Source organism: Heteronotia binoei, chromosome 13 (genome assembly GCF_032191835.1).
Source record: "Heteronotia binoei isolate CCM8104 ecotype False Entrance Well chromosome 13, APGP_CSIRO_Hbin_v1, whole genome shotgun sequence".
NCBI classification, from domain to species: domain Eukaryota; kingdom Metazoa; phylum Chordata; class Lepidosauria; order Squamata; family Gekkonidae; genus Heteronotia; species Heteronotia binoei.
The window spans coordinates 27,139,784-27,426,044 of record NC_083235.1 but is presented as its reverse complement, the minus strand read 5'-3'; the positions used below and the strand labels follow the sequence as shown (position 1 = coordinate 27,426,044).

Below are 286,261 nucleotides of genomic sequence, written 5' to 3'. Positions count from 1 at the left end.
TAATCCAGGTGGGGGTCCCCCAGTTTTGCAGGGGGGAAACCCCACCCAGAAATGCCCCAAAATGTGGTGTTAATCGTGCCGCTGATGTTGGGACAAAACTCTATGGTACATTTGGACTCAAACCATAGAGTTTTGCCCAAAAATTAGAGGGCCGCTGTGTGATGTCAGCACCATGATGATGTCACTTCTGGGCAGAATGTCCCTGGAAGACCCAAAGATCTCCCCTCTGGGAGGAAGCCAAGACCTGGCAACCCTAGCTCTGTATTGGCCATTCAGCAGATCTGGCCACTGAGCCAAATGGACCTTATTATTTAAAAAAAAACAACAACAGAGGCTCTGTGCCTCGAACAGCTGTACAATAAGCAGAAATCAACCAGTGAACCTTTTCCAAACATAAAAATAGTTTTTGAGGGGAGGGGAATTCATCTGTGCATTTCTATTTTTGTACCGGTTTAAATAATTTTATTCAGGGCTATTTTTGTAGGGAAATCCCAACCGGGACTTATTTGCATATTAGGCCACACACCCTTACACCATCATTGTTTCACATGGGGCTTTTTTTGTAGAAAAAGTCCAGCAGTATCTCATTTACATATTAGGCCACACCCCCTGATGCCAAGCCAGCCGGAACTGCGTTCCTGTGCATTCCTGCTCAAAAAAATCCCTGATTTTATTAAGTTTCAGGTAAGAAAAGGAAAGGGGTAAAAGGAAAGGGAAAGGGGTAAAGTAAATACATTCTATAACATTTCTTCTTATACATTATTAATTTCACGTCGCATAATCAACACCAGTCGTCTTTTAACATTTTTCCCTACTTTTCCATCTTATGATTCAATTTCTCTTTTTGTACACCTGCTTATGTATTTAGTTCATAAAAGAGGTGCTTGCCATTCTTCCATGGATCATCCTGAACTCAAAGATCTAGCCTCTGTATCCTTGAGTCTTCAGTCTGGCTTAACTGTGTGGTTTCCTGGCTGCTAATGAAACAGCTGATCTCAAATGCATTATTCTGAGCTCTTGAGATCTGAAGGCAGTCTTGAGGTTTAACCGCCCTTGCCTCAATAGCAGGAGATAAAATTAAATGGCTTTCCTTTATTCATGCCTCCACTAATTTATACTCCACTCACTCCCAAAGGTAAAGCCCAATCTATTCCAGTAGCACAGAATAAAATGTATTGAAATTTCCCTGCATTTTAATGTTCAGCCCCACAAGCCTGCAAACAGATTACACCGTAAGAGCAAAAATACTTTGAAAGAGATGTAAAAAGGCATGACTTTTTGAACAATGGTAACATGTCTTAAGTGAAGTACAGAAAGGTTCCTGAATGACCATGAAATGGCTCAAAAAGGCACATACAAATCCAGATTGAAACACGACACACATGTGGCAAGACGCACATTTTCCCCTAATGGCCCTGTATGGTCAGTGTAGGGTTGCCATCTCTGGGGTGGGAAATTCCTGGAGATTTTGGGAGTAGAATCTAGGGAGGGTGGAACTTGGTGAGGGAAGGGACTTTGCAGAAGATAATTCCATAGAGTCCACTTTCCAAAGCTGCCATTTTCTCCAAGGGAACTGCTGCCTGTAGATTAGTTGTAATCTCAGGAGAACTTCAGCTTCAGTTGGCAACCCTCAGTATAATTGTCTACTCTGGGTTGGGAAATTGCTAGAGATTTGGGAGCAGAACCTGGGGAAGGCAGCATTTGCGGAGGAACCTCAGTGGGCAATGTAATGCCAGAGAGTCCCACATCTGTGATTTTCTCCAGGGGGACTGGAGATCAGTTGTAATTGCAGAAGAAGGAGGATTGCAGATTTATACCCTGCCCTTCTCCCTGAATCAGAGACTCAGAGTGGCTTACAATCTCCTATATCTTCTCCCCCCACAATAGACACCCTGTGAGGTGGGTGGGGCTGAGAGGGCTCTCACAGCAGCTGCTCTTTCAAGGACAACCTCTGCCAGAGCTATGGCTAACCCAAGGCCATTCCAGCAGGTGCAAGTGGAGGAGTGGGGAATCAAACCTGGTTCTCCCAGATAAGAGTTCCCACACTTAACCACTACACCAAACTGGCTCTCTTATGCTGGGTATCTCCAGGGCCCACCTTGTGGTTGGCACACCTGGCTCTGGGTCTTATTTATACTGTGCAGAAACCGGTACAAAGTAGTTGTGCATGCTTCAATAGCTTACACTGAGCAGCCGCAGGAGCTACAGATCTATGGCTTGCAAACCAAGCACACATTGCTGCTTTCAGTGGGTTGCACTAGGGTTGCCAAGTCCAATTCAAGAAATATCTGGGGACTTTGGGGGTCGAGCCAGGGGACACTGGGGGTGGCACCAGCAGCAAGAGTGTGACAAGCATAATTGAACTCCAAAGGGAGTTCTGGCCATCACATTTAAAGGGACTGCACACCTTTTTAAATGCCTTCCTTCCATAGGAAATAATGAAGGATAGGGGCACCTTCTTTGGGGGCTCATAGAATAGGACCCCCTTGTCCAATCTTTTTGAAACTTGGCAGGTGTTTTGGGGAGAGGAACTGGAAGCTATACTACAAATTGGTGCCTCTATCTCAAAAAAAAAACAACCCAGCCTCTCCAGAGCCCCAGATACCTGTGGATCAATTATTCAATATTTCCTATGGGAATAAGGCTTCATAGGGAATAATAGAGATCCCAGCAGACATTTCCCTCTCCCCACCCCCGCTTTCTAATGACCCTGAAGTGGGGAGAGGGCCTCCAAACCGGAGGATCTCCTGTCCCCACCTGGGAATTAGGCAAAACCGGAAACCACAATGTACTGATTAGTAACAACTGAAATAAACCACTGCGTTACTTACATATTGCAAATAATTGCTCCACAAATATTTCTTATGTCTTATTAATGTATTCTTCACCAAAATTCTTACAAATGTCCATGAGTACAGCACAACTCAAAATACAAATTAATTTCCAATTGCTGTAATGACGTATCTGTTGGATTTCGGTCTGCTACCCATGCAAGAAATAGCACACTTATTGGTACTACACACGTCTGTCAACGAAAGGATACAGACAGTGGACTTTGGTACCATTACAGCAATTGGAAATCAGTTTGTATTTTGAGTTGTGCTGTATTCATGGACATTTGTAAGAATTTTGGTGAAGAATAAATGAATAGGATATAATTAATACTTGTGGAGCAATTATTTGCAATATATAAGTAACACAGTGGTTTATTTCAGTTGTTACCCACCTGGGGATTGGCAACCTTAGGTTGCACAGTGTGAACAAGATGCCCAAGCCCATGCACAGGAAATCCCTGTGCCTCCTTGGCATCATGTTTAAAACAGGCATGATTGGGGGAGCGGTCTGATCACACACTGGCTCCAAACTGGTGAGATACAGAAGCCCCGGTGCATCGGCAGCATCAGGGGAAGGAGGATTTGGACTGATTAAATCTGCAGGCAAGTGCTGGGTGGCATACACCGCACTAAAGGCAAATTTAGAAAAACAACAACCCAGCTGCAAGCAATAAAACTAGTCAACACATTGTTAACAATAAAAATAGCAGTCAATGAGTAAATGAACACCAGGGCACAGACTGGCTCAGACACATCTCTCCATTGTGGAAGCAAGGGAACAACTTGGAACACTTTTGAAAACGTGACACTCGGAATAAATTTTTACTTCCTGAATAATTATATCCTTCTTGTACATTTGAGACCCGTATGAGCCAGTCTATAGAATGTAAACGAAAAGCCTCTAACTTGGCACAGTGGGACCAGCCATCTACCTGTCTATGCAAATCAGCATTATGGAATTCAGTCCTTAGTGTGGTACAAGCAAACCTGTTCTGCAGAAGAATCCTACTGAATAGAATGATACAGATAGCTCTGGAAGGGTTGCCAGCTTTGGACAGGTGTGGTTTGGGAGGGACCTCAGCAGGGTATAATGCCATAAAGCCCACCTTCCAAAGCAGCCATTTTCTCCAGGGGTGTCTCTGTAGTCAGTGGTAGATCTGGGAAAACTTTAGGCCACCTGAAAGATTGCAGCCCGAGGTCTGAGCAACTTCAGTGGGGGTAGGTTTGCCAGCTCCAGATTGGGAAATACCTGGAAATGTGGGGAGGGTGGGGTTTGGGGTAGGGTTGCCAATCCCCAAGTGGGGGCAGGGGATCCCCCGGTTTGGAGGCCCTCCCCCCACTTCAGGGTCATCAGAAAGCGAAGGTGGGGAGGGAAAAGTCTGCCGGGCACTTCATTTTTCCCTATGTAGACTGATTCCCATAGGGTATAATGGAGAATTGATCCACGGGTATCAGGGGCTCTGGGAGGCTGTTTTTTGAAGTAGAGGCACCATATTGGACTAGGGGGTCCAATTCTATGAGCCCCCAAAGAAGGTGCCCCTATCCATTATTTCCAATGGAGGGAAGGCATTTAAAAGATGTGCGGTCCCTTTAAATGTAATGGCCAGAACTCCCTTTGGAGTTCAATTATGCTTGTCACAACCTTGCTCCTGGCTCCACCCCTAAAGTCCCCAGATATTTCTTGAACTGGACTTGGCAACCCTAGTTTGGGGAAAGGTGGAGCATAATCTCATATAGTCCCCTCCTCCACTTGCACCTGCTGGAATGGCCTTGGGTGAGCCATAGCTCTCGCAGGAGCTGTAATTGAAAGGTGTCTGTTGTGGGGGAAGAAGATATAGGAGATTGTAAAGGTGGGGTAAAAATCTGCAGTCTTCTTCTTCTTAAAGTCTTTCACACACAACAGTTAGATTTCAGTCCAGTGGCACCTTTGAGACCAACAAGGTTTCCATGGTAGAAGCTTTTGAGAGCCAAAACTCCCTTCACCTCTTCTCCCAGAAGACGGTCATACAATCCAATTTAGCCAAACAGAGTTGCAGCAGCCAATGCATTACTTTGGTCGTGAGATTCTGCTGTAATTGGAAACGAACAAACAAATTAAAGATGGACTTCTCTTCTAGCAAAGGGTGCCCAGCTCTGGCCAAAAGTGCTTTTGCGAGGCAAATTAATATCTTGTACACACCCTCCTCTTAGTGGCATATTATATGCTGGTCAGCATAACCATATCGTGATCAAGAGCTAACCAGGATAGTATTTGCTTATATTCATTTGTGCTATCATTTTCTTTACTTCCTTGCTTCTACAATTGTACCTGTGCTCCAAATGACCACTAAAGAAGAAGAAGACTGCAGATTTATACCCCGCCCTTCTCTCTGAATCAGAGACTCACAGCGGCTTACAATCTCCTATATTTTCTTCTCCGACAACAGACACCCTGTGAGGTGGGTGGGGCTGAGAGGGTTCTCACAGCAGCTGCTCTTTTAAGGACAACTCCTGTGATAGCTATGGCTAACCCAAGGCCATTCCAGCAGGTGCAAGTGGAGGATTGGGGAATCAAACCCGGTTCTCCCTGATAAGAGAACGCACACTTAACCACTACACCAAACTGGCATCTCCTGGAGGGCAGGGGACATCACCCAGCCAATGAGCAGCTCAACAACTTCCATTCTCTGTCTCTAAAAATGTTGTAGGCAATGTGTTTATCTCCAGAGTATCCACATACCAGAAACAATTGCCTCTGGGCTGGTTTGACATGGAGAGAGAATAATGATTTTTCCATGTAGCTCCCACTGCTGCTACAAATACAGGGACATTAACAGTCTGTCCAAACTGCCATGCACTTTCATATACATCCTGTATGGTTTCTCTTATAACTTTGCAAGGAAAAGGGATGGAGACTTACTTTAAAAAATAAAGCTGGGAATCAGTAAATTGATACAATAGATCATTATCATTTTTTCACTATAATCATCTGTCATTACTGGATATTTTAAAGTCTGGAAAAAGCCTTGTGAGAGGAGAAATGATGGCTGAGGGGCTGAGGAAATTAAAATGCAGGGGCTGAGGAAATTAAAATGGTGCCAATGTGGGCAGGACCTACAAAAGCGCATGCCTTCTCATCTGCATGGAATCTCAATGTGCTTTGACTGCAATATTATATTTTTTAAAAAACAGGCCAAACCATATCTGGAAAAGATTGCAACAAAGTGGGGTGGGATCAGAAAAGGAAGACGACATCATATCGATGTTCCCTAAAAGAGTGTTGCCATAAGGAATCCAAGGCAAAGTGAAACCTCTGTATAGTTTACTTACTCATTTATACCCAACGTTTTCCCCCGGTGGGAACCTATAGTAGCATATGTCATTCTCCATTTTATCCTCACTGCAACCCTGTGAGGTAGGTGAGGCATGTGACTGGCCCAAGCTCACCCAGTGAGCTTCCATGGCAGAGTAGGGATTCAAACCTTGGTCTCCCAGATCCTAGTTTGATACCCTAACCCAGGGCGTTTTTTTTGGTAGAAAAAGTCCAGCAGGAAATCATTTGCATATTAGACCACACCCCCTGGCATCACCATTGTTCCACACAGGCCATTTTTGTAGAAGCGGCCCAGGTGGAACTCATTTGTATATTAGGCTACACTGCCTGATGTCAAGCCAGCCAGGACTGAGTTCCTGTGCGTTCCTGCTTAAAAAAAAAAACCCTGTCCTAACCACTACACCATGCTGGTCGGTAGGGTTGCCAAGTCCAATTCAAGAAATATCTGGAGACTTTGGGGGTGGTGTCAGGAGACATTGGGGGTGGGGCCAGAAGCAAGGGTGTGACAAGCATAATTCAACTCTAAAGGGAGTTCTGGCCATCACATTTAATGGGACGCACACCTTTTGAATGCCTTTCTTCCATAGAAAATAATGAAGGATAGGGGCACCTTCTTTTGGGGCTCATAGAATTGGACCCCCTGGTCCAATCTTTTTGAAACTTGGGGGGTATTTTGGGGAGAGGCACTGGATGTTATACTGAAAATTTGGTGCCTCTACTTCAAAACACAGGCCGCTCCCCCTGAGCCCCAGATACCCGCAGATCAATTCTCCATTATTTTCTGTGGGCATCAGTCTCCTTAGGGAATAATAGAGTTCCCAGCAAACATTTCCCTCCCCTCCCCCCCACTTTCCGATGACCCTGAAGTGGGGGGAGGGCCTCCAAACTGGGGAAATCCCCTGTCACCACCTGGGGATTGGCAACCCTACTGGTCGGCGAGATCTGCATCAGTATTAAGGTAGTGATAAGAAGTGCTTTTAGAATTATTAATTGCTTATGAAGCAAACAATGCATTAAATGAAAATTAATTAATGAATCCTCCTCCCCTTGCAATTTTACCAGGCTGCTTTTCTGTTATACAAAGTGCAGGGATAGCCTTCCCTCCCTCCCTGGATGTTTATTCTTTCTTTGTGAACAACAGGCGTTTCCTTAGTGTGTACTAACTGGCCAACTTGGATATGTTTCAAGTCACTCTAAACAGTAGGGTGGAGTCTGAGGAGAGTGGGGTTTGGGGAGGGGAGGGTACTTCCAAGGGGTACAATTCCATAGAGTCCACTTTCCAAAGTGGCCATTTTCTCCAGGGGAACTGATAAGGAGATGAGCTGGAGGCTGCCAACCCTAGCAGAGTTCATTTAAGGTCAGGGTTGTGGTTGGTTGGGGGGTTTTCTGGGGAAGGCCCATATCAGGGATGAAATTCTAGCAGGAGCTCCTTTGCATATTAGGCCACACACCCTGATGTAGCCAATCCTCCAAGAGCTAACAAAAAAGAGCCTTGTAAACTCTTGGAGGATTGGCTACATCAGGGGGTGTGGCCTAATATGCAAAGGAGCTCCTGCTAGAATTCCACCCCTGCCCATAGTTAACCAGGGGCCCATGGAGCCTGGCTCCTGACAAGGGGTTTTTTTTTTGGCGGGGGGAGGCTCACCCTCTTCCCAGGTCTTCTCCTTTCCCTCTCTCTCCTGCACAATTTAAATCATACATGAGGGGGTGGTAGGACCTGTCATGTGATTTAAATCACACAAGAGGGAGAGAGACAGCCCTGGACTCTCCAGCTTCCTACTCTCACTCTGTGCCCCCTCCCATGGCTCCCTCTCCCTGCAGCCCCTAGCTACGGGGCTGGGTCGCAACATTTTTTTTTGCAACTGATGCGGGCTTGGGTCTCATCCTGTATATGAGATGCTTTCCTGCTTGCTACTCAACATTTATACGTCTAGATAAAGAGCACCGTAAATGGATGTCTGGTAACAGCAGGGGAAGAGGGACTACAACAGTTTTACACTGGATGCATTAAGGTTGCCAGCTCCATGCTGAGAAATTCCTGAAGATTTGGGAGTAGTGTTGCCAATTCGGGGTTGGGAAATTCCATAGCCTGGAGATCACTTGCAATTCTGGGAGAACTCCAGACCCCAACTGGAGGTCAGCATGACTAATCTCCACACACTGTGTTGTGTCTAGGGAGGGGCTGTGGTTCAGTGGCAGAGTTTCTGCTTTTGCATGCAGAAGATCATAGGTTAAATCCCTGGCATCTCCAGTTAAAAAGGAACAGGCAGTAGCTGATGTGGAAGACCTCTACCTAAAACACCGGAGAGCCACTGCCAGTCTGAGTAGACAATACTGACTTTGATGAACTGAGGGTCTAATTCAATATAAGACAGCTTCATTTGTGCGTTCAGTTGGCAGACTGAGAGGTGCTACAGAAGAGACAAGGCAGTTTGCTAGAGAGGGCTGGAGCTATGGAAGGCTCATCAATGCTGCTAGTAGCAATTAATTCCAGATGGATGGTTATGTTGGTCTGTAGCAGCAAAACAGAGCAGGAGTCCAGTAGCTCCTTAAAAACCAGCGCGATGTATTCTGGCATAAACCTTTGTAAATCAGAGCTCACTTCATCAGATGCATAGGAATGCAAATCCTTCAGAGCCAGACCAATTACATGCTCAACAGAAAGTGGTGGAGGTGGACGGGATGTTACAAAGAGAAGCCAGCTCGAGACAAGATCTGATGCGAAGAATAATAATCAGTTCACTCAGTACTGGATGTGACTTACTCCCAACTGTTCTTAGGAAAGCAAAGTGAAAAACCTAGTGCAGAGTAAAATTAGACATGTGGATAAAATACGAAGTTACAGAAGTACAGCTGAACAAATTAAGTACTGAAAGGGAGGATATATGAAAGATATTAGCACATTTAGCACTTTTAGTGAACCCAAGATCCCTCTTAAACCCTGTGGGGTATACTGTTTTGACTTTATTAATGAATTCTAATTTAGCAATCTCACATTGAATCCTCCCTTTTAAGTTCTTTTGTGAGGGAACTGTAACTTTTCAATCAGCAATGGAATGTTTGTTTTTGTAACATGTCATCAAGTCACAGCCAACTTATGACGACTCTGCAGGGTTTTCAAGGCAAGAAACAAACAAAGGTGGTTTTGCCATTGCCTGCCTCTGCATAGCAACCCTGGCATTTCTTGGGCCTATTATGCACAGGTGTTTTCCCTCGTGTTCACTGTGCACGTGCATTGGTTTTTCTTTGTCATTCTGAATTGATTTCCTTCTCTTCAGTGCTCCCTTTGCTTTCTGGTTACTGTTTCCATGGGTTTTCTGACAATACCTCTGTGCCAATTTCCCCCTCATTTCACTTCCAAGCTGAATGTAATTCAAAAGCATACAGATTCACTTGGATTCCCACCCACCCCGCCCTTTGATACTGCATCCAGTGATTGAGTTGCTTGGATATATATGAGTGGGGGGGGGGGCGTTGTAGAAAAAGTCCAGCAGGAACTTAGGCCACACCTCCTGACATCACCTTAGGCCACACCTCCTGACATCACCATTGTTTCACACAGGGCTTTTTTGTAGAAAAAGCACAGCAGGGGCTCATTTGCATATTAGGTCACACCCCTGGTGCCAAGCCAGCCAGAACTGCGTTCCTGTGTGTTCCTGCTCAAAAAAAGCCCTGTATATGAGGGCGAAGCTGGTCTGGTTTCACAGTTTATGACTCTGTCAGGAGAAGTGTTGCTGAAAATGTAGAGCTGTTTTAAGTCCATGGGTAAGGAAAGGCCTGCTAACCTGAAACAACATCTCACCTTGTTTTGATTGCTTCTCGAGACCTGACATTTAAAACAGATTCCACAGCTGCCTCCTTTGGAAAGCAGGGTTGTCCCAGGCTGCAAGCACACATTGTTAGCTCTGGCACTAATACTGTGCTATAGCAATTCCTTGCAACCGGATTTCAATATGCAGTCAAGACAGTCCTGGAGCCGAATTGTTGCAGAAGTACAGTGATCAGTGCAATATTTCCAACCCGATGCAGATACAACCCCGGCTGACTTTCCCGACAGCTTCTGTGCATGGCAAACATCCTTTGGGCTCAGGGGTGCAATGCAAACCATGCAACAGAATGTTTGTGTTGCCCCCCCCCCTTCTTTCCTCATGGAGAAGAGGTGTCCCCCCCTCTCCACCTTGACCCTTGCAGGATTCAGGGCTGGAACAGGCTTATAAAGTCACACTCCGCAGGAGGATTCTAAATATACCTGGGGCCCAGCATTAAACTGGGTCAGGCCTGAAGGCTGAAGAAAACATGTGATGGTTATGACACCCGGCAATTTCATCTAACCTTGTCATGCCTTTGCTTTTGGTTCTGGAAAGTGCCATCAAATCATAGCTGACTTGCAGCAAGCAACCTCATGGAGTTTTCAAGGAAAGAGATGTTCAGAGGTGGTTTGCCATTGCCTGCCTCTGCCCAGCAACCCTGGTATACCTCGGAGGTCTCCCATTCAAAGATTACCTAGGGCCGACCCTACTTAGCTTCTGAGAGCTCGTGAGATTGGCCTAGCCTGGGCTATCCAGGTCAGGTTCTTTGCTCCCAGTGTAGGGTTCCCAAATCCCCCGCTAGGCCTGGAGACTCCAGATTTGGAGCCTCCTCCCCCCGCTGGCCATAAAAGGGAAAGCGGGGGGGGGAGGGAGGAGAACGGCAGCCAGAGCTCTTCCGTTTTCTCAGGCTGCTTCCCGCCCCCAGTCAGCTGGCCGGTGAAGGGAGGGGAGCCCAGCCACGCCCCCAAAGGACCATGTGCCTTTGCACCTCCGGAGGTGAGTGAGTTCTGTCCCCTGCATCAGATTTCCCAGAAACGGGGGGGGGGGGAGAGGGAAACGTCTTCTCATAGGGTATAATGGGGAATTGATCTGGAGGTTTCGGGGGCTCTGGGGGAGCTGTTTTTTGAGGTAGAGGCACCAAATTTTCAATATAGTATCTAGTGCCTCTCCCCAAAGTATCCCCCAAATTTCAAAACGATTGGACCAGGGGGTCCAATTCTATGAGCCCCAAAAGAAGGTGCCCTTATCCTTCATTATTTCCTATGGAAGGAAGACATTTAAAAAGGTGTGCTGTCCCTTTAAATGTGATGGCCAGAACTCTCTTGGAGTTCAGTTATGCTTGTCACACTCTTGTTCCTGGCTCCGCCCCAATGTCTCCTGGTCCAGCCCCAAAGTCTCCTGGCTCCACCCCCAAAGTCCCCAGATATTTCTTGAATTGGACTTGGCAACCCTATCCCAGTGGCTTCCAAAGAGCCAGAGCACATTGTATCTTGAGCTGCAGCCTTTTTGTACCCTGGTTGTGACCGTTTTCCATTTATTTAGCATTGGCCATGTGTTCTGGGGATGGGAGAGGAGTGCCAGTTCTGAATTCGGAATAGGGTTGCCAATCCCCAGTTTTTCTACAGTAATCTCCAGTTGGGGGCAGGGGATCCCCAGGTTTGGAGGCCCTCCCTCCACTTCAGGGTTATCAGAAAGTGGGGGGTGGGAGTTAAATGTTCACTGGGCACTCCACTATATCCTATGGAGATTTGTCCCCATAGGGTATAATGGAGAATCAATCCATGGGCTGGGGAGGCGGGGGCGTGTTTTGAGGTAAAGGCACCAAATTTTCAGCATAGTATCTCCTCAAAAAAACCACCAAGTTTCAAAAAGAGTGGACCAGGGGTCCAATTTTATGAGCCCCAAAAGAAGATGCCCGTATCCTCCCCAGGGCCGGCGCTAGGTTTTCCGGTGCCCTAGGTGAATCACCCACTTGCACACACGCACCCCATTATTAAAAAAAATATAAGGAAATTGAAGAGCACCAAACTTGAAACTTTTCACATTTTTAATTTACTGATTTTTAATTTTTTTTTAAAGTGATGTTATAAAAAAAATTGTGAGAATAAGTGCTTGCTGGCCATGTTAGGATGAGGTGGGAGGCCAAGTCACACATCAGGGAGAGGGGGGTGGCTTGGCTTTGTTGAGGACAGCTTGGTGATGGGAGAGGACAAGGTGACGGTGCTCAGGAGCCAGAGTCATGCATTGGGGAGGGGGCACCCAGTGGTGCTCCCTAGGCCAGATGGCGCCCTAGGCAACTGCCTACTTTGCCTACTCCCACGCACCAGCCCTGATCCTCCCTTATTTCCAATGAAGGGAAGGAATTTAAAAGGAGGGTGGTCCCTTTAAATGTGATGGCCAGACCTCCCTTTGGAGCTCAATGGTACCTGTCACAACCTTGCTCCTGGTTCCACCCCCAAAGTTCCCAGATATTTCCTGAGGCAGACCTGGCGTCCCTATTGGGAAATACCTGGAGATTTGGGGAGTGGAGCCTGGGGAGGGTGGGGTTTGAGGAGGGGAGGGACCTCAACAGGGTACAATGTCACAGAATCCACCCTTCAAAGCAGCCATTTTCTCTAGGGGAACTAATCTTTGTAGTCTAGAGATAAATTATAATACTAGGAGATCTCCAGGCCCCACTTGGAGGCTGGTAATTCTAAGGAATGTTGGACAGATACATTCCCTCCACCCAGAGAATTGGGTGGCTGGGACAGGCTTTGGGTAGCAGCTTAAAAGATGAAGAAAAGAACTGTCGGGGAAATGAAAGGTCACACAGGAAACATGTGCTACTAGGGTTGCTAACAGCCTGGAAGGAAAAAATGTTCTGTCCTTTCGATAGAGGCTTATGGTGTGAACATGTGCAGTTTGAAGTTTTTCATGGCATGGAGAGAAATACCATCACTTGGTAAATTACATTTGCATTGAACCTTTCCCCAATGGGCCAGTGCCAGATTAAGCCTTGTGGAGGCCCCTAGGCAGTTAAAATCTTAGGGGCCCCTTCACAAATTATCTCAGAGTCTGAGAGCAGCCCCTGCTGCAGCCTGCAGGCATCTTCTCAAAAGCCCCTTTGACAAAGCTGTGGGGAAGGCAGAGAGAGGCAAACTTGGTGACAGTTTGTCACTTGGTGACAGCAGCAGCTGCACCACGCATGTCTGGCAAAGAGCAGCTGAGTTGTTGGCTGCTTGTATAGGCTGGGAGGGCTGCAGGCAGGGGGGAAACTGGGGGGCGGAGCCAGCCCGGGGCCTGTAAAGGTGTGGGGGCCGGGGCCCATAGGCCAGTACCTACTTGGCCTAATTGTTAATCTGGCTCTGCAAGGGGCAAGGAGAGATGGCATGGTGTAGCCAGATATCATTGGATCTTGGAAGCTAAGCATATCGTTAATGCAGTCAAACATTGTTAATGCAACTGTATGTTATTGTAAATCTCTTTGAGCTCTTAATCAAAACCAAAAATAAATCCATAAATGTGCAGGGACAGGAACAGTACTTGGATGGGGGGGGGGCACCATGGAAGAGGAAAAGCTAATGGCAAACCAACCGTGCTTCTCACCTGCCTTGGAAGCCCCTTGCTGGGCTTGTCATAAGTTGGTCATGACTTATAACAGGGGTGGGGAACCTTTTTTCTGCCTAGGGCCATATGGATATTTATAACATCATTCGCGGGCCATAAAAAATTATCAACTTTAAAAACAGTGCTCCAGCGAGGGAGAATGAGTCAGGCCAACAAAATAAATGCAAATAATTGTTTTCCTATTTGAAGTCATGTGGGGAGAGCCTAATCTGGCACACACACACACACACACACACGGCCCGCCACCCTAGGCAAATGCATAAGTCCAGGGCTTTTTTTGTAGAAAAAGCCCAGCAGGAACTCAGTAGTATATTAGACCACATCCCCTGATATTAGCATATTAGGTCACACACTCATTAGTGTATTAGGCCACACCATCTGGGATAATCAAGTGCAAACTGAACTGTGACAGTAACTTTTCCAGGCCCTACAGCAATTCTGGCCTGCCAGCCAGGCCCCAGGGAGGCTGCTGCACAGTACATCTGGGCCCTGTGATCCCTGCCTGGCCCTGGGGAGGCTGTGCACAGTGCAGCTGGGCCCCACAATCCTCACTGGCCATCCGGGCCCCAAAGAGGCTGCCACATGGCTCGGTTCAGTTCAGCCCAGCAATCCCCGAGGGCCACATCAAGTGACCTCAAGGGCCGCATACGGCCCTTGGGATGGAGGTTCCCCACCCCTGACTTATAACAACCTGGGCATTATAGCCATCCTGCTTGAGAGCCCACCTGCAGTCAATAGCTTCTCTGGGGTATATTTGAAATTATTTCATTTGCAAATGCAGCAAAATGTAGGGGTTTTTCTTATCTAGATGGAAAAGGGGCATGGGGGGGGACTTTAATCCTTTGCTGACCTTGCCATTTTGTTGCTTAACACTCCCTCCACACTGCTTTTAGAGTTGCCAGCCTCCAGGTAGCACCTGGAGAACTCCCCTGTTACAGTTGATCTTAGAGATGCCCAGGGCTTTTTGAGTAGAAAAAGTCCAGCAGGGACTCATTTGCATATTAGGCCACACTCCCATTGTTTCACATAAGGTAGATTGTTTCTGCAGTAGAGTCCACCTTCCAAAGCGGCAAGGTCAGTGAAGGATTAAAGTCCCCCCCATACCCCATTGTTTCTACAAAAAAGCCCAGCAGGAATTCATTTACATATTAGGCCACACTCCCTGACACCAAGCCAGCCAGAACTGCGCTCCTGTGTGTTCCTGCTCAAAAAAAGCCCTGGAGATGCCAATCTCCAGTAGGGGATCCCCTGGTTTGGAGGCCTTGCTCCCACTTCAGGGTTATCTCAAAGCGGGGGTAGGGGAATGTCCACTGGGCACTCCATTATACTCTATGGAGATTGGTCCTCATGCAGTATAATGGAGAATAGATTTGTGGATATCTGGGGCTTTGTGAGGGCTGTTTTGGGGGGCAATGGCATCAAATTTTTAGCATAGCATCTGGTGCCTCTCCTCCAAACCCCCCCCCCCAAGTTTCAAAAAGATTGGAGCAGGGGGTTCAATTCTATGAGGGACTTCAGCAAGGTACAGTTTCACAGAATCCACCCAGTGAAAGAATGTGCCCCCCAAATCCATTATTTGAAAGGAAGGCATTTAAAAGGTGTGTGGTCCCTTTAAATTAGGTGGCCAGAACTCCCTTTGGAGTTCGATGGTACTTGTCACAACCTTGCTTCTGGCTCCACCCCCAAAATCTCCTAGCTCCACTCCCAAAGTCTCCAGATATTTTCTGAGTCTGACATGGCAACCCAAATTGATCTCCAGCTGGCAGAGATCAGTTCCCCTGGAGAAGGTGGCTGCTTTGGAAGGTGGACTCTACTGCAGCATTATATCCTACGAAGGTCCCTGCCCTTCCCAAACTCTGCTCTCCCCTGGTGCCACCCCCAAAATCTCCAGGTATTTTCCAATCCAGAGCTGGCAAATCTACCTGTAAAGTTTCCTCTACTGGAGCAAAAACAGCCCAGCGTGGCTTTTTTCCCCGTAGTGAGAAAGTGGCAGGAAAGGAAGGGTTGAAGTGAAAGGAAGGCCTCACTGACATTCTCAGAGTACCAAATGAATAGCTTTCTTCAGGTGAAAGTTGATGGTGCAATGATGCAACTTCCCAGATTGCACAGAATTGTGGATTTTCATAGAAGAAAAATGGTGATAGGAAAGGGGAATGGATGTTTCCTAACTTCTCTGTGTTCCAGTCATCAGATGGTAACAGAGGTTAGAACGGCATTTCATGTTGAGATATTGGGTAACACAGGGGTATGCTGGAACAAAGGAAAGTGATTTTATAATGTCCAAAGGGAGTGAAATCCACAGTATTTTATTTATTTATATTAATTTCATTTGTACCCTGCCTTTGTCCTTAATGGGGACCCAAAACAGCTTACACCGGTCTCCTCTCCTCCGTTTTATCCTTACAACAACCTGTGAGGTAGCTGAGGCTGAGAGAATGTGACTGGCTCAAGGTCACCCAGTGAGCTTCTGTGGTACAAGTGAGGATTAGAACCTGGGTCTCCCAAATACCTGGGTCTTTTAATCACCACACTGGCTCTCACCTAGCGGGCATTTAACGGTTCCACTTTGTTCCTCTCCGGGGGAGATTACTTGGTCAGATGCAGGGCTTTTTCATAGAAAAAGCCCAGCAGGAACTCATTTGCATATTAGGCCACACCCCTTGATGCCAAGCCAGCCAGAACTGCATTCCTGCTATAAATAAACCTGGTCAGATGACAGACAAGACTCCCATAGGCAGAGTTAATCTCAATGTGACAACAGAAACAGAATCACCTGATGAATTTCTAACTGTCCACCCTTTTTATGCATTAAGATATTTATATGCCAGTTCAGTGTAGTGCTTAAGACTGGCAGGAGCAGGACTCTAATCTGAAGGACCAGGTTTGATTCTTCACTCGTCCACATGAAGCCAGCTGGGTGGCCTTGGGTCAGTCACAGTTCTCTCAGAGTTTTCCCTTTAAGAGCAGTTCCCTCGGAGCTCTCTCAGCCCCACCTACCTCACAGAATGTCTGTTGTGGGGACAGGAAGGGAAGGAGATTGTAAGCCAATCAGGGACTCCTTCAGGTAGTGAAGGACAGGGTAGAAATCCAATCTCCTCCTCCTCTTCCTCCTCTCAACCCAGTGGGGACCCAATGGGGCTTACAACATTGTTCTCCCAGCATTCATTTTATCCCCACAACAACCAGCCTGCGAAGTAGGTTAGGCTAAGAGTGTGTGACTGACCCAAAGTCACGCAAAGAGCTTCCATGGCAGAGCTGGGGTTCATATTCTAGTCTGAAATCCTAACCACTACTTCACGCCAGTTGTCCCATAAAAGAGCACAGAAAAAGAACAGCCTACCCACAAAACTCAAAACTGGGTCAAGTCCTGCCTCTTACCCTCCACCCCCCCCCCCAAAAAAAACCTGAACGAGGAAGGTTACAAAAACTCAGTTGAGAATTAGGTCAGAGCTGCATTTAGGATTGCTAGTTCCAGGTGGGGCAATTCCTGGAGATTTAGGAGGTGGAGTCTGGGAAGGGGAGGGACTTAGCAGGGTACAATGCCATCTATGGGCTGGGAAATTCCTGGAGAAGCTGGGTGTAGAATCTGGGGAGGGTGGGATTTGATGAGGGGAGGGACCTCAGACGTGTATCACGCCATAGAATCCAACTAATGAGAGCCAGTTTGGTGTAGTGGTTAAGTGCGTGGACTCTTATCTGGGAGAACTGGGTTTGATTCCCCACTCCTCCACTTGCAGCTGTTGGAATGGTCTTGGTCTGGCAAGGCTCTCGCAGAGTGGTCCTTGAAAGGGCAGCTTCTGTGAGAGCTCTCTCAGCCCCACCTACCTCTCAGTGTGTCTGTTGTGGAGGAGGAAGGTAAAAGAAATTGTAAGCTGCTCTGAGACTCTGAGATTCAGAATGGAGGATGTGGTATAAATCCAATATCTTCTTCTTCTTCCAAAACAGCTGTTTTCTCCAGCTGAACTGATCTCTATTGCCTAGAGATCCATGAAATCCCAGGAGCTCTCCAACTACCACCTGGAAATTGGCACCCTTAGCTGCAATTTTTCCTAACAGAATTCTTGGTCCCTTTAATAACTGTTTCCCAGGGAGAACGTTCGCAGGCAAAGCCCCCCAGCATCAGAGGCAGTGATAGGAAAAGTTTTGCCTCATGAATTCTTGCCTGTAAGGGAGTTGCTTGGAAGGCCGAGGACAGCGATGTTGTGTAACGCTGCAACAGTTGTTTTAATTTTATATCTATAATCGTGCAATCATCAGTAGTTGAAGAAGTAAATGTACCCAGTCCAACCACACCTAAGCAGAGATGACTTCCCAGATGCATTCAAGGCAGACAACATGTCATATGTTTGTTCCAATCAGTACTCCAGATCTGCACTGACTCCCAAGTGATAGTTACATAGTCAAGAGCACATGTCTTAATTCCCACCTCTTTTGCCTGATCTTTCGAGACAAAAAGAGAGAGAAAAAACAGCACTCTCACATAGGGATGCTGGCCTCCCGGTGGGTCCTGGGGATCTCCATTTCCCCTGGAGAAAATGGATGCTTTGGAGGGCATACTCTGTGGCATTCTGCTCCACTGAGGTTCCAATCCTCCCCAGGCTCCAATTCCAAATCTCCAGTAGTTAGCCATGTTAACCTGTTGCTGCAAAATAGTAACAAGTCTAGTAGCACCTTTAAGATTAACCAGGGCTTTTTTGTAGAAAAAGTCCAGCAGGAACTCATTTGCATATTAGGCCACACCAGGGTGGAATTCTAGCAGGAGCTCCTTTACATATTAGGCCACACACCCCTGATGTAGCCAATCCTCCATGAGATTACAAAAAAGAGCCTTGTAAGCTCTTGGAGGATTGGCTACATCAGGGGTGTGTAGCCTAATATGCAAAGGGGCTCCGGCTAGAATTCCACCCACCCCTGGGCCACACCCTCTGATTTCACCATTGTTTTCTACAAAAAAGCCCAGCATGAACTCTTTGGCATATTAGGCCACACACCCTGACACCAAGCCAGCCAGAACTATGTTCTTGTGCATTCCTGTGTAAAGAAGCCCTGAGACTAACATGTTTTATTGTAGCATAAGTTTCCGAGAATCACAGGTCTCTTCATCAGATGCATGACACAGGAGTTTCCCAATCTGCATCTGGCAAATCTAACAGCCAGGAGAAATTGTTGACCTGAGCTACTTGACCGTGTCACCTGTGCCACCTGGTGGACAAAAGCAGATTTGGCAACAATTATTTCTGTACATAAATCCAGGCATTTTGCACCTGATTATGATTCAATAAAAGAGCCCCGTGGCGCAGAGTGGTAAAGCTGCAGTACTGCAGTCAGAGCCCTCTGCTCACGACCTGAGTTCAGTCCCAGCAGAAGCTGGTTCAGGTAGCAGCTCCAAGTTAACTCAGCCTTCCATCCTTCTGAGGTTGGTCAAATGAGTACCCAGCTTGCTGGGCGAAAGTGTAGATGACAGGGGAAGGCAATGGCAAAGCACCCTGTAAAAAGTCTGCTGTGAAAACATTGTGAAAGCAATGTCACCCCACAGTCGAAAACGACTAGTGCTTGCACAGGGGACTACCTTTACCTTTATGATTCAATACTTCAGTACTGATATCGGAAAATTGGCTATAATGTGCGATGATTGCGCATTTGTGTTCTTGACTTATGCTTATGCTTGCATAATTTTAAATGTAATAAATTAGCACCTTGGAAAAGCGGAATAGTAACTTGGAAATAATCGAAATGCATTATGTGCATGCAGAATATAGGAAGATTTGAATTGATTCTTTGGTTGCTTTAAAAACTGAAGGCAGGTTCTTTAATATCACCAATAAAACCACTGATGCTAGAGTCATTTCCATTACTTTTAACCAAAAGCCGATTTCTTTATTGTAATTTCTGTCTTCTTGATGAGAGGAACCGCATGGCTACACACATGCAAAGCTGCCTCTGAATCAGACACTTGGTGTATCAATATTGTCTGCTCTGACAGACAGCTGCTCTCCAGGGTCCAAAATGAACATATTCCCCACCATCAGCAGCTGGACCCTTTTGTTGGAAGATGCTGGGGATCAAACCTGGGGCCTTCTGCATGCAAGTCAGACACTCTGCCCCTGAGCCATGGCTCCTCCATAATTGTTCCTTGGATCTTCGCTACTACAGACACATTGCTATGCCTAACCTGCCATGCAGCAGGAGTGCATAAAATGTGGCTTGACTCTGACTCAAGCACCCGCATTCCAGAAAGTGCAACTAACTGGTTTTTCCTTGCAGTCACCCTGCTCTACACACCTGCAGGTACAAGCAAAGTTTTGCCCTCTGGCTACCTGGCAAAGAGGACCTGCACAGAAAACTAGAAAGCCCAACAATTGGTGGAAACACTGAGCACAGAAATGCTGCTTGAGAGGACTGTTTGGCAGCAATACTGGCAAACTGTTCTGGTTGGACAACATCCCAGTCAGACAGATATCTACTGAGGCTCTGTCTTCCTTTACTGTCCCTTCTGCTTCCCCCTACCCCAGGAAATTAAAGTTCTAGTGCAGGGGTGGCCAAACATTAGCAAGAGCCACACAGAATAAGCACCAGATGTTTGAGAGCTGCAAGACATGAGCATCAGATGTATGAGAGCTGCAAGGAAGGAAGGCAAATAGATGGGGGAAGGGGAGGTGGAAAGAAAGCAACTCTAAAATGCATTCTCCAAGCTGCTGGCTGGCTTGGAGAAGTGATTTAAAGAGACAAATGCCTTCTCCAAGCTGGCCAATGGAGTGGCGGGGACTTCAAGAACCACACAATATGTGCGAAAGAGCCATGTGTGGCTCCCAAACCAGTTTAGCCACCCCTACACTAGTGTAACCATTTTTAAAAACTGATTAAAAAAACCCTCCTGTGTTCAGATTCTGAGCCACTGTGATCTTAACAAATAGGCATGGTTGGGTCAGGTAGGATATTGATTCTTAGCCAGAGGACAACAGAGGCAGCTGCCCTGGGCCCAATGCTGGGGGAGGGATGACTACCCACAGACCCTGGTCCCCCAGTGGAGGGGGTAGAACAGCTCCACAAATTAAAAGCTATGCTTGAGAGAGTCTGTTTTTAAAATCTTTAATAGCAATAGGGGGCAGGAAAAGGGTTCTTTTTTCCCTCAAGAGATTCTGTTCTGTTTTTAGAAATTTTAAAATGAAGACATGGACAGAGCTATACAGGCCAGGATCCATAATATACCCTAGCATTGGTCACACAGAGGTCAGTCTCCGTACCGGCTTTCCCCATCATTTACAAAGCACAGGCCCTTGGGTGGGGGCAGGGCTAGCTTAGATAAAGGGGGAAGGTTGGTGATCCTTTTAGGGAATAAAGGGGACAGGTCAGACCATGTTTAGCCTGGAGAGGAGGTGACTGAGAGGTGACGTGATCAACATCTTCAAGTACTTGAAGGGCTGTCATATAGAGGGTGGTGTGGAATTGTTTTCTGTGGCCCCAGAAGGTAGTACCAGAACCAGTGGGTTGAAATTAAATCAAAAGAGTTTTCTACTCAACATTAGGAAGAACTTCCTGACTGTTAGAGTGGTTCCTCTGTGGAACAGGCTTCCTCGGGAGGTGGTGGGCTCTCCTTCCTTGGAGAATTTTAAAAAGAAGCTAGATGGCCATCTGACAGCAATGAGGATCCTGTGAATTTAGGGGGAGGTATTTGTGAGTTTCCTGCATTGTGCAGGGGGTTGGACTAGATGACCCTGGAGGTCCCTTCCAACTCTATGGTCACACACTGTCTATGCTGTCTTTTAAAAAGCTAACTGCTTTCACAGTGCATGTGTTTTAAACCTCTCTTTTACACCAGAATTCCAGCATGGATTCTAAGCAGCTTCAGGACCTGCAAGGTATTTTTTTTTTGTGGGGGGGAGGCTGTATTTAAATTTTTAATACTAATAGCGGGCAGAACAAGAATTCTTTTTCTCAAGCTGTTCTGTTCTCTGTGTTTTTTTAGAAATCTTCAATGAAGAGATGAACGTAGCTATGCAGGAACTCATTTGCATATTAGACCACACCCATTGAACCCAAGCCAGCCAGAACTGCATTCCTGTGTCGCCCTGACGCCCCCTGCTGTGTGCATGGGACTCCTCCCCTGGGGGCTGCAGAACTCAGAGTGTGAGGCACCAGCCATGCATCCACTCCATGAGCACAATAGCCCTGTGGGGCTGGGCAGGCTGTTGGGCCAGACAGGCTAATGTGCAGCACCTGGCCCAAGGCTACCCTCCCTGCCATGAGACAAGTGGGGCAAAGACACCGCCTTCCCGTCCAGCATTGCAGCAGCAAGGTGGCTCGTAGTTTTCCCTCCCGCCCCCTCCCCAAGAAACAAACAAGCCCACCCACTGAGACATTCCCTTGGTGAGCCCACTGACAAAATGGCAGGGGGGGAGGGGGAAGGAAAGGGACAGAGAGGAGTGAAGCAGAAGCCAAGCAGGAGAGACAAAGTAGTTGCACATCTAAGGTTTATTGTGCTGCAACCAAGTAGAACAGCATCCCAGGTGGAAGTTGGAAAGTCTTGCAGGGCAGCCTGCACCTGGACAGGAGGGCAGAAACACCTGGCTGAGTAGAGGGGGAGGGCGGGGTTTGAATTGCCACACACGGGAACCTCTCTGTTGAATTCACACCTGAAAAGATGATTGACAAATATCATGATAATGACCTCATTAAAAGTTATAGCAAGTTTTCTGATTGTGCTGCTCCTATCATGCACTCTGAAGTACATGAACTGGCAGAGAGCTCTTTGGTCTCACTGTCCGTTCATTCTGATGAGTGGGGGGAAGAGAGGGATACAGTTTCTCCACCAGTCCCCTAAGTCTCAGCTAGTTCCAATAGGGTGGGGAAAGAGAGATAGGGAGAGGCAATAGTAGAGGTTCTGAACACTGCAGCCTCCCCCCACACCCTGAAGTCTATGCGGAACATGTCAGATCACTTTCTGGATCTCTAGTTCCTTGAGCTAGACCTCATCCTGCTGGCTTGGGTGCTCACTACAGCTACCCCTACTAACTTGGCACAGCTTAGCAGGAGACCCTTCATCTCATCAGCGTTCTTTCTGCAGCTCTTGCTTTCTCAGTATAATATAGTGGGTTCAATGCAAGGAGGAGACGTAGTTGTAGTGAACATAGCTCTCTTTGTTCAGTACAACACAGTAACGGCTGAACTTTAAGACTGGCTTGCTGGCCAATGGGGCCAACTATATACAGTTCAAGGTTCCCAAGCTAGGACGCCATTGGATCATTTAAACCAGCAGAGGTACTGTGATTGGAGCAGGGCAGCAGGGATTTGGATCCCACTGCCCATTGTTCCCTTGTCCCCAAGCTCAGACCTGAAGGCTCCAATGAGCCAGGCAGGAACACATAGCACCATTAATCCACATACAAAACAGTCAGCTTCAGCATTCTAACTTGCTCTGCTAACTCCATCCTAGCTAGACTGATCTGACCCTACTCCAGTCAACCCAGAAAAAAACAAAAGTTTGTTGCGTTCTCTGCATGTGTGTGCGTGTGCCAGTTCAAAATGCCTGGCCAATTGTTCTCTATTCTGATCCCACCTCCTACCACCAAAATGTGGTGGAATGGGTGTGCTCTGACCTGCAACAGGTCCCATGCCACCCTACCATCCAAGGTTTTCTTAACACCTAGAGAGGTTTTTTCTCTCTCATAACAAAACACCTGACCTTTGTGGGAAATTGCCGGCTGGGAGGGGCAGGACTCCCAGCATTGTCAAAATTAAATTATTTATTTCAAGCACCTCCCGTATTAATTGAACCAAAAGATTTGGTAAAATGGCAAAATATACCAACTTTATCAAGATTAAAAGACCATGACTTTCAAAGGCTTTTAGGACAAAAGAGACTGGATCAAAGGTGATGGGAAGAACTTGGTCTAAGGAAATATTATGAAGCAATAGAGTTGAGAACATTGATATCATACTTGGAGGCAGGGGTAGAATTCTAACAGGAGTTCCTTTGCATATTAGGCCACATCCTCCTGATGTAGCTAATCCTCCAAGAGCTTACAAAAAAGAGCCTTGTAAGCTCTTGGAGGATTGACTACATCAAGGAGGTGTGGCCTAATATGCAAAGGAGCTCCTGTTAGAATTTCACCCCTGCTTGGAGGGTATTTCTGATAAGCCATGAGTGGGTATGGAAGCAAATGGGAAACATTTGGAATTAATTGAAAACATGTTTTTGGAGGGGGGAGGAAAGCAAGAGACACAAAATGTATAGAAAACCCTTTTCTATACACTACATTAAACTTTTTGAATAAAAGAAAAAACAAATCAGTTCCAGAAATATCCTCATTACTTCAATTTACATTACAGTTTTTCTTAAATAGATAAACCAGAAGAATATGTTAAATGGAAAGAAAGGGGATTTACAGAATGAGAGACTTTTATGAAAATGGAACTCCCCTTATTGTAGTACAATAAGAAACGTTGCAAGGAGTTTCAATGAATTGGATTCTTCTCCATCAATTGCACTACTTAATTGTGAAACCTACAATGAGGCAAATTATGTTACGAAAGATGCTGAAATTTGAAAAGACCCTAATGCAACGTATGAAAAGTGAAAAAGGAATAACTTCTAAAATATATTCTAAATTGAAATAGATACAAATTCCTCAAATGGATTGGAAAAAAAAATGGGGAAATGATATTTGGATAAAAATATATGGAATAAATTATGGATGACACAAACAAGGAAAACTGTATCAATAGCCCTTAGAGAGAATTATTTGAAACTACTACATCAATCCTATATTACTCTGGTACGCCTTGCAAGAATATGTAATACAAATAACACAAAATGTTGTAGATATTGCAATCAACAAGGCGATTGAATTCATATGTAGCAGTCATGCCCTGTAGTATCACAGTTTGGGGAAAATATTTACAGAAATGGAAAATATCATACATCAAATCATTTATGCCACACCAGCACTGGTTTTGTTAACAATTGGAGGTGGGGGGGGGGGGGGGTTGGAACAAAATGGAAACGTGACACCCAAGGAATTAGTATGTTGATGGCAGCCCATAGGGTAATAGCAAAGTCTGCAGTAGGAAATAGCAATAGCAAATCTGCAGAATGTTTAATTAGGGTTCCCAGCCTCCCATTGAGGGGCGGGGTTCCCCTGGTTTTGGAAACCCCCCCCCCCCAACCTGCCAGCATGGGGCTGGCTGGCAGGGGGATCCCTGCCTTAAACAGGTCTGTTGGCACCCAATGTGCCTGGTGTGATTGCACCATAGAATTTTTTACCCAAATACTAGATGTCCTCCATGTGACATGCCTGGTGCAATGATGTCACTTCTGGGTGATGTGATTGCACCCCCTGTACTTTGTGCACGGAAGAATCATCCCCTGCCTGGAGCCAGGTAGGACCTGGCAATCCAATGTTTAACATTACATTATTAGTATTTCGAGCTATGGCAAACAGTACAAAAACTGACACATCAACTTAGAGTAGTCAAAGGTAAAGTTAAAATGTCAGATTTTTATGCAATGTGGCATTTTATTTCATATATGAATCAAAAAGGTATTCAACATCTATCCATGCCCTTCTTCAAATTATGGGAAAGGGATTAAGCATAAAGTATGCAAATAAATATTTTAATACTGTGCCACCAATGACTTCCTCTCTTAGCTATATCTTGTAAGATAAATTGGAAAATGTGTTAAATATTAAGCCCTCTGTCAATAATTTGATTCAACATTGTCTGTCTTTGTATCTAACGTGTTCATTTCTGGTAATCTTGTTTCTGAGTTTGTAAATTAGAAGGGTTTTCTTTTTGTGTGTGTTTGTCTTGAGCAGTGGCTGCTTTTGTTTGAAAAAATTAATAAAAAAAATATTTTTAACAGGACTCCCAGCTTCCCTTCCAAGTTCTGAGGTCTTGCAGGGGGTGCACCTCTGGAGGAAAAGCCATTTGCCAGCTGTTTTCCCCCTGGCACACCTTTCAAAATAGCATGTCCAAGATGGTACAGGTCTCTGTGGTACCGAGAACCACTACCAGCATCATTATTAAGTATTTATTAAAGAGAAAATATTCACAAATATACTTTTAGCACAGCACCAAACTGAGCAAGGGATTCAAAAGAAATGGGTAAAACGCAGTTTGTCTCTCTATACATGTTCTATCAGATGGTAAAATATAGAATGGACTCCTTAGCTTAGGAAGTTATGGATCTCTACAGAGTTACCATTACTTTGCGGCTTCCTCCATTTCTTCAGGCCAGCATATGATTAATGGCCACCTCTTCGGTCTGCTTTGATGGAGTCAGCACAAAAGATAACTTCCTCCTTGTTCTCCTGAGTTTTCCCATCCAGGTCAGGCTGGGTCAAAGAAACGTTTCCTAGAAAACTCCAGGAATTCCTTCCTGAAGTCCCTAAAGTATTTAATACCTCCAGATCTCTGTTTCCTGCTTGAAGGGGGGGGGCGCTTGATCATCCCATTGTCTAGACCTGTTAGTATTTGTATGAAGATGGGCTGAAGGAAGTCTAGAAGGTCATTGAACTGACTTCCGCCTCCCAGCCTATTCTCTGCTCAAAGAGGGGGAAAAAACCTTTAAAACTTAGAGTGAAAGTTTAGCTAATTTCAAATGTCTGAAGGGAAAAAAATGAATTTCTTCAACCATCATAGGGCCATATCCAATTATATGTGGATGCATGTTATGATTGGTTCCCAGTTTGCAGGATTACATCTGAACCAAGTCCTAACTCAACTTTGCTCTTTGCAAAAAACGTACAGGTGTGCCCTCCAGTAACTCCCCTTTATAGGTCCTCTTCTGTCAGTTCCTCCTATCAAATTCCTATTGAAATTAGCAGGCCAACTGTTTATAGCTATCTAGAAAACAGATCATCAGTGCTGTATGCAATCCTCATCCTCAGCATTATTATCACCCTGTCTGTTAGCTGGAGACAGAGTTCTCATGTGGTGAGGCTGCTGCTACAGGTTTGAACCGGGTTTGATTCCCCACTCCTCCACTTGCAGCTGCTGGAATGACCTTGGGTCAGCCATAGCTCTCGCAGAGGTTGTCCTTGAAAGGGCAACTGCTGTGAGAGCTCTCTCAGCCCCACCCACCTAAAGGGCGGGGTCTGCAGTCTTCTTCTACATATGCATGGACTGCATGGACTGTACCACTTCAGAGTACAGATGTATGTATGTGCCATTATTGCAGTGGAGTTATGAGCCAGGCCTCATTTTGGGCAGGAGCTAACATGAGCAGAGCTCCAAAACTTCTAAATTTTATTTTGCTCTTTCTTTCTCCTCCCTCCCCCCCAAAAAAACTTGCTTCTGGGTTCCATTGTTCAAACCTCCTGTGAGAATTTTGCTGAACTCTAAGATTTGACAAACTTTCTAATACTTTCCCCCCACAAAAAATGGGAAAATAATCCAAACATATAAAGCAGACAGATGGAAATCTTCATCATGCCACTGTGGCCACATAGGAGAAAGTAATTTAAACAGTATGATGGGAGTCAGGTTTTATTATGACAACTATAATTCAAGAAACATTTTAATATAAATGCTGAGCTGGTATAATCTGGTAGTCAAAACAATAAACTTTTTTTTATAAGAACAAAACAGAGAAAAATATTGTCTAAGAAACAACACTTCACTTCTATAGAACTTTTAAACAGAGTTCTTGTAGCTACAAATGGGATACTTTAAGTAGAAATGTGCCATTTTCAGCGTATTCCAAGCACCTCTTCTATACAATTCCCCTCAGTCAGAAAAACCCTATTCTCCTGATCCCTTAAGCCAGGAGTATCAAACATGTGGCCTGGGGGATGAATCAGCCCCTCAGAGGGCTCCTATCAGGCCCCTGAGCAACTGGCTCTTGTCTGTTTCCTTCTCCCTCTCTCTTGTTTCCTTCTGCATCTCAACTTGCTTTGCAAGGCTTGCTCAATCGCACAGGAGCAACAGAGCAAAACCTCAATTTTCTCCATTGGCTGAGGCTCCTCCCCCTCCTAGTCCCCTGGGGAGGGAGGGAAAGAGCCAGAGCTTCCTTTGCCCATTTCCTCAGACCCCATGGGAGAAATACAAAGAAAGCACCTCTAAGACCAACAAGTTCTAACATTTTAAGCATGTTTTAAAGGTTTAAAAAAATCTTTAGTCATGTTTGTCTGTGTTCTTTAAAAAGTTTATATCTCTTCTACCTAAACTTATGTAGGTACACACATGGCCTGGCCCAACAAGGTCTCATTTATGTCAGATCTGGCCCTCATAACAAATTAGTTCAACACCCCTTCCTTAAGCTATCAGCTTCTTTCTGCTGCTAACCCTTTTAACTGTCATTTTTCAAGTCCCCTTACCGCAACATTCCATCCGCTCTCATTGATTGCTCTTGGAGAGAGGCAGAACCTAGCCTATCCATCACAGGGGGTATCACATTTCCAGTTGCTAGTAAATAAGGAAGTTTTTCAGCAGCATCTCCATATGCCCAGCCTCAGCTGATGAGTGTAGCTATGATACGTCCCTTGGTCTTTTTTCTCTCTCTTCCCTCATCCTACCTCTGAGGGTCTCAAGGAAGCACATTGGAATCTCCTCCACCACTCCATCCCCACCAATATCACTAAGCTTGTGAAGTGGGCCAGGTTGAATGACCAGCCCCGGGTGACCCAGATGACAGGTCCTGGCTAGGCTTGCTGGTTCCCAGGTCCCAACGGGGGATCCCCAAGTTTTGCAAGTGCCTCCCATGCGCCTTTCCACTTCAGAAGGCTAGAAGAAGCTTGGAAACTGCTTGCTTTTTGGAAGGTGTATATGCCTTTAAATCTCTGTAGGTGCCAGACTGAATGGGGGTGGGGTGAGTTGGCAGAATAACACGACTGTTCCCAGTGAGCTGTGAGAAAAGAAAAGAAACCAGGACAGTCCCTCTGGTTGTTTTACATTCCTTTCAGAAATCACTTGCACAGTAAAATAGACAGTAAAGAGGAAACTAGAATCTTTGGTTTCCCTGTGTTAATCAGAAGAACTCTCTCCACTACAATGGTAGACCTGGCCTCCAGAAAACAGGCCTGCCCACCCCAGTGCACTATAGCAGTGGTCCTCAACCTTTTTGGCCCTGGGGACCGGCCCCAGGGCCGGCCTGCCGACCACGGCCCCAGGGCTGGCAGGGGGGCAACCTATTCAGCCTCCCCCCCCCCGTGGCATTTCCTCCTCCCTCCTTTGTTCCCCCTCGCAGCCTCACCGCCTCCTCCTCCCGTTTTTCTCCCCCCTCCTCCCCATTTTTCTTTCCCATTTCCTCCTTTGCTGCCACCGTCAGTGCAGCCTCGCTGCCGCCCCCTCCATTTTCCTCCTTCCTTCGCCATCCGTGCAGCCTTGCCATCTCCCCCCCCTCCGTTTTCCTCCTTCGCTGTCTCATCCTCCCCCCGTTTTTATCATTTTAATGCCGGGGAAGGGGCCTTCCCTTCTCCAGCCTTAAAATGGTGAAAACCGGGGGAAGAGGGGGCAGCGAAGCTGTGGGGGGGGGGGTGGCAGGGCTGCATGGCCCATCTCAAACAGGCCATGGCCCAGTAGTGGTCCCCGGACCGGGGCTTGGGGACCCTTGCACTATAGGACCAAACAGGAATAACAGACTTAGTTTATATGGTTACCATTTGTTTGGGTTTAATTCCTGGGGAAATTATACTAAAGGAAATAAAAAATCCGAGCTTAATGGACAAATGTACCCTACTTAATTGTGGAATGCTGTGAAAAACTGAGACCCTGCCATTACACTCTATCCATCTCATCTCAAGCGTGGAGGAGATACTTAATACCGTGGAGAGCTATTCCTGTCTAAAACAGTTGGAAATCCATGTGCAGTATCTGTATAGTTCCAGCATAGTTTCAGACCAGTAACAGTAAATTTAAACAGGAGTGCATGACAGTCTAAAAACTAACCAGATTTTTTCAATATAATCCTTTCAAATGCAATGAACATCTCCATCAGACTAGAACAGGGGTTGCCAGACTGTGGCTCAGGAGCCACATGTGGCTTTCACACAAATTGTGTGGCTCTCAAAGCTCCCACCACACCGTGGGCTGGCTTGGAGAAAGCATTTCTCTCTTTCAGGACTGGATCTACATGTATTTTGAGGGGGGGGGGGGTTAAAAAATGGCACCCCCTTATGGGCTCTTTCTACCTTATGGGTCCATAGAATAGAATGGACTTCATATCCAATTTGGCACACACCCCTACTGTGGTATCCAGGGCAAGCACCCCCCCTCTGTCCTCCCCCCCCAGATCCAGCCTTGCTCTCTTCAAATCACTTCTCCAAGCCAAGCCTGCAAGTGGCTTGAAGAATCCATTTAAAGCTAAAGTTGCTTTCTTTCCACCTCTCCCTCCCCATCTATTTTCCTTCCTTCTCTTAGATTAACGAAATTTGGCCACCCCTAGACTAGAAGAAAGAATTACGCAAAAACAGCTGCCCGCAAATGTACTGGCTGCAGTTCAAAGACCCAACGCTTGAGCGCAGACGCACTTGCAAGGGGTTCCGGAAGAGTGGGGCAATCCTTTCCCACGTGACAGACAGCACGCTCGTCCAGCATGGCGGCTGCTAGTGCGGTTCTTCCGAGTCGGCTAGGCGGTAGCGGAAGTGAGGGGTTGAAGGCAACGTGAGCGAGCTTGAAAGGAGAGGCTGAGCGGAGTGGGAGACCCAGGCAGGTCGGTGGAGGGGAGGACTGGGGGAGTCGCGTGGGTGAGCGGGATTTAAAAGTAGGGAAGGAAGAGCCGCAGCCCAGTTTCTGCTGAGCAAAGAGGCAGCGCTGTCGAGCACGGGGGGCGGGGGTTGAGTTGCTCTGCATCGGGGTGCCAGAGACCCATAGGGCAAGGTTGAGAAGTCTGTGGGGCGCAGATGGGTTTGCTGCCTAGTTGGAGGCGACTTGCAGCTAAATGAGGCCACTGGATCTGCTCTGGAAAGCATACTCGTGAAAGAGCAATAAATAGACAGGAGTTTTGTGGCACTGACCAGCAGGATGTTTATTTTTGTTGCACGAGACTTTGTATGGGTATTCTATCCACTCTCCGTGAAAAGGTAGTATTCCTAAAGCCAGGTACCGTGCAGGAGACTTGAGGTGTGGGTCTGGGAAGGTGGAGCATCTGATGCAATTGGTAAATGCATAAGAATGAGAAAGGATTCATCCTGGCCTTCAGTTTAACGTTGATGGTAGATCAGTTTTGAGGCAACCATTAAATTTGCAGTTGTTTTTGCGTGACCCCTCCCCTCTAGTCTGATGGAGGCATTCATTGCATTTGAAAGAAGGATCATGCTGAAATAGTCTGGTTAGTCTTTAAAGACTCTGTTGGACTCCTGTTTAATTTTGCTGCAGCACAAATGAGCTTTGGTCCCATTTTTAGGTGTGTTTCCAGGATTCCAAAAACTCCCTGTCTGGCATATTTTATTGCCAGGTAGCTCTTATTTGAGAAAGAAGGTGTAAACCCATAGGTAGGGTTTGTATTACATTGTTTATATGTCTTTGATCTTGCAACTGCCTGTTTCTAGATTTATTTAGTGAGGTGTGGTTTTTGCATTCAGTCTTGGTTTCCTTGATTTGAACAGCATAGTTTTTTGGTTTGTCAGACTTGCCCATTTCTCTTGTATCATAAAAGCCAAGAATAACCCTTTTGAGCTTTGCTTCAGGCTAAACCATGCTGGTCCTCCAAAACTGGTCCTTTAAGAGGTGGCTGCTATTTTACAGGGGATGAAATGGAAATATTACTTGCCCAAGGACACTTAGTTTGCAAATTGACTCACATTGTCCAATGACCTGTGGTGCTGATGAAATATTTAGTCCAGCACAGAAGCTTTTTACACTAGACCCTACTCCAGTAAACAAAAAAGTTCCTCACATTATTATCTGAAATGATGTTATACTGTAAAAGCCAGTTGATGCAAAATAATAGAAATGCTTGAGAAATAATGTTAGCGAGGAATGGTGAAGAGTTTTGAGGTTTTCCTTGTGATTTTAATTATTATTAAAGAGTCACTGCCACATTGAACTGTGATGTGGTGATATTTTAAAAATATTTTTATCCCTGATTTTGAGAGCCAGTGTGGTTAAGAGCAGCAAACTCTAATCTGGAGGACCAGGTTTGATTCCCCAGTCCTCTTCCACATGAAGCCAGCTGGGTGGCCTTGGGTCAGTCACAGTTCTCTCAGACCTCTCTCAGCCCCACCTACCTCACAGGATGTCTGTTGTGGGGAGAGGAGGGAATGTGATTGTAAGCCACTCCAAGACTTCTTTGGGTAGTGAAGCATGGGATATAAAGCCTTCCTCCTCCTCCAAAAATGGTCTACCAAAGTAGATTGGGGGTGGGGAATAGAATACAAATGAGAATTCACTCGATACAAAATATTCATAGGGAAGGAACAGGGTTCAGGCATTGTGAAGACTTGCCTGCTCCTTCTCTTTTCTTCATTCATGGCGGTTGGAAGTTGAATGGAGGAGATCCTCAGATAGATGCATCTAGAAAATGATTGGCTATGGGTTTGATAATGTATGAGCTAACTCTTAAGACATTTTGGCTGTAGAGAGGGTTTTGTTAAAGCAGTGATTCAGATACGAGGTTTTCTTAATAGTGTCTCCCTTCTGGCTCTAATGTTCCCAGAGAACTCTTAATGATAGGCACTTTAAAAAAATAATAAAAGTCCCTGGGAGACATTGTTATAGCCTAGCAAAATACTGACATAGAACATTTTCAAACTATCATGTAGAGAAGAGACAGCTCGATCAACTGGTAATTCTTGTTTGCTGGTGCCTGAATAGTATAGAGATGGCCAAGAGGGATACTTAGAATCAGCGGTGGAGTTAATGTAACTTTACTCTGGGCTTAATGGCCAGATTTTCACTTACACGGACAATTATTATGCCAAATACAGGTGTGAACCCACCAGGGCTTTTTTTGTAGCAGGAACTCCTTTGCATATTAGGCTGTACGCCCCTGATGTAGCCAATCCTCCAAGAGTTTACAGGGCTGTTATTACAAGGCCGACTGTAAGCTCTTGGAGGATTGACTACATCAGGGGTGTGTGGCCTAAAATGCAAAGGAGTTCCTGCTACAAAAAAATGCCCTGGAACCCTACACTCCTGTTGAGCCCATGAACTGAGATCTCCAACCTCCAGACCAAAGTGTGGCCCTGATGGGCTGCTGTTGGGTGCTAGCATCACTAAATAAGTCTTTGTACTCATGTGGGTTAACTCCCTCATTGTCTTATGTGGTCTATCATTGCCCTTTCTTGTTGTCCCTGCCCAAATTATCCTTGAGAGCTAGTCTCCAGCATCACTACAGTCCTTTTTAGTTTAGCCTGGCTGTCAAGGTGGCAAAGGTCAGGTTACTTTTATAATCCCCTCCAAATGTTTTAATATTTCTGCTGGCCCTTCATTGTAAACGGTGATTAAGGGCCGAACGTGTTGCATCTGTCTGAAGCAAGAATCTGGTATTTGGAATGAAATGGAGCTTCCTGAAAAAGTCGGCTGCCTTTTTAAAATAAACTTTTAAAAAGCCTTCCTCATAGTGTCAGGCTGGCTCTGTAGTATAGAGCTTTGGAAAGATGTCCTGTGTTGCTGTCTATCTCCATATCTAGACTCCGCTCGCTTTCCCCTGAATTTCACCCTCTGGTATTCTGTTCTTGCTAACACAGTCGTGCACATCACTATAAAAACCAAAACCAGGCAGTTTCAGCCAGCCTTGCAAGTGAATTCACAGCTGCTCACGAGCCTCTAACCAGAACTAGGGCTTTTTTTGTAGAAGGAACCTCTTTGCATATTAGGCCACACACCCCTGATGTAGCCAATCCTCCTGGAGCTTAGGCCCTATACTAAGAGCCCTGTAAGCTCTTGGAGGATTGGCTACAAAGAAGTTCCTGCTGCAAAAAAACCCCTCCTAAACAGAAGTATTTGCAAGAAATTAAAAAAAAAATCACTTGTGAACATAAAAATTGGTCTAACTCAGTTCAGAAGGTCACACTATTCTGTCCCCAGTACCCAGCTGCTTGTTTCCTGTAGGAAGTTCAGGAGCAGAGCATGAAGCCAAGCTCCCCTCCCTGTTGCAGGGGGCCTCCTTGTAGCAAAATTTGCTTGCGGGAGAACATGCATGCACGAGGGCCAGCCTGTGCAGCAATATACACCAAGCACATGAAACTCAAGGCTAAGTCTTTAGGAAACAGGAGTGCATTACACACAACGGCATTCTGACCTTCTCCGAGTCTTATTGCAAAGTCACTCGCTGTAATTGGTTTTCTACCAAGAGCACTGATTTAGTCATTTCTTCCATATGGAATTTGCTGCCAGAGGACGTCGTGGTAACTACAGGCTTTAAGTGGAGTTAGATTCATGGAGGTGAGGTCTATCAGTGGCTACTAGCAGTAGTGATTAAAGGGAATCTCTGTATTTGGAGGAAGTAAACCTCTGAATACCATTGCCAGGAGTCAACATCGGGAGAAGGTCTCTGCCTCTATTCCCTATTGTTGGGCCTCGAGAGGAAATGGTAGGCCACTGCATGAGACAGAATGCTGGGGCAGAGGGACCACTGGTCTGATCCAGCAGGGCTTTTATGTTCTTATACCTCACATGCTCCTCTCTTACAGGTGCTTTGGAGAAGATCTTGGGAGACGCACATGATGATTTGAAGCACCATGCTGGTCGCTGCCTATGTCGCTTTTGCTTTCCTCCTGGTGATATGCATCAGCCTGGAATTGTCTGCCTGCCGTTCCAGGCTCACCGGCAGGTCTTGCTCCAACCCAGCTTTCTTGCGCTTCCAGGTGGATTATTACCAGGTCTATTTCTTGGCTCTTGCAGCTGATTGGTTGCAGGGACCTTACCTTTACAAACTGTACCAGCACTATCACTTTCTGGAAGCTCAGATCGCCATCATCTATGTCTGTGGCTTTGCCTCCACGGTGCTGTTTGGGCTGGTCTCCTCTTCCCTCGTGGACCGCTTGGGCCGCAAGAAATCCTGCATCCTCTTCTCCTTAACATACTCGGTCTGCTGCCTTACAAAACTCTCTTGGGATTATTTTGTGCTTATCATTGGGAGGATATTGGGAGGGCTCTCCACCGCCCTGCTGTTTTCTGCCTTCGAAGCCTGGTACGTGCACGAACACGTGGAGCGCTATGACTTCCCAGCGGATTGGATTCCTGCTACTTTCTCAAAGGCAGCCTTCTGGAATAGCGTCATCGCCGTTGGAGCAGGAGTATTGGCCAACGTCTTTGCCGAATGGTTCGGTTTGGGCCCAGTGGCCCCGTTCATGGTCTCCATCCCCTTTCTCGTGATGGCTGGTGTCTTGGCTATGAAGAACTGGGACGAGAATTATGGCAAGAAGCGGGCACTCTCCAAGACTTGCACTGATGGCTTGAAGTGTCTCCTCTCCGACCGCCGAGTCCTGCTCTTGGGCACCATCCAAGCCTTGTTTGAAAGCGTCATCTACATTTTCATTTTCCTCTGGACACCTGTCTTGGATCCTCACGATCCACCACTGGGCATTGTCTTCTCCAGCTTCATGGCAGCCAGCATGGTGGGCTCATCGCTGTACCGCGTTGCCACCTCCAAGAAATACCACCTCCAGCCCATGCACATACTTTCCCTCTCAGTCTTGATCGTTTTCTTTTCCCTTTTCATGCTGACTTTCTCAACCAACCCTGGTCAGGAGAACCCCCTGGAATCCTTCTTAGCCTTCCTCCTCATTGAGCTCTCTTGTGGACTCTACTTCCCTTCCATGGGGTTTCTCCGGCAGAAGGTGATCCCCGAGAAGGACCAGGCTGGAGTGATGAATTGGTTCCGCATTCCTCTCAACCTGCTGGCCTGCCTCGGCCTGCTTATCCTCCATGACAGTGACTACAAGACGGGTACCAGGAACATGTTCACCATCTGCTCTGTCATGATGGTGATGGCCCTTCTGGCAGTCGTAAGCCTTTTCACTGTGGTCCGTAACAATGCAGAACTCAGGATGCCCAGCCCGGCGGGTCACACGGAGGCCACTTCTCCTGAGCTCTGATCTTGTGCATTGAGATGCTGCACTTGGGAAACAGACTTTGGTGCTTAGCCATAGTGCAGTTGTCTTTTACTGGTTGACATGCCAGTAGAGGGTATTGGAGAGGACTCTACAGAGAATTCAGGGCCTCTGCTGAATACTGTGTGTTTTCCATAAGGGAGGAATCCTTTAAAAAAAAAAAGGACCAAACTTTTTGTGTTGTCATTGCTCTTTCCTATAAAGTTGGTCCACTTCAGACTGCTTGGTCAAATCTCTCGCAAATGTCGCTTTCTTCTCTGCACTTTGGGAGTTCTTGATTCCAAGAGCTTCTTGACTTCTGCTAGTAGACCCCAGGGGGCTGTCTCCTACCGCTAGCTCCTGTAGTGGTCAAGAGGATAGGTGGTGGTAAATTAAAAAGACACAACCTCATTTTTAAAAGAAAGAAAGAAAGAAAATTACAATGAGCAGCAGGGGTGATAGGTATCAATATTTATCAGTATTGGACTGGGTTACAATATCAGCCAGATTCCATGTTGTCTATCCTGTGCTTTTTTAAAATCATAAAAATAAAATGTATAAACCATTTCTTCTGGCTTGATGCTAATTTGGGGATGCGTGATCAGGTCTGGAGAAATGCTTCACGTCAAGCAGCTGTACGCTGAGTCTGGCAAGGACAGTATGGTCTGCTCGGACTGGCAGCAGCATGCCTCCTGCCATGCTCATCCTATTCTATGGAGTTTGAAGACTTCATTCAACAGAAGAGCCATGTAGGATGGAGAAAGGCTCCTTAGCCGGGAGTTGTTGCTTAGAATGCAGTCCTAAGAAAAATTACTCCAGTCTAAGTCCATTGATTTCAATGGGCTTAGACTGGAGTAACTCTGCTTATGATTCCACTGTTAGTTTTGTGTTCTGCCTTGAATCGCAAGGGAAAAGGTATGCTATATGTGAAGTAAATAAAATAGCAAATGCATTGCTTCCAACCAAAGGTGGGATCTACAAACTGCTCTCGAGGGTCTTGTGTCAAGGTCTTACACAGCATGTGCTGCTTGATGTCAGAGATTGAACATCAGGCCTTCTGCATGCAAGGCAGTTGCTCTGCTGCTGAGCCTTGCCTGTTTGTCAGGTCCAGTATTTTGAATTTCCAGGTTCAGACATCAAATTTCTGTACTCTTGGATTCTTAAGAACCAAGTTTTTGAGCATTTTTGTTTTGTTTTGTTTCAGTCTGTCTTTCAACACTATCTCTTTTTCAGTTATATTAGGTGCCATTTTCTTGTGGGGGTATACAAATTTCATTCATCAGACTCCCTGCTTTAACTTGAAGAAGGGGCAACTATTCAAAGCCACATTGCTAGTTTTTTTTCCTCCAAAGGGGGAGGTTAAAGTGTATTTTTTTCAATGCAGCTTTTAAGGTCTTAATTTCAGGAGGCTGATTTGAAATGAAACAGTTATTTTTAGCTAGGTGAAAACTTGGTCACTTTTCAGGCAGGCACACACAAACACCTGCCTTTCCCTCACTTCCTATTAGTAAATAAAGTGGTGTCCACAGCTTTTTAAAGATATCACCTCCAGAAGCATTCTGTCTGAGGTAGATGGTGATTATGAAGATTTCATATGAATTGCGTTTATATAGACTGAAAATTCCTGCTACATTTTACTGTGGAAGAAATGACAGTGTGCACATGTTTCTTTTTCTAATAGCATCATGTGCCCTGAAGTTACAGCAATGACAGACCTCATGTGCTAAATCCTGGAATGTGCTTGTTGGAAGGCTCTAATCTTCTCTTTCACCTCCATTGTCAGAACTATAGCAGTATTTCTTTACAAGGCCACATCTTAAACATACTCCCGTTATGTTACTCTTTCCCCACCAGTCCGTTCAATGTATAGCCCAGAGTTCCCCAGCCTTTCTGAGCCTCTGGGTTCCTTTGGAATTCCAATACAGGGTGGTGGGTGCAACCACAAAATGGCTGCCATGGGAGGTAGAGGCCCACCCACACATACGCAGAGGAAGCCCAAGTGCAGAGAACATGAGAAGTAATTTTTAAAAATATACCGGGACAGAGGAGTGTGAAAGAAGAATAAAACTGACACTGTAATGGCAGCTGAAACAATGTTATTTTAATCTGCACACTTGGCCACACCTGCTTTCTTAAAACACTTGATGAGTGCCAGGAGGGATGTCAGCAGGTGGCATGGTGCCCATGGGCATTATGTTGAGAACTTGTTGTGTAGCCACTTCCTGTGCATGAGGGTTTATGGACAGAGTTGTCTTGAATATGGCTGTAGAAGTTACTAGGCCACAAACTTAGTCTTACCAGCTCTACTTGCCAACATTAAACTCATTTGTGACATGGTGATAGTCTAAAAGAGGAAAAGAAAAACTGTCTTCCAGTTATGGAAACTTCCCTGTCTGGTCAACAGGTGGTACTTCTCCCTCTCTCCACAGGCAGTCAGCAGCATGCCGTCCTGAGTTAAGGTGATTATTCTGACAGCGGCATGAGGAGAGGAACAGAATGGAATGTCTGATCCTTTTTATGAAACCATGTGTGAGAAAGTATTAAATGGGTGAATTGACTGTTTAACCTACAAGGAAAGTTCTCAGTGGGCTGCTCGCCACCACGAGCAAGCAGAGCCAAGATCAGCAGCTCTGCGGTGTCAACAGAGGCAGCAACGGTGAGGTGAGCTGACGACCATTGTTGTTGCTTCCGGCTGGGTCTGAGGTGATTGGTCCCTGCAGTCCTGGCTTGTTCCTGGGCCATTTTCTCCAGCTAGAATCAGTAGCTCTTTCATGATGTGTGTGCAATGAGGCTACAGTGGCCACAACATTCTTTATGTTTCCCTGGAAATTCACCACCGACGCACCAGCTTGTGAACCTAGAATCTGATGGGTTTGCAGGGGGTTTTTTCAGAACCTGGCTCCTAGCAGTTGCTGCCTGCCTTTTTACAGAATACACATTCAGTTCGCATCAGACCAGTATTACCTGACGAACAGGAAGCTGTAAGCCCACACACTGCTGGTGTTTTTTGTTTGGGAGCATTCTTCACACCCACCCATCAACCCCCTCAGGTTAGAAATAGAGCTGGCTTGGTCCCAGTGTAGACTGCGAAGGCCCTGCATGTTAAGGCATGATTGTGTTGTCTGCCTGAGGTGCGGGTACGCTTGCTGTTCTGCTGGGTTTGTAAGATGATCTAAGCCCTTGCAAGAATCATTGCCCTCCATGCCTTGCGCAGTTGATGCTACATTTTAAGGCGAGTCTCACCTCACACCCAGTTATTGCACACCTCCACTCCTTAATCAAACGGGTTGTGGATGCAGCTGCACAGGGTATTGGTATGTACTGATCTCTCATCTGCCCTGCAGGTGAATCAGCCAACCCAAAGCTTAGCCAGGTAGCTTCTCCCTTGGTCAGACAACCTGCCATTTCATAGATGATGCTTCAGGGATGAAGATCCACTGTCTGCCTAGACAGCCATGTTTGGCTGTTGCAGACATAACACAGAGCTGGCTTATCTGAAGGTGAGGAAACTCCACAAAAGATCCACCACAGGGAGAGTCATGGCTGCAACTCTCTGTATGCTCAGGGGCTAGGGTTGCAAACATCTTAAGTGGGGCCTGGAGATCTAACAGGATTAAAAATTAACTCCAGATTACACAGATCAGTTCCCCTGGGGAAAAAATACTTTGGGGACCTGTTAAGGTCTATTTCTAAATCTCCAGGAATTTTGTAACTCAGAGTTGGCAACCTGGTTAGGGTGGCCAGACCGTCCCGGGAGCCCGGGAATGTCCCGGTTCTGGCCCCCTATTCCCGCCTCCCGGGCTGGCTATACCGGGACCATTTAGAGGTCCCGGTTTAGGCAGCCCCGGAGGCGGTGGGCCGCGGGTGCCGGCGGGGAAGGCGGCGAGTGAGGGAGGGAGCGTCCCTGCGCCTGCGCAGGGATGCTCCCTCCCTCACTCGCCGCCTTCCCCGCCCGCGCGCGGGGCCCGGCGGCGGTGGTGGAGGCCTCTCCGTGGCCTCCGCTGGTCGCTGGAAGCCCTCCAGAGACTCTGGAGGGCCTCCAGCGACCAGCGGAGGCCGCGGAGAGGCCGCGGAGCACCCGGCGCTGGTCCCGGAAGGCCTTCCAGAGCCTCTGGAAGGCCTTCCGGGACCAGCGCCGACCAGCGAAGGCCTCCCCGCGGCCTCCGCTGGTCCCTGGAGGCCCTCCAGAGTCTCTGGAGGGCCTCCAGGGACCCGCGGGGACGCCGCGGAGCACCCGGCGCTGGTCCCGGAAGGCCTTCCAGAGCCTCTGGAAGGCCTTCCGGGACCAGCGCCGACCAGCGAAGGCCTCCCCGCGCCCTCCGCTGGTCCCTGGAGGCCCTCCAGTGTCTCTGGAGGGCCTCCAGGGACCAGCGGAGGCCGCGGGGGACGCCGCGGAGCACCCGGCGCTGGTCCCGGAAGGCCTTCCAGAGCCTCTGGAAGGCCTTCCGGGACCAGCGCCGACCAGGGAAGGCCTCCCCGCGGCCTCCGCTGGTCCCTGGAGGCCCTCCAGAGTCTCTGGAGGGCCTCCAGGGACCAGCGGAGGCCGCGGAGCACCCGGCGCTGGTCCCGGAAGGCCTTCCAGAGCCTCTGGAAGGCCTTCCGGGACCAGCGCCGACCAGCGAAGGCCTCCCCGCGGCCTCCGCTGGTCCCTGGAGGCCCTCCAGAGTCTCTGGAGGGCCTCCAGGGACCAGCGGAGGCCGCGGGGGACGCCGCGGAGCACCCGGCGCTGGTCCCGGAAGGCCTTCCAGAGCCTCTGGAAGGCCTTCCGGGACCTGCGCCGACCAGCGAAGGCCTCCCCGCGGCCTCCGCTGGTCCCTGGAGGCCCTCCAGAGTCTCTGGAGGGCCTCCAGGGACCAGCGGAGGCCGCGGGGACGCCGCGGAGCACCCGGCGCTGGTCCCGGAAGGCCTTCCAGAGCCTCTGGAAGGCCTTCCGGGACCAGCGAAGGCCTCCCCGCGGCCTCCGCTGGTCCCTGGAGGCCCTCCAGAGACTCTGGAGGGCCTCCAGGGACCAGCGGAGGCCGCGGGGAGGCCTTCGCTGGTCGGCGCTGGTCCCGGGTGAAGCAGCCTGTCGGTCACTTCCGGGTTCCTGTCCTGCATCTCGACCTGTGTTATTAGTGACAGGCTGCTTCGGCGTGCCGCTGCGCCGGCCCCCTGGGCCCCACAACGATGGGACCGATGCCACAGGGACAGGCTCGAAACACTCTATAACCCCTCAAAAGAACAGCAGTCTAGCTCGCTTCCCCCGAGCCCTGCCGCCATAAGCCTCAAGGGGGCTCATTTTGCGGCATCTCCCGGCGGGAGGGTGGCACCCGCACGGGACACATATCAAATGAAAGAGGGGGCGCAGGGCTATCAGAAACAGCCGGCGGAGGGAGTCGGGAGACCACCCCACTGGGGGATCCACACCCCGAAAGTGATGAAGGTGGCGCAGATAGAGCCAACAGAGCAAACAGGACAAAATAAATAGGCTGCATTATGCAGCACAGTTGAGAAAGTGCCTTATCCCATATACTGATGAAGTATGTACAGGATTTCAGAACAAAATTGTTTCCGGCGGTGATATTTGGGGGATTTTTGGGGATGTCACAGGAAGTGCTGTGAAGTCACTTCCTGTTTCCGGCAGTGGCATTTGGGGGAAATGATGTCATTTGGGGGAAATGATGTCACAGGAAGTGATGTCACTTCCTGTTTCCTGTGGTGGCATGCCGTCACCGGAAGTGGCGTCACTTCCTGTTTCCGGCGGCGCGCGCTTCGTGCACACGCACCCCTACCTCCCCCCCCCCCCAACGTGTCCCTGGCTGTCCTTCAGACATTATGGTCACCCTAAACCTGGTGCATAATTGTTGTCATTATTCATAGTGATTGTGTTTCCCCTTGAGAAAAGTAACTTCAGAGGCCCTCAACTCTGAGTAGCAGAATTTTTGTGAACAGGATATTGGCACACCATTCAGAGACCAACATGGTATGTGCCATGCTTCCTATTGTGTGAGTTTGCAATGGATCCTGCTTCCATTGGTTGCGGGGGGGGGGGGGGCAAAAGGAATGAGAGAAGGGACCAAAAGCAGCAGTTGTGATAGCTAGTGGACACAACTACTAGTAATACACCTGTAAAAAGGTGTAATTGGGGGCACAGTTTGGCTGAGGTTTAAGAGGTGAGCTGCTATTTGCATACTGATTTATGTTATTTATAGTCCCACTTTCTTACTTGTAGTCCCACTTTCTTACTTGGACTCAAGGTGGCTTACACAGAATGAGTCATTACAACAGACACATTCAGTAAACTACAATAGGATTAGAGTTGTAAAACAAATCAGAAATATTTTAAAAACAGAACTGAAGCAAAGCATAAGTATTGACACATTAAATGTTGCAAAAATTACATTGTAGAATGGGAGTAATATGTGTGCTCTGTATAGCTCCCAATAATCCACGCTGCAGGCTCTCTGTATACACAATACCTCTTCAAAAATTATAGCAAAATTTATATTCTTTTATAATAAAGTATCAAAAATATTAACAAAGTGGACTCCAATTTCTTCACACATATGTCAGTACCACAGATATGTTCAGCACTGGACCATACAATCTTTATATGGAAATAATCCACAATTTTCAATTGTCATCTCCATAGGTTCCCTATGCAAAGAACATAAAAACATCCATACATCTCATCTATTTCTTTTAATCGTAGTCTGCCTAAATGGCAGTAACAGCAACAGGAAAAACCACTTTGGTGAACATATCTGTGGTATTGACTTACATGTGAAGAAATTGGAGTCCACTTTGTTAATATTGTTGATACTTTATTATAAAAGAATATCAATTTTTGCTATAATTTGTGAAGAGGTGTGTATACACAAAGCCTGCAGCTTGGATTACTGATCTCTTTTCCATGTGACTCTCTAGGGATTTCAGTTAGCTGCCAATAATAGCTGAGCTGAGGCATTCTGCACCAACTGGAGTTTCCAGACTGAATCTGGGGGGAGCCCAGAATATGGAAGCCAGGGGGCCATCTGGAAGCTGGGGGGGGGCAGTATCCCCACAGGCTTCCCGTGCCTACTGGCCTGAGGGAGACCAATGTACAGCACATTACAGTAGTCTAGTCTTTGTTAGTGTGGCATGGATCCAGGTGATCCAATCTCTTCATCTGCATAGCATTAACATGGGCTTTATCATCATCACTACCACTACCTCCACTATAGTATGTTGGGAATGGCTAATATATGAAAAACAAATTTCAAGTCCAGTGGCACTTTTAAGACTGACAAAGTTTTATTCGAGGCATAAGCTTTCATGTGCATGCACACTTCTTCAGATACACTGGAATTGAAGTTACCGGTCCATACATGTAGGTAGAGGGTGAGCAGCAAATTAGCATTGTGGGGCTCACGCGCTTGAGCCCCCAGACCCCACAAAGCCTGAAGACAGAAATGTGGGTGGATCACGCATTTGGCATATCAGTTTGAGCCGCCCACATTGCGTCTGAAAGGCTAAAAGGGCGCAGACATCTTACACTCATATTCTCGCTTCCTTTTGCTGACACATATATTCTTGATAAATTGCTGGCTGTATCGAATCTTAGGGGCTATGAAGACATAACCTCATGCATGCTTCCTGTTTCATTAACTGCCTGAGATGTATAAATAAAACCAGGACTTGCAGAGAGCAGGCTTTCCTCACTTCCTCAATACACGTGTCAAGAGTCTTCATTCCTACAAGCATAAGCATAAGAACATAAGAGAAGCCATGTTGGATCAGGCCAACGGCCCATCCAGTCCAACACTCTGTGTCACACAGTGTCAAAAAAATTTATATATACACACTGTGGCTAATAGCCACTGATGGACCTGTGCTCCATATTTTTATCTAAACCCCTCTTGAAGGTGGCTATACTTGTGGCCGCCAACACCTCCTGTGGCAGTGAATTCCACATGTTAATCACCCTTTGGGTGAAGAAGTACTTCCTTTTATCCGTTTTAACCTGTCTGCTCATAATAACCTGTCTGCATAATAAACTGTGTTTAACAGATGCAAGGACCAAACTGGAATTAACAAGTGTTTATATGGTCACCATTTGTTTGGACTTAATGTGGGGAGGGACATAGCGAAGCAAATAAATATATCCAGGGCTTTTTTTGTAGCAGAAATCCCTTTACATATTAGGCTACACCTTCCTGATGTAGCCAATCCTCCTGGAGCTTACATTAGGCCTTGTACTAACAGCCCTGTAAGCTCTTGGAGGACTGGCTACATCAGAGATGTGTGGTCTAATATGCAAAGGAGTTCCTGCTACAAAAGAGCCCTGAATATATCAGAATTGGAGAGTGATGTGTAAGTGTACCCTTCTTAATTGTGGAATGCTGAGAGCAGGGGGTGGGGTTGGTAGAAAATGCCCAGCAGGAACTTATTTGCATATTAGGTCACCCATTTGATATCACCATTGTCTCACACAATGTTTTTTTCGCATTAAAAAGCCCAGCAGGAATTTATTTGCATATTAGGCCACACCCTCTGATGCCAAGTCAACTGGAACTGTGTTCCTGTGCATTCCTGCTCAAAAGAAGCCCTGGCTGAGACTCAAGCGTGGAGGTCATTTTACAGCATCCCTTTCTTTGTAATAGATATAAGTTCTTCCAGCCATGCAGCACTCTTCTCTCCATACAAGCGCATTGCACTTTTATATCCCCAAGAACCAGGCCTTTTTTGAGCAGGAACGCAGTTCTGTCTGGCTTGGTAGCAAGGGATGTGGCCTAATATGCAAATAAGTTCCTGCTGGGCTTTTTCTACAAAAAAAAAAGTTCTGACAAGAACACAAGCCCCGATGCAACCCACTTCATAGCACTTTGTGCGGCCTATTTTTGCTTTGTGAACGCCGTCTCTTTCCCATGGTTTCAAAGCAGGTGGCGATCAGGAAACCCGAACAGTTTCCAGCTTCTTTTATCCAATTTTTTTACTCGCAAACACAATTCACAGTTTCAGTCAGCCACATGGATACTCCCGAAAGTTACGCTCCTGTGCAGCCCGAACCTACGCATGTTTACTCGGACATGCCTTGCTGTCTTCTGTGCGACGTTTCCTCCCTATGAAGCATGCACGAAGATTGCAACTGGGCGAGTCGGTCCTCCCGGCTTTTACTAGCAGCGCAGTGCACAAATACACCTGCGAGATCCAAGTGGGTAGCCGTGTTGGTTTGAATCAGTAGAACAAAGTAGGAGTCAAGTCGTACCTTTAAGACCAAGTTTTATTCAGAATGTAAGCTTTCGTGTGCTCTAAGCAAACGCACACGAAAGCTTACATTCTGAATAAAACTTGGTTGGTCTTAAAGGTCACTTGACTCCTGCTTTGTTCTACACCTGCGAGAGAACGACACTCACTCTGTCCCTGCAAATCCACATCTTTGCAATGGGAAAATAAGAACCACAATTCCCAGAAGGCAGTAGACAGGAAAGGGGCGGAGTTATCGCATAGCTCCTGCGATTGGTCGGGGACGTAGATTTGAACGTGGCGCGGGGCTGGTTCTCTTCCCTTCCCTTCTACCGTGGTGGTTTTGCCGGCTGCGTGACCGGTTAGTGGGTAAAAGCTTGCTGGTATCGGGTAGGTAGTGGAACTTGGAGGAAGGGAGGTTGTATGCCAAAGTATAGGGGTGGTAAGAACAATAGCTTTTTTATGAGGTTGTTGGCAATGTTCTCTCTAAGCTGCAGAGTCTTGTGAGCAAAACTTCTACTTTGTGAGCTACTGCATAAATTAGTGTGCTTTGGAGTCATCCTTCCTGAGCTAAGACAAAAATGTGTGAGCTGGAGGCTAAAAATCTGTGAGCTAGCTCACACTAACTCAGCTTAGAGGGAACACTGGTTGTTGGTAACGTCATGGAGGCGTCTTCTAGGTGTATTTTCCCTTCCCAGCCCTGTTAATCTATTTCAAATAGAGTTAACTGCTGTGGTTCCTCTAGCTTGCCAGATATTTTTGACGTTAAGGTTTAGGTGGGTAGCCGTGTTGTATAAAGTTTGAGTCCACTTGCATCTTTAAGACCGACGAAGTTTAATTCTGGGTATAATTAATCTTAGCTGGTTTTAAAAGGTGCCACTGGACTTAAACTTTATTTGAAAGACCTACTAACTTCAAAAACAGAACAAAGTTTGAGTCCAGTGAGATCTTTTTAGACCAACGAAGTTTAATTCTGAGTATAAGCTTTCATGTGCACATGAAAACTTATACGCAGAATTAAACTTTGTTGGTCTTAGAGGCGCCACTAAACTCACTGTTCTGTTTTTGAAGTTAGTAGGTCATTCATTGGCCAAAGGTATTTTCCCCCTTCCTATTAAAAGTTTTGCCTGATTTTATTTACAGATAGGTGGGTATTGTAGGGACCAGAGATGGTTAAATTGGTTTTATATTCAATAGCATAAATGGACTTGGAAAGTGATGAAGTCTGAGTTGGAAATTTATTGCAGGATTCCCCAATATGGTTGGTGCCTGCTAAGCTTTTTGGGAAATGGGTGGGGCCGTTGTAAAATAGGGCTTGTCAGTACTGTGGTTTGAACTCTCTCCTCACGACCTGAGTTTGATTCTGGTGGAAGCTGGATTCAGGTAGTCGGCTCAAGGTTGACTCAGCCTTCCATCCTTCCAAGGTCGGCAAAATGAGTGCCCAGCTTGCTGGGGGAAAAGTGTAGATGACTGGGGAAGGCAATGGCAAACCACCCCGTAAAAAGTCTGCCGTGAAAACGTTGTGATACGACATCACCCCAGAGTCGGAAACGACTGGTGCTTGCTCAGAGGACCTTTCCTTTCCCATTTGATAAAAGGGTTTCCCACTGGAAGATGAAGCAGCTCCTGGGTTTTTTATAGCCTTTTGGGGGGACTGATGCTCCCCACTGCTTCTCAAAATTTCAAAGGTGCCCATAGACCCACAAAGTTTGGGGGACCCCTACTGTATCGGGTAGGAGTCAGCAAGGGCTATTAAAGATAAAATGGGATGTAGTGGCATGTGTGTAATTGGGAAAATACTGTTTATTGATTTTAAAATGAGCCATTCTACAAATTACATGCTAGAGTTCTTACAGCAGCTTTGGGCCAGGCTTAGGTACTGTTAAGAAGGAGCTTGGAGTTCCAGGTACAGTCATAAGGTTAAAGAACACCTGAACAGACATTCACATAACCAGATATACTGTGGACTCAGTTCATTTTCTGTAGCTTCATATTAGGCCTGCTTACTGCTTAATGTGAGGGGTGACTGAGGTGCTTCTAGTGACTCAATTAAGTTCTGGTCATGGGGAATGCAGCTGCTATCAAATTTTCTAGGTCAACATGGGGGAGAAGTCAGGGAGAACGGACAGTATGGGGTTAGTTAAAAATATTGCTAAGGTTATAGGCTTCTGAGGTGGTGTGGCATGGCAGGGACATGGGACTGGGCTTACAGATGCTTCTTATTTTACAGGCTTAAGCCTTTAAAATGGGATGAATATTAGTTCAGGCCGTGCATTCCCAGGTGGCTCAAGGGAGAACCAGTGTGGTATAGTGGGTAAGTGTGGCAGACTCTAATCTGGAGAACCAGGTTTGATTCAGGAAGCCTGCTGATGTGACCTTTGGCCAATCACAGTTTTCTGAGAGATGTTCTGTCAGAATTCTCTCAGTTCCACCTATCTTACAAAGTGACTGTTGTGGGGAGAGAAAGGGAAGGAGATTGTAAGCCGCTTTAAGATGCCTTAAGGCAGGGGTGTCGAACTCATTTGTTATGAGGCCTGGATTTGACATATATGAGACCTTGCCGGGCCGAGCCATGTGTATCATAAAATGTAATGCCAGGTAGTGGACATATAAACTTTATAAGGGGCACAGACACACAATTAAAGATTTTTTTTTCTGCTTAAAATATTAGCCCGCTTGCAATATTTTGTTTTACAGTCTTGGATAAATGTTACCTCTTGCTATGAATTATTGCATCAAAAACTGCAGACAGTGTCTGTGCTGTACCAGTCTTGAATACGTGCTGTTCAGGTGTGCACATCTGAAAGTTGCAAACCTACTTTTGATTCATTGACATTCAATGCTTTGAGCTTAAGACCCAGAGGAACATGAAGCAGCTGGGCATGGTGAACTTTTGTACAGACGTTGCTTCACGTACTAGTCAAGAACACCACGGCACAGACTGAGGGCTATGTGCTTGTCTACAGAACTATAATTTTCCCCAGAAAAATGACTACAACTAAAAAAAAATACAACTTCCCCCCAAAAAACAACTACAAGAACAGAGAAACAGCCATGTACCATGGTCAGTGTCAGCCGACTATCTGGGAAGTCTAAATTCAAGACCCCAATCAAAGGAAAATGTGAAAGGAAAATTTGCTGGGTAAAATTGGGGTGGAACACACTCTCAGTCTAAAGCTGATATTTCTCTCCTAAATAGTTCACATGCTTTCCTATTGAGAAAGACTGGAGGGTATGAGTACAGTGAAAAAGAGACGGGGAACCCAGTTACAACCGCAATAAAACTCTCTCTCTCTCTCTCTCTGTAGCAAGGCATAAAGCTCATACCTTCACTAAAACGTTGCTGGTCTAAAAATGCACTCTTTGTAGCTCTCCGGATGGTGGGGACTGGATAAAGGAAGCTCTGGCTCTTTATTTTCTTCCCCAGGGCAGGAAGAGGGAGAGGAGCCACAGTCATTCATTAGAAGGAAGAGAGGCTTGTCTCAGTAGCTCTGCAGGGTGATTAATTGAGCCTGGCAAACTTAATCAACCAGCAGAGCTATAGAGCCAACCTCCCTCATTGGCTGAGGCTGCTCCTCCCTCCTCCTCCTCTCTGGCTTATCTGGGGAGAAACACAAAATGGCAACCGAAAGAAGCTGACAAGGGAAAATGAAGCAGATGATAGCCAGTTGTTGGAAGGCCTGATTGGAGCCCTCTGTGGGCCTGATCCAGCCTGCGGGCCATATGTTTGACACCCCTGCCTTCAGGGAAAGAAAATGGGTTGTAAAAACCAACTCTTCAGTGACAGTGCATATGATTTGGATGCAGAAGAAGAAGATGATATTGGATTTATATCCCGCCCTCTACTCCGAAGAGTCTCAGAGCGGCTCACAATCTCCTTTACCTTCCTCCCCCACAACAGACACCCTGTGAGGTGGGTGGGGCTGGAGAGGGCTCTCACAGCAGCTGCCCTTTCAAGGACAACCTCTGCCAGAGCTATGGCTAACCCAAGGCCATGCTAGCAGGTGCAAGTGGAGGAGTGGGGAATCAAACCCGGTTCTCCCAGATAAGAGTCCGCACACTTAACCACTACACCAAACTGGCTCTCCCACATTCGATTCCCCTGCACATCCAATTAAAGGGACCAGGCAAGTCCTTAGCCTTAGACCTTGGATACCTGCTGCTGGTCAGAGTGGACAATACTGTTCTTGGCAGACCAACAGTCTAACTCAGTAAGGCAGCTTCCTGTGTGTGTCCTTGATGTTTTCCTGTAGCCCCAGCTAGGGAAACTGAATGTGCTGAAAGGCAATTGCATGCCAGTGATACCATCATTTATTTTGGGCTGCAGGTATTTAAACAGTCGCTCTTTCTTCCACAACAGAAAAAAATCCTCATTACACGGCAGCAGTTCAGATGTGGCAGTCTGCCCCTTGGACTTGCTCCTTTGCTCAGTATATATCAGCCCTTATGTGCTTGTCCACCAGCTGCTGCCAACATACCATTGCATGGGTAGTTGAGGAAGAGGAGGCTGTGGCTCAGTGGAAGAGCCTCTGTTTTGCATACAGAAGGTCCTGGGTTCAATCCTCAGCATCTCCTGTTAAAAGCACCAGGTCATACGTGGGTGAAAGACCCAGCACTGGAGAAGTTACAGTGAGCATACATATAAGAACATAAAAGCCATGTTGGATCAGGCCAATGGCCCATCCAGCAACACTCTGTGTCACACTGTGGCCAAAAAACCCCAGGTGCAATTAGGAGGTCCATCAGCGGGGCCAGGACACTAGAAGCCCTCCCACTGTTGCCTCCCCCTCAAGCACCAAATATAGAGAGCATCACTTGTCCCAAATAATCCATTTCTGTGTGGCCTCTTGATAGACAGATGTCTTCTTTCTTTCTTCAGGATGCAAAATGAAGTACCTCAAAGGCATGGACTTTGTGTCACGGACCAGCACTCTCGAAGAGACTCTAACTTTGTTGTCAGAGCTGAAGGTAATACCGCTTGGTCAGCTGTCTCTAAGGTGAATGATATCCTTAGCAGTTCTTGGACTTGCTGTTGAAAGATGGCTTGACACAAAGCTGAGGAGTGCAACTGCTACTGATGCCGGTCTGCGGCTAGCAGCTCATTCCCAGTTCTGTATCAATTTATTGATGATTTTGAGGATGTTCCGATTTCTTGACATTCCCCAGGGATTGCCTCAATAGGGTGTATTTCTCTTACCCCCTGTTCCCTTAATGAACTTTGCTGAGCAGTTTAAAAAAAAAAAATTAGTAGTTTATATTGTGCATGTGCTTGTGTTCCTGGAGTCATGGTGACTTTTGGCAACCCCTAGTGGGGCTAGGACATTTTTCAGAGGCGAGATTGTATCGCCTGCCTCTGTGTTCTGGCCCTGTGTTCCTTTGAGGTCTTCCATCCAAGTACTTACCAGAGCTGGTCCTGCTTAGCTTGGGCTATCCAGGTCAGGGCTTTGCTGAGCAGTTTCTGAAGATCAATAGGTAGTTTTGAGCCTACCATGTATAATCTGGAGCCTACCATGTATAATCTGGATTCTAGCAGCAATTGAATTTGGAAGATAGATCCAGGTGGGCAGCCGTGTTGGTCTGAAGCAGCAGAACAAAGCAGAGTCAAGTAGCACCTTTAAGACCAACAAAATTTTATTCAGAATGTAAGCTTTTGTGTGCTCTAAGCACACTTCATCAGACAGTGGGATGGAATGGCAAGCAGTCCTAAATATAGGGCGTTTTCGCACTGACCTTAATCAGCAGCGACGCCCCTCTTCACCGCGCAGGATCGGCGCAGATTTCGCACTAATTGCCGCGGAGCACCCGGAAGAGCCGGAAAGTCCCGCAGCTTTTGCGGCGCAAATGGAAACTGGTTTTTGGCGGTTTCTGCTTGCGCCGCAAAAGCCGCGGGACTTTCCGGCTCTTCTGGGTGCTCCGCGGCAATTAGTGCGAAATCCGCGCCGATCCTGCGCGGTGAAGAGGGGCGTCGCTGCTGATTAAGGTCAGTGCGAAAACAGCCATAGAGAAAGTGGGCAGTGAATCAGCATGCAAAACGATGGAAATGTCCCTTAGCAGATTAAAATTAAAATTGTGATTCTTTTAATTCACTGCCCACTTTCTCTATATTTAGGATTACTTGCCATTCCATCCTACTGTCTGATGAAGTGTGCTTAGAGCACACAAAAGCTTACATTCTGAATAAAATTTTGTTGGTCTTAAAGGTGTCACTTGACTCTGCTTAGTTTGGAAGAGTTTTTCATTCAGAAGGGAAGGATGGACCAGAGAAGCAGAGAGGTACAGGGAGGCAGCAGGATTTTTAGCGGTACTGATAAGCAGACTCCTTCCTTTGCATGAGGAACATGGATAGGAAGGTCATTAGCAGAAGCGGCAATTGCTAGTGATCCAGGTCTTTTGCTTTCTGACTCCTTTAACCCGGCAATCGTCCTTGTAGGGCTCAATGCCCTAATCAGTGGAGGAAAGTGTCATGATGACCCAGTAGGGTTTTCAAGGTAAGAGACGAGCAGAAGTGGTTTGCCGTTGCCTGCCTCTGCACAGTGACCTTGGACTTCCTTGGCGGCCTCCCATCCAACTACTAACTAGCACTGACCCTGCTTAGTTTCGGAGATTCAACAAGTTCAGGCTAGCCTGAGTCATCCAGGTTGCAGCCACTGCCCTAACAAGCGTACCATGTATACTTTTTCTCTTGGTCTAAAAAAGACCCAGAGGTGGATCCCATAAACATAACGAAAGGCAAAGGTTGAATCCAGTGGCACTATAAAGTCCAACAAAGTTGAATTTTGGGTATAAGCTTTCGTGTGGGTATTTGTATACTCATTGGTTCACCATTATTGTTGGTCTCAGGCAGCCTTAAAAAGGTAAAGGAAAGGTCTCCTGTGCAAGCTCCAATTGTTTCCGACTCTGGGGTGACGTCGCATCACGATGTTTTCATGACAGACTTTTTATAGAGTGGTTTGCCATTGCCTTTCCCAGTCATCTGCACTTCCCCCTGCCCCAGCAAGCTGGGTACTCATTTTACCAACCTGGGAAGGATGGGAGGCTGAGTCAACCTTGAGCCGGCTACTTGAACCCAGCTTCTGCAGGGATCAAACTCAGGTCATGAGCAGAGAGCTCGGGCTGCAGTACTGCAGCTTTACCACTCTGTGCTTACCTGTATCTTTATCACTCTCTTCTCCTTGCACCTCACCCTGTGAAATCTAAGGACACCCCCCAGGTAATTCTGACTTGGTGGAGTACAGTTTCAGTCCTTCAAATCTGGGAGTTGTATGTCTGCAGCGCAGTTCTGCTTGCATTGGCGTGTCCTCAAAAAGGAAATTGTAGAGCTGGGAAAGTGGAACTGACAGTTGTGATTAGGTTGTGATTCTGTTCCATGTGGCTGAGCTAAAAAGCCACAAATACTTTAGCCATAAGGAACTGACTAAGTTGGGAGGGGAGGGATGGGGCAGGGGTTTAGGAGGCTATGAAGAACACTAGAATTTCCCTCTTGTTGCTGAATAAATGTGCTGAGATAGATTAGAGGACCTCTTCACACATCAAACAGTTAACTCATGGGACTTTCTTCCACAAGGCACGGTGGGGACTGAAGGGGATCAGATAAATTGAGGGAGGATAGGCCCAATCATGGCTCTTAGTCATAAGAACCAAATGAAATCCTCATGTTCACTGCCACAGGAGGTGGTGGCGGCTACAAGCATAGACAGCTTCAAGAGGGGAATGGATAAGCAGATGGAGCAGAGGTCCATCAGTGGCTATTAGCCACAGCTTATTGTTTGAACTCTATCTGGGGCAGTGATGCTCTGTATTCTGGTGCTGGGGGGGGGGGCACAGTGGAAGGGCTTCTAGCCCCACCGGTGGACCTCTTGATGGCACGGGTTTTTTGGGCACTATGTGACCCAGAGTGTTGGACTGGATGGGCCATTGGCCTGATCCAACATGGCTTCTCTTATGTTCTTATGTTCAGAAACAGCAGGCCTCTGAATATCCATTGAGGGCAGAAGAGTTGCTCATGAGCTTCTAGGAAGCATTTGGCTCACAGCTGTTTTAAAACAGCGACTAGGACTGGTCCAGTAGATAGAATAAACTGTGAGAGAATAAAACTGAGACAGCGCTTGGGAGGTGGCCCATTAACTACATGTTGTTTGTACATTTTGATGGGTGCTCTTCCATCCAAGGGAGGGGCTTTGCAATATTTAATCTACTGGAATGTGCTGCCTCCAAGACCTTAAAAGATCGTCATTTAAAATTTCAGGAATGCCTCAGCTCGGTGGCCAAAAATGCAGATGCTATGAGTCAAGCTTCCAAACAGGCGACAGCATGCGACGGAATCTTGCGAGCCTGCATCCACAGATTTGCCGAACGCTCAGGCTGCTCGGATCACCTGGAAGGTCTCCGAACTCTGGCTGAGGTGGCCTACCATGGCTACGTGAAAGCTCGGCCGCAGTATGTTCCTCTCTATCTGGAAAGGTTGCTGTATCACTTGCTGAGAGGTGCTGCTTCTCGGGGCCCATCAGAGATCAGCTTGGGTTTTGCGGACCTCCTCTACGCTGAACTGTTGAAGCACCAGCCTCCGGAGGTGCCCGCTGACGACTTTGTATCCATTGCCAAGAGTACCTTTAGCGTGCTCTGGAAGAGCACGGATGCTGTGGCTAAAACGGACCGGACTCCCGCCCAGCCCAGGGCGATCCTCTCATCACAGTTGCAAGCAGTATGCTTCTTGGTTCTTTTGGAGCAAAACTCCCCTGGTCTCTCACTCAGAGAGCCCCCGTTCTTTACCTCCGTGGTGGCCCAGCATGCCGCCGCTGCCGCTTCTGTATTTGAGGCCCAGCGGAGCCCACTACCCAAGGAGGATGCTTGTTTCCTCAGTGAGCAGCTGTTCGGCCATCTTGTTGTAGGCCTTCTGGAAAGGAGGGGCCCGAGTGAAACTTTGCCCTTTCAGGATGCACTCGGCATCTTCGAACTAACAGTGATGAGGTCCCGGTACCTCTGCAAGAGTAGCTGCTTTGCGGACAGCAAGGAAGTTCTCCAGAAGTCCCGGGACTGTTTGAGAAGGTTCAAGAAAAGAAGGAACTTCTTCAGCGTGGGTCTGGATATTCTCTCCATCGGTGTCGAGTTGAACAGAGTGTTAGTGCTTCAGGACAGCTCAGTAGGATCCCTTTTTTCCCAGGCTGCTGAGATCCTAAACACCTTGATGGATGCTGATGAGCATGTGCTTAAAGCGACAATCGAAAGCTGCCAATTGTTTGTGATGGCTCTGTATGGATATGCCAGAGAGGCTAAACGGAGCTCCTTCAGCCTATGTGACGTACTGGGGATCTCTGCCTTTATGGAAAGATACTTGGAGCTGCTTGGCAAGCTGCTGAATGTTGTAAGTTTATTTTTCTCCTTTATTTTGCTTTCTAATTAATTTATATCCTGCCTTTCTTCCCAGCGGGGACCCAAGCAGCTCGCAATAAAAGCATGGCGATACAGAAGAAACGAATGAACAGGAGAAGGGAAGAACTTCTGACGTTTCTCTGTGTTTGTTAGGAGATTGTCTTGCAAGTTCTAGGCTTAGGACCCTTGGTGTGGATGCCAGCTCTGGGTTGGGAAATACCTGAAGATTTTGGGGGTGGAGTCTGGAGAGGCTGGTGCTTGGGGAGGGAGGGGCCTCAGCAAAGTACACTGCAGCCATTTTCTCCAGAGGAACTGGCCTCTGTTGTGGGAGATCTCCAGGTCCCACCTGGAGATTGGCAATCCTAACTCTGGGGCTTGGAGCCAAGAGCCCTTTGGCTTTTGCCCTTCTGCTAGAGCTCAGGGGCTCACTCCCTTGGCCACTCGCAGGCCTTAAATGCCTTGAAAAGGAGACAGACATTGAGCCTGAATCTTACAAGATGGCAGCCATCTTCCCACAATTCCCCCCTCCTGCTTTCACTTTTTCTCCCCTTTCACTCCACAGTATCCCTTCATTCAAGGCCTAGCCATACCTTACTGCCTTTGGTTGCGTGGAAAAGTTATGGTCGTATCCAGGGCCGCTCTTGAACTGGTCTAACACCCTAAGCAAACCTAACTTCCCCCACCCCTCACTGAAAAATCACCGAGTCACATGAGGGGCACCCCCAGAAGGCTGGCACGCTCGGCAGTCACCTAGTTTGCCTAGTGGCAGGGCCAGCCGTGGTCATGTCCTATATACCACCACCGCCCACTGCATAAACAGTGTAAGAACACATGCAAGCTCATTCCACTAGAGAAGAGGCAGCCAGCCTGTATTCTTCTGATGCTGGTCCTGGGGCTAGAGGGGTTTTTTTGGGGGGAGGAAGTTGTCCCAGATTGATGAGATTGTGGCGCGCTGGGTTACGAGACCATCAGTTGAGGTTGAGCTGAGGAACAGATAGGCCTTTCGAGTGTATTTGAGTGAACAAACCATTTCATATAGATACATGTATATAAAATATATCTCCACTGGGGGTCCGAAGCAGCTTAAAACCTCCCCCCACCTTCTCCATTTTATCCTCACAACCAACATGTTAAGCTGCAAGAAAGGCGGCTGGCCCGAGGCTACCCAGCAAGCGTCTGTAGCAGAGTAGGGTTTTGAATCTGGTTCTCCTATGTCCTTGTGTGACATTGATCACAATGCCATGCTGTTTTGCTGTTGCATTGATTAAAATTTGGTAGGGCTGTTGCATTTGCTATAGGGATGGAACTAATCCAGCCCATAGAACATCGATTGGCTATCCTTGCCTGAGTGTATGAAAATACCGTGGATGTGGGGGTTTGCTTTTTTCCCCCCCAGGGATATCTTACATTTAAAACAACTCTTCCTTTCTATGCAAATAGAATGCATGCAAGGGAAAAACTTAGATTTTCTGTGTGTTGCAGTTTCTTTTTTAACCTGTGATATGTGTGTGGGATCCCTAAATGGTACCACTTAGGTCTCTTAGAATGCTTATACATAGTTACTCCAGTTGAAGTCGCTAGACTTAGACTGAAAGTAACTGTGCATAAGACCAGGCCTCAGATTCAGCAGGAGCTCACAGGAGTTCAGCTCCTGAACCTTTCTGAGGGTTCCTCCTCTTCCTCCTCACCTACCTTGTCCATTGAATAGTAGGTGCAGCTGCATAACAATCCCTGGAGTAGGAGAGCAGCCAGACAGACAGCCACCAGCGGCTTTGCCACACCCCCAACAGCCCTCATTAACCCCTGGAGAAGCCCACATCACCCTTTCTCCACTTCTTACACGATTTTGGGTGGCGGGTGGCTTGCTGGCCTTTTGACTGGGAGGGGGCAGCCCAGGAGAGCCCCAGGCAAGCGAGGCCTGATTGGACTGGCTGGATCTCTAGTCAGCCCAAGCAGGACTTGCTTGCCCAGGGCTCTCCTTTCTTGCATTGGGTTGCTTTTGGCGGGGGTGGTGGTGGCATATGCTAATGAGTTATGCTAATGAGCTCTGCCACCTATTTTTCTACAAAACGACCCCTGCATAAGACCAGTTGTTAATGTGTGACCTGGCACCGACTGGCTTTGGGGCCATTCAGGCATCTTCCCATGCTCATCTTCCTGCCCTTCCCAGGTTCCGCCAGACAACGTGAAACAGCAGCAAGCTCTGAAGAAACTGCTGTACCACTTTGCCCAGCTGTACACCACCTTAGTATATGATTCCCTTCAGACTCTGCAGGTATGAGAAACTCAGGGGGGGTGGGGTGGGGATGGTAGTTTCTGCCCTGTGGCCTCCTGAACAGACCAGAGACTCCTGCAATCTGTTGTAGAAATGAGATCTTCAGCCCCCAGGGACCAGGATAAGTATCCTTCGTGGGTCTGGCGTCTAGATTCTACAGAGGCTCTTTGGTTCAGGGGTAGGATGTGTGGGTCTTGTTCGTAAGATCCAAGGTTCAGTCCTGGGTACCAATGTTCCCTCTAAGCTGTGGAGTCTTGTGAGCAGAAATTCTACTTTGAGCTACTTGCATTAAAGTGGTGAGCTGCTGCATAAATTAGTTTGCTCTGGGGCCATTTTCCCTGAGCTAAGACAAAAATGTGTGAGCCAGAGGCTAAAAAACTGTGAGCTAGCTCACTCTAACTCAGCTTAGAGGGAACACTGCTTGGTACCCCCTGTCAAAGGCTTACTTGTAGAAGAGCTGTGAAAAGTGTCCTCCTCCGGATTGGCCTTGAAAAGCTGTTGCCGGTCCGAGCAGTCAATACATACAGGTTTAAGCAGACTCATGGTCCGAATGAATTAAATTTCCAGAAATGCTGAAACCGCAGAGGAAAAGACATAATCTTTGAAAAAATGGAAATTTGGAGGGAAATTGAAATATATCTAGCACTTCTGAGGTCTTTACTTATTTTTCTGCTCTGACACCAGATGCATCCTTTGTTAACTTAGTTGGCATATACAGGTGTTCAACATGGCTTCTTTACCAAATTTTAAAGGTATAGGTGTTTTAATTTTCAAACAGCAGAGTTGCAAATACAATCAGCTACTAAAAAGAGCTGCAGACTGCTGCCTTACATACTCCTTTAGCACATGTATTTTAGTTTCTGCTCTCTGAGAGGTTAGGAAAAAATCAAATCAAGTGACAACAGGAAACACAGATTTGGTTTTAAAGAAAAGTGTGCTGTTTGGACGAAAGGAGGTGCTTAAAAGTGTGCTGTTTGGACAAATGGGGTGGGCCTCTGAAAACACAGGATGGCAGGAAATTTTGAAAAAAACTATATCTATTTTAATCAAATTGGAGACAGCTGCAATGAGGGAGGAAGGCGGATGGAGAGATCATGGACACTATTATGAAAGAGATCTTAAATTAAAGGGATGAGGCAGTGGAAGGAGAAACAAGGACAGGAAAAAGCGGGAGGGGTCAGAAGTGGCCAGGCTGGAGGGTGGGAGGAGAGGAATGAGGCAGCAGTTGCACTTTGAGCCATCCACCCCAATAAGCTGGGTATCAGGGGGCAGACGGAGGCTGAAGCAAAAGGCATCCCACACTTTCTGCACCAAAACCATTTGTTGCCATCACTCCTGATGGAAGGGAAAGCCCTGCGAGGGTGGGTAGCATTGGCAGGAGACTTTAAAGCTGAAAGCAGGAAGATACATGTTCCTTCTGCTTCACCTGCTTCCATCCCCTCTGACATCTGATTAGAGGTGTGACTGACAGAAGTACTGGAGAGGGAGACAGAGGCAATGGGAAGAAGGGAGAAATGAAGGGCAGGGTTGCTGAATGGGATTTTCCACTCTGCTGTTGGAAATGGTATATTCCCTTCCCACCAGTTGATTGACTATATAGACTGGCTCCAGATACTCATGGAACTTTCACGCAAACAAGGCAGCTGTCTGCTGTCCATAGTAGACTAATTGTGGTGAAATGCTGCTGGAGGGGTGTGTGTGTGTGTGTGTGTTTCCTATGCTTTGTTTCCTCTTCCAAAAGCTTGCCTTTCTCTCAGGGACCAGAGGCTCCAGGGATACTACAGCTGGTGGCATCCCTTCAGAAGGTTGCTTCCTGGATGCTGGACATGCTAGCAGGTCTTCCGCAGAGTGAGCAGGCAGAATACCTGGATGTCTCAGGTTGGTATCAAAGATGGTCTTTCTCTTGTGGATTGGTTCTCTGTGTACAAACCAGCTGAAGGCTGTTGTCCAGCATAATAAGAAACAAGTACACTTACCGGTTTTGTTACCTTTCCGTAGAGCCTGTAAAACGGAGCTGTTCCACCAGGCATTTGGTTGAGGCAAGCGGGCATCCTTTTCCTTATTGCCTATATACCATCGGCTATCCTCCCCCACAGTGATCTGTCTTCTGAACTATTATATCTGGGCCACTGATTACACTCCAGCTTGCACTATGAGCCCGCCCACCTTTGTTATACAGCACTGTGTTGTGTTGCTGTTTTAATTGTATTTTATTGGTTTTACTGGCTTATTGTATTTGACTGGTTTTATCTGGATGTAATCCACCCTGAGCACATCTGGGAAAGGGTGGAATTATAAATTTACCAAAATAAATAAAATAAATAAAAAATAAATGGTTATTAGCAAGCCTCTGGAGCAATCTCTGGCTCAGGAATGCAAGTCTGTTTATACGAAGTGTATACACGTGTTCCCTCCCTTCCCACACTTAAAAAAACCAAAGCTTTCTCAGCCATAGGAACATAGCCTACACATGTGTAGTTTCTTTTGTGTTCCCAAGCCAGTGGTTATACTCGTTCAGCATATGTAAGGTCATACATAGAGGGCTTCAACTTTGGAGGTAAGTTGTTAGCCGCCCTGAGCCTGCTTCGGCGAGGAGGGTGGGATATAAATAAAATGATGAAATGAAATGAGGTAAACAGACCATGTGGCAGCGTCTGCTAGCTGGTTCTCTTCATGAGATGAGGCAGGAGCCTGTTTATCTAGTGGTTTTCTTTCAAAAGCAGGTGTGCTACTCAACCGCGCTTGGCCTAAGACTATGCTTTTCCCCACCCTCTCTCTCAACAGCATACTGTGTGTCCCGGCTGGGCTATAGTTTCTACTGTCAGAAGATGTACGCCAAGTCTAACTTGATAGTAGAGCTCTTCTGCAGGAGGCTGGGCAAGGAGGAGCTGTTCAAGAATCCAGAATTCCCTACGGAAAAGGTATATAACGTCGTCCTTATGCTTCATGACAGAGGTACAGGCTGGGAATTTTGTCGAGCTCAGAAGTTCTATTAACGATGAGGTCTTTTCTGTGGCATCTGAGATCTGAGCAAGATAGCACTCTGTGAGGGGTATGTGTGTGTGGGAAAATGGCCTTTGGATATACATCCCACTACTACTTGGTTTGGGGCTTTCAAAAACCCCATTGCTTGGTTTTGAAAGTTTTTTCTCTTCTTTTGGTAGAAGACAGTGGGAAGGGGATTGCTGCCAAGTACCTTCCATCCTTCCGAGGTCGGTAAAATGAATACCCAGCTTGCTGGGGGGGAAAGTGTCGATGACTGGGGAAGGCAATAGCAAACTACCCCATAAAATAAAGTCTGCTGTGAAAACGTTGTGAAAGCAACTTCACCCCAGAGTCGGAGTGATGCTTGCACAGGGGGCTACCTTTACCTTTACCATCTATCATGTCAGCTGCTCTGTTGAGTATGCAGGTAGCGTATAAATGCAAATGCCTGTCCCAGTGGAAGACAATGAAATGGCCAGCAGCACACTGTGGCTGGAATCTGATGCTTAGAAGGTGAACAGAGTCTTGGGATATTGGAAGCCGGGTAATATATTCCTGGAGACCTCAGGAAGGAAAGATATGGCTCATGCGGGGAGAACATGAGAGAGAAATTCTCCTGACAGAGGGAACGGGGACCATTTTGGCTGGTTTAATTTGGACTCTCACCTAGTCTTGCAGATTGCCATTGCCAGTGGAGCTAACAAAGGGCAGGCAGCCAGGACAAAGACTCCAAGGTAAAGGGAACCTGCAACCTTCCAGGTGTTGAACACATGGTCTAACACTTATCCATAGCTTCCTCACTAAATGAACCTTCCTTTTCCTGAGTTAGGCTCTTGGGTGTTTCTCAGCATTTCAGCTGGAGATGCTTATTCAAAAGCATCTGAGCTCAATGGTACCTCTTTCCAAGAAAGTGTGTGCGGGCTAGGCTAAGGCAGCAGTTATGTTTCTGAGTCCACCTAAAGGACTGCTCCAAAGAGGAATGGCTTAAAGTAACTTTCATATAAAAGGTAAAGGTAGTCCCCTGTGCAAGCAGCAGTCGTTTCTGACTCTGGGGTTATGTCACATCACAAAGTTTTCACAGCAGACTTTTTTGGGGTGGTTTGCCATTGCCTTCCCCAGTCATCTACACTTTCCCCCCAGCAAGCTGGGTACTCATTTTACCGACTTTGGAAGGATGGAAGGCTGAGTCAACCTGGAGCCAGCTACCTGAACCCAGCTTCTGCTGGGATTGAATTCAGGTCATGAGCAGAGAGCTCGGACTGCAGTACTGCAGCTTTACCATTCTGCACCACAGGACTCCTTTTGTATAGAGAGCAGCAAAAACACCTTGTACAGTGCATCTGAGCCTTGTTCTAAAATTAAGGCCATGTGGTCTTAGGGCGAGTCTACAAATTACCAATTCCTTAGCACTTTAAAACAGAAAGGAGTGTCTCTATACATTCTGTGACTACTACCACTACAGTCTTTTAGGGTGAAATTAGAGGTTGTGGCTAAAGTTTTGACTGGCTATTTGAGATCCATGTGTGAATCACGACACTCGTGTCATGTTCCCTCTCGACCTAACCTTTCCCCAACTGTGCCGCGTGCTAAGCCCTCTTATGAGTCTGCTGCTGCCGCCATATCCCCTGCTCACTATTCTTGCCTCTAGGATCCGAGTAGCTTTGCCAGCGGCACGCAGGATCCCTTTGCCTGCCCTGGGTCCCTCTGGTGTTAAGGTTGCCCAACAACTGATTGCTGCCAGAGTCCTCATTCATCACAGTTCTCATGTTCACATAGTTCTTCGTATGAAAAATAGAGTGCAAATGTGATGGTGAATGAGGACACCAAGGTGGGATGGGCTAAGAATGACACTCTGGGCTATTGGATTAAACAGGCCGCTTACTCTACAGTTTAAACCATGATCTACAGATTAGTAGATGAACGGACAATGGAAGGACTTTCTTTTCTTCCGGAAAGTTGCATGTGGCAATTGGGGGTGACTTTCTGTTGGGTACCACTTGAATGCTTTTCTGTTTTCCTCTCAGCTACACAATTGCTTCAGGCTGCTTGTGGAAAACTACAGGAAGCTGGGCTTGTTGGAGGAGGCTTTCCAGGCTGTGGTACTGTGGCTGGTCACACAGCGTCGCAAGATTGTGGAGCAGATGGCGGAACCGGTCTCCTTCTGGCTGAAAGTCAAGATGGACGCCAGCAAAAATGGGGTTGATGATCTCAGACTAAAGTAAGATGAGGGTGAGGGGAAGGGCACGATTCTTAAAACAGGGATTACTATTCGCCTGGTATTGCTTAAAACTCTAGTCATGGGGAAGAACACTTAGATTTGTCCTGCTGTACCTTTGAGAAAGTTTACAACTCTTAGGAATTCTTTGCTGTCCATAGTGTTTCTTCCCTCCCTTCAGAGACAAAATCTGGCAAAACTCTTCCCTTTTAGCTTTACTGGGATGAAAGAAGTCCAGCCCTAAAAGAACTCTGGCACTTCTCTGACACTGAGATGATGGTGGGAAGGCAACAAAAGAGGAAATGGGGACTGGTGCCAGTGAAGACCTCCATCCGGAGCAGGGGCCACCAATATGGTGCCCGTGGGCACCATGATTCCTGCTGGCAGAACTAGATGTTGCTTTTGCCCAGCAGGGCTTCTGATTGGCTATGCAGATTAATAGGCATCGCTCTCTGATGTTTTGTGATTGACTCCACCTCCTGTGGCAGCCATTTTATGACTGTGCCCCCTTGCCATGTGTGAGAATTCCATAGGTACCCACAGTCTCACAGGGGCACCATGACATAGAGTTACACTCAGGATCTCTGTTGCTTTACTTAAAGCGTATTGTTACTTGCCATAACGAAATTAAATCCTCTGTTAGTAAGGTATAGTCTTATTGCCTTTAACTTGAAATTCCCAGTCTGTTGTTCCTAATCTCAGATTTCTTAACTGTTGGTTACAAGGAGCCACCAAGTCTGTAGTTCTAGTCACCCGAACCTCCAAATGTGTCACCTCTTGGCAGTGGCTCACCAGTGATGGCTTTCCTCCTCCTTTGTGTAAAGATCTATAGGAGCCCACATGAGTAGAATTCATACCCTATTTCTGAGTGTGTCAGACAAGTGTTGAAGACCAATCCTACACAGAAGCATCAAACTGATGGGGGAGAAACTGAAATACATGCAATCATTGATTTCCAATCAAACCTAAATTTGTTTTGATGCTTTAAAAGATAAAATGGATAATCTCTGATTTGGCATATAAAAATTATACTAATCGGCATATTTATAGAATTTTCTAAAGTCTTCTAGAAGCAAAACCCTATTGCTGCCTTGCCACATGTACCACAAATATTTGCCATTTGAGGGGGAAAGCTGAACTTGAGAAACAGTCTCAAACAGTTGCAGTAGGTAGCACTACCGACATATCTGGATATCAAGTTGAACTTTGGCACATTGAACAACAACACTGAAAACAAGGCTCTCTTGAACTTATCAAATGTGTTATAGCATATCTGATGCCAAAATTATTCAGTTAACCACACAAACTTGTAAAATATATTTTGAAGGATATGTGTGTAGTATGCATAGGCATGACCAGTATGCATAGGCATGACCATTATCTAGTACTCTCGGTTGTCCTGTATAAACTTTGTTTTGAGAAGTATTTCACTTATTCAAGAACAGAAATTTTTAATGGAAGTTTTTTCTACTGTTCCCTCCCACCACTCTCAAATCCTCAATTTGTCCATTGGGGAGGGGTAACTAGATGTATCCTCTCCCCACCCCAAGGGCCTTCACATTGCTAGGCATGGCCAGTTGCATTGCTGCTGCCTGCTGCACACATTACTTGTCGATAACTGTGCATTAGTCTTCAGTTTTATCAGACTGACACATGCAGTGGGCTCCCAAAACACTGGAGGCTTTGGTGAACTCAGTAGCTCTGCTGTGCAATTGAGAGAGCCTGACAAAGCAAGCTCTTTTCCTCCCACTTCCTCTCCAAGGGAGGAACCTCTGCCAATAGAGAAAATAGAGACTTTGCTCTGTAGCTCTTGTGCGATTGAGCAAGCCTGGCAAAGCAAGCTGACACAGAAGGAGGGAAGCAGACTTGCTTGCCTGATAGGAGCCCTCTGGAGGGCCTAATTTAGCCCTTGGGCCGCATGGTTGACACTCCTGGTTTAGATGGTTCCTCCATCTTGGCTGTGTTCTAACTTGTGTTTCTGACTGGAGTACATGTTTACAGGACTCTGAAGGAAGGCCTGGAAGGATGCGACTTGGCCCCTGAGGTCCTGCTGAAAGTGCTGTTGGAGGAACTGAAGGCCTACAAGGGTGTGCGAGCTGACACTGGCCAAGAGCGCTTCAACGTGATCTGTGACCTACTGGACATATGCTCAGAGGGCAGCAGCTTGGTACATGAGCGGGCGGTGGTCCTGATAGAACTGGCTCAGGTGCTGTGTTACCATGATTACACGGAGCAGACAGAATGGTGAGTGGTCTGGGCCAGTTGGGGCTGCAGTTTTTACCTGTACTTGAAACCTAGAATTTATGGAAAGGATGCTCATTTTTGCTCTTCACGTCATCTGCATATGGAGTTCAGCAGGGTGAAGTTTAGAAATTGTAGGCCCAAGGCCTCACGTGCTAATAAATGCTGAGCCCTGCCCTGTTTCCCATTTCCAAATTCTCTTTACCTTCTCCTCACTAGTAGAGAATTTGGAATAGTAGGCATGGAATCAAAGATGGAAGGGGAATGCTGCTGAGATCAGCACAGTAGTTTAAGATGTAAGTATTTCCTGTTATGCTGCTATATTAAAAAGCAGTGACAGTGTAATGCAAGTACCCGGTCAGAAATACGTAGAAGAAGGCCTCTATAATTAGCATCTTGCAACTAGAAAAAAGTACAGTGAATCTTAGTGATGTTGCATATAAACTGATGGCGGCAATCTGGATAGGGATATTGACCGAAGTCAAGACTTCCCATACAGGTCTAGGTAGAACACACTAATATTCCATACCACAAAAATCCAAATTGTGTGCTTGCAACTATTCTCCTGTGAATTTGACCACTTAGGTTGGTCCTTTCTTACCTTGCTGGTGTTTGTTCTCATGCAGATTGTTGCAGATTCCTAGCACTTTTAGTGAGAGTCAGTAAGAAGGCAGGAGTCAGAGCTTTTAACTATGGATTGTAAGCAAGCATGGGGGTGAAAGCACACCTCTCCCCAAAGGAGGGAAGGGTAGGCATGCATCATCACCCTGTGCTCTGTCTTGTAAGTACTGGAAGTTCCTGCTGCAAGCCAAAGTTGCATTTTTTTAAAATGTCTTTATGACTGAGCCCTGGAAACTTGCTGTTTGGGGGCAGGTGAATTGTTCTCAGGGAGCACCTGTGCATCTGGTTTGGTTCCAGGTACTGGCCTGAATCCTGGCGAGCATTTCTGCAGGTCAAAGGAGCCCACAGAGCATGACTTTCCTGCCTCTAACCTCCACAACAGCCCAAAATGCCCTCCCAAATCTTCTTCAGGGTGGACATTTTAAGTTCCTGTGAGATGGGATAGAGGCAAGAGAACTGAGCTCCGTGAGCAGAGATCTTGGGGGGCCTTGGAAATGCTACTCTGGACCCAATCCACTTTTTCACATGGAGCTGCAGAATGTGATTAATTCTTGTCTTAGCAATGCTGACACTTGGATTTGCATGAAAAGCACAACTCTTTTTGACTAGTACTGGCAATGCAGAGTGCACACTTTTGAACTGTGTATAAAATTCCTGGATATTCAAGGAAGGGAACCTAAATTTAACTCATGTCTGCAGATTTTTAAAAGTTCCATAATGGCAAGGACAAAGCTTTTGAGCAGAAACTTGTATTAACAGGCCAAGTATTTCTTTCTTTCTTTCTTTCTTTCTTTCTTTCTTTCTTTCTTTCTTTCTTTCTTTCTTTCTTTCTTTCTTTCTTTCTTTCTTTCTTTCTTTCTTTCTTTCTTTCTTTCTTTCTTTCTTTCTTTCTTTCTTTCTTTCTTTCTTTCTTTCTTTCTTTCTTTCTTTCTTTCTTCCTTTCTTCCTTCCTTCCTTCCTTCCTTCCTTCCTTCCTTCCGTGTTCCTTTTTTTGATAGAGACGGGGGTGGAATTCTAGCAGGAGCTCCATTGTATATTAGACCACACACCCCTAATGTAGCCAATCCTCCAAGAGCTTACAAAAAAAGAGCCTTGTAAGCTCTTAGAGGATTGGCTACATCAGGGGTGTGTGGCCTAATATGCAAAGGAGCTCTTGCTAGAATTCCACCCCTGCATACGAGCATACTTTTGAATTGGCTGACACGCACACGATCCTCTGCTCTTCCTTAACGCACAGTTTTAAAATAAGGTTTCATTCTGCATTTAGGTCTCACAAGACTTCAGAATTATGTTTGCAGAGAAGGCAGGAACAGATGGTAGGCCTTGGATTGATCCTGGCTGGTACAATTCCTAGTAAAGGGTAACATGCCTATTGTAAGGGTAATAGCTGTTAATTGTACTGGAAACTGATTATGGCTTGTCCCTACTTAGTTAGCTTTCTACATCTGCAGAACGAGTGTTTGCAGCTTGTGTCAAAGGATTTCCCTTCTTGTGTGTGCCAGATGTTTGGCTAAAGCCTCAGTCTCCTTCCCTAGCTCTGCTCTGGATTCTGTCCACGAAGCCCTGCGGCTGCTCGACTTGGTCCCTAAAACATCCCAGAATGAGGAACAGCTCCAGGACGACAAGGCTCAAGCCCTGCTCTGGCTCTACATCTGCACAATTGAGAGTAAAATGCATGAGGTGTGTGGCAGGAAAGACAGCAGAACAGAATTTCGCTGGTTCATGTACAGCATTTGCTGAGAAATTATTGTTCCTGACCACTCAAATATGGTGGTTAAGACAATTCTGTGACCATTGGCAGTCTTACTGAAATAACTCCTTCAGCTTCTAAGATCACACTGTATATGCCCAGATGACTTCCAGGCAGTGTTTGCTCTAAGCTGAGTTAAGCGTGACCTAGCTCACAGTTTTTTCGCCTCCAGCTCACACATTTTTGTCTTAGCTCAGGAAGGATGACCCCAGAGCACACTAATTTATGCAGTAGCTCACAGCTTTCATGCCAGTAGCTCACCAAGTAGAATTTTTGCTTACAAGACTCTGCAGCTTAGAGGAAACATCCAGGTAATCAAAAAGGTTGGAACAAAGGAAAGGGGGGGGGGGGAACCTATGCACGTGTTCCAAATGTACAAAATATCATATATAGTTTAATACATTCTTCTGAAGTAAGGAAGGAAGTAATGGAGGGTGGCTGAGGGCACCTTGCTCAGGGGCCTCTAGAATTGGACTCCTTGGTCCAAATCACTTGAAATTTGGGTATTCTTAGCAGACAGGCAGCATCAGGTCTACTGCGATTTTGGCGACATTTGGTTAAAAAACACTTCAACTCCCATCCTGAAACGCTCCCCATACAGAATAATGGACCTGAATAATTTCAGAATTTCCCCTCAAATTTGGATATTGGGGTAGTCATAGGAATCCCCATTCCTATGAGGATCAGTTACTTTTGTATTGAGTTAGAATGCTCATTCCTGGTTTTGTCTTGTTTTAATTGCTGTTGATATAGGAGGGGCAATATGGATGGAGCTAATTTTTAAACTAATTCCATTTAACCATTTTAAAATACAGCCCTAGTTAGTGCCAGTTGCAGGTACCGTGGTTGTTCAGGTCGGTGGACAGGCTGAGGCTTCCTTACCCCAGGCTATGTCACACACAACTTAGAGCGCTGGGCAGAAATGACTGGAACTCCCACAGCCAGTGTGGTGCAGTTGTGAGAGTGCTGGGCTATGATCCGGGAGGACCCATCTTTGGAACCTCCACTGTGCCGCAAAAGCATAAATACTTTTTTTTTTACCATCAAGTCACAGTTGGCTCACGGTAACCCCAGAAGGCTTTTAATGTAAGAGACATTCCAAGGCAGTTTGAAAATTGCCTGCATCCACATTACAACTCTGGTATTCCTTGGTGGTCTCCTGCCCAAACGCTGACTAGGGCTGATCCTGCTTAGCTTCCCAGATCTGATGAGATCAGGCTAGCCTAAGGCACCTATGCCAGATTAAATTAACTACCCTGAGAGTGCTGGGCAGGCATCTTCAAAGCTCTTCTTTTCTTAACCGCAGAGCAATAAGCAAGAACAGAGAACCAAAAGCAGCCACGCCCAGGGACTGAAGAATGCACAGGTTCTTGAAGGTGTAGAGACAAACGATCTCAGCTATGAGGATAAGGCCCAGGATGACAAGTTCCTTTATCTTGGCATTGCATTTAACCTGTCTGCGGATTCTGGTGAGGAGCTTGTTGCAAATCGGGGAAGTGGGGGGAGAGATAAGGTTAAAATCCATAATGCATTGTAAATGGAGAAGAATAACTAATAGAAACCAGGAAGGGTCATCTTAGTCCAGCTGCCTTCAAGTTAGGGGGAGGTATTTGTGAGTTTCCTGCATTGTGCAGGGGGTTGGACTAGATGACCCTTGAGGTACCTTCCAACTCTATGATTCTAAGTGGAATTCTCTATGCATTAACCTGTGCTTTCTGGACTTCGCTCTATCAACATAAGTGGCCCCTAAGCAATGTGGTCCCATCTTGTGTTGCAATGGCTTTCAAATCATAGGTTTCCTATGACAAATAAAACACAGATGTACTGTAGCTAAGATTGTCTCTCCCTACAGAAGCGAAAATCTTCGGAACTGTTGTGTCCATGTTGGCAAAACACGCCTCTTATTCTCCCCTCTCCCCTTGCTCTTGAAGGTGACATTGATGCTTTTGTGCTGCTCTTCGCACTCAGCAAGGCTATTTAGACTGCTTTCTAGTGGCTAAAGGTTGGTCCTGCCTGCAGTTACCAAAAGTAGCTTGGCTATTCCACCATGCCACAAACCTGTTTCACACTTAGGGCAAGCAGAAGGAGGGACTGGTTCTGGCCATTTTGTAAAGACCAATTCCTACCCCTCGCCTGCTTGCCCTCATCATTTGCTTGCAAGAAGGTGTATGTCAAATTGAGGGAGGGGATTAAACCTTAAAATATGAAATGGGCGGAAAGCCGAGTCTGGCTTGGGCTTGCATTTTTGTTGCTTTTTGAGCAGTTCAGGCTCTTACAAACTGTAGGTGGGCTGTTGAACCTAGTGGTAGAGCTGTGGCTCACTGGTGCATTATCTGTCTGGAATGCAGGATGTCCCAAGTTCAATCCTCATCATGTTCAGGCAAAATGATCTGGTAGCAGGTGATCTAGAAGACACCCTAACCTCAGATCCTGGAGAGCGGCTGCTCGTCAGCGAAGACTATATTGGCCTGGATAGACCAGCAGTTTGACATGATAGAGCCCCATCTAGACTGTATTTTGTTTAATGTACTCTTTCCCACACAGAAAAATTCAACTTCCAGAAAACTAGATGTTGGGGTGGAAGAGTGTGATGTGGGGAAAAAAAGTGTCACTGAAAACTAAAAGGTTAGGAAGTTTATTCAGGAACAGAACAGACTGTGATCATTGGGAGAAACTGTTTGGGGGGAATCCCGATGAAGTCAGAAAACAGCAATTTAAATTGATCTGTATAGAAGAGGATTGTTGACATCAGGGCTTTTTTTGTAGCAGGAGCTCCTTTGTTTATTAGGCCACACCCCCTGATGTAGCCAATCCCGCAAGAGCTTAGAGGGTTCTTCTTTATAGGGCCTCCTATAAGCTCTTGGAGGATTGGCTACATCAGGGGTGTGTGGCCTAATACGCAAAGGAGTTCCTGCTACCAAAAAAAGCCCTGGTTGACATATGTGCACACATCTGATGAGTGTAAATTAACAGATCAGTGCCTAGTTTATTGTTCCAAGGACAAGGGCTTTTATAGCCAGTTTCCTGAGGTCAGGATGTCCTGCTTACATGTGAATTATGCAGAATTCCCTGGTGCTTGGCTGTTACCCATAATTTTCATTGATAATGCTCTATATGTGTTAGATTCATTCAGAAATTTCCAAAAGGGTAGAATCCATTCTTGTTTGGACCAATCGTATGAACAGTCAGCAGTGTTCTGAGCCTGGAAGGCATAGGGATTTTTCGTTGTGTTTTCCCTTCCCACCTGCAGCCTGAAATGGTACAGCCGAAATGCAGATGTGACCGATGGTTTGCTGGCCCAACATTTGCCTGGGTTTGCCTCTGCATTCCTGCAGGCCTCCTTGCATTCATAGGTTGTGTGTTTAAAGCTCTTTAAATACATACATTTACCGCCAAAGGGGGGCACCGCATGTTTCCCCTCTTCCAGAAGAATCAAACTGTTCAAAAGTAAAAACTGGATTTCCACTTGTTGCTTCTTAGGCTGTTTTAGCAGCTTCCACCAGCAAAATGAGTCTTAGGTGTGATGGTTCAGGTTCTGGCTCTTGTATACAGAATTGGATTTGGAAACATAGCCCTCAAGGGGAGTAGCTGGACCCTCCATCCTTCTGGCTCAACATCGTCTGTCTCCCTTTCAGCTCAGTCTAAGTGCTTGGATGATGCCTATGACTTGTGGAAGCAACTCCTTGGCGAAGGCCGGGTCCCAGCTGTGCGTAGTGTTGAGCAGACAATGGCATCCCTGCACATCATGGCCGCTCTGTACAGGATGATGGGAAAGGTAATGGAATATGGACATTCACCTTTGGAAGTAGTCTGTAACTTCACCCCCAGCTTTCTGAAACTTTTCTCCTGAATCCTCCTCCGTTCCCACAAGTCATGGGTTGCCATCATGTTGGTATCAGATTTAGAGCCAGTTTGGTGTAGCGGTCAAGAGCAGTGGACTCTAATCTGGAGAACTGGGTTTGATTCCCTGCTCCTCCACATGGAGCTGCTGGGTGACCTTGGGTCAGTCACAGTTCTCTCGGAGCTGTTCTCTCAAGAGCAATTCTCTGTGTTCTATGAGCCCCAAGTACCTCACAGGGTGTCTGTTGTGAGGAGAGGAAGGGGAAGGAGATTGTAAGGCACTCAGTGAAGAGCAGTGTATAAATCCAATTTCCTCCTCCTCCTTCCAAGGAGCTCAGGGCAGCGTATGCTGATCTCCCCTCGTCCATTTCATCTCACAATATTTCTATGAGGTTATCTAGGCTGACAGTGACTAGCCTAAGGTCAGTCAGCAGTGTGGAAAGGAAAGTTGTGAAACTTACCAAGAGGAAGTACAAAGAACACACAACCTGGGGGGTGGGGAGAAACACCCTTTCAAAACTGTAAAAGAAGTCCGTATTTGGATGCCTCTGTGTCTTCTTGATCTCAACCACATTCTTGGCAGCTCTGCAGTTATCTCTCTGTAGGCTGGCCTAGTATCCTGTGTAAACTAGATGGTGTACTGTCGCTTCTGCCTTGCAGTTGGCAACTTCTTTGTTCAGCAGCACAGGCTGGTCAACAGGGTTGCAGATTTGACAGCTCTATCCAGCCTTCTCAATCCAGTTTGGTGCAGTGGTTAAGTGCATGGACTCTTATCTGAGAGAACCGGGTTTGATTCCCCACTCCTCCACTTGCAGCTGCTGGAATGGCCTTGGGTTAGCCATAGCTCTGGCAGAGGTTGTCCTTGAAAGGGCAGCTTCTGGGAGAGCTCTCTCAGCCCCACCCACCTCACAGGGTGTCTGTTGTGGAGGAGGGAGTTGGAGGAGATTGTGAGCCACTCTGAGATTTGAAGTGGAGGGCGGGGTATAAATCCAATTTCTTCTTAATTAAAGCATTCTTTAGAAAATATTTTCTGCTCTATGTTTTTTGTGGGGGGGGTTGCTTAGAAGCTGCAGTGAATATGTGTTTTATATAAACTTTGTGCATGCGGGGAATACAGTATTCTGGGGAGGCAAATTTTGGGTATATATGAGAAAGAAGCATACTGGTTCAAAAGAAAAAAATCCAACAACCCAGAACACAGTCCACATAATACCTTTTATTAAGATCAGCCAAAGGGCACATAACAACAAGCAAGCTTTTGAGTTATCCGTAACTTGTCTTCAGCCCAGATGTTAAAAATAATACTTTGTAAAAGCAAAATAGGAAGAACTGTCAGGGGGACTTCAGACATCCTGACATGGTATCTTTAACATTCTGCAGAATTGTATTCTGCTGACTATTAGGGATAACTCCCAGATGCAGCTTCATTCCTCACATCACTCATCTGATGACTCAGTGCAATATCAGCTGCATGCCCGTGATGATCTTTCAAGCTAGAGAGAACGTGGACCCCTGTATTTTCCCTTGGGGGGCCTTAGAACACAGAAGCTGACCATCTGCATTCCTCCCTCACCACTCTGCTTCCTGTCTCCTGTTCTGCAGCCACTACAAGCCATTGAGAGCTACTTCCTGATCTCAGAGCTCTCTAGTGCCCTTGCAGATGTTCTTGGGATGACCAACGCTTTGTGTCAGATCGCCAAGCTTTTCATCCAGCTAGAGTGTCCCGGTTATGCGGAGGTAAGAATTGAGAGCAGCTGGGCAATAACAGGTCTACCCAAAAAAGACCGTTGCCGACTCCTGTATATAAATGAGCTGCTGCTGCATGCAAGCTCTCAGACTACTGCTCCATCCAGCTTTGGGCAGTTTGCTCAGAATGCAGCTGTCCAAGCTCCTGCCCTGGTATTGGAAGCCCCCGTGCCAGGGGCCTGTAATTGAAACTTGAGTCCTTGTGCATGAAAAATTAGGGCCGCTTCCTTAAGGTCGAAGTCTTCCCAGCATATGGAAAAGTGGATCTGAACCTGCTTTGTCAAGCTGAAGGCGGCCACTATGGTGCGAGCTGCCGTGTTCTGGGCCCGATCTGCTTTAAAGGAATGGGAGCCAAGTTCTAGATCCGTTTCATGCCACCCTTTCTCTAGTTTGGGGCAGGATATCAAGTTCCATGACCTTCCCCTTGCTAAAATCAGCCGAAGGTTGAACTTAACAGTTCCAATGGACAACTTGTTTTTCCCCTCATTGACATTGTCCCTCTCTCTCCCCCACCATTTTGCTTCTAGATGGTCTTGAAGGAAGCAGAGTCCTGCTGGCAAAGTGTTGATCGCAGCAAAGACTCCGCCTTGCTGACAAACCAAATGCTAGCTGTCCTCCGAAGCAGATTGTGCTTGGCAAACGGCAAGGTAGCTTCTGTGGCATGCGTCTTGAGCACATCAAACAGCACTGAATCTAGTGCACAAGTATTATTTTTTTTTAAAAAAACCACTATGTTTGATAAGAGGAAGATGAGAGAGGCAAGTCTAGGAAACAAGATTTGTGTACTCTAACTCCTTGTCACAGCTAAACTTTTCTACCTTGTTCGAGATTTGCTCAAATCTGGATGCCTTTTGTTTAAGTTGCAGCCACTTTACAGTTTGTGGGGGGGAGGGATATTGGGAATAGGATGAAGGCTGATCCATAAGTGGTTGCTGCATCAGCTAAACACTGGCTGCCTTGGTTTAAATCAGTGGTTTCCACCCTTTCTAAGCCTGCAGGCACCTTTGGAATTCTCAGAGGGGGGTAGTGAGTTTCACCCCAAAATGGCTGCCACAAAAGGCGGGAGCCAAATGGAATACCTCCCTCCTCATACCTCTTGATAAGAAGGAGGCCTGATTGGGAAATGGAACCACACAATAAAGAAAGCCAATGTGCTTAGCAGCCCTCCTGATCCTCTGGTGAGAACTCATTTCAGTTAGGGGAAGCCAATAAAAAGCCCTTCCCAACAAGCGCAGTGGGATCCAAGGGAAGTACTAGTAGATGCAGTGCACCATGTTAGGAAACCCTGGTTTACAAATTAAGGAACTACAGCAGCGTAGAGCTTTTTCCCTTGCCAGATGTTACACCATGCGTTCTGCCATTCTTTATGGCAGATTCAACAACCCAGCCTACTCGGTCAGATACTGCCTCTGTAAACAAACATGTGCTGAGTCAATTACTCATTCTTTATTGTCATTTGTATAGAGATCATCATCACAAGTATTTACATCCTCTTTTAGTTAGCATGGTTGATTGCTCTGATGCACTTAAGGTCTATAGACTTTTGAATGATTCTTCATCTAGTGTCACCAAGAAGGTGGCTAAGTTTCTTTACTCTGTTTTAAAGGCACACCAAGGGATCTCATAGAAACAGTTTATGTTTATGCTTGCTCTGATGTATATGTACACAATCGTTCCATTTTATCTTTTTTAACTTAATTTGCTCTGATATATATATTTACATATTTTATGCCAATAAAGGCTAACTTGAACTTGAAATTAGAGAGCTATTGCTTTTCTTTGTGGCTTCCTTCATGGATAATTTTTTCATGGGCAGGTTGAAGAAGGCCTCGGCCTGCTGTTGGGAAACCTACAAAACCCGGCTCTGCAAAAGCCATCTAAACCCTGGTACCTGCTCCGAGCCAGCACTCTCCAGTTAACAGCCTTGTATCTGGGTCTGCCGCCTTCCATCCTCCCACTGGCACTCAGGCAAAAACTGTACACTCAAGGTGAGTACGGAGCTGTATGCATATTGAACCTTTGATCCACCCTGGGACTCAAGGGGGACATGAACGGCTGATGGAACAGAAGAGATGAGACATCTTGCATGCTTAGGATAGCTAGGCATCTGTTTGGAATAGAATTCCATCCCAGATACAAACTAAAAGCATCCAGGGGCAGACAGCACTGGCCTTAAAGATCCACATTTCTTGATTTATTTATTCAAATTTCTTGATTTATTATTCTTGGTTCAAGGCAGCTTACAATAATAGTTAAAACATCCCCAGCTAAAACCAAACATAAAATAATGAACCCCAAATCCCTCCCCCTCTTCCCCTTAAAAGATGCCTGCTATTCAAACCCCCTCAAAAGCCCTGGTAAACAGGCGAGTCTTGCAATGCCTGCTGAAGTTCTCCAAGGCATGGCAGCTCAGAGTAGGAACATAAGAGAAGCCATGTTGAATCAGGTCAATGGCCCATCCAGTCCAACACTCTGTGTCACACAGTGGCCAAAAAAACCAAGTGCCATCAGGTGGTCCATCAGTGGGGCCAGGACACTAGAAGTCCTCCCACTGTTGCCCCTCCCAAGCACCAAGAATACAGAGCATCATTTGCCCCAGACAGAGAGTTCCAACAATACGCTGTGGCTAATAGCCACTGATGGACCTCTGCTCCATATGTTTATCCAGTTCCCTCTTGAAGCCATCTATGCTACTAGCTGCCACCACCTCCTGTGGCAGTGAATTCCAGCCCAATGTAATGAATGGATAAATGGCCCAATGTAGTGGATGGATCAGACTGCAAGGTGTAAACAGAGCAAAGCCAAGTTCATTTCATGCTAAGGAGCTTGGGAGTAGGGTACCCAGGTCTCATGCTGCAGGTCATAGGTGTTTATTCACCTCCAGGTGATCGTGGGCAACCTTCTTTGATATTTTCCTGCCTAGCATGTAAGATATTTTGGATAAGCCCTTCTCCACGTTGCTTCCCCCTTCTAAATAAGGTGGGTGGTGAGAAGGCAGAGGACTTTCTTGGTGATGAAGTATTGTTTATGGAACTTCCTATCCATAGAGGTTTGCCAGCTATCAAGCTTTGCCTCTTATATACCTGGCTAAAATGTTCCTCCCTGTTACCCAGGCTTTTGAGGGTGATAGGGTGTTTGCATATGTGAGAATACAAGCTTTTCATTTTGGTGATTATTTTTAACATTTTAGCTTTTGATTTCTAAAAAAAATTACATTATGATTGTGTATTGTCTTGTGAACCTCTAAAAAACCTGGCAGACTGTTGACACTGCTTAAATATGACAGTTGCTTCTCTCAGTGAGGGAATAGCAGCAGCAGACAAATTTGTACTGAAGATGCCTCTCCCACCAGTGCAACTTGCTCCTTGAAATGCACAGCCACCTGGCATATACCGTAGAGCAGGGGTGGCCAAACTGCGGCTGTTTCACACATAGTATGTGGCTCTTAAAGCCTCCTCCACCCCGTCGACCAACTTGGAGAAGGCTTTGTCTCTTTATATCACTTCTCCAAGCCAAGCTGGTGGCTTGGAGAATGTATTTAAAGTTAAAGTTGAGTTCTTTTCACTCCTCACCTATTTTCAGCTCTCAAACATCTGACATTCATGTCTTGTGGCTCTCAAACATCTGATGTTTATTCTGTGTGGCTCTTACATTAAGCAAGTTTGGCCACCCCTGTTGTAGAGCATGCATCATTGTGGAGTTTGGGATAGGCCCTTTAGGCTCTTCTTGTGCCCTGGGTGGATCGTCTGTGTGACTTCAATTTCCCACGTCTCCCTAACATGCAATGGTTCCATAGCAGAGGCACAGATGATCCTTATAAAAAGAACTGCCTTGAAGCAAGACAGTTGGAAAGCGTTGGTGCTAATATACCCTGCATTTCTCTCTCTCCCCCCCCTCCGCAGGGTGGAAGACCCCCGAAACCGCTCTCAGTGATGCCCACAAACTCTACCGCAGCATTATTTCTAACTTCTTGTTGATAAGCAGTGAGAAATCTGCTAAAGACGTTGTGGACCATCTGTTTGTCGATCATGGTAAAATTTGTTTTCTTTCAAAGTGGATGGAGACACTTGCCTCTTAAGTCTGGTGCTTTGAATTTCCCCCCACACAGAGGTCAGAAGTAAAAATCTTGCTTTTGCTTGCTCATTTCCATAACGGTGGCCCAAGACTCTGAGAAAGCATAACATGCTATCAAATCTGCTTTTTTTTTTTTTAAAGGTGATGAATACATTTTGGCATGTGGGTTTGACACAGACCCTGCTGCCTAATTGCATATAAGTGGTCTAGTCACTTTTCTCTATCCAACGCTGATCTTCTAAGCCACTTACTTAGAGGTCAGGATTAGAAATAAAAGTTCTTGACTGCTTTGTACAGCCAACCTCATGTACGAGATGGCCCAAAAAGATGTGACATGGGGAATTCTTTGAAAAATCCACAGTTCTGCAATTGTTTATTTTATTTATTTATTTATTTATTTTATTCGATTTATATCCTGCCCTACCCCACCGAGGGGTAATTGTAATAAACACAGTTGCAGAATTTGGTGTTTGCTGCAGAATTCAGCATCTGTCTAATCTCCTTGAAATTAATAAAATAGACAAGTATCCTTCAAACGTGAATGATTTTAAGTGGGATGGGACTGGTTTAAGCTTAAGCTACTTTGCACACCTTTCTCTCCCCCCTCCACCTTTTTCTTTTCAGGTGACAACCTTGTGCAGAAGTGGCAGGTGCTGGCCGACATGTTCGTTTGTTCCGAAACATTTGTCTCCCTTCTTAGCAAGATAGAGAGTGTAAGCGAAGCAAAAGCTTTCTGCCTGGAAGCTCTCAAAATCTCCATGAAGCTGCAGTCCCTCCGGTGGTAAGGACTTTTGAACAAATGCCGTTTTGCATAGATAAGACCATGGGGAGGGCAGCAAACAGGAATTGACGTTGTTTCCTGCCATGCCTAGTGGCCCCATGGTAAAGCAGCAGTATTGTGATCTGAACTCTCTGCTCATGACCTGAGTTCGGTTCCGGCGAAAGCTGGATTCATTAGCCGGTCCAAGGTTGACTCAGCCTTCCATCCTTCCAAGGTCGGTAAAATGAGTACCCAGCTTGCTGGGGGGAAACTGTAAAAGACTGGGGAAGGCAATGGCAAACCACCCTGTAAAAAGTCTGCCGTGAAAACACTGTGAAAGCAACGTCACCCCAGAGTCGGAAACGACTGGTGCTTGCACAGGGGACCTTTCCTTTCCCTGGCATGCCTTTTACCTTTTTCAAATCCTTTTACAGATCCGGGAGTTTTGTTAGTAGTGTGAATTTTGCATTAGGGATTTTGCATCATGGTTTAGTGGCAGAGCATCTTCCTTGTCATGCAGAAGATCCCAGGTTCTATTATTTTACTGTCCAGTTAAAGAATTTGACTTTGATGGACAAGAGGTCTGATTCAGTATAAGGCAGCTTCATGTTCCATGATTCATTTTTGGGAAGCTTTGGCTGATCAAGCCTATGACATAGGTGTGCAGCCCTGTAACTAAATTAAACCAGGACTATAGTTAATGAACTGTAATGCCATACTGTGTTGGACTGAAGACAATACCAGTTAGCCAAGTGTGAGCCCAGTGCTTCAAGGATCAGCTGATGGGAAGTGGCATTGTATTGCATTGTTTTTCTGCTTTTTCTGTAATCTGCCTTGAGTCTCATGAGAAAGGCAGACCACAAATACAGTCTGAGTGAAGTCCAGGCTGGTGACTGCTGCCGCCCGTGGATCAGAACCACTCTAACATTGTCTCTGGCTGCCTTTTCATCTCAGGTGTGCTCGGTTTTTGGTCTTGAAGAGCGAGCTGGAGCTTCAGCGTGGAGAACTAGAGCTGTGTCACTCTGATCTTGAACAGGTGCTATTCCTTTTGGAATCAGGCGCTGGTGAGCCCTTTTTCTTTATACTCTAATCATGCTTGAATGGTGCGACTGGGAGTATTTCATTGCAATTGGGCGGCCGGGCTGTCGTTGCACGTTGCCGCTGCATGGTTTGCAGTCTTTCTCTCGCCTGATCATGGGATAAATCTCAATTTTGGGACAACAGGAATATAGCTCTCAGATCTCTGCAGAATGCAGTATGCATTTTCCACATTTTGCAAGGGTAGGGGGTAAGGAGAGCTGGAAAAACAGATTTGTAGAATAACAACTATGACAAAGGGAGGTATATAGTGCAGTTCAGTTTCCTGCGCATCCTCCCCCCCATGGTTAGAAACGCTTTCTGATTTCCAAAGCATCATTTCATATTCTATCGCTGTTTTGACGGCATAGCAGTTTTTCCAGTTCTGAATTCTGCCACTAGAGGTGAGAAACCAGCATCCTTGTAATTTAGAACGTATGCATATCTCTAGCTGCAATTTAAGTTTCCAAAGGGGTACATGACAGCCAGAAACCGAGTATGCTCCAGTTATTGAGACCACTAGGGAAATCTTTGGAGATGTGTTCCTGCAAGAAGCCTTCAGATTTAAGGCTATTTATTGCAAATAGCGAAAGACTGTTGCAATCTTAATTTACAAGAGAAAAAGACTGCGCAGGATTTAAAACAAAAACCAAGCAAACTCCAAAACACTAAACATTATGATAAAAGAACAATTACGTTCAAATTCACTTCCCATACAAGTGAAACTTGATGGTCTGAGCAGCTTGCCATCTGATCAGATGCAGCTTTTATTCAGAGTTTCTTATCTACCATCACAGAGAGACCAGGGCCGGTGTAGTGTAGTAACTATAGAGTTGGACTAGGATCTGGGAGACCCAGGTTCATATCTCTATTCTGCCATGGAACCTTGCTGGGTGACCTAGTGAGAACCACTCTCTTTCAGTCTAACTGTACCTCACAGGATTGTTAAGTTAAAATGGAAGATAGAACAGCATAAACTCCTTTGGATGCCTGGGAGAAAGGTGGAGTACAAATGAAGCAAATCTTGAGTTGAATAGGGGGCTTTATTGGATGTTGACTTACCTATGTATAAATTTCTACGATCTTCTTAATGAATATTAAATCTGAGAAGTCTTCAGTTCCCTTATTGGTGTCCTGACTGGGATAGTGCCAACATTACCTTGTTGTGACATCATGCTTTACAGTCTTATTATGGTGCTAATTTTATTATTAATACTATCACTTTTCATGGGCCAAAAACCGCTGTATCTTGTGAAATGTGGCCTTCCCGCTGATGATGCACTTTATTTTGTTCTAATGTTTTGTTTTTATTGTATTGTGTTAAATTTCAATTGTAGTTTTTTATTGTTCAATTTATGTTGTAATCTGCGCTAAGCCAGTCATGGGAAAGGGTGGAATATAAGCCTACTAAATAAATAAACATTATGAGAAGCGAAAGGTAAGCCCTTAATAAATTGTGCACTACCCCCAATAGCCATATGTTAAAATAGAGAGCGGGGTCATAAAATATAGAGCGGAGTGATAAAAATAGCATGTCTCAAAATTTACATAGTGGGTAGGAGGAGAAATGAAAGTCAGAAGTGACGGCGGGTAGCTCAAGCCCACCCTCCCATTGTGAAGTCAGAGGTGGTGGCTGGTAGCTCAAGCCCACCCTCCCATTCTGAAGACAGCTGGTGGCTGGTAGCTCAAGCCCACCCTCCCATTGTGAAGTCAGAAGTGGTGACTGGTAGCTCAAGTCCACCCATCCATTGTGAAGTCAGAGGTAGTGGCTGGTAGCTCAAGCCCATCCTCCCATGGTGAAGGAAGAACTGTTGGCTGGTAGTTCAAGCCAACCCTCCTGTTGTCAAGCCAGGTGGTGGCTGGTAGCTGAAACTCACCCTCGCATTGTGAAATCACATGTAATGGCAGGTAGGTCAAGTCCACACTCCCATAGTGAAATCTGAGACAATGACCGATAATTTAAGTCCACCTTCCCATTGCGAAGTCAGAGGTGTTAGCAGGTATCTCAATCTTAATGCCTTCAGCCCCAATTAATTTCGCATTGGAGAAGATTCAGTGGCTTGTCTTAATGTTGTGTCAGGCTCTGGGAGGGGGAGGCGGTCTTGCTTAGAGGCAGCGTTGTTGCCAAGCTCAATGCCATGGGGAGAAGCAAAACTCTAAACCAGCCCATCTCTTCTGCCTCCAGTGTTTGAAGTGAAAGAGGGAAAAGGCGATGTGAAAATCAAGCCGAAGAAAGGCAGGTCTAAAGGCAAGAAGACGCAAGGCCTGAGCCCAGAGCCCTCTGAAGAGGAGCAGCCTTTTCTGCGAGAAGTCTCCCTGGAGTTTGTTGACACGGTTTCCATGCAAAAGGGGAAGTCTCTCACAGACTCGCCGACGCTGAAGCCAAAGCTGAAGAAGCACCCCAGCTTCCTGACCCACCCGGACGGATGCCACTGCTTGCTCTGCTCCGACATGGTCCTTTCAAGCATCTGTCTCAGATGGCTGGTAGCCTCTGGGGAGGCGGAGCTGGCGCTGGGACGCAAGGGAGAAGGGCTGCAGCTCCTTGAGGCTTGTCTGAAACAGTGCGCTGCTGTGGCTTCGTGCACCTCTAGCGTGGTGGCGTCCATGTCTGAACGCCATGGCAGGAAGGCCATTGACCAGGATGTGCCTGCAGTTGGACTCCTAGATGACCTGGTGGCCCGTATCTATGTGTCTCTGACAAAACAAACCGTGAGCACCAGCCGACCAGAAAAGAAACTGTGGAAACTTCTAGAGACCAGCTTAGCCATCCTGTCTTCCAAGAGGCTTCAGCTGCCGGGGCTTGAATGTCAGAAAGCCACCCTGCTGCTTACTAAGGCTGTAGCTACCATGTTGGTCCTAGCTTCCAGTCATGATGGCTGTGTGGCAAACATCTTTTCTAGCGCCTGGTCCTGGAAATACCCATCGTCCCTTGGTGAGAACAAAGAAAATTTGCCAACAGCTGCAGAGAAGAGGCTTGATGTGCTTTCTTCAGCGAACAGTAATGACACCAAGAGGCAGCTGGAAGCGGGCCATAAAGTAAAGCCTAAGAGAATCCTAGAAACCATACCACCTCCTCTGATCCTTCCCAGTGACCCCCTTCCCGCAGCTGACTCCACTACACAGGCCACTCCGCTTGTCATCAGGCTACCTGTAGAGCCCTGTACCCCAGCACAGAAGTCCTTTCCAACGGCCAGGATGAGCAGGTCAACGGCAGCTAAGCCAACTCTCTCCTCTAAGGTCCCTTTTAAGATTTTTGAAGAATCTTCTTCTCCAAGGCTGAAGACTGAACTTCCAAATGCACCCAAAGTGTCTAGAAGAATGAAGTCTCGTCTTAAGGTAACGGAAGATGCAGCGGAAGCTGAGGGGGAAGGGTGGGTGGTGGTGGATGGTAGCCAGAGAATATAAAATTGCCTGGCTTGAGCAGGACCGGGCCCAGTTAGTCCAGTTCTTTGTTCCCACCAGATGCTTCTAGGAGACTGTAAGCAGGATGTGAAGATAGTGACTTTCTGTTGGCCCCAGTTTATGGTACTCAGAAGTGTATGCCTCTAAAATGGAGGTCCTATGAAGCTAGCTGTCTTCTATAAATCTGTTGAGTCTCCTTTCAAATCTACCTGATAAGGGCCAGCAGCACATGTAGTGGTGGATTATAAAAGTTAACAATACAGCATATGGGCAAAAAAACCCCCCAAAACCCACACCTTTGTAATACTGGGACTTAGAGGTCATCCCCCAGGAAATTTAATTAGCAGTAGGGCAACCCTGACCTGGACAGCCCAGGCTAGCTTGCTGAAGAAGATGATAATATTGGATTTATAGAAACTTAGGCTGCACACCCCAATGCCAAGCCAGCCGGAACTGTGTTCCTGCTCAAAAAAAGCCCTGGATTTATATCCTGCCCTCTGTGCTGGATAAAAAAGATGGATTCTGCGGCAGCTTAAAGGTTGCTGTAAAACCTGAGGGGCATTTGGAGAGAAATCATCCATTTGTTTCTCTATTGAGATTTCACTCTGGGCTTATGCTTAGGGTTGCCAGGTCCAACTCAAGAAATATCTGGGGACTTTGGGGGTGGAGCCAGGAGCAAGACTGTGACAAGCATGATTGACTTCTGAATGGAGTTCTGGCCATCATGTTTAAAGGGACTGCACACCTTTTAAATGCCTTCCCTCTATATGGAAATAACAGAGTGGGACATCTTCTTTTGGGGCTCATAGAACTGGACCCCTGATCCAATACTTTTGAACTTGGGGAGTTTTTTGAGGAGAGGCACCAGATGCTATGCTGAAAATTGGTGCCTCTATCTCAAAAAACAGCCCCCCTAGAGCCCCACATACCCTCAGTTCAATTTTCTATTATATCCTATGAGAACCGATCTCTAAAGGGTATAACGGAGTGCCCAGCAAACATTTCCCTCCCCCCCTGATAACCCTGAAGCGGGGGAAAGGCCTCCAAACCGGGGAATCCCCTGCTCTTACTTGGGGATCGGCAACCCTAGTTCTGCCCCTGTAGGGAGGGGCTTGGTGAAAGATTGATTTGGTAGCATCTTAAAAGGTTGCCTGAGAGGCATTTGGAGGGAAAGCGACGGTCTGTTTCTTCTCAGGTTGTGTTCAGTGATGACAGTGACCTGGAAGGTCTTCTAGAAGCTACATTGGAGACGAAGCTTCCTGTTGCCAAAGAGCCAGCGGCCTCCCCCCGCAGGCCAGGGCGAAAAGCAGCTCCCAACAGGAAACAGTCAGCAGTGAGCCTTGCTAAAATGGAGGCATGCAGTGCCAGCTCTTCAGATGACCATCCCCACGCTACGAAGGTGCAGCCTCGGCGTGGAAGGCCAGGTGGCAGGAGAACTGCTAAGGGGGGAAAGCCCCAAGAAGAAGTCCAGAAAGCTCCTTGTGAGGAGGGAACACTAAATGAGTCAGGAGAAGAGGGAAAGGAGGTTCTGAAAACCGTTGAGGAAAGGTTCGAGGCCGGCTGTGAGGTCCTGCGGAGTTTGGGTGAGGAAGAAGCTGCTGAAGGTAACTTTGGGCCTCCTGGAGACTTCTAGTAATTTGTTGATGTGCGACGTTTTAAAGCAAAATAATCAGACTGGGGAACGGAGGGACAGCGAGAGAAACTCTGTGGTAGAAATGTGAAGGACTTTCTTCTGCGTAGTGGGAAGGAAGCTGAGGTGATGGGTATATTAACATGACCCTTCATCTGTCTGGCAGACGAGTGGGTACGTTAAGCTTTTTGTGGTCTATAAATGTAAATACCATAGCTTGACTTTAAACAGATTTCATTAACTCTGCCAAAGCAGGCTGGCATCTACAACAGCTTATGCTACAATAACACCTTTTCCTCTTTAAGAAGGTGGCGCAGACCTAATTTTTGTTGCAACATCCTTAATGTGATATTATGCAGTCACTGAGTAGCTTTTTAAAGAAGTTTCTAGCTCTTATGTTTGCAGAGGTCAGTTTTGAAAGCCTATCGTAGGGGGTGTCAGACTCATTTGTTATAAGGGCTGAATCTGACATAAATGAGACCATGTTGGGCCAGACCACGTGTGTGCCTATTTAAGATTAGGTAGCAGAGATATAAACGTTATAAAGTACACAAACACAATTTTTTTAAAAAACCAATTCTGTGCCTGTTGTTATAGCCCTGGCCATTGACCCTGAAGGGAACATTTAGGTTGGGCATGTCTGGCATGATTTATTCTGTTCTTGTTGGAAATATGTTGCGTTTAGCAGAGTACCATAGAGTAAACTACAATAATAGCCAGGCACATGGTTTAGCTTTAAAACAAAGTAAGTTTACTTTACTAGTGAGGGAAGGGAATGACTTGGAGTTCTAAAAAACAACAAAGGATTCAATATCCTCAGGGGTGGCCAACGGTAGCTCTCCAGATGTTTTTTTGCCTACAACTCCCATCAGCCCCAGCCGTTGGCCATGCTGGCTGGGGCTGATGGGAGTTGTAGGCAAAAAACATCTGGAGAGCTACCGCTGGCCACCCCTGTGACCTATCTGATTCCTTAACTACATGATGACTCTCTTGAGTCTTAACTGCAACTGCAAGGAGATCTGAGAGCTTGAGACAAAGGGCCATAAATGGTAACCTAAAGTTTTCTCTCAGACCACCTCCCAAATGTATTGATTAGCCAATTAGGGCTTTTCCTTACAAGTCACTATGCATATTGACACCTAGCCTCTGGTGGGAAATACGTGGAGACATTCTGATAGGTCCTACCACTGACTGGCTAAAAATCAGCATGCATAAATAAACAATTAACTCATGATGACAGAAAGTGAAATTGCCAAAAACCCAACAGTTCCCTGTCTCTCTCCCCTCTGCAGGGCGTAGAAGGCGACTTGCTCCTGAGCCGAACGGCACAGAGGAGGACCAGGAGGTTCTCCGGCATGATGCTGGTGCTGATTTGCAGGAGACTTTCCAAGCTTCAGAGAAGCGAAACCTCACAGACCCCTTTGATTTGCATGTTCTTTCCTCTGCCCTAGATGTAGCTGCTAGTAAGAAATGGAACTTCATGATGTTCTCTATCCCTGGGTTTTTGGGATTTTGGGGAGTGGGGGGTGGGCGGGGGGGGGACTTGCATAAAAATTTGTCCTTGTTCCAAAGGTCTGCACTGAATGGAATTCTGAGTTCTCTCACCTCCATGGCTTCAGAGGCTTCTCATGCATCAAACTGCACAATTTTAAACTTAACTTTGCAGTGGTTAAAACTTGGAACTTGCTTTCCTGTGCCTGTGTAAAAACTCTCAGTGGGATTCCTTGGAGTGCTTGGTAACAATAAGAGCACTCAGTTCTTAAAGCCAGCATTTTTGAGCAACTTGAAAAACCCAGGGGAGTAGGCTACGTACAGAGCATGCAGAGAATATACTAATTCGCTATCATAACCCCAAATTACTATGAACACTCAAAATATAATGACAGATTTATCAGTGGTAGTAGCAAAACAGTAATAATATCAAACAAAGTTGGAGCACATGCCATTTTGTAAACTTTTGCTCACTGTGTATTCATATTGATTTGTGACAACATTGCTATTCCTAACACGGAGGAAGTTTCTATAAAATAAGCCATGTAAATAGTCAACTGTTTGTTGGGACCAGCTTTTTGGGACCTTTCTGGACCATTAGATTTATTGTAAAAGACTTTTGAATCAACACAGTGGACTACTTGTAAAGCCTTTTGTGAACCCTGGAAGGACTTATGCCAATACCTTGTATAGAATTATTGAATACTATTATATGCTCACTGAAGGACAATAATACTTTAATTGTTTGATATTATTACTGTTTCGATACTACCACTGATAAATCTTACATTATATTTTGAACGTTCATAGCAAGGAGAGAGAGATTGAGATTGAGAGATTGATTTTCAGTGGTGCCATCCCGAAAGAAATGCACTTATAGAATAGAATCATAGAGTTGGAGGGACCTCCAGGGTCATCTAGTCCAACCCCCTGCACAATGCAGGAAACTCACGAATACCTCCACCTAAATTCATGGGATCTTCATTGCTGTCAGATGGCCATCTAGCTTCTGTTTAAAAACCTCCAAGGAAGGAGAGCCCACCACCTCCTGAGGAAGCCTGTTCCACTGGGGAGACCACTTAGATCAGACCATTCTTGTTCCAGGAGAGATTGAATAACAGATTTTGAAATCTGTGCCTGTCCTAAATGAAACAAGAATTCGACTTGATGTTATGCCTAAATGCATGTTCTGATTTTGTTCCAATTTTGCTTGCAAAGTTGTGTTGGATGTAAGCACCCTCCCCCTCTTGTGACTATTGCAGATTCCTTCTCTGTGGACTCTGTCTATGAATCCCTGCAAGAGGCCTTCTGTTCTATCAGCCATAACCCTCCGGGTGCCCTCTACAGTCATCTCTGCCAACTCATGGCTCTGTGTCTTGGGAGCCGGGACCCTGTTGCTACCGCCTACCTGGTTTCAGAGTCAGTTGCTGTTACTCTTCGCCATCAGATCATGAGCACCATTCACAAAAGACTTGAGTAAGAGCCCCTGTCAGAGAGGGGGGGGGGATGGTGTAGTGTGTATGAAAACAGAGAGCATCCCATAGCAACACCTGCGTTGCCTGAAGAGTATCCTCAGCAAACTTTGCAGTTAATTGTCTTCCTGCATAATCTCCTGTGATAATGTGGGCAAAATACATAGAAACCTGGAGTTGGAATCTCTCTGTGACAGCTGTGCAAGAGTGCATTTCAAACAAATCTGACAGCTTTTGAAGCTGAGAAGCAACCAAACCGACATAAGCTGGATGAAAGGGACTTGGGGGAGTGGGGAGAGAACAGAGCAACACAAAGAGTTTTGTCCAGGGGACAAACCTGTCTCTTAAGGTAGCATTTCTTAAACTGAGGGAAGGACAGAGGGCAAGGCCACATTTGTGTCCATCCAGCTCACATGAAAGCAGAGACACCTCAGTTTTTTTGAAAACAGGGTCAGCGACTCTCCACCTCAACTTCCTGCTCTTTTTTGAACAGCAGGGGCTCATAGTCCTGGCCCCAACCTGGTGGAACTCTCTGCCGGAAGATACCAGGGCCCTGTGGGATCTTTTACAATTCCGCAGGGCCTGCAAAGCAGAAATGTTCCGCCAGGCTTTTGTTTAAGGACAGCGATGGCTGCTGGGCTGGCACCCCTTCCCCCCTCTACTTAAGGGGGCCAACTGCTCCCAATGCCTGGAAAGCAGAATTACAGTACACTATAAAGTAGGTATTGGGTTGCAACTGTTTTAAATTACTGGTTTTATTGATTTTAGGTGTACCTTTTGTTGTACATCGCCTAGAGCCTGGCATTGGCCAGGATGAGGCGATTTGTAAATTTAATAAATAATAGTACCATCAGCTGGCTTCCAGACTGCCTCCAAGAACTAGTCGGAAAACTTGTGGATGGGCTTCTGAGAACTAATAGTTCAACCCTAGAATGGTGAGGCATGGAGGGAGAGGAAGACTGTGGGGAGGGGCATCCATTAATTTCCCCCCCAGAAATCATGGGTCCTCTGGTTGCTAAAGTTTGAAAGCTGATGTTCTGAAAAGGCTTACTTCTAACAGGCGTACAAACAGTGATCTTTTCTCAGTGGAGCCTGCCCTGTGTTCCTGCATGAGTTACTGATCTGGGCAGGCCTCTTGATTAGAAGGAGGCAATCCCAGAGCAGTGGGATTTACGCAGAGGCTTGTGGCCACTTGGGGTGTGTGTTGTAAACTGGTCACTGACTCCTGATTAAGGACACCCAATGGGGTTAGAATTATCCATCCCCCGTGGAGCTGATTAAGAATCCAAACCAGGACAGTGACTCATGCAGATGTGTAGTCAGCCGCTGCCTCAGCTGGTAGGTACTTGATGCTCTCCAGAGCCTTTAATTTATTTGTCACTGCACACAGGGATACGAGGCACACAGTTCAGTCAATCTGGTGTTAAAACAGGAGTGGCATTAAGAGCACCATTTGGGGAGAATCTCAAATGAATCTGCAAAGTTGTCCCAGCGGAGTTGTGCCCACCAGGATCCTCTCTAGTACAACATCCCTTTTGTTTCATCTACTCTGAAATCATAATGTCTTCAAGACCCTTCCAGACAGAAACTGGAAGCTACCTGAATAGCCTTGTTAACCTGGCGTAGCAGAGGTGTAACGATGGCTGTTGCTGCCGGAATGGAGAGTTTCCTGCATTTAAAACAAAATGATCTTTTGCCTGTTCAGTGCTGAATGGCGGCCAGTGCATCCCTCCAAAAACCAGCACCTCAGTTGACCTTTACCGTTCATTTCACCCACAGGAAGATGAAGAAGGCCTCAGTGGCCAATGCATTGCAGCACCTGGAGATGCTGAGCCTGCAGGAAGGGAGCACCGATCCTCTGCTTCGGGTCCTCACAGAGCTGCAGAATCTCTTTGCGTTCAGCTGTCCCAGCCCTGCTAAGCTGGAGACAGGAGATTTCCGAGAGCAGCTGCGACAGATCCCTGCCGGTATTAGAACTTGGTTTGGTGTCTGGTGTGGGAAGGGAGGGGTGGGGTGCTTCATAGTAGGCAAGCAGCAGCCATTTCTAAGAGCAGAACAATCACCTCTGGCAGTCTTGGCAGCCCTTCCAAGGGGAATGCATTCATTTATTTAGTGTATTTATTTATTAGCTGCCTGTCTGTCTTGAGGAACTGAAGACAGCTTACAACGTAAATTAAGCGATTATTAAAAATGCTTGGAGAAATGTCGACTGAGGGGTGACATGACAGAGGTCTATAAGATTATGCAGGGGATAGAGAAGGTAGAGAAGCACTTTTTTTCCCTTTCTCACAATACAAGAACTCTCAATGAAATTGCTGAGCAGTCAGGTTAGAACGGATAAAAGACAGCTACATGCATAGATGGCTTCAAGAGGGGATTGGATAAACATATAGAGTAGAGGTCCATCAGTGACTATTGGCCATAGCATATTGTTGGAACTCTCTGTCTGGGGCAGTGATGCTCTGTATTCTTGGGGGCACAGTGGGAGGGCTTCTAGCCCCACTGATGGACCTCCTGATGGCACTTGGTTTTTTTGGCCTCTGTGTGACACAAAGTGTTGGACTGGATGGGCCATTGGCCGGATCCAAGTTAGCTTCTCTTAAGTTATGTTCTTATGCATAGATGGTCACAATTTAAAATAACAGTACTGCCAATAAGCAAAAAACTTAAATTTAAGTCAGATGTGGTCCTGAATAAAAGTCTTCAGCTGCCTCTCAGCAGTCTTCTCAACCTCCAGCTGGTTGAAAGTGAAGGGGCCAGGTGCACCTCCCAAGAGAGGTTGTCCCTTAATCGTGGGGCTGCCACCAAGAAGCCCAGCTCTCATATACCCATCAGATGAACTTTTTCAGTTGATGGGACAGTCAGGAGGGCCTTTGTGATCTGAGTGTGGTGACTCTCATGCCATGGCAGGAAAGCCACAGGATGGAAGAAACTGAGCCTTCATTGGTGCAGCAGGATGGTGAAACTCGGGGCTCTTTTTTGGGGGGGTAGAAAAAGCCCAGTAGGAACGCTTTTGCATATTGGGCCACACCCCTGGATGTCACCATTGTTTTGCACATAGCTTTTTTGTGGAGTAAGCCCAGCAGGAACTCATTTGCATATTAGGCCATACACCCCTGACACCAAGTCAGCCAGAACTGTATTCCTGCTAAAAAAAAGCTCTGGTGAAACTGATTGCATGATCTCTGTGCCCCAAGCCAATCAAAAGTTATGAATACAAATCGGGCAGTGAGTTAATACATGTTAAGCAAACTGATAGATTAGTGTATCCTTGCTATGCCCAGATTTTTTGCAGACTGCCTTACTGGAGACATTCTGCTGGATATTAGGTGGGGCTAGAATGTGACCACCCCTCCCTCCACTCTTCATAGGAGAGACAAAGCAATCTACAGAGTTCTGACCCATCAACAGATCGCTGCTTTCTGTGTCCTCTGTTGGATCCAGGCCGAATTCTGGACGTGGCACAGCTGTGCAGTGTTTTCTCCTTAAACCATCATGAGTTTCTTAAACTTAGCCAAATTCAGGGCCAGTGTCAGCATACCATCAGGGAGGGCAGCTGTCAGGGCCCACTGTGGCTGGCCCCTGCAACATGCCATTTCTCCGCCTGCTCACTTGTGAGTGCTTCACCGCTCAAGCGCCCATGTGCATACACTGCCCGGTGCCATCGGAAGGGAAGGGAAGGGCAGGTGGCTGTGAGCATGAGCTGCAGATGAGGGCTTGTGAACAGGGCAAGGAGGATGTATGGGCAGGTGGTGAGATACACGGGAAGGGGTCTGCTGAGAATTGTCTGCCTAGAACCCCCAAAATCTGGAAGTGCACCTGGCTAAGTGTATGTATGTGAACTGTAGCTGCCTTGCTGTCTCTCACAGGGGTAACAGTATGCGTGCTGGCCGTGGTGAGTATCGAGCCCGGAGCTGTTGGGGATATCCTCCTGCTGACACGGTTGGAGAAAGACACTGTCCCGGTGACCCTCCAGATACAGACAATGCACAGCAAAGTAAGAGGCAGTGAAACAAAACCCACAGTCGCAGCCTCCTGAGCACTGAGTCAGGTTTTGTTTTTCCATAACCCCCTTTTTTCTTTCCTAGGTCCCCTTGAGCATGGCACTCAGTGAATTCGAAGCCATCCTGCAGGAACAGAAGGAGGTCTCTAACCTCACAGAGAAAGAAGATTGGTGGTTTGGTCGGACTGCACTGGACAAAAGAATGAAGGTGTGGAGAATTCTGAGAGGTTTCTGTTCAAGGGGTGAAGGGTTGGCCATTATTTTTGAATGCTGAACCTTCCGGCTTGCTGTTCCTGAAGGGATAAGAGGTGTGAGGCAGGCTGCAAGCCTGGGCCCTTTTCTGAGAGGACAGCCTAAGGGCTGTAGGGGAAGGACTTTGTAATTTCAAGGGGCCGAATCTGAGACCCACCTCCTTCCCCCCACCTACCCATCTTACAGGACATGTAATTCAAGAGGCAGATTCTCTGGCCCACTTCCTTCCCCCATCCATCTTACAGGCCATGTCTGCTTCCTGTGCCCTCATATTGAGTGACAACGGTGGTAGGCCTCAGTGAAACTCGAGCAAGCCCAACAAATTATGTTTTTATCTTATCCACTCAGTTTGTACTGCTTGCAGTTCTTTATAGTGCCCATTGTGCAGTGCTTATAGTGCCCTGCTTAAAAAGGACAACAGAGCATTATTAGAAAATAGATTGCTATTAATTTACCATCTAACTCAGCATCTTCCAGGAGGTACTATGAACTGCCTGAATAATTGTTGTCTCGTGATCTGACTGATGTCATCTCTTATATGTCATCTTTCATATGCCGTCTTTTGTTAGCTGTTTTTAAACTGTTTTTAATGTTTTAACTATACTTTGTGTTCAGTTGACACCTTGTGATCCACCCTGAGCCCACTTGTGGAGGAGGGCAGGATATAAATCAAATTAAATAAATATCCTTCCTCCAAGCAGCATAAGGTGGCATACATAGCCCTTCCTGAGGTAGCTTAAGCTGAGAGAGTAGCTGGCCCAAGGCCACTTTATGAGTTTTCATGGTCACTGGGGATTTTAATTTGCACTTCCAAAGGCCTGGTCCAATTCTTTATAAACACTGCGCCCCCTCCTTGCTCGCAGCAAGGTGCAGATGTTGCTTTGCAATCTTATCGGGCTGCAGTCACTCCTGAAGATATTTCTTTTCTGGAAGTCCTGTGTATCAGAGCAATGTTATTTACAACCTGCTTTGATAGCTGTTGGGTTTTGTGGTGGTTTCTGATAACTTAACCATCTGAATTTCAATCTGAAGCATTTTGTTTTGGTGTCAGATGCCTAAGGGATCTCCTTTAAAGTTAGAAAAGGTGGCTTTAGCATTGCCACAATTCTTCCCTCAGTTCTTGCATTCCTTTTGTTGTCTGATGGGCCATCCCTCTGAGGTCTTATTTTCTTCTCTTGTTTTGCAGGCTTTGATAGAGTCCCTGGAAAGACATGTGCTGGGCTGCTGGAGGGGTGCCCTGCTGCCAGGCTGTGAGGGCCAAGGCTTGGCACAAGAAGCCTCTAGCCTTCAGAAGGATCTCAAGGAGTGTGGCTGTGAGGTGGATCTGGCACTGCTTAAGGTGAGGAGCTCAATAGGTCCCTTTTGTCTGACCTTCTGTTTTGAACAGATACCAGCCTAGGAAGCCACAATCGGCATGAATGATGCTCCATCTTTATACAGCATCTGTTTGCTTTTTCAGAGATATGCTGCCACTGCACACAGAAACTTGATTCATCTGTCATAACTAACTTCTGTTTATCTTAATTTTTTTTTAAAGCCATCAGGACAGCAAACCACATAAATCAGTTGCATGCAGGCTGAAGTAATTTTTCCTTTCTGTCCTGACTCTCCTGGATGATCAGGTTTTTACTGGCTGATCCTGGAATTCTTAATATTGAGGGACTTTACCCTTCTGCACCATTCATTATCTTAACCTTTCAAATTCCCTGTCACTGCCATTTAGATGCCATTTCCCCCTCCCCCGAAACTGAAACATCCTGTGGTAAAGGTACTACCTTCTCTGTCCATTTTTCACTGTCTCCCCATCCCCCCACCCCCTTGTCAAAGCATTGCATAGGGGTCCTGGGTAGAAGTGACACACATTGAATTTTGGTCCCCTTCCAACAGGTCGTACTTAGCAGTTCACATCTCCTTAACGCAGAAGACGTGCAGCGCTTGGCATGGGGGCTCAGCCCAGCTCCACTCGAGAGAGTGCAGAACCTTCTTCAGGAGGCAGTAGATAAGGCGGCATCCTGTACACGTCAGGCGCCAAGTGGCCACTTGGTCCTCGTGCTGGATAAAGTGGGTGAATTCCTTGTCTGGTTTTGTTTTTACCTGGGGTGGTTATTAGACCTGCGTCCGGCCTGTACTGGTTAACATTTTGAACCCCTACTAAAGGAGTACCGGCCTGGTGAGGTGGCACTTTAGAAGCTGCTCTTTATCTAGTGACTGCCCCTTTCTAAATGACCAATAAGTGATCCTCAACATAGCTTATGGCTTCTCTGAGGTAACTTCCTGTTTTTCCCAATACTAAGGTGAAAAAACAGTCTGCCATTTTTCTTCAGTTTGGGAGTATTGGGGAGGGGAGAAGAGGGAGGCTTCATTGGAGGGGCTCTGATTTTCCCTGCTCATCCCAGTACAAATTAACTACTGTTGACACTTATTTTTATTTAGAACACTTGTGAATATAGTTCCCCTGCTTCCTCTTTTTCTCAGCTGAGCAGCCTCTTTTTCTTCTTTTCTTCTTTGTTTTTGTCTGTCTCCCTAGTTACCTAAATGTATGCAGATATGTTGACTCAGCCTAGGATGCTGAGGAACCAAAATACCTTTAGTCATAAGAACGTAAGAAATGCCATGTTGGATCCGGCCAGTGGCCCATCCACTCCAACACTGTGTCATACAGTGGCCAAAAAACCCCAGTTGGTATATGTCCAATTATGGCACACAAGAAGCTAATATTAATTCACGACACAAACTGTTTTAATTCACTTTTATGAGGAAATGATTGAATCATACTGTTAGGGAGATTTCAGTTTTAAATGTGGCAGGTGAAAAGGCAACAGGAACTTCCTGTAACTAGATCATTTATCACAACATGTAGCTGTTTTGTTATACAGATTGGTGTTTATAACTGTTGAGAGAGATTAATTGTCTGTCAGAACTTATCTGAACAGGCATAAGCTGGTTATAAAATTACTAACATCTGTGAAGACAGGTTCCAGTTTCCCATCTTGAACACTTGATAGGAATCCCTCCCCTTCCTAGGAGCTATTTCCCTCAGGGAAGGAATACTGGTTCCACTTCCCTATTTCAGGATCCGATCCTTCACTCTTCCTAACTGCCATTCGCAACTGAATCGCCACTCCCTCCACAGTAGAATTTTATTTGAACCCTCCACCAGTCAAGGTTTTCAGACTGGTATAATACACCAGCAGTTAGCTGTCTGTTACAGCTGCCTCATCAGAGAGGCTGTAATGTAACAGCACAAACTTTTTTTTAATTAACATACCCTGGCCAGCACATAGAACTTTGAGCAGCCTAAAATATAACTCGGTTCTTGGGAAAGAGGTAGATTAAAAACAATTAAATAGATCAGCCCCTTGGTTAAAAGCCAGGGTAAAAAGGAACTTCTGGCCTGGTACATAAAATAGAGTATGATAAGCACCAGGTAGACTTCAAAGGGAAGGACGTTCCACAGATGAGGCGCCACCACTGGAAAAAGCCCTCTTTCTGTATACCCATCTGGCTTTGTCTCTTAAACTGTTCCATGGGCCTTACTGTATGGAGGAGGGTGTTAACTCCTAATTGTCTTTCCAGCATCTGCAGAAGCTCCCCTGGGAAAACATACCATGCCTGAAATCCCAGACAGTGACTCGATTACCTTCTCTGCGTTTCCTGCTCAGCTATTCACTTACAAAAAAGGTAAAGAATGACTTCCCCAGTTAAGATGTGCCAGACATACGTTTCTAAGATGGATTTCATAGCAAAATGCATTTATGTTGTCACAGCTATGCAGCATTCTTTTGCACTGAAGGTCTCTAGGTCTGCGTGCGTGTGTGTGTGTGTGTGTGTGTCAGAGATACTATCAGGAAATTTGAATTCATAATAGTAGTGCTAGGCAAATTTTTACTTGAAAGAGCTCAGAGTGGGACTGGTGATGGCACTGAGCTACCTTGCTTCCTGTGAGCCATGAAGCTTGCCTCACTTGCTTAAGACATCTGGAGGTGCTTTGCATGTTCAGTTGCTTGCATAGGCTGATTGGGTCAAGAGAAGAGATTGGTGCTGGTGAATGAGCGTGCCCTTATGAAAGTCTTTATACTCTGGCAGGGAGATTTTTTTTCTCCAGTGCTCGCTTTCAGAGGTTTATCAGTGGAAATAACTAGATATTTAACCTGGGACATTCTGCATGCAGAGTTTTACCACTGAACTGCAGACCTATAGCACTCTAATCTTAGTGCTGCCTGTTTATGAGAACTTTTCCTGCTTAGCTGGATTGCAATCTTTTTTATTTGGTATGGTTTTTGTATTTTGGAGGGGTTTTTTAACAGAGGGATAGTACTATAGTTTTCTATTAATTCTCAAATTTTTTTGTTCTTGTAGTAGCTATCTCAACTGTGATGAAATATCAGCAATCTTAAAATATCCAAAATAAATTTTAACTCTTCTGCTGCTTCTAATGCACAAAAGCAGTAAGACAATCGGTAAATTAGTGTTGTCAAAGACTTCAGGGATATTTTTTCTTTTAAAAAAACCCACCTTTTTGTCACACCTTAAAGAGCAGGTGAACAGATAGCAAGAAAGAATTCCATAAGGAGCCACCACAGATAAGGCCCTGTATCTATTGCCTGCCCCCCGCTATGGAACACACCAAGTAGGGCTTCTGGTAATGATCTTAACTGTTGGACAGCCAAAAATCGATACATATATTTGGGGTAGTTTGTAGGGATAATGGGCCCCGTGGCGCAGAGTGGTAAGCTGCAGTACTGCAGTCCAAACTCTGCTCATGATGTGAGTTCAATCCCAGCGGAAGTTGGGTTAAGGTAGCTGGCTCAAGGTTGACTCAGCCTTCTGAGGTCTGTAAAACGAGTACCCAGCTTGCTGGGGGTAAAGTGTAGATGACAGGGGAAGGCAATGGCAAACCACCCTGTAAAACGTCTGCCATGAATACATCATGAATGTGATGTCACCCCAGAGTCAGAAATAACTTGTGCTTGCGCAGGGGACTACCTTTACCTTTTTATAGGGGTGGGCAAGTAAAAGTGCACTTAATGTTCCTTAAATGTTACCTTTTTAAGTGAAAGCAAACATTTTCTGTGGAAATTACTAGAATTTAAGGCACAGAAAAATGGAGAACCTAATCCAGGGGTGTCAAACTCATTTGTTATAAGGGCCGGATCTTCACCTTGTCGGAACAGGCCATGTGTGTTTTAGAATATAATGCCAGGTAGGAGAGAGAGAAACTTTATAAAGGACACAGACACACACACTCAGCCTAATCCACATCACTGGCTTGTTGAGCCTCAGCCAACAGAAGGAAGAGAGGCTTGGCTCAGTAGTTCTGCTGTACAATTGAGAGAGGCTGGCAAAGCTATCTCTCCTTCTCCCACTTCCTCCCCAAGGGAGGAGCTTTGCTCTGTACCTCCTGTGCGATTGAGCAAGCCTGGCAAAGCAAGTTATGATGCAGAAGGAAGCAAGAGGGGGAGAAGGAAGCAGACAACAGTGAGTTGCTTGCGGGCATGATAGGAGCCCTCCAGGAGCTTGATTCAGCCCTCGGGCTGTATGTTTGACACTCCTGACCTAATCATTCTAACAGTATGCACTGTTTGCCTCCTTTGGTTTAATTGACCCACTGCTTAGATATACTATGTAAATACTTTCAAGGAATTTTGATTCTAAATGAACCACTGGGGAAAGCACTGGACTGTGTGTGGAGCTATGTATGGCTGGGGTCTATACAAGAGCAGACTCAGGCAACAAGTGCAATCCTACAGAGTTATTCCAGTTAGTGGACTTAGACTGGAGTACCTGCACAAGATCACACTAAGATACGTTGAATTCTACAGTCTGTAGAGGCCAGCTTGGATTAATGAGGCTAGGATCACCGCACACTAGAAACACCCCTCTTCTGTATGAAGCTGTAACTTTGGAGGTTTTGGGGGGTCGGACAAATCTTCATGTGCTGAATCCCATGTGCAGCACCAATTCCATATTCCCACCCCCCTCTTGTTTGCATAAGTTTGTCATCTCCTTTTTAAAAAACAGTATCGTGAAGAGTCTGTCCTCAACCGGGGGATAAATTCAGGCAGCGCCTTCTACGTCTTAAACCCGCAGAGGAATCTTTCTGGAACAGAAAAGATGTTCAAAGACTGGTTTCAGAGGTAGGTGTCTTGGTGCACTTGGGTAGTAGACCCACGTCTCTTGCCTCAACCCCCCCTCCTTTGCATATCTGAGCACTGGTGGAAAGTGTTCCTTATGCGGCCTGCCAGCAGACTTCCCATTCACAGACAGCTTGGCTGACCTCTCTGATTCTGTCATCTCGCAGTGAGCCCGGCTGGACAGGAGTGGTGGGTGAAGCCCCTGCTACAGACCAAGTACCATCAGCTCTTGAGGAACGGGATCTCTACATGTAAGTACAGTGTTTATAACCAGGTGGAGAGCAACACTGCAGGGGGTGCCTGGGGCCTTGGTATGACTGAGGGCAGCAGAATGGGATGTTACGTAAATCTTTCCAGTTTGGTGGCGTGGAGTGGACAGCCAGTTTGGTGGAGTGGTTAAGTATGTGGACTCTTATCTGGAAGAACCGGGTTTGATTCCCCACTCCTCCACTTGCAGTTGCTGGAATGGCCTTGGGTTAGCCATAGCTCTGGCAGAGGTTGTCCTTGAAAGGGCAGCTTCTGGGGAGAGCCCTCAGCCCCACCCACCTCACAGGGTGTCTGTTGTAGGGGGAGAAGATATGGGAGATTGTAAGCCGCTCTGAGTCTCTGATTCAGAGAGAAGGGCAGGGTATAAATCTCCAATTCTTCTTCTTCATTACGCCTTCAGTGTGTTGTGGGGTAGGAGGGAAGTGTGTGGCAGTGTGTTCTTGAGGTGTAAGAGCAGCTCTGCTAAATTGGACCAGAAGTCTATCTTGTCCAGGATTGTTTTCCACAGTGGGTCAACCTGGAAGGCCTGTGAGCAGGACACAGAGGTCAAAAGCAACCCCCCTCCCCCTTGTCCTCTCCTCAGCATCTCTTTTTCCAGAGGCATACTGCAGCACAGAAGCGTCATTAAATCTAATGCAGACTATTATTTTTATTGACTTCATTTAGACCCCACCTTTCACTGCAATGGGGGGCCCAAACAGTTTCCATTGTTTTCCTTCCTTCCATATAATCACCCAGCAAGCTTCCATAGTCAAGTAGGGGTTTGAACTGGGGAGTCTCCCAGACAGGGGTGCAATTCTAGCAGGAGCTCCTTTGCATATTAGGCCACACACCCCTGATGTAGCCAATTCTCCAAGAGCTTACAGAAAAGACTTGTAAGCTCTTGGAGGACTGGCTATATCCGGGGGTGTGGCTTACTATGCAAAGGAGCTCCTGCTAGAATTCCACCCCTGCTCCCAGATCCTAGTCTTGCACTCTCTACCCATTACATTCATGGGCTGCCCTTCATTTTTCTAATTTAATTTTGAATCTTTTTTAATTGCAAACCCCAAACAAAAAGAACTTTTAAAAAATATAAGAACGATAGCAAGTCTACAGATAAGCACCTATGAAAGGTTTCCAAATATCTGAAAATAAGGCTAAGCCCATGCTCAACTGTCGTCTTTTTGTCATACATTCAAATGTTGATACAGTTGAAAGTTTATCAGTTTCATTTGGTTATGGGAAGCGGGTATTTCTCTCTACAGTGTTGTAATATAAGTCTTTTAGCATTAGTAAGAGTACAGAAGGTCTGTTTTCTTTGTCAGCTAGTCTCCAGGAGACAAGCAAATAGTTTAAAAATACATAAGTGTCCTCAGATCAGTGAATGTTCTAATACAAAATTGAGAGATGAGTAATAAACATCTTCCCTGAAAGACTGAATGACTGGACTTGCCCAAAGCATATGTTCAAAGGGAGGTGACCTGTGCGTTACAGTGCCAACAGGAAGACACTGTACTTAATCTTTTACTAAAAAATCAACTTTTATTAATGTAGGCTTCTGCTGCTTATGATGTAGCATCTAGTATATCCTAAACACAATTTTTGCTGAATAAATCAAGTTTAAAGCTTATAGAAACAACTGGTATAAAATTTCAAGCTGTACGTCATTGCTTTGGCAACACAGGGTGATCTAGCTTGGAGGGAAATAGTTTCTCCTGACCACCTCCTGGTGGGTGGGGCAAGGGATCACTTTCACATGGCTCCTAAAATGCCTCCTTGGCCTTTTTAAAAGGAAACTCGACTCTAAAAATGTTCTATGAGTTTATTAGCTTTACTATTTTTTTGTGTGTGCACTGACTCAGATTAGAAGCCGTGCATAAGTCCCAGGTAGGTTAGGCTGTGTGTATCTGTGTGACTGGCCCAAGATCACCCAGCAAGTGTATGGCACAGTAGAGAATCACACCTGTGACTCCCAGAATTCTGCAGTCTAACCGTAGTACCACGCTGACTGATTTTTTTCCTGAGAGGCATGTGTTTGGGGTTAGTTCCTACAGGCCTTGTTCCTTTGGCTGTTAATGGTAACTTTATGGGTGAAGCTGGTCATGGTGGGCTGGCTGGAAGTCTCTCCACAGGAACTTGACTGTCTCCGATTTGAAGTTTCTAGTTCCTAATGAGGAAGCGCAACCTTGATGCTGCATTTTTGGTTTTTTAATTTTTTATCACAATCCTTTCCCCCCCTCACTGTGTAGCTATGCTGGGCATGGTGCAGGTGCCCGTTTCATGGACTCCATCCTGAAGGTGGACTGCAGGGCTGTGGCTCTGCTCTTCGGCTGCAGTAGCGCCGCTCTGGCGGTGCAGGGCAACTTGGAAGGAACCGGCATCATCCTCAAGTTCATCTTGGCAGGGTGGTGAGTGAGCTGCAGTAACTCCATTGGCTGTGTCTCGAGGACTTCGGATTAGTATGATCCACTGACCTCTAACTGGAGGTTCCCTAACTGGTGATCCACAAGAGGGGCTCGAGTCCCTTGAGACATTAAATACCCCCACCACGTGGGATGGTTCCCTTCTCCTGGCCTCTTTAAAGCGGGGAGGTCCTGTGCACCACTGATACAAACTGATCCGTATATGCACAGAGGGATCCCTTACAAATTTCATTCCATTTTAATTTTATTTTATTTATATCCCGCCCTACCCCACCGAGGCGGGCTCAGGGCGGCTTACAACATAGAGGTTCTAACAATAGAATTTAAGAATTAAAATACATAATAATTTACATAATTAAAACAACTAAAATATCAATCGATCAATGTCAGTGTGCTATCTTACAATCTTCCTTCAGAATATTTCAATGTATTTCAATGCTGGTCAGTTATAAGCCAACCGGAAGAGGGCTGTCTTACAGGCCCTGCGGAACTGCCCAAAGTCCCGCAGGGCCCTGACCTCTTCTGGTAACTGGTTCCACAAAAGGGAATGCGGATGTACCGATAGAACTGGGAGAAGTGGAGGAAAGAGTGCTGCAAATCTGAATGTGCCATTATGGCAAGGAAGATGCCTGCCCCCTAGTACCCTACCTGTATCCTTTCTGAGTGTAAGAAATGTGCCTTGGGGAAATGTTTTTAACCCAGCCTCAGCTAAAAACTCTGCCCCAAGTATCCCAGCTTTGGAATGTGCTGATCTAAGTAAGAAGAACTCAAAACATAGTGCAAGGGTGGCTGAACTGTGGCTCTTTCACACATATTGTGTGGCTCTTGAAGCCCCCACCACCCTGCCAGCTGACTTGGAGAAGGCATTTATCTTTTTAAATCACTTCTGTAAGCCAGTGGTCCCCAAACACGGCCCCAGGGCCAGCAGGGTGGGAGCACCCAATTCGGCCGCCCCCCATGGTGTTTCCTCCTTCGCCCCCCTGTGCAGCCTCCCCCCATTCGGTTTTCACCATTTTAAGGTCAGAGAAGGGGTCATGAAGCGGCTCCCTGGCTGATCCCCGCCTATCAGCTGATGGGCGGGAAAACTGCCACAGCAGCAGCGAGGGACACTGCCTTTACCTCCTTCCCTTCCCCGGCCTTAAAATGGTGAAAACAGGGGGAAGAAAGGCACTGCGGGGGCGGGGGGAGGAGACTGTGGGGGGGGGGCGATGAGGCTGTGCGGCCCGTTTCAAACAGCCCACGGCCTGGTACCAGTCCCCGGCTCGGGGGTTGGGGACCCTTGCTCTAAGCCAAGCCAGCAGGTGGCTTGGAGAATGCATTTAAAGTTAAAGTTGCTCTTTCCACCTCTCCCTCTCCCATCTATTTTCCTTCCTTCCTTTCTCTGAAACATCTGATGTTCATGTCTCATGTCTCTCAAACATCTGACATTTATTCTAAGTGGCTTTTACGTTAAGCAAGTTTGGCCGCTCCTGTTATAGTGTATGATGCCTCCCATGCAAAAAGACTAAAGGACTTCCACTCATTCCTATATTGTCACTATTAAACTTGGCTGCTTGTTTTACATTCTCATTACTGTAACCCATTTTGATTTTCTCTTTTGGGAACACATGCATACACCCAGGCCCATCCACTTTTAGATTTAAAATTGTCACTGGCCTTCACTGTTTTTATTCAGGACAGTCAGAACAGTATTTTGCTTCCATATATTTTGTCTGTACCGCTTTCAGCTGAGCAACAGGTGAAAGGGACCCCACTTCTTACACAGAGGCATAATAAACTCACAACTAGTTTCCCCAAGCTCAGCTACCTGATTTTCTCCAGGAATTCTTGCCAGGTATGATCAGCTAGTGACCAGTATGTGGGCATAGCCTGACTAGCTGGTACAAATTCATCTAGCCTTGCAAGCACTTTTCCTGCAGTAAATCTGGTCATAGCTTGCACAAAGACAGGAAGGGGCTGGTGGGGAAGGGACTACAGTAAAGGTCTGAGTTTGATGGCCTTTTGGCCCCTTTCATTTTTTATGGGGAAGGTATCTCACCTTATGTTCGACTCTGAAAACAAGATGCCTATCCTTGGCTCACAGCACAGCCAGAGATGGGCTTTCAATGAGAATTCGTCTCATGCAAAAATGTGATTGGGTGATTTGCACAGTCTCCAAAGGAAAAATCACTTTCTCAAATATCCCGACAAAAAGGGGAGCCAGGTTGCAGAAGTATTATGTAGTTCTCTCCAGACAAACAAGATTCAGGAAACCTCATACAATGTTAGAACAACCACTGCTACATCCAGGACTTATTAAAAGTGACTTCTTGGTGACTACCTTTATGTCTCTCTTCACCTTGTCTTCCAGTCCCCTAGCTCTGGGAAACCTCTGGGATGTGACAGACCGAGACATCGATCGCTACATGGCGGCACTTCTGAAGAATTGGCTCAAGGCAGGGTCTGGAGCGCCTCTGCTCCACTATGTCATACAGTCCCGCCAAGCTCCTAAACTCAGATATATGATTGGAGCTGCTCCTGTAGCCTATGGCTTGCCAGTCTCTCTGCAGAAGAAAACATAAGAGCACAGGACTTGGTTTTATGATGGACACGAATGCAACATCCTTGGGTTTAAAAGTGCCTTTAAAATTGCAAATAGCTGCTGGAAAGAGGAGAAATGTTTGGCTTCTGCAAACTGATGCCTCCTCTCATCCATTACTGCCGTGTTCTGTCTTCCATGGAAGGCCTGTGTTACCCTTTTACAGGGGAAGTGTTTTTAACCCAACCCCCGCTGTTCTTGGAACGCACAACATTTGTACAGCATATGAACTGCATTCCCAGAGATAATATAATAAATTATTGAATCTGTTAAAATCTGTTTTGTGTATTAATGTTTAATAATCTAAATAAACATAAAAGTTATTAATTTTTAACTTGTGGATTTCTTTAACAGTTTTGGTCTTGGAGCATAAACTAAGTTTCCATATAAGAGCTGCATTCTCTTGGCTAGCTTACCCAGATTTTATTATGTCTTTAAATCTTCCCTTTAGTCCAACATACAAATGTCCAGGGCACTGTGGGTCTCAGCTTCTCCAGCCTTGGAAGGACACACATCTCGGCACTGGAGTAAACATTCCCAGTTTGGTGCCATACCTTAGACATTGAACAGATGAATCCCACTCACTACTGCATCTGCGTTGAGTTTTTTATCATGAGCCCCTTCAGAACACAGGAATCCTCTGTCTGCTGGGCAGGATCCTGCCCAAAACATGGCACCCTCATCTAACTTTTTCAACGATGCCTTCAGAGTTTCCAAAGAAAAGGAAAATATTTGGGTGAGGGTGCCTATAATTGCTATTCCATGGGTAGAAATGCAACAAGTGCAGCCACACCCAAGTAGGTGTAAGAAAGCAAGGGCAGCTTTTGAAGAATTTGCCATTTGGAAGACAGGAGATATTTTTACAAGTGTGACTGAACAACAAATATTAGGCAGTCTCTTAAATATCTGTAATTACATCCCCCGCTTTTTACTTTACCTCTACCATCTAGACCTGGATAAAAGACTTCAAAATCTTTGCGAACAAAACAAGTTCATGAACTGAATTTGTTGTCAAGCAGGGCTTTTTTTGAACAAGAATGCAGTTCCAGCTGGCTTGGTGTCAGGGGTGTGTGGCCTAATAGGTCAATGAGTTCCTGCTGGGCTTTCTCTACAAAAAAAGCCCTGTGTGAAACAATGGTGATGTTAGTGGGTATGGCATAATATGCAAATGAGTTCCCGCTACTTTTTCTAAAAAAAAAAAAGCCCTATTGTCAAATATTCAGTCGTGTCCAGCTCTTGGCGATTCAATACTGAATAACCTTCCCTGTCAACCTGACTCTTCATTACCCCTGCTACCCCCCACCCCTTTTAATAAATCTCTGGGCATCCGTTCATCAGCTGATGGGGAAGAGGACAATCTCAAAGAAAACTTCGGCTTACTGAACTTGGCGACAGAATGATAAGGTTTGCTGATGTAACAAGGGGGTTCTGGAAAAAACAATTAGAAAAAACATTCTATGGTTTTGCCTTGCTTTGAGCACCTCCAGTTACATTTATGGTATACTCACAAATTAGTATTTCCTGTACATATATTACTTTGATTTCAAAAAAATATATTTTGATGCAACACCTATCAAAGGATTAATCAAGAGAATTTATAATATGCTGACATGTCCGAAAATTCCTTCTTTTCATAAATATCAAAATGCTTGGCATAAGGATCTAGGTGTATCTCTATCTGAAGTACAATAGGGTCATATTTGGAATACTGCTGTATATACATCACCTTTTAATATTAGGCTCCAAACATATAAGGTGATTTCTAGATGGTACCTAACCCCTGCTCAACTCTTGCACTCAATCCCTGACCTGCCCTCACATTTGTTGGAAAGGTTGTGGTTCTAGGGCAATATTTTTTCATGCTTGGTTCTGCCCTGTGATTACCTTTTTTTGGAAACAGGTGATTAAGGAAATTTTCATGATCACAGGTGTCAAGATTCCATTTTCTCCAAGTTTGATTCGTCTAAATCTATGGGAATCTGGTTCTGCCTCAAAACAAGATGGCTTATAATGAATTTACTTACAGCAACTAAAGCGGTCATCACTTGTAAGTGGAAAGATGTGCAGTCTCCCAATATTCAGGCTTGGTATCTCAAAGTTTGGAATTATTTTACTATTGATAAGATCATTGATGAAGTGCAGTTATGTGCTATAACACCTCAATATAAGTAATGAAAAAGTGATCACCTTTTTAAGCGTTCATTTTGCTAATTATTTAACTTAGATTTAATTTTTGTGTTATTATCTGTATGGAATTTAAGTTATATCATATTTTGAAGCTTTTATGATTTTATGTAAGCTGTTTGAATTTTCAATAAAGAAAATTTTGAGATTAAAAAAAAATTATGTCCGAGAAGCTACTTTCTTCAAGCACCTAGAATACCACAAGACAGCACGCAAGGGTTCTCTAGAACTCAGGCTAGATTTATATATATATATTTTTAAGAGCTGGAGGGGGAAAGGGAAAATCAGCGGCCGATCTTAAGGTTTCTTGTCTGGATCCTGCATAAAATACCGGGTAACTGAACGCATTAGTGGAGCTGACTGCATCTGTAACCCGGGAAAGAGCAAACAAAAAATAAAAAATAGGAAAACAATTTGTGCATTTGCGCTCAGCCTGGGACGCGATCATTTCACAGCGCTGGCACCAAAGCAAAAACCCTTCCCGTTCCTTGCTGCTGTTTAAGTACTCAAATTCCCCGTCTGAAGAAGTGCGCATGCACACGAAAGCTTACATTCTGAATAAAACTTAAAGATGACTCCTGCTTTGTCCTACTGCTTCAGACCAACACGCCTGCCCACCTGATCTAAGCATTCAAATGACTGCTGAGCTCAAACAAACATACGAAGCAGTTTGCAACGTTTGCTTCTTTATCTCTTTGAGCGCGTGCGCTCCCCACACAGGGAAGTGGGCGGGGCCTCGACCTCGGTAACAATGGCGGATCGACCATAGACTTCGCTGCCTAGAGAGGCCACCGGTGTTCCCTGCGCTCTGAGGCGGGCGGCGGAGAGGGTTCGTTCCCTCCCCCCCGCCCCCTCGCTCAGCCAAGATGGCGCAGCAAGTCAACATCTCGGAGCTGTCCCTGCCTCAGCTGGAGGTGCTGAAGAGCCAGCTGGACCAGGTGAGAGAGAGAGAGACCGACGCGCTCGCCTTTCATCCTCCTTTGCCCCGTGAGAGCGTGAACGGCCACCGCGGATGGAGGAGCCTGGCTAACTCACGTCTTGGGGGCTGAGCTGCAGTTTCTGGGGTTTTCGGAGACTCCAAGGGAAGGGAAGGAGGGGACTGAACACGAAGGAAGAGTCGAGAATTCTGCATCAGCCTCCCTCCCCAAAGAGGTTGCTGCCTGGGACTGAACACAACCTCATGCCACTCAAGCCCCGTTCACAAGTTACGATGAACTCATGTAAAACTGCGTGCTGCAGGTTTCTCTTTATGTGCCCGTTGGGGAAACGTCGACTGCGGGGTGACATGATAGAGGCTTACAAGATTATGCCGGATAGAGAAAGAAGTACTTTTCTCCCTTTCTCACAATACGAGAACTCGTGGAGACAGATACGAGAAATTGCTGCGTAGTCGGGTTAGAATGGATAAAAGGAAGTACTTCTTCACCCAAAGGGTGATTAACATGTGGAACTCACTGCCACAGGAGGCGGCGGCGGCTACAAGCATAGACAGCTTCAAGAGGGGGTTGGATAACCATATGGAGCAAGCAGAGGTCCATCAGTGGCTATTAGCCACAGTGTATTGATGGAACACTCTGTCTGGGGCAGTGATGCTCTGGGTTCTTGGTGCTTGGAGGGGGGCAACAGTGGGAGGGCTTCTAGTGTCCTGGCCTCACTGGTGGACCTCCTGATGGCGCCTGTTTTTTTTTGGCCACTGTGTGACACAGAGTGTTGGACTGGTTGGCCTGATCCAACATGGCTTCTCTTGTGTTCTTTAATTTTTTTATTATCTTCAGTTCATGTACAGCTGGTAGGGATATCAGCCTCCAGGTGGGACCTGGCAGTCCCCTGGAATTAGAGCTCAGCTCCAGACTATGAAGATCAGTTCCCCTGGAGAAAATGGATGCTTTGGAGTGTTGGGCTCTGTGGCAGTGTACCCTGCTGAGGTCCCTGTCCTCCTCAGGCTCCATCCTCAAATCTCCAGGAATTTCCCCATCTGGATCTGGCAACCCTACCCCACCATTCCCTGCCAGGGGGCATCTGGCACCCTTAGCTGAACTTGTGATGCAAATCCCACATTTAACCTGGTTTCATTTGTCAAGGGAACACATGTTGTCTGTGTGTCTTCTTTACAAACACAGGAATGTGCCTACAGGCAACATGTTACGTGCATTCATTGTAACATGTGGACAGGACTTAAGAACCTGCCTCGGGCTATTGGTTCATATAGCTAAATATTGCGTATTCTGCAGTAGCAACACTGCAGGGTCTAAAGCAGAGAAAGGTTTTCCCCAACACCTGGAATCCTTCGAGGAGTAATGCCAGGGATTGAACCAGAGGCCTTCTGTATACAAGACATATGTTATATTACCAAGGAGTAGCCCTGTGTCAAAGGAAGCAGGGGTGACTGTTTTCTACTTTGCTAAAAAGTTTTTGCAGTTTGGCAGACTGCCCAGCTGTGGTCAACCAGATAAAATCTTTGGTCATCAGATGATCTCCTGTAACCCCCCCCCCTCCCAAAAAAAAGACACAGGCTCTAGCCATGATCTGCAAGGCATCTTTTGACCTGTTAGGAAGTTCTGTACTACTTCAGACCAACATGGCTGCCCACTTGTATCTATCAAGAAGAAATTTGACATCACTGTTTCTCTACGGTGGGAGGAATCTGTGCCTGTTGAATTTTTCCATTTGTAGGTTTCATTCCTTACATTGTAAGGTCTGAGTCTCTCCTCAAAGGAAGATTTTTTAAAAAAGAAGTTGTGTGTGAGCGTGAGGAGAGAAGTGAATATTTAGCCTCCCCCTCCCAACTTTGATGCATGCAGTTTTTGTTTTAGTCATGCCACTGAGCCTAACTGCTCTAGTCCTGTAGAAATTCATTTCTTCTGTATCACATATTTAAATACTTCATGCACCACCACGACCTTCCAGAAATGCATGCATGTTTCTAGTTCGATTTTTGTTTGGTTTTTTTGCTTTTGTGATCTTTGCTGGGTTTGTGATGCTACAGGAAGGCAAGGCATCTGCAGATTCTACTCTATTAGAATCATTCCATTTCACTCAGAACTCCCTACATATAAGCCTAAACAAATCTTTGAACTGTAGCTGTTTGCAACCTGATAGCTCCATCTGTTTTTTTGCTTTGCAGTTCCTCAACCTGATTATGAAGTCATACAAAGCTGTCAATGTTTTTTTCATGAAATCAAGTTAGAGTTACTGTAGTCCATGTGGAGTAGTGCCCCCTGGTAGCAATCAAGTTACCTGGCAAGTGGTTTAGAATTCCTGGTTGATGTCTAGTCTGTGTTATAGGCTGAATCTGTGGGTTTTGGACATCTTTCCACAGGAAGTGGAGTTCCTTTCTTCATCCATTGCTCAGCTGAAGGTGGTGCAGACAAAATACGTGGAAGCAAAGGACTGTCTGGCTGTATTGAATAAAAGCAATGAAGGCAAGTGACACCTTTTTAATATTTAATATGGACAGCTTCACTGTGTGTGTGTTTGTGTTCTAAAAAGGGTAAATCAAAGGAGGTTACAGCATAAAAATATCAACATTTATTAAGGAACATGTTTGAATTGCATCTTTCACGGGTGACTTCTTAGCCTTCTTTTGGTCTTGGCACAGGTATAATAATGGATATGGAGAAGGGAATCCAGCATCCTAGAATTTTAAATTGGGAGAGGGGGGAAGTGAGACACACTCAGTCAACAGGAATGCCATTTTTCCTGTTCTTGAGGCTATTCTGATGCTGCCTGGGCCCTCCCACCTGCTCTCGCCTGCAAGCCAGTGGGAGAACATTGGGGGAATGGAAATGACGTTGCACAGTGCATTGATGTCATGTCCAGCCAAACACACAGGTGTGATGTCAGCGCATCAGCTAACACTCTGAAAACTTTCATTTTTAGAGTGTCAGCTGATGTCACATCCAAGTTTTTGGCCAGATATGTGGATGCATCATGCAATATCCTGTCCACTCCCCTTTGCCCCACCCCCAGCATAGCCTGACATCCTTGGTAATCACCCTCTGTCCTTGCAGCTTCCACATCTGAAATACTTGCCTCTCCACACAAGCACACCCCCCTCCAAGTGAAATCTATTGTACACTGGCTTGTGAACACCTTAGTATTGCCTTCCGCTGGATTTTCTTATCAGAGTCCCTGATGCTATGAAGATTTGCAGATGGCAACCAAAGCAAGCAACCACAGATGGTAAACAGAGCAACCAACCACAGTGTATTTCAGCTGGATAAATAACCCTGTAAGCTGAAGCAATAATATTGTTGCCTAAAAGTTTCCTTGACCCCTTTCTTCTTTAAATTGGAACTTTATTTAAGAAACCTATGTAGGGATTAGGATTAGCTTTTCCTTCTGCCTTGGGCAGCAGGTGTTTTGCTATTGTGCCAGCTACCCTTTCTCCAACTTCCAAAAGTGCCTGCAGGCTTAACAAGGTTGAGGATTGCTGTTTTTAGAAGTGCTTTCACCATAGGCTGAATAATGCACTTTAGCAGTTGTTTGCATGTGGATATTGCCGTTTCACACAGTAAAATCCTGTTACAAAGTGGATTGAAAGTGTTTTATTCACCATGTGTGGTGCCATGAAACAAACCTAGAAGGAGCTCTGTGCCAGTCCCTGTGAGTTTAACAATTGCCATTTAAAATACTTTTTGTGCAAGGTGTGTGTTTGTGTGCAGAGTTTCCAGTAACCAGGAGAAGGGAAACCAGCATGCTAGAATTTGCCCTGTGTATGTGTGGAAATGAGTAGTTGAAGATTTTAATGGAAAAGGAGTAAATAACTTCCCATTGAGACTCTGTTAAAGGGGCAAGACATTTACCCTACAGACTGCTGGCAACCCAAGGTTTGTGTGTAAGGAATAATGATGTACAATGGAAGGGATACTGATGAACAATAATAAGGCCCTCTCTTTTTGTCTCATCAGGTAAAGAGCTGCTTGTCCCACTCTCCAGTTCAGTATCCTTGCCACAAGGGGGCAGTGCAATGAGAGAGAGAGCTGCAAACTTATCCATGTGGAACTTTTTCCACTGCCACTGGCCTCTCCATCAATTTGATATTGCCGTTGATATGTAGCCTGGAGAGATGACTTTGTTAGACACCATTGCAAGGCTCACCCTTGTCCTGTTTGCGTTGCTTCAAGTCTGTGTTGGGGGGGGGGCAGATGTTCCAAAAAGGGTTTTAAAAATTATGGTTTTAAGACAGGGTAAGGTTAGGCAGCTGTGGTGCACCCCTTTAGCTCTACTTGCATTGAGGAAACAATAGAAAGTTGCTGAGCAGTATTTTTGGCGATACAGCAGTGCGTAAGGGATGTTTCCAAAGAACTGCCTGTTCCTCTTGCTCATAGAATTCTGCCTTCTCCTGCCACACGATTTACTCAGGGTGGATGTCACAGATCTGCTAAAACGTAACTTGAGTGATTCCACCCCCCTGCTTTTTTTTTTAAGGGAGGTCTAGAAATTGAAGAACTTTTGCAAGGAGTTGTGATCTGGTAGACAGGAGCCCAGATGAGTCAGTGTCTGCATAGGGCACACACATATAGGGATGGGCACAAACCAGCTTGTGAACTGAAGTCCATCATGCATTTTGGCCAGTCCATGGAGCAATGTTCGCAAAGTGAAGAACCGCCATGAACTTCCATGAATTTTGATACAGTGTGGTGGTTTGTGAAGAAAGCAGAGACTTTTCTTGGGGAGCAGAAAGCTCCCAGCCATTTAAACCAAACCTCCCCATCACTCAGCTGTTTGGTTTAAAAGGCTTTTGCAAAAAGCAGTGGTGAGCAGAAATCAGGGGTTTAAACTTTAAATGGCTCATGAACTGATATGAACCAGGTCATTTTGCAAACTGTCCTCCCCATTCGTATGGGTTTGTGCTTCAGCCACAAACCATGAACCGAACCGCAGAAATGCTCATCCCTGTGATACACCTCAAGAGCCCGGTGGTGCAGAGTGGTAAGCTGCAGTATTGCAGTCCAAGCTCTGCTCACGACCTGAGTTCAATCCTGGTGGAAGCTGGATTCAGGTAACCGGCTCAGGGTTGACTCAGCCTTCCATCCTTCCAAGGTCGGTAAAATGAGTACCCAGCTTGCTGGGGGGGAAGTGTAGATGAGTGGGGAAGGCAGTGGCAAACCACCTCACGTGTTCTTACTGTCAGGGCAAGAAATGTGTTTTTCATTTTTCTTTCATTAAATGTGCTGTGCATAGTGGAGGAGACACGGATTGCATGAAGTCTTCTCTGAGTGTATTTGTAAGGCATTATTGGACAACTTGACAATACTTAAATCTGCTACAATACTTTACAGAATTCCTTGGGTGATACTTATTTTTTAAAATGTGTGTTCTTGCTTCATCAGAGTTTAATTATACACATCCAACGGAGAGCCTGGCCTCCCATATATCAGCTGCAGTCAGTGAGGTGCTTTGTCCTTGATCCAGACATTTAATTCTTCTCTTCCCATCTGGCCTCTCTGGTTCTTGTGCATTTCCTTAACCCTCACCTTACAGATGTATGTCCCTGGAAAGCTCTCTGACGTTGGTCAGGTACTAATAGATGTGGGGACTGGTTACTATGTAGAAAAGGTAAGACACTCTTGCTTCCGCTTTGCATGAAACTGACAGCAGTGCATGATGTAACTTTGTGTAATGTCATGGCCTGTCACAGTCTGATCTTCAGTCGGTTTTTGCATGAACTTGAGATGCGGTCTCACTGCTGAACTGCAACTGTATTCTTGAAGGGAGGAGGATGAAAGACTTATACTACTACCCCCTGCCTCCTCTTAACTATGCATACTGTCTAGGTACCAAGAGGTTCAGCTTGGAGACAGTTCTCCTTTGTCCTAATGCTCTACCGTTTCTAGTTTGTTGTCAGAGGTTTTGGGGAGCATAAGGATGGCTGAGATTATGAATATGCTGCTTTACTGGATGGTGGGTTCTAGATCAGCATTCCTCAATTAGGAACCCCGTTTTAGTGCTGCCTCTGGTTTTCATGGTTTCTTTGATCTTTGCAGTCTGTGGAAGATGCCAAAGACTTCTTCAAGAGGAAGATCGATTTCCTGACGAAACAGATGGAGAAGATCCAACCAGCGCTGCAGGAGAAACACGCAATGAAGCAAGGTGGGGCCCCGACAGCAGGGAAATACTCAGAACTGGCAATGTTGTCATCTGGGCCTTGTAGCAGCAGCTGGAAAGAGCTCTTGATTGACTCTTGTTTTGTCTTTTGCAGCTGTGGTGGAGATGATGAGTCAGAAGATTCAGCAGCTCACAGCAGTGGGGGCTGCCCAGACAACAGCAACAAAGGCCTAGCAAGCACCAAGCCACACATGTGCCCCCGTGCACTTTAGGGTTCATCATTTTGTGACATAACCCCTCAGGGAGCGGCACTCCCAACTACCCCTGCAGAGGAGGGAACGGGGGTGGGGAGGTGCTTGCTGCTTGAACACAAGTGGAATTCTAGTATTCAAAGCTTTTCCGGGGTTAACTTCACCAAGACCCCATCTGTTCAATGCAGCTGGCTTTCAAGTAGCTCTTTGGATGCGTGTTGTGTTTCCAGCTGTAATGTGGGGTGGTTTTTTTATTTTTAGTCCCTTGGGGAAAACTTGAAAATTGAATTGTACAAAATAAACAAGTGGGTATTACAGACCAAATAACATTCATGGCTTGACTGGTACGTTGGGTGATTTTCTAGAAAAGTGGAAAGTATCAGGAATTGGGCTATGGGGGCAGCCACCTCATGCTGCACGAGATGTAGTGGAGAGAGCACTATGGAATGGAGGACTGCTCTCTAGATCCTCTCTGTCTTAATGACAAATTAGCATCACGATCCTAAGGTTCTTTACAGAATGAGGCTCATGCTGTAGGAAATGTGCTTAAGCTTTCATCCTCAGTGTACTCTGTTTGCAAGAGAGCCTAACCTATACCAAAGCAGAGCCTAGATCAGTTTCTGCAGCCAAATTCTGTGGCTTACAGACTTCAGCTCTTCCATTTATCTCCCTGCATGATATTTGAAAGTCAGTTTCTGTTTGTTTCCACATAAGAAGACCCCTTGCTGGATTAGACTAGTGGTCCATCTAGCCCAGCATCCTCTTTCTTATAATGGCCATCTCTGGAGGGCCAACAACAGGATATAGAGGTAGAGGCCTTCCTGATGTTGCTTTCTTGCACTGGGTTTCAGAGGTTTCCTCAGTATATCCTGCTCTCTCATCTTCTTGCATTATCTTACTGTGTGGGCTCACTTCTAGACTTGGAATTGTACTGGAAGAAATATACATAGAGCAGTGAAGGAATGAGAGGAGGATTCGGTCCTCTGATCCACACACTCCACTTCTGAACACCTCCATTCTGCTTTCCTGGTGAACAGGTGGATGGATGAATAAATACTTGTTACTACACCCATCATTGTTAGCATTGCCCCAGATTATCAGATAACAGGATCCAAAACAAGATGGCAGTTCTTCAAGCCAGGCCTGTGAGCTTGTTTGGGCCCTTGGCTGAACTTCAGACTTGCCCCAGATGTGCTTCTCTTTTCACCCCTTTCTAGGAGTCCCTTAGCAACACATTGGCACATCAGACTTCCACCTTTTCCTTCTCTGGCCTGACTCCCCTCACTTTCAGTGGACACAAACCTAACAATAATCCAGCCAGTCGTACAGCTCTGCAAGCATTCAGCCTTTCCCCTCAGCTGCAGTAAAAATTATCTCCCATTGTCATAGAGCCCTTCTTCCCTCCAGGCAGCTGATGCCAGTGTTCCACCTCACCTGTTGCTCAAATCCTAGGCCTTCTCACTAATGCTCTCTTCTGATCTTATCCTACTCATTCCTTTTATAGCCCTGTCTGTTAGCTTGACTCCTCCAGTTTTACCATCACTGTCCCTCGCTTGGACCACCCTCTCTGAACACATCCATGTTGCTCTTATCCCTTCCAAACTAATGCATCTTGCAAGGCCTGTCCAAAATGAGTTCATTTGGAAAGGAGATGACTTTTTTGCCCTAAATTCATTCCTTATGATGCTTTTCTCACCCTTTGCTTTGTTGCCTCCCCACTGTCATAATTCCGATCAGGTCTTTACTCTGAAAAGAATGATGGTGGTGTTGCTGTGACAACATACATGTCTTGCACTCTGTGTGTTTCCTGTGACAGTCTCCCCAGCCATGAGGACTAGATGCAGCTTTAAAACCAAACAGCGTAGAAGCTAATACGTGCAGGTTTTCCATCCTCTATGCTGCTTATAAGAGCCTGTGGGCTTGAGGTTTTGGGGCCTGTTCATCTCTCATCTTTCTTCCTACCCTCTTAAGAACAGAAGCCATGTTAGATCAGGGCACTGGCCCATCCGGTCCAACACTCTATGTCACATGGTGACCAAAACCTGGGAGCCATCAGGAGGTCCCCCCCCAGCAGGGCCAGAACTCCAGAAGCCTCCACATACCCCAAACTCCAAGAATGCAGAAGTCACTGCCCTAGAGTGTTCCCTCTATAACTTGTGGCTAATAGCCACAGATGCACCTCTACATCATATGTTTATCCAAATCCCCTCTTGAAGCTGTCTGTCTTGCAGCCACCACTTCTTGTGGTAGTGAATTCTCCATGTTAATTACTCTTGGGGTGAAGAAGTACTTCCTTTTAGCAGTTCTAAGCCTGCTGCTCACTGATTTCATTGACTGTCCGCGAGTTCTTGTACTGTATTAACTCTACTAGTTCTTAATAGTCTTTCCCCCCATGTTGACTCAATACCTCTTCATTATTTGATCAGTTTTCCCCTGCCTTTGGCCACCGCGCCCCCCCTCCGGCCTTGAACACACAGTTATGAAGCTGGAAATGGCTTCTGGGAGAGAGAACGACTAGCCCATCAAGATAGAGAGAGGCAGGAAACGTTTATTCACAAGACTCTTTCCCTCTCTGCTGCTTCCTCACCCCCTCCAAGTGCCCAGCCCTGGAAGCAAATAATCCACTTTTTCAGAGCACCCTAATCTGGCCAAGAAGCAGTTTTCCTCCAGAGCCCAGTTCAAGTCCAATTACTTTGTTTAGAGAGTGGCTCTCTTCCCCGTCCACCCCTTGTAGATTCCTACTATGGCTTCTAGCTAAAGAATATCCCCCACATTATATACAGCAACAGGGCTAAGCCTTGCTGGCTCTCAGAAGGTCAGTGAGAATTATACTCCACACTGATCTCGCCCCACTGGCAAGTCATCTGGGCTCCGAGCTGTCTCTCCCACTGCATGAGCAACATCTATGCTCTTAGCCCAGCCTCCTCCTCACGACAATGAGGTCTGCTCATCGCTCCCACCTGGGGCCTTTGATTTGATCAAGAAAGACCTGGACTAGAGTCAAAAGAGTCTCCTCATACTCCCGTCTGAAGACTCCAGGCTACATGCCTGGGTGCCTGGTCAGAATTTCCCATCCCACAGAAGTCTGAGATCAGTGTACAAAGATCGGCTTGTGCACTCTCTTGTGGCGGATGAGCGTGGTGCTCTTAGAGAAACACTCTCCACACTCCACACAGATGAAGGGCTCTGAGGGGGCGACGCCGTGGTGGGCGACACGGTGACGCTCTACCTCAGAAGGGGCCCGGAAGCGCTGCCCGCACTCTGGGCAAGGGTGACCGATGGGGGAGTCACTGTCGTGGCGCAGGCGCTGGTGTTTCACCAGACCGGCAGTGTGCGCGAAGCCACGGCCGCACTCAGGGCAGCGGAATGGCCGTGCACCCGTGTGTGTCCGCCGATGCTTAGCAAGGTTCTTGCTCTGGGTGAAGCTGCGACCGCAGTCCCCGCAGGTGTACGGACGCTCCCCCGTGTGGATGCGCTGGTGCTGGATCAGGTTGGAGCTCCAGCTGAAGCTCTTGCCGCAGTCGCGGCAGACGTAGGGCTTCTCGCCTGTGTGGGTGCGCCGGTGCTGCACCAGGTGCGAGTTCTGTGAAAAGCTCTTGCCGCAGTCGGAGCAGGTGCTGGGGCGCTCTCCGGTGTGCGTGCGCTGGTGCCTCAGAAGCTTCGACCAGTGGCTGAAGCTCTTGCCGCACTCGTTGCAGATGAATGGGCGCTGTTTGCCAGAACGCTGGACCATCGTGGTCGCGACTGCCACTTCACCATCATAACTACTAGGCAGTAGTGGGCTCTGCTGCTGCTCCATTTCAGACCCATCCTGTTGTGAACCTGCCTTCCAGCCAGGCTGCCTGAGTTTATGCTCCAGGAAATCTTCACCCTCACTTGCCAGATCTCTGTCAGCTGTAAGAGAGGAAAAGACCTGTATGGTTCAGCTACAGATAATACTCAAAAGACTTACAGGTCAGAAGATGAAGATGACTTGGTTTTATACCCCGCTTTTCTCTACCAGCTTACAATCACCTTCCCTTCCTCTCCTCACAACAGGCACCTTGTGAGGTAGGTGGTGCTGAAAGTGTTCTGAGAGAACTGTGACTCGCCCAAGGTCACCTGGAAGGCTTCAGGTGGAGGAGGAGTGGGGAATCAAATCTGGTTCTCCGAACCAGTTTGGAGAGCCAATTTGGTGTAGTGGCTAAGTGTGCGGACTCTTATCTGGGAGAACCAGGTTTGATTCCCCACTCTTCCACATGCATCTGCTGATGTGACTTTGCCCGGAAGTCAAGGTCACAAGTTCTCACAGAGTTTTTCCTCTCAAGGACAGTGTCTGTGGGAGCTCTCTCAGCCTCACTACCTCAGGATGGGGAGGGGAAAGGAAAGGAGGTTGTAAACTGCTCTGAGACTTCTTCGGGTAGTGAAGGGCAGGGTGTAAGTACAATCTCTTCAAATAAGAGGCCATGGCTCTTAACTACTACACCAAATTGGCTCTGGGGTTGTAGTGGCTTACAATCACCTTCTTTTCTCCTCCCCATCACAGGTGCCTTATGAGTTGGGTGGGGCTGAGGAGAGCCAGTTTGGTGTAGTGGTTAAGTGTGTGGACTTTTTTCTAGGAGAACCAGGTTTGATACCTCCTCCAGTTGCAGCTGCTGGAGTGGCCTTGGGTTAGCCATAGCTATCACAGAGGTTGTCCTTGAAAGCTGCTGTGAGAGGCCCTCTCAGCCCCACCCACCTCACAGGGTGTCTGTTGGGGGAGAAGATATAAGAGATTGTAAACCACTCTAAGTCTCTGATTCAGAGAGAAGGGTGGGGTATAAATCTGCAGTCGTCTTCTTAAGAGAACTGTGAGTGGCCCAAGGTAATTCAGCAGGCTTCATGGGAAGGAGAAGTGGGGCATCAAACCCCGGTTCTCCAAGCAAAAGTCTGTCACAGCAGAAAAGAGCAAGAGTCAGTAGCACCTGAAAGACTAACAAAATGGGTGGCTTTTGTAAGTCAGTGCTCAGTTCTGCCACACAGCTTCCACAAAGGAGCCCAGTAAATTTTAAGCACAGTGCTAAAAAAACCAAAGTTGTACCCAGGATTCAACTTTGGTACCAACAGCTGAATGTACAATCCACATGCTGCTAATATACACAAGCTTGGAGCCTTCTGCAAACTGAGTAGGGCTGCACTTCATAACTGATAGCTTCCGTGCCTCCTTACTCTTTCTGCAGTTCTCTGTGAAATGTTGTGCTCCTGTGGGTTAAGTAGGGGGAAGGAAAGTGGCATGATACAGCCCAGTCTCATCAGATCTTGGAAACTTAGGGCATGGATGAAAATCAATCAAGGCAGATTCTGCAGAGGAAGGCAATGGCGAATGATCTCTGCTTCTCGTGCCTCAAAAGCCCCTTGTCGAGGTTGCCATAGGTTGGTTGTGACAACAGCATGATCAGACATGGGTCAGTGGACTCCCAAGGAACATCATGTTTGTTGGGGAGAGGGGCTGCAGTAAGAGAAGAGAATGGATAAAAATTACTCAACCCTTTTTCTGGGCCTACAAGTTTAAAGCATACAGAGGATCCAATAAATAGTTTCTACAACATTCCACAATGGGTCAAAGTGAGCTTGGTTTAACTTCAGTCATTCTGCTTCCCATTTTCCTGTTAGAACTAGCAGAGTGATAGCTCTGGAAAGTAGGGGATATGCTTGTTCAATATATATTTCAATGCTGAAACCTCCATTCCAGAGTGTCTTGGGTTTGGTTGTGGGAATAAGTGACAATATAAACAGATCTAGTAATGTCTCATCTCTCTTTAGCAAAGAGAAAATGAATTCAGCCACAAACATTAAAAACATTCTCTTTATGAAATCCAAATATTGTTCAACCCTTATACAAATGGGGAGGGGGATAATGTAATGAGGGGTTGCCATATTTAGTGGTTCAGATACATATTTTTTATCAACTAATGTGGCAGCAATTTTTCAAAAAAAATTTTGACAAGTGTTTGCAAATATTCTTCATAAAATGATAAACATTATCTAAGAAGAAGCACTCCCTCAGGTAAAAGAAAGGGGGACGCATCTTCTGCGTTGATAACTGCATCATTTAAAAACAAGTGGGTTTTTTTCTCCTTTGAATTATTGTTCACATGCTCAAATTGATGTCTGATTTAATGAGTTGCCAGATTTTGTTATTTGGGCAAAAGCCCTAATTGTAACGGGTTATTTGAATATTTAATTTAAAATTTTTGGATTTACATCCCGCCCTATCCCGCAAGCGGTAAAATCAAACAGTAAAACCAAACAGAGTTAAAATAATATCATAAAAGCAAGCATTACAAAATCAGGAGCAGCACAATAAACAATCTTACAGACATAGGTGGCAGAACTACCCAACAACATTTGCCTGATTACTAACAGTATGACATAAACATCATGGTGGTGGTGGTTTATTATGCTTATATATTCTGGGGAAGGGCATAAAGATCTGCAGTGGCCCTTGTCTTTTAAGAGCTTTATTCAGCTACTCCTCTTCCTTCTGAGCTTTCAGCAAGATTCTCAAACGTATCTACCGGCAGCCCTAGTAACTAGAAACCATATTTTTAAAAACCAGTGAGATCCACAAGAAGCTGAAATTTGCACCCCAACAAACTCATCTGAGTATGGGTTGGATCTAGACTAAATTTTCTCCTAATGGAAAGCGGTGAGGTAATTTCCACATCCTCCTTTCCTGCTGAAGATGCCCAATTTGCCTCTCATACTGTTCTTGAAGGCCCTTTTTTTGGGGGGGGGAGAACAGTGGGAAGCATGCGATAAGCACAAACAGAAGCGCCCCTTGCATGAACGGGTGAGTTAGTCTAGATCCAACCCTGTGCTTTTTTTTTCCTGTGCTCCAGTGGAACTGAGGTCTTAGGCACAGCTCTGCTTATAAGTGAAAAATGACAGACTCCAAATTGCATTACATACTCAGGAGTGGAAGAACAAAGTTTGAATACAGTGGCACCTTTAAGACCAACGAAGATTTATTCAAGGTATAAGCTTTCATGCACACGAAAGCTTATACCTTGAATCAAACTTTGTTAGTCTTAAATGGGCCACCGGCTCAAACTTTGTTCTGCTTCAGACCAACACAACTAACCTACCTGAATCTATCAGGACCGTTCCTGATAAGCCTACTAGTAAGAAAGGGGCTGAAGTGTTTCAGGCTTCCCAAGAGAGATAGTATCAGTAAGAAATGTAAACTATTCACCCCTGCACATACTCAGGTGCAGGGGTCATTTTGAAGAAAAATAGGTGGTAGAGCTCATTAGCATAACTCAATAGCATATGCCACCACTCAGCCAAAAGCAACCCGAGGCAAGAAAGGAGCCCTGAGCGAGCAAGGCTTCTTGGGCTGGCTAGAGATCCAGCCAGCCTAAGCAGGCCTCGCTCACCCAGGGCTCTGCTAGGCCATTCCCCCACCCCAAGGTCAAAAGGTCAGCAAACCACCTGCCACCCAAAACCACATAAGTGGAGAAAGGGTGGTGTGGGCTTCTCCAGGGGTTATTGAGGGCTGCTGGGGTGTGGCTCCTGGTGGCTGGCTGGCTGCCCGCTTTCCTAATCCAGGAATTGTTATGCAGCTGCACCTACTATTCAATGGACAAGGTAGGTGGGGAGGAAGAGGGAGAACCCTCAGAAAGGTTCAGGAGCTGCACGCCTGTGAGCTCCTGCTGAATCTGAGGCTTGCTCAGGAGAACTGTGCATGTAGACTTGAGGTAAAATGAATATTTCTCTCCTTTTGTGGGGGCAAAAGATTTCTCGGCACCCTTATTAACAGTGCTTTCATATTAGGCCACATTGCTTGGCCTGAGAGCATGTGGCTGTCACATAGTGGGTCAGGCCAGCCAGAGCTCTGCTCCTCTGGGCTCTGTCAGAAAACACCCTCCCCTACCACTTATTAACAACAGCAACTCAACAAGCAACAATTTCTGTGAGACAGGTTACATGCAAATAGGAATGAATGTGGCATGTGTGTGAGGTAGCTTGTAGGATTTCACCCAAGGGTGGGGGTAAGTGCCTTCTGGATGCACTGTTCAAAACAGATTTATTGTCTTTTAAGGAGAGGACCACATAACTCAAGGGCATGAGAAGACTTATCAAAAGATCCATCCAACCGGGACCAAGGCTCTCACCTACGTAGACTTGCCTCACGATCCCGCCATCATCCGAGTCGTGGATCTCCACAATATCTGGGTCTTCACACTCCATTGTGGGAAAATTTTGCAAGCTGGAATCCTACTGCTGGCTGGAGCTGAAATTCAAGACATCATGAAGCATTTATACCAAGGGTGGCCAATGGTAGCTCTCCAGATGTTTTTTTGCCTACATCTCCCATCAGCCCCAGCCAGCATGGCCAATGGCTGGGGCTGATGGGAGTTGTAGGCAAAAAACCACATGGAGAGCTACCGTTGGCCACCCCTGATTTATACAAATGAAGTCAGAGGACCACTGTCTTCCAAGGCCTCAAAGCCTCTCCCTCTAGCTTCCATGATCTGCTATCTCTGAAACCAGCCCTAAGAGGCCTTACCCTGCTCTCTCACGGTCTCCCTCTAACAGAAGGTAATCACTGTACAGAGGACCGGAGCTCAAGGCTTAGAAACCACATTCTTTGGATGCATTCACACTACACTAAATAATATTTTGCAATTGGATTTTTGCTAATCTTATACAGTAAAAATCCAGCTGCAAAACACATTATTTACTGTAGTGTGAACTCACCCTTTGATATGAAAAAACCTGCCCTGTAATCCCAAATGGGTGAAAGTTACTTGGTGGTGATTTAATATCCAATCTGCTCTTGTTCAGAGGCACCCTTTACTACTAGTAACCAGCTTACAAAATAAGTCCATATCCCGCTCATAGCCTGTACAGTACAACTGTTCTAATCCAGGGCTGGATGGGAACCTAGCAGCATTCTAAACCCTGATCTCTTAAGGGAATGTGGCTACAACTTTGACAGCATTAGGACTGCTAGGTCTCCCCTGGTCACTGACAGGGGAGGGTGGTAGGGTTACTTGATGTGGAGCAGCCCCTGAATAATTAATTTACCCCCAATAATAACAATATTTGTCATATTGAGTAAAAATATGCTTTGTCTTCAAGTAAGGGGTCTGTTGTAAAACTGCCATTAGAAATTGACTCTACCGCCCAGCGGGTGTGAGCTCCAGCTGTAAGATTAGATAAGGGAACAGCCTCCTACAGGAGACTTGCTTTATATAAGTAAGGAAACTTAGTCATGGAATTTTACCAGGGGGAATTTAGTGGAAGCAGGACCCTTTGAAATCAGATAAGCCTGTGTGAATAAAACTGTCTGTATGTAGAATGATTTTAACTCGGCCATTTTGGGGGCCCATGCCCGACTGGGTTCTGCTTATGGTACCATAAAGTAAACCTCGCTTCAAACCAGTAAGTGTATGCGGACCTCGTTATTTCTCTGCTTCAGATGCAAGTTGGGAAACTCCAGGAGATTTGGGGATGGAGCATGAGGAGGACACGGACCTCAGTGGGAAACTATGCCACAGGTCCACCTCTAAAGCATCCATTTTCTGTAGGGGAACTGACCTCTGTAGTCTGGAAATGAGCTGAAATTTCAGGGGATCTCCAAGTCCCAACTGGAGGCTGGCATCTCTAGATACCACGTGGTGAAGGACAGCTACCATGTTTTATATTTCAAAGACAACATAGGCTCAAGTGTCCACACACATCCAAAGAAAGCTAAAGGCAATGGGTTTCGTTAACACAGTTCTAAAGCAGCAGCACGTCAGAACACCTCTGAGGCCCTGTTCCTGTGTAAAGTTATTGCTGAAAATCTCTGTATGTCTGTATTATTCAAAACAAAACCAAATTGTCTTTCTAACCAGACAGCCTCATTAGCTCTCTCCAGTGGTCCTCTTTTGAAAATGAAATAGTTTGTCTTCTCTTTTGGGAAACAGACCTGTTATTTCTGGGCCCAAACAAAAAGTAATAAGGTTTGAACAGGCATTCCCTTCTGATAATTAACACTGTCTTGCTGTAAAACCGTAATTGCAAACCTGCCTGCCTGTAGAATGCTCAGCTAACATCCAAGCTTCATTAAGGAACATCAAGCTTTGGGCTATAAATTTTGCCTGAATTACTCAGCTATTTCACTTTCAACAACTATGAAAAGAAAGATTTTCGACATGTGCAGCCTCTCTCCCCTGTAGCACTGGTTACTAACCGGACATCTTTCATCACCTGTAACAGGGACTCAGTAGAAGAAGAGATTGAATTTATACCCTGTTCATCACTCGGAGTCTCCTTCCCTTCCTCTCCCCACAACAGACACCTTGTGAGGTAGGTGGGGCCAAGAGAGCTATTTTGAGAACTGCTCTTGAGAGAACTTGTGACTGACCCAAGATCACACCAGCAACTGCATGTGGAGAAGTTGGGAATCAAACCCAGTTCTCCCAGATTAGTGCTCTTAACCACTATACGAAACTGACTCTCTAGAGCTCTTGTGATAACAGGCAAGTGACAAATCTTTGACCTAACTAAATAAATCAAAGTCAAGGAGAATTTCAGTTTACCTATAGTATAATATCATCCAGTTCAGAACCCTTCACAACCTTCCTATGACCAAGCTGAGAAACTGTTTTAATTTATACCTTGCTGTTCTCCATAATGGTTATTCAAAGTGCCTTACAACAGTGTTTCCCCTCCTGCAGTTTAGCCTCACAACAACAACCACTTTGTGAGGTAAATTAGATTGTGACCAATGTTCCCCCTAAGCTGCAAAGTCTTGTGAGCAAAAATTCTACTTTGTGAGCTTCTGGTATTAAAGTTGTGAGCTACTGGCATTACAATTGTGAGCTATTGCATAAATTATTGTGCTTTGGGACCATTTTTCCTGAGCTAAGACAAAAATGTGTGAAATGAAGGTGAAAAATGTGTGAGCTAACTCACGCTAACTCAGCACAGAGGGAATACTGGCTGTGTCTGGCCCAAGCCACCCAGTAAGCTTCCATTGGAGAGCAGTGATTTGACCCTGGTTCTCCAGATCCTGGTCTGATGCTCTAACCCTGGGGTGGCCAAACCATGGCTTGGGAGCCACAAGTGGCTCTTTCACACATGTTGTATGGTTCTTGAAAACCCCACCACCTTGTCAGCCAGCTTGGAGAAGGAACTTGACTCTTTAAATCACTTCTCCAAGTCAAGCTGGCTGGCAGCTTGGAGGATGATTTAAAGTTGCTTTCTTTCCACCTCTCTCTTCCTAATTTACCTTCCTTCCTTCCTTCCTTCCTTCCTTCCTTCCTTCCTTCCTTCCTTCCTTCCTTCCTTCCTTCCGCTGTCAAACATCTCATGTTTATTCTATGTGGCTCTTACATTAAGCAAGTTTGGCCACCCATGCTCTGACCTCAATACCACTGGCTTTGGAAGCTTATCTGACATTTTATTGGGGTTCCTCGCACGCATAAGAAGTTGTCTCCTCTGTGGTACTTGATGTCTAGATCATGCTTGGAAATATCCATTTAACCAACTGTTTGGAGAAGACTGCCTCAAGGTGGCCAGGAAGAAAACATTTTGTAAAAGAACTGTTCGATCTGAGTTCAGTAGCACCTTCGAAATCAACAAGCTTTTCGGGGTATAAGATTTCAAGAGTCATCATTCCCTTCAAAAGCTTATACAAATCTCATTGGTCTCTAAGGTGCTACTGAATTTGAATCGAACAGTTCTAACTGCATACCAAGAGAGCTGCTTCTTCCTCCTCTCGCTTGACACTGCCAACGTGCCTCAGAATTGCTAACATATGTTCATGAGGATTTAATTCAGAACAGCTCATAGAATTAGTGCCAGGACTCAAAACCACACCCTGAAGCTTTCTTTCAGTTTCCACATGAAGCTGCCTTACACCAAATCAGAGCACTGGTTTAGCACAGCCAATATTGTAAGACAAAAACATGTGAACCGGAAGCTGAAAAACTGAGCCAACTCACACTAACTCAGCTTAAAGGGAACACTGATTGGAAGCAGTCTTTAGCATGGGATGTTTTGTGCTCAGTAGCTACCATGTGCCAGTCCCAACAGTGGGTTGCCATTTTTTCTTGCCTGCATGGATCCTGTGCCCCTTACAGGACATGCAGAAATCCTGCAAATGAATTTGTTCTCACTCCTGAAATCTCTGTGCTGGGAAGAGCTGAGCCCCTTGAATTTCCTCTCATCATTTATATCCAGCAAGCTCAATGGGTTCCTAAATCCTAACCCTGTGAATCTTAATTCAAGTTAGAGTTACAACATTAATATCACCAGTCCTTGCACAGCACAGCAATTTCAATAGCCTGGAATAACTGCAGAGGACTGTACTGCTAGTTGATTATTCAGTTAAAACCCTTTTGAGCACCAAAAAATAAGCGTTCCCATCTAATAACCAACCCACTTAAAAAAATCCAAGTAATTACCAATGCTAGGCACTATCTCACACACAGGAAGGAATGCCTCTTCTACACATCTGTAAACAATGTGTGCTCTTCCATTAAAACTGCTGTTTTATTATTCAGATGTTAGTGCATAACATTCAATCCATTACAACACACAATTAGACTACTAGGAATTCTTTAGTCAGGAAGCAGCTCTACTTATAAGCATTCAGTGTTTTCACTGCCCCCAAACCATGAAATGAGGCCAAAAATCAAGCTACCCATGTGACTATTCCTACAAAATATGATTGCCACTGGTTAACTTCGGCAAAGTATGGATGGTCCAAAAGCTCAATAAGGAAGAATTAATACACCATCAAGATCACAAAATATAATGGGGATCTGTTAAAAACTGAAATTAAACCATGATAGCTATAGAATTAGAGAGCCCCGTGGTGCAGAGTGGTAAAGCTGCAGTACTGCAGTCAGAACCCTCTGCTCACGACCTGATTCGATCCCAGCGGAAGCTGGTTCAGGTAGCCGGCTCAGGTTGACTCAGAGGCCTTTAATGATACCTTTCAGACCAACAGTCTGTCTCTGATAATATTGCTGGTCTTAAGTGGAGGACTTCAGTCTCTCTTTGTGTCTCCTCTGTATCTCTCTGTATCTGTGCACCCTGCAAAGGCGCAACTCATTGGAGCCAGTCCTGACTACGGCTGCCAGTTCCAGGTTGGTGGGAAATTCCTGGAGATTCTATGGTGGAGTTTGAGGAAGGCATAGGAGTTAGGGCTTCAGAGCAGGGTCTGCCAGACACAGGTTCTTGCTGTGGAAGCTGACTGGGTGATTTCAGACCAGTCACAGACTTCCAGCCAAACCTGCCTCACAGTTTTGGAAGAACTGTGGGGGGGGGGAGAGGATAATAATGTCAGCTGTTTTGGTCCTTCCCACTATGGAGAAAGACTGTCCTTTTCCTGTGTAGAGGCTGCAGGGAGGGGGAAGGCAATGGAAAGCTGAAGTCAGAGGGGCAGATAAAGGGAAGGGAATAGGGTTGCCAACTTCAGGAAATTCCTGGAGATGTAAGGGGTAGAGCCTGGAGAGGGTGGGGCTTGAGAAGGGATGGGACCTCAGACAGTTACAATGCCATTTCCTCCTGGGGAACCACTGTTGCCAATCTCCAGGTGAGGGCTGGAGATCACTCAGAATTACAACTGCTGTCTAGATGGCAGAGATCAGCTCCCCTTGAGGTGGAGGGGGGTGAAGTGGGGGGGCACTCACCCACAGCCTCTTTCTAGAGCCCATTGTATTTTTTCTCCACAATGGGCCTTATTCCTAGTTAATGTATATAGGTAATCATTATACATTCTTATTATTTTAACATGGTTATTTAATTTTCTCAAAGGAAATACACAAGATAGCTGTCCATACATGTGCACTTTCCATTATGACCCTCACCTTGCAAAATGCCCCTGCCTGAGAAGGTCAGAAAGCCACCCAAAGTTCTGTCACCCTGCAAACGATGCAAAACAGAATTGTTCAGGAAAACATTTTTATAAAAGGAATAGGACTATAATACAACTGAACAATTCAGAAAGGCTGTAATCTCTGCCACTGTGGATGCTACATATTAACTATTTATTGTAAGCATTATTCATCTCTGCACTTTTGTAATTTCATTTTTCTGCAACAGTTGATGTATGTCACCTCTGATACTTTTTTTTGTACTGTTTCTAATTTTTGTCATTAGTCCTGTTGCATTGCTTACTAGAACTCTCATGCTATTTGATCACACCATTCCCCCCACCCCCGGTAATCCACCTTCAGTCTCAATGAGAAAGGCAGAATATAACTGAAGTAAACAGATAAATAATACTATGTATGCTATAGCAATAGAACAACTTTATTAGTTTAAGGATTTTGAAAAGTATGTTTGCTATTACTCTTTGCTGCCTGCCCCAAACCCCTTTTCCACCCCCACCAAACACAAATTTTAAAACAGAAAGTCCAAATTCTGAAGTTTACTCAGATGTCTCACCCTTTCTAGCAACTCACACAAATTGGCATGTATTAGAAAACTTCTTCCACCTTTAATGGCTGATCTGCTAGAGGAGGAACCCTTTAATCTAGAAGGCTCCCAGCCTTGCTCAGTGGAGCAGTACAATACATGCCTTTCTTTTCACAAGGAGCTTTTTGCATGATATGGACACAGTTGAGAGCCAGCAGGTGTAGTAGTGGGTAAAGTGTTGGACTTGGATCTGGGAATGCCAGGTTTGAATCCCCCCTCTGCCATGGAAGCTTGCTGGGTGACCTTGGGGTAGTCACACACTCTCAGCCTCACCTACCTCACAGGGTTGTTGTGCGGATAAAATGAAAGAGAGGAGAGCAACGTAAGCCGCTTTAGGTCCCCCCAGGGGAGAAAGGCAGGATAGAAATAAAGTAAATAAATAAGACTCCACACCAAGACCAGTTTAGAAATACTCTGAAGCGGGGGCAACTTCCTCTATCAGTGAACCACCGCATCCTTCCAATGCAGCTGTACAAAAGCTAGGGCCATTGTCCTTGTAAAGACTCTCAACCAAAGATTGAGACGTCTAAAACTAAACCCAGTCTGTGCTTCCCCGCAGCCTGTCATTGGTGCTGCACAACCTCAGCCCCCGGAGGATAAATAACCCCCTGATTCTTGCTGGGCTCAGCCCCCGGACCTTTCTAATTCGAGGCACCCCGCAGCAGAGCCACACAACTTTTTCAGTGACAGCTGCTCTGTCGCTCCGGGGGCGGGGGGTGGCCATCTTGCGAAGCCAGCAATGTCATCTGGGGCAGCAAGTCAAGGCAGGGTGGGGGGGAGAGAAGGAGCCATCATTCCCCACCCCCGCAGCGAAACAGCTGCAGACGCCTTCCAAATCCGGCAGCTTTCTGCAACCACCCCAAAATAGAAAGCAAATCGCCCAGTTGGCATCGCGATGAGAAACAAGAATAAAACTATCACCGGGGGAGAGGGGGAAACCCCCACGATGGGCATTTAGGGAGCCGTCACAAACCACCGCAGTTCCTTGCATTGCATCCAGTTTTGGCAATGCAATGGAAAGTCATTCGCCAAAAGGCGGGGCGGGGGGGAGAGAACGGGGACGACTTTACTCCGAATTGTCACTGGATGTTCCGTTCCCCACGCAGCAATCCGGTTTTGCAAATGACTTCCTGCAGGCAATGCTTTTTTCCTCCTCTCCCATCCCCGCAGATCTCTAGATTTAAAAAAAAAAAAAAAAACTCACTTGCAGAAGGAAGGAAGAAGAGATCCGCTTTAGGTTCGGGTTTAATTTCTTCCCCGCCCCCCAGGCAAAGAAAGAAAGCTCAGCCACGGCGACAGCCTTTGCAAGAAAGCTCAACTCTCAGCTCAGGGGGCTGCTGGGAACAGGAAGGTCCCAGGTTTCATTTAATCCCCTAGTCCTCCTCCTCGGCTGTTATTTCCTGGTGTGATCGCTAGGAAATGGTAGCTCTATGGTCAAAGATGCTGCTGCCTAAAGTTGCTTTCTTGCAAGAGAGAATGCGGCGCTGGAGGAGCAGGGTGAAGGAGTCGTGCTAGCAGAGGAAGGTGTGTGTGGATTTAGGGAAAAAGGGTGAGCAGCGACCGGTTCCATCACGGGAGCCGGGTTCCAGTCTCCACTGATCATGTGGCATAGCGGTTAGAGTGCTGTTATAGCGCTTCGGCTGCCGCTTAAAACTGGACTGGCTTGTCCCCGCAGGAAAATCTGGTTGCTATTGTAAAATATCTTAGTTCTCAGGTAAGGGTACCAGCTCTGGGTTGGGGAAAACGTGGAGATTGGGGGTCGGGGGAGCCTGGTAGGGATGCCAGTCTCCAGGTGGGACCTGGGAATCCTCTGGAATTACAGTTCATTTCCAGACCACAGAGATCAGATCCCCTGGAGAAAATCAGTGCCAGGTGGCTTTCATTAAAAAAAAAAAATTGGCTCTATATCCAGGGCTTTTTTTTTTGCAGGAACTCCTTTGCATATTAGGCCACACCCTACTGATGTAGCCAATCCTCCAAGAGCTTACAGGGCTTTTGGTACAGGGCCTCCTGAAGCTCCAGGGGGATTGGCTACATCAGGGGTGTGTGGCCTAATATGCAAAGGAGTCCCTGCTACAAAGAAGTCCTTATCAATAGGTCATAATAAATCTGTGTACCAGGTTCTCTGAATTGCCAGCTTTTATTTACCGAAAAAACAAAATAAAACCAAGCCTCAACATTTTTGCAGAGATATAAGGGGAAGGGCATATATATCTGCAATGGAAAGGACTAGAGACTTGCTTTTCCAAAAAATTAAAAAATAGAAAGCTGAGAATTCAAATCATTTACTTGAGACTTAATGTGTGGAAATGGGAAGCTGAAGCCTTTTATGGCATGGAGATCGATAATATTATATCACCTGGAAAATAACATCTTATAAGGCATTCTTCTCCAGACCAGTAAGCAACTTAATGGGTATTAAGTGTTAATTCTTAGGGAAATCATCAGAGTTGCCAGCTCTGGGTTGGGAAATACCTGGCGATTTGGGGGTGGAGCCTGGGGAGGGTGAGGTTTGGGAGCGGAGGGTCCTCAGCAGGGTTAGGGCACAATGCCATAAATGCCACCCTCCAAAGTGGCCATTTTCTCCAGGGAAGCTGATCTTGATCATCTGGAGATCATTTGTAATAGTGGGAGATCTCCAGGTACTCGCTGGAGGCACTATATTAGAAGAGGACTTCTTTTTTGAGTGATAGAATGGGGAATGCTGCTAAAACTTCAGCAGTGTTTGTTAATACTTGCATTACAAATGAAAAGGTTTAGAACTGGTTTCCTGGCTGATGGAGGAGCACTTTTTGAATTAATCAGAAAGTTTTAAATCCATCTGAGCACTCCAGCCAAAATTTCTATTCCAATGGCATCTGTTTCATATAAATATAATTGGCCTTAATTTGTTTTGGAGTTCTTCGCCATAGTTAAACTGCCTTTTTATGTAAGTGAAAACATCAGATTATTTATTACACTTAAACAAATAACTTGCAGGCAACTTTGAGCTACTGTAATGTACTTCCCCCCTCCTTTCCCCCATCATCAGAATAAACTAAAAGCCAGTATAAGAGAAACAGTCTGCAAAACTGAAAATATACAATTTAACATGACCATAATTGACATGTGAAATAATAATCTGTAAAGTTTCCATAGCTCAAACACTGGTTGTTGCAAGTCCTTTATTCGGAAGTAGCACACTAAAGGCCTCACAATAAGCAATAAATAAACACAGGCACACCCTGTGCAATTGTTTTTGTGCACTGGCATAAATCTGCACATTGTCTACACTTGGATTATTGGCAACTGTTCCTTTCAAGCATTTCCCTCTTTGTAAAGCATCTCTAAAGAAGCCCTTCATCTTGGCCAGCTGTTCTCTTCACATACCAGTTATTCTTATATCCCTCCCATTTCTCCAATATATATGTTAAGGTTTTATTTTCTTTTTTAAAGAGCCAAGCTATTGTAAAGTGACTTCAGCCAGCTCTGAATTAACCAAGGACACTTTATTGCAGGAAGAAACAGTCACAACAACCCAGACAACTCACTCAGTATATACACTGTGGCTGAGTTAAACATGCCCCCTTTAGTTGGCTGCCGTTACTCCTATTGGCTTACTCCAGAAACCTTCATTTGCATCTCTTTGTTACAAGTTGTTACATGTCTAGCATCTTGATTGGTCAGTTCTTCCAGGCTTCAGGATCCTGGTTTGCAAGGAGTGTCTGTCTCAAACTCAGGCAACAAGATCCCAGTGAGATGCAATGCATAACACAAGCATCGTTCTGTACCAAGCTATGTTTGGCTCTGAAGCCATGGACTCTACATCTCAGCAAATCCACAAAGAAAAATTCAGGTGGAGGAAGACTTCTCAGGCTTCAAATTCTGCTGAGTAGCATAGTAGGGTCCAGGCCAGCATTTAAAAGTGTAATCTTTTTTGTCATTCCAACAAAGAAGAAGACTGCAAATTTATACCCTGCCCTTCTCTCTGAATCAGAGACTCAGAGTGGCTTACAATCTCCCATATCTTCTCCCCCCACAACAGACACCCTATAAAGTGGGTGGGGCTGAGAGAGCTCTCACAGTAGCTGCCCTTTCAAGGCCAACTCCTGCTATAGCTATGGCTAACCCAAGGCCATTCCAAAAGCTGCAAGTGGAAGAGTGGGGAATCAAACCCGGTTCTCCCAGATAAGAGGCCACACACTGAACCACTACACCAAACTAGCTCTCTCCAGAGAGTGTTCAAGCAGAGCCTTCTGCAGGTGCTACCCTGCAAGTGCACAAAATGAAAACCTGCCCGTGCATTCTCTATTCTGGCTGACACTTATGGAATGGTCTGCCTCACGTTAGGAAGGCTCCCATCTTCCTGGCTTCCTGCAAGCTGTGCAAACCTGAATCATTCATAGGATTGTCAGCTCCTCCTTAAGAAGTACCGAGAGATCCTTGCTGGCCAGCCAGGCCCCAGGGAGGCTGCCACATGGCTCGGTTTGCCCCAATAATCCCCAAGGGCCACACCAAGTGACCTCAAGGCCCTTGGGTGAAGGTTCCCTACCCCTGCCATAGTCTACCCTCCAAAGCAGCCATTTCCTTCTGGGAAAGTAGTCTGGAGATCACCAGTAATTCTGGCAGAACTCCACACCCCACCTGGAGGATGACATTCCCCCTCCATAGAAACCTGTTGGACATTGTAACTCTGCATGCAAGAGGATCTGGGAGGGAAAGGGTTAAGAGAATTTTACTTGGCAGTTGGTCCCAACCTCTCATCAGTTAGATGAAGAGCCTGTTTGACTGTTGCTTGCCTTCTGTTTTATATCAGATCTCTCTTCTCTTCCTTACCTGGGCTTGGAGCTGTAGCAAGTTAATCTTTTTGAAATTCATCTGTTCACAATAAGTTAAATGTACCTACCTGAATATGTCATGTAAGATGTGCTTCTATTTTTGTAAGGAAAAAATTCTTTCTCTTGTTACCTTTGGAGTCAGATCATCTTTGTAATTTGTTAACAGCATTTCCTCCTTAACAGGGAAATGTGGAGGATTGGGGATACTGCCTAAAGCTTCTGTGTTTCCAAGGCAAATTTTTTTTTTACATTTAATTCAACAATGCCCACATTTAAATTGAGGACAACCTACAGTGATGTATTATTGGCAATCCCTTTTCATAAGATTTACAGCAGGGGTGGCCAACGGTAACTCTCCAGATGTTTTTTGCCTACAACAAGGGAGGGACGGTGGCTCAGTGGCAGAGCATCTGCTTGGCCATGCTGGCTGGGGCTGATGGGAGTTGTAGGCAAAAAACATCTGGAGCGCTACCGTCGGCCACCCCGATCTACAGCATTCTCTGTGATTTCCTCTATCCTGTGGAACAGTTTGCCATAGGAGGTGTCTAGAGCATCTTCACTGGCAAGATTCCAGACACAAATAGTTTCAGAGGGTAGCTGTGATGGTTTGCAGTATCCAGTAGTGCTATAATATAGTGGGTTCAGTGCATGGAGGAGATGAGATTTATTTATTTATTTAATGGACTTATATCCCGCCCTTCTCACCGAAGTGTCTCAGGGCGGCTTACAACATAATAATTCATATAATTCAATTTAAAACGTTTACAAGTACAATTAAAACCATAGTTAATAAAACAAGATAAAATAAAACCAGCGGTCTATAAGAGCATTTTTGTTCCATCTAGAGATGTTCTCATTATCAGTTAGGTGTTATAGGCCTGCCGGAAGAGGGCTGTCTTACAGGCCCTGCGGAACTGCCCTAGGTCCCGCAGGGCCCGCACCTCCTCCGGCAGCTGGTTCCACCAATAAGGTACCGCTATTGAGAAGGCCCGATCCCTGGTGGATTTTAGACGGGCCTCCTTTGGCCCGGGGACTACCAGTAGGCTTTGTGAACCGGAGCGTAGTACTCTCTGGGGAACGTGTGGGGAGAGACGGTCCCTAAGGTAGGCAGGTCCTAGGCCATATAGGGCTTTAAAGGTAATGACCAACACCTTGTACTGGACTCGGAATATTACTGGCAGCCAGTGCAGATCCCGGAGCCCCGGCCGAATGTGTTCCCATCTTGGGAGCCCTAATAGCAGCCGGGCAGCAGCGTTCTGCACTAACTGCAGTTTCCGGGTCCGGCACAAGGGTAGCCCCATGTAGAGGGCATTACAGTAGTCCAACCTTGAGGTGACCGTAGCATGAATCACTGTTGCTAGGTCGTCGCGCTCCAGGAAGGGGGCCAACTGTCTCGCCCGCCTAAGGTGAAAAAAAGCGGACTTGGCAGTGGCCACTATCTGAGCCTCCATCGTCAGAGAAGGCTCCAATAGCACCCCCAGGCTCTTGACCCTGCCCGACGCTGTCAGCGGCGCGCCGTCAAAAACTGGCAGGGGGATTTCCCTTCCTGGGCCGCAGCAACCCAAGCAAAGGACCTCTGTCTTCGCCGGATTCAGCTTCAGCCCGCTCAGCCTAAGCCACCTAGCCACTGCCTGTAACGCCCGGTCCAGATTTTCTGGGGCGCAGGCAGGCCGGCCATCCATAAGCAGATAGAGCTGGGTGTCATCAGCATATTGATGACAACCCAGCCCATACCTTCGGGCAATCTGGGCAAGGGAGCGCATATAGATGTTGAATAACATCGGGGAAAGTACCGCCCCTTGAGGCACCCCGCAATCAAGCGTGTGTCTCTGGGACAGTTCCTCCCCAATCGCCACCCTTTGTCCCCGACCGTCAAGGAAAGAGGAAAGCCATTGCAAGGCCAGCCCCTGAATCCCAGCGTCGGCAAGGCGGCACGCCAGAAGCCGATGGTCGACCGTATCGAACGCTGCCGATAGGTCCAACAACATCAGCACCGCCGAGCCGCCTTGATCCAGATGCCGCTGAAGGTCATCCACCAGGGCGACCAGCACCGTCTCCGTCCCATGGCCCGGGCGGAAACCAGACTGGTAGGGGTCAAGGACAGAAGCATCCTCCAGGAAACTCTGTAGCTGCAACGCCACTGCCCTCTCAATAAGTTTGCCCAAAAAGGGCAAATTCGAGACCGGCCGATAGTGTGCCGATTCGGCCGGATCTAACGTTGTTTTGTTCAAGAGGGGACGGACCACCGCCTCCTTGAGCGCTGATGGAAAATGCCCCTCCAGTAGGGATCTATTTATGATATCCCGTATAGGTTGCTGTAATCAAAGCTCTCTTATTTGGTACAGAATGGTAGTGACTGAACTCTGAGAATGAAGACTGGGCTAACGGGGCCAACTATATACACATCAAGATTCCCGTGCTAGGACACCATTGGATCATTCAATTCAGCAGGGGGCTTGTGATTGGAGCAGGGCAGCAGGGATTTGGATCCCACTGCCCATTGTTCCCGAGTCCACAAGCTCAGTCCTTAGGCTCCAATGAGCCAGGCAGGAACACCCTTCCTTTAGCATAACCTTAGTCCACATACACAACAAGTGCCTTAGAGACTAACAATTGTTCAGGGTTATAAGCTTTTGATAGTCAACCCTTCCTTTGTGATGCAAAATATTCTTATTCCTGCATGCCTTTGGTCATTAAATGGGACATGCTACTCTACTGGCTTCTGATGGAGGCTTGTAAGATGAACTAGAATCATAGAGTTGGAAGGGACCATACAGGCCATCTAGTCCAACCCCCTGCTCAATGCAGGATCAGCCTAGATTAGAGCATCCCTGACAAGACTGGAAGTGGCTTATTCATTCCCCTCTCCTTCATTTTGTCTTCACAGGAAAAGGAAAGGTCCCTTGTGCAAGCACCAGTTGTTTCCGACTCTGGAGTGACATTGCTTTCGCAACGTTTTCACAGCAGACTTTTTACGGGGTGGCTTGCCATTGCCTTCCTCAGTCTACACTTTCCCCCCAGCAAGCTGGGTACTCATTTTACCGACCTCGGAAGGATGGAAGGCTGAGTCAACCTTGAGCTGGCTACCTGAACCCAGCTTCCACCGGGATCAAACTCAGTTTGTGAGCAGAGCTTAGGACTGCAGTACTGCAGCTTTAACACTCTGGGCCCCAGGGCTCTTTATCTTCACAACAACCCTGTAAAACAAGTTAAGCTGAGAGTATGTGACTGGCCCAAGGTCACTTACAGAGCTTCTATGGCACAAGTGGGGACTGGGACCCAGATTTCCCAGATACTAGTTCAACACTCTTAACCACTACACTACACTGGTTCTGAAAACAAGGAGTTTGTTTTTCTGGCATAAGGTTTAACTGGGCACTTCTGTTGTGACTTGATAGTTGCCTGTAGGGATTTATATGTTACCCTTTAAATTGGCGCACAGCTACAATTTGTATAACAGGTGCACAGCACACCCTTAGATAGTAATAGGCAGGGCTTTTTTTGAGCAGGAACCCATAGAAACGCAGTTCCGGCTGGCTTGGCACCAGGAGGTGTGGCCTGATATGCAAATGAGTTCCTGCTGTGAAAGCCCTATGTGAAACAATGCTGATGTCAGGGTGTGTGGCTTATTATGCAAATGAGTTCCTGCTGGGCCTTTTCTGCATAAAAAGCCCTGGTAATGGGGAATAGTGTGGTATGAATTATCTTGATCTTGGCTGCCGGCAACACATCGTTACATTCAGGGCTTTTTTTTGTAGCAGGAATTCCTTTGCATATTAGGTTACACCCTCCTGATCTAGCCAATTCCCCTGGAGCTTACAGTAGGCCCTGTACTAAGAGCCCTGTAAGCTCTTAGAGGATTGGCTGCATCAGGGGGATGTAGCCTAATATGCAAAGGAGTTCCTGCTACAAAAAACCCTCTGCTTACATTTAAGAATCCTTTCTAGCTCCTTCACAGTTAACCCTTCATAAGAGAGGATGAAGATTGCTCAGTTTCCTCTAAAGAAGAATATAGACATTTAAAATGTGTTAGCCATTCTGGCAAAGTTGACTGCAATTTTTTCAATTCAGTGGGTAGATCCAGCCAGCTGGTTTCATCCAGTTTTGCGCAATGCCCTCCTGTCTCGGCTTTTGTTCATTTACAAAGTTCCATCATTTCCCCTCCCCCACAGCATTTTGGGTAGTCATAGTGGACCCCCTTCGTTTTTCAGGCAATAGGTGCGTGTGACATGCTGTCAAGTTGCTTCTGACTTATGGGAACTCCATGAATTAATGTAATGCAAAATGTCCTGCTGTTAACAGCCTTGCTCAGGTCTTTCTTTACTTGAGTCAACCCATCTGGTGTGGGAACTTCCTCTTTTCCTCCAGCCTCCAACTTTTCCTAGCATGACTGTCTTTTGCAGTGAATCTTCTTATGATGTCACCAAAGTACAATAGCCTCAGTTTAGGCATTTTAGCTTCAAGGCAGAGTTTGGGCTCTATTTGACCTACAACACACTCATTTGACTTTTTGGTGGTCCTCCTCGGTATCCACAAAACTCTTCTCCAACACCATATTTCAAAGGAATCAACTTTCTTTCTGTCAGCTTTCTTCATTGTTCAGTATTCACACCCATAGATAGAACTAGGGAATAATGTGGTATGAAATCATAGAATTGGAAGAGACCTCCAGGGTTATCTAATCCAACCCCCTGCACAGTGCAGGAACTTCACAAATACCTCCCCTTCACACATTCCCAGTGACCCCTGCTCCAAGCCCAGAAGACAGCAAAAACCTCCAGGATCCCTTGCCAAAGTGCCCTGGAGAAAAAAATTGCTGCCTGAACCCAAAGCGGCAATCAACATTTCCCTAAGCTTGTTAGAAAAACCCCTCCTGCCCTCCTTCTCATGATCTGCCTAATTCATGATCTTGGCCGCCAGCAACACATCCTTACGCTTCAGATTCTTTTCTAGTTCCTTCATGGCTACCCTTCCCAAGAGGCTTAATATGAGGTTATTTAGCTCATTCTCATGAAAAGCTTCATCTTCCCAGGCACAGGTCAACACAGTAAAGTGCTAGTACAGTGATAGGAGATATTTCTCCAGACCTGTTGGCAACCCTAGCGGCTGTACTTAGAAATATGCTCATTGGATTCTAATAGAGCAGGGGTGGCCAAACTTGCTTAACATAAGAGCCACATAAAATAAATGTCAGATGTTTAAGAGCCACAAGACAGACAGGAAGGAAGGAAATAAATAGGGAGAGAGGAGAAAAAAAGCAACTTTAAATGCATTCTCCAAGCCACTAGCTGGCTTGGCTTGGATTTAAATGCATTCTGCAACAGGGCAGTGGGGGCTTTGAGAGCCACATGTGGCTTCCTAGCCGCAGTTTGGCCACTCCTGCAATAGAGGTTTCTTCCATGTAAACGGATCCAAGTGGGCAGCCGTGTTGGTCTGAAGCAATAGAACAAAGCACTAGACAAGTGTACCTTTTAAGACCAGGTACGTTTTATTCGGAACTCACTGCCTACTTTCTCTATATTTAGGACTGCTTGCCATTCCATTTTTGTCTGATGAAGTCTGCTTAGAGCATACGAAAGCTTACATTTTGAATAAAACTTAATTGGCCTTAAAGGTAAAACTTGTCTACTGCTTTGTTCTCGTCCAAGTAAACACACTTAGGACCGCGCGCTACAGCTCTATAAGAGGACTTATCCTTAGATCTCGATGGTGATTGGGTCAGGGGCGCTGGTTGATCAGACAACCCGGCAAGGCGATTGGGAGGCAACGGGCTGAAGGGCGGGACTTGGCTACCGCTGTCAGGAATGATTGGTGGCGACGGGCGGGGTCTACGGGGAAGGCGTCGGGGCCTCTGCCTTTCCTTGCCTGAAGGAGCGGGCGGCGGGCGAGGGTTCGGGTGTTTCCGCTCGGGGGGAGTAGAACTTCCGGCTGGCGCTGGCGGCGGAGGGTGCTGCTGTGGGGTGCGAGAGGCGCCGCGTCGGTGAGTGCGGCCGTGGGGTGGCGTCAGGGCTAGGCCGGCGTCTCTAAGGGTGGCTGTGGGCAGCGAAGGCAGCCCTTGGGTGGCTGGGCGGGGCAGGGGCGACGGCTGTATCCCTTGCTACCCTGCTTGAGGAAGGCTCTAATACACGCCACTTTCTGGTGGCTTTTTGACACCTGAGATGCCCCCCCCCCAGTACATTTCTGTTTTCTTTCTCTCTTCCCCGAATCAGGAAGAAAACAAAAATGCCCTTCCAGATTTCTGCTTCATACTGTTTGGCTGGTGCGAGTACAGTGCACTCCCATGCAGAAATCGTAGGAAGATCGTGCATTCTTTACGGGGTGTATGTGTTTTTGCTAAAACGCGTTAGCAGTTTTACTTGCCCAAGTAATGATTCCTCGCATGTCTGCAGCTGAGCATATATACCTCTTCCCCTTTCTAGCCTTTCCGTTCCAGGTGGCTAGGGCACGGACAGCTGGGTGACAGAGAAGGGGAACCTCATGCGTACCTTCTGCTTCATATTGTTTGACTGGTGCGTATACAATGCACTCCCATGCAGGAATCTAATTAGGAAGATTGTGCATTCTTTAGGTGTGTGTGTGTTTTTGCTAAAACGTGTTTAGCAGTTTTATTTGCCCAAGTGATGATTGCTCGTAGGTTTACTGCTGAGTATATAGCCTTTTCGTTCCAGGTGGTTAGTGCAAGGGCAGCTGGGTGACAGAGAACGGGAACCTCATGCGCTGAATAACGAGAAGGGGACGCCCCTGCTCCTGAGCTGCTATGTAGATACAGGAAATATAAATGCCTGGGAATTGATAATATAGACACCAAGCGGTTTGTTGGTTTCCTAAGATGTTTCCCTTAAAAACCAACCAACCAAGAAATGCCAGTTGGCTGGCCAACCTTTCTTTTCCTTCTGTCGGAATCTCTGGGTTGAAGGAAGTTTCCCTGGCTTTGTGCTGCTTAGTGTCTTTGTCTTGGGTGTTTAATTTGCCTTGAAGTTCTCTTTCCTCTCCCAGAATTTGAATTAAAACATGGCCATACCATAAAGCAGGGGTAGCCAAACTTGCTTAACATGAGAGGCACACAGAATGAACGTCAAATGTCTGAGAGCTGCAAGACATGAATGTCAGATGGGGAGGTGGCGGTGGAAAGAAAGCAGCTTTAACCTTTAATGCGTTCTCCAGGCTGCCAGCTGGCTTGGCTTGGAGAAGTGATTTAAAGAGACAAATGCCTTCTCCAAGCCGGCTGATGGGGTGGGCGGGGGGGGGGGACTTTGAGAGCCACATGTAGCTCCCGAGCCACAGTCTGGCCACCCCTGCCATAAAGTATCAGTTCTAAGTGAGGCATCCCTGGGCATGTAGATGACCCATCTTTTACATTTTGGGTTAATACAGAATAATCTGCACAAGGTATTTGCTCACATTTGGAGACTTGTCATTTCAGGAGCAATTTTTGGGTGTTTTTAAGAATTGTGGATAACTATTTGCAATGTTGAAAGCATTTTGTATATATTTCAGTAATCGTTACACTGACCCTGTGTGGTAGGCCAGTAGTAGCCTTATATTGCAGAGAGGGGACTGAAGGAGAGATAAAGTGGTTTATTTTATGGCAAGTAGTGAACATCTGGCAGAGGTGAAATTTAAGTGTTCATGGCTCAGTGTCTTCATCATTGTGTTGCAGCTTTTTGTGCTTGAACACATGAAGCTGCCTTACACTGAATCAGACCATTGCTCCATCACAGCTAGTGTTGTCTACTCTAGCTGGCAGTGGCTCTCCAGGATCTCAGAGACCTTTCACATTTCTTATTACCAGATTCTTTTAACTGGAGATACCAGAGACTGAACCTGGGACCTTCTGGATGCTGAGCGGATTCTCTGACACTGAACCATAGCTCTCTTCCCTTCTGCCACAATTTCTGAGGAAGGACCCACTGCATGTTATCCTCTGTGTTGTATTCCTCTTCATATGGTGGTGTCGAAAGGTAAAAGGCTGAAGTCTAAGGTGTTTCAGATACCACAAACTCAGGAAGTTCCATTGTGGTTTCAGCTAACTAATACATTCTGACTATCAAGTTGTCCTCAGGCTAGGAAATTGTCACTGGGTGGAGTAATTAGATGTGTAAAGCAGGAAATGGAATTTCAGCAGACATTGTTTATTGTATAATAGTGTTGCTGGGGTTAAGAAAAGCCTTAGAATGAGCCAAGTGAAGCGCATGCTTGAGTCTCAAAAGGAGTTTGCAAAAATAGTATCTTGTCCCAAAAAGAATGTCAGCTTCAGTGAATCAATTCAGACATAAAATAGCTGTAAGTAGCCAGTGTTCTCTCAAACAAGAGTGAATTTTGACCGATTTCCCTGACTTTTTTCCACCAGAAGGGAAATTCGTTGGACAGTTTCTTCATGACAGCAACCATGCTTTTAACTTGGAAGTGAGTTTCCTTGTGGAAGCAATCTGGCTTTGTGCCAGGGTTCGATGTTGATCCCTCAAGCACTTATCCAGAGAAGTATTGCATCTATACCTCATCTTGTATCAACCAGTTATTGTCACCGTGTTGAATTCATTGCTGATCGCTTGCATGCGTTCTGAACAGGAATAGTGGAACTTCTTTCCCAGTATTGTCTGTTTTGATCTCCCAAGGTTTGAGACAAGTGTTGGTGCTTTCACACATGCTGAATGACGCAATTTCAATCCACTTCAGCAACTGTTTGCAAGTGGATTTTGCTATTTCACACAACAAAATCTAGTTGCAAAGTGGATCGGAAGTGTGTTATTTAGTGTGAGCAGGGCTTTTTTTGAGCAGGAACATACAGGAACGCATTTCTGGCTGGCTTGGTGTCAAGGGGTGTGGCCTAATATGCTAATGAATTCCTGCTGGGCTTTTTCTACCAAAAAAGCCCTGAGTGTGTGTGAAAGCAAGAGCTTAGGTGCCTGAAAGCAAAGGAACTTCTGCAGGGCATGCCTCTGAGTTAAACACGCATAAAATTGAGCTGTGTGTTCACTATCATTGTATTCTCTCAGGCTTCTTCTTTGGTCTCTTTATCGCCTCTGTGATGTCTTTGTATATTGTTTCCTCCAATCAAAGGGCCACACCTGTCGCAGGAGATTAACAATGCCAAGGCCAGTGGTGCAAAATCAGGTAAAAATATGTTGTATTCCTCAGTTAAATTTAAAAAAAAACCTGCCTACACATTTCGCCAACAGGCTTTGTCAGGGGATGCTGTTCGCCTTGCAGTAATTCTGCAAAAGGAATACAAAATCAGTAGAAATTTTAACTGAGTAATAACATATATTACTTGATTTTGCACCATTGGTCTTGGCCTTATTTTTTATTCTGTTTCCTCCAATCAGCAACCTGAAAACTGAAGTTTAAAAGTGGGCACTGGGAAGGGATGTGTTCTTTTTGGCTTATGTTATTCTGTAAAACATCAGTGGTGACGATGTGTATTGATGAGCCATTATTAATGTATTGTATATTGATAAACTGTTAAAGTGATGCATGGACTGGATTCCAGACCAGGGGACACAAGAGAGACTGTAATGCCATAAGAAGGCAAAGGTGACAGACAGTGCATGGGGGGGATTGTGAAAGGTGAGTCAAAGGAGAAAGAAATGGCAGAAGGTAATAGTGGAAGGTCTGTGAAAAGTTAGGCAGCATTATGGTGAGTGGGATAAAAACTCTAACTTCCTAGTCTTACTGCATTGTTTCAAAAATATTTTATGTCTCATGCTGCTTTATTGTATTGTGTTCTGTCATGTGATCCACTTTGAGTCTTAATGAGAAAGGCAGACTATAAATAAATGCCTTAAATATGGGTTCACTTGTATTGGAATTTTAAAAAGCCTTCCAGTTTCATAACTTTTTATCAGTGCTTGTGACATTGAATCTGCTGCTGCCCAGGGGCTGAAGGTGGGTTTTGTTGTCTGGAAAGATCCAGGTTCACTGGTCTAGATATTCTGATTTGAATGCCATTTCCCAAGAGGCACAAGTCGGTTCAGCTGCTGTGCTCACATCACAAGCTGCCGTTTGTTTTCATAGTTAATATTTACAGTAGTATAACCACTGCCGGGACTTCACAAGAGAGAAATCATAACTTAAAACTCTCCTCCTTGTTTTCTAGGCTATTTAGAGCATGTGAAACAACTCCGGGAACTTGGGTTCCAGTATGTGGTATATCATGCAGAGCATTCAGAGTAAATATTCTTTATCTGAGCGTTTGATCCGGACCATAGCAGCCATTCGCTCCTTCCCCCATGACAATGTTGAAGACCTTATCAGAAGGGTAAGTTGAGTCCTTGCAAGCGGAGTTAAAGCTTTCTTTTAAAGCTTATGATGTTATCTGTAAAAACCTTGTGAGACTGTGCCAGATTCAGTCATGAGACCATGCTGTGACCTTAGGAGGTGCTTTCTCTGTGCCTCCCTTGGTTGGTTCATATTTAGACCAGTTACAAGTCTTGTCACGTTTGACAGCTGGAGGAAGGTTGGAATTTTGCAGTCCCTCCTCAGCTGGTGTGGCAGTCATGTCACACAAGCTGAGTGCATGTAATTGCATGTAGAGCTTACTTATACTGTCTCTCCCCCCTCCTTTTGATTTAGTATGTGATCAGCCAATGGGGGAAAAACCTCTCATTTCTCCCTTGTCATTCCTTCTGCTTCTTTAAAAAAAAGTGAGCAGGGGCTTGTTTATTTAAAATATCTATTCACTGCGTTAGGGGTTGATGAATCCCTTTGTGAGAGAATAGGATTGAATTGTGCAATATTAGTCGGGGAGCATGGGGTCTTTTGGGTTAGGGGCAGGAGCAATAATTAGGAACAGTGAAGTCTGCTGCAGGATTTTCTCCTAAATATATGATGGTTCTGAACTTTTCTTGTGTCTTGGGAATGGTTTATATCAGGGGTGGCCAAACTTGCTTAGCATAAGAGTCACATAAAATAAACATTGGATGTTTGAGAGCCACAAGATATGAATGCCAGATGTTTGAGAGCTGTAACAGGGGAGGAAGGGAGGGAAGGAGGGAGGAAAATAGATGGGGGGATGGTGAGGTGGAAAGAAAGCAGCTTTAAAATTAAATGCATTCTACAAGCTGCCAGCAGGCTTGGTTTGGAGAAGTGATTTAAAGGGAGAAATCCCTTCTCCAAGTAGCCCAACGGGATTGTGGGGTTTTTGAGAAACACACAATATGTGTGAAAGAACCACATGTGGCTCCTGAGCCACACTTTGGCCACCTCTGGTTTATATTGTCATTTGCCTTCAGTCGGGATACCGCGGGGCCCCCACTGTCTGCAGAATGCTATCAGTTCTGCTTGCCACGTGATGCGAGAGATCCAGCCTTTAAAGCTTTCGTGGGAGGATTGTGTGGCTCCCGCTAACAGCAGTCAGGAAGCAGCTCCCCACCGCCTTGCACTTGTGTTTCCTGGTGGGTGGTCAGTGTAGAGAAGTGCAGCTTGGGAAAGGTGAGCAGGGGAAGAACTTCCTGCCGCTCTCTCCTCTGCCTCTTCAGCAGAGAACAAGAGAGACCTTGGCTTTGCTCTGAAAATCCTAAGGAGAGGAGGCAACACCCAGAACTGAGGGGTTGCAGTCTTTTTCTGAAAGAGACCATGATTAATGTATACCAGGAATATACCTGTTGTCAGAACTGAAATAACTGTCTTGTGGTTGTTGGTGCTAAAACGATCCCTGGGATCTTAGTCTTACTGTGTGGCGTCTGCTCTGATTCTGCATAAAGGAATACATCCTCCAGATGTTTTTTGGATTCTAGTAAAAAAAAACCCCTCTTATTTCTGATTGGTGTCTCTGCCCACTCCTGATATGATTTTGAAATCGAGACAAGTTGCCCGGTTACCCCTGTAACAAGGGCTGCTAGCTTGCAGTGAGGGAAGCAGTTCCACAGGAGTCACTCCCAACAACACATCTATATGGATGGGAGAATGCTCCCTGTGAGCTGTGGAGTCTTGTGAGCAAAAATTCTACTTTGTGAGCTCCTGTCATTAAAGTTGTGAGCTACTGCATAAATTAGTTTGCCCTGGGGCCATTTTTCCTGAGTGAAGACAAACGTGTGAGTTGGAGGCTAAAAAACTGTGAACTAGCCCACTCTAACTCAGCTTAGAGGGAACACTGGATGGGGGAGTGCTTTTTTTACCAGCTCTCCTTCCCTCTCCTTTCTTTGGGGTCCCCTGTCCCCACATGAAGAGTGTTTGGGCTACAGTTAGCTTTTGTGTGAAAGTCAGGTTCCGTGGATAGACATCCTGTCACGAGTGGTCAGATTCACTGGGGATCCAAGCTTGTATGGAAGGGAGAAGGCAACTTGGGAAAAGCTTGATTTTTAAAAAAGCTCTTGTCACTTTTTTTTTTTTGTTGAAGCAAAGTGTTCGTAGATTTTGGCTGTATGATGTAAGGAGACGCAGGAAGATTGTCTGCTCCCCTTTCAGTGCAGATGCTCCGGGGTTTTTCTTGATGCTGCTCTTCAAGCCTGTTTTACATGTGACATTTCTGATCTCCGAGGGAAGGTTTTTCAAGTCTCTCCAGCTCCAAAGGGCAACGCTAAGATTTCCTCCATTTCCGATGACTCAGCTCTCAGAGCGGCAGGCTCTTCAGATCAGATTTGATGGATGCTGCCAGCTGCTGGAGCTATATTAATTCCTCAGTCTCTAGAGGCTACCAGAGCCCATTAAATAAACCATCATTCAACCTAGTGGCCAAAAAACAGGATGAAGGCGGTAGTCCTTGGAGCGTTACCTGAAGAGAGCTTCCATACCAGTGCTGGGGCTCTGTGGACAAGCCGCTGCTTTGCCTCACCAGTTAAAAGGCCCAGGCAGTAGGCAACATGAGAGATTTCTACCTAGGGGTGCCAGCTCCCCGCTTGGCCACCAGTGAGGGGCAGGGACTATGGTGACCAGATCTAGCTTGGGAAACTCCTGGAGATTTGGGGGTGGAGCCTGGGGAGAACAGGGACTTAAGTGGGATAGAATGCCATAGATTTCACCCTCTAATACAGGGGTGTCAAACATGCAGTTTGGGGGCCAAATCAGGCCCCCAGACAGCTCCTCTGTGCTACCTAATCTTAAATAGGTACACACATGGCTGAGCACAACCTGATATGATCCAGCCCTCATAACAAATGAGTTCTGCTCTAATTTATCCATTTTTTCCCCAGGGGAACTGATCTCTGTAGTCTGAAGTTGTGCTATAAGTCCAGGTCCCACCTGGAGGCTGTCTTCCCTATCTGATACCCTGGAAAGCTGCTGCCAGTGCACGTAGACAGTACTGCTCCTGATGGACCAGTGATCTGATTCCGTGTAAGGCAGCTTTATGTCTGAATATGTGTGGAAGGCAGCAATGAGGAGGGCTTCAGCCTCTACACCCTGTTTGGCCCTCCAGGGCAACTGGCTGGCCGCTGTGTGAAACAGGATGCTGGACTAGATAAATCAGTGGTCTGATCCATTAGACTGTACTCACGTTTATACTTCACTGTAGTTCTCATCTTGGCCATACATTTTTATATATATATATATATTCTCCCCCTACAAGCTCAAGGAAGTATTATGTATTATACATAATACTTAATAATACATAATACTTCTTTGAGCTTGTAGAATAACTAATAACTGAACATAAATTGAAGTGGGGGCGTAGATTGGGTTATAAAAGACCAGGAACAGGGAATTGAAGGGAGAGGGAAGGGTCAGTTTGAGGGCTGCCAGACTGAAAAGGGAAGGTTTTTAAATAGGCATTTAAATATCTGATTTCCTTCTGGGAAGGTGAGGGAAAGCAAATTCTGGCCACATCTAGTCTGGCTTCCTGTTTCATACAGTGGCCAGCCAGATTCTCCCCCCGCCCCCCCCCCCCCACACACACAATAGAACAGGGGTGGCCAGACTGTAACCAGACATATGGCTCTTTCACACATATGTGGCTCTTGAAGCCCCCACTGGCTCTGTTAGTCGTCTTGGAGCAGGCACAAAGTGAAAGTTGCTTTCTTTCAGCCTCTCCCCCTCCATCAATTTTCCTTCCTTCCCTCCTGTCTTCCCTCAAACATTTGACATTCATGTCTTGTGACTCTCAAGACGTTTGTGTCTTATGGTGTTTATTCTATGTAGCTCTTATGCTAAGCAAGTTTGGTCACCCCTGGGATAGAAGAGTTGTGTCTCTGTTTCTGTCCCTCGATCATGACATGAAAGGGTTACTGTCCAGCAGTGGCTTATACTCCACAAATTTGCCTAATTTTCTTTTGAAGTCAACTAAACTAGTGGCCACTGCTGCATCCTGCGATAGTTAATCCACCAGTTAACTTCATTCTGTTTATCCTGAATCTACAACCATCAACTTTATTGGGTGTCCAAATTATAGAAGAACAAGAGTCCTCTTTCCATTTCCTTCTTCTTGTGTAACTGCACTATAAACCTGTACAGTGAAATTACAGTACTGGCCATCTTGTTTCTCATTCCTTTTTGTACGTTTTTGGCTGCATTTCAAAAGCCTCAGTTAGCTTGTATGTGTCCTTCCTCTATACTCTGTATGTAATAATTAGGATGCACCTTCCTATGGTATCTCCTGTTAATAAATCGCATGTCTTAAAGCCCTTATCATTAGCAACACTCAAAAACAGATGGACTTTCTCTTTTTTCCCTTTTGTGTTCCTCCAGGGAGCGGACGTTAACTGCATGCATGGCACGCTGAAGCCACTGCACTGTGCTTGCATGGTTGCGGATGCAGATTGCATCGAGCTGCTGTTGGAAAAAGGAGCTGAGGTAAAGATGGATACAGAAAATCTGCTTGCACATGAGAGACAATAATAATGAATAGCAGTTATGCAGTGCTCTGAAGTGTACCAGTCTTGGCAATCCTCCTGACATCTAGTTTATCCCATACTGAAGGTGGGCCCAAGACTGTGGCAGAATGGCATGTTCAGAGCCTTTTAGGAAGAGAGAAGGCGAGAGTAGGGAGTGATATAACTGCTTTTTGGGGGGGCAGCAGCCCTTGGTGGGGGGAGGAGTCTGTACCTTTCCAGTCTTGATAATTCTCAAGATTTCTTACATAACAAACAAAACGACCTTATATGAAAATCTGATTACCATAAAATCCTTAAAATATGTCATCCGTGCATCATTATAGTACAGCCTACATCAGGACTTTTTTTGTAGCAGGAGCTCCTTGCATATTAGGCCACACACCCTGATGTAGCCAATCTTCCAAGAGCTTACAGGGCTCTTAGTTAAGCTCCAGGAGGACTGGCTACATCAGGGTGTGTGGCCTAATATGCAAAGGAGTTCCTGCTACAAAAAAAGCCCTGGCCTACATTGTTACAAAGAAGCAGATTCTCAGGACCACGGAAAAGAAATGATTTTGTGGTGTGTTATTTCTGCCTCCAAATGCCTGAATTTCAAATACAGCTTGCTTGGCAGTGGGGGTTTTTTTTTTTTGGTGGCATGATGCTTTTCCAGATCCACAAGTGAAGCTCTTTTGGGTTTGTTGAAGTTGTTAAGGTGGCAGCATTTGATGAATTGTCAGCTTCCGTCACCTGTCTAGTTGCCAGCAATGGGATGTTTATTTCAGTAGTCTCAGCAGTGGACTGCCCTGTGCCTTTTATGTTCCCTTGACGCCTTTTAAAAAGTTGGCATTAGGGAGACACCAAGGTCACCAGTTCTGATGTTCAGAAGAGAAAAGACTGCAGGCTCTGATACTTTAAAAGTAGTTGAGATCAACTAATCTCAGACGCTTAGCAGGGTTTGTCAGATCACTCCCACATTAGCATCCTCTTACGCCAGGGGTCTGCAGCATGGTGCCTGTGCATGCCTTTTCTGGCACCCACCAACAGTTGTTAGAAAGTGGGTGGAGCCAGATTGAACTTTTGCCCAGCAAGGCTTCTGATTGGCTACTGGAGGTTTGACGGGCTGTGCAATGTTGCTTGGGCAGCAGCTGCCACCACAGCACAAGGGTCTTCACTGTGTGACTGAGGTTAAGTCGCAGCAATCATTTTGTGGCTGGCTCTGCCTTCAGTGGCATCTGTTTTGTGGCTGCACCCACTACGCTGTGGCAGCTTGCAAGCTCAAAAAAGTTGGGGACCCATCTTCTGCAATGTTTATATTTGAAGACAGAGGCCCAGAGAACTTAAGATCCACTTTGTCTGGCCAAAAGTTCTCAGCCCAGTTACCTCTTGTCCCTAAGAAGCTAAAAGACAGAACGAGATGACAACAGCCATCCTTTATTGCATGCCACGGAGATGCTGCTTCTGAATGGGCAGAACAGCAGTGTAACCTTCTGACTTTTGAGCTCTATCCTAAGCAATGTTCCCTCTAAGCTGCAGAGTCTTGTGAGCAAAAATTCTACTTTGTGAACTACTGGCATTAAAGTTGTGAGCTACTGCATAAATTATTGCGCTCTGGGGCCATCCTTTCTGAGCTAAGACAAAAATGTGTGAGCTGGAGGCTAAAAATCTGCAAGCTAGCTCACGTTAGAGGGAACACTGGTCCTAAGGTGAATTTTCAATCAAACGGAACTTAGAAGAAGATCGTAGATTTATAGCCTGTCCTTTTCTCTGAATCAGAGTCTCAGAGTGGCTCAGAATCTCCTTTATCTCCTTCCCCTGCAACAGACACACCCTGTGAGGTAGGTGGGGCTGAGAGAGCTCTCTCAGAAGCTGCCCTTTCAAGGACAACTCTGCAAGAGCTATGGCTATCCCAAAGCCATTCAAGCAGCTGCAAGTGGAGGAGTGGGGAATCAAACCCAGTTCTCCCAGATAAGAGTCCACGCACTTAGCCACTACACCAAACTTATGTGAAAGTAGCATGTGTTGAGGATCTGTTTTGGTCTGATTTGCGGAGTGGATTTGAGAATGCCACCTTCCATCTTCTGACTGATATATAAATATATTTAAAATGCATGTTGGCAAATGCTGAACTTCTAGGTCAGTTTTTGTGACTTATCTTTGTAAGGTCTTAGCATCAATTGCAAAATATCCCTTCTCTGCTTTTGCAGGTCAATGCCCTTGATGGGTACAACCGGACAGCCCTTCACTATGCAGCAGAGAAGGATGAGACTTGCGTGGAGATCCTTTTAGAATACGGGGCCAACCCAAATGCCCTGGACGGCAACAAGGACACACCGCTGCACTGGGCTGCCTTTAAGAACAACGCTGAGTGCGTCCGAACGCTTTTGGAGAGTGGAGCCTTTGTCAATGCTCTGGACTACAACGATGACACCCCCCTGAGCTGGGCAGCGATGAAGGGCAACCTAGAGAGCATCAGCATCCTTCTGGAATATGGGGCGGAGGTCCGGGTGGTCAATCTGAAGGGGCAGACGCCAATCTCCCGGTTAGTGGCCCTGCTGGTGAGAGGACTGGGCACCGAGAAGGAAGACACCTGCTTCGATCTCTTGCACAGGGCCGCTGGGCACTTTGAACTGCGGAAGAACGGTGCCATGCCCCGTGAGGTCCTGCGGGCCCAGCCGCTGTGTGCAAAGCTCACCACCCTGTGCTCCGTCCCCGGCACCTTGAAGACACTGTCGCGCTACGCCGTGCGCCGCAGCCTGGGAGTCCAGTTCCTGCCAGATGCGGTGAAGGAACTCCCTTTGCCAGAGTCTCTGAAGGACTACGTCTTGCTTAAGTAAAAAAAAAAGGGGGGGAGCTTTGTGGGATTCCATCGCACAGATCAGTTGGCTGATGTTCCTTTCCTGACATTTCATAAGGACCATAGAAGCAAAACATGAATTAGATTCTGTAGCTCTCTGTAACCTCACAGGCCAAAGGGCTCCTTGGTCTGGGAGTGGCCGGATTGGTTTCCCTCAGCTTCTGCCTTTGCTCCTTCAAGCAGATGAAGGAAAAGATACTCTCCGTGTTCCAAACAATATCAAAATATAATTGCAATACTTTCCATTCACAACATAGTATTACAATATAAATTTCAGTAACAAATTCAGTGACAAATACCATCCAAAGCACACAACTTCACTACTGTCTATAAGATGGTATCAGGTTCTTTCCAAACAATACAGTCTGACAATGCAAAACTGGTCCATTCTTGTTTCGGATCCTTATGATCCTTCCTCTGGAACGCAGTGAAATGCTGAAAGATGGAGAAAGAACAGTAGCGTTCTAGTAATGAAATAAATTAGAGAAAGCCTGGGAAACAGTGTATAGTAAAGAAATAAGGCACCATCAGACTACTGCATTCAAAATTAATAAGACGTTCCCAGAGGAAGGATCATAAGGATCCGAAATGAAGACGGACCGGTTTTGCATCATTGGACTGTATTGTTTGGAAAGAACCTGATATCATCTTATAGACAGTAGTGAAGTTGTGTGCTTTGGATGGTATTTGTCACTGAATTTGTTACTGAAATTTATATTGTAATACTATATTGTGAATGGAAAGTATTGTAATTATATTTTGATATTATTTTGTAACAAGGAGAGTATCTTTTCTGTCATTTCCTGATTGTTAACCTCTGTGGTCCCGGCGTTGTTTGCTCCTTCAGCGACAGTGGTCAGAAGATGTCTCCGGTTCCCCCTTTGCAACCCGGAAAGCCTCAAGTGACAGCCCTGGTGTTTTTGTAACCTGCAGGCGGATCTTTACTATTAAAACCTTAGGGAAGATTGCTGCCAAGGCTCATTGACGGACGGGGGAAGGACTGTCATCTGGAGCAGCTTCTGATGGACAGTGGAGTGACTTAATGAAGGGGTGTGTGTGTTAATGTCTTTATACGGAGTGAAGCATTCTGGTGACCCCGCTTTCCTGTTTCTAGCTTTACAGTTTGGGATCTGCAAACCCATTTGGCTTCATTATGTAGCACAGGAGTTGACCTTTTCCTTTCAGGGAGAGCAGTAGCTTGATGGATTTGAGCAAGGAATCCAGAGGTCACCGCCTTGACCACCTTTATGTCTCTCCTCTTCACTCTGTTGGATGGTTCCGCTTAAGCAGGTGAGGGGAGCAGCCCTTCCGGAAGCACTACTGAATCATGGTGTTTGCTTGGTTTTTAATTTTGGCCAGACCTCTACACAGGCCCCTAGCTAACCAGGGGCCCACAGGGCCTGGCCCTGTGACAGTTGGGGGGGGGGGGCCTCACCCCCAGGTTGCCCCTCTCTTCTGTGCAATTTAAATTAAGTGGGAGGGGCAGCCAGGAGCAGCTGCTGCCCCTCCCATGTCATTTAAAGGGCCCAAATAGCATGGGACCAGTGGCAGGAGCAGGCACCAGCCTCCTGAATTACTTAAATGGCCCCTTTCCCCTGCAGCCCCCCCATAGCCCCCTCCCCTCATGGTCCTTACTTATGAGGCTGCCTCTACATGGATTTGACGGAGACAGAACTTTGAAGCATGATTTCATCCAGAAGATGCAGAATATTGATCTGTGAACGTTCTGTCATTGGTTTGGGGTAGGGAGGTGGGGGCAACATATCCTGCAGATAGAAAAGTCGCATTTGGTCCAGTTCTTCCCTTGTGCTGGTCTTCTAGCATCAAGGAGCTGGGGTGCGAAAGAGGGCTTTTCCACATTCTCATTTTCCTCACTTGTGAGTTCCTGTTTCTTGGTGGAGGGGAGGGTATCTTGTTCCACACGTATTTTGGTCCCTCCAGTGGTCGATTTAATATCACTGAAGTTTAAATCTGCAGTGAGAGATGCTGGATATAAACCTGTGTGATATCAAAGTGACCACTAGAGAGGGAGCAAAATGTGCAGAATGGACCCTCCCCCAGCAAGAAAATGAGATACTGGGAAAAGCCCCTGGAGAAGCATTCACAATAGTACAGTTCATTCAGCTGCATGCGTATATGCAGTCTTTATTGATCAGGAGTTACAATAAGCGTCCCAACAAAGCCGCTCTACTCACTTACCTGGGAAGATGTAAATAATTTTTTTTTTAAAAATCTGGTAGTGAGACCAGTCTGTCTCGTAAGGTGATAAAGGAAGTGAGCTCTTTTTAGCTCTGTGTGTTTTGCAAATCTCATTCACAGCTTTGAAGCTTGTCAAGTCACTGTCTTCAGCTTCACTCTTAGCTCCAGAATCAAGCTCCAGTTTACTGCATTCAGCTAAGCAATAGTGGCCCCTATCATATTCAGTCAACTCCTAGGTTGCTTTCATACCATACAGCTTCTTTTTAACACTGGCTATTTTTTGATTAATTTTCACTGTGTGTATATATAAGGGGAGGAATAAAAGACTTGGAGGCGTTTGCTTTCTGCGGGGAGGAATTTTGAGTTCACCTTTTGAGTCTGTGCTTCCCCTGTGCCCTGAAATATGGATTGCAATCCAGGTATCCCAGGTCGTTCTTTCTTGCTTGGGAAGATACTACTGCCTGGGGAGGGGAGGGGAGGACAAGGCTGCAGAAGGCTTCCGTGGTTTTTGAAGCACGGATCAATTTGTCATGGAAGCTTAACTTTCCAAGACCTGCCAGAGCTCCTTCACGGATGTACAGTTTGAGAATCACTGCCCCAATCTATTAGTGAAGGTAAACATTAGCACGACTGTGAGATCCTTTTGCCGAGCACCCAAGGAACACAAGCTGCTGCTCCTGAATTCCACAAGTCCTCTGGCCTGTATATAAAAAAAGTAAAAATAGCCCCCACCGAGTTGTTACCGATCCATCACATCATGATGTTTTCTTGGCAGACTTTTTACGAGGTGGTTTGCCATTGCCTTCTCCAGTCATCTGCACCTTACCCCCAGCAAGCTGGGGTCTCATTTTACTGGCCTCGCAGAAGGATGGAAGGTTGAGTCAACCTTGAGCTGGTTACCTGAACCTGGCTTCCGCCAGGATTGAACTAAAAATGCTCAAATAGAGTGCTGTTCTCCTGCAGAGGTGTGGGCCTGCCTAAGCGCATGCTGAATATTCAGAATCCATAGTCTGGGAGGGGCAAATTATGCTGTGAGCCATGAGGCCCATTTTACAAGAGTTGTGGGTCAAGGCATGTTCTGCAGGGCAGAGATTATTCAAGAGGAGCATTAACAGTTTGCCAATTAAACTTGTGATGAGCTGGACAGCATTTTGTCTTCTGTGAATGTGTTCAGGGGTGAAATGTTTATACCGGGGTAGCCAAGCTGTGGCTCTTGAAGCCCCCACTGCCCCATTAGCCAGCTTGGAGAAGGCAATTAAGGTTAAAGTTGCTTTCTTTCCACCCCTCCCCATCAACTTGTTTTCTTTTCACCCATCCTTCCTATCTTGTGGCTCTCAAAACATCTGACGTTTACTCTGTGTAGCTCTTGTGCTAAGCAAGTTTACACTGATCATTCTGTTTTTCTTCCACAAAGGAAGCCCCTTCTTCTGTGCAATGTGAAACGGATTTTATCAGTTTAGGCAAATGAAATGTGTTTCTGCCCAGTTAAGAAAACTTATGTTTCCTGTAGCCCCCTAAAACTGCAAATGCAGATAAGTCTGTTACCATCTTCCCCACAGACCATGCTGGCTCAAGCAAGGATGCCCTGACTGGTGTATATCCACAGGCTTCTCTGCAGCTAACCTTTCAGATGGCTAAATGACATCTGACTTTGAATCCATGCTGAAGCACTCATCTAAAGACTGTATTTTTTGAGTTGAACTGAACTTTGACGCTACTTACTGGTTCTCTCTCACCTCAGTCAAATGGCAGATAAATGGCTCTGTTTTGGCAAGTCCCCTCATCTTTACCTCCTTCAGCTGCTGGTCCCCCTTCCCCTCTTTTTAAGAAGCAGATCCTGCAGCATACCCACTGGCCACTGTCTTAACTCCAGGAGACAAGTGTCTGGTTGCAGAGTCAGCAAGAGATCTTTGAGGACCAGCGTGCTGCAGCACTGGCCAACCTCTTCCTGTGCATTTGTTGCAGAAATGCTTAAAAGAGAGGAATACACTGCATATTAAAGTGCAGGACTGGAAGGATCCATGCATTCAGCCATCGACCTTGTTTCTTTTAGTGGGAACCTGCAACTTAAGGAAACAGTAAACATCACTCCCACCTCTCTTTTCTTACAGTGCTCATATTACTTTGATTCAGTTTTTCAGCAGCAAAAACAAGTTGCTATGATAGCTCAGCTGGATTTGGCAGCTGCAATGACTGCATGAGAGAGAGGAAGAAATGCTCATTCAGCTCATGGAGACCAGGGGCCAGTTTTACTCATGAGCATTCACAGACTCATCAGTCTTTAGGCTAAAATATTCCTGTTGTCAAAAGCCAATGTGCTATTCTCTCCCCACCCCCAAAAAAAGGCTGGAGCCACTAGTGGCAAAACAGGAACTAGTGCCTGTTCCAATCCTGCTGCTCAGATAGGAATCATGAACGAACTGAAGAATGGTAGTGTCAATGCATGGATGTGATACAAGTCTCTCCAAATCAGGTCATCACAGAGCCAGGAGCAGCTGGAAGCTTCTCATCTGGTGTTTTTGCTTCTTTTAAGCAACACGCCTGTTTTGTTGAATGGGGGATGCTCTGCAGAGGCATCCTAAGGACTGGTAGCATATTAGATGATATTGGATTTATATTGGAGAGCCAGTTTGGTGGAGTGGTGAAGTGTGCGGACTCTTATCTGGGAGAACCGGGTTTGATTCCCCACTCCTCCACTTGCACCTGCTGGAATGGCCTTGGGTCAGCCATAACTCTGGCAGAAGTTGTCCTTGAAAGGGCAGCTGCTGTGAGAGCCCTCTCCAGCCCCACCCACCTCACAGGGTGTCTGTTGTGGGGGAGGAAGGTAAAGGAGATTGTGAGCCGCTCTGAGACTCTTCGGAGTGGAGGGCAGGATATAAATCCAATATCTTCTTCATCCCACCCTATACTCTGAATCTCAGAGCTTCACAATCTCGTTTACCTTCTCCCCACTCCTACAACAAGACACTCTGTGAGGTGGGTGGGGCTGAGAGCTCTCACAGCAGCTGCTTTTTCAAGGACAACTCCTGTAATAGCTATGGCTAACCCAAAGTCATTCCAGCAGGTGCAAGTGGAGGAGTGGGGAATCAAACCCGGTTCTTCCAGATAAGAGTCCACACACTTAGCACTACACCAAACTGGCAGAAAGCCTCCCTGACACACACAATTCAAGGTAAAATGTGGAACAGCTGCTTTTACTTACTGAATGTTCCATGTCTCCCGCATGTCAAGAAATTTAAATGTAGTCGGAGATCAGTGTTATAGCCTCTAGTCAAACAGCCCCCATTTTATTGTAGATCCTTTGAACTCTTTTCAAGTAAGTTGCCAACTGCGAAGGAACCCTATGGGAAGCTCTGAAGTGGTTCCCATTTTCTGTTCAAATGTAGAGTATCTTTACCAGCAAAAATAAGGTCCAGTAGATTCTGATGAGCTTAAAACTGAGTGAATGAAATGCCTCTGTTTTGTGATTGTTGAGCTCACTGAATGGCCTAATCCTACAGAGTTGATAATGCTAGAGGAAGTAGGTGTGTTATTTGGTTGCTCCATACAAGAGTTGGAGCTTCTATAGAGTTGCCAAGCCAATGGTAGAGGGATATAACTTTATGGTACCATAGAGTTCTACTGCGATTCCTGGAGCATCCCCAGTGCAATGATGTCACTTCCAGGTGACATCACTGCACAGGGCACATCATGCAGCACAGGGCTCTTTGGGAGCAGGGATCCCCCAAGCAGCCTGCTTCCTGCTGGCAGGTTGCGGCCAGTGGTGGGATTCAGCAGGTTCGCACCACTTCTATGGAACCGTTACCTAATGCGCTATCGGTTCTATAGAACCGTTTGTTGGTCGGGCACCCTCGGATCAACGGGGACTTTCCCCTCTAAGTGCCTAAAACTCACCAGTTTCTTTTCCCCACCAGACTGCAAAAAAGCCCAAGCGAACAAGTTAGATGCGCGCCCTGCCAGGAATTGCGTCTCACTCCCTCCAGCCCCTTCCAGCTTCACCACTCCCACGTGTGATTAAAACCCAGGCGCCGAGGAAAAAGCAGCTCAAACTAACCACTGCGGCGCCTTCTGGGACTCGTAGTCCTTGCGCTCGGTAGCGCAGCAGGCAGGAGGCTCAAAAGACTACCAGACCCAGCATGCCCCTCGGCAAAGAAGGGCTCCGCTCGCTCGTGCGCGCTCGCGGAGTCAGGAAGCCCCGCCCACTTTCATTCCTGGAAGGATGAGTAGGCGAAGGTCTGTGGGCTGCAAACGCTTGTGGGGGCGTCGGGCTTGTTTGGTTTTTTTGCAAATGGCAGTCAAATTAGGTGACAGATTTTTCTTTTTGCAGAGAGATAAATATTGGAGCGTGTTGCCATGTATGCAAAACAAGGCTTGATAGCTGGGCTTTTCCCCAGCCAACGGTTGATCTGTTCAGTTGGGTTCTGTGGCATGCGTTTGGGTGCCCCAACTGTAGTAGCTTTCAGGTGATGGTAAAAAACCCCTCTGCCTGGACATGTGAGTCCTCCATCCGTGTTTGCTTAAGCTTGTATAACCAGCTTTGGTTGGCACACTGCTTTTTTAGGGAGGCCAGCCTTTTAAGCTCACATTGCCAGAGTGACACTTCATTCTGCAAAGCCGGGGTGTCAAATATCTGACCTGGGGGCCGAATCAGGCCCTCAGAGGGCTCCTATCAGGCCCCTGAGCAACTGACTGTCATCTGCTTCCTTCTTTCTCCTTTCTGTATAACAGCCTGCTTTTCAAGGCTCCCTCAATTGCACAGGAACTGCAGAGCAAAACTTCTATTTTCTCCATTGGCTGAGGCTCCTCCCTTGGGGAGGAAGGAGGAGGAATAGCTTGCTTTGCCAGGCTCCCTCAATCGCACAGCAGAGATACTGAGTGAAGCCTCTCTTCCTTCTATTTGCTGAGGCTCCCCCCCCCCAGTCCCCTGGGGAAGGAAGGAAAGAGCCAGAGCTTCCTTTGCCCAGTTCCCTGGATCCCGTTGGAGAAATACAAAGAAAGCACCTTTAAGACCAACAAGTGCTAATGCTTTTAGCATGTTTTAAGTTTTTTAGGAAATGTATTTGTGTTTGTGTCCTTTATAAAGTTTGTATCTTTGCTAGGAAGACTTAAGGTCAGATTCCTGCAAAACTCACAGGTTGATTTCAATCAGTCACTATCAGTGCAATCCTAAAGCCATTTCCCTATGCAGCCCAGTTGCATAGACCTGCGTGAGAGTCTGAGTTAGATCTCCTAAGGATGGTGCTGTGTCTGTCAGCCCCACCTACTGCACAAGGTTCTGCAGATTTAAAGGGGAAGGCTAGTAAACCATGTATAACATCATGAGTACCTGAATACAAAGATGGGCTACATCAGGGGTAGGGAAATGGCTGAGAAGTTGAATGCATTTTTGCCTTCAGTGTGGAAGACGAGAAGTGTTTGCCCGCTCCAGAACCACTAATTTTGGAAGGGGTGTTGAAAGACCTGAGTCAGATTGAGGTGACAAGAGAGGAGGTCCTACAACTGATAGACAAATTAAAAACTAATAAGTCACCAGGTCCGGATGGCATACATCCGAGAGTTCTGAAAGAACTCAAAGTTGAACTTGTTGATCTTCTGACAAAAATATGTAATCTTTCATTGAAATCTGCCTCCGTTCCTGAAAACTGGAAGGTAGCAAATGTCACCCCCATCTTTAAAAAGGGTTCCAGAGGATTTCCGGGAAATTACAGGCCAGTCAGTTTGACTTCAATACCGGGAAAGTTGTTAGAAACCATTATCAAGGACAGAATGAGCAGGCACATTGATGAACACGGGTTATTGAGGAAGACTCAGGGTGGGTTCTGTAAGGGAAGATCTTGCCTCACTAACCTGTTACAGTTCTTTGAGGGGGTGGACAAAGGGGACCCAATAGATGTTGTTTACCTTGACTTCCAGAAAGCTTTTGATAAAGTTCCTCATCAAAGGCTCCTTAGAAAGCTTGAGAGTCATGGAGTAAAAGGACAGGTCTGCTTGTGGATCAAAAACTGGCTGAGTAATAGGAAACAGAGAGTGAGTATAAATGGGCAGTCTTCGCAGTGGAGGACGGTAGTGCCTCTCCCCAAAATACCCTCCCAGTTTCAAAAAGATTGGACCAGGGGGTCCAATTCTATGAGCCCCAAAAGAAGGTGCCCTTATCCTTCATTATTTCCTATGAAAGGAAGGCATTGAAAAGGTGTGCCATCCCTTTAAATGTGAGGGCCAGAACTCCCAATATGGAAATATCTTCAATAAATCTTTCTTTAAACATAATCTAGTTGTCTTTACCTCTTTTACTGTTCTTATTGCAGTATTTAATGCGTGAATTATTAAACTACCTTTCGGTATATCTTTTGATATAGTTAAAATGGTCATTAGGACATAGAACCTGTTGTTAATTTATTTGAATCCCACCACTGGTTGCGGCCCTCCAGACCAGGGGATCCCCCACTCCTGGCAGGAGCTTGGCAGCACTGGGCTTTTACCAAGGCTGCTTTTAGCTTTCTAAAGGAAGAATGATTGTATTCCTCAACTCATAAATACAGTACCTTTTCACATATCAAAGCATATAAGGCTCTTGCTTTTTTAAATCCCTCTGCAACAGATCCACAGCCCCCGTGATTACAGAAACACTAGGCTGACAACCGTAACATAGAGCTGGGGAAGGAAATAAATTCAACATTTATTTCTGGTGTCCCTTCCTAAAGCATCTTTGTTTCAAGAGAACGGGGGTGGGGAGGAGGTGGAGCTGCCTTCCCAGCTGCTCAGATCGAACCTTCCCCAGATACCCTCTTGCGCGTGATGTGCTCTAAGTGGGCTGTCTCTGAAGTATCCAGGTCAATCTTGTACTTGGCGAGAATCTTCAAGATGGGCCGCAGCTTCAGCCACCACTGCTCTTTAGGGAGACGGTGTCTGTTGGGAAGAGAATCATAAAGTTGGAAGGGACCCCCAGGGTTATTTAGTCCAACCCTCTGCACAATGCAGGAAATTCACAAGTACCTCCCCCACACACACCCAGTGACCCCTCCAGGACCCCAGGCCAAACTGGGGTGAGGAAAAATTGCTTCCTAACATCAAAGTGGCAATCAGCATTTCTCTGTGTAAGAAAGGGCCACAAGAACAAAGCACTGCTGCAAACTGTCCTGCTCTCCCTCTCATGATCTGCCTAAGTTCAAAGAATCAGTATTGCCATCTAGCCTCTGTTTAAAAACCTCCAAAGCAGGAAAGCCCACCAACTCCCAAGGAAGCCTGTTCCACTGTAGAACTACTCTGTCATGAAGTTCTACCTAATATTCACCCAAAAACTCTTTTAATTGGCTATCCAGGTCAGGGCAGAAGGTTGCACATTTTATGAAAAATCTATCTCTCATCTTCCTTGTTGAACCATTCACACACATCTTCCAATATCTCTACAATTCACAACCCCAGCTCCCTATAGCAACTCACTGAGTTTATACAATGCCCTTTTCCCACCCAGATGGCATTCTACAGCCTTTTGCCTCTACCGAAAGCCAGTTTGGTGTAGTGGTTAAGTGCGCTGACTCTTATCTGGGAGAACCGGGTTTGATTCCCACTCCTCCACTTGCAGCTGCTGGAATGGCCTTGGGTCAACCATAGCTCTTGTAGGAGTTGTCCTTGAAAGGGCAGCTTCTGGGAGAGCTCTCTCAGACTCACCTACCTCACAGGGCGTCTCTTGGGAGGGGAGGTAAAGGAGATTGTGACTGCTCTGCGTCTCTGAGATTCAGAGTATAGGGTGGGATATAAATCCAATACCATCTCCTTAATCCTTTCCTCTCAAAACCATTTGTACCTCCTGGGTAGCATGGTGGGGGGGAGAGAGAGAAAAGGCTCTCCACAGCTGCTCCCCTTACCTAGCAGTTTGACATCCCCCTACCAGTGAGACTCTGAGAGTTTGTTTCCAGTTTTTCCCAAGGCAGGTTGGCAGGACTGAATTCTTACGGATTAATAAACTGCAGTCCTGGGAGGTTAGCACAATGGTCCAACGCAGGCAGTTTTTCAGCCACATTTTTCATTTTAAGATATTTTGTTTTTGTCTGGCATCACAAGGGCTAGAAACTGCTAAATGGGATCCCTGGGCTTTTAATGCAGGTTGCATGGCTCTTGCTCTCTCTCTGCTTTGCTGGCAGAACCCTTGGAGAAGAAAGGGAGGAAACTTACTCAAAATCTGTATGTTCTTTGAGTTCAGCCAGAGGTTGGAACACAAGAGCCCGTCTGCGCATCCCTAGGAGGCACGCTGAGTCTGCAGTGTTGGCAAAGATACGGCCTGAAAAAGAAAATGGAGCAAAACACTGAATTTACAAACTATGCAGGCAAGAGAATGAGGTGGCGAAATAGACTGCACCACATTAGAGCTCTGTGAAAGATGAGAATTTTGGAATATTGTCTCTAAAAAAAACAGCACAGCAAACAGAGACGTACAACCTTTTTCTCCTGCTGCACTAGCTTTTCTGCATGGTTTTTTTTTTTTTTTGCAGGCCTGAAAGCCCCCACCTGTATCCTGCAATGGTGCAGTCCATCCCACCACCTATTTCTGCATGTGTAGACTGGGCCTCAAAAATTTGCGGGGGGACAAGATTGGAATGGGATAGATTAGAGTGGCATAGAGTCTCTCAGCTTGGGTGGCCAATTCTACAGCCTCTGTCTTCACTCTTGACTACTGCAATGAGCTCTCCCTGGGGCTTCCCTCAAGGGACCATCTGGAAGCTACAGCCAATTCTGAATTCAGCATCCTGACTTTTGCTCCTGCTCAGGAATCTATTAGCACCCATTAGCTTCCAAGTGCAATTCAAGGTGCTGGTCCTCACTTTTAAAGCCCCCAATGGTCTGGAATACCTGAGGAGGCACTTTGTCCACAGGTGCTTAGATAATCTTACAATATTATCTTTTGGAATCCCACAGAGACCAATCTAGGGGCTACGAAGAGCATGGCATTTTCAGTGGTGGCACCCCCTCCTTTGGAGCTGCCTCATGAGTTTCCAGACTCTATGGCTTTTGCTGGACAGTAAACTCTTAACATGTTTTGACACCATGGGCAGCCTATGCAATTTATTGGGACTTCTTTCCTTCCATGCTCCTAATTTAACTTATCCTTTCCCAAGAACTGATGAAGCTCATGGCATAGGGCAGGAAGGATGAATTCCACACAGCAAAGCCTTCCAGTGAAGGTGGGGGTTCCCTGGGTTTCAGGTGCTCCTCTCCATCCCACCCCCAATTACCCCCCAACAGTAAAAAAGCCAGAAATAAATGTGATGTGCCTACATGACCCAAAAGCGATGTAGGCATGTCAGTGACATCGGAGGGAGGGGGATACTCTGGTTTTTGGAAAAAGTCTATGGTAGAAGCCAGAGCATTGCTCCCCAACATGCTTACACCACTTTCATGTCATGTTTATTTCCAGCATTTCTCTCTGCTCCCATCCCCCACTGGTAAGTCTGTGGGACCTGGCAGCCCTAAGTCCGCAGCAGGCTGACAAGCACCACCTACTCTGTGTTCTCAGTATTCCCCCTTAGCAGTCAAAGCTGGCTGCACCACAATGCAAAGCCACCACCTACCATGCCTCGAACATTCTTTAATCTTCCCGGACATCCACGCCACCGCTTTAGCACCCATCTTAGTTCCAAAGTTCCTGTCAAATGGAGTTGGTGACCCACCCTGTAATATAAACAAAGGGAGAATGGGTCTGATTTTCCATTAGACTTTTGCATGTGGGAACAGGGGTTGTGTAGAGCTCAGAAGGCCCTAAAGAAGGGATTCACTGCATCGACCCTGCCAAGACAGGAAGCTTTAAGTGCAAGGGTTCACCGCATGGCACCCACGAAGTGTTTTTAGAACGTGGGCAGAGCCAGGTGGGGCTTTTGCCCAGCAGGGCTTCTGATTGGCTGTGCAGGTTTTGAAAAAGTTGCTCTGGCAGTTGCTGCTGTCCTCACAACCCAAAGATCTTCACAGAAGAAAGCTGTGTGCAGGCAAGGAAATATTTCACAGCAATATGTCCATTTTAAAAGACATCCTGTTAAGCAGAGCTGTTGCCTGAAACGTTGAAGAGTTACTTACTAGAGTCATGTGGGATCTCACTCCCTGAGATTTTACAATTTGTTCTGTCTCCTGTATCAGCCATCCTATGGCTGCCCCTCCCTAAGGGTGCCAGGCCTCCTGCCAGTATCCCTAGTTACTTCTAAAAAAAAAAAGTTGGCATCATTTACAGCACGATGCCACCTCTGGTTACAAACCAGAAGGAATGTCATGGCACTCTAGGAATCACCAGAAACTCTATCGTTTTACCAGTTTCCAGCAATTTCTAAAACAATATGACGCCATTCTGATTTTCCAGGAAGTGATGTCATGACTCATGCCAAGCTGGTGCTCCTCCCATAACTGCTCTCCACTCCCACCAAGCTTCTACCGGTTGCCCGGCACAGTAAAACATAAAAGACAAGCATAATATTGATAGCATAAATTCTCCATCTTATCATCACAGCAGCTTTAGGACGAGACTGGCCCAGGGTAACCCAAATAAACTTTGAGGCAGAGAGGGATTGAACCTCTCTCTCCCAGGTCCTGATTTGACAATGTAGCTCACGGGTGACCAAACTGTGGCTCTTTCATACATATTGTGCGGCTCTCGAAGCCCCCACCACCGAGTTGGCCAGCTTGGAGAAGGCTGTTGAAGTTAAAGTTGCTTTCTTCCCACCTCCCCTCCCCCATCTATTTGCCTTTCTTCCTGCCTGTCTGCTCTCAAACAGCTGATGTTCATGTCTTTCAGCTCTCAGACATCTAATGTTTATTCCATGTGGCTCTTATGTTAAGCAAATTTGGCCACCCCTGCTCTAACTACTGTACCACAGTAGCTCATATACTATCCTGCATCTGATGAAATGGGTTCTGACTCAGGAAAGCCTATGCTGGAATTCTATTAATCTTTAAGCTGCCACAGAACTCTTGTTTTGCCATATAAATGAAGAAACTGAAACATTAAGAAAGCACCACAACTGTCAAGAAGAAAGGGGTTTCTGCTAATGAGACTTGTTTAATGCTTTGAATAGTATATCTTCACAAATACTCCTTATAACAAACCTTAGATCAGGTGGAAAAGAAGGAGTGGAGTGTTGGAAAATACTGCCTTGCCTACCATGGGAGTTCTGAAAAGAGGAATTTCCTGGTTTAATCTTTGCCAAGGCACTAGTTGTCAAGAGCAGTTGGTGTGATCTGAAAAGCATACCAGCAACAAAGTAGTATTTCATAGTCACAAAGACACCCAAACACCGAAGAAGCAATTTTAGGTTGCGACGTCACTTAGGAGAGAGTGGGTCCAACTGGTAGTCTATGAGTAAGGCCAACCCTTCATGGCTTCTCCAAAGGGCCTATCAATCTGACTCATGTCTTGGCTCAGCCATGCTACCTGTGCATTCAGGGAACACCTAATGTGATCATTAAAGACTGCTTTGGCATCAACCGAATATTGGGTTCTCTGGCAACTGACTTACCTGTTGCATGTGGCCCAGTACATTCTTTCTGGTGTCAAAGATGCCTTTCCCTTCCTCGGAATACAAGTTGTATATGAATTCAGTGGTGTAGTTTTCATTGCATTTCTCATTTCTGCAAAAGCGGGAATAAAAGCAGCATGCACGAATAAGGCTGAAGACGTGCGCCTACTGTTAGCAAAAATCAAAAGTGCCTGAAGATAAGGGAAACAATACAGAGATGGAAGGCTTTGATACAGTGCTAAGAAAGTTCTCTCTCATAAGATCTTTCAAACTACCTGGCTGCCACGTTTCAAGCTAAAAAAGAATTACACTCTGCTTGCTTATCAGCTTGACGAATAGCTAACTGAAGACTTTCCTTGTTTTCTCCACAAAACAATATTGTGTCTTTATACAGTGGCACTTGTGTTTCATTTTTCTTTTTACCATAAAAAAATGAAAACTTTCCCCCTAAGGCTTCCAAAATTGTCCAGGGGATTTGAGGTTGAACAAGAAGGGAGAGAAAGTATCAATGATGTCACAAGTGCCAGCCAATAGGCATTGAGATTTCCTAGAATTACTGCTCACCTCCAGACTACAGAGATCAGTTCCCCTGGAGAAAATGGCTGCTTTGGGGAGTGGCCACTATAGTATACCATAGAGTCTACAAGAAATGAAAGTCCTAGCATGACATGGCATTCCCACTGAGCTTCCTCCTGTCCCCAAACTCTGTCCTCCCCAGATACCTCCTCTAAATCTCCGGCAACCCGACTCCATAGCCAGATTCTCCTCATCCAACCTAAACCATGATGAAAATCTAAAGAACTGAAGGGTACTTTTTTTGTTTAATTTACCTCAAAACAAAAATATGAATGCTGGTCTTGAGAGCAGCAGAAATACTTCCACCACTCTTACAATGATATGGAAGCCACTACTAAATGACAAGCAGCTTCCTGTTCTTTTTTAACTTAAAAGACCTGAAGGGTACCTCAGTACTAGACCTCTCTTCACGGTGGTCTTCATTTTCTCTGTCAGATGCTCCACATTAGCCTGTTAACCAATGAAAGATTGATCAACACTGATCGCATGGTTTCTTATGAAAGCTAGAGTCTGTTTCCCAAAATCATGCACAAGCTGAGGTCCTTCCATGCAACTAGGGCTAACATCACTGTCTTCAATAACTGTGCACCCCCACCCCACAGAATGACTGCTTACTGCTGTGGTATGAGTTGGGGGCCTGAGTTGTACCACAATTTAAAAATCATCTTTAGAACATTACTGTGTGTGGAGGGGTAGAATTCATTTACATCAGTAATATCATATAGACCCTGTCCACAAATAAGCTCATGCGTAAAAAACTGAGGTATACTGGTCTTCTGAATAAAAACTGGAAACAAACCATATTCTTTGACTTGGAAAAGCTGTGTAGATGTGTGTCTTTTAATATATGTGAAGTTTTACCAGCCTTCAAAGAGAAATCTACCCTTTATTACTCTGAATGTTTCACTGATCAGATTTCAGAACTCATCTCCTGGTTGGGAGGGAAAAAGCTTTGTGGGATGATTCATGCAGAGACACAATAGGCAGCCTCCTTTGAATTGGATGGTTCTGCTGCATCCTTCTTCTGGAAGCAATTTAATCTTGCTCTTCTTACCCTAGTGCAAAGCTATACCAGAATTACTCATCCCCCATAAAGCCTGATTCCAAGAAAACACCAAGATAACATTTGTGAATCAATCATGCAGAGATGCCACAGGCAACCTCCTCCAAGGGTTAACTAATTTATTCCTTGTGGTGTGTTATTGATTGTCTCATAGCCCCATCACACACTTTGGGAATGACTGCTTTAATATCTGTACTGGAAGTTTTGGGCGAGGTGATGCATTCTTAGGAACAGGCCTGCTTTAAAAAAAACAGCTCTTAGAGGTCTAAAAAGATTTTCACCTCCAAGTCATGGATGGTGAACGGGTCTTCATAAATATATGCTGCATCAGCTCCAGCTGCCAAGCCTGCCATGGTAGCCAGATAGCCACAGAAGCCTCCCATTGTCTCAATGATGAACACTCGTCTCTTGGTGCCGGCTGCAGATTGCTTGATCCGATCACACGTCTATGGATTTAACAAATGACACATATGGCATTTGAAAATATGGAATATACGCATAATGGCCAAGTGAACTGATATGAACAAAAAGCTAGTAGAATTAGAATCTGATATATTTTTTTTACTATCTGGTACCCAATACTACAATACCTGCAGAAAAATGGAGATCCCAAAGACTGTTTCACTGTTTCAGTTATGGAAAATATATGATGGAACTTCTCCAGTATGATTCCCCTTTTCCCCCTCCCCTCCCCCCTTTTTGTTTACTGTGCATTCTTGACAATACTTTCTGATTGTATTTGTAGAATATTTTTATGCGTAACATACTAGACTATGTTGAATATACTTTGAAAATAAAATGTTTTTAAAAAAAACAAAACAAATGACACATCAAATAATATATCAGATAACATCAACCAGTCCTGAACGAGGGTTTTGAAAAAATTACAGGCAGGGAAAAGATTCCTCTGAGAGGTCTTTGCAGGGGCTCCAAAACCAGGCCCGGCTGCTACTGAAGTTCGTAGGTCCCAAAGTTTTGTAAAAACAAAACGAATACACTTATAAATTAGTATGTATTTCCCTTTAGCTTGCATAACTATTGTTGCTTCTGACAGTGATGGAACAGAACAATCAGAAATACGCTGAACCCCACCCTATGGCACTAGAGATGTTATCCACAGTCTCCATATAGATTGCCCAAAATGTTTGCTTTTCTTTAAAGGAAAATAGAGGCTCTCAAAATGCTGGGTTTAAAAAAAAAATCTCATTTTCATGTGGAGTTTGGAATCCTGCATGTTTTCTGCATTTCCATGGAAATAACAGAATCTGTACAATACAAAGAAGGAATAGGTCCTCCGGTTCTTTTCTTCAAAACTGGCCAGTTGCTTCTATGCAAGGCAAACACATACACGAAGATAGCATTCGCCCTTGCAGGAAACACAACTGTGCTCTGCAAAGAGCTACTTTTAGCAGCTGTCAAATACTGGTCTGTGGGTAAGGCCAGCCTGTCACATGCTGATCCAGAGCTGGGAGGCAAGCAGCCACCTTACCGCAGTGATGGTGTTGAGAGCAGTGTCCGCACCAATGCTGAAGTCAGAGCCAGGAACATTGTTGGAGACGGTGGCTGGGATCACACAGATGGGAATGCAGAGCTCCTCGTACTTCGATCGGCCTTCGATCAGCTCCAGGCTGCCGGTGAAAGCCTATGGGAGGCCAAACAGGGCAGCTTTCATGGTCAGCATTAGAAGCAAAGAAGGCAGGGGCAAAATGCTGGTGAACTGTTCTGAGCAGGCTCCTAAAATCCTGAAAACAGCTTTCAACATCAGCCCCGGCTTCCCTCATTCTGCCCATCTTTTTTCTCCTCTGTCCAGACAACAGGCATTCCAGTCACACCATTTCTCTCCTCCACAAGAGACTACTTCAAACACCATGAGAACCCCACCCTGCAGGAGGACACTCTTTGCTGAGGTAGCTGAGGATTCAGACGGTAAACAAAAGGGTGCTCTTTCAAAGCCCGCAGGCAACTGTCACGTTGTGCCTACTGAAAGCATTTTGTGGAACACGGAAACTGGTGGTGGACAGCTCTGTCAAGTCATTTATGGCAATCCTGCAGGGTTTTCAAGGCAAGAGCTGAATGGAGGTGGTTTGCCACTGCCCGCTTCTGCACAGCAACCCTGGATTTCCTTAATGGTCTCCCATCCAAGCACTAACCAGGGCCAACCCTACGTAGCTTTCAAAATTTGATGCGACAGGAGCCCCCAACCTTTTTGAGCCTGTGGGCACCTTTGGAATTCTGACACAGTGTGGTGATTGTAGCCACAAAATGGCTGCTGCAGGAGGCAGGGCCAGACACAAAATGGCTGCCACTGCTTACCTTCGGTCACACACTGAAGATCCTTATGCTGTGGCAGCAGCTGCTGCTCAAGCAACATTTGTAAAAAATCTGCAGAGCTGCTGATCAGAAGCTATGCTGGGCAAAAGCCCCACCTTGCCATACACATTTTCTTAAAGTGCTTGGCAGACATCAGAAAAGGTGTCTGTGGGCTCCATGGTGCACATGGGCACCATGTCGGGGAGCCCTGTGATGAGATCAAGCTATCCTGGGCCACCCAGGGGTCGGGGCATGCAGAAAATTACTCACTGGTAAGGAACACTGATAACCCCAGAGAAGATAGCTTTCGCTTTCCTGTCAAATTCTGAACAGCCATGTCTCTCCTAGGACCTACCTCAAAGCCTCCAATAATGATCAACCCATGAATACTGAAGTCAGCAATGGTGCTGCTGATTTGTTCGAAGTATTTCTTAGGCAGAGTCCTGCAACAGAATAAGCAGCAAAAACATCAGTCCCGCCCTTCCATGGGATGGCACATCTTAAGTTTACTTATGGAAAACGCAAGCTGTCTATTTCAGTAATTCCTAAATGGTACCCTGAGGGCTAGATAACTGTTAGTGTGTGTAAGGTACCCATGCTATACAGGAGGGTGCCAATTGCATCTCTGCATGATTTACTGACCTAGCCAGGAATCCTTCCAATCAGCCTCTGCATGGGCAGTTTTGTGCAACTCAGCATCAGATGTAAGTGAAGCATTCAGCCGCTCCCAGTGTGGAGACATAGAAGAATGGCTATCCCATAGTGGATACTGCTTGCTGTATCTCTGCATGAGTCAATGCTCTGGCCTGGTATCTCTTTCAGTTGAAAAGAGAGACCGAGCTCATGCAAAAATCTACTGAGGGTGGTTACTCTTACTCTTTCACACTCAAAAAGTTTCTAAGGAGTAAGCTTCTTCAGTTTTAATTTAAGGTTTTTTTAAAAAAAAATACATCAGCAGCTCTAATGAACTTCAGTTCCAAAAAGCATACCTCAGGAAGAACTTTTTCCAGCCGGAGCTGAGGAAGGCTAGCTACTCAGCCTTGCCCTCCCTGGTGCTTGCTGGACCAGAACTTAAACCTGCCCAAGTCTGACATGTGGTACATCTGTGTTTATTGTTGATGGGCATGACTTAAATTGTAAGACGTCAAGGCAGGGTAGAAGCATTTCAAAATAAAATTTAAAACTTCCCAATTTAATTTTTAGAAATGCTGTGTTTTTAAAGTACCATATGCTGCAATGAGGATTTTATAATCTAAAATACGGATATAAATACAATAAACTGAACCCATCTATGTCCCCCATCCAGATAGGGTTGCAAACCTCCAGGTGGGGCCTGGAGATCTCCTGGAATCACAACTGATCTCCAGACCACAAAGTTCAGTTTCCCTGGAGAAAATGGAGGTGGGGTCGATAGCTTTATACCCCGCTGAGATCCCTTCCCTCCCCAGCCTCCACCCCCAAATCTCCAGGAATTCCCCAACCCAGAGTTGGCAACCCTGCATCCAGATACCTTTTGGTTCCAAGGTTCGAGCCACCTTTGCCAGTCCAGCCACCAACACCTCCCCATCCAATCTCTTCAACCTGTGGGGCAGGGGAAGGACAGAGAGAAGGCTTTCTCAACGCAAGCGCCTCTTCCGAAGCGACAACTCAGTTATCAAGCTCTGCCACGTAATAGGACCACAATTATGGAAGGGACTAATACCTACTTTTCTTTCTGCCAGGCCTTCGAAGCCATCATGCACGGCCAGCATCCTGTGGCCATGAATGAGCCCAATCCTGACTGTAGACCTCACTGCGGCATTCATGCCAGCGGCTGGGGCACCCACATTCATCACTGCCAAGTTGTAGCCGCTCTGCAGAAGAGAAAGGAACAAAATCACAAACCACGTCAAGTGCCCGTCGCCCATGCTGAGGTACCTCTACCAGAAGAGTCAGTCCTAAAGACAGAAAAGGAATAGCCGGACACAGTTTTTAATACAGGATGCAGATGTGTCTTTAGGGATGAAACGACTGCAGGGGGGCACAAAAATGCCCCCCTTATCCCTAAAGAATTAAAAATGGATCAGAAGGAGGTGGCTTTATACCCCACCCTTCACTTGGAGACTCAAGAGTGGCTTACAATTTCCTTCCCCTCCTCTCCCCATGACAGACACCCTGAGAGGTAGGTGGGGCTGAGGAAATGCCGAGAGAACTGTGACAGACCCAAGGTCACCCAGCTGGCTGCATGTGGATTAGTGGGAAATCAAACCCAGTTCTCCCAGATTAGAGTCCACCACTTTTAGCCACTAAGAGCCAGTTTGGTGTAGTGGTTAAGTGCGCGGACTCTTATCTGGAAGAATTAGGTTTGATTCCTCATTCCTCTACTTGTACCTGCTGGAATGGCCTTGGGTCAGCCATAGCTCTCACAGAGCTGTCCTTGAAAGGGCAGCTTCTGTGAGAGCTCTCTCAGCCCAATCCACCTCACAGGGTGTCTGTTGTGGCAGGGGGAAGGTAAAAGAGATTGTGAGTCACTCAGATTCAGAGTATAGGGCGGATATAAATCCAATATAATCTTTTTCTACTACACCAGACTGGCTCTCTGGTTCACAACAGGAAGCCACCATTTGTGTAGCCGGAACACAAATGTAGATAGGGGGGCATCTGCTTTTGCCTTTCATTTTCACAGAATTAAAGAGAGCAGGAATGGATTCAGTTGAGTATTTCAAGCAGAACATTCTGCTAACCTAAAGCTCCAAGTGAAACATTCCCTGGCTAAACCTACAAAAATGCTACCACACCACAGAGCACAAACAGCCCAGTGCAAAAAGAGCGACTGGGACGGGGCTGCATGCAAGCTACCATTCTGCAAAGATGCCACACACTAGTTTGGAATCAGCACTGGCTGCCAGCATCCTGAGATTTTCAGCTTTCAATTTTCTAGGCTTCAAGACTGTGTTCCCAACTGCATGTGACAAGCAGAAGCCAAATTATGCATCATAAAAGCAGGTTATACTGGTTACAGAATTCAGCTTTACTCAGAGCATAAATTTTGATCTCAGTGGTGCAGAATGTATTTTTGTTTTAAAATACAAGGCAGAAAAACCTGAATGCTCTATTTTACCTTCTGAGCAGAGAGGGGTTAAGTTTCCCTCCCTTTTTAGAGTGCACACAACAGCTTGGAAGCACTGTAAAGCACACTCACTCCCCTAGAGATGCCCCAGTCATGGTTACGCTCTCCTGCAATTTCCACCTTATGATGGCTGTGGATGTCTATCCTCTTACCTTGGCAGAAGGTGGACGCACATGGGCTAGAATCTTGTAAACATTCCAGTTATTCTGGAAACTCCTGCAAGAGGATAAAAAGGCAAATGGAAATAAGTCTGCTTCTTCCTCTACAGGAATACCCTGGTATGTTTGCTCAGCACTGTCTGATAATCAGACCACTTGGGGTGTCATGATTAAAAGTTGAACTTCAGAATCATACATTGCAGAGAAAGAGAAAGGATCCAGAGGACGCTGCTTACGGGCATTCCGCGCTTGTGCTAGGAAAGCTCAGCTAAGACTCCAAGCTAAGCCGTAGAAAGGCCCTAGTTCGAATCTCACCTCCGCCATGAACTCAGTAAAAATCCACTTTCTCTCAACTGAAGTTCCCCCAGCTGTAACATGGGGATAATGATACCCCTCCCTTTCCTCCAGTCAGAATCCAAAGTGGCTTATGTCGTTCTTCTGTCTTCCATTTTATCCTCACAACAACCCTGTGAGATCAATTAGGCCAAGAGTGTGTGACTCACCCAAAGTCCCCTAGCAAGCTTCCATAGCAAAGTGATCCGAACCCAGGTCTCCCAGATCTTAATGTGACACTGAAACCACACTGGCAACATCCATCCCCTCCCACAATCACTGAAGGGCTGAGAGCAAACCAAACCCCTTGGGAATGACCAGATATGGAGAAGATGAGTGAATATGACAGCTACGTCCTCAAGAGTTCGAGCCTTACATCCCACCTGCAAGACAGTTGCAACCCATTTCTGGATCATGACCTGCACTTTTGCATATCACTGGATTTCTCTTTTACCAGATTAAATACATAAAATATTAGCCAAGCCTACACAGAAGCATGCCATTTAATAATCAAAAGCTATCCGTGTCTTCCTTTTCCTTGTCTGAAACCGAACAGCTTCTTTTCCCCAAAATGAGCAAGTGATTGACCTTAACCTGCACCCACGCTGATTAAAAATGCATCCTAATAAATCATTAGATTGAAACTTGCTGCCCTTCCGTGAGTATGAATATAAAACCAAAGCACAGAACTGTAGCCCTGGACAGAGTTTTTTGTGTGCTGCAGTGGCTCCCACTCACCTCCCTCTGAGTTTAAGAGCGTCATCGAACCGGCCTTCATTCATCGCTGTTGTGACATCTTTTGTCTGGTAAAAGAGGAGAGGAAAAGGTCACAAGAGGAAGAACTTAAGCTCCTATTTGTGGGAAAGTGGTTTGGGATTTCATCTTTCACTAAAACAACAGCTGCATCCAGTCTATTATAGAATGGATATCATTTGTTTGCTCTATTTTTATGAAGAGACCAGATATTATCACTGGTACCCATTGCATTCTAGCATTTTCAATGGTGGCATTCTGTCTTTTTTGAGACTCGATTTGTTTTGTTTTGCTGTTTTATTTTTGTAACTTAAAGCACAATTGCAGTGTCAGCTTATAGAAGAGACTAACAAAGTACTTCTAAGACCTTCCAGAGCTACTACCCCCCTCTTTCAAATTTTCTTCCCTGCTCTTTATTTTAAAGCAGTTTTTCTTTTAGGCATATGCCAATTAAACTTCTTTCTGATCATTAAGAACATAAGAGAAGCCATGTTGGATCAGGCCAATGGCCCATCCAGTCCAACACTCTGTGTCACACAGTGGCCAAAAAAAAAACCCAGGTGCCATCAGGACCAGTGGAGCTAGAAGTCCTCCCACTGTGTCCCCCCAAGAACAAGAATATAGAGAATCACTGCCCCAGACAGACAGCTCCAACAATAAACTGTGGCTAATAAACACTGATGGACCTCTTCCTTTTATCCTCAGGAACAAATCATGTCAGACTAACCTGATCTCTTTTTTTGAGAAAGTGACTACCTTGCTGGATCAGGGGAATGCTGTAGATATCGTTTATCTTGATTTCAGTAAGGCTTTTGATAAAGTTCCACATACTATCCTTGTTGACAAGTTGGTAAAATGTGGTTTGGATTCTGTTACCATTACGTGGATCTGTAACGGGTTGACAGATCGCACCCAAAGAGTGCTTGTGAATGGTTCCTCATCCTCTTGGAGAGGAGTGACAAATGGATTGCCTCAAGGATCTGTCCTGGGACCTGTTTTGTTCAACATCTTTATCAATGATTTGGATGAAGGAATACAGGGAATGCTTATTAAATTTGCAGATGATACTAAATTGGGAGGGGTTGCAAACACAGAAGAAGGCAGAAACGGGATACAAGATGACCTTGACAGGCTGGAAAACTGGGCTAAACTCAATAAAATTAATCTTAACGGGGATAAATGTAAAGTTCTGCATTTAGGTAAGAAAAATCCAATGCATGGTTATAGAATGGGGGAGACTTGTCTTAGCAGTGGTATGTGCGAAAAGGATCTAGGGATCTTAGTGGATCATACGCTGAACATGAGTCAACGGTGTGATGTGGTGGCTAAAAAGGCAAATGCAATTTTGGGCTGTATCAACAGAAGTATAGTGTCCAGATCACGTGAAGTGATGGTATCGCTTTACTCTGCTCTGGTAAGACCTCACCTGGAGTATTGTGTTCAGTTTTGGGCATCACATTTTAAGAAGGATCTAGACAAGCTGGAACGGGTCCAGAGGAGGGCAACAAAGATGGTGAGGGGTCTGGAGACCAAATCCTATTAGGAAAGGTTGAAAGAGCTGGGGATGTTTAGCCTGGAGAAGAGGCAGCTGAGAGGTGATATGATCACCATCTTCAAGTACTTGAAGGGCTGTCATATAGAGGATGGTGTGGAATTGTTTTCTATGGTCCCAGAAGGTAGGACCAGAACCAATGGGTTGAAATTAAATCAAAAGAGTTTCCGGCTCAACATTAGGAAGAACTTCCTGACCTTTAGAGCGATTCCTCAGGAATAGGCTTCCTCAGGAGGTGGTGGGCACTCCTTCTTTGGAGGTTTTTAAACAGAGGCTAGATGGCCATCTGACAGCAATGAAGATCCTGTGAATTTAGGGGTAAGTGTTTGTGAGTTTCCTGCATTGTGCAGGGGGTTGGACTAGATGGCCCTAGAGGTCCCTTCCAACTCTATGATTCTATCTGTTCTAGCCCAACTGCTCTGCAATTTCATTAAATGCCCACGAGTTCTAGCCACCGCTTTTGTGCACTGGACCCTAACTAATCAGTTCCTGTTCCCTTCAGGAGAACAAGTGTCAATTACAGGTTCTCTCTTTGCAGCCAAAGCAATTACTTATAATTTTAATTTTGCTATTTCACAAGCATAATATGTAAGTTTTATATTCACATTAGACAGAGGGCTCCTAAAATATGAAGAGACGTTAAAAATTACAAATGGATGGAAGGCCTAGTTTGGGTGTGCCCAGAGCAGGCCTGCCTATATTACCAGTCTTCTTCACTCACCCCAACGGTGGTAGTGGCTTATAAGTACACAGACCTGCCCACAAAATGTGGCAGGAAGGAGAGAAGGGGGACCAGCAGCGCACAAGGATAGATTGTGCCTTTACCTTAACAGGTGTATCATATGAAGTGTTTACAGCTTCATACTTCTGGCATTTAAGAAGTGAAAATGATAATCACATTGTTTGGCTTGAATCCTATGGTGCCATTTTGTTGACTCAGCACCAGTTCCTCCAATGGAACAATTGTGGAGGAGAGAAGGGTGATATTTGCTGATTTTTCCCCAATACACACACACGCGCTGCAAGATTCCCAATTTGTCCCACCACCCTCCACTGTTCCTTTGGTTCCGCCACCTTGAAGGAGTGTGATTTCAAGGGCCAGAGAAGGCGATAGGGAAGTTGTCTTTGGCATCATGAATCTGCTCAAATTGCTTAGAATCCAAGTCTTTAAAATCTAGTTTTCAAAATCCTACTGTATATTGTTTTAGCAAAGAGCTCCTCCTGTCAAGGGCTTTTTTGCTCTCCTCTCATTCATTTGCTCACAAATGACAAACATAGTCACAATACTGGCATCCTTAAAGGAAAGCCAAAGCAGTCAGGTTAGAACTGATAATAGAAAGTACTTCTTCACCCAAAGGGTGATTAACACATGGAAGTCACTGCCACAGGAGGTGGTGGCAGCTAGTAGCATAGATGGCTTCAAGAGGGAGTTGGATAAACATATGGAGCAGAGGTCCATCAGTGGCTATTAGCCACAGTCTATTGTCAGAACTCTCTGTCTGGGGCAAGTGATGCTCTGTATTCTTGGTGCTCGGGAGGGGCCACAGTGGGAGGGCTTCTAGTGTCCTGGCCCCACTGATGGACCTCCTGATGGCATCTGGGTTTTTTGGCGACTGCGTGACACAGAGTTTTGGACTGGATGGACCATAGGCCTGATCCAACATGGCTTCTCTTATGTTCTTATAACATGTATAACATCCCCATCTAAACCTGGAGGAAAACTTCACATGAATGCTAAAGAGTTCATCTTACTACGCATTTCTATTGGCTTTTAACTGTCATGGCTTCCCACACACACACACACACACACACACACACACAAAGAATCCTGGGGATTGTGGAATACTCACCCCTTCTTAGGATTGCCAGCTGAGGTTCAGAAATTACCTGGAGATTTTGGTGATGGAGCCTGGGGAGGATGGGGTTTGGGAAGGAGAGGGACCTCAGCAGGATATAATGCCACAGAGTCCATCCTCCCAAGGAACCATTTTCTCCAGGGCCACTGATCTTAGTCATCAGTTGTAATAGTGGGAGATCTTCAGGTACCACCTAGAAACTGGCATCCCTGCCCTTTCCCCTCACAATTTGCAATGCCCCTTGGAAGGAGGAAACTTGTTGAACCAGTAGAAGTCTCTGTACCACAGATACATGGCCCAAGGGCAGGAATGGAGCTGTCTCCATAAATCAGCATAACAAAAGGAAGCTTTTCGGTTTAAACGATTTTATTAATAACATATGGTAACAATATCTAATTATACATTACTATCTCTAACCCATATGATATTGTCCAATCCCCCCTCCCTCCGTTACTAGACTCCCACCGAGATTATATACTTAAGTAACAGAAGGAAGCTTTGATACTCACTACTTGGACACACTCCATGAGAGGAAGGCGGATGGCTTGGTTACCAGACAGGCTGACGACACATGCTGGAGTATCGGGAGTTCCCTCCAGTAATGCCATAACTGCTTCCACACCCATCCTGCTTCCCTATGAAATGAAGAGAGTTGTGCTGGGTTCCCCCAAGATTTTGTTTCATTTCAGGGCAGGGATTTCCCAAGCCTAAAGCCAACATGCAAAACTGTGAGAAAGCACCCCCATCTTTTGTTCTGTGGAGAATATCCACCAGCCGTATTCCCAATAAATGGAATGACCTATAACAGACTTCCACACAAATTTCCAAACAATTCTGACCACAGAAGGTTTAGAAATAAAGAGCCACGGTCTAGAGACCTTAATAATAATAATAATAACAAATTTATTCTTATATCCCGCCCTCCCCCGCCAAAGCGGGGCATGCTTGAACCTTATCACACAGACTGAAATGGTTTTGCCTTTTCTCTTTCCAGCCAGCCAAGATGAGAGAAGGAGTATTCAGGGTGGCGAGGGAGCATCAGGGATTATGTAGGGGTGCTATGGCCCTTCGTCTAAGCTTTTCCTCCAAGCCAAGCTAAGCCCAGCCTCTTCCATTTTTGTCTTGATCAGCATGTTGCTAAGACTAAGATAAAGAACACCGATGGAAGTTCTATTGATAGTTTTATTATAAGTAATTTTGTTATGGCATAGGTTATTATTACAAATATATTGTGAAATTAATCTTTGTTATCCCGGTTGTGAATCTTATACTATGGCTGGCAATGCAACTGTATTGCAATTTTATGATTCTGCGTTTATTGATTGCTATGATTTTGAGTCAACCCAATAAAAGATTATCTTGCTGCAATACGCTACACCTACACTTTCCAAGAACAATGCAGATAAAATTGCAGAATCTTAAATTTCCAGGTTTTAGCGCAGCATAAGCTTTTGTGTAGCGCAGCCCATCTCATTAGACTGTGTTGTAATCATTTACTAATGTTTTAATGTTTGTTCTATCTATCTTCTATACATATGAGGTTCACTGCACAGATTATATCTCTATATATGCAGATACATATGATGAAGGGGGCTTTAAGTCCATGAAAGCTTGTGAGTGTAAAGCGCTGTCAAGTCATAGCCAACTTGTGGTGATTCTGTTGGGTTTTTGAGGCAAGAGACATTTAAAAGCAGTTTGCTATTGCCTGCCTCTCTATAGCAACCCTGGCTTTCCTTCGTAGTCTTCCATCCAAGGACTACCCAGGGCCAATCCTGCTTAGCTTCCATGATCTGATGAGAACAGGCCAGCCTGGGCCATAAATCTGGTAATGTTTAAGATGCTTCTAGTTACTTACCAAGGATAACTCTTCTCCACCTCCTGTCAATTCAGAGTCGATAACGGCCTACTATTACTGGTGGAATGACACTGCTGTTTTGAGACTAGGCCTCTTTCATAGTCTCTCGTTCAAAACTGAAACAGTAGTTCAGGCTAAGGCCTACAGAACATGGAAGATTTCTGTTCCCTGAGAGCCAAGATCAAGCAGACTAGCTCAGAGGGAGAGATAAGAAACATCCAGGGATTCACAGGTGCTGAATATATCATCTGCCCTAACAGTTTCAAGGCCACTTAAGTGGACCTCCACATTCCAAGTCATTAGCACAAAGATTTGTGGGTGCTTATTAATTGGATCTAATACAGCTTCAGAATATTAGAAACTAATAGGCAATCCTAGCTGCTTGGTTACATCATCTGGTCAGTAAAAGTAACGGCTAGTTGGGTTATATCATTCAGCCAACATTTGATCAGCTCATTAAGTCATGCCACCACAGGCTACAAGGCATAAAGAAAAGATTCTTCATTCCAGTTTTGCCCTTTGCTTGGAATACAACTAAGCTTTGGCACACAGTTAAGAGTCCAATGGCACCTTCGAGACCAACAAAGTTTTTATTCAGGATGTGAGCGTTCGTGTGCATGCACAATTTGTCAAACTCAAAAGCTCACATCCTGAACAAAATTTTGTTGGTTTCAAAGGTGCTATTGGACTCTAACTTTGTCTCATTGCTTCAGACTAACACGACTACCCATCTGGATCTAGGTTTGGGACACTTTTGACTTGGGGTGGGCCAGCACGGCCAGGGACTTGTTGATTTGGACTTTGGAACAATCTTTGGCTCAGTCTTATTAAAATAACATCTGGATTAGAGAAACATTAATTGTAAAAAGGAACTGTTAGTTATTCAAATTATTACTTGGTCTTCAACTGTCCACTGCCCTTTTAAGTTATTTCCTCCATGTTCTTTTAATAAAACTCTTTAATGGTATATATTTTTGGTGTATTCTTGAATTCTGGGGCTTCCATCTGAATCCGGCCCAACGTTGGCTACACTACCAAAGTAACTTGCTTGTGGATCTCACCCCTGTAAGTGCACAACCTTGCAGGGTTGATTTCTTGTTTAGGCCTGAGAGAGCTAGAGGCTTGGTCCCCAGCTGGCTGGGTAATTACAGAGGCTAGTGGCAGTGATACAGCCCCATGGTGTAGAGTGATAAAGCTGCAGTACTGCAGTCCAAGCTCTCTGCCCACGACCTGTGTTCAATCCTGGCAGAAGCTGGGTTCAGGTAACCGACTCAAGGTTGACACAGCCTTCCATCCTTCCGAGGTCGGTAAAATGAGTCCCCAGCTTGCTGGAGGGAAAGTGTAGATGACTGGGGAAGGCAATGGCAAACCACCCCGTAAAAAGTCTGCCATGAAAACATCATGATGCAACGTTATCCCAGAGTCAGAAACAACTGGTGCTTGCACAGGAGACTACCTTTACCTTTTACCTAGTGGCAGTGATACCTTGGAGTGTGTGGATTCACACTTCAGCCTTTGTTTGTTTGTTTAGCCAAAACAGTCATGCCCCTTAAAACAAGCTCTCTGGCTAGGGGAGCTTGTGACCAGCACTATGTAAGTTTGCACTCCTCTGATTCCTGCTCCCCCAGATCCCTCCCATATCTATCATGGCTATAGACACTTCACTGGCAAAGCAGCAATAAAAGCAGTAGGAACAGAAACAAAGTTTTTTTATTTTTACCAAGATGCGATCAAAGGCAGAGGGGGTCCCGCCACGCTGCACGTGACCCAGGATGGTGACTCTTGTGTCATAGCCCAGGCGTTTCACGACCAGCTGGAGAAGGAAAAAAGACACAGAAGTGGCTTTGTTGACCAAGCTCCATTAATGTGCAGACAGAAAGATCCCTGCCTTGAAGAGCTTACAATCACAAATTTGCCCTTCAGGAAACAACAAGGAGGGGGATGGGAATGCAGAACCCATCTGAAGCCTATAGGACTGATCCCTTTGTTTTTAGCATCTACCCCTTTATCCTGATTGGTCTATTAGAATAATGGACAAACTGAGATCAATTGGATTATGCCTGGCTAATCTTTTGGAAATAGGTTTATGTAAAACTAAATCTTACTCAGCATGTATAGCAAGTTAAAATCTTAGTCTTGATTTGCTGCAACCCCATATTTATCTAACATTACGTATTAAAAGTATAGATGGGCCATTTCCAGGGTGCGTTTTGATGGCCTCCCTTCTAATGTACTGCAAGGAAGGTTTCTTCACTGGCCTATCCACCAAAAATGTTGTATATGCTCAGAAAAGGAAACTGAAACTGTCACTCACATTCTTTTACATTGTGAGCTCTATTCCAGAGAAAGACATCAGTTATTATTTCCATTACTCTCTAAATTTAAACCTCTGGATAATTATCTGAAATTTGCAGATGGCGTGCTACTGAAATACTTATTGGAAGATACTAAGAGGCCTGTAACACAGAAAGTAGCAAAATATTGTTTTTTAGCCATAAATAAGCAGAAGTTTTTAACAACGTAGATATGGTTAATAATACCATTTTTAAGGTTTAACATTGGTGGAATTTGAATATAAGAATGCTTTTATGTATGTGACTATGAGATTTTGTATATTGTTATTGCTGGTCAACTGACTGTAATAAATAGGAATTGGAATGCAGAAAGAACAGGGAAAAGAATGTTTGCCCATTCCAGTAATGTTAGAACGGAAACAAGGAAGAGTGTGTTCACTGGCTGGAGCCACTGGATAAAATCTGGCCGCGTTTGCTTCTCTTTGGCTGCAGCTACTAAAAAACTGAGCAATCCCAGAGGCAGGAGCCCTAGTGCCAGTTTGGTGTAGTGGTTAAGTGTGCGGACTCTTATCTGGGAGAACCAGGTTTGATTCCCCACTCCCCCACTTGCACCTGCTGGCATGGCCTTGTGTCAGCCATAACTCTGGCAGAAGTTTGTCCTTGAAATGACAGCTGCTGTGAGAGCCCTCTCCAGCCCCACCCACCTCACAGCGTGTCCGTTGTGGGGGAGGAAGGTAAAGGAGATTGTGAGCTGCTCTGAGACTTTTCGGAGCGGAGGGCGGGATATAAATCCAATATCTTCTTCTTAGTGCACAAATCAAAGGGCTTGGGCCTTAGGTTGTAGTCAAGACTTGGATGGAAGGTCCACTAGCAGAGAGGAAGGGAGGAAGAACAACTCTACATCCAAAAGTCTCTCCCCCCCCCCATCCTTTTCTCATAAGAACAAAAGAAGAGCCCTGCTGGATCAAGCCAGTGGTCCATCTAGTCCAGCATCCTGTCTCACACAGTGTCCAGCCAATTCCTCTGAAGGGCCACCAACAGGGCATGATGCGATCTCAAGGTTAGGCAAAAGGCATCGATAAAAATGCTCTGGGCAGAACCAGGGTGACCACCTACATTTTTGATGTCTTCTGAAGTGATGGGCTTGCCGTGCTTGTCAATCGCTCCTTCAGCCACAATAATGATATTCAGCCTTGAGCCGCGAGTTCTGGTCTACAAGGAAGGGAAGGAGTAAGGAAAGGAAAAATTAACCTCTTATGTAGGGAACTGATTGGAAGGATGGTGACTAGGTTTATTTATTCAAAACATTTTTATGCTGCCTTTCCACCCAAATCAGGGTCCATGAGATGGCCAACATAAAAACAATTAAAATAACTTTTTAAATATAAAATTCAATTAAAAACACATAAACAAACAACACTTGAATGAAGGTCAATAACCATTCTTGCAGGTATGCCAGATAAAACAAACAAAAAAAATCTTTATTGTCTCCCAGACCCAGTTCATTGGCCTCTCATTGCCTGGCAACCAGTCGGAGAGTTAGGAACTGAGGTATGTGGACAGGTGTTGTCTCTAGTATGACGACATCACTTCCAGGGACAACATAGAAGTGACAAGGGTAGCTCTAGAAATCACTGGAAACTCTATAGTAAAACCACGGAGTTTTCAGGCAATTCCTAGTGACCCACTGTCACTTCTGGGTTTTACAAGGAAGTGATGTCATCATACCACCAACGCTGCTAGTTTTTTTTTTAACCCTCTTCCTTGGAATGGCAGTGGAACAGTGCTCAAAAGAACCATAGGTGGCTCCCCAGCCACTGAGAATTACTACACAAAACCTACCAATAATGTATTTTTTAAAAATTATATTGATATTCCACCAGTCCTCCATGAAGCTGAGGGCACAGCATGTTGCTCTCTCCCCCTCCATTTTATCCTCACCAACATCTCAGCAAGGCAAGGAAGACTAAGAGAGTGTGACTAGCCCAAACCTATGAAACCCACTGGGTGACTGAGTAGGGCTTGCCTGGTTCTTCCCTGATTATAGTTCAACACTAACCATCATATGCACATCTGTATAATACAAATAGTACAAAACTCTGCCAAATTCCAGGGACATGTTAGCGAGTAACATTTTAGGAGTAACAGCAAACCAGTATTTTAAAAACCAAAATAGTAAGGACTAGAAAGAGATGTGCACTGATGGACATTCAATTTTAGGCTACAATCCTGTATTTGGTGCCAGTGTGGTGTAGTGGTTAGGGTATCGGACTAGGATTTGGGAGTGCCAGGTTCAAATCCCCATGCTGCCACTGATGACCTGGGGCCAGTCACTCTCTGATTAAACCACCTCGAAGGGTTGCTGTGAGGATAAATTGATGGAGAGGAGAACAATATAAGCCAGTTTGGATCCTCATGGGAGTGAAATATAGCCTATACAAATAAATTAAGCTGGCAGCCAGTTCCAGATATCTTTGTAAAAAAAAATGTGGGACTCTGTATTCCAATTACCTCAGTTAGTCTCCTGCACAAATGTTCTTCCCAATCATCTTCAGGTGGAGATTCTGGTATGAAAACCCAGTCTGCACCGCTTGCCAAGGCTGTAACAAGTGCCAGGTAACTAGAGTGGGAGAGAAAAGATGAAGGATGAACCATGGTCGATCTGGCCCAAAAGAGAACAGGTAGAAGTGGTGTAGTGGTTATAGCTCTGGACCAGAAAAAAGCCAGGTTTAAATCTGCCCTCAGTCACAAGGTTCACTTGGTGAGCCTGGAGCAACCACACTCTCTCAGCCTAACCTACCTCACAGCCTAACCTAACTTCTGAAGAGATTAAAATGTGGGAGAGCCACATATCCCACCCTGCACTTCTTAAGATGGGATAAAAACATCCATATAGAGAGACTTGAAGACCCAGCCCCTAAAGAGTAAGATATATCCAACTAAATATTAAGAAACATGATCTCCAGAGGAAACCTTAGTAGAGTTATACCCTTCTAAGCACAAGGCATGTATCTCTGTTTCAGATTACACTATTGATGATGATGTAATAGAGGCCCATTCCCAATGGGAATTGACACAGAAACTGATGATTGTATTGCTGCTTCATCCCTCTCACTTTAATGTCCACAAACTACGTCGAGCCCCTGTTTTGTGATGCCAGTGTGCCCAAAAAAACCTAGGTGTCCCATATAAGGATGCTAGTCTCCAGGTGGGACCTGGGGATCCCCCGGAATTACAGCTCATCTCCAGACTACAGAGATCAGTTCCTCTGGAGAAAATGGATGCTTTGGAGGGTGGAATCTATGGCATTATACCTTGTTGGGGTCCCCAAACTCTGCCCAACTCAGGCTCTACTTCTAAAATCTTCAGGTATTTCCCAACCCTGGCAAGCTTAGATAGGAAATAAATACAAACAGAGAGTGAGTCATATTTTGGCACCTGCTAACAGAATGCTTGCAGAAACAAGACAACAAATAAGCCTTTTGCCACATGAGCAATATAAATAAATAGTATATCGCAAAGCAAAATGCTTTCTTACCCACAGTGACGACCCATCACCTCCAGAACAAATGTCCTCTGGTGACTGCCAGAGGGAAAAAGAAAGCCAAATTAAGGAAAGATGCAAAAAGCGAAGGCTGGATTTGCACCAGCTGATCTGTGTGGAAGAAAATCTCACAAGGGAGTCAAAAAGTCCACATCTCACGCCCTCATACCTCGGCTTTGAGCGCATCAAGTTTTCAGGTTTCTTAATGATGAGGATATTCACACCTTGAAAAACAGGTACTAACTTTAACAGCATGTCCATTGTGTGCTTTGTTGTGTTTGACAAGTGGATTGGGATGTCCTTCATTCTAAAAGATCAAATATAACAACCTCCCTTCTGTGTGAGGTTATACTAGAACTAGATTACTGGACCAGGGAACAATCCCTGTGATTACATTTAGGGTTGCATACACTGATACTTTTTGCATGTTCCCTGTTTGTGAGCATGTTCACTTATTTAATAAAACCCACCTAAACAACTTTCAGGGCAATATTACGTGCAGATTTCACATCATTAGTTCTTGAGAAAGACACAAATCTTTTATCCTTATATTTGTCCAAACTAATTATATAGATTTTAGTTGTGCATGGAACAGCAATCTATGAATGGAGAGGCTCAAATGTATGGGAAGAAACAAGTTATGTCTACTACAGTGCCAAATTAGCGTTGGCAGCCTCCAGGTAGGGCCTGGAGATCTCCCGCTTTTACAACTGAGCTCCAGCTGGCAGCGATCAGTTCCCCTGGAGAAAATGGCTTCTTTGAAGGATGGACTCTATGGCACTGGTCCCCAACCTTTTTGGCACCAGGGACAAGTTTTGTGGAAGATAATTTTTCCACAGACCGGCTGGGGGGTGGTGGTTTTGGGATGATACAATTGTGCACTTTATTTCTATTAGTTTGGTGTGGTGGTTAAGTGTGAAGATTCTTATCTGGGAGAACTGGGGTTGATTCCCTACTCCTCCTCTTGCAGCTGCTGGAATGGCCTTGGATCAGCCATAGCTCTCATAGGAGTTGTCCTTGAAAGGGCAGCTTCTGGGCAGAGCTCTCTCAGCCCCACCCACCTCACAGGGTGTCTGTTGTGGGGAAGGAAGGTAAAGGAGATTGTGAGCTGCTCTAAGACTCAGAAATTCGAAGTGGAGGACAGGATATAAATCCAATGTTGTTGTCGTCTTCTTATGACTACATTGCAATATATAATGAAATAATTATACAACTCAAGGTCCGGTTGCTAACAGGCCACAGATTGGTACTGGTCCATGGCCCGGAGGTTGGGGACCCCTGCTCTATGGCATTGTATCAAGTCAAGGCCCCTCCCATCCCCTCCCCAAACCCCACCCTCTCCCAAATTCACCCCCAGTGTTCAGGAATTTTCCAACACAGATCTGGCAACTCTAGGTCTGGTGTTCAGTAAACTCTGAGATTAAAAACAACAGCCAAATTCTGATTAAAAACAACACCAAATTCTGCAATTTATATACATTAATGCAAATTAAGTTGCTTTGCACATATTTGCTTAATTTGGACCATTATGTCACAAGTGTTGGACTGGCTGGGCCATTGGCCTGATCCAACATGGCTTCTCTTATGTTCTTATCATGAGGAAGGGCAAAGATTTCTTTTGCTGTTGGTCACCTACTGTCAGATCTAGCCACCAGAAACTCACTTATTTTATAAATAATGAATGCTCTCAAAAAGCTGAATTCTCAGTGTCAATGCCCTGTGTTTTCAAACTGCTGTCACAGAATATACCACCCAGTTCAGCATAACAACCACAAACCTTACCTTTGGGCAGTGGTAGCAATAGCATCCACTATCTCCATTATCCTGTGGAGAGCAGAGTCGGTGCCAATGGTCATGTCAGTCCCACAGAAGTCATTATCAATAGAGCCAACCATGCCAACAATGTTCAGATAGCTAGACTTTTTGGCCTCCTCTGCCATGATGGCACCTGGAAAGGTATTGCCCAGAGAAGTGTCAATGGAATGTCAGCAAATGGTAAGCATATTAGATCATAGAATCATAGAGTTTGAAGGTACCTCCAGGGTCATATAGTCCAACCCCCTGCACAATGCAGGAAACTCACAAATACCTCCCCCTAAATTCACAGGATCTTAATTGCTGTCAGATGGCCATCTAGCCTTTGCTTAAAAACCTCCAAGGAAGGAGGGCCCACCATCTCCCCAGGAAGCCTGTTCCACTGAGGAATCGCTCTAACGGTCAGGAAGTTCTTCCTAATGTTGAGCTGGAAACTCTTTTGATTTAATTTCAACCCATTGGTTCTGGTCCTACTTTCTGGGGCCACAGAAAACAATTCCACACCATCCTCTATATGACAGCCCTTCAAGTACTTGAAGATGGTGATCATATCACCTCTCAGCCGCCTTCTCTCCAGGCTAAACAGGCCCAGGTCCTTCAACCTTTCTTCATAGGACTTGGTCTCCAGACCCCTCACCATCTTTGTCGCCCTCCTATGGACCCGTTCCAGCTTGTCTATATCCTTCTTAAAATGTGGTGCCCAAAACAGAACACTACTCCAGGTGAGGTCTTGCCAGAGCAGAGTAAAGCGGAGTAGAGTAGAGTTAATATTATGAGTAGAGTTAAGATTAATATTATGAGTCCTCTGAAACTGCCCAAAAGGGGGGGGGAGGAATCTCAATACTGTCATTCTCTTCTATGGGTTAGCATTAGAATGACAGTATTTAAACCCAACAAGCAAAGGAGTGGGGTCTGAAGTGGAGATGGGGGTCAGTGTAAACTCCTTTTCTGAAGACTGAAATGCCTGAACTGTGGCTGGATACGCTCCAATATTTTCCTTCATCAGGCTGAGACACAATTTTTTAAAATGCAACACTGCACAATTCTGTGTCTTATAAGAGCAATAAGTGCTCCTAGGAGCCTTGATCAAATTGTGGACTGGAGCAGATTGAGGTCTGAACCATGAAAACACGGGTTTAAGCCACTGCCCTCCCTCAGCTACTCATTTCTGTATATCCCCTATACCCCAGTCTTTGGAATGGGAATCGGAGCCTCGCTGTGCCTTAAGGACTCAAACAGAAAAAGATAGTGAGTGGCTTCTACTCCTATAGTGATACAGACAGGAGAAACTCACAATTACTGTTGGAACCTAGGAAAAGCATGCATGTTCAAGATGGCATTTTTATAAAGTGAATAGGGCTACAGTAGAACAGAACAGCTCAGTGAGGCACTTTTATAAAAGAAACAGGACTGTAGTCTCTGCTGTTTATGACATACGGTATATTATATGTTCAAAGTATGCCTCCTCTTGCTTTCAAGTGCACTATTTTCTACTTCTACGATTCCATTTTCTGCATTGTTTAACATCTCTCTGAATGATTTTTTTGCATTGTTTCTGATTTTTCTAATCCCAATCCTGATGCATTGCTTATTAGGCATCTCACGCCATTAGACTGCATTAATACTGTTTACTCTTCCTTGAGTCACAGTGAGAAAGGTGGGCTAAGAAAGCAAGCAAACGAATCTAACTACTGTCAGACTGCAGTATACAGTCCTTTTTGCATTCACGGTGCTTGCATCCCCACCCAACTGAAATACCTGCTTTAACCAACTCCTGCAGCAAGGTGCTCCACTCTGCACGGAAGGTGTCTGCTCCAGTCAAGCTCCCGTCGCCCCCGATCACACACAGATTTGTTATTCCTCTCTTTACCAGGTTGCGAGCAGCCTTTAGGCGTCCTTCATGCGTGCGAAAATCTTGGCATCTGGCACTTCCAATCACTGTGCCACCCTGGTAGGGATGAAAAAAAATAACCAGGTTAAAAGTACAAGTTTGGAGTCGGAAGATAACATTAGGGCAGGAGTTGGCAAACAGCAAAAGAAAGAGAGAGAGAGAGAGAGACCAAGACCGACCCTCACTCTAGTTATAGGAGAAAAGCTGTATAAAATTTCTGTTAACATGACCATGCTTTTCACTTCTGTCTCTTTAACGCCCAGTACATACATTGCCTTGAAATTATAAGCATTAAAAAAAATACATTTATATATCTGCTTTCTAATATCTATTCTCAGACCAATATACTTTATGCCCAGTTCAAGGCCACAGTGAACTTATAAAACCAAACAAATAACAGATCTAAACAACTTTTAAAAAGTCAGGTAGAACAAGACTGTATGGTTAGCCATACACAAGGGCACTGTGTAATGCAACTGAGGTTGAAAATCTTTATAGCAGAAAGACAAAAGACATCCCCTCCTGCATTTCACCTAACACAGTAATAGCTAGGGTTGCCAATTCTGCGTTGGGAAATACCTGGAGATTTTGGGGGTGAAGTCTGGGAAGAAAGGGGTTTGGGGATGGCCAGGACCTCAGTGGAGCATAATACCATAATACACCTCCAAAGCAGCCATTTTCTCCACGGAAACTGATGCCTATCGCCTGGCGATCAGTTCAAATTCTGGGAAATCTCCAGGTACAGGCTGGCAACCCTGTAACTAAGGAGAGAAACAGGGTAGTAGCTTATGACATTGCCTGTTGTCTGAAAGCAAGCAAGGGGGTAAGAGTTCTTTTTCAGAACATGTAAATGATTTCCAGCCTGTGGTTAAAAGCAGAAAAGACTAATCACCACCAGTCAGTTGGTTTGAACCTTCAGCAGGCTGCCACTATGGATAAACAGAACATTGAGATTCTGAGGAACTTAGCATCACTGAGTAAACGATAAAACTTGCCTTTTGGGAAACATACATTTTTGTTACAGGTGATCCTTTCTCCAGTCACAACGATAAGACCTAACTACCTAGGAGGAAGCCTGAATGTACCACAATCCTCTGTTTGTATAACACAAACAACCTTCCCATTATGGAGTATGGCTGCAGTCAAAGCTCGGCTCCAATGTCAAGTTATTTCGAGCCTCAGACATTCATTGTAACCCCAGCAGCAGAAGTATCATTACACTGAAGATGGCCAACCTTGCCAGTAACCTCAAGCGATGAAAAGGTCAAGATGTTACAATAATGGTTCCTCATGACAGGAACCCCTTCCCTCACACAGCAAATGACCTTTCTCAGACTACAGGAGCAGAAAGGACTTCTCTCAGAGGGCAATGAAGAACACTTTGGATGGATGAGTGCTCTAATTTCCAAGTTTCACAATGTTTTCCCCTCAGTTTGATTCTCAACGTGGGCGCTGATCCAGTTTCAAATGACTGCTATGGTACAACCACAGGGCAATATCCAGAGATGCATGGATGCCATATTAGACAACACAATGAAAAATTGATATCCAGTGATGCTGACAAATTCACTACCAACTCTAGTTGGAAAATCCTAGTTTGGTACCAGCCCTTGAGTTGTAGGAACATTTGCACTTAGAAGTCACTCACAACTAACAAGTTGAGTCAAACCATGGTATATAAAACATAGTACATCCCTGACTGCAGCCCCAAGATGGCTCTCGGCTTGCTAGTTCAGGCCATTCTTCATTAGTCAAGCTGCAAACAAGCATACAGCAAGCAAAAAGACATGTTTAACCTCTCTTTTTGCCGTTAAGTGAATGCCTTGTTCCTTGGTGCAGTGGTTCTCAGTCAAGGGCAGACATACCACCAGTGGGATGCAAGGTTTTCATAACAACTACTAAGGATTTGTTCTCCCTCAGCCTCCATGTGTCTACCTACAAGTATGATGGGCCATCTCCTGCCAACCCTATTTGCCACAGATTACTTATCTATGACTTTTTGGCCTGCTAGTAATAACCTTGGACACTGGGTGTTTCTCCTAATCCCGTTCCCCCTGCCCACCAGCAGGTGTCTTTGATGTGCCGCTCCCTGCCCGCCTTGCCTGCCAAAGATGAATCATTATGTTTCTGCAATTTTGTTTTATGTTCTTAAAACTTAGTGCAAATGATAGCATAATAACAGAATGTCTGTAAACATATGACTGTTTCAGAAAAAGTGGGCTTTTTGTATCTGTCACAGGGGTGTCAAACGTGCGGCCTAGGGAGCCAGATGAAGCCCCTGGATGGTTCCTATCAGGTCCGCAAGTAAGTCTGCTTTCTTCTCCCTCTCTCTTGCTTCCTTCTGTGTCACAGCTTGCTTTGCCACGCTTTCTCAGTTGCACAGGAGCTACAGAGCCTCTATTTTCTCCATTGGCTGAGGCTCTTCCCTTCAGGAGGAACGGGAGGAGGAAGAGCTTGCTTTGCCAGGCTCTCTCAATTGCACAGCAGAGCTACTGAGCCAAGCCTCTTTTCCTTCTATTGGCTGAGGCTCTGCCCCCTCCTCATCACCTGGGGAGGGAGGGAAAAAGTCAGAGCTTCCTTTGCCCAGTTCCCTCAATCACATGGGAGAGATACAAAATCTTCAATTGTGTTTCTCTGTCTCCTTTATAAAGTTTGTATCTCTCCTACCTGGCATTACATTTTATGATACACATGGCCTGACCCAACAAGGTCTCATTTATGTCCGATCCATCCCTCATAGCAAATGAGTTTGACACCCCTGATCTATCATGTTAGGACATGCGTTCTTTGACAGTGTGATTGGCGGGATGTAAGATACCCCCTTCAGAAATCAACAGCCGCATCAGCAGAAGAGAATGAACAGTTCCAATAGTGATGGGGGGTGGGGTGGAGGAATCCTTGAATGTAGCTACTGGGCAGCAGCAGTAGAGGAAAGTGACAGTGGCAGAGGATCTTCTACAGACAACAGCTGTTGTCACTACAGCTCACCCAGGTTAGTACTGCACACAAGGCAATGTTCAACCGCTTCTGACCAGTAACCTCAAAGACCCTGCTGTGGATTGTCAAAAAGACAAATCGGTGGGTTCTAGAGCAAATCAAGCCCGAACTCTGACTCGAAGCTAAAATGCCTATACTGGGGCTATTGTACTTTGGTCACATGATGAGAAGACCAGAGTCACTGGAAAAGACATTAATGCTAGAGAAAGTTGAAGACAGCAGGAAAAGCGGAAGACCCAACAAGAGATGGATTGACTTAATCAAGGCAGTCACAGCCCACAACTGCAAGACCCAAGCAATGATGTTAATAATAGGATATTCTGGAGGTCATTAATTCATAGGATTACTTTAAATCAGAAGCATATTGATGGCCTTTAATGCACACACAAGATACAAAAGGCTGAGAACCTATACTCCCTCTAAGTTGTGGAGTCTTGGGGGCAAAAATTCTACTATGTGAGCGACTGGCATTAAAGTTGTGAGCTATTGCATAAATTAGTTTGCTCTGGGGCCATATATCCTGAGCTAAGACAAAAATGTCTGAGCCGGAGGCTAAAAAAAACCTGTGAGCTAGCTCACACTAACTCAGCTTAGAGGGAACACTGCTGAGAACCTCAGTCTTAGTGAATGCACAGCAACTGCATGAACACCAGCAAAGGAACCGTCTTAAGAAGCAATGGGTCCCTCCTCCAACTCTCCCCCTACTACAAAATGCAATGTATGCAAACACAAACTCTCACATGCTCACTGGACCTTCACAGGCCCTTCCGAACAAATCTCAGCCAATGGTATTTACGAAGATGGACACCTCTCAAGCAATCAGCAACATGAAGAAGTTTGAGGGGACTCACCAGCTGCAGCATCATGGACACACTCTCCCATGTGGCGTCCCTGATGTTGTCCCCACCGTCCACCAGCCCTTGGTAACCCTGAAAGAGAACACACAGAAAGAGAAGCATTAATGCTGCAGGGGCTTTTTTAGAAAGAACACACAGGAACCCAGTTCCGACTGTCTTGGTGTCAGTGGGTGTGGCCTAATATGCAAATGAGTTCCTGCTGGCCTTTTCCCACAAAAAAGCCCTGTGTGAAACAATGGTGATGTCAGGGGGTGGGGCCTAATATGCAAATGAGTTACTGCTGGGCCTTTTCCCACAAAAAAAGCCCTGAAGCTCTCCGCTTCTCAAGGTATGCAGCAGTTGTAAATGCCAAGGTGAGGCAATAGTCAATACAAAATATTGCCCAAGTGTGGAACAATGCTAAGCGCTCCATTTGGCTTGGAGTCCCCAAGTTCCTCCAGGCACAACTATTTTAATTGCTGGAGTGACAATACCAGCAATACTTCACAGAGCAGTCATTCCACACATGGGGGTTTAGGGACTACCATTGTTGGCCTAGTGCTACCATTCCTGTGCCACTTGTGCAGATCCCGCCAGTTTGTTGGGTCCTTCATCAAGAGACCGCTGTGGGACTGGCACCCTCCCAGCTTCCCACGTGGTCTGTCTACTTTGGGCATACTGATTGACCTACACAAGCTCCCTGGGACTCTGCTTCCCCACTCAGCTATGAAACCAAGGGCAAAATCTATACGTTGCCCCAACAAACATTGGCCTTCCAATTCTGGTCATGTGTTTGTATTTACTTATGTTATTCATAGCCCACCTTTTTCACAGAGCCTCAAAGCAGATTATACCAAGTATTTAAATGCAATCTGTGAGATGAGCAGGGCTTTTTTTCTGGAAAAAGATGCACCAAAACTCTCAACAGGGAAATGAAGAAGGAACACATGGGTGCCCCTCACAAACTTTTAAAACTTTTTTTGAGAATTTTGTTTCCATTAAATGGTTCCAGAACTCCATTCTGCCACATTCCACCACCACCACCCCAAAAGACCCCTGAGGATGAGTCATCTAATAAATAGTGTAATAGAGGCAGGACTGCCAAAATCTGAACCAGGCCCATAGCCACAGTGGGCATTTGGAGGCAATGCCCCCAAGGATTAACACTGTTCCTGCAGAAACACACACACACACACCCTTTATATAATAATAAAACCATGGTGGTATTGGCCCAATGGAGCTCTCCCATTGGTTGATGCCTGCTTGACTTGCACAAGCTCCTTGAGACTCAACTTCTCAATTTGGCTATGAAACCTAGGGCAAGAAATGCCCTGATAAACATTAGCTTTCCAACTCTGGTCACGTTATTTAATTTTATTTATTCAGGTGTGTAGCCATGTTGAAGAAGAAGAAGAAGAAGAACTGCAGATTTATACCCCACCCTTCTCTCTGAATCAGAGACTCAGAGCTGCTTACAATCTCCTATATCTTCTCCCCCCACAACAAACACCCTGTGAGGTGGGTGGGGCTGAGAGGGCTCTCACAGCAGCTGCCCTTTCAAGGACAACCTCTGCCAGAGCTATGGCTGACTCAAGGCCATTCCAGCAAGTGCAAGTGGAGGAGTGGGGAATCAAACCCGGTTCTCCCAGATAAGAGTCCGCACACTTAACCACTACACCAAACTGGCTCTGAAGCAGCAGAACAAAGTTTGAGTTCAGTGGCACCTTTAAGACAAAATACCTTGAATAAAATGTGGTCTTAAATGTGCCACTGGTTCAAACTTCGTTCTATTTTATTTTACTTTTTAATAGTCCACCTTTCTCAGACCAAGTAAGTCATTGCAAACTGTAGGATGAGTCACCGAATAAGCAGTGTAGTAGGACTACATTTGCCGAAATCTGAATCAAAGCATAAGTATTAAACACTGAAGTAAACGGAATCATGGGAGGGAAGGCAGCATGGTACAGCTCAGCTAGAAGCTAAGCAGGGACAGTCCTTGAAAGAGAGACCGCCGAGGAAGACTCTGCAGAGGAAGGCTAACAGCAAACCTCCTCTGCTTCTTCCTTCCTTGAAAGCCCCTTGCTGAGGTCACCACAAGTCAGTTGCAACTCGATGGTGCTTTACACACACAAATGGAATCACACAAGTCGAAATACAATACACTGAGAACAAGATAATGCCTACAGCAACAGATAACACATACCATGGCCAGCAGTAAAGTTCAGCTCCATTCCTTGAAACATCTCCTGAACCATTTAATTATAACTGAGCTTTTATAAAAATGCCATCCTGAACAATTCTTACAGTCTGCAGAATGCCAAAAGCACAGCAGCCTTCCTCCTGATCTCCTCAGGCAGGGTATTCTACAAGGTGGTGGTGGGGAGCTACAGAGCAGGCACGTGGATTGCCAGTTATTGATCTTTCACTTTTGCAGGGTGGCACCTGCAGAAGGCCCAAGGTGTTGGGGATAGAGTATTGGGGGAAAGGTCCAAGGCCATGGCGGGCTTCATATGAGATGGCCAACATCTTGCACTGAACCTGGCAGCTAATGGAAAAGATCAACAAACAGAAACCAGTGTGAGAAATGGCTGCTCAGCTTAGTATTGAATACCGTTGAATAGAGTGTACTTAATCCTTGTTTTATCAAAATAATGTACTGCAGTCCTAATAGGGTTGCCAGCCTCCGGGTGGGGCCTGGAGATCTCCTGCTTTTACAACTGATCTCCAGCTAGCTCCCCTGGAGAAAATGGATGCTTTGAACATTGTACCATCCTGAGGCCCCTCCCCTCCCCAAACCCCGCCTTCTCCCAGATCCACCCCCAAAGTCTCCAAGTATTTCCAAAACAGATCTAGCAATCCCAGTCCTATTCTAAAACAAGCAAACCACTTTTTATAATAACATTCAGAGTAACATCTGCCAGCAGTGTGAGAGTGGGAATGCTTTTGTTCCATATGAAGAGAATTCAGGGACTGACTTATCTTTTGTAAGAATTGGAGATTTCTAAACAATGGCTCCAGACCACTCCATGGAAGGAACTGTTATGGAAACACCTTTGGATCTGATCATTTTCTGAGGAAGATTATGAAACTGAGTTGAAACCTATGAGCTCTTTGAGTTTGTTACAACGTTGGGACTTTGTGTATGTTTGCTTGTCACGAGTTGGAACTTTGTTATTGTTGTTCAAATTGGATTATGCTGCACTAAATATGCAAACTGAAATTTTGTGAACGGAACTATAAAAACAGTTCACTTATCTTAATATAGGGACTGCAGTACATTATTTTGATAGAACAAAGATTAAATACTGTGAAGTAGTGGGTAAGAACATAAGAGAAGCCATGTTGGATCAGGCCAACGGCCCATCAAGTCCAACACTCTGTGTCACACAGTGGCAAAAAATGTTATATACACACATACACTGTGGCTAATAGCCACTGATGGACCTCTGCTCCATATTTTTATCTAAACCCCTCTTGAAGGTGGCTATACTTGTGGCCGCCACCACCTCCTGTGGCAGTGAATTCCACATGTTAATCACCCTTTGGGTGATTACACTTTATTGGGTGGGTACACTTTATTCAACAGTATTTAATACTAAATTGATTACACTAATACTAAATTAATACTAAATTTAATACTAAATTGATTACACTTTATTGGGTGGGTACACTTTATTCAACCGTATTTAATACTAAATTGAGCCGCTGATCCTACGCTGTGATCCTGTATTTATATGGTAATCTTCTATTGCTTTTAATTGAAATCTGTAAAGATTTTAAATAAAGATTTTTAAAAAGCTAAAAAACAACAACAGGACCAGGACCAAAAAAAGGAGAAAGAAGAGTGGACCACCTCATTGTAAAATTTACAAGAAGCAGTACAATTCTCCAGGCTGCAGCCTAGCAACTATACCTGGCTACAGTTTGTTCCTTCCTTTAGCATACTTTTATTTTTCTCCTTACGTAGGATTATAGCCTGGAAATAAATGCTATTTCTAACTGAGCAAAGAGAGGCTATGGCTGAGAAGGAAACAATCATATCAACTTACCTCATGAACAAAGTACACTTTGGCACCTGTGTATATCCCCACACGGACCACTGCCCGGACAGCAGCATTCATGCCTGTGAAGAAAAGAGGAAAAAAAGTCACTACCATTGCAATGTAAGTAAGCTGTCCCACACAGAAAACCCTAGATTAACATATATCCCTAAACTGAAAGGTGCCATGGATAAGATGTGTAAGTAAAAGAGCCACTCTACCCCAGTTCTTTACCTGGTACTGCTTATGCTATACATGATGGCATTCTATTTCAGACCAGCCTAGACAATTGGCTTGTCAAAAATGTATAGTACTCATTTTTATAATCTGTGTGGTGCCCCAAGTAGTAATCCTTCTCCATTTCACAAGGCTTTTTAGAGGAAAATATGGAGGTGTAAGAGATCATAATTGGGTATCATGGCACATGCTGCTATTACATGTGGTGGTGAAAAGAACCATCAAATCACAGCCAACATGGTAACCACTTAGGACTTTTTTTGGGGGGGGGGGTGGCGGCTATTTGTATGTGTGTGTGTGTGTGTGTGTGAATGCATGCCCATGCCTGGATATCATGGTGACCTCTGGCAACTCCTACTGGGGCTTCAGAAAAGTGGCATAATAGCCTGCCTCTGCCTCCCGGCTCTGGTATTCTGTAGAAGTCTCCCATTCAAATACTTGCTAGGGGGGTTAGGGTTAGGAACATAAGAGAAGCCATATTGGATCAGGCCAGTGGCCCATCAAGTCCAACACTGTCACTGAGTGGCCAAAAAAACCAAACAAAAACCCAGGTGCAATCAGGAGGCCAAGACACTAGAAGCCCTCCCACTATTGCCCCCTCAAGCACCAAGAATACAGAGCATCACTTGCCCCAGACAGAGTCTATGTCTTGTGGCTAAGACAACAGATGTTCAGAGGTCATTTGCCATTGCCTGCTGCATCATGACCCTGGATTTCCATGGTGGTCTCCTATCCGAATAGTAACCGGAGCCAATCTTGCGTAGCTTCTGAGATCTACTGAGATCAGCTAGGCTGGGCTATCTAGGCCAGACTACAATGTACCTATGAATTCTTCCTTATGTGTGCATCACCATCCATATCCTAATATTAACAACTTCCTGACTTCAGGAAAAGCGTTCCCATGTTCTACAATTATTACATCCAGGCCTCAGATTCAGCAGGAGCTCACAGGAGCGCAGTCCCTGAACCTTTCTGAGGGTTCCACCTCCTCCCCCTCACCTTGTCCACTGAATATTCGGTTCAGCTGCATAACAATCCCTGGATGAGCTCCACCATCTGTTTTTCTACAAAACGACCCCTGATTACACCCATCCAGAAATGCTGGCGAACATGATATGGCAAGCAGCAGTGGAGTCCACAGGGAGTTTCTTTGGCCAGAGGGTAGAAATGGGAATTTTTGACCCAGGTCTGGCATTCTGACCACTCACACCACTTTACCCATTATCATTGGTCACTCTTTATATTGGTTAACTTTTGCATTACTTGATTTTTGAACTGCACATTTTTCCCCTTTGGAACTACCTATTCTCAATCCTCTGGAATGGCACTTAAAAAAAAACAGCCTCTTTTTTTGAATATTTTTTTAACACAGAGAAATAGATACAAACTAAACAATGGTACATAAATTGTAGCAGTCACCACAGACTTCCTCATGGATCTTCCAATAACCAGGTTGTTTCAAATTGGGCGATAAAGAGTTAGCAAAACAAAAAGTCCCACAAGATAAGCACTTTAAGTAAACCACTGAACAGTCATTGAATAGGAAAAGAAACACCCCTCCTTTGGAAGGCTGCATGTTGTTTGGTGCAATTTAATACACAGGTGCTTCTGACACAAAACAAGAGAGATTGGATGCCTTCCAGAACACGGCCAAGGGCAAATTGCTGGAGCTCATTGATGGGATCACATCTCCAAAGCAAATACGCAAACGTGCAAGATCAGCAGTACAGCAGAGGAGTTTGGTCATGTGGTTCAGAACTGGATTCCCTGAGAGGCTATGATAAAGTAAGGATAATGAGACAAGAGGCAGAAAGAGCAGAGAGCATCTTGTAGGACAAATGAAACAGGATATTGTTTCAGGAGGAGACAAGACATCTAACAGGGGGCTAATCATTCTGGCATGAGCTGAATTCAATGGATGAACACACAAAACTCCCCTGTACTCCCACTGGCCTTTCATCCGACTGGCAATGGTTCTCTGAAGTCTAGGGGAAAGGTCTTTCACATCACTAACTACTTGATTCTTTTTAACTGGAGATCCTGGGAACTGAACCTGCATACAAACCTGCATACAAAGCAGATGCTCCACCACTGAGCTGTAACCTCTCCTATGCAGGTCCTGCCCTAGACTGTCTCTGGCACCCCAGGCAAGGCTAACCTCTGGCACCCGTCTGCACTGATAATGTCACCAAGTCACATGGGGGTTGCCCAATTTGGCACTCCAGAAGGCTAACATGCTAGGCAATTGCCTAGTTTGCCTAGTGGCAGGGTTGGCCCTGTTCCTAAGAACACACATGCACAACACACTCTAAAAACACGACACAGATGTGTACAACCAGAAGAAATCCTCTGAGATCTTGGCTGTCTAATTCAGGCCTGAGGAATGGGGCCAGGATTCCTGATCTGAAAGGGAAACGAAGGTCTGAGAAACTAAAAATTAAAAAAAAAACCCAAGCCTGAAGGCCAGAGAAACTGTTCAGCATCTGCACCCCTTAGGGCATTTATTAGGAAAAAAAGTGGGTGGGAATTTAAACAGCTGCAGCTTCCTTTACCTTTGATAGTTACAAACCCTATCAAACCCTGCTGTGTGCCATTGGATGTGGCCACTGTTAAAAATGAACAAGATGGTACAGATACAATCCAGCATATGGGGCGATGGTGCATGAGCAAAAAACACTACCTTGGGAGTGTAATAAATTCAACTTTGAGCCAGAGTTAAATGTCAACCACCAAAAGCTCATATGTTCCAATGTTCATGAAAATAAAGTTCTTCTCTTTACAAAAACAAAAAGGTATGCAATGGACGAGTCAGAAAAGCACATCAGACAGATCAAAAGACCTACAGTTTAAGTTCTATGCCCGTGTTGTCTTTGGAAGTTTAGACGCATGCCAGCATCCCAATACAGGATGGTACAAGCAGCTCCCAAATTGTTCTAAGCTAACTTCTCCAGAGTGAAACTGAGATACCACCAACCATTCCAGTTTGGCACTGACATAAGACATAAAATCAATATGGATCTAAAGCAATGCCTAAAAAAACACAGTGGAGGTGGGGAGGTTGATATGGATTGGGAGTGAACAGCAGTGGGAAATCCAACTAGGAATTAAAATACAGTAATCTAGATTTAAGTTACAAATTATAGCTATGATCTGTGTCTACAAACTTGGATACTGTGTAACAGGATCATTCTGTCTACACAGCACAATCTAGTTATGAATGACTGCTGCACCACAAGGATAACAAAATATCCTATAATATATGGATGCAGCTAGTCACAGCTGCAATTCTGGACAGTCGCACAAGCAGCAAAAAGTGGAACACAGCCCATCATCCAGCTCAAGGGATAACCCGCTTTTCCTTTTTAACACTAGCTGGGTTTCTCAGTCTGGTGACTAGATACAATGAATTCCAATAGTGCATCTATCTCTTCTGGATTACGTCCTTCCTTAAAGAAGTTGTTCAGCAGCATAATAAATAGCCTGAGGAGGTAATGAAGAGATTGCTCCTTTCTTGGAGAGATGCTCCACAAGAGACATCTCTCAGGAATACTTCAGATATTTTCATGTACCAGACCCTGAAGGGCTGTGATCTTTCCCAGGCCAGAAAGAGAGGCTCTGCAGAGGAAGTCAATAGTCAACCACTTTTGCTTCTCACCTGCCTTGAAATCCACATGCTGGGGTCACCACAAGTTGGCTGCAACTTGATGGTACTTTGCACACACAATAAGAGGTATGAAAAGACCCTGGGGAACCACCGCCAATCAGATTGATGTGGACAAACTATTGTATGAGCAGTTTCACATGTTCATGATATCTGGGACTACTCAAGGGAGAGCTAAAGGTCTCTTCTTTCTGTTATGGCAAAAAAGAGGGAACAAAGCATGAGAGATTTGTGGTCCTCTCCTTTACACAAAGAGCCAATGTGCCATCTACTGCAGGTAGAGCTGAACCAGAGAGAAGTTGCCTAGAGAGTCCACTACTGGAAGGAGATTGGCAAAGGGCCAGCATCAGGATACTGAGGTGGGGCAGATGTCAGGACCCTGGGTTTCTGGTGGGGCCTATTGCTGCTCACCCACTTCCACACTTCCTCTGCTACTAAGGATGCCAGCCTCCAGGTGGGACCTGGGGATCCCCCAGAATTACAGCTTATATCCAGAATATATAGATCGGTTCACTTGAAGAAAAGGAATGCTTTGAAGAAGATGATATTGGATTTATATCCCACCCTCCACTCTAAATCTCAGAGTACCAGAGCAGCTCACAATCTCCTTTATCTTCCTCCCCCACAATAGACACCCTGTGAGGTAGGTGGGGCTGAGAGAGCTCTCACAGAAGCCACCCTTTCAAGGACAGCACTGCAAGAGCTATGGTTGACCCAAAGCCTTTCCAGCAGCTGCAAGTGGAGGAGTGGAGAATCAAACCTGGTTCTCCCAGATAAGAGTCCGCACACATAACCACTACACCAAACTGACTCACTCTTTGTAGGGTGGACTGTATGGCATTGTATACCACATGAGGTCCCTGACCTCCCCAGTCTCCATCCCCAAATCCCCAGGAGTTTCCAACCTGGATCTGACAACCCTACTCCTACAGCCCCTGCTGGTGGCAAGGGAGGATGTGGTAACCCTGCCTGCTGCCTGTCTGTACCCATGCTCCTTACTTCCAGAGTTATTAAGACAAGACATGTGGGTGATGCGCACCAGTGACACTCCTGGTGACAATGGCAGCAGCATTCCCAGCTGAACAGACTGACCAGTGGTGCCAGGGAAAGTATGTGTAGATAGTGGGGCTTCCGGTCAGGCATCGGAGGGAGGCAGACGCGTTGTTTTCCAGCTCCGTCGTGATAAGTCTTTTTAACTTGGTTTTAACTAGTTTTATTCTTTTAACTTATGTTTTGGTTTGAGGATTTTATCTTCTTTTAATCTTTTTCATTGTGGGCTGTAGAACTAAAGAATATAACTCCCGCTGGCTTATTTGGATAATTGGCTGGCGTTCTCAGCATTCCTGGGCTAGCCGCCAAGCTCTTATTTTATCTTATTTTGAAGACTGAATCTTACAAGGTGCAGCTGATGTGAAATGTGCAGCTGGTGTGAAACATGAAGCTTTTAGGAAGAGAATTATAGACCTGCCTAATTTACAACTTCAAGAGTGTTTAGACCTGAACTTTCACTCTTCGGCAATTATTTACTTTTCCTTGTTCTAGTGGATTGGAATTTGTTGGCAAGCGAGAAAGAGTGAAATACTGAAAATAAATGTGACTGTAATCAGCTGTCGGCATTTAGTCTGCTCAGTGTAACAGTGACTTTATGTATTTTACACTGGGAGTAGACTCGGAGTGGCAGCATTGTTTTGTGGCTTTCCCATTCTCATTTGTTATATTTTTATAACCAATGTAGGAGCTAGTCTGATGTATTTCTTTCGCCTGGATTATTTTTGAAAATTATTATAGTAATTTGTGGGAACTGTGTTAATTTGGTTATTGCTGCATATCTTTTAATTTACCCAAAGAAGAATTATTCTGCCCCTTTCAGTTATGGGAAGGGGACAGATTAAGAGGACACGTGACTCAGACGACTTAACTCCTCCCCTGGTCTGTAAACAGACAAAATTGGACGTCTTTTTTACTTCAAACTGATTTGCTCCTTTGGCAGATGATGTACCTGAAAGTCAAGTTGAAAGTCAAGTTGATGAGTGGAGAGACTTAACTGATTGCTCTGGAAAAAATTATGAAGTCAATAATGATAATCTCAGAACATTTGATACGGAGGCTGATGACTCCATTTTAAATAATTATCCTAGTCTGACTGCTAAAACTGTGTAGATAGTGAAGGCAGCTGTGAATGGGCCATGGAAGCAGGGCTTTCTTCATTAGGGGTGTGGCCCAATATGCAAATGAGCTCCTGCTTGGCTTTTCCCACAAAAAAAGCTGTGTGAAACAACAGTGACATTAGAGGGTGTGGCTGAATATGCAAATGAGTTCCTGCTTGGCTTTTTCTACAAAAAAAGCCCTGAGTGGAAGGGGGCTTATAAGCAGCAGAAAGACACACGGACAGGTAAGGGGCATGCAGTTGTGGGGTGAAAAGGAGTCCATGAGGGGGACTGGTGGTGGGCAGGTGGGCACCCCCAACCCCCCCCCAAAAAACCCTGGAACTGGCCCTGGATTGGAACAAGGCGTTTTTGATCCACAACTCAGTTACTTACCTACTGAACTATATTAGCTCACTAAGCAAGCACCTGAGAAGTGCTTTGTGCTACATAAACACTCAACAGTATTACAGTTTAAGTGTTCATTGATGAATCCTTATAAGATTTTGCATTGTATTTGTGCAAAGTGGAGCTCTTAATAATCCCTTCTGCAGTCTCTCCGTTCCCGCTTCATTGGCTGGCTCTTCAGACGGGGTGAAGTTCCTTATTGATCCAGGTCAGGACAGCCAAGCCTCCTGTATATCCTAATTGCATCCTCAGATGACTTGCAAATTTTATTTTTGGTGTGCTGACATTTAAGAGCAAGTGCCTGCCAACCCCTCTGCCAGGCCACCATGCTCACTGGCTCCAAAATGTACTACAGCAGTTGAAGGGGTGCAATCCAACACCACTCAGAAAACCCATTCCATGCATGTGACTGCCCCCACAGAGAATCCATGAACACAGGTGGCTGCTGTTTTGGAAAACCTGCTTTCTCTGAAGACAGAGGGAGGCTGGGAAATTCCCTCAGGTTTCCATCGGCCTTTTAGGACTCACATGCAGAGACAAGGTCAGATTCTTCTCTGGTGGAATTTGGTCCCTAGGTTCCCCAACATCTGTAGGACAAGGCCTTGCGTTGGCCTCCACAGATTACTTTTCTCTCCTGAGCATTTTGTGTAAGGATACAGAAAAACTCAAGCTTAATCATGCCACCACCAGCAATAACCATGTCATTTAAACAACCATAGAACAGACACAATCAATCAATCAATCAATCATTTTATTTATATCCCGCCCTCCCCGCCGAAGCAGGCTCAGGGCAGCTAGCAGCATTAAATCAGTACAATAGGTTATACAATAATATTTAAAAACAATAACTAATTAACAATTTAATTAAAATTCTAAAATTGATAAAATTAACATAGTGGTGCTATTTCAGCAGTTGGCAAAAATCACTTAAGCAGTCTCTCTATCTTTTAATCGGTAAAGGCCATCCTGAAGAGGATGGTCTTGCAGGCCCTGCGGAACTGTTCAAAGTCCCGCAGGGCCCGCACTTCTTCCGGAAGCTGGTTCCATAGGTGTGGAGCTACAACGGAGAAAGCCCGCGTGCGGGTACTCTGTAGTTTTGTTTCCTTCAGCCCAGGGATCGTCAGCAGGTTCTTCCCTGCTGACCTCAGTGCTCTTTGACATAGCCATAACTGAGACTTCTGTTGAAGCACCAGAGGCTTATGGCTTTTCCCCCAACTCTGCAGCCCTACAGAATATCATGTACATTTAAAAACTGGTTTCTATAGATAGGTGATTTGCAATGTGGTATAGTCCTGATGTAGCGACACCATCACACCATTTTATCATGGGGAGTTTGCGCTGAGGCGGCTCTCCCATGTGGAGGGGGAAATGACCATCTTTGGATCAATGGCAATTCTAATGTAGCAACTTGCTCCTTGTGAGAACATTTCCACAAACCTCTCATTGCAACACTACAACAAAGTCATGATTCATGAGGAGAGGGCTATACCGAATCACAAAATAGTGAGCGAAGCAGGGGGCAGCCTGGATCACACTGATGGCCTAGCATAGACTGTATCAATCCTCCTGTTATCCTTTTCTCTCTCTTCCCTTCCCACTTCCTCTAGTGTTAAATTTTAGCCCCTTGGGGTGGTGGCAGCAGGAAGGGGGGAGGTCGTCTCTCTTTTGGTTTTTGCATTCAACAGCAAGCAGGCTTTTCCAATTAACAACAAACTTTCCTTTCTTGAACAATTCAGAGACAGACCAACATAGCAAAGACAGGAGTCAGGATTACAGCGGGCAGTAAAAGGTAAAGGTAGTCCCCTGTGCAAGTACCAGTCGTTTCTGGCTCTGGGGTGATGTCGCATCACGACGTTTTCATGGCAGACTTTTTATGGGGTGCTTTGCCATTGCCTTCCCCAGTCATCTACACTTTCCCCCCAGCAAGCTTGGTACTCATTTTACCGACCTCGGAAGGATGGAAGGAAGGAAGGCTGAGTCAACCTTAAGCCGGCTACCTGAACCCAGCTTCCGCCGAGATCGAACTCAGGTCGTGAGCAGAGAGCTCGGACTGCAGTACTGCAGCTTTATCACTCTGCACCATGGGCTGCTTCTTTACAGCGACCACACAGGTACAAATCTGTCTTTATGTATCACTGCATTGACATCACAGCCAGCGGAAAATAAAGAAAGGGAGCAATGTCCCAATATGATGCAGGGGAGTTCAATAGGTCTAAAATGTTGCTTCCTCAACTAGTTGTTTGCTCTGCAATTGCCATGAACTGGTCACTGATTTTTTTGCAGGCCATGTTGGGGATAGCATGGTCAATCCACTGCATTCCTGTATTTATTGTTTTTCCATCTTTCTGAAGACCAATTTGATTTCCTACTTAAACTGATGCTTCCCAAGGTTACTGTTCTTTTTACAAACATGCATCTTCCTTCTCTTTTCATGCCTGATTTCTCTGGCCAGTTCTATTCCATTTACAAACACCTGGCTTTTCCTCTTCAAAAATATAAACAGTGACTGCAGCTTTGCTACAAAGTGAAAAGCACAGTACTTCAGATGCCTTCCTCTCTTCTCTAACTAGAACTGATAATCAAGCATTTATTTATGTCAAGGGAGAGCAGGAAAGCCCCCAAAGATAGAAGGCAATTAATTAAACCTAAAAATAATGGAACTAAAGAGAAACAGCAGGTCCTTTGCTGAAGAGCTAAACAAACACATGGATGGTTTTTAGGCACAGGAAAAGGTTTTTTTCTACAGGACATGATTGCCAAGAGCAAAACTTCAAAAAGACTTTAAAAGTGTGAAATAGCAAAGAGTCCAGTAGCACCTTTAAGACTAACAAATGTTTATTATAGCATAAGCTTTTGAGAAACACAGTTCTCTTCATCAGATGCATGGTTGAGGCATCTGATGAAGAGAGCTGTATTTCTCAAAAGCTTATGCTATAATAACATTTGTTAGCCTTAAAGTGCTACTGGGCTCTTTACTATTTTGCAGCAACAGACTAACACAGCTACTCCTCTGGATTTAAAAACATGGATATTCCTGCTTTATGGCATATTTACCAATTAAAACATCCCCAGGTTCATCTTGAAATAGCCTTCCTGTAAGCTCACCGGATGCCCAAAACATATCTAAACACCAAAGTCCTTCTTAATGGTTCTCCTACTGGGATTGTAACTATTCTGACAGATTTTGCCTCTCCAAGCCAACAAGGTACCCAGCAAAATACCCAAACCTGGAAAGCATCTAGAAGAGGAGCTGATCCACTTACCCTGAGCATCTCCTCCAGATGTCAACACGGCAATGGCCTTGCCAACCCCCATAGTGTCGGCGTGTTCATGTTTTACTGGGTTCTGCAACATTCTTCGAGCTGAAAAGTCAACAACAACAAGGTTTTCAAGGGGCTGATGAAGCAAGGGCCCTCTCTCTCTCTCTTCAATGCCTCCTCTTCCCCCTCCCCAGGAAGGCAACACTGGCGGTAAGATCTGGACTGTTTCTTGTAGTCCTCTTGGGTTGCCCTTTCGAAAGAACACTCCGCCTACTCCCAATAAACGATAAGTGAAAATGTCAGACTGTAAGTGATCCCTGTTGCAGTGTCAGCCACACCTAATCCTAAAGGGCACCCAGCCAGCTGCCACAGGTACCAATGAGAAGTGGGTAGAGATTTTAAATCAGTAGCTGTAGAGTCATTCTGTCATTATTAAGGGTTTTTGGTTTTGGTTTAGGCCCTAATCCCCAATTAGGGCTTGTGCCAGCTTGAGTACTCCAAAGCCTTGGTAAGATTTTCTAAGGAAGCTAAAGGACTCTGGAATCTCGGTAGTCAGGGCAACAAGATCCTTTGGAGATACCATCCCTTGGGGTGCAAGGAAAAGCCTGTATACCATAATGGTTAAAACACTGGAGTAGGACCAGAAAGAACCAGGTTCAAACCTTTGAGTCTGCCATGAAGGTCACTGGATAACCTTGGGCCAGTCGTTCTTAGCTTAACCTACCTCACAGGGCTGTTGTGAGAATTAAAAAGAAAGGCTGTTGCGTATGTGGACTCTGTGTTTTATGTTATGGGTGAGTTCCTGCCTGGCTCACTGGCGCAATTGAGGACTGAGTTTGGGGACATGGATACAATGGGAAGCAGGATCCAAATCCCTGCTTCCCCAGACCAATCGCCAGCATCCTGCTGGTTCAAATGACCCAATGACGTTCTAGCATGGGAACTTTAGAGTGTACATAGTTCACCCCGTTGGTCCAATTCTCCAGTCTTAGTTTGCCTATTACCATGCTATAATCACTAATAAAGAGCTGTGATCTACTGCAACGAGTGTCCTCATGTATCGAACCACTATTCAACAAAGGCAATCTAATATATAATGCCTTGGAGAATGGGATTGAAAACACACTAACATATATTTTGTATTACAATCAAAGACAGTTTTGCCATAAAAATGGACAGATTGAATTAATCTGTTTTATACTGAATCAAACTATTAGTCCACCAAGGGCAGTGATATCTACTCAGACTGGCAGCAGCTCTGCAGAGATTCAGGCTAAAGTATTCTCATCACCTACTGCCTGGTTGTTTTATCTGGAGTTGCTGGAGGTTGAACCTGGGATCTTTTGCATACAAAGCAGAGGATCTTCCATTAAACCACAGCCCCTTCCCAGATTGTGAATTGCTGGGAGAATCTTTTAATATATGTTTATTAAAGCTTTCAACAGATGTAATTAACTTGTAATGAACTGCCTTTGAACTTGTCACTTACACCTGAATCAATTACTCTTGACAAAATGAGCCTTATTAATAATAAAATATTATTAATATTTTATTAGTAAAGGTAGTTCCCTGTGCAAGCACCAGTCGTTTTCGACTCTGGGTGACATTGCTTTCACAACATTTTCATGGCAGACTTTTTAAGGGGTGGTTTGCCATTACCTTTCCCCCCCAGCAAGCTGGATACTCATTTTACTGACCTCAGAAGGATGGAAGGCTGAGTCAACCTGAGCCAGCTATCTGAACCAGATTCCGCTGGGATTGAACTCGGGTCATGAGCAGAGGGCTCCAATTGCAGTACTGCAGCTTTACCACTCTGTGCCATGAGGCTTCTTTTTTATTAGTAATAGTAATTAACAATAATTACTATTATTATTAATAATAAAATATCAATGAAAGTTATTTTTGACCTGCTGGTGGAAATGTATAAAAAGTACCTTTTTTGTTACCAATTCATCTTTATAGACTTGTTCTTTGTGTCTTATATTAAAATGCAACTGCTTCCAAAAAAGGAATGCATCCCATCTCAGCTTCACACATTAAAATTGGTGCTCGTCAATTAAAACTGACTGCCACTGATGGACTGCCTAAAGCTTTAGTCAATTAAGGACTGGACAGATGCTTGCAATCCTAATTGTGATGCATCTGGCTGGCCAATAAAGGCTACCACAACCGAGTCAAGAAAGCCTAACAATTTATATTAAAATTTGAGTCCAGTGGCACCTTTAAGATCAACAAAATATTATTGAAGGTATAAGCTTTCATGTGCACACACACTTCTTCAGATTCCAGTAGACCAATAAGTTCCATTTCAATGTATCTGAAGAGGTGTGTGCACACACAAAAGCTTATACCTTCAATAGAATTTTGTTGGTCTTAAAGGTGCCATTGGACTCAATCTTTGTTCTGCTGCTTTAGACCAACATGGGTACCCCACCCCCCAATTTGTATTGAAGTCTTAAAGTAGAATTGACACAACTCAGACCTTTTTGCTTATGGGAAACTTCACTAAAAGGGCCATGGTCATCAAAAGGCTGAATAAAAATGCCCCTCCATTAAAACACAACTTGGCCACCATCTTCTCCAAATTGGCTATGAGAAGCAAAAGCCCCAAAATTCAAAAGCCTTGCTTTTGAAAACAACAGCACAGCAGAGTTACTTCAGTCTATGGTCACTTCATCACTGCAGAGAGATGCCAGCCTCCAGGTGGGACGTGGGGATTCCCTGAAATGACAGCTCGTCTCCAGACTTTGTGGGAGGGATGGTGGCTCAGTGGTAGAGCATCTGCTTGGTAAGCAGAAGATCCCAGGTTCAATCCTCGGCATCTCCAACTAAAAAGGGTCCAGGCAAGTAGGCATGAAAAACCTCAGCTTGAGACCCTGGAGAGCCGCTGCCAGTCTGAGTAGACAATACTAACTTTGATGGACCAGGGGTCTGATTCAGTACAAGGCAGCTTCATATGTTCATATGTACAAAGATCAGTTCCCCTAGAGAAAATGGATACTTTGGGGGGTGGACTGTATGGCCACTGAGATCCCTGTCCTCCCTAGGCTCCATTCCCTAATCTCCAGGAGTTTCCCAACTTGGATCTGGTAACTCTATAGGACCCCATCCCCTTTCGACAGTCCAAGTGCAAACCACAGAAAAAAAAATCAATGCCCATCTAGGTCAAACCAATTTATATATCACTGACAACAATAAAGGATTTTTGTTATGTTCATAAAGGTGGACTGTACTGTATTTGTGCCCAATAAGCCAGTTCTTATGAAGTATTCTGGTGTTTGGATTCCGTATTATCTCTTCTAGAGTTGCCAGTTCCAGAAAGGGAAATTCTTGGAGATTTGCGGGTGGAGCCTGGGGAGTGAAGTGAACTCAGCATGGTATAGTGCCAGAATCCACTCTCCACAGCAGCCATTTTCTCCAGAGCAGGACTTTTTTTTTGTAGCAGGAACTCCTTTGCATATTAGGCCACACACCCCTGATGAAGCCAATCCTCCTGGAGCTTACAGTAGGCCCTGTACGAAAAGCCCTGTAAGCTCTTGGAGGATTGGCTACATCAGGGGTGTGTGGCCTAATATGCAAAGGAGTTCCTGCTACCAAAAAAGCCCCCTGCTCCAGAGGAACTTGTCACTGTGACCTAGAGATCAGTTCTAATTCCAGGAGATTTCCAGGCCCCACCTGGAAGTCTGGCATTCCCTTCCCATGTGCTTGCATTTTGCATTTACCGACCTTTTGGAGTTGTGTGTATATAAAATTTTAAATACACATACACTGTAAATCTTAACCTGGGCAATTTATGAAGTTTGCAGAAATTAACACATAAAAGGCAAATAATCCATGTTAAACCTAAAGCTGCTTATTTATATACTACAGAAGCGTAATCCTTTAGTTACTCCAAGTGAAGCCCATTGAAAGTACTCTCCATAGGATTACACTGCCTATGTATCGACTGAGAACACTAGAAAATCAGAACTGGAGATCAGTTGTAATCCCAGGGGATCTCCAGCCAGCGCCTGGAGGCTGGCAAGTATATTCCCAATTATGTTTGTGTTTTTGTTGAATTTGTTGTTTAATATATATGGATTTTAAAATATATGCATTTTAGTGGTTAAGTGGTGGTTAAGTGCGCAGACTCTTATCAGGGAGAACCAGGTTTAATTCCCCACTCCTCCACTTGCAGCTACTGGAATGGCCTTGGGTCAGCCATAGCTCTCGTAGGAGTTGTCCTTGAAAGGGCAGCTGCTGCAAGAGCTCTCTCAGCCCCACCCACCTGAGGGGTGAGGAAGGGTGGTGAGGAAGGTAAAAGGAGATTGTGACCGCTCTGAGATTCAGTGTATAGGGTGGGATATAAATCCAATTTCTTCTTCTTCTTAAATATTTTGACTATTCACTGCTTTGAGGACTCTGAAGCGGGCAGAAAAGGCAGCATAAAAATGCTTCAAATAAATAAAATTGTTGTGATATTTAAAGATTTGCCTAATTTATGGATATTTGAAAAGAAAGTAAGTAGATAGAAGATGGATAGATGATGCATAGGGGAGAGAGAGATTAATTTTTGGGAGAACTGCTCTGGCAGGTTGGATGCAGTCTACAGAGCTTGCAGAGCTCACACTTTCTTGCAAGTCAGTCCTAAATCTGTTCACTTGTCCCACAGCCTCAGTTCATTACCTAGCATGGAAAATCTTGCCTCCCACCTTGCTTCAGGAGCATCATTAAAATAAATGTCAAATGCCTTCTTTGCCAGCATGGTGGAATCTAGTACTTTTTGCTCCTTCCTCTTAGGACCATGGTGATGGAATGTTCATTCTAGAATTGCTAGGAAACCATAGCATCTAATTCTTAACTCCCACATCACAACCACCAGAGGATTGGAGGTTCACCATTGTTGACTACCTTGTAGACTGTCAGTCCAGAAGATTGTGCTGTGATCATTTCACTCAAAACACGGCATGTGTGTGCATGCATACCAGGTAGATGAAAGTGGTTTTCAGAAAGACACCCCAACCGCAGAGCAAAGCCCCAGACCAACAGTGAATTAATTTCCCCTTCTTACTGTTATTGTGGATTCTTGATCTAACTAGACAGTGGACTCCTACATTCCAGTAGTGGATTCTCACTGTTCACACTCCAGATTTTAAGTACACCAACCTGTCAGCTCACATAGCTGTTGCTATAAAAGGTGAAAGCAGTGCCCACTAAAATATCTGAGCCTACAGAAGAACTAGGACAGAATTCTAACAGTGCAGCCACAAGCAAAGTTAGACCCTTCTAAGCTCATTAAACTCAACAGGCTCAGAAGGGCATAACTCTGCTTAGGAATGCACTAGAGTCCTCTGTATCTATGCAGGCCTCCACTTGAAACAATTTATAACTTCCATGCCCCTAGCAACTGCACAACCTTAACACCTGTCCTATTCCTCCTGCACTGGTGTTCCCATTTGCAGCATCAACACTGAGTACACTGGAGGTGTTAGGTCTATCATTTCTGCTGTTAAAGCACAGAACTGGTTTCTATACGAATCGGAACACAACTGACTCAGGAAATCAAACAAGCACATTATTTTTGTAAGGTATATTAATTATTATAAACTATAAACCTTGCAAAATTACAGAGATAAGCTATGCTACCAATATGATGCCTTATTTTCCAGCCTAAAATCTGTGGCTTACAGACATATTCTAGGAGCTAATTATTTGCAGCACAGAGCAGATATAAGGCTTCTGTGAGATAATTTCTCCACTATGCTCTGGAAAGCCCTTACAAAAATGGGCTTACCTGTATTTGGAAAATTCTGTTATGAATACCAAAAGACAGGGCTTTTTTTGTAGAAAAAGCCCAGCAGGAATTGACCACACCCCTGACATCACCATTTTTTCACACAGGGCTTTTTTTGTTGAAAAAGCCCAGCAGGAACTTATTTGCATATTAGGCCGCATCCCCTGGTGCCAAGCCAGCCAGAACTGTGTCCCTGTGTGTTCCTGCCCAAAAAAAGGCCCTGCCACAAGACAACATTACTGGCATATTCAGAAACTTAAGAATCAAAGAAGAAACACTGCTGCCATCTTCTGGGTATAACACAAAAAGAAACTCTTCGGTCAGATGCTGGAGGCCCACTAAGATACAATGGACTATTTGAGTTCTTAAAACAGCTCAAAAGACGCATATCATGATCTCCTGTTGCCATCACCTTAACCCCCATACACCACCCCACCAGTATAGGTGATGATGTAGTATTTTGAGGAAGCAAAACTAAACTGGGACACTCTAAGGTAGCCTGAGCAATAAGCTAACAGGTTTCAGGATTCCCTTGAGAATCGTCATTGCCCTGAAACCACATCCCCATCCCACCAAAAATGGGAGGATACCAGGAACAGGAGCTGTGGGCTTCCAGCAGTTGCATCATTCTGGGAGCAGATGTAGAAAGATATTTATATCTGCTTGAGTGTAAGAATGCAGTCTGTCTCCAATTTTAGTTGAGAGAAAGAGAAAAAGCCCTGTGCCCCTGTATTAAAAGTTTCAGAACTACGGCTCAAATGGATGTGTCAATAACGCTTTTAGCTTAGTTTTTCATACAAACATGCACAAATTTTGTATTTTATTAAATTCAAGAGGCAAAACAAAATAAACGATTCTCCATTCTTTATTTTTATACCATTGTCCGGTTCTGTTTAGCATTAAAGATACACGACAGAATTGCAAGAAAAGGTTTTTCAGATTTAGCAAGTTGACTGCTTCCGCTTTCAGCCTTTTCGAGAAGGCTTATAATCAGGGCTTCCTTTGTAGATAAAGTCCAGCAGGAGCTCATCTGCATAGTAGGCCACTGACATCAACATTGTTTCACACAGGGCTTTTTTGTCGAAAAAGCTCAGCAGGAACTCATATTAGGCCACATCCCCTGATGCCAAGCCAGCCAGAACTGTGTTCCGGTGCTTTCCTGCTCCCAAAAAGTCCTGCTTATAATGGGCACTTATAATGAGCAGCTCCATCGGTGGGAAATAAAATTCCTCTGCCAACAGTGCTATCCTAAGGACAAACTCCTGGGAGTAAACCCCACTGAACTGCCTTGAGTAGGATTCCGAGTAGACCTGCTTAGGATGGAACTGCATGTAAAAGGATTTCTGTAAACCCCAAGAGAGCTAGTCGTTGTTCTCCTCCCCATATTTTTCAAGGTGCCACTGATCACTAACCCAGGCATTTCTGATGGATGGGTTCAGTGTGGACTACTAACTTTTCCAGACTTCCTCGCCAAGCTTCCTCTTTAGGCACCTCCTGGCTGGCCTCTCTAGCCCTTGCTTAATCTTATCAACTCCACTCCAGGATTGAAAGGGAGCCTGCCGTAAATCAGTCTGCTTTGTAGTTCATCTCTTTAAGCCATCGACTGGATCGATGTTTGGCAGTAGGCCATTGACGCCAAGCGAGCCAGCAGTGATAGCTCATGCCAAACGATTTGGCATGATTGACTGATAGCACTTCTCATCACAGACATGGCCCCATAGCAAACAGACAGAGTGAAGTTGGCAGCTCCATCTTTTAGCACGCTCGTGCAACTAACCCAAGATTGCACGGCAAACATAGAACGGTCACTTTCATTTAGGGGAAAGGCTGTGGCTCAGCGGTGTAGCATCTGCTCAGCATGCAGAAAGTCCCAGATTCTATCCCTGGTATAGGGTTGCCAAGTCGAACCCCAGAAATATCTGGGGACTTTGGGGGTGGAGCCAGGAGACTTTGGGGGTGGAGCCAGGAGACACTGGGGTGGAGCTAGGGGGAGGGGGAAACGGCGCCGGGGAGCGTGGCGAGCCGCCCTGCAGCTGCCGCCTCTTCTCTGCTCGCCTTGCTGCTCCTCTGAGATGGGCTCAGCCTGAGCCCATCTCGGAGCAGCAGCCACGGCGAGCAGAGAAGAGGCGGCAGCGGCGCGGCGGATTCGCGGCTCGCCATGGTCCTGGCCTGCCTTGCCCTCCCCTGCGCTGCTGCCGTCTCTTGGCTGCTCCTCCAAGATGGGCTCAGCCTGGGCCCATCTCAGAGGAGCAACTGCGGTGGGCGGGGAGGGGGCAGCAGTGGTGCGGCGCGGCGGCCTCCGGGTGACTCGCCATGCTCCCCAGCGCCGTTTCCCCCCTCTCCCCCCGCTTCCATTTTTGGGGGGAGCGGGGGAAGAGGGTGGAAATCCTGGGGTCCCCCGCCAGGGCGGGAGGGTTGGGAAGCCTACCCTGGTATCTCCAGTTAAAAGATGTGGCAGCAGGTGATGTGAAAGCTCTCTACCCAAGACTCTGGAGAGCCACTGCCAGTCTGAGTAGACCAGGGGTGTCAAACATGTGGCCTGGGGGCCACACAGGCCCCCTGAAGGGCTCCTATCAGGCCCCCAAACAGCTGGCTCTTGTCTGCTTCCTTCTCCCTCTCTCTTGCTTCCTTCTGCATCTCAGCTTGCTTTGCAAGGCTTGCTGAATCGCACAGGAGCTACAGAGCAAAACCTTGTTTTTCTCCATTGGTTGTGGCTCCTCCCCCTCCTGGTCCCCTGGGGGGGGGGAGGGAAAGAGCCAGAGCTTCCTTTGCCCAGTTTCCTGGATCCCAGGGGAGAGGTACAAAGAAATCACCTTTAAGACCAACAAGTGTTAATGTTTTAAGCATGTTTTAGTTTAAGTTTAAAAAATCTTTAATTGTATTTGTCTGTGTCCTTTATAAAGCTTATATTTCTGTTACCTAATCTCAAATAGGTACACACATGGCCCAGCCCAACACAGCCTGGCCCAACAAGGTCTCATTTATGTCAGATCCAGCCCTCATAACAAATGAGTCTGATACCCCTGGAGTAGACAATGCTGACTTTGATGGACCAAGGGCCTGATTCAGTAAAAGGCAGCTTCACGAGTAGAAAGCGAGTGAGTGGGAATTTAGTAATTATTCTGTGCATCTGTAATACCCACTCCATGTCTTAAGATTTTATAAGTAACTACTGCACCTCCTATCCTTCTAGATAATGTATACACAGAGTGGCAGACTCTCAATGCCCTTTGTGTATACGTGGGGTTTTAGAAAGTAGTTGTAACTCAGTGGGCAATCAGGTGCTTCATACAGACTGGCATTTATGTTCAGCCTGTGGGAGATGCCAAGGCATGGCCAGCAGTTAACAAGAAAAACCATAACATTTCATGCAGCTGTCAAAATGAACTCTGGCTCATGAAAACACTTGCTACAGTCTAGTAATCAAGTTGTTACAGTGCCACAAGACACTGTTATTTTGGCTGCAGCAGACATAACCCAGCCAAACCTCTGGGAATTGTCAGAATGGACAGCAGCGGAGGAGAACAACCAGTGATCCAACTTGGTCTATACTTAAATTCTGTGAGATGATTCAGCAAGTGATAAAAGAGTGGGTGCAAAGGAGGACCTATCAAGTGCAATCCCAAGTAGCATTATAGCCTTCTAAGGCCACTGAAGTCGAAGGGGCTTACAGGATTGTTAACTACGCTTAGGATGGCACTCCATGGCTGTGATCACACACACTAAATAATGCACTTCCAATCCACTTTCAGTGCACTTTCCAACTGGATTTGACTGTGTGAACTGGCAAAATCCAGTTGGAAAGTGCACTGAAAGTGGATTAAAAGTGCATTATTTAGTGTGTGCAATCGCAACCCATGTCATGCAACTACATGTGAATAAAAACAAGCAATGGAACAGCTGCTGCTGAAACACTGCTTCCACAGCTTCCTCATAATCCCTGGATAATGGCAACCTTTAAAGAAGAATCACAGCTTCATCCAGGAAACATTGGTGATTGTACTATTCTAGGAAGCAAGAGGTGGTTTTTCACAGTCTCGGTCCAGGCAACAAATCCACAAGCAGGCTTTCAAATTCACCTAGTTACACTTTCCTATTCTTGTTACAATAGAAGTTTCCCTCTTTGCTCATTTTCCTTGTGAGAAATGTCCAAACCTAACATCAAGTCCCTGCTTTTCCTAGTTCATGGAATACACAAAATATTTGCTTCCATTCATTTACAGGAATTCATACCCTAAATAAAATTTACAAACAGTAAGGAACAAGGAGGCAGAGTGCTTGCCCCATCAAAAGATGTCCAAAGCGCCCACAAAACTTGCCTCTGAGTATTCTCAGAGGCCATACCAGGGCATTTTTTGTAGCAGGAACTCCTTTGTATATTAGGCCACAATTCTCCAAGAGCTTACAGAGCTCTTAGTACAGGGCCTACTGTAAGCTCCAGGAGGACTGGCTACATCAGGGGTGTGTGGCCTAAAATGCAAAGGAGTTCCTGCTACAAAAAAAGTCCTGGGCCATACCATGTTTACCCCATGCAGCAAGCTGCCTTCTCAAGTGTTAGTTAAAACTGAAAGTCCTGGCATAAAATGGAGAGCCTGTCATTCTATTAAAGCAATTGTGACTATTTGTATATTTTAGATTTCTCCCTGCACCAATCCAGGATGTACTACAAGATTTCTTTCTCAATGCAGCCCTGTGAAATAGGTTAGGCAGAGTCACAGTAAGTGGTTCTAAAGGTGCCCAGTGAACTCCTGGGCTAAGGGATCTGACTCACATTCAGTGCCATCCTACATAGAATTACACCCTTCTATGGGCTTAGAAGGGTGTAACCCTGCTTAAGATGGCACTGGTTGGCTCTTCCAGCTGGGTGGCAAGACCCTGTTCATCGTGTGCAATTAACCAAGCATTGCTCTAACCAACAGATCTTCACTAACCTGCCTGCTCTTCTTTTTCCTCAGAGAAGGAGTAGAAGGTAAAGAAGAAGACAACAGCTGCAAAGGTAAGGGACACCGAAATGAAAAGGCTGGATCCTACTACAGAGAAATCCAGGGGAGCCCACATAATCAGGGCATGCGCGCTTTCCTGTATGATATTTATAGATGTGTGACAGTCCTCCACAACAGCTATTTCGGCTGTGCTGCTCCCTGACTGGAGGATATAAAAGACATGGCCTTTGAAAATGTCCCAGTCATGCTGCACTGAATAATACCCCCTAGAAGACAGGATAGGGTTGCCAAACTCCAGGTGAGGCCTAGAAATTACAACTGAGATCAGTTCCCCTGGAGAAAATGGCTACTTTGGAGTGCGGACTCTATGACTTTATACCCCAATGTGGTCCCTCCCCTCTCCAAATGCCACCATTCACAGGTTCCATTCTCAGACCTCCAGAAATTTCCAAACCTGGAACTGTCAACCCTACATCAGGCAGACTTCCTTTACTTCAGTGTGGCAGCACAGGGTATGTATAAGTGACCCAAGCAAAAGGAGACATCATGGAAAAGAATATATGAATTATTTCAAGCAGGTGGAAATGTAGGTTAGCTTTGTGCCCCAACCTCCCACGATACCCTGTAATAGATGTATGTCAAACATTAGCCACCAAACTAATCATGGGGTCACAGAATATTAAATATTGGTGTGGGGAAGGAGTTCCCCAGCTGAATGGCACACATCTAGATTACATGAAAGCATCACATCAAAGGAGGATTTGTTGCATGATACAGTATCACAACAACAACTAAAATCCACATATACATCTAACATGGCTGGATGTTACAGAACATGACCTGCTAAGGCTCATTCTCAAGACAATCATACTATTGCCCTGCCCTGGATAGCCCAGGCAAGCCTGATCTAGTCAGATCTTGGAAGCTAAGCAGGGCCGATCCTGGCAAATACTTGGATGGAAGACCTCCAAGGAATACCAAGGCCAAGATGCAGAGGTAGGCTGTATCAAGCCACTTCTCTGAATGTTCTCCAAACCCCAATAGGGAGCGCCAAAAGTCACCATGACTTCCAGGCGTGTGCACACACACAAATACTAAAAAAATAAAAAACAGAGACAATCATGCTATTAGTCCTGGGACTCAATATAAGTACAGCCCCGTTAAGAATTCCTTTCTCTCTCAAACCCATGCACACCACACATGCTCAATAGCTACACAGAAGGCTGTTCTGTCAATGTGGAGGGCTAGTTCTCCACCCAAGGGGCTAGGGCACACATAGGCACTAACACCATCACTGGAGGGCTCACCTTGCTCCCACTGTGGCTTGCTAAATACATCCCTCAGTTCTCCCAACCTATTGTTTGTCAGCATTCCAGCAGCATCGTAGGAAGACACTACAGGGGTTTTTGTTTGCACTCGGGCCAAAAAGGATTTTATACTCACTATCCTAAGTTAACACATTCAAAATTCGCTTGTCATCCTTGCTTTGGAAATACACTGCCAGGCCCCCTTCTCAATTTAGCACTGTCAAAAAACACGGAATGTCACTGGTTTCCCTCCCCCACTCCTCCAGGGTGTAGAATTGACAACAGACCTGGAGAAAAGTGTCTTGTCCCTTTAACAGAGGTAAAGTCATGCGTGGAAATGGGCAGTTAAAGCATTTAAGAGCATGGAGATATATAACACCCCGTTAAGCCTCTATTAAAGGGGCAGGACGTATTTTTCTCCGATGGCCAATAGGGTAGCTTAGACAAAAAGAATTATTTTGAAAAGTAATTCCCGTAAGGGATTACGTATGGAGGAGTGAAAGTCTCTCCCCACTCCACAGGAATTTCTACGGTCTTGAGACAACTAATCCCTCCTCCAGTTCAGACCAAGTCTACATGTGCCAGCGGAGGTGAGAAACTAGGCTATACCACTTCAAACGGTGGGGGACAAGATGAATCACATGCTAAAGGTCGCCCCCATGTAAAAAATCCCTGCAAGTTAAAAGTAGCCCCCCATGAAGAAAGGTTATATGCTGGATTTCTGAACGTTGTGCTAATGTTCTATTTATAGGGAATTACTAATCGGGAAGAGTTTTGATCAACACAATCCCTTCCCTGCAGTATGAAGTCGAACGGTCCATTCAATCAGTCTCAGCCGTCTGCCCCTTCATTCCGCGGCACCCTAGACCGGGCCTAATTCCGTACTGTTCTCCGCAGTCCAGTCCTCGTAGGGCATTTTCATTCTCCATCAGGTTGTTATTCAAGCTCCCATCGGTTAATTTTAAAAATCTTTTTTAAAAAACCCTATACCCAGGATATACCACAAGCATGTGCGCAACCAAGTAGACCCACGCACCTTTGTTGGGGATGGTCTGGTTCGTGGCTTGCGTAACTCATATGGGAGTGGAGTAGAGTTGCAGATTCAAGCTAGAAAACTGGAGATTTGAGAATGGAGCCTGGGGAGGACAGGGACCTCAGTAGGCTCCAAGGCCACAGAGTCCACCCCAAAGCATCCATTTTCTCCATGGGAACTGATCTCTGCGGTCAGGAAATGAGCTGTCATTCCGGGAGATCCCCAGGTCCCACCTGGAGGCTGGCATCTCTAGGAGGGCCAGCAAACCAGCTTACTATTAGTCATATTGACTGGGCGAACTCATGGAAGAGTAGAGGTTATCAACAGCTAAGGCAATTGAATAGAACATCAATGTAGCGATGCAGCATGCTTTTGAATGCAATACACGGGGAAGAGACAAAGCACAAGAGGATGCTTCATGCACGCACCGCTTGCAAGCCTCTGCTATCCATGAGACAAAACGCCGGAGCTTCATTCATTCATTCACGGTCTGACCCAGAAAACCACTTACGTAATGCTAAGAAACTAACTGCAGAAAATGGTTGCACGCTTCTCCCCTCCCCCGCAAACTAGAATAAATCCCGATCCACACGTTATCCCAACCGCTTTAGTATAAACCAAAGCATATTAAAAGCAATCTCAGTTTAAAGCAACACTCTAGCGTCTTACCAGCGGCGCATGCGCATCACCAACCTTTTTTTCCCCGCGGCGCAGCGAGCCCTAAGAATTCTTTCTTTGGCCACGCCCCTTACTGTTCTCCGCTTTCGGCCGGCTTTTCTGTTTTGCCGGGGTAAGAAAGGAGATAGAACGCGCATGCGCTCGTGGCCCCGGAACAGGGAGACGCGAGAACCACTAGTCAGGCACTTCCGCTTCCGCCTCGCTTGACGTTCCCGCCTCTTCGAATCCGGTCGGAAAGGAAAGAAAGAAAGAAGAGAGTCTCGTGAGGGATAGTCTTCTCGGTTTTTTCCCGCCTCGGTTCTTTCGGGCAGCACCGTTGTTTTCGTTTCCGGTAAGGGGGGGGGGGAGAAAGGGACACGGTAACCATGGCAACCACCCCTGGCCTTGTGTCTTTCCCTTCCTCCGGATATCGAGTTCTGGGGCCGGGTTTTGGTTCCTCAGCTGCTCTGTTTCCTTTCTCTTTTTTTTGTAAGTGAATCGTCTTTCTCTTTCCCTTTCTGAGCCCGGGTTGTGAGGCAGTTCAAATTTCGCCTCTGCCTTTGAGAACGGATGGATTTAATAGCATTTCTAGGGTGCTTTGGACGTTCCCGCCCAGCCTCGTGCTGTCACCAGAAACGCGGGGATTCTGAATCTGAGCAGAACCGAGACGGGGATGATGGGAGTTTCAGGCTTGTTAGATCTCATCTTTCTCGGGCCCTCTAAGCGACGGAGTAAGAATCTTGCCGTGGCAGAAGAGATTGGCAGGGCAAAGTTGCCTTCTTACCTTTAGTTTGAGAGCTTTCGTGCTGCCTCACCTCAGTGACCTGTCAGGTGCCATCTGCTCACCTGAGCCGGCCTGACAAAACTCCACCTGCTGATCTCCCAAACTTTGTCTCTGGATCTGATTCCAAGGAGGCTTGATGGGTCCTACTTTGGCTTTGTTTTTCTGTTTAAAATATTTCTGTATGAGACTTTTAAGGTTTAGAAAGACTTATAGCACTAGGCAAAAAAATCCACAAAAAAATCCAGCTAGATTGGGGTCCAGAAGTACCTTAGAGACCAACAAGAATTTGGGTGTATAAGCTTTCAAGAGTCTAAGCTGTTGATAAAAGGCCAAATATATATTAGCTTATTAGACTCTATATTCTGTTGTTGTGGTCTTTCCGCCTAGAAAATGGAAATATTAATACCAAACTAATTTTTAAGGCTGTTGTAAAAGTTGTTGAGGGAGCTTTGACTCTCAAGTGCTTATACTCTAAAAATCTTGTTAGTCTTTAAAGTTCTACTGGACATGAGTCTAACTGCTGTACTGCAGACCAACATAGCTGCCCTCTGAAACAAAGCTATGTTAATATGTTTAACTTACATTTGCAAGCAGCTGTAACGATTTTAAATGAAATTCTGAGAGATGTGTGCTGCTGAGCGCTCAGAGTGCTGTGTAAATGTAAGTGAAGCTATAGTTACAAGTTGGAAGAGGGTAAAACACTTGGCAATCCCCCCTCCCGCTCTAATATACTGTAGGCTGAGCATGTGTGTTTCTCCCTCCCACCCTATCTTACTTTTTTCTTTAACTCCCACTAAAGCTGTTTTCAGTATGGTTTACTTAAAACCAAATCCTCGAAACTGTTAAATTATTGTATTTTTATGTTTGTGTCTGGAAACTACTTTCACCTTACTTTAGGAATATATTTTATGTATATGTAGTGCTATGGGATATGTACAGGATAATCAGTGTGACTATTTAACCATGTCCAAACATACATGAAGCTGCATTACAGGGACTCAGACCCTTGAGCAGAATTATATGTTGTGACTGGTAGTGACTGTCTTGGGTCTCAGGTTGCTTATATCATTTATTACATCATTCTTTTAAATGAAGATGCTGGGAATTGAATTTGGGACTTTCTGCATGTGTTGACCATTGCATTGAATGTATGTCTGAATGTTCTACATTTGTTTGTTTATATCTTTAATAAATTTACTGCAAGCAAAAGAGAAAAAGTAGTCTTGGGGAGATAGCCGTTTCAATGTGATCTTATTAATGTACCATTTGTTCAAAAATAAAGATGGAATTTTGGCCACCAAAAACAAACAAACAGCTCTAATCCAACATGGCTCATGGTATTTTATTGTAAGGAACGTTCTGTGTCTATTGGGTTTTTTCATTGTGAGGAACCTTGGTGAGATACAAGAGTAAGATTATAATCCTTGCTAAATATGACCTGATGTAGCCCTCGCTATTCATATTCTTGGAACCCAAATTCTGTACATGCTTTCTTCTTGGTGTTTAGTTAGTACTTTATTCCCTGATGCTAATTAGCTGTGTGGCATCCTTCTCTCATTTCTCCAGTTTGATAACCTGAATTTCCACTTATTTCTGGTGACTCCCTGCCTGTCTCCTGTCTGTCCCATGCTTCACTTCCTCCCATTGATGCTACACTCTACCTACCCTCTTTTTTCCATGTTGCTTGGAAGTCTTCTGGATCCCTCTGTAGCGATGACTGCTCTAACTTTTATCACATTGGTCCTGAGTTGTTACGTCTCTCGACTCTTTTCATGATACCTTAAGTCATATTTTTTAATTATACGTAATCTGTTCCTTTCTGTGTAACCTGTCCCCTCTAATCACCCAGTTCCTTTCTATCCTTTCAGACTGGTGAGAAGAGAGGATAATCTGTGTTGCATAGAGAGTAATCTTCAAAAGGACTACTTGGAAGTAAGTCCCATTTTATTAAATAGGGGTTAGTCCTGTGAGCATTCTCAGGACTGCGGCCTTAGTCTTTCATGGACTAATTCTAATTAAACAAGAGCAGCTTGGTAATTGTTACGTTATGCAGCATGGAATCAGGGGAATATTCATATAGACTTTTAAAAGTGTGTGTGGGAGGGGGAATTTCTTAACTGTCCTGATTGTGACACCAAAATGGGCAAATTAGAGGTGGGGAGGGGAGTGTTACGTGCTACCTGTCTTCCTTATACTGATACCTATCTTGGACACAGTTAAGTAGTTTGTTTCTTTGCAAAATTAATGCAGGCAGAACAAGTAGATGGATAATGCTTTCCTGAAAAACTAGTTCTGCTGTTAATATTTAGTTACATCAGAGAAGAGAGCAGTATTACTCATCTCCAGCCTCTCAGCAGTGATGTGCATGTTATGATGATGTCAGCATAAATAAGTTGTATATTGGAGGTGTCACATGTTTGGAAATCCATGGCTTCTTGATGTCAGTCACTCCGGCATCCTTATCGTAAGGGCTTTGTTTCAGTAAAGCAGGCTCGTGTGCATGAGCTTTGTTTTCTTATCTTTTTGCAGGTGCAGAAAATAGACTAGGCTTATTGGATACTACCAACTTTTCTGCTGGTGCAAGATGGAAAATAAAACCCTTTTGGCTATGATCTGTGGGATTGTGGAACCCACGTGGACAGAAAGTTTCACAAAACAGGATTCCAGTAAGGAAGGGAATTGGAGAAGGCCACTCATCTTGCACCAGTGGAAAGTCTAGTAGGGTCCCACTGAACAGCTGTGTCTTGCAGCCATAATGTAAGGGAGCTTTGGCTTACAGCTTACTTTTTCAGGATGTGGCACAAGCTGCTGTTGCACTAGAAAGGTGGCACCGGTGCTTGTTCATGGAAGTTTTGGATGGAAAGTGTGGCTGACTCAGGGAGAAAATTTGGTATCTATCTGAGGGCAGTTTCAGTTAGCTTACCAGAGAGGAATCTAGCATTTTGGAAACTTAGATGGAAAAAGAAAGGTGTTTCATGACAGGAATTTTTGGGGAGGAGGGAGACAGGCATTGTCAGAAGAATATAAATATCTGCTAGCTGCTTTAAAAGTAATAGGAATGGCTCTCAGTATGATGATGATTTAAAAACAGGTCTTTCCCCTTCCCCCTTTAATCAGGTTGATAGCTCCAGGAAGAAGGAAGGGCATGCATGTAGGATATGGGAAAGTAGTAGGGGTGGCAATGACACCTCTCTTTCTTTTAATTTCTTTATGTAGCATGCAGTAATTGTTTTCTGTCTTCTTACCTAAGCAGTTTATCATTGTTGTGATCTCACTATTATCCCATGGGCTTGGGAAAGTTGTACAGCTAATGTTTAATATAGGGCTTTTTTTGTAGCAGGAACTCCTTTGCGTGTTAGGCTATACCCCCTTATATAGCCAATCCTCTAAAAGCTTACAGGGCTTACTGTAAGCACTTGGAGGATTGGCTACATCAGGGGGGTGTAGCCTAATATGCAAAGGAGTTCCTGCTACAAAAAAAGCCCTGAATATAGTTAATATTGCAGTACAGTATGAAATGTTAACAGCATGCAATGCTACAGTCAGGATCAATAATCCAGCAATGTGCATGGGCTAACATAATGTAGCCTTGCTTAATTAGAATTAGTGTTTAAAAGAGCCTCAACAAGACAAAAATAGTGTTTGAAAAGGTGCTTTCTTTTTCTGTTCATTGTGAAAGTAAACCTCTAGTTTTTTTATTTACTGACCTTATGCTAATGCTTTGTTCTCATTTTTTCTTAAAATACTTGTTTTTCCCAAAGCTTCACAGCTGTTCCTCTGCCCTTCTCATTCAGGAAACAAGGTCCTTGAATTAGACAAAAGTAGAGTGCCAATTTTATATAATGCTAATTTCCACATCTTGCTTTCTTTTCAGGCATTTTAAGTTTAGACCATCTGTCAGTTATGTGAGCAGTCTCTGCAATGGGTGAGTATTTTTCATAATGACATCAATAACTTTTGCCAAGGCCAGAGTCCCACCTGTTCTTATGACTTTGCTCCAGCTTTAGCACCAGTCTTTCAGCATGGCTTCCTCATCATTGCCATGGCAACATTTGCTCTACAGAAAAGGCAATTGCCTTGGTGAGGGGGAGAGGGAATAAGGTTCCCATCTGCCCAACTTGTACCACATTAGGCCTTATTAGTTTTTGTCTGGCCATGCAGGCTTTTGCAAATGTAATGCTGGCCATATGCAACAGTAAAGGGGGCAGTCAGGATGCTTTCCAGGCAAGTGAGGGGTTTCCCACCCTCCTCCACTTACCAGGCTTTCAGTTTTTTTATCTGCACCAGGCATGGCAGTTGGTCCCTTTCCTATCGCACTCCAGCCTAGCCACAGTAACCCACTTTTCAAAACCTTTAAAGGCATAAAATAATGAAACATAAACATAGACAGGATCCAAAACGGGTGAAACCGAGTACAAAATTACACTGGCCAGAAAGATAATCAAGACAACACCACAGAAAAACCAATCAGATATTCATTACCCTCACCCAAAATTAAGATAGCCCCTATGAAATACAACAGCCACACACCCAGCCACCAGCCCCATCAGTCTGGGCGATCCACTAGCAAACAAATACTGAGCAACTCCCACTGGAGAGCTGGAAAGGTCAGAAGCAACAATAATCCATGCATCACGTCTAGGTTAGACTGCTATAACTTGCTCTGAGCTGGCCTGCCCTTGAGACTGACCTGAAAACTGATCCAGAATGCAGCGGCAAGAGTCCTGATGGGAACATTGTGGGCAGCACACATATAACGTGTGCTATGCCAGCTGCCCTGGTTCCCAGTGGCGTACTGAGTCAAGTTCAAGGTTTTGGTATTGACCTATAAGGCCTTGAGCAGTTAGGGACCGATATATCGATGAGACCATCTCCAGTATGTCTCTGGGAGGGCACTGCTCTCTCAGGATAGCAACCTGTTAGTGGTCCTCAAACCTAAGAGCCCTGCAGCTAGCAGGGATTGTGCAATCCATAAATGTTGTTGTTGTTATAATGGCACATGTTTTTGTACTTCTGCAAAGCTACTCTGTTGAATCAGTTTATGAATAAGGGACAGGGATTACTTTTATTGCCTGCCTTATTTTTACTTACCTTTCTAGGGAATGTATATGCATATTGGAAAGTGAAATCTGGTCACTAAATCCATGTTGGCAGATATTATATCGGTGCTTAGCTAAATACTTGATAATTTGGTGTGTTTGTCCAGCTTATTTTCATTGCCATATGAAGAAATTAATAAATATGGGGAGGAAGCACATGTGTTGCCTCCTTTTTGGCCCAGCTGCTATTCTTTATACAGTCCAGGGGGAACCTTTTCTTTTTCCAAAAGTCCCACGGAGATGGGGACTTCTGCAAGAGTACACCTGTGTTTGTGTTCAGTTCAGTGTTGGTTTAAATGGTTCTTGGAGCCATCTTGGGATTGTGTATTGGCTCTTTCTATCCGAGAGTCACACACTGAGAAGCTTTCTTTCTTTCAGATGAAACTGCTGATGTGAAGATGGATGCTGGAGACTATGTATTGGCTAATCACACTTCTGTATTCAAGGCCCATCCTCTACAACAAGATGCTCTGTTGGGGGATCACGTTCTGTTGTCTGGCAACAAGGTTTGGGAATCAGTTACATTTGCTTCCTTAACCAGTATGAGGAGTGTATTGTTGTGAATGAATGCATAGGTTTGCTTTGAAATTAATTGTTTTCTGATATGTCAAAGTCAAAACTTACGAGGGGTTAATTTGGAGAAATATCTGTGTCGCTCCTATCTATCCAAATGACACTGGGTGTTTTGATTTCATGCAAGATATATATATTATTTTTAATTTTTTTTAGTATATTTCTATTCTTCCCATTCCCCGTAGGGCGGAGTACAACATATGATAAAACAATAAAATACAATAAAAACATTTTATAAACAGACAACACAACAGGGCAGAGTACAACATATGATAAAACAATAAAATACAATAAAAACATTTTATAAACATACAACACAACAGCACTCAGAAAATTTACCATAATCACATATTGCCCAGCCTGACCGTCTCACATCATGATATCCCATAGAGATGGCAGATATTATTCTGTTTTATAGCACAGGTGAAAGTGCTGGCAGGGGAGGCCAACCAGATCAAGAATAGACAACCACAGCCTCAACTAAAATTCTGGTGGAACAACTCCATTTTACAGGCCCTACGGAAGGCTAATAAGCCAGGTAGGACCCGGATTTCTGTAGGGAGCTGATTCCACCAGGTCCACTAGTTGAGGCAAGGCGGTTGTCTCTTGGGCTGGGAACGGCCAACAGATGTTGGGGGCCAAACATAACGACCTCCCGGGCATATATGGAAGGAGACAGTTTCTTGGAATTCTATGGTAGCTGAAAATGCTGCAGAATTCATCACACTCTCCTTAGCTAACTAATATCCACTATTAAGGCCCACATCCTGTTCCTACTCACAATATCTTGAGGCTTATGGTGATCTGGCAGACTGTGAAAGCACCGTTTTTTACTTTTTTTCCTCTGAAATGATAAGTCCTTCTGTCACCTTTGTAACATTTTTGTTCTTTCTCACATAACCTCTGTAAAGGTGCCTCTGTAGCATTCTGAGATGATGTGTGTTGTGCTGCCTCCTTGTCTTCCTTGTTTTCACTGTCACCAAAGGCTCTTGCTGTAGAATTCTTAGTGAGATCCCAAGAGCAAGATGGCTTAGTTGTATATAGTAGATTGACTGAACAATCAGCACATGGGGGGTGGTGGTGACTGTGAGATAAAAGGGGAACTCTTACTCTAAAGTAAGCAGTTGTTTTTATTAAATGGAAATTAGAGTTTATTTATAACTATAACAGTGTAATGGTTTCTGTATGGTTAATAAGCTTAATGGATTCAGATAGTCATAAGAGTTTCAGATGAGTGTACTGTTCTTGTTTCTCTGAGTTTCCTTAAATAAACCTAACCACACAGGCTTATTTTCACACTTGCCACTTAGGCCAGTAACTTCCACACAACTTAACTTCCCAACTTGCTACCCCGGCTAGTAACTTCACTTAAATTTTCCTCTCTTCTCCCTGTCTCCCTCCCCAACAAAACTCTCTCTCTGAAAAAACAGCCTGCCTCCTGTGGAATATCTACCATCCAGTTAAAATCTTATTTATGTCACTCATCCATCCAGCCCCTCTCTTTCTTACTCTACAGGCCTACATTTTAGATAACAGTCGCATCATTTAAAACTCTTGAAAACAGAAATAAAACACAAGAGTATTTACAGGGCAAAACACTGGAGTCTTCCTCTGCATGCCTTCTGTCCCGTTTACCTTCTCCATAAGAGTCCAAATTTAAATTATTTCATAAAGCAGTACAGTTTCCACACCTAGAATTGTGCAAAGCATCCTACATGTGTCTCTCTCTAAAATTACATAACTACTTACAGAACGCTTTCATGTTGCTAAATTCTAGAGGTCCTGCATACATCATAACACTTGTTTTAATACATAGAAACACTTGTAGTATTGTAGTTAATTATCTTTATTAGAGAGTTGCATGAGGCCCATGTGACACCTCAGGGCATAATGGATTTGATTCATTCTTGTAACATCTTTTGTATTTTCCTTGTTTCAGTTTTCATCAGACAAGTTTGGCAGCGTGGAGGGACCTTTCACTGGTCCAACTGCAAATGCCTCACGTACTCTCAATTACTGTTCAGGTGAGACAGGCTGTGTTGGTTTCAGCCCAGGGATCCTTCAAAATGGGCTGCAGATTATGGCAGCACAATGCAATTGTTTGAGTGAAAGTACCTATGCTGAGGTTAGTTCTGTCACAGTTCTGGGGCGTTGCTGCAGTTGTAACTGTTGAATCATGCCTGTTAAATAGGAAAGTGCATTTTCATCAAAACAAATTACGTGCTTGTGGAAACATGACGTGGTTTGAGGTAATCTTAGTTAGAAATTGCTATCTGGATCCTCATTTATTTACTTCAGTTATACAACTTTTCTTCCTAGTAGAGCCCCAAAGTGGCTTGCAGCATTCTCCCCTCCTCCATTTTATCCCCACAATAGCAACTTTGGAAGGTAGTTAAGCAGGGTGTGTGTGACTGGCCCAGGGTCACCCAGCAAACTTCCATGGTAGAATTCAAACCTGGGTCTCCCAATTCCTCGCACAAGACTCTTAATCACTGTACTTTGTGGCTGTATAAAATGGGAGAGCACTTCAAAGTAATATAGCAAATATTACTTGAAACACAAACAGCCGTACACTTTCAAGATAATAAACCACTATGTAAGAAGATACTTGTTTCTATATAGAGCTCTTCTGGAGGCCAGTGATGGTTGAGGAGGTTACATTGTTTGGTAATTGACAACCTGGATATAAATCTGTTAGGTTCTCACTTACTGTTCAGTATTTCTTTCCTAAAAGAAATGTCAGCTCCGGAGAGTTATCAAGCTGCAGAAGCACTAAGAACATTTGAAACAAGTGCCAATGGACAGTGGAGGAGTTGCATTCCTACCCCTTGTTCCATTTTGCAGAAACCCAGAGGAAGTCGGAGTGCATATTTTGAAACTCGCAAACTTTCAAGGTACATCTGGTTTCATGTTTATTATAAATTATATTCATAACGGATACCCAGTACAATTAAAAGTTTTAAATGGTGGTGTAAAATCATTCATCAGTTCACTGGCAAAGTAATTCCCAGCCAACAAAGTTAGTTTTTGCCTCAGTAATTCTCACCCTGTTCTTTAAATAGAATGTCAAATCGATGTCTAGAATGCATTCTCCCCTCCCTGTACAGGAGCTGATGTCCTCACTTTGCCCTCTGCCTTTTCTTATTATTTGGTGCTTTTAACGTTCTTTCTAATAAGTTAGAACTGAAGCTAAGACATGAAAATGTCCAGAGGCACTTTAAAGACCAACACCAATTTCTTTGTTACCTTTTGTAGAAATAAATGATGTTGGTTTTTAAGGTGTCACAGGACTTCTGTTTTATTTTACTAACATAGACTAATACAGTTACTCCTTTGTAGTCATCAAAGAGGGGATCATTTGGCAGCGTTTCTAATCAGTATGGCCTCTTGAACGTGACCACCACCAAGCATTGCCATTGCGCAGTCATCACCGACAATATATGTTAACAAGATTTTCGAAAGTGTTCAGCGATAAGATGACTGTGCTTCCAGAAGCATTATTGAATTCATTAAGTTTTAATGGGATTTCTTGTGCTAACAAGATTAGTCCCTTTTGGCCAGCTTAAAAATCCATCCCACAGCCTTCCATGCAGTAATCGACATCTGTGTGAGGTACAGGCATGGTGTCAATAGCACACAGCAGCTTCATTGTGCTATCAAGTTTACAGTGTGCGCCGCTAATCACAACTGGCCCTCCTCACTGTACAGTGCCACATTTTTGTGGTTAAGAGCAAAGGGGGCTTCACTCTAAAGCAGAGGGCAATGGATTTCCTAAACTCAACTCAAAACCCAAAAGGGTATGTGTTAACAGTAATATTTCCGTCCCTTTGTTAAGAACATCAGAAGAGCCCCATTGGATCAGACCAGTAGTTTATCTAGACCAGCATCATGACTCATACAGTGGCCAACCATTTACTCTGATGAAGGCTTTCCCCCTTTGTTGCCTTTTCACAATCACAAAAAGCCTCAGAGGCTCATGGCTGCAATTACTGGCAAACAATTATATAACAAATTAAAGAGTGTAATTATTCCAAAATTTCAAAAATTCAGTATCAACAGTAAAAAACAATTTCATATACATGTTTGTGCATACAGATTTCACTTGGACCCGACAAGCTCCCGGTACAACCGGGAGAAAACAAATCAGCAGCTTCAAGGGCCAAATCAGTTGTGCCAGTGATAAACTGTGTCTGGTTTGAGTCCCTGCCTAGTAGAGTGTCAAAAGCCAAATGCTGTGGGAGTAGAAGCAAAACTTTCCCCCTTTCCAAAACTCATTTTTAAAAGCTGTTTCTCTTCTAGTAGAGCTCCAGGACAGGATGTAGCTCTTATGGGAAATAAATGACTTAAATTATGTTATGAGAATAAAAAGGACAGGGCAAAGGACGACCTCCCCACTCACCTATGCTCTGCTTCATGTCTCCTTCCGCAGCCCCCTGCTTTGTACAGACTTGGTTGGTTGTGTAGCAGGCCTCATATAGGTTCAGCTTCCACCTGCTTCCATGTAAAATCCAGTAATCCAGACCCATCTGATGGCGTAATATGTAAACTGCAGGGCACTATCAATGCAGTTTTCAGCTAAGGATTTGGCTTTATCATTTGCACCTTCAGATTCACTTAAATATTAGTTTCTCTAGATAGTTCAGTAATCTGTGAGCACAGGGATCATGAGCCTTCCTGGCATCCCCCCCCCCTCATCCTATCCAACCTGTCAAAATTGATTCCCAAGACTGATGGACCTGCAGGGACTAACAGCTGTTTGGGTAGGGCTGCAACGTGATGGAATAAGTGAGCAAAAAGAGTCCCTCTGTCCTCTTTCATTAGTAGAACTCTGATGGAAGTGATAGGAAAGGTGGTTTCATCCCATCTGCACTGCAGGCTCCCTTCCCTGCCTGGCTGTTAGTCTATGCAGATCCACAATCCACCTTTCCCCACCAAAGTATGTGGGAGACAGTTGCTCTGACTTCACACTGGAGTGTGCAGCATCTATTCCAGATTTAAAAATTGATACTTTGAAAATGTTTGCCAGATTGACTAACAGACTGATCTCTTTGTGCAGTGGGACGTCAAATTCCTTTGCAGGGAAATCAAATCATCATTGCCATGTTTCTGCCTATGAAAAATCCTTTCCAATCAAGCCTGTTAGCAGTCCGTTATGGAGTGCACCATGCCGTCGAAGCCTGCTGAGTCCCAAGAAGTCTCAGAGGAGGTTCATCAGTACAGCAGAAGAGGTGAACTAGAGGGATTTGAGTTGTTTATGCCAGAAGAAACTTGAGTTCTTATTGAGCGAGGAAGGCCTCCAAACCCCAGCCCCTTTCACACATTGTCTGTGTTATAGCATACTGTGTGGTGATAATTAAACCTCTAGCAGTGATTGTGTCATGAGGCAGGTGTCACAAAAGGGTAAAATGGTTTGTTGGGATCTCTAGCTGTCATTAGATGAGTTGCTCTGTTTCTACTGTCAGGGCATGTAGAAGGCACAGGGACATACTGATGGTGGTGAGGCCTTAAAGAAAAGAGAACTGGGAAAGGGGAATACCATGAAGGAATGTTGGAGATGGAGAAGTGGAAAGGTTTTGGAAAAGAGCAGAAAAGAGAACTGAACTGCTAGAATGAGAAGTGCTAAAGTTGTATATTGATCTGAAGCAACCAGCCAGATCTTTGGCTGCATATTTCTGCCTGGAATAGATCTGGAGTTGTAATGGGCATGCTATGGGCAAATGATTCAGGTCTCTGACTTCCTTTATACTGGGCTGGTTGGAGAATGGTGGGAGCTGAAGCAGACAGCACTTAGTGTGGGTCTGTAACAGAAATCTGCAAAAATCACACCCTCCCCCTTTGTGAGCAGCAGTGGAAAACGTGTGGATACATGCATTGTTCAGCAAATGTTTGTTTCTGTGGACTTCCCTTCTGGGATGTTGAAGGGGAATACTGCCACCCAGAACATCTGACCCTCCTCCAACTTCATGGATCAGATTGTTCTTTACAAATATTTGTTGAAATATTTTAGCCCTGTTTTTTCAACTCTCTCTAGTTGTCCTGTACATTTTTAACCAGGAACCAAAATACTAGCTAGAATCACATTTAAAAAGAGATGGTCGTAGAGAAGACGATGACTGCAGATTTATACCATGCCTTTCTCTCTGAATCAGAGACTCAGAGCAGCTTACAATCTCCCATATCTTCTCCCTTCACAACAGACACCCTGTGAAGTGGATGGGGCTGAGAGAGCTCTCACAGTAGCTGCCCTTTCAAGGACAACTCCTGCGATAGCTATGGCTAACCCAAGGCCATTCCAGCAGCTGTAAGTGGAGAAGTGGGGAATCAAACCCGGTTCTCCCAGACAAGAGTTTGCACATTTAACCACTACACCAAACTGGCTCTAGAGGCTAGTCAGAGCTGAAGAACTGCAAACAATAGCAAGCCTTCATGCATGTAAAGCATGTCTCCATTATAGAAGCTCAAAACATTTTTAAAAATCAAATTTCTCTGCTTAAGCATAACAAAACATTGCATGTCTGCATGCATCCAGGGTTTCCTGAGCTGTTTAAAAACTATACTTGCTTTCTTTCCCACTCCCCCAGACTGTTCGAGAGGAAGAAAAAGAACTTTACAGGCAGCTGCTCCAAATGGTTACAGGAAAAAAGTTCTCCAACTCCAAGCCCTCTTCACTGTTCTCTCTCCAACTGTGAGTCTTGGAAATGCACTTTCTAGCTGGTCGTCAGCATTGCCACGTTCACAGTTGGCTTTCGGAAGCTCTGATCTGTGGTTTCGTTTTTCAGGCCCCGGTGTGTGAGTTCAAGTAAAAACCTTGTGAAAGAACTGGAAAATAAGAGTAGGAAGCCAGCTGCAGTGTATGGCCTTGTTTCAGGCAGCCCACCATCTGAGGCTTCCAGGACTCAAGAGCAGCACTCACACAATTCACTGCCACGCCTCATCGGTAGCTATCCTTCACGACTTACCTTTGAGCCCAAGGACAGCAATCCACCAGTTCAGCAGAATAATGCACCTTCTTTGGATGTACATCCTGAAGGTAAAAACAATAGATGTGAATTGAATGATGTGATCTCCCCTCCCCTGCTGTGTTTCTGAATGACCTGTAGACTCATGTTTGGTATCTTCGTTCCTCCTCACGATAAACAGACATGGACTCTCTGGTGGCCATTGGTTAGCCTCCAAGAGATGGGCAAATAGTTTAAAAGTATATGGACGGCCTCTAAAATCAACGGACATTCTAATACAAAATTGATATTTGTAATAATGTCTTCCCCCCCCCCCCCCCAAAAAAAAAAAAGAATGACTGGACCACATCCAAAGCATATATCTAAGGGACCTGTCCTGTGAGTTACAATGCCAACTATCAGGAACTTTACTCAGGTCTTTTGCTGAAGAGTTGCTGTGGTGTCCAGTGTATTCTAAATATTATTTGCTGAATAAGTCTCAAGAGCCTTGGAGAGAGGAGGTATAAACTTCAAGGCCATATCCCATTGTTTTGGCAAAATAGGGCAATCTAGCTCCTTATTCCATTCATTCCTGAGACTCTGAATGTTAAATGTTGTGCTCCTTTCAGGGTCTGACTCTGTCATAATGCTCAACGGCAAAGACTTCAAACCTCCAACTCCAAGGTGAGTGTTGTTGTGAGTCCCCCCCACACACACTTGCATTTTCTCATAGCTTGTTCTCCAGTGCCTTCTGGTGATGGCTTCGTGTTGGCTCCTTCCTTAGCATCCCTGAGGATAAGCCGTCAAAGTCTTTTAAGCAATCAGTGAAACATTTCTTTAATAGGCAATGTATACAAAATTATGGAAATATTCAAGCAAATATCCCATTCCAAACAGCCGGCAGTCACAGCTCCAGCAACTGGGAAGTACATAAATATTTATTTATTTATGTTATATTTATATCCCGCCCATTCTATGCAGACTCAAGGCGGCTAACAGCATAAAATACACAATAAGCAGTATTAAAACAATAAATGCATTCAAACAAATACGAGCGGTTTAAAGACCAAAAAAGTTCTTTCTCAAATATTGCATCCTGGATCCCACATACAAATAACTTCAGTTCATAATAAAAAGGCCATAAGTAATTTCAGTGGTGCGTCTGGACAGCCGAAAAAACAAATGCCAAAGTTTGAGACATGGGTCCGGTGATTCTCACGTTTTGGCATCCTTTATCAGATCAAGCAGCTAAGATATAAGAACGCAGTAATTCCTGTCAACGTACTGCTGATTGCTTGCTGATCTGACAAGGAGGAAAAAAATGTCAGCAAACGATGAGCAGTATGCCTGATGTGGTATTGACAGGAATTATTAGGTTCCTGTATCATAGCCACTATTTTTGCATGCGCTTCCCAATTGCTGGAGCTGTGGCCGCTGGCTCTTTAGAATAGCATAGGAATATTTTCCTAAATATTTCCGTAATGTCGTATAGATTTCCTATTAAAGAAATGTTTCATTGACTGTTTAAAAGATTTTGACGGTTTATCCTCAGCGGAGATCTTTCTTGGTGAACTTTTTTTGCTGAATGTTCCGTCTATATTTGTATTCTTCCTTAGCAGACAAGCTTAGTTTTTTCACATATTTGTCCAGTTCTGCTCAGTTCTCATTAAGCACACCTCTGTGATGCAAAACAAATAAGGTACTTTATGGAGACATGTTACCTGTTGGAAGAACTGACCCTTGGGGGCATGCTCCTACAATTATATTATCACCGTAACCATTACTATGTAGCAGGGGTGGCCAAAGTTGCTTAATGTAAGAGCCGCATAGAATAACTGTCAGATGTTTGAGATCTGCAAGACAAGGAAGGAGAGAGGAAGGAAGGAAAATAGATAGGGGGAGAGATGGAAAGAAAGCAACTTTAAATGAATTCTTCAAGCCACTGGTTGGCTTGGTTTGGAGAAGTGATTTAAGGAACAAATGCCTTCTCCACATAATGGTGGGGGCTTCACATGTGTGAAAGAGCCACATGTGGCTCCCAAGCAGCAGTTTGGCCACCCCTGCTATGTAGGCAAGCTTTTGATGGGTTTATAAAGCAGGAATTAAAGTTCAAAATAGTTCCCAGGAAGTGGGGGGGGCGGTGTCCTCCTGAGACAGTTCTTTAAAATTGAAACTTAAGAGATTCTAGTACAAAAGATAACAGGCAACCTTCACAGGGAGGAATGCAAAGCTGTCTGAGCAGGTCTAACTGTCCAGGGAAGAGAGATTATTTATATAAAATTACACAGAGTACAGACAAAGCAAATCAAAGTGTGATAATGCCTTATGCGTGATGACATGAGAGCCTTCTAAAACAAAGGTGAAATAAGACCTAAAAATCATAAAGGCAGGTTACATATGATCATGGCAAGACTCCGTTCTTGACAATATTCTGATCCCCATCAGGTTCTTAAGGTCCCAGTATCATTTTAAGCTGATGCTTCTCTCCTGATCTGGCAGCAGTGCATGTAACTGCGCTGGATTATTGTCTGCATTCTTCTGTTTAGTTCAGCTAAAGCAGTCTCCTGTATCCCACACAGACAAAACATTTACACTTTCTTTTCTTTCTCTGTCTCTCTTTCAGCACTCCTTTCTTCCAGGCCGAATTATGGATCAAAGAATTGTAAGTGTTTTGTTGTTTTGAATATTTACTGCTTTGATTCAGAATAGGACAGGGAGTATTTGGGTGTTATGCTTTTCTATAAACATTTCACATATTCTTCCAAGCTGTGGTGGTAGTTGTCAGTGCAGCCATGCTTTCTCTGGAACCATTTATGAAACCACTGCCAAAATAACCTTGGGGCTTTTCCTGGTCTGCTGAGATGCTTTCCTTCTAGCATTCTTCTACTTTGTTATTGTTAGGCAGGTATTTTGAGGATTTGGAGGGAGGGCACAAGTAGGGGAATGTTTGGTTCCTGAAGCTGAACATCCTAATGGCTTGTTCCAGGGAGTGGCCGGAGCTGTCCCAAAAATAATTCCCTAAATGCTTTCAGTGCATAAGAATACAACGTTTGGTGTTTAGGGACCAAAAGCTCTTTGACATCTTCCTGATACAAGGAAGCTGTGGTCTGGATCACACATTCAGGGCAGGGAGAAGGCAGAGAGCTAAGTGTCAGGGCTCTTGGCACTGAGATGGAAGAATGGACTACTTCTTTTCAGAATGCAGGTAGAGAAATAGGACGTCAGTGCAGCAGGCAAAGAAAACTCCCCACTGTTACTGTTTTCTGTTTCTGTAGAAACAAATTCCAGAAGGGTAGCCATATTAGTCTGTGGCAAAAAAGCAAATTAGAATTTTACAGCACTTTAGAGATGAACTTGTGTTTGTTGTAGTGAAAACTTTCCTGGACTAGAGCCCATTTTGTTAGATGTTTAAAAGGGATCCACAATTGACAGATCAAGCATATATACATATATCAGAAGTGCTATGGTACACGCTTTACACCTTCTTTGCCACCATACCTTATGAATGTGAAGATCTACCTCATTTATCTGATGAGGTGGGCTTGATGGCAGCTCTGGCTAGAATAATGCAGAGTTTTGTTATTTATGTTTGCATGGGGTTCTTGTAATGCGAAGGGACACTGAAAGCTGGAATCTCCTGCTTAGTCCAAAGTGATGCAGTCCATTCCACCACTTTGTTGCCCCCTCATCTTCCTGCATAGGAGAGCCAGCTACTGGAGATACCTGAAATGCAGACTCCTGTCTGGTGATGTCACTTAAGTTTTCATCTTCCATGGGCGTCCTTCCCTCTCCCCTTCATTTAGTGTTTGGTGCATTGTCACACCTGCCTTCAGAAAGAGCATTAAGCCCTCCAGTAAGCCTAGGTAACTTTGTGGCTTTTTGCCATACTCAAGGGATACATAACCCCTTTTTACTCTCTGAAATCATCAGTAAAAAACTACTAGTTTGGCTGTGCCAATAGAGGTAGCAAGTGAAGTACCTAAAAAGCTAAAGATCGTTTGAGTCCTCCAGTTTCATAATGTGAATATAGTTTCCTAATGGGAGTGTTCATAAACTTTTCTCATGTTCGTTGCTAATGCTGAACACTTTGTTTCCTGTGTAACAAAGAACCAGCGTGTACGATTCCCGAGCTCGTGAGAGATTGAGACAAATAGAAGAGCAGAAGGCTTTGGCGCTGCAGCTGCAGAGCCAGGTGAGGAGCTCATTTCTTGGTTTCTTGCATTAGTGTTGGGTTTAAAACTGAGCTGGGAAGGGCTGCCCAATTTTCCAAGTTCCTGCTTTGGTAGGAATAGTAAAGATCAATGCAACTGCAAGCCATAAGAAAAGAGATGCCACTGTTGCTGCCAGGCTGCCTTGATTTGAGTTTTATTAAATACTGAACTGCAAACTGAAAATGAAGAAATGCAATGGAAATAGTAGGATTTCAGTGCTGATTTATTTTTCAGTTATGTTTTGGACCCTAAATAAATCTAGTGACTGAACCCTGTTTGTCCATCATCCCTCCAAAAGTGCATAAGCCAAGTCGTAAAATGAAATCATACTATCTTAAAAATGTCCCTTGCAGAGACTGCAGAAGCAGGAGTTTTCCATACCTGATTCAGTTGACCTACATCTGCGAGTACCTCTTGAGAAGGAGATTCCTGTTACAATTGTCCCGGAAGAACCAAAGATATCTGATGGTGAAGAGGAGTTCCCTGAGCTCACCGAAGTAAGTCTTGTGTTGATGCTGGCAGGCTTGGGAGTCTTAGTGAAAAGCAGGGCTCTCAGCATTCCTGATTCAAAACCACGTCAACATTTTGAAGCTATTTTCCTTTGTAACAAGGTTTTTACATGCAGTTATAACTAGTAATCTGATTTTGTGCTGGGATTAAAGTCTTTGGATAAAGCAGGGGAAATTTTCATCCCTTTTATTTCCTTTAGGAGATGGAAAGGGAAATAAAGAGTGTGTTGCGAAGCGGGAACCAGGACGACATGCTAAGTGAAGCCTTCCGGTTAACAATAACTAGAAAAGACATTCACACCCTGAACAACCTCAACTGGCTCAATGATGAGGTAACCCCATCCTGTGCCTAAATGCTGGGCTTTTTGTATTCTGTATTTGTGTGATGGTTGTATAAAATCTCAGTAAAGCAGTAGGAGCCAGCTCACGTAATCCTGGTGACTGTCTGAAGGCTCAAACCCTCTCTGACAAGAACTGAAAATAGAACAGGTTTTTTACTTCCCCCTGTCATCTGGCTCCTTCAGCCATTTGTAGGCCCTGATTGGGTATTACCAACTCCGCATAACACACCAGACGGGATTGGTGACTGACAGAAAGGGGCATGTCCTTTGCCCATCTATCACAGAAGGATGAAAAAAAATCACCATCATCAACAAATCACTCTTTTTGAAGAAGCCCTTGGATCCAACTGGCCAACTACTTTAGTTCTAAATTAAAAACAGTGAAAAATAAGTAAACCAAACTTTCCCAGTTTTGCTTTTTCTCTGTGGGATTTTGTTTTGCTAGCAGGAGAGAGTGAATTGAATGTGGTATTGCTGAATCGCACTGTAGATTTAACATATAATATGGGTTCCACCCTGTGGTGATATTAACAAGCATGCTCAGATGTCACGGTAAAGTCTGCCGTTACTTTGTCTGAAAATTGAGGCAAGAGGGGAGCAGCAGCTGGAAGTCTTGGAAGAAAACTGGCAGGCAGGAGAAAGGTTAAGTGCCTTCCTGCCTCTTCTGCAAATGCGCTCAAGCCCTATTTGCACATGGAATTAGAAATCCCGCACCTGCAGTTAAAAGTACTGTTCCTGCACCACAACATGTTCAAGTCCGTAGCCTTTCATGCCCTTGAAGCTCAATGGTAGAGGATCTACTTTTTGCTCAGAAGATCTCAGGTTCAATCTTCAGGCATCTTCAGTTGTAAAAAGATCAGGTGAGGCAAAAGACTCTGAAGAGACAATGCTGACCTTGAAAGACCAGTGGTTTGAAGTGGTATAAGGCAGCTTCATGAATCACACCCAAAACTTTGGCTTTAGTAGGTGTCACTGCCATACCATGCCACTTCTTGATTCTCTTGCCCTTTCTTCTTGACTCTGGTCAAAATTACCTGAATTTTTTGAAATCTCAAAAAAACTGCAGATCCACATGTTTGTTTTTGCCATTAATCACAACAGGTTTATAGAAACCTCATAGGGTTTTCAAGGCATGAGGCATTCAGAGGTGGTTTGCCATTGCTTGCCTCTGTGTCATGACCCTGGTATTCCTTGGTTGTCTCCCATCCAAATACTAGCCTGGGCTGCCCCTCCTTAGCTTCCAAGCTCTGATGAGATTAGACTGTCTTGGTCAAGGCTGCATAACATTAAGAATACTTAATAGTTTACGTAGTATTGTACATAGTACATGCATAATGTTTAAATACTCAAAAGTTTAGCATCTACGTTAATGAGCAATTGTTGTTTTTGTTAGACAAGGTTATTGGAGGAACAGGCTTAGCAGCCAGCGAGGTTGAATTCTGCCATTTGCACTGGTGTTCCAACAAATGTTCTTCCAAGAATGCAGGACAAGTTGAAAATTTACCAGTTTTCTCCCAGCTGTCTTAACGACGTTTGTTTTTTTTCCTCCCTGTCAGATCATCAATTTCTACATGAACATGTTGATGGAAAGAAGTAAACAGAAAGGGTTTCCAGCTGTTCATGCATTCAACACATTTTTCTTCACCAAGTTAAAAACTGCTGGTTATCAAGCTGTAAAACGTTGGACTAAAAAAGTGGACGTATTTTCTGTGGATATCTTGTTAGTGCCTATTCACCTTGGTGTCCATTGGTGCTTAGCAGTGAGTATGGTTTTTTAAAAATATATTTGTTAAAACATTTGCCTCCTACTACTTCACAGCACGAAATGACATGCAAAGAAAGCAAAATATACACCTACATCACAAATAAAAATCACGTCTAAAGAATATACAAGCTAAAATAAAACAAAGATGTACAAACTTCAAACCAAAATACTTGGTCTAGAACTAATCTTATTAATTTACATATTTCTTAATCTCATAACTCTAAACCCTAAACTATCTCAGAACCCCCTAATCAGAATCTTCCCCCTTCCCCCAAAAAACAGTTATTCTCCGTTGTAAAGACTGGGCATATCAACTCAAATTTCACATACCAATGAAGCAATGCTTCCTCATGCAGTTTCCTGAGTCTTGTCAGAGAAGGCCAGGTACACATCACTTCTGGCAAGGTGTTCTGCAAAGTGAGGGTAATCATAGGAAAAAAGTAACCCTGGTAGAAGAGAAGGGAAACCTCCCAGAAAGAGGGAACCATGGAAAAATGACAGTGTGTTGATCTTAAATGTCACTCAGACATGGACTGGGAGAGAGAGTCCTTCAGGTATGTGAAATGTGGCTTCCAGGTTGTGAAAGGTTTATAGGTAAAAACTAGCCCCTTGAATTGAGTCCAGAAATCCACTTGAAGCAATTGCAGTAGTCCTGAAATCTGTAGTTTACATGCAATAGTACCCTTACCAGTCAAAGAGGCACATGGCTTCATTCTGCAATAACTGCAATTTCCAGTTACCTTCAAAGGCAGCTCCACATACAGCATGTGAACAGTGGTCCAACCCGTAGGTTACAGAGCATGTATCAATGTAGCTAGAATGTCAGCTTTGAAATCGGTTGTAAGTGATAGAAAGCATTCTTGGCCACAACACTTGCTGGGGTTTTTTTAAAATAAACAAAACACAAACCCCAATTCAAGAACACCCCAGGCTGGTCACATGCTCAGTGCAACCAAAAAAGGGAGAAAAACACAACCCTACATGAGAAAGCTAACCAGAGAGGTTGGAATTATGAAAAAGAGATTAAAATATAATTATGAACATAATACAAATGTATAAAACTGGTATTTATACATATAGAATTTCTGAAATATGATTAAAAATGACAAACATGTGGTTTAGCATAATAAATCCCTAATTTCAGTATCAAGACAAATATCAAGTTTACAAAAACACAGGTTTAAAAGTACATATTGTCCTACATATGCAAGAACCAATGCCATACGTGTTTCATCACAAGGCCTTCAGTAGTACAAATCAAACTGACCTCTCCATTAACTTAACAATTAAATACAAGAAACTAACCATACAAAGAATAGACCTTACTCACACTATGATGTTCACTCGTGGAGTAAGAGGTATCAACTTTACTTGTTAATCCAGCATGGGCAACTCATCAAAATGTAGAATGTTTGCTTTGCCCATGGCTCTTTGTAGATCAGATCAGACATGCTTAAAAATCCTTTGAACTGCTCAGGAGCAACCAGAAAAAGCAGCCTAGATTTCTTCTCCAGACCCTTAAAAGTAGTTCACAGCAAATAAGAAACATTAAGGAGTTCTCTGGTCACCAGCTACAAGCATCCTATGGAATGTGTGCCTGAGATCTGTGTATCTATGTCCTAAATATACCTGAATAAGTATATAAAGTACATAATTGTGATGGTCTTTAACAAAACTCCAAAACAAAACCCATGTAATAATTTTTAAAGCCAAGTAGAATAAACCACGTTAATGTATAGTTTTGAGTTCTCCAGAACCCTTTTTTCAGGCTGGATGGGGAGGGGGGAGTGGAGTGGGATTTTAAGGTCCTTTAATCAGCATCCTGTGTAGAATGTTTTGCTGGATTCAGCAGGCACTGGGTGTCATCCCTGATATGCTCAGAAGAAGTGAAAAATGGAAGCCATGCAGTTGAAAACAGCTTAAAAATATTGTGGAGAGAGAAAACACATGAAAAGATGCCATAACTGTGTGTGTTGTCTGTTTTAGGTCATAGACTACAGGAAAAAAAACATCACATACTATGATTCGATGGGTGGAATGAACAGTGAAGCCTGCAAGATATTGTTGTGAGTATTCCAGAATATTTTACATAGGCCTACCAGTGGGATGGGCCTTATAGACCACCTAGGTCTGAAATCCATGCATTCAGGTTTTCCTAGTCTGAGGGACTAAGCACACAGGGTGATAAGAAAACGGGGCTCAGGTTAGTAACAGCACAAAGAGATATATCTTTATTTCCAAGACATCCCAAAGAAATGTCAATAAAAACAAGCAGGCTGAAATAAGCTCAGAACATCCAGATGGTTTCTAACATCCAGGTTTATAAAAAAATAGTTTTTTATGGTTCTAAAGAGAAATTTGTGTACTTCTGATTCAGTAGTCTGAGAGAGAAAATCCGATATATATAAAAGCTCTGTGGTGAAGCCAAATCCAGGTCTCCCATTGGCTGTGGTGTGCACTCCATCAACATTTGGCCCATCAACCACTACTCAATGCATTCCATTGGCTCAGGATTGAGGCATTGCTTTTCAGAGGAGAAAAAGAAAGCCCTTTCCTCCATTGCCTGAGGGAAGGAAGAGAAGGGAAACAGCCACAGAAAGCCTTCCCTGTTGGCTGAGGGCTCCTATCCCTCCTCCTATGGGGAACCAAACAGCCAGAGAGAGACAGAGAGGAAAAAAGGCATCCCTTTTATTCTAGGTATACATAGACAGAATATGGAGTCCTGTGTTTAAGACTAAGCCACTGGGGTAGCTGCCTTTGCTTTTCCCTCAGTGCGTGTTGCTAGAGATATTTAGTATGACAAAGCAAGGAAGGTGGATTTGAGATACTTGGATGGGAAACCAAAAGGAAAGCTGAATGGGTGAGGCGAGTAGGTAGAGCCACCTGGGTCTTCCTGGCGAGTGTGTAAAAGGAAGAGAAGCAAGAACAGTCCTTCTGATTGTTTGGAGGAAAACTCCACCCCCTAGACTGCTCTGCTTTTATCTTCCTGTTAGTCTGAAGAAGTTGGTTAAAATACAAAAGGTGATTACATTAATCAACTCCAGTGAGTACAGTGCCCCAGTGAGATCACAAAAGTGTTTGCTTGCAGACTGTGTTTATTTTGGCTGCTTTGTGAGAATGTGTATGTGCATGTTCACTGTCATTTAGTGGAAGTGCAGCCAGCTGCTGGGGGGTTGAGGAAATGAAGACTGTATTCAGTGGAATTGCCACATTTGGGGGGCGGAAATGGGAAGGTCTCTTGGCTCTACCCCCAAAGTCCCCAGGTGTTTTCTGAGTTGGGCCTGGCAACCCTACAACCAAGCTTGGTTCTGTCAATAAAAGGCCTATTTTGACCTTTGAGGAAGAATTCATTGGGGCCAGCACTCATTAGGGTTACCAGCTCCAGATTGGGAAATTCCTGGATATTTTTTGGTGGGGTCTATGGAAGCCAGACTTTGGGGAGGAGAGAGGTCCCAGGTGAATATAATGCCATAGAGTCTACCCTCGAAAGCAGTTACTTTCTCCAGGGGGAAAGAGATCTGTTGTCTGGAGGTCAGCTGTGATACCAGGAGATATTCAGCCTCCACCTGAAGGTTTCCTACCCTAGGTCTAACAGCACCCTCTGGATGACTTGATGCCACCTGACTGACATGATTTAACTAGCCCTGGCTGCTTGCTCTTGTTCAGTAGCAGCCCTCCTAACAGCCCTCCTAACAACAGTCACTGTGACATGGCAGTCAGCATTTCAGAGCAGGGTCTGCCAGACCCAGGTTTCTACTGTGGAAGCTGACTGGGTGATTTTGGACCACTCACATACTTTCAGTCTAACCTATCTCACAGAGTTGTTGCGCAGATCAAAAGGGGGAGAGGAGAATTATGTAAACTGCTTTAGTAAGCTGCAGAGAAAAACTGTCCTTTTCCTAGGTAAAGGCTGCTGGGAGGGGAGAGGAGATTGAAAGCTGAAGTCAAAGGTGCAGATAAAGGTGGGTTGATGGTTGGGAAGGAGAGAGGGTTGCCAACTCTAAGTTAGTAAATTCCCGGAGATTTGAGTGGTGGAACTTGGAGATGGTGGGGTTTGAGGAGGAATGGGAACTCAGACATATACAATGCCATAGACTCCACCCTCCAAACCAGCAATTTCCTCCTGGGGAACTATTGTTGCCAGTCTTCAGGTGACCCCTTCCTCGAAGAGGCATTCTCCACTCATCACTTCAGAAATGGATTGTTCCTACAGCACTACACATGGAGAAAGTTCTCCAAAAGTTCTTTCCTCTCTCTGCTAAAGATGGTTTATGGACATAGACTTGGCTTCTAAGAACTGTGAACGGGAGGGAGAATTGATCCCACAGCATCTTGACTCTTGCATTAGCTCCTGTGCTGTTCATGTTTCTTCTAATTTTCCAGCTGTAACTTCAGCCTCCCATGCTGCATAATGAGCAGAAGAGAGACTGGAAATGTTTGTAATCTGTGTTTTAAGCCAGATGTATTGCGGTTGAGCTCACTTTGTATAGGAAATGGACAGGAATGAGGCATCCTTTAGCAACTGCTGTCTCAGGCAGATGGTTACTGGGTCTTGTCTAAAGTTAGCAGGTTTCCATGGTAAGCACTTTTGATTAAAACTGGTGGCTGTTTTGAGTGGACCCGCAGCAAGGTTAAGGACTTGCTGATTTGTGTCAGCAGATACCATAGCGCCTATGGATACCACATTAGGGACCACATGATCTTCTCTGAAGCTGCCAGTCCAGCCATTAGTTTGCTTATCATATTCCTGTACTGCTTGCCATCCGTAAAGGGTTCTTGAAGTTATGGGAACAATTCTAAGGTATAGCGATGGCCAAACAAACCCAGATTCCATTCAGTGAGATGACAGCATAGTTAGAATCACGGTACCTGTAAGGTTTGGCAGGACGGCTAGGGCCACAGGTAGGATGAGAACTCCGGGCTTTTGGCTCGTTGTTGCTGCCCGTCCTGTAATCGCTTTTCCCTTTCTATTTCCTTTCAGGAGGCTTTAATTGGTTGAATGCAGTGGGAGGATCACACCGGGAAGAGGGGACGGAGGTCCTATTCATGGTTAGTGACCCTTTCATGCTTTCAATCTTTAGAGCTTCCTGATTTTGGTGAGTTTGGAATGATTCGTCTGCCCCTTTTTAGAAAAGGGAGAGATTTGTGGGGTTGCCATAAATCTCGTAGCTTGTTTTTTGGCTTCTTTAAAAAAAATGCATCTCTTTCTTCTGAAAATCTGTAGCTACAAAGTCACATAACCCAATTGCTGGCAGAGTCAAAATGAAATTAATATTGAAAAGGTTTCAGGTAGCAAGGATTGGGAAGGGGGTTTTTCTGTCTGAGAATGACCACAAGTCGCAAGTAGACCATTGCGGGCTAGATGAATCAATGGCCTAACTTAGCAGTGGGCAATGTGAGGTGTTTTTATATTTGCCTTCTTCGTGGCACTTCTAATGTGCAAAAGGAGGAGCAAGGGCAAGTTGTACAGAAAGGTTTCATTGCGTTGGCATGTGGAGGATGTCTTCTGAATGGCACAGGAGGTAATGTGTGTTTACCACTGTGGTTTCTCTCTATCTGAGAGGAGACAACTCTGGAGTTGCTGTAACTGTAGAACTGGCTTTGCTATATGACCTGTCTTACTACCCATGTGTATGATCTGTTTTACTCCGCTCCCTGTGTGACCTGTAAGTTAACATCCTTATTGCTGTTTAAATGCAGAGCTCAAGATCCCAAAGACCTACTGTAGGCCCGCTGAACAATTTATGCAGATCTAGTGTTTTGTTTTTTAAAAAGGTCTATTGTTGGAAGAGAGAGGTTTTACATAGCTTGCCTTAGTGCTTTGAGGGATGCAGGTAATGCTTCTCAGCAAACACAGCCCAAAGTCCTGTTGGGTGTATGGGATCAGATGTATGGCTTTTTCAGAAGAGCAACCCCATTTGACCTCTCGGTTCACTTCAGTGACAGAAAGGGCCAATGCAATCTAGAGTGTGTTTTTGAAAAGGAGCAGTCCCCAGGAGAAGCAGAAATAGTTACAAGCGCACATGCCCTGTGTGGAAGTGCTGTGTTGAAATCTGTCCCGAGACCATTATTGCAGGGTATGAGCTGCAAAAATTGCCTGCAAACTATACAGCATATAATTATAACTTTGTTTATCAGAGGCATAACTAGGCTGAATGGGCTACATTTATTTGGAGTAAAGTAGGTTTGGGATGGGGATTGTGTTTGGCAAACAGGTCTTTCATCCAGCAGGATGCATACCAGCAACAAGTTGAATGGGTCCTATTTGCTTTGGAAGCTTGGCACAGCATCTCAGCGTCAAGCCATTAGAAACAGATACCAAATGAAGGCAGTGAATGCCTCAGTTGCTTTTTGAGTTTTTAGAAGGATGTAAGCTTAGCTTGTTTGCTGTTCAGCTGATCTCTGTCAGTATCTGGAAGAAACAATGGGGCCAAGGCCCTGTCTGGTCCCCCTCAAGAATCCAAGCATTGCCATTCAGCTGGGTTTTCTGTGATAGCATGTACATTCTGGGTAAAGTTGTAGAGGAAAAAGGATTGTGGAAACATGTAGAAAATAGGGTTTTAGAAATTATAATCTGTGAAGTATAGCATTGAGGGTGTTCGTGCATTTACTTGTTTTTATTTTTTTAAAATATTTTGTATATGTTTTAAATGTTTTAATGGTGGAAATGTTCTAATGTTCACTGCCTTGGCAACCCTTATTTGGTGGAAAGGCAGCATAGAAATGTTATATATAATGTATCCCAATAAACTAATACATCCCACTAGTCGCTATTGCACTCCATGTTATCTCTAGATATATTGAGTGCTCCAAGTAGATTATTTCTTAACTCTAGAACAAATGGTATGTAAACCAGACTGGTTGTTCTTTCAGTTTGTTAATTATATTATTTTGGCATGAATTCTGGCTTGGTACTATTTTGCATGCTTAATCCCTGCCCACCAGCTATATCAGGGGTGGCCAAACTTGCTTAACATAAGAGCCCCATAGAATAAATGTCAGCTGTTTGAGAGCCTCAAGACATGAATGTCAGATATATGAGAGCTGCAAGGAAGGAAAGAAGCTAACTTGCCTTGAAGAATTTTTTAAAAGAGACAAATGCCTTCTCCAAGCTGGCCAATGGGGTGGTGGGGGCTTCAAGAGCCACACAATATGTGTTAAAGAGCCACAGTTTGGCCACTTCTGAGTTATATGTAACTCTGCTAACTGTACCCCATTTCATCATCTGATGAAGTGTGCCTGCACACGAAAGCTTACATTCTGAACAAAACTTTGTTGTCAAAGATTTCAGGTTTTCACGGCTGGTAACATCATTAGGGTTTGTAGAATCTTTCGGGCTCAAGTGCCGTGTTCTACTGGAGAAAGTTTTTCTTCCAGCCGAAAACGAAACATCTGGAAGAAAAACTTTCTCCGGTAGAACACGGCACTTGAGCCCGAAAGATTCTACAAACCCTAATAAAAACTTTGTTGGTCTTAAAGGTGCTCCTGGACTCCAATTTTGTTCCATGATAGTACTTGGGACAGTGGGACCTTGTGCTCAGGCACTGAGATTGCTGTTAATCACCACGTTAACTCTGGAAACACTTGAGCGGCCAGATTAGCATGTTCCCCACCACCACCACTGCCAAAAAAGAGTTCCCCAGTGCAGTCCTATGTAGTTACTCAAGTCTAAGCACACTGAAATCATTGGGTTTAAACTGGAATAACTGTGCACAGGACTGCTTCTGCTTCGTAACTTACCTGTGGGGGAGTCAGTGATGCAGCCGTAGCCTTAGATTATAAAGAAAGAAAACTGATCTGAGAACAGCAGGATGTGGTAGGGAGTTGAAATTCTTGGCAAAATTCGGTGCTCAGGAAGCTTTTTAGCCAGAGAACCCACTTGTTCTTCTCAATTAACCTCTTTCCAGGAGATTTCTGTTGACATTTTTGAGGCTTTAACTGTTCCTCGATGGATGTTTTTGGGACTGCGTTGAGCTTTTAAGTTGGGCTGTGAAAGAGGCATTTCTGAAAATTTAGTGAAATAACCTAATTGTTCGTTCCTTACTTGCTAAACACGTTCTTTCTCATTCCTTCCCAACTTTTGCAGGCAGTACCTGAAGCAGGAAAGCCTGGACAAAAAACGAAAGGAATTTGATACCAACGGCTGGATGCTGCTGAGTAAAAGGAGCCAGGTACGTTGGCTTGATCTGCACAAAAAGGGTACAAAATAATGTATGTGATTAATTGCAGCCTGTGTTCACATCACTGCTCTTTAGGGGAAAACAGAGAGCCTCTTTTCTTCAGCCTGTTACCCATCTGTATGCAGCTGTTTGGGTCTGTATGTGCCATGAGTGACAGTTGAAAAGACTCATGTCTTAGATCTGGCTGATAGAAACTATGATTTGAAACTTCATGTATGCCGAAGCTTCTCAGTGCCTGAGGCAATTAGTTGTTCCAGAGGCTGCTACAAACACCAGCAACTGGAGTGACTTCTTCCAGTTGTCTCCTCGCAGACAGAACTGCCATTAATGTTTGCTCATGTGCCTTCAGGCTGCACCTTCTTGCTTCTGGCAAAGAAGAACATGGCGCTTGCCTGCAGTTAGAAGAGCAGGCAAAACCAACCAGTGACAGAACAAGATGGGGGGGAACAGCTGGGAATTACTACTGAGCTAGAAGTAGTGAGGCCCTACTGGAGGACAAGCGTTACCTGTAGCTGCTGCTGTTACTGATAAGGGGGTGCTGGTACTTGGAGGCTTCTCTACATGTGGCGCCTGGCACATGCCTCTCCTTCTGTACCCTTCCTCATTAGTCAAGGTGAAGTATTTCCAATCTAGCCATCTTCTTGACCAGGATGATAGTGGGTTGCTTGTTCGCATTCATTCAGAGGTCTTTGCTCTTTCATATCATCCCCACACCCAGAGGATGGAGGGGCTTCTTTGGGTTTCTCAAACCTTCCATTACTTGGAGCTGTTTATAGCACAGGTATGTGATAAAGTTAACATGAGGTTTTTTGTCATCTAAACAGAGAGGGCTGGGTTTGTTTGTCTTTAAAGGAGATCCCGCAACAGATGAATGGCAGTGACTGTGGGATGTTTGCTTGCAAATATGCTGACTACATTACCAAAGACAAGCCAATCAATTTCACTCAGGTGAGCCAGCCTAATGGTGGAGTGGGCACTCTGCGGCTAGAAGGGTCAGGCTTATGTGTTCTCAGTGGTGCCTTTCTGTCTTTAATCAAGACTGCGCTTAAAGCATCAAGGAAATGCAAATTCTGTACACAAAATAAGAGTCTGATTAAAGGTAGATATGGTTATGTTGTACAATTCAGGTTCCAATTTTCAAGTAATGTTCTGAGCAAAACCAGTGAGAATGGAGAAAGGAAGGATTGGAATGCTTCTACTATAAGACTGCATAGTGAGGACTGACTTTTTTTTGTTTTGTGTTAAAGATTCTTACACCTTCTTTCCTGCCCTTAAAGCAGTTACACAGTAAGATCTACTGAACAGGCAGGATAAAAGTGAACACAGCATAAAGCAGCACGCTTTTTGCAACAGACCATAAAATCATCGAAGTGCAGAATAGGACCATAAAAACTTGCTTGCTAAATGCTAACTGAAACCAACATGTTTTGCAGCAAGATGGAAGAGATGTGCCTTTCTGCATATTCTGTGGGAAGTTATTCTAGAATGAAGGGGCAGCTGTCCAAAAAGGCCCATTCCTCACAGAACAGGATCTTACCAGAGCAGATCAATGGAATTGCCAGGAGAGCCTGCTGTTCTGATCTCAGTTGATTAATTGGTACATATGCAGGGTGGGGACAGTGGACCTTTGATATATGGCTCCTGGGCCATGAACTGGTACAGAACAAGCTGCATGTGAGTGTGTGCTTTCCAGCAAGCGGGGGGCGGGAGTGTTCTGTACCAGTCCAAGGGTCCACGTTGCCCCATGTAGAGCAGATTGCAGTCAACACACCTGGAAGTCCCATAAGCGTGGATCAGTTCTAGTGAGGTCAACCCAGTTTAGAAGGAGATGATTCTGCCAGGCTAGGTGCAAATGAAAGAAAGTAGTCTTAACAGCAGCGACCTTGCATTTCTCTAGAAGAGGACTAAGTCCTGATCTGTTAAGGTAAGTGCCACTCCATTTGTTAGACTATTCCTTCCTGATGACACAGCATTCTGTGTGTTTGCAAGATTTTAAAAACAGACAAAACCATTCAAGGGATAGCCCTGTCAACTCCTGCCACGTGGTTTAAGCAGCCCAAAGCAATTAAAGTGATCAGAGAACATTGAGAGATCTAACAATCCACGGGGAAGACTTCTGCATACCCATCTAATTGGACCCCCCCTGGCAGGACCCTTGTTCCTGGGCAGTCCGAAAGGGCTTGATATTGATGAGCAAGTTTGCCCTATAAAGCAAATGCAATTCTGAGAACACAACCAATCCCCGCCCCCGTTGGTAGGCACTTGCTTCTATTGTGTCAAAAATCACTTTTCAACTTTATTTTGTCATCCTTCTGAACACAGTAGTAATATTTCTTACGTGCCTGAGATACTGTAGTTGTATTTCAACTATCTTAATATGTTCATTCTGTTGCTCCAGACTCATTTAGAGTGTGACAAATCATTCTCCCCTTTCATTCCACCTAGAACCAGATTCCACGCTGTAAGGACCAATGCCGTCAATGACATCTTGGTGCAAATGATTCCTCCCCCCTCTCCTGAAAACTTTGCTTAATTTGTGGATGTGTAAGACTTGGGAATGTAGGTCTGAAGTTGCCTGATCAAAACTTAATAAGAAAATGGATATTTCCAAAGAAGAAGACCGTAGATTTATACCCTTCTCTCTGAATCAGAGTCTCAGAGCAGCTTACAATCTCCTTTACCTTCCTCCCCCCACAACAGATACCCTGTGAGGTGGGTGGGGCTGAGAGAACTCTCTTAGAAGCTGCCCTTTCAAGGACAACTCCTGCGAGAGCTATGGCTGACCCAAGGCCATTCCAACAGCTGCAAGTGGAAGACCGGGGAATAAAACCCAGTTCTCCCAGATAAGAGTCCACACAATTAACCAACGCACCAAACTGGCTCTCACACTCCCAAGGCCCAGGCAACTGTGCATCAGAATATAACTATCAGTATATTTGCCACTAGTCCAGTGTGTGTTAAATCCTGACATTGGCATCAATTTTTGAATTGTTGATTTACTACTTTTTTTCTTTTTCCTTTTTGCTAAAGCAACACATGCCTTATTTCCGGAAGCGGATGGTCTGGGAGATCCTCCATCGGAAGCTGTTATGATTTCACGTCAAACACAGGACCCTTCAGAGACTAAAATAGGCCTTTACCCTTCTCAGCCATCTCAGATACAGACTGCATGGGATTCCCATCGCTACTTAACACACTGTAAAAAAAGAAAAAGAAGTCTGGATTATTTTTAAATTCCATTTCATGCACCCATGCGCTGTGGGACCTTTTTAGAAGCACACTTGCCTTTTGTTGTTGTTGTTCGTGTTGAGACCCTGTTTTTTCCAGTGCTGACAAACACATCTTTTGATCTCCCTGGAGTTCTCGCGGTCTTTTTTTAAAAAAAAAACTTCTGAGCCCTTTTTAAAAACAGCTGATCCGTGCAAATGATTTAAGACCTGCCAAGCTCTGGGAAAGGATGGCACAAAAGCACTTGGGTGGTTGTACCATTTCTGCCCTAATCTTAAGCTAGCTTCACAGCATTTGGTAAGGACAGGTGCCGCACATGAGCACTGCTGCAGCACACACCAGCAATTTTTCTTCTGCAGCACAAAGCTTCCTTGTCCCTGTGTACTTAAACACTCATGTACCACACATCTGGGGACTTGATCGGCTGACATTTCCCAAATGCGTGTGCTTACTTTAATTCCCACATGTCCTGTATTTGGCTGTGGATAGCTCAAGTTGTTTCCCCACAACAATTGTAAGACAAAGCTCGACTCCTTTGTTTTTAAATCCTCTGAGGCCCAGGTGGGAAGAGGGAACGCTAAAGCATGGAAAGCTCGGATAGACACACCAGCACACGAGAAGCCCCCTGCTGTTCTTTCCATCGTGGCATATCCTTCCCTTCTGTTCTGCAACAAGCGACACTCGGTGGCAAAGGACTGATCCCCTTTTCACTGATGTTCAGTTGAAAGTTCTTTGTAGCAATCTAAATCTGTTCTGCCCTAGTGAGTTGCTGATTACCATTTCACTAGCGCTTTCTCCGGAAGCCCCGGGCCAGCTTCTCTGTCCCTTGGAACAATATGATATTTACTTACCAGAGAGGTTTCTTAGTCTGTGCCTCTCGCAGGCAGAGGGTAAGAATGGAATCTGAGTGGAGGAAGAAGGCCAGAGCACTTTGGGGCCTTGCCTGGAGTCAGCCCCATACGAGCCAGCACACAACCTTCCTCCCCTCTTCTCATTTTCTCGGCCTGCAAACGAAATTGTAAGGAGATCCTGAAATAAAGATGGACTGTCGCATTGCATCCCAGGAGCAGGAAAGGATCTGTTCCCTGGGGTTTGTGAGCAAGCGAAGCAGCTATCGGTTGACCGAATGCTTGACCGACAATGGAAGAGGGTGTTTCTTTGTAGAATTTAGGTACAATATGGCTTGTTTAAAGCTCTTTTTTATAATTATTGGTTAAACTGGGGGGGTTTTATACGGTAAATATATTTATAAGCCTTTCCCACTGGTGCAGTGAACAAATATATATAAATATATATATCTATTGGGCTTTGCAGCTATTGTATGTACTGTATGAAATTCTCCCCATGAAGTTCTCTCCACCTTCCCCCCCCCTTTTGTTGTTGATAGCCATAAGTGATGGAGTCGAAGGACCATTTAAGCTGGAACGCTTCCTCCTCCTCCAAGCCTGCTTTTTACGGAGACCCGTCTGGTGTCGCAGGACAGCATATAGAATCGATTTGGATTCTGTATGAAATGCACGTTAAGGTGTGCTGCCAATGGCAGCTTTTGTGTATGTACAGACAACAGGCAGACATTTTGCAGAGCCCAAAGCAACTTGATTCTTCCTCGCCAGAGTTATCTTGGAGTTTACCAAGAGGGGGACTCTCGCAGTGACATCCTAAGCACCCTCCATTGATGTCAACAAGATCGGAAGGGTGTCACTTGGCTGAGAATGTCATTGTCAATCTCTCATGGATCCTGGTTTTTTTGGAGGGGGGGAATCTTATTGCTTCCCAGCGGCCCACTAGCGCTGCAGTCCTCTGTACGCAGTCCCCGTACAGCCTGTCTCAGTGGGTGCCTCAGTTATATGAACGGGTGTTGCATAGCAGCTGCTCTTGATAGTTGCATCTGCTGTTAGTCAAGTTAGGGTGCAGCTGCAAATTCTGTTCTGAAGGTTACAGGGCTGCTTACCAAGGTCACATGCCACACATTACCTCTTAGTGTACCTTTTTTTTCTAATTCTAAAGAGTAAATAAGTAAATGTCCAGTTGTATTTTTGCCATCAGATAGGGAACATTTTATATATTCTATACCTGTAAACAGTAGTTTTGTACAAACTGCCTCCCCCATGGCCTTTTCCCCTTGGTTGTGTTCTTCCTAGACAAGTTTGTATCTTTTTTGATCTGTCTTGTGTGTTTTTATACCAGTCTCTTTGGTAACCTTTTTTTCTATGTTTTTTTTCTGCAAGTAATGATTTAAAAGCCTGAAAACTGTATATTTTTTTTGGTAATGTGTCATTCTTAAATAATAAAGACAGCTGTTTAAAAAAAAAGCAAAACTAAGTCTGGTCTGCCCTTGGTCACTCCCCCCAGTCCTGGCTTATAATTACGTCCTGAGAAGAGAAAGAACACAGGGCTGCTTCTAAAAATGGCCGCCCTATGTTGAATTTGCTGCTTCTTGCATCTCGCTTTGTGCTCGGATTTCATTCTGGGAAATGCTTTCCTAGCCCAGTCTATATCACTGGTTTACAGGGATGGGCAAACAACATCAGTGGATTAGAAAGTCTAAACATTGTAAGAAAGGGAGGGCTTGATGTGGGTTCTCTGTTCACAACTGCAACCCCAAATTTCTTATAAAAATGTAGTTCTATCCTACAGCTAAATATGTAGTAGTAGTAAAATTTATTGCATACAGCCATTGGCTGTTACAATTACAGCAACTTACAAGTTAAAAACAGTCAAGGACTCTAAAATTAACACATTCAAATTTAGATTATTCACAATCTTAGTTACATACAATGTCCCCGTGATTCCATAATCAGGCTCCAATTGTCCTGTTAACATTTTACTGTCTACCTGGGCCTTTGTCCTGATTTTGCTAGCAGCCAAAGCAAAAAGTGCTACCTTATAAGAGACCGTAGAGTCAGTATCTGACAACAGAAATATTAGCTTATCCATATCAGAAGCCATATACAATTGATCTGTTATTTCAGTCAGAAACTTGCGTCTAGGTTCTGACTACAGTGGGCAAACCATAACATAATAGAAGAGATCCTCCACAGAAGTTTTGCATATACAAATACACTTCCTGTTTTAGAGTATCATCCCAGGAGATATTCTGTTGGCATGGTCTAAAACTGCGAGCTGTAAATGCTGATCTAACATTGCACATAATAATTACCAGATATACAGATCTTAGGTGGTCCTTTATATTTTTATACCATGGGGCAGATCTTTTCTGAACAATTAGCAAATAGGCTATTATGGTGTCCCCATTAAACACCCGTTGACACAAATGATTATTCCCTGCAGCTCGCAATAGATCATCTGGAATTGTATAGCAAGAAATGTAGTTAACGAAATCAGCACGGATTTTATCCTTCCTTAATACTAAGTAACTAAGTTTGCCAAGTGACTGTACCAATTGATATTTCTTCCGAGATTTTAATATGGCTGAATGTATGTGTGCCCTAACTGATGAAAGGCCAAGTTCCATCCTTAATAGGGCAGATGGCACTCCTTTCAGAAGTACCAAAATACGCCTTAAAAAGAAGTTTTGTATAGTGTTTATTCTTTCCACCCTCAAAGTTCAGCACCATATAATATATGTGAAATCACTTTACTAACAAACAGTTCGAGGGCCGGATCTATAAGAAAGCCTCCTTTGTTGTAGTAAAAGCTCATAATAACTCCAATGAGTTTGTACAGCTAAATATGGGTTCAATGATTAGTCAATTCCCTGCTTGGTTCTTCCCTTGTAAATCCGTAGATTTGGTAATTCTCTGAGCTGCCCCAGGTGTGCAGTTACATTAGCCATGGGTAGGGGGCAGCAGCTAATAACATTCTCACTGAGGTGTATTTTTTTTCTTCAAGAAATGCCTTAAGTGTATCAAGCTTCATGTTGCAGCACTGCTGCTGCGCTTGTAGGAACATCCTTTTCTGCAGCCGAACATGCAACTTTTTAATATGCAGTAGTATCCAAGGTTTTTGTCCACAATCTTAGGAACTAGAATGTTGGGATGGGCAAGTATAGTATTAGAACTGTTGAAATAAAGTTCTGGAATGGGCAAAAGGCTGAAAAAGTCCCCTAAATCTGAGGTTCAGTCATTACAGTTCTCTGTTCGTTTTCTCTCCGCAGTAGGTTGAGAAACAATAATTAAACTTAGTAAAATTTGAAAGAAATCAGTATGTGTTAGTTGGTAAAATGGCTACCCAGCTTGCTGAGGGTAAAGTGTAGATGAATGGGGAAGGCAATGGCAAAGCACCCTGTAAAAAAGCCTGCCAAGAAAATGTCATGATGTGACGTCACCCCATGAGTTGGTAACGACTCGGTGCTTGCACAGGGGACTCCCTTTACCTTTTTAGTATGTTAGTAAGGTTTTCTTTGCTCATAACCAAGGCCAATGTGTGGGAATAGGCCAAGCAGGTGGCCGCCTAGGGTGCCACCTGGCCTAGGGGGTGTTGCTAGGTGCCCCCTCTCCCCACATGCAGCATGTGTGCTCCGTGGAGCCTGCCTTCCCCAATAGAAAGCAGGCTCCATGGGTCACAGACACTGCCCAGCTGGTTTCGCATTACAGACCTGGGAAGCGTGAAAGTGGATGGCGCCTGCGCAGTGCACTCCTCAGAGCCCAGCAGGGATAAATAAACCAATTGTAAAAGCTGCAGAAGAGACAACTACAGTTTCTAAAAATTGGCTCCTGCTGAAGTTGTATGCTTCCTACTCTACTTTAACAGAGCCATAGGGTGGGAGCCATAGCTCAGTGGTAGAGCATCTTTCTTGCATGCACAAGGTCTTGTCACTGGCACCTCCAGCTAAAAGGATCAAGTAGTATTCTCACCATTTTTATTGCTTAATGTCACATTTTTTAAAAAAATTAAAAATTAAAATAAAAAATGTAAATTTGAAATGTAAATAATTTCAGATTTCTTCATTTCTCCTACAATTCTCTGTTATTTTAATTTTGGAGGGGTGCCAGTGGGCAGCTCGCCTAGAGCACCAAAAACCCTAGCGCCGGCCCTGGTCATAACCCTAGGCTTCTATCCTTCAGTTCCCTTCGTTAGGCTATGAGTGTGCTCTGTTAGACTGAGCAAGTGATGTGCTTGTTTGCTTAACATGAAGTCTGAGATGAAAAAGGATAGCCAACATTAACTCTCTCTTTTTTTGGCAAATAACAATTGTCATTTCCCCATTTTAGTACACTTGCATCCTGTGTTCAGCCAAAAAACTCAGAGCAGCTTCACATATCTTCAACCCTGTGAGGTAGGCTAAGCCAAGCATGAGTTAGCATACAATGTAACAAATTGCCTGATTTAGTAGGGATTAGAACCTAAATCACCCCAATCAAGATCCAACAAAGTCTGTTTCACCATATTGTATACCTTTACTTTCCCCACTGGGCCTTCAACCACTATTCCCGAACTAATACAGCTACAAGCAGTGAGTCTTGAAAGCCAGAAAGCAAGCAAGTGTGAGCCCATAAGTAGCTGTCATCTTTGTTTGCTTTGTACAAAGTTAGGCGCTTTGGCTACTTAAGGGGCCATCTCTATATGTACCTGTCTTCTAATCTTCATTAGTTCTCTACTAGAACAGACGTATATTTCCCAGATCCCCCTGAGATCCCCTCTGCCTTTTACTGATAGAAACCAAGGTTTAGGCTGGCAATATTCTTGTGGTTGCCTAGCAACCCCTATAATGGCCACTGAAATCTCAAAGGCCATCCATTTCTTTCAGGTACAGATGCTGCTTCGACTATTTGAGGGAGTTAAACCCCCTCAATTTTTTTTTGGGGGGGAGTTAACTCCCCATGAAGAAATTACTCCCCCCACCCAGTAGCATGGCTGCAGCATTTGATATCTAGTGGTATTCTCTCTCTATAGAAAGAGGTTCAATTTAGCTGTCAGAGCTAACAGCCACTGATAGGTCTGTCTATTCATTTCCTCAGACTTTCTGTTTAAGACTCACCTACACTGGCTTGCCCTGTATCTTGCATCAGGGAGTTGCATAAGTTAGTGATTGAGTGTGTAAAGTTATACTTTAGTCTGTCTTCCTTCATCCTATTAGCAATCAGTTTTGCTAGATGATCTTACATTGTAGTCTTATAAAACAGAGCAATTTGGGAAATACCTGCTCAGAGCCCATTTGGGAAAGGGCGAGCTATAAATTGCAAATAATAAATAAATAAAATTTTCTCTCTAGTCATACAGTTTCAATAAATTTCTACTAAGTTCTGTTTCCTTTTAAGTATTAAAAATCAGAAGGTGTTCCAACCCTTGGTCATTTTAGATGGCCAGCCTGGATTATCTTTGCATGACTGTGCCATAGATAAAACCAAGGGTCATTTTGTAGAAAAATAGTTGGCGGAGCTGATTAGCATAACTCATTAGCATGTGCCACCCCGCCCCCTGGTCAAAAGCAACCCGATGCAAGAAAGGAGAGCCCTGGGCGAGCAAGGCCTGCTTGGGCTAGTTAGAGATCCAGCCAGCCCAAGCAGGTCTCGCTCTCCTGGGCTGCCCCCCCAGTCAAAAGGCTAGCAACCCACCCACTGCCCAAAATCACATAAGACATGGAGAAAGGGTGGTGTGGGCTTCTCCAGGGGTTAATGAGGGCTGCTGGGGGCATGACAAAGCCCCTGGTGACTGGCTGGCTACCCGCTCTCCTTATCCAGGGATTGTTATGCAGCTGCACCTACTATTCAATGGATAAGGTAGGTCGGGAGGAAGAGGGAGAACCATCAGAAAAGTTCAGGAGCTGTGCTCCTGTGAGCTCCTGCTGAATCCGAGGCCTGGATAGAACCATCCAGCCTTATGGAGTTGTTGTATGTACAAGAGAAGGAAAGGTTTGGTGGGCTAGAGACTTCATGACATCAGCAGGGTATAAGCTCTAAGGGGGCGGCTCTCAACACAGGAAGGGCTGGCTCCCCAAAGCTATGCATTTGGCATCTATTCTGATCTTCCTCTTATAATACGGTATTATCCAAGCTGTTGCTGGTTAGGGATTTTCAGGTCATGTTGACTCTCTTCCTTTTCAGCCTCTTCCCTAAACATGAGCAAGGGCTTTACCAACATTTACAAGCAAGTAGTCATTACCATTTTTAATCTTTACACACACACACACACACACGGACAGAGCAACTTCTGTAAATATGCCTTCAGCTGAAGAGACAATGCTCCATTTATTCCTTCTGCCTGTTCCTAACCTTTGCTCAAATATGGGAACTATTTATCCCTCCTTTAAACCAATGCATGCTTTAAGAGTCCCTGTAGCTGTGGCTCCAACAACGAGCTGCAGTTTTCTCGCACTTCTTGTGAGGCTCCCAGATCCTGAGAGGAGCCTACGAGTCTCCTCCTTCCCAGCAGCAAGAAATGGGGTAATTGGAAGTGCTGCCACAGCCCCCTCTTCCTATGCCCTTCCGGCACTGTTCTTAGGGTTGCCAGCCTCCAGGTGGCAGCTGGAGAATTGCTATTACAATGGATTTCCAGGCGACCAAGATCAGTTCCCCTAGCTGCTTCAGAGGGTGGATAGCATTATACCCTGCTGACATCCCTCCCTGGGCTCCACCCTCAAAATCTCCAGATATTTGCCAACTCGGAATTGGCAGCCCTACCAGTGATGCAGGAGGCACCAGGCATAGGTAGCAGCCACTGCCAAATCTGCATTTTATCATCTTAGGTGGTTAAGGCAGTTGGTTCCGAACCTGGAGCATAATTTGGCAACAGTGATCCATGTGACAGTCACCTGAAGAATAGACTACTGTAATGCCCTCTACATGGGGCTGCCCTTGACTCAACTCCAGAGGCTGCAACTGGTGCAAAATGCAACAGCCAGGTTGTTATTGGAACTACCTGTACTGGAGTACATCCAACCTGTGCTGGAAACATTACACTGGTTATCTGTGGCATTCCAGATTCATTTCAAGGTGCTGGTCATAACCTTTAAAGCCCTATATGGTCTGGGACCTGTCTAGCTTCGGGACCGCCTCTCCCCATATGTGCCCCAGAGAGCCCTACATTCAGGTCTCAAAATCTCTTTCAGATTCCTGGACTGAAAGAAGTTTGATTATCCATCACTAGAGCCAGAGCATTTTTGACAATAGCCCCAGCTCTGCAGAATGCCCTCCCCAAAAACATCAGGGCCCTGCGGGACCCGCCACAGTTCCACCAGGTCTGTAAGATCGAACTATTAGCTTGCTTTCAATGGTTAAAGGGAGGAAGCAAATGTCCCACAGCACTGACAATCCCATTGGACACATATAGATATTCAGAAACATTGACGTGCATCTTGGATTTTATGGTTAAAATGTGTGGAATTGATTGTATTGTATATTGTTTTTAATATTCTTTGTGGTTTTAACTGTTGTTAGCTGCCCTGAGCCCGTTAGGGGAGGGCAGGATATAAATTTGATAAAATAAATAAATCGCCTGTGCCTAGATCTATGCTGGCTAGATTTGAGCCAAGCCCCAGTCTGCTAGGCCACATGGGTTCTATTGGTGCCTTGTCTATAGCAGCATGGACAGCAATAGGTGTAACACATTCTATTGACTTCCTGAATCCACAGTAGTAGCCGTTAGATCGAAGCAGAATCCCAGATTCTAGTGCTGCAGCACTGAGTCCCAAAACTATGTTTAGAAGTGAGCCCCCCTTCAAAAAGCTTGTGTATCACTGCCTTGCAGTGATGATGGCATAGCCCAATCAAATTTTTATTTCGTCTGTTAATGTGTAAGAGATTTGAAGAGGGATTGGATGCTGCCAACAAGTGTCCATAGCAGAGGGGCCCAAGGCTCAGGGGAAAAGCCTCTGCTTTGCATGCAGAAGGTCCCAAGTTCGATCCCCAGCATCTTCAGCTTAAAAGGACTAGGCACTACCTCTACCCAAGACCCTGGAGAGATGCTGCCGGTCTGGGTAGACAATACTGACCTTGATGGGTCTGATTCAGTATAAGGCAGATTCTTGTGTGTGTGTGTGCCTTGCTGCATAAATCAGAAATTTGAAGATAGGATCTTGAAAAGATGCCGAGAGATTGAAGCAGATGTTAAGACAGTTGGTGTGACATACTTGCTAAGGCCCAATTCAGGAGACGATGAAGAAGAAGATATTGGATTTATACCCTGTCCCTTCACTCTGAGTCTCAGAGCGGGTTACAATCTCCTTTATCTTCCTCTCCCACAATAGACATCCTGTGAGGTGGATGGGGCTGAGGGAGCTCTCACAGAAGCTTCCCTTTCAAGGACAACTCTGCAAGAGCTATGGCTGATCCAAGGCCATTCCAGCAGCTGCAAGTTGAGGAGTGGGGAATCAAACCCAGTTCTCCCAGGTAAGAGTTTGCGCACTTATCCACTACACCAAACTGGCTAGACGAGAAGGCGGTTCCTGGATACTACCGTGTGTTATGGAAAATCGTTAAATAGAGTGTTGGCACAAAGAAAATCTGGTACTTAGCTTTTTTAATATATACTTAAGAGAAGAGTTCTCCCTTTATCTTCTCCCAGGCAAACTAGGATGAATTCAGCAAGGCAGCTGCATACTGCAGTCTGAACTTGGTACAGCCCAATAAGGGTTTTATGGTAAGTGTAATACAACCGAGCCCTGATCTGGATAGGCCAGGCTAGCCTAATCTTGTCAGATCTCAGATAGTGAGTAGGGTCAGCCCTGGTTAGCACTTGGATAGGAGACTACCAACAAATACCAGGGTCGCTATGCAGAGACAGGCAACGACAAACCATCTCTCAGCGTCACTTGCCTTGAAAATCCTAGGGCAGGGGTGTCAAACATCTGACCTGGGGGCCAAATCAGGCCTCTGGAGGGCTCCTATCAGGCCCCCAAGCAACTGGCTGTCATCTGCTTCCTTCTCCCTCTCTCTTGTTTCCTTCTGTGTAACAGCCTGCTTTGCAAGGCTTGCTCAATCGCACAGGAGTTACAGAACAAAAACTCTATTTTCTCCATTGGCTGAGGCGCCTCCCTTGGGGAGGAAGGTGGGGAAGGAAGAGCTTGCTTTGCCTGGCTGTCATAATCACACAGCAGAGCTACTGAGCCAAGCCTTTCTTCCTTCTGTTGGCTGAGGCTCCTCCCCCTTCTGGTCCCCTGGGGGGGAGAGAGGGAGGAAGGAAGGAAGGAAGGAAGGAAGGAAGGAAGGAAGGAAGGAAGGAAGGAAGGAAGGAAGGAAGGAAGGAAGGAAGGAAGGAAGGAAGGAAGGAAGGAAGGAGCCAGAGCTTCCTTTGCCCAGTTCCCTGGATCCCATGGGAGAAATACAAAGGAGGCACTTTTAAGAGTCCTAACGGGTTTTTTTAAAAATCTAATTGTGTTTGTCTGTGTCCTATATAAAGTTTATATCTTGGCCCAACAAGGTCTTATTTATGTCGGATCTGGCCCTCATAAAAAATGAGTTCGACATCCCTGCCCTAGGCAGTTGCCATGACTTGATGGCAAAAAAAAGTACAACTGAGTATTGAAGGCAGAGAACAATACAAAACATAGCAAGGTATTGGTGCAGAGTTATACAAAGAAAGTAAACCACCATGCATTATTTACTTTGCATCAAATACATGCTGTTGCAGGAAAGACATGGTGGTGCTACAGAACTATAACAGCCTTGACTGTCTTTTCCTTCAAACAAGGTCCCCTTAGAAAGAAAGGGACTTGTTCTAGTGGTGCTTCTCCCTTCCCAAAGCAGGGTCCAGTTGTGCCATCTGTCTCCAAATATTGACCTTGACAAAGTGTGCTCAAATATGGGGGAAGCCAGATGCCACTGCCAAGGTCTCTTTCCTGGCAACTCAATGAATATGGTGCCTGTATGAAGTTCTCCTACACTTGGGCCCAGCTGAAAGATGCCATCTCGGCATTCTGGTTTGATTCATAAGTCGCCAAGTAAATACAACAGTTTGGATACCACAGGAAAAGAAATCTCTGCTGATTGGAATTTTTGCCAGCAGAGAGGGGCTTCCTCTCCTCTCCCCACCCGGCCCCATTCTACTACAGCTAAAAATGTGCCTCCTGGGAGGCCGGAACAGTACTGGGGGGGGGGATTAAAAGGTAAAGGTAGTCCCTTGTGCAAGCACCAAATTAACCCACCTGGTGTTGGAATTTCCATTTTTCCTGTAGCCTTCAACTTTTCCTAGCATGACTGTCTTTTGCAGTGAGTCTTCTCATAATGTGACGAAAGTACAATAGCTTCAATTTAGGCATTCTAGGGAGAGATTTGACCTAGAACACACTCATTTGACTTTTTGGTGGTCCTCAGTATCCATAAAACTCTCCTCCAACACCACATTTCAAAGGAATCAACTTTCTGTCCACTTTCTTCATTGTTCAATGTTCACACCCATAGATAAAAAAGGTAAAGGTAGTTCCCTGTGCAAGCACCAGTCGTCTTCGACTCTGGAGTGACGTCGCATCACGACGTATTAACAGCAGTCTTTTTACGGGGTGGTTTGCCATCGCCTTCCCCAGTCATCTACACTCCCCCCCTCAGCAAGCTGGGGACTCATTTTACCAACCTTGAAAGGATGGAAGGCTGAGTCAACCTTGAGCCAGTTTCCTGAACCCAGCTTCCGCCAGGATCGAACTCAGGTTGTGAGCAGAGAGCTTGGACTGCAATACTACAGCTTGCCACTCTGTACCATCTATGAAAAAAAAAAAAGATCTGGCAGGATGTAGCTATGAGAAACTGGCTTGTGCTAACTTGGTCCACTGACCAATCTAGCACTGTGCTGTCTGTTCCAGAGGTCCCCAACATATTGCCCGTGGTCACCTGTTTACACCATTCTTGGCACCTGCTAAATATTTTTAGATAGAGTGTGTGGGGGGGCTGTTGGGGCTCTTGCCCACCAGGGCTTCTGAATTTCCACTAATGATCTGATTGGCTGTGAAGATTAAAACAAAGTTGCTTGGGTGATAGCTGCCACCAGGACTTTTTTTGAGCAGGAGCGCACAGGAATGCAGTTTTGGCTGGCTTGGCATCAGGGGTGTGTGGTCTAATATGCAAATGAGTTCCTGCCGGGCTTTTTCTACAAAAAAACCAGTGTGAAACAATGATGTCAGGGTGTGTGGCCTAGTATGCAAATGAGGTAATGCTGGGGGGTTTCTACAAAAAAAGCCCTGGCTGCCACCATTCTGTTGATTCTATTCTGTCTCTTGCTCATATTTCCCAGTGTGGTCTTTAAATTACCTCTCTTCTTCCCTGTGGTGCAGAGTGGTAAAGCGGCAGTACTGCAGTACTGTGATGTGAACTCTCTGCTCACGACCTGAGTTCTATCCCAGCAAAAGCTGGTTCATGTAGCTGCGCCCAAAGTTGACTCAGCCTTCCATCCATCCGAGGTCTGTAAAATGAGCACCCAGCTTGTTGGGGGGAAAGTGTAGATGGCTGGGGAAGGCAATGGCAAACAACCCCATAAAAAGTCTGCTGTGAAATGTTACTGTGAAAGCAACGTCACCCCAGAGTCAGAAACCTGGGTTTTCTCTGGGTGTGTTTTTAGCTCTGCTTTCTGCAGCTGCCATTTTTTGATTGTACCCAGTACCATGTGTTAAAATGCTAAATTTACCTGCAGGCTCAAAAAGGTCAGGGATCCCTGGTCTGTTCTGACTGGTCACAGCTCTTCAAAGTCTGTCTTGTCCCTCAGTTTCATATGCCTGCTGTGATATGAACAGGCCTTGAATTCAGCAGGTACTCACAGGAGCGTAGCTCCTGCGCCTTTCTGATGCCTCCCCTTCTCCCCACTTACCTACCTTGTCCATTGAATTGTAGGTGCAGATGCAAAACAATCCCTGGATTAGGAGAGTGTACAGCCAGCCAGCCACCAGGAGCTTTGCCACACCCCCAGCAGCCCTCATTAACCCCTGGAGAAGCCCACACCACCCTTTCTCCACTTCTTATGTGATCTTGGGCAGCAGGTGGCTTGCTGGCCTTTTGACTGTGGGGGGGGGGGTGGCCAAGGAGAGCCCCAGGTGAGTGAGGCTTGCTTGGGCTGTGTAATGTACTGAGTGACGAGACGTGCTGAAGGCAACATGCTTTATTAGTGAGTACATCACAAGGCGAGGCAACGCGGGCCGGGTCCCAATTATATACATACCCCGGAACAACCCTCAGTCTGGCCAGGTCCAATCCTGGCCAGTTAAACTTCCCGCCACAGATCTTGATTGGCAGAGCGTATTTGCGGAGCTACATCCGGAAACCAGTGGACTTCCACTGGTCACCTCCGTAGCGTCCACTGTGTTGTAATTTCGGGACTGAAATGCAAGACACAACAGGCTGGCTGGATCTCTAGCCAGCCCAAGCAGGCCTCACTCACCCAGGCTCTCCTTTCTTGTGTTGGGTTGCTTTTGGCCGATGAGGGGGCAGCATATGCCAATGAATTATGCTAATGAGCTCCATCACCTATTTTTCTACAAAATGACCCCTGTATATGAACCAGTGATCTCTATTCCAGGATCCAGCTTTCCACAGGATGAGTCTAGAAGGTGGGCAAACTTTCTCACTAGGTCTTCTATTCTATTCTATTCTATTCTATTCTATTCTATTCTATTCTATTCTATTCTATTCTATTCTATTCTATTCTATTCTATTCTATTCTATTCTATTCTATTCTATTCTATTCTATTCTATTCTATTCGTGTTATGTCGTCTTCTGGTTTTATTCCTAATGGTTTCTATTTTTATGTTACGTTGCTCTATATTATTGGAGTAATGAGTCCTTCAGGCAGTGTGATCCTAAACCATTTCAGGCTTTAAAGGTCAAATTTTATACTGTGAACTTGCCAGGGTTGCCAGTCTCCAAATGTGGTCTGGAGGTCTCCTGGAATTAGAACAACTCCAGAGATCGGTTCCCCTAGAGGAGATGGCAGCTGCAGAGGGGAGACTTCCGGGCATCACATCCCAGCTGCAAACTTCATCAGATTCTGCCCCCAAATTTCCAAGAATTTCCAAACCTGGAATTAGTAGCCCTAGAACTTGCACTCCTCAGAATGATCATCTAATGTTGACTTGTACATGTCACACTGTCAAATACTGTTTCCAGCTGCATCCCGGCTGCAGTTAAAGGTTCTGTTAACTTCACATGCACAAAGACACCATTTTTCTTTATTCTTTCCCCATGTGTTGTATGCTTAACTTCTGCTTTTCGATCCAGGTTCCATGATTCACCCCGATGAGCTCTCTCCTACATTCAGCTTCAGCCCTGCATGGAAATTTAACTTGGGCCCACTTATAACTTCTTTTTATTTAAAAAAACAACCAGAAAAATGTACCTTTCCTTGGAGCAATAAGCAACTGTGTGTTACAACTGGCATTTGAATTGTTAGGTACACTTCTGAAGTAAAGCACAAAGTTTTCTCACATTTTCTGTTTGCTCCAACTAGATAATTTGTGGAAGACTTTTCTTTTAAAGCCTGAATTATAGACTCATAGAGCTAAAAGACAGGCAAAAACAAGCCGTCTGTGTTGTTCCATAGAATTCAAACTGTAAATTGGGAAGAAGTGTGGTATGAACAGGATGAGGGGGGTTGTTTTTAATATTTCATACCAAAAAGACAGGAATTGTTAAGGAGACTCCCCCTCCAGGGAGGGCAAATAAGGTCAGACAAGAACAAAAACATTATAAGGCTTATGGGTGCAGGGATGACCCTGCCACTAAGCAAACTAGGCGATTGCCTAGGGTGATGACCTTCTGGAGGTGCTGAATTGGGTGCCCCATGTGACTCTGTGACGTTATCAGTGCCGGGGGGTGGTGCCAGAAGTTAGCCTTGCCTAGGGTGCCAGACAATCTAGGGCCGGCCCTGCATGGGTGCCAGATTATGGGAGAATGGAGGGGCATTTACAATACAGAATCTGTAGAAAGTGGAGGTGTGCTTGATTTCCCCCCCCTCCACTGGCCCTTTCTTCCTGCAGCTTTTTCTCCGTGTTCCTTTCCCCCATCCATGCCTGCATATGCAGACCACCAACCAGGCAAAGTATGCCTCCAGTGCCTGTTTGGTTCAGGAAAATGGCTTGCAGGGGGGGAGGCAGGAACCCCTTTGCCCCCTATTCTTCAGTCCCAATCTGACCTGAGTCCCTTTTAAATGAACCGGGAACTTGCAGAAGCAGTACAGCTGTGTGTCCCTGTGACTAACCACTGTCAGATTGCTGGCCTATCAAAGTGGAAGGAGAGACCCCTCTGCCTTCTATGCCATCCTTCTGATCCAAGCAAACTTCACAATGGGCCATGCCTGTACAAGGTAAACTTAACACAAGGTAATGCCTGTACAAGGTACAGCCAGATGGTATAAAACAACACACGTATTGCATAAAATAATATATAATTATAATTACCCTGCCTCTCCTATCCTTCCTTCACTGACAGAAACCAAGGCTGGACGTCTATCAGTATTACTGTGGTTGCCTAGCAATGGCCACAGCAAGCATTAGTTTCTTAAAGCTAGAGGCAACAATTCTATTATTTTTATGGGGGTTTAACCCCGTGTTTGTTTGTTAAATATCAGCAGGTGTATGTGGAGGAGTGGGGAATCAAACCCGGTTCTCCCAGATAAAGAGCCCATTCACTTAACCATTGCACCAAACTGATCCCTTGCTTTTCAGATGTCCCCATCCAAGATGTTCACCAGCAGGGCTTGTTTTTTTTTAAGAAAAACCCCAGCAGGAACTCATTTGCATATTAGGCCACACACCCTGACATCGCCATTGTTTCACACAGGGCTTTTTTGTAAAAAAGCCCAGCATGAAACCATCAGCATATTAGGCCACACCCTCTGGTGCCAAGCCAGCCAGAACTGCGTTCCTGTGCATTCCTACTAAAAAAAAGACCCCAGTTCACCTGGTTCCAGAATATGGAAAGGGACTTCTCCCAGTTCTTTATCTGTAGTCAAACCTTTGAGGACTTGGTGAGCATGCGTCTGTCTGCTTTTGTGGAGGACAGCAGGCCTTTTGTCTAGGAGTAAGGTCCGTTACTTAGCAACATAGCACCACCTATTTCATGGGAGTGCTATCCAGGCCAAAGGAAGCCCTGGTAGTGGTTGCTTCGGTCTCCTCTCGACAGGAATTTGCCTGTTCCGTTGTTGGTATGCTAGGAATGCAGGCCTGGCCAGAAAAGCTGTCCTCACTCAGCCCTGTCCTTGCAAGGATCAAGAGGTCATTCAGCCCCTTGAACAGAATGACTTATTTTTTCCAAAGACATTTTCCAATGTCCTCATTCGGTACAAGATTAAAAGAAGATGAACGCAATCCCTTTTTCCAAATTTCCAGCATCAGTTCAGTCTCGATAGATCCAAGTGGGCAGCTGTGTTGGTCTGAAGCAATAGAACAAAGCAGTAGTCAAGTGGTACCTTCAAGACCAACTAAGCTTACATTCTGAATAAAACTTAGTTGGTCTTAAAAGTGCACCTTGACTACTGCTTAGTTCAGTCTTGAGATCACTGTTACAATGCTGATGACATACATTCCCCCTCCCATCCACAGCATACTTCAAATAAACTGATTGCAGATCTGGGAGAAACAGGGATGCCGTCTTCCAAGTGAGGTCTGAGGATCTCCCAGAATTACAGCTCATCATTACAGAGATCAGTTCACCCAGAGAAAATGGATAATCTGGAGGGTGGACTCAATGGCATGGTACCCCACTGAGGTCCCTGTCCTCCTCAGGTTCCATTTCCAAATCTCCAGGAGTTCCCCAACCTGGAGCTGGCAACCCAAAACCACTCCCTGTCAGTGGCCGGGGGACCTGGCAATCCTAGAAGGGAAACTGAATATGTCTCTTGGAAAGGAAATAGCTCTTCCAGATGACTAAACCCCCTCAGGTTGAGCTTTCTCCTCCCAGAATAACCAGAACTTCCAAAAAGTCAGAAGGATTTTATACCATTTCAAGTACAGATGTGGGATAAAATGGTCATGTTTGGATGGATTTAGAATATGATTGAAAATATAAATATATGAGTACGGCAAGAACATAAGTGGAGCCATGTTGGATCAGGCCAATGGCCCACACCCAGTCCAACACTCTGTGTCACACAGTGGCCAAAAACCCAGGTGCCATCAGGAGGTCTGTGAGGCCAGGACTCTAGAAGTCCTCACACTGTTGCCCCTCCCAAGCACCAAGAATAAAGAACATCACTTGCCCCAGAGAGAGAGTTCCAACAATATGCTGTTTACTAATAGCCACTGATGGACTTCTGCTTTGTATGTTTGTCCAATCCCCTCTTGAAGCTGGCTGTGCCTGTAGCTACCACCACCTCATGTGGTAGTGAATTCCATGTGTTAATCACCCTTTGGGTGAGGGAGTACTTCCTTTTATCCATTCTAACCCAACTGCTCAGCAATTTCATGGAGTGTCCACGAGTTCTTGTATTGTGAGAAAGGGAGAAAAGTAGAACCTACTGGCTAGTGCCCCATAGCACCACTGGAACACACTTCATCTCCATGGTCTACCCAAATCACTGGAGCACCTTTGAAACTGTTCTGCAAGGTGTAGCCATTAGTTCTGCTCCCACACCTGTTTCTGATAGGAGGTGGGGAAAGAAGCAAAATACATGGTTGGAGTATTATCTGAAGCAAACCTCTCAAGTGTGGCTGAATCACTCTTTGAGCTATTGATTTTTAAAGGTCAGATGATTTGATGGCTTATTGATGTGTCTTTTGCTTTTTCATTTTGCTCCTGTCCTTTCCACCCAAGCAGTAGTACAAAAAGGTACACCAGAAACAAAGAGATGGGCTCTGGAATTATGCAGGTGTCTCCATGCAATACCTGCACAGAGGCTGGTGGGAGCATTCTGGAGTTCTTCTACAGATGCTCAAACTAGCGCTCTTTCCCAAGGATAATCCTATGAACAAAACCCTCTCTCTCTAGGAAATTACTTTGCTTATTTTAACTTTAATTTACGTAGATTTTTGGTAGGTCTCAGGTGAATTCCTTTTCAAGTACGAGTTGCTAGTTGTTCCTCGGGTTTCAGACCTCTTCTCCAAGCCTCTTGATATTCAATATCTGCCTGTTTCTCAAGTGTGGCTCCCATCAGTAGACACCTAAACCTGCAGATTGGGACCAAACAGAATTTTCTGTGAGGGAAAAGACTAGAGACTTACTTTTTAAGTAAATGAAATAATGGAATTGAGAAAACTGCTTAAAATATCATTACAACACTATAGTGATATATCAATATTTTAGGGCATGTTCTGACTGATAATACCGATGACAACACCACCTTCCCTTGAAAATAAACTGACTCCACAACTGTAAAAATGCATGGGGGGGGGAATGTACTAAGTGACAAGATGGTTTGAAGGCAATATGCTTTATTCGGTGGTACATTACAAGAGAGAGAACACGCGGGCCGGGTCCCGCTTATATACATTCCTCGGAACTGCCCCCCAGTCTGGCCAGTCAAACTTCCCGCCACAGATCTTGATGGGCGGGGCGTCTAGCGAGCTACATCCGGGGACCCATAGGTTTCCCTGGGTCACTTCTGTAGCGATCGCCATGCGGTACATTAGCTTGTGTTCCCAGAGTGCTTCTGGAGAAGGGTCTGTGGGGCAACTGAGGTCCTCAATTCTTGACTGGAGTTTTGCCTGGAAGGCAGCTTTAACTTCGGCTGACTGGAGGTGGTCAGAGTATTTTCAGGTTCTCTTCAGTGCCAACCGCGTAGTTCAAGATTCAGCAATCCACCTCACCCCACTTCAACCGGTGAAAACAGAGTTGGATGAGATCCCCACCCTAGAAGAGACTGTTAAAGCCATCAAGCAACTGAAAAGTGGCAAGGCAGCAGGAGTTGATGGAATTCCACCAGAGATCTGGAAGCATGGGGGCACAGTACTACATAGCTCACTTCACAAAGTACTTGTCACCTGCTGGGAACAAGGCAAATTACCACAGGACTTTCGCGATGCAATCATCATCACCCTATACAAGAACAAAGGGGAAAAGTCAGACTGCTCCAACTACCGGGGGATAACCCTGCTCTCCATCGCAGGCAAAATCCTTGCCAGAATACTCCTGAACAGACTGGTGCCCACCATTGCAGAAGAACTCCTCCCAGAGAGCCAGTGCGGCTTCAGAGCTAACAGGAGCACCACCGACATGGTATTTGTTCTCAGGCAGCTCCAAGAGAAATGCAGGGAACAGAACAAGGCTCTGTATGTGACTTTTGTCGACCTTACCAAAGCTTTCGATACCGTTAGCAGGAAAGGCCTGTGGCAAATCTTGGAACGTTTAGGATGTCCCCCAAGGTTCCTCAGCATGATCATCCAGCTACACGAAGACCAGCGAGGCCAAGTCAGACACTGCAACGACCTCTCGGAGCCCTTCCCAATAGGCACAGGTGTAAAGCAAGGCTGCGTTCTCGCGCCAACTCTCTTTACGATCTTCTTTAGCATGATGCTTCAAAGAGCCGCAGTAGATCTAGATGAGGACGATGGTGTCTACATCCGCTATCGCACCGATGGCAGCCTGTTCAACCTGAGGCGACTAAAGGCACACTCCAAGACAATGGAAAAACTCATCCGAGAGCTACTGTTTGCTGATGATGCTGCACTCGTCTCCCACTCGGTATCAGCTCTGCAGCATATGACGTCCTGCTTTGCAGAGGCTGCCAAGCTATTCGGCCTAGAAGTTAGTCTGAAGAAGACAGAAGTTCTCCACCAGCCTGCACCCCAGGAAGATTATCACCCTCCCTGCATCACTGTGGGTGAATCAGTTCTGAAGACAGTCCAGCAGTTCAGCTACCTGGGGTGCATCATCTCCTCAGATGCCAAGATCGACAAGGAGATTGACAACAGGCTGGCAAAGGCAAACCGTGCATTTGGCCGACTGCACAAAAGAGTGTGGAGCAACAAGCATCTGAAAAAAGGCACAAAGATCAATGTTTACAAAGCGGTTGTGATGACAACCCTCATCTATGGCTCCGAATCGTGGGTTTTATACCGTCATCACCTGCGACTCCTTGAGCGCTTTCATCAGCGCTGCCTTCGCACCATCCTCAACATCCACTGGAGTGACTTTGTGACCAACACTGAAGTCCTCAAGCGGGCAGAGGTTACCAGCATCGAGGCACTGCTGTTGAAGACGCAGCTGCGCTGGGCAGGGCATATTTCTAGGATGGAAAACCACCGCCTTCCCAAGATTGCCCTGTATGGCGAACTCTCCACCGGCCATCGAAATAGAGGGGCACCAAAGAAGAGGTACAAGGACTCCTTGAAGAAATCCCTTAGCACCTGTCACATCAACCATCACCAGTGGTCTGACCTAGCCTCAGATCGCAAAGCATGGAGGCACACCATCCACCAGGCTGTCTCTTCCTTTGAGAACACACGCATAGCTGGTCTTGAGGACAAAAGGAGATTGAGGAAGAATCGCACTGCTACAGGACCAACCCTAAATCAGACTTTTCCCTGCAGCTGCTGTGGCCGGACCTGCCTGTCCCACATTGGTCTTGTCAGCCACCAGCGAGCCTGCAGCAAACGTGGACTATTGCACCCTTCTTAAATCTTCGTTCGCGAAGCCAAGCCGAGAGAGAGAGACATTAGCTTGTATTTCAAGACATAACAGAGGGGCAGATACGTGGAAGAACCCTGAAAAAGCAATTCTGATGTTTGTGGATCAACTCCCAAGAAAATCATGAGTAACTTGACTGCGCAGGAAAGGTCCGGGAAAACTATCCTAGATTCAAAAGACTATGTGAATGAACCATGAGTGGAGCCACTGAGTATAGTAAATATGAATACAGTTATAAGTCACATACATCAGGCACATGAATTCTTTAATGAGTGCTGATCTCAACATAAGCCCATTCAAGCCACGTAATAATATATCTATTTGAACATTTGAATTTGCCTAGGAACATAATTTGAGCTAGAGCTCTTCCCCGATGCCTGTTTCGAATGCTAGATATCAGCCTTGGGACATATGAAATAAGTCTCATTTGACCGTGCACAGAGTGCTGTTACATTACTGCTGAGTAAACATCCAGTGTGCCTCTACATCTAGGACATGAGAACAAATCTGAACCACAGCGGTTCTGATTACTGAAATGTGCAGGGTGGAATTCTAGCAGGAGCTCCTTTGCGTATTAGACCACACTTCCTTGATGTAGCCAATCACCCAAGAGCTTACAAGGCTGTTTTTGGTAAGCTCTTGGAGGATTGGCTACATCAGGAAGTGTGGTGTGTAGCCTAATATACAAAGGAGTTCCTGCTAGAATTCCACCCCTGGAAATGTGCTACTGATTGGCCGTAAGAAAGGAGAGTTGTTGTTTTTTGTGGGGGTGAGAATTAGTACTAAAACATCAGTATTTCCATTCTTCTGTCCCACTGACAGCAGAGAGGCAAATCCTTGTCCAGTGACTGTTTCAGAAAAAAATAAGTTCGAAACATTCAAATCCTAATGAGTCACCATAGCTACAGTATTCATTAAGCCCCAACTGCATTGCATGTGGGAAAGTGGAGGTTTGGAAGAAGTTCCCGTTATGCCCCTCTAGGCAGTCCTACTGATTTTGAAGGCGCTGGGATTTTGGCAGAAGTTGATGCTTTGCTTCCAGCTGCTTGGGGAGACTTCAGCTGAGATTAGAAGGTTGCGAAAAAAGCCAAAGGAAAGCCAAAAGGAAAATAATTAAGAATAATTAGAGTCAAATGTTCTCTGGACTGTACTTGAATTTTCAGTCGGGGAGTAGGGGGAAAGCCAGGGAGTCAAACCTAAACAGCAAGTGTTGTTTTGATAATGGACCAGATACAGTATTGGGGAGAAGAACTGGTTATTATTTTCTTTACAGCTGGTCTTTAAAGCGCTGTGGAACTTAGGGCTGTTTTTTTTTTTAATCATGTGATGACAACACAATCTTCAAGTGTTGTCTGGCCATTCTAGATTTAGCAGCATGGATAGACAACTCCTGTCACCCCCAGCCGTTGCGAACACATGAAGAGACCTTTTTCCAAATAGGGAAAAGTACCACGAATTTTTCCAAATAGGGAAAAGTACCACAAAGTACCAGCAAACGAACATATTGAGCTATATGGCTGTGAAAGGCAGTGAGTGGATCCCCAGAGCTGATTAGTGGCTCATTTGCTTACAAGTATCTCGAATTAGTAGGGTTGCCAGGTCCACCCTGACCACTGGCAGGGGATGGGGGGATGGGGCTGCCAGATCCAGGCTGCGAAACTCCTGGAGATTTGGGGATGGAGCCCAGGGACAACTGTGACCACAGTGTGCCGCAGAGTTCACCCTCCAAAGCAAACATATTGTTCATGGGAACTGATCTCTGGAGTCTGGAAACAAGCTGTAATTTTGGGGGATCTCCAGGTCTCGCCTGGAGGTTGGCATCCCTACAAACTACTTGCAAGGCAGGTTGCAGCTGTGCAGTAGCTGTGTTGCTTGTCAGTTGCTCTAGCAGATCCCGGGGCCCTACTTTGCACACACAGTTCAGTACCATCATGCTACATATGTATTGGTCTTTTGTCTGCTTTTGCAATTGCATAGTTATCAGTTGTATTTAAGGAACCAGTCAGTTTAAAGATAAATTTAAAAATTATTTTTGTAACTGTTGGTGTAGCAAACACTAGACATGCAGTGGGGAACTATAGGTCAGGCACCGTTAAAAGGTGGAGTTAAGCGGTTCCTGTGGCTTTTGCAAAACTGTACACATGCAAATACTATACTGAACCATATGTATCCAGAGCTATAAGTGGCAATTATTAATGGGAACAGTGAAATTCAAATTCTGAAATTCTGAATGAGTGTGAAATTTTATTCGCACTCTAGCTGAATTCTGTTGCAGCAGTGAGGGGGTGTATGTGGAAAGCAGGGATACCTGCAAGAAAGACTTTCAGTCTGTCTGTGTTATGGAATTGGGTCTGAGGAAGTGTGTGCAAACATGAAAGCTCATACCTTGAATAAGACTGTGTTGGTATTAAAGGTGCCACTGGACTCAAACTTTGGTCTGCATAATGGAGTGGCATGGTAGAATGGTGAGGTTTGTCTAAATTTTGCCTTAGGAGAACAGCCAGCAACAGAATTCTGTCAGTTAGCAGCAGTCTTAAAAAAAACCCCAAAAACCTGAGACATTTGTGCTATCTGTAACTGACTGGGCAGGGACAGCAAACCATACCCGCAACCCCTGGGAAACCCCACAGAAAAATTATCCTGGCCAGCAACTGACCAGGTCTTCCCTCCTGTACAAACAGATACAGAAAGCACAGCAAATTCTGCCTTGGTTAGAACTGGGCCTTTTGCTACCTTTGACAAGCTTATTGGAGTTAGCCAAAGAACACATCCTCTTCTCTCCTCCCTCTGGCCTGCCATCTTCTTCCACTCAGGTGCTTGGAATCTCGTTGTGTCACCCAAGCATGCTTATTTCCAGTCAGCCCAGTAACCGTTGAAGCCACAGGGACCCTCTGTGAACATCAGCTAGCTCAAACCATGACTCCCTTGAGCTTGCATTTTTCAGCATTCTTCAGCCTGCTAGGCAAAGATAGAAGGCAGCTTTGTGTGGGGTCACCCAGCTCACAAGGAACTCTATCAGGAGACCCCAGCTGAGATGGGGAGGGTAGGAGGGTGGTGGAGGTTGGTGGTTTGGGAGCGTTCCAGCTGCCCACACTTGGACTGAGTCCATTGCGAATACATTTCCTTCAGGAACATCATTTTTCAACAGGGCTTGGAAGCCAATGCAGAGAAAAGGGAAGAAGAGGAAATGAAGAACACATCTTCTTGGAGGTCATATTAAGAAAGAAAATTATTATTTTTTAAATCCCGTATACTTTTTTCTCCTATGCTGATAAGGACCAGAATCAAACCACAGTTGTGGTGTAAGTATTTTAATTATTTCGTTCCAAAATCAGTACCTGGTAAGTGTATAGGAAAGACATTGTTCTCTAGCCCAGGGGTCTCCAGTCCCCGGGCTGTGGGCCAGTACCGGTCCGTGGCCTGTTAGCAACCAGGCCATGAGTTGTATAATTATTTCATTATATATTACAGGATTTATATCCTGCCCTCCACTCCAAATCTCAAAGTGGCTCACAATCTCCTTTATCTTTCTCCCCCACAACAGACACCCTGTGAGGTGGGTGGGACTGAGAGAGCTCTCCCAGAAGCTGCCCTTTCAAGGACAACCTCTGCCAGAGCTATGGCTGACCCAAGACCATTCCAGCAGCTGCAAGTGGAAGAGTGGAGAATCAAACCCAGTGGAAGAGTGGGGAATCAAACCCAGTTGTGACAAGCAAGAGTCCACCACAAAGTGCACTTAACCACACAAAGTGTACAGTCATATCATCCCAAAACCATCACTGCCGTCCCCCCCCCCCCCCTCGCCGGTCCATGGAAAAATTGTCTTCCACAAAACTGGTCCCTGGTGCCAAAAAGGTTGGTGATCACTGTAGCCTGTGTGAAACAGGGAAGGGGCCTTTCATTAACAATTTTTTTTAAATTTATGTCATTTATTTACAGTGCAGTCCAGTCCTAAGGGCACTTTCCTGGGAGTAAGCCCCATAGACCTTAGTAGAATTCAGAGTAGACCTGTTAAGGATTGCTGTCTTAAATTATTTATAGTTATGTTCAAGGCTTTTTTTTTTTGGTAGTAAACACTCAGCAGGAACTCATTTGCACATTAGGCCACTTCCCCGACACCAAGCCAGCCGGAACTGCATTTCTATGCGTTCCTGCTCAAAAAAAGCCCTGGTTATGTTATTTATAGTTATATATAGTCTGCTATTCTCCTTGAGATTAAGACAGATTACATAGCTTGAATCAAATATCATCAACAGCATGAGACATACAATTAAACAGTGCAATTAGTGTTGCCAGCCTCCAGGTGGGGCCTGGAGATCTTCTACTTCTACCCAGGGCTTTTTTGGTAGAAAAAACCCAGCAGGAACTTATTTGTATATTAGGACACACACCCTGACATCACCATTGTTTCACACATGGCTTTAAAAAAAAAAAGCCCAGCAGGCACTCATTTGTATATTAGGCCACACCCCCAGACACCAAGCCAGCCGGAACTGTGTTCCTTCTCAAAAAAAGCCCTGCTTCTACCAACTGATCTCCAGCTGTCAGAGATCAGCTCCCCTGGAGAAAATGGCTGCTTTGAAGGGTGGAGTCTATGGCATTGGACCATGCTGGACCCCCTCCCATCCCCAAACCCCACCCTCTCCAAGAGAGACAATTTACTTTGGAAATTGAGAAGCCTGGAACAAGCACCTATAAATTTGGAATAAGAAACAATAAGAAACTACTAATATAAGTACTGGTGAACTCTTTATTATAACCGGACTGGCACTAGCACTTTAAACCAGCTCATCTGAGTGGTGAGATGACATTAGTGATTCTTGGAAAGTTTAGGAACTCTTCTAGTGACTAGTGATGAACTTTGACATTAATTTGGAATGGACATGTTTAAAGAATTTTGGCCCTTTAATACATTGAAAAATATAGTAAATTGCACCTTAATAGTTGTGAATATATATGTATGAAATATACCCCAGTATCTTGTAAGGAAACAGGAAGGGACTTTTCAATAGTTGGAACCTTGTCAGTAACTTTTGTTATTTTTCCACAGTTCAGTTGGTATAATTGATCTTGTTCTGTGGAACTCTTGGGTTTGCTATTTTCTCCTGGGGAGCTGATCTGTCCCAGCTGGAGATCAGTTGTAATAGTGGGAGATCCCCAGGTCCCACCTGGAGGCTGGGAACCCTGCAAGAAGTACGGGATACCTGGAGGCAAACTGGCCTATCCTTCAGCCAGTTTGGTGTAGTGGTTAAATGTGTGGACTCTAATCAGAAAGAACTGGGTTAGATTCCCCACTCCTCCATATGCACCTGCTGAATGACCTTTGCCCAGCTGCAGTTCTCTCAGAGCTGTTCTCTCAAGAGCAGTTTCTTGAAAAAGCTCTCTCAGCCCCACCTACCTCACAGCGTGTCTGTTGGAAGGGAAAGGAAATCGTAAGCCCCTCTGAGACTCCAGGTGAAGGACAGGGTATAAATCCAATCTCCTCCTCCTTCCTGATTAAAATACCTTTTTAAAAAAGACCCCCCATTTAATTCTAGAATAAACTGCATATCAAGGTTTGAGGCATAACCTTACAAGAAAAAAAGCATGCATGCACACACACACATACACAGAGAACAAACAAAACAGAGTGTTCATCTTCCATTTAGCCCTTGGTCCTCCAAGCCAGCTTTGCATGAAATGGACTCTTCTATGCTCACTGGTGGGTAAAATTGGCAGTGCCCGCATGCCCTGTCTGCATGCCAAGCTAAGCTGATTTCCCAGCATCACACGCCTCAGCTGTTTGCAGGTCAGCCTCCATTGCAATGCCAGTCCTCCAGCCTTCTTCCTTCATTAATGAGGCGGGGCTGCCTCTTTAAATATTATTCTGTTTGAGCTTCCTACCATGCTGTGGCATAACCAGTGGCTCTATTTCCTGGCTATTTATGGCCCCTGTAATATGAACAGTAATTCAATGGCATGTGGACTTGTGCTGTGTATGCTCCTCTGACAGGGCTGCCGTCTTCCAGGTGGTGCCTGGAGATCTCCTGGGATTACAACTGATCTCTAGGCAACAGAGATCAATTTTCCTTCCCCAGAGAAAATGGCCACTTCGGAAGGTGGACTGTACAGCATTTTACTCCACTGAAGTCCCTCCCCTCCTCAAACCCTCAGGCTCTATCCCCTAAATTTCTTGGTATTTCCCAACCCAGAACTGCACTCCCGTCTTGTGAGGAGCAAAGGAAGAAATTATAGGAGTCTTTTCATGGGACTGTAGGTAACAGTTCCTGCTTGTTCACTTCTGGTGATAAGGACTCTGTGAGTTTTATTCTCATGAGGGAGTCAAAGCTCAATGGCAGTGAGTAGCCTCTGGAATATGTTATGTTCCCTACTAAAAACCAGGCATTACACCTGTTCTTTTACAAGTCAAGGGGAAGGCGAATATACAAATCTAGTCATGAGCCGGGTGTGTTTGTGGTCTCTTGGTTGTATGAGCCAGGTGTGCATGTGATCTCATGGTGTAGTAGTTAAGAGCAGCAGACTTTAATCTGGAGAACTGGGTTCAATTCCCCACTCCTCCTCCACGTAAAGCCTGCTCGGTTGCCAGTAGGGCCAATCCCAGTTCTCTCAGAACTCCTTCAGCCCACCCCTGCCTCACAAGGTACCTACTGTAGGGAGGAGAATGCCCTTATAAGCTGCTTTGAGACTCCTTAAGGTAGAGAAAAGTGTGGTATAAAAACCTACTCTTCTTCCTGTTATATATATCAGATCTTCAGTACTGATTGCCCCACTGAGCCTCCTGTTGGACTTTGGCTCTAGGTAGGGTTCCCATTCCCCAGGTGGGGGTGGGAAATCCCCTAGTTTTTGGGACTTCTGTGCTCTGCTGCCAGCTGGCTAGTGGAAGAAACCTTACCCCCAAAGAGCAATGTCATCATGTTATGTCCCCAATACAATGTCATCATGCGGAAGTGACACTATCATGCCAGGGGGGTCATTAAGCAACACTCTCTGGTTTGAGGGCAAAACTCTATTGTTTGAGGGCAATTTTACCATAGAGTTTTGCCCTCAAACCAGAGCATCTCTGACATGATGACATCACTTGTGTGATGTTATTGCATGGCAACATCATTGTTTGGGGGCAGATCCACTGCCCCACTCCCAGAAGCTTCCCTCTGACCCCCACCCCCTGCCACATTGTGAGTAGCTGGCAACCTTAGTTCTGGAACAGTCCAGGTTCAAATTCACTCTGTCACAGAAACATGCTGAATGATCTCAGGCCAGTCACATGCTCTTAGAGTTATTGTGAGGATAAAATGGAGGAGAGGAGAATGATGTAAGCCACTTTGGCTCCCTGTTGAGTAGAAAAATGGGGTATAAATGAAGCAAGTAAATAAACCTCCATATTCAAAAGCAGAAAACCTCTGAAACCTAGGATTAGGAGGCCATGTCAGGGAAAGGCCTTACTGTTCCTCTAGGGTTGGCTGCAGTGGGAGACAGGATGCTGGATTAAATAGACCACAGGTCTGATCTAGAAGAGTTCTTATTTCTTAAATACTAGCAAAATGGCCACCTGGATACAGCACAGAAGCTTACTATCCAGAGTGATGGTCTTTTTTTGCATGATATTCTATTGAAGGCCACACACCCTAATCAGGTCTGTAGGACAGGAGATGGGAAACTGATTCAACATTTTCACAAATTGGCACAGATATCCCTAAATTCCTATTTCTCATACTTTTTAAATGTACAAAGTCACTCAAGTTTGAGCCCTGCTCCCCGACAACTGGAGTGACCAGGGAATTTGAACACTACAACTAATCACTTGTAGGGCAGCTGAGTCCTACGTCCCAGGTGCTGGCACATCACTTGCAAAGAATTTAATAGGAACATTCTGTGGTTTCTCTTTAGGCCATTTCACAGGGTGTCATAAGCGTTAGCCATGGTGAGAGTGCCTTATACTTAAACTGCCTTATAATGAATCAATCCATTGGTTCATCAAGGTTTGTACTGTCTACTTAGACTGGAGGCTGCTCTGCAGGATCTCAGGCTAAAATCTTTCACATCACCTCCTACTTTACCCTTTTAACTGGAGATACCAAGGATTGAACCTGGGACCTTCTGCATGCCAAGCAGATGCACTACCGCTGAATCATGACCCCTTCCCTCCCCAAGGTCACCAGGAATATGTCTGTGCTCCTCCAGGTATGTACCAACATGACATTGCAGCATTCTTATAGTGATGTTCAGCCAGCATTATCTGCAAAGGAGCCCTCCCCTTTCTGCATTCTGCATCCTTATGCTGTGCCCCTTGTGTGGAAGACACTGCAGGCAACTCTTGAAGGAAGAAAGGGTTGATTACCTTTATTTACCTATATTGGGTTCATTCAGAGTTGTCAACTATAGCCTGGGAAATTCCTAGAGCTTTGGGAGTGGTGCCTGAGAAGGGTGGAGTTTGGGGAGGAGAGGGAACTCAGCAGGGATCCAATGCCATAGAGCAGGGGTGACCAACAGTAGCTCTCCAGATGTTTTTTGCCTACAACTCCCATCAGCCCCAGCCATCAGCTATGCTGGCTGGGGCTGATGGGAGTTGTAGACAAAAAAACATTTGGAGAGCTACCGCTGGCCACCCCTGCCATAGAGTCTCTACCAGGGGTGGCCAAACTGTGACTCAGGAACCACATGTGGCTCTTTCACACATATTGTTTGGCTCTTGAAGCCCCCCACTGTCCCATTGGCTGGCTTGGAGAAGGCATTTGTCTCTTTAAATCACTTCGCCAAGCCAAATCAACCAGCCACTTGGAGAATGTTGCTTTCTTTCTACCTCTCCCTCTCCCTCCCCCTCCATTTTCCTTCCTTCCTGTCCTGTAGCTCTCAAACATCTGACATTCATATCTTGTGGCTCTCAAACATCTGACATTTATTCTACGTGGCTCACATTTTAAGCATGTCTGGCCACCCCTGGTCTCTACCTTCCAAAGCAGCCATTTTCTCTAGGGAACTGCTCCCTGTTGTACAGAGACCAACTGTAAGTCCAGGAGCCTTCCAGGATCCATCCGGAGGTTAGCAAACCCATTTGTACCCTGATAACCTGTCTCTGCCAATAAATACCACAGGTTGGATCTAGTAACCCGGGGGGTACAAAGGCTGTGGATCTTTCTTTTGAAGAAGAACAAAAGATTGGATTTATATTCCACCCTTCGCTAGCCCAAGGAGTCTCAGAGTGGCTAACAAATCTCCTTCCCTTCCCCTCCCCACAACAGGCACGCTGTGAGGTAGGTGGGGCTGAGAGAGCTCTCCCAGAACTGCTCTTGAGCAGAATAGCCTTGAGAGAACTTGTGGCTGACCCAAGGTCACATCAGCAAGTGCATGTAGAGGAGTGGGGAATCAAACCCGGTTCTTTCAGATAAGAGCCCGCACACTTAACCACTACACCAAACTTTTGCCTTCTTGCCTTTCCCAGTAGCCCACTCCAATATCAGAAAAGTTGTTTCCTGGTTTTGTTGGACCTGTGCAGACTAATCACCATGTGTGTTGGGAGCTGCTCTTTCTATATTTTTCATATTACAGGAACAAAATTTCAGACTTATAATAAGGTTATTGGAACAAGTTTTATTTACTAAATTAGGCAGCAATAAATGACCCAGCATAAACCTCATCATAGTTCAACAAATGGGACTTTTGAAGATTTCCTTGGTTTTTTTTAAAGGAAAAATAATAACTTGTGTGTGTGTGTGTCAAGCGCCATCATGTCACTTCAGATTTATGGTGATAATATGAATTAATGTCCTTCAAAATGTCTTAATTTTTTTTGTATTTGTGTGTTGGTGTGTGTGCATGCCTGGAAGTCATGGTTCACTTCTGGCAACCCCTAGTGGGGCTTGGACATTTCAAAGAGGTGGCTTGCTTATTGCCTGCCCCTGCGTCCCAGCCCTGGTATTCCTTGGAGGTCTCCCATCCAGGTACTTGCCAGGGTCAGCCCTGCTTCGTTTCCATGATCTGATGAGATCAGGCTTGCCTGGCCTATCCAGCTCAGGGCCAAAACACCCTACAACCTTGCTCAGGTCTTGTAGACTGGGGTTCGTGACTTCCTCTACGGAGTCATTCCATCTTAGGTTGGGTCTTCCTCTTTTCCTGCTGCCTTCAACTTTTCCTAGCAGTGACTCTTGTCTTCTCATGATGTGCCCAAAGTACGATAGCCTTGGTTTGGTCGTTTTAGCTTCTAGGGAGAGTTCAGGCTTGCTTTGATCTAGAACCCACTTATTTGTCTTTTTGGCAATCTGCAAAATTCTCCTCCAACAACTCAATAATAATAGCTTTGCAGAACTCTAATTCAAATGGGAAAGAGAGGTTTAATTGTTCCACCCTTGCATGGTTTTGTTTTGCCAGTCTAAATCAATCCCCTTCCCTGAGCTATTAACCTTGGAAGGAAAAAAGACAGGCAACAATCTCTTGCCTTTTCCCCTGCCCCTTCAGACGTGGGCAGACAGAAATAAGCCCAGGTTTGCAGATGTGAGTCCACCTAAGGGGAGGCTGCGTGACAGATAGCGCTGGCTTTCCCTGGGCGAAGGAGCCACTCACCAAAATCGCCATCAATGAAATTATACCTCCATAAACAGGCGTTCACATAGGAATGAATCAACTCTCTGTTTCCCAGCCCAATAATTTATTTAACCTCCAAAGTAGCTTTGCTTCATCCCCCAGCTGAAAGCAGAGCAAAATGCTTTCTATTTATATTTCCTTCTAGACACAGGCATCCTTGTCTCCTAGGGTGTGTTTTTTTTGTTACTTTGACACCCATACATACTGCACAGATTCTGCTGTCACTAGCACACCAGTGCAAATGGACAGACATGGAGAGAATTACAGCAGTGTAATGTTGGCATGAGCGAAGTATAACCCATGCTGCTAAATAAAACCCAGAAGACGGATGAAGGAAACCACACACAACCCCCCTTCCTTCCTCCCCTCCTCCCCAAGATCTGTTTGGGGAAGGCAGATTTCATTGTCCTAAACCTGCAACCCAGAAAAGTCCTGCACGTGCAACAGACCCATAGTATCACCTCTTGGATATGAACATGGGGAAACTCTAGGCTGTCTCCCTTCCAGACACAAGAAGCCTCTAAGAGCAAGCCAGAGAGGTCATATGGTTGCCAGTCTCCAGGTGGGGTCCGGAGATCTCCTGGAATTATAACTCTCGCATTACAGAGATAAATTCCCATAGAGAAAACATGTGCTTTGGAGGGTAGATTCTATGGCATTATGCCTTAATGAGGTCCTTCCCCTCTCTAAGCCCCACCTCCCAGGCTCTGCCCCCCAAATATCCCAGAATTTCCCAACCCTGAGCTTGCAACTCTAGAAGTATGGGAAAAGGTCTTTATGGGGAATTCTAGCTTCTTCAGCCTGCTACCAAAGATTCAGCTAATGGGTGCAGATCCCTTGGGACAAATTCCTTCTTGGCTCCAAAACAAAATATACAATAATTAAAAGTTAACAGTGTGTTTGTGATCTTCTGGGAACTGCAACCAAATGCTTGTATTATTTTCTTGCTTATGTTTTCAGCCTAATTATTTCTGTGTCTTTTAGATGACTTTGGATAGTCCAAAAAGTACTGTTCATGGTGATATATAAAATTAAAAGAAAATAATAATAAGTAAGGTACCAGTTGATCAAACCATGGAACATCAAGATAATACACACAAAGTAACAAATTATGATGTGTATCAGTTTTTCTGACTGTATTAGTGTACTGAGGCTGCATTCCTAAAAGCATTTTCCTAAAAGTCAGCTCTATGGAATAAAATGGTTTCATTTTTGACTTTCAAGTAGACCTTCATGGAATTTTTGACTTTCAAGTAGACCTTCATGGAATTGTTCTACAAACATATGGAGCTGAAAACACCCCCTCGCCTAAGAAATATTTATTTATTTTATTTCAAACTTCTATTAGCTGCCTTTCTCCCTTGTGGAACTTAAGGTGGCTTAATGATATAATAAAACAATCATAAATTTGCAGTTTGGTTCAAGGCCACTCAAGAAAATAAGAAGGGATTTAACCTTTTTAAAGCTCAGTTGAGAGCCAAAGTAAACACAACAGCAGCTATGGGCAGTGTTCCCTCTCAGCTGAGTTAGTGTGAGCTAGCTCACGTATTTTTAGCCTCTGGCTCACACATAGGGTTGCCAAGTCCAATTCATGAAATATCTGGGGACTTTGGGGGTGGAGCCAGGAGCAAGGGTGTGACAAGCATAACTGAACTCCAAAGGGAGTTCTGGCCATCACATTTCAAGGGACCGCACACCTTTTAAATGCCTTCCTTCCATAGGAAATAATAGATAGGAGCACCTTCTTTGGGGGCTCATTGAATTGGAGTCCTTGGTCCAATCTTTTTGAAACTTAGGGAGTATGTTGGGGAGAGTCACTGGATGCTATACTGAAAATCTGATGCCTCTACCTCAAAAAACAGGGCCCGCAGAGCCCCAGATACCTGTGGATCAATTTCCATTATTTTCTATGGGAATAAGCCTCCATAGGGAATCATGAGTTCCCAGCAGACATTTCCCCCCCCCCCACTTTCTGATGACCCTGAAGCGGGGGGAGGGCCTCCAAACCAGGGGATCCCCTGCCCCCACCTGGGGATTGGCAACCCTACTCACACATTTTTGTCTTAGCTCAGGAAAGATGGCCCCAGAGAAAACTAGTTTATGCAGTAGCTTGCAATTTTAATGCCAGTAGCTCACAAAGTAGACTTTTTGCTCATAAGGCTCCACAGCTTAGAGGTAGTATTGGCTATGGATCCATCTTATAGCTGCCAACCGAATTTTAGAAGCAGCTGTAGTTCTTTACAAATTGCTGTGAGGTCCTGATCTGAATTGGGTGCATGGTGCTGTGGTTCCAGGAGCTCTTGTCCCACCCCCACCCCCGCATCTTTTCAAATGTCAAAACAATGGCTGTTTCTGTACCTGAAAAGGTATGAAAAGAGCCATGTGCCCAATTTGGATCAGGGCGGCCTCACAGCAACTTTTATAGAACTTACACCTGCTTCTAAAATGGCATCAGCAGCCACAGGATGGGCCCATGGCCACTGACATGTCTAGCTTGGCTCTCAGTTTTGCCAATCATAGCCAGACTCTCCAGACTGTTAGCAGTTTTAAAGGGAAAAAGATGTGTCCTCTTTTAAGTCTATCTTTTTACCTCTACATCACTGGCAGTGTGGCAAAACCCAGTTAGTGAAATCAAGCACTGGTTGGAAAAGTTAAAAGCTGTCTTCCCTTTACACATGGCCTTGATCCAACCTATACTTTTCACAGCTTACCTTTTACAGACCACAGAGATGCACACCTGCTTAACTTTCACTGTGCAAGGAAGTAGATGACTGGGGAAGGCAATGGCAAACCACCCCGTAAAAAGTCTGCCAAGAAAATGTTCTGATGTGATTTCGCTCCATGGGTCAGTAACGACTCAGTGCTTGCACAGGGGACTACCTTTACCTTTATTGTTCCTGTCACTGGAAAAGGGGGCTGGATAATCTTTCAGACATCACCAGATTTGAAGGAACACCCGCTCCCCCATTTTGTCATAAAGAACCCTAAACCAGGGGTGTCAAACACATGGCCTGCAGGCCAGATGAGGCCCGCAGAGGGCTCCAATCAGGCCCTCCAGCAACTGGCTGTCATCTGCTTCATTTTCCCTTGCCTGGTTTTTTCGGTAGCCATTTTGTGTTTCTCCCCTGATAAGCCAGGCAGCAAAGCAGCCTTTCCCTCTCCCCCCTCCCTTTTCCCAAAGGGAGGAGGAGGGAGGAGCAGCCTCAGCCAATGAGGGAGCTTGGCTCTATAGCTCTGCTGGGTGATTAAGTTTTTCAGGCTCAAATAATCACCCTGCAGAGCTACTGAGATAAGCCTCTCTTCCTTCTAATGAATGACTGAGGCTCCTCCCCCTCCTCGTGCCCCAGGGAAGGAAAGAAAGAGCCAGAGCTTCCTTTGCATAGTCCCCATTATCAGGAGAGCTAAAGAGTGCTTTTAAGACTGGCAACGTTTTAGTGAAGGTATGAGCTTTTTGCCTTGCTACAGAGAGAGAGAGAGAGAGAGAGTTTTGTTGGGCTTGTTATGGGTGTAACAGGGTTCCCCTCCTCTTTTTCACTGTACTCATGCCCTCCAGTCTTTCTCAATAGGAAAACATGTGAACTATTTAGAAGAGAAATATCAGCATTAGGCTGAGAGTGTGTTCCACTCCAGGTTTACCCAGCACAATTTCCTTAATTTTTCTTTCACATTTTCTTTTGATTGGGGGTCTTGAATTTAGATTTCCCAGATAGTAGGCTGACACTGACTACTGTACATGGCTGTTCTTGTAGTTGTTTTTTTGGGGAAAGTTGTATTTTTTTTTTAGTTGTCATTTTTCTGGGGAAAATTATAGTTTTGTTGACAAGCACATAGCCCTCAGTCTGTGCCATGATTCCTTCACATGTTCTTGACTAGTACGTGAAGCAACTTCTGTACAAAAGCTCATAATACCCAGCTGCTTCATGTTCCTCTGAGTCTTAGGCTCAAAGCATTGACAATGAGATGTCTGTAATGAATGTCAATGAATCAAAAGTAGGTTTGCAACTTACAGATGTGCACACCTGAACAGCACATATTTCAAGACTGGTACAGCACAGACATTCATAGCAAGAGATGACATTTATCAGAGACTAAAACAAAATATTGCAAGCATGCTAATATTTTAAGCATGTTTTATTTTAAGTTTAAAAAAATCTTTAATTGTGTGTCTGTGCCCTTTATAAAATTTATATGTCCGCTACCTGGCATTGAATTTTATGATACACATGGCCCGGCCCGACAAGGTCTCATTTATGTCAAATCTGACCCTCATAGGAAATGAGTTTGACACCCCTGCCCTAAACTATAAAGAATAAATGAATGGACAAATGGCAGTTTTTAGAACTTTTGAGAAGCTAGTTTTCTTCTGCTGAATATCTTTTATCATCTGCTCCGCCTCCCTTCCTCATGACTGCTTTCCTCAACTGTCAATTTTGGAATATGTAGCAAAATTACAGGACCACCAGACAAAAAGGGAACATTCTCTACATGCCCACAGTCCAGGTAACTTATGAATAGTGGCTGAGGAGGCCAAGAGAGCTTTGAGGGAACATTCATAGGGACCGTGGATGAGGTAGACAAATTACCCTAATGATGGAACTTTGGATATTGTCTCCAAGCTTCTGATGAAGGTGAGTCTTCCTTGGTGCCAAGGGAGAATATTTCACACTCTCTGTTGTTTTCAGTCAAAATAATCAGGGCACTGGAAAGAAAACATTGTGAGGAATTTGAAAAAACAAATTACATGTTTATGCTTTCCATAGTGTGATCTGCCAGACCAATCAAGAAGGGAAGGAAGAATTCAAGGCTGTTCTTTGGATGAGTCCCTATGGCACCAGGAACCCAGAGATGTCCTGGGACTCTATGTTTAATTGAAGATCAGTCGGTTGACTTGTCCTGGTGAAACCATCAGCGGTATGAACAATTTGGGTGGTTTTTCCCTCCTTGGTCTTCTAATAGGATTGCCAGCTCCCAATATGGAAATTTCTGGAGATATGAGGGGTGGACCCTGAGGAGGGCATGGTTTCTGGAGGACAAGGACTTCAGCAGGGTATAATTAGGGTTACCAACCTCCAGGTGGTGTCTGGAGAACTCCTGGGATTACAGAATTATGTATAGGATTCATATGGGATAGAGAAGGTAGCGAACAAAGGACTTTTCTTCCTTTCTCACAATACAAGAACTTGTGGGCAGTCAAATTAATGAGTTGTAGGCTTAAAATAGATAAAAGTGAGTACTTCTTCACTCAAAGAGTAATTAATGTGGAATTCACTGCTGCAAGAAGCAGTATGGTGACAAGCATAGACTTATTCAAGAGGGGATTGGATAAACATATGGATCTAAGCCATAAGGTATAGATGGAATACTATGTCTGGGGCAGTGATGCTCTGTATTCTTGGTGCTTGGAGGGGCACAGTGGGAGGGCTCCTAGTGTCCTGGCCCCACTGGTGGACTTCCTGATGGCGCCTGGGATTTTTTGACCACTGTGTAACCAGGCCTGGCACTGGCCTCTCCCTTTTTTTCTTTTTTCACGCGTGCATGCAGTACGCATGCAGCCCGATGATGTCACTAAAAGTGACGTCATCAGGTTGCACGCAGCACATGTGGGCCTCCCCTATTCTCAGCTCTCTCCTGCTTTAAAATGGGAAAGGGCCGGGAATCCTTCCCCCACACCTCACGAGGCTTGCAAAGGGCAGGGAGACAGCAGACGAGCTCGCTCCTTGCCCTCCTGACCTCGCTGAAGGTCAAAGACAGCAGGTGCACTCAGAGCTGCCGGCTCTGAGCGTGTTTGCTGCCATGCCACCTCCCCTGACTTTGCCGATGCTGGGGGGGGGGCGTGGCAGCAGCAAGGTCGGGGAGTTTCGGCGAGGTGTTGGGGTGAGGAGTGAGCGCACTCAGAGTGGCCTGCTTTCTTCCTGACCTTGCGGAGGCTTTGAAGCCTCCGCAAAGTTGGGAATTTAGTGGTGCTGGACTAGGCTTCCCAAACCTCCCGCTCTGGCAGGAGACTTCTGGGTTCACAGCCTCATCTCCCGCTCTTCAAAACTCTGGAAGCGGGGGTGGGGGTGGAGGGGGTGGGAAGAACATACCTTTAGGCTTCATGTTGTAGAGCTCCTGAGCCGTTTGCAAAATGTCTGCCCCTTTAAGGCTGGGCAGGAAGCAGGAAGCAGAAAGGGCTTCTGAGAACGGCCCCTCCCTTTCCTTTGCTTTCGTTTTCACAGGAAGTAGAGTTGTCCGGAGGAAGATCTAGTAAGTGTGTGTGTGAGAGAGGGAGGGGGCAGGGGATTCCCTAGTTTGGAGGCCCTCCCCCCCTTTAGAAAGCGTGGGGGGGGAGGGAAATGTCTACTAGGCACTCTATTATTCCCTATGGAGAACGATTCCCATAGGGAATAATAGGAAATTGATCCGTGGGTATTGGGGGCTCTGGGGGGGCTATTTTTTGAGGTAGAGGCACCAAATTTTTAGTATAGCATCTAGTGCCTCTCCCCAAAATACCCCCCAAGTTTCAAAATGATTGGACCAGAGGGTCCAATTCTATGAGCCCCCAAATATGGTGCCCCTATCCTTAATTATTTCCTATGGAAGAAAGGCATTTTAAAAGGTGTGCTGTCTCTTTAAATGTGATGGCCAGAACTCCCTTGGAGTTCAATTATGCTTGTCACATCCTTGTTCTTGGCTCCACCCCCAATGTCTCCTGGCTCCACCCCCAAAGTCCCCAGATTTTTCTTTAATTGGACTTGGCAACCCTCTGCTGGACGCGGCAGGAGAGAGAGTGCCTCTAGGCCTCTGGCGCCCCAGGTGGCCGCTTTGTTGGCCTACTCCCATGCGCCGGCCCTGTGTGTGACACAGAGTGTAGGACTGGTTGAGCCACTGGCCTGATCCAACATGGCTTCTCTTATGTTCTTATATTCTTAACTGATCTCCAGGCATTAGAGATATGTTCATCTGGAGAACATGACTGCTTTGGAAAGTGGACTCTGTGGCATTATATCCCACTGGAGTCTCTTCCCTTCCCTTCCCCAACCCTGCCCTCCTCAGACTCCACCCCCAAAATATGAAGGTAATTCTCAACCTGGATCTGATATCCTAGGTTGGATACCATAGAGTCCACCCTCCAAAGCAGCCATTTTCTCCAGGAGAACTGACATCTGTTGTTCGGAAATCTATTTTAATTTCAAGAGATTTTCATACCCCACCTGGAGGATGGCTTTGAGCCATCTATGAGCAGTAACTGCAAGGGAAGGATTCTGTTGGAGACCATTGGTCCCTGTGAATGTTGTTTAAAAGTTTCATTATTGATTATTTCAACGTTTATGGAACATCCCCTGTTGATAAAGAACTGGAAACAGGTGGGGCAGAAGTCGACGAACTGTGCAGGGAATTCCAAGATGTCTTCTTGTTGCATCTATTGAAGGAACATCCTTCATTGAAGGATACATTTCATTCATTTGTTGAGACTGTTAGGGACATGTCTCTTTATTGTCTTATCATTTATATAAATCATTAGTTATTTGCAGGCTTTGTTTGGTAGAAGAAGCCCAGCAGGAATTCATTTACATATTAGGCCACACCCCCGGACACCAAGCCAACCGGAACTGCATTCCTGGGCGTTCCTGTTAAAAAAAAATCCCTGGTTATTTGTCACTATAACCTTGGGGTTGTGTTATTGCGCACCTGGAGCTGGCAACCCGCATTATTTTTTGGTTGTTGTTTTTGTATATTTGTGTGTGTATGTATGTCTGCCCCTGGAAGTCATGTCATTCTCTGGTGACTGACCCCCTACTGGGGGCTGGGAGGATATTCAGGAGATGGCTGAATAGAGCCTGCCCCTGTCCTCCTGACTGAGTATTC

General features: G+C 45.2%; 7 protein-coding genes and 1 non-coding gene across 12 annotated transcripts; 6 read left to right on the top strand and 2 right to left on the bottom strand.

Moving 5' to 3' along the window:
• The first annotated feature begins 30,107 nt into the window (after window positions 1-30,107).
• MFSD5 (major facilitator superfamily domain containing 5) lies at window positions 30,108-36,106 on the top strand. Its single transcript, XM_060252569.1, has 2 exons — window positions 30,108-30,241; window positions 34,163-36,106. Exon 2 carries the CDS (start codon window positions 34,187-34,189, stop codon window positions 35,543-35,545), a length of 1,359 nt encoding a protein of 452 aa, XP_060108552.1. The 5' UTR covers window positions 30,108-30,241; window positions 34,163-34,186; the 3' UTR covers window positions 35,546-36,106.
• A 13,139-nt stretch (window positions 36,107-49,245) lies between these two features.
• Window positions 49,246-49,318, top strand: TRNAA-UGC (transfer RNA alanine (anticodon UGC)). The gene has a single exon. It is a non-coding gene; the product is annotated as a tRNA-Ala (tRNA).
• A 306-nt stretch (window positions 49,319-49,624) lies between these two features.
• On the top strand, window positions 49,625-101,664 carry ESPL1 (extra spindle pole bodies like 1, separase). Its single transcript, XM_060252189.1, has 30 exons — window positions 49,625-49,711; window positions 52,989-54,104; window positions 56,283-56,387; window positions 58,145-58,265; window positions 59,172-59,308; window positions 61,397-61,590; window positions 63,589-63,831; window positions 65,985-66,129; window positions 67,506-67,668; window positions 69,835-69,974; window positions 71,642-71,776; window positions 72,313-72,432; window positions 73,602-73,773; window positions 75,688-75,816; window positions 76,484-76,640; window positions 77,574-77,683; window positions 79,882-81,032; window positions 82,294-82,702; window positions 84,021-84,191; window positions 85,482-85,695; window positions 87,471-87,658; window positions 89,561-89,688; window positions 89,780-89,902; window positions 91,133-91,285; window positions 91,834-92,007; window positions 93,523-93,627; window positions 95,968-96,083; window positions 96,248-96,331; window positions 98,579-98,737; window positions 101,103-101,664. Exons 1-30 carry the CDS (start codon window positions 49,631-49,633, stop codon window positions 101,311-101,313), a joined length of 6,654 nt encoding a protein of 2,217 aa, XP_060108172.1. The 5' UTR covers window positions 49,625-49,630; the 3' UTR covers window positions 101,314-101,664.
• Window positions 101,665-104,340: 2,676 nt separating this feature from the next.
• On the top strand, window positions 104,341-111,139 carry PFDN5 (prefoldin subunit 5). The gene is made up of 6 exons (XM_060252205.1): window positions 104,341-104,452; window positions 106,834-106,936; window positions 108,425-108,456; window positions 110,001-110,075; window positions 110,504-110,609; window positions 110,719-111,139. The coding sequence occupies exons 1-6, from the start codon at window positions 104,381-104,383 to the stop codon at window positions 110,796-110,798; spliced, it is 468 nt and encodes a 155-aa protein (XP_060108188.1). The 5' UTR covers window positions 104,341-104,380; the 3' UTR covers window positions 110,799-111,139.
• Window positions 111,140-113,343: 2,204 nt separating this feature from the next.
• On the bottom strand, window positions 113,344-126,628 carry LOC132581120 (zinc finger protein 436-like). Of its 3 annotated transcripts, XM_060252203.1 has the most exons (4): window positions 126,459-126,599; window positions 124,645-124,699; window positions 118,951-119,069; window positions 113,344-114,709 (listed from the first exon to the last, which is right to left on the bottom strand). In XM_060252203.1, the coding sequence occupies exons 3-4, from the start codon at window positions 119,024-119,026 to the stop codon at window positions 113,907-113,909; spliced, it is 879 nt and encodes a 292-aa protein (XP_060108186.1). In that variant the 5' UTR covers window positions 119,027-119,069; window positions 124,645-124,699; window positions 126,459-126,599; the 3' UTR covers window positions 113,344-113,906. The 3 variants fall into 3 exon arrangements, with proteins under 3 accessions (XP_060108186.1, XP_060108187.1, XP_060108185.1); XM_060252204.1 differs by lacking the exon at window positions 124,645-124,699 and having other exon boundaries at window positions 126,459-126,628; XM_060252202.1 differs by lacking the exons at window positions 124,645-124,699; window positions 126,459-126,599 and having other exon boundaries at window positions 118,951-119,070.
• Window positions 126,629-136,000: 9,372 nt separating this feature from the next.
• Window positions 136,001-150,228, top strand: ASB8 (ankyrin repeat and SOCS box containing 8). The gene is made up of 4 exons (XM_060252871.1): window positions 136,001-136,026; window positions 140,168-140,329; window positions 144,691-144,795; window positions 147,023-150,228. Exons 2-4 carry the CDS (start codon window positions 140,213-140,215, stop codon window positions 147,650-147,652), a joined length of 852 nt encoding a protein of 283 aa, XP_060108854.1. The 5' UTR covers window positions 136,001-136,026; window positions 140,168-140,212; the 3' UTR covers window positions 147,653-150,228.
• Window positions 150,229-156,523: 6,295 nt separating this feature from the next.
• PFKM (phosphofructokinase, muscle) lies at window positions 156,524-215,801 on the bottom strand. Of its 2 annotated transcripts, none has more exons than XM_060252195.1 (23): window positions 215,784-215,801; window positions 202,062-202,160; window positions 192,358-192,431; window positions 188,324-188,401; window positions 184,343-184,532; window positions 182,552-182,717; window positions 180,764-180,808; window positions 179,737-179,845; window positions 178,342-178,437; window positions 176,652-176,744; window positions 173,586-173,711; window positions 169,654-169,718; window positions 168,577-168,640; window positions 167,022-167,168; window positions 166,826-166,896; window positions 165,671-165,758; window positions 164,495-164,647; window positions 163,287-163,451; window positions 162,331-162,392; window positions 161,367-161,478; window positions 159,438-159,537; window positions 158,044-158,149; window positions 156,524-156,777 (listed from the first exon to the last, which is right to left on the bottom strand). In XM_060252195.1, exons 2-23 carry the CDS (start codon window positions 202,150-202,152, stop codon window positions 156,630-156,632), a joined length of 2,349 nt encoding a protein of 782 aa, XP_060108178.1. In that variant the 5' UTR covers window positions 202,153-202,160; window positions 215,784-215,801; the 3' UTR covers window positions 156,524-156,629. The 2 variants fall into 2 exon arrangements, with proteins under 2 accessions (XP_060108178.1, XP_060108177.1); XM_060252194.1 differs by lacking the exon at window positions 215,784-215,801 and adding an exon at window positions 212,763-212,904.
• A 136-nt stretch (window positions 215,802-215,937) lies between these two features.
• On the top strand, window positions 215,938-249,711 carry SENP1 (SUMO specific peptidase 1). Of its 2 annotated transcripts, none has more exons than XR_009556109.1 (19): window positions 215,938-216,123; window positions 218,424-218,487; window positions 220,430-220,480; window positions 222,033-222,160; window positions 224,167-224,251; window positions 224,962-225,121; window positions 227,284-227,455; window positions 228,809-228,912; window positions 229,007-229,257; window positions 229,795-229,849; window positions 231,789-231,827; window positions 233,273-233,357; window positions 233,730-233,873; window positions 234,086-234,217; window positions 235,783-235,986; window positions 237,978-238,057; window positions 240,973-241,040; window positions 244,078-244,162; window positions 245,024-245,119. XR_009556109.1 is itself a non-coding variant. In XM_060252196.1 (19 exons), exons 3-19 carry the CDS (start codon window positions 220,477-220,479, stop codon window positions 247,262-247,264), a joined length of 1,887 nt encoding a protein of 628 aa, XP_060108179.1. In that variant the 5' UTR covers window positions 215,938-216,123; window positions 218,424-218,487; window positions 220,430-220,476; the 3' UTR covers window positions 247,265-249,711. The 2 variants fall into 2 exon arrangements, 1 of the variants encoding a protein (XP_060108179.1); XM_060252196.1 differs by lacking the exon at window positions 240,973-241,040 and adding an exon at window positions 247,202-249,711.
• The last annotated feature ends 36,550 nt before the right edge of the window (window positions 249,712-286,261 follow it).

Excerpts from the sequence above, each read along its gene's own strand:
- PFKM (XM_060252194.1), bottom strand. The coding sequence starts at position 212,889 with ATGTGGGCTCCCCTGGATTTCTCTGTAGTAGGATCCAGCCTTTTCATT. Across the intron at positions 188,402-192,357 it reads AAGTGTACTTTGTTCATGAG|GGTTACCAAGGGCTGGTGGA; the intron begins GTAAGTTGATAT and ends GTTCTCTTTCAG. Across the intron at positions 156,778-158,043 it reads AAAGAACATACAGATTTTGA|ACACCGTCTCCCTAAAGAGC; the intron begins GTAAGTTTCCTC and ends TCTTCCCAACAG.
- SENP1 (XM_060252196.1), top strand. Across the intron at positions 224,252-224,961 it reads TACTCTCAATTACTGTTCAG|AAATGTCAGCTCCGGAGAGT; the intron begins GTGAGACAGGCT and ends CTTTCCTAAAAG. Across the intron at positions 244,163-245,023 it reads TGCTGAGTAAAAGGAGCCAG|GAGATCCCGCAACAGATGAA; the intron begins GTACGTTGGCTT and ends TTGTCTTTAAAG.
- MFSD5 (XM_060252569.1), top strand. The coding sequence starts at position 34,187 with ATGCTGGTCGCTGCCTATGTCGCTTTTGCTTTCCTCCTGGTGATATGC.
- ESPL1 (XM_060252189.1), top strand. The coding sequence starts at position 49,631 with ATGAAGTACCTCAAAGGCATGGACTTTGTGTCACGGACCAGCACTCTC. Across the intron at positions 76,641-77,573 it reads AAGCTGCAGTCCCTCCGGTG|GTGTGCTCGGTTTTTGGTCT; the intron begins GTAAGGACTTTT and ends TTTTCATCTCAG. Across the intron at positions 84,192-85,481 it reads TGCCCTAGATGTAGCTGCTA|ATTCCTTCTCTGTGGACTCT; the intron begins GTAAGAAATGGA and ends TGACTATTGCAG.
- PFDN5 (XM_060252205.1), top strand. The coding sequence starts at position 104,381 with ATGGCGCAGCAAGTCAACATCTCGGAGCTGTCCCTGCCTCAGCTGGAG. Across the intron at positions 110,076-110,503 it reads CTGGTTACTATGTAGAAAAG|TCTGTGGAAGATGCCAAAGA; the intron begins GTAAGACACTCT and ends TGATCTTTGCAG. Across the intron at positions 110,610-110,718 it reads GAAACACGCAATGAAGCAAG|CTGTGGTGGAGATGATGAGT; the intron begins GTGGGGCCCCGA and ends TGTCTTTTGCAG.
- ASB8 (XM_060252871.1), top strand. The coding sequence starts at position 140,213 with ATGTGGTATATCATGCAGAGCATTCAGAGTAAATATTCTTTATCTGAG. Across the intron at positions 140,330-144,690 it reads TTGAAGACCTTATCAGAAGG|GGAGCGGACGTTAACTGCAT; the intron begins GTAAGTTGAGTC and ends GTGTTCCTCCAG. Across the intron at positions 144,796-147,022 it reads TGTTGGAAAAAGGAGCTGAG|GTCAATGCCCTTGATGGGTA; the intron begins GTAAAGATGGAT and ends CTGCTTTTGCAG.
- LOC132581120 (XM_060252204.1), bottom strand. The coding sequence starts at position 119,026 with ATGGAGTGTGAAGACCCAGATATTGTGGAGATCCACGACTCGGATGAT. Across the intron at positions 114,710-118,950 it reads CGTGAGGCAAGTCTACGTAG|CTGACAGAGATCTGGCAAGT; the intron begins GTGAGAGCCTTG and ends CCTCTCTTACAG.